At 56.7% G+C, this 230011-nt stretch overlaps 13 protein-coding genes and 1 long non-coding RNA gene across 32 annotated transcripts; 4 read left to right on the top strand and 10 right to left on the bottom strand.

Annotated features, from left to right (window-relative positions):
• Nucleotides 1–9544: 9544 nt before the first annotated feature.
• On the top strand, nucleotides 9545–36712 carry LOC102694369 (protein shisa-8). 4 transcript variants are annotated; one of them, XM_069196887.1, is made up of 4 exons: nucleotides 9545–12241; nucleotides 20710–20843; nucleotides 29436–29561; nucleotides 31003–36712. In XM_069196887.1, the coding sequence occupies exons 1-4, from the start codon at nucleotides 11700–11702 to the stop codon at nucleotides 31437–31439; spliced, it is 1239 nt and encodes a 412-aa protein (XP_069052988.1). In that variant the 5' UTR covers nucleotides 9545–11699; the 3' UTR covers nucleotides 31440–36712. The 4 variants fall into 4 exon arrangements, with proteins under 4 accessions (XP_069052988.1, XP_069052987.1, XP_069052990.1 ...); XM_069196886.1 differs by having other exon boundaries at nucleotides 31000–36712; XM_069196889.1 differs by lacking the exon at nucleotides 29436–29561.
• Nucleotides 36713–39389: 2677 nt separating this feature from the next.
• mrtfa (myocardin related transcription factor A) lies at nucleotides 39390–71265 on the bottom strand. 4 transcript variants are annotated; one of them, XM_069196837.1, is made up of 20 exons: nucleotides 70936–71265; nucleotides 69006–69066; nucleotides 66381–66580; nucleotides 56325–56390; nucleotides 51911–51966; nucleotides 51746–51821; nucleotides 50011–50172; nucleotides 49243–49412; nucleotides 48990–49097; nucleotides 48142–48398; nucleotides 46648–46816; nucleotides 45889–46329; nucleotides 44577–45314; nucleotides 43284–43499; nucleotides 42230–42346; nucleotides 41986–42132; nucleotides 41677–41787; nucleotides 41357–41417; nucleotides 40334–41063; nucleotides 39390–40281 (listed from the first exon to the last, which is right to left on the bottom strand). In XM_069196837.1, the coding sequence occupies exons 3-19, from the start codon at nucleotides 66529–66531 to the stop codon at nucleotides 40366–40368; spliced, it is 3744 nt and encodes a 1247-aa protein (XP_069052938.1). In that variant the 5' UTR covers nucleotides 66532–66580; nucleotides 69006–69066; nucleotides 70936–71265; the 3' UTR covers nucleotides 39390–40281; nucleotides 40334–40365. The 4 variants fall into 4 exon arrangements, with proteins under 4 accessions (XP_069052938.1, XP_069052937.1, XP_069052940.1 ...); XM_069196836.1 differs by having other exon boundaries at nucleotides 39391–41063; XM_069196839.1 differs by lacking the exons at nucleotides 66381–66580; nucleotides 69006–69066; nucleotides 70936–71265 and adding an exon at nucleotides 65628–65896 and having other exon boundaries at nucleotides 39391–41063.
• A 681-nt stretch (nucleotides 71266–71946) lies between these two features.
• Nucleotides 71947–79785, bottom strand: slc25a17 (solute carrier family 25 member 17). The gene is made up of 9 exons (XM_069196896.1): nucleotides 79573–79785; nucleotides 79036–79096; nucleotides 78309–78375; nucleotides 77172–77323; nucleotides 76867–76983; nucleotides 76151–76299; nucleotides 74348–74443; nucleotides 74186–74268; nucleotides 71947–73607 (listed from the first exon to the last, which is right to left on the bottom strand). Exons 1-9 carry the CDS (start codon nucleotides 79648–79650, stop codon nucleotides 73457–73459), a joined length of 954 nt encoding a protein of 317 aa, XP_069052997.1. The 5' UTR covers nucleotides 79651–79785; the 3' UTR covers nucleotides 71947–73456.
• Nucleotides 79786–83397: 3612 nt separating this feature from the next.
• Nucleotides 83398–92011, bottom strand: LOC138242045 (uncharacterized). Of its 3 annotated transcripts, XM_069196884.1 has the most exons (8): nucleotides 91155–92011; nucleotides 90828–90982; nucleotides 90274–90342; nucleotides 89635–89730; nucleotides 88737–89023; nucleotides 85354–87406; nucleotides 83821–83880; nucleotides 83398–83668 (listed from the first exon to the last, which is right to left on the bottom strand). In XM_069196884.1, exons 1-6 carry the CDS (start codon nucleotides 91211–91213, stop codon nucleotides 86780–86782), a joined length of 1293 nt encoding a protein of 430 aa, XP_069052985.1. In that variant the 5' UTR covers nucleotides 91214–92011; the 3' UTR covers nucleotides 83398–83668; nucleotides 83821–83880; nucleotides 85354–86779. The 3 variants fall into 3 exon arrangements, with proteins under 3 accessions (XP_069052985.1, XP_069052984.1, XP_069052986.1); XM_069196883.1 differs by having other exon boundaries at nucleotides 83398–83880; XM_069196885.1 differs by having other exon boundaries at nucleotides 83398–83880; nucleotides 90828–90979; nucleotides 91155–92010.
• Nucleotides 92012–92895: 884 nt separating this feature from the next.
• LOC107078865 (nuclear body protein SP140-like protein) lies at nucleotides 92896–104730 on the bottom strand. 3 transcript variants are annotated; one of them, XM_069196865.1, is made up of 18 exons: nucleotides 103926–104726; nucleotides 103109–103254; nucleotides 102289–102463; nucleotides 101945–102115; nucleotides 100871–100999; nucleotides 100407–100540; nucleotides 99355–99405; nucleotides 99155–99214; nucleotides 98824–98872; nucleotides 98232–98381; nucleotides 97989–98128; nucleotides 97597–97668; nucleotides 97076–97197; nucleotides 95102–95219; nucleotides 94907–94981; nucleotides 94209–94352; nucleotides 93858–93959; nucleotides 92896–93226 (listed from the first exon to the last, which is right to left on the bottom strand). In XM_069196865.1, the coding sequence occupies exons 1-17, from the start codon at nucleotides 103936–103938 to the stop codon at nucleotides 93879–93881; spliced, it is 1830 nt and encodes a 609-aa protein (XP_069052966.1). In that variant the 5' UTR covers nucleotides 103939–104726; the 3' UTR covers nucleotides 92896–93226; nucleotides 93858–93878. The 3 variants fall into 3 exon arrangements, with proteins under 3 accessions (XP_069052966.1, XP_069052965.1, XP_069052967.1); XM_069196864.1 differs by having other exon boundaries at nucleotides 92896–93959; XM_069196866.1 differs by lacking the exons at nucleotides 92896–93226; nucleotides 93858–93959; nucleotides 94209–94352; nucleotides 94907–94981 and having other exon boundaries at nucleotides 95108–95219; nucleotides 97036–97197; nucleotides 103926–104730.
• Nucleotides 104731–105774: 1044 nt separating this feature from the next.
• Nucleotides 105775–124790, bottom strand: fam20cl (family with sequence similarity 20 member C, like). 5 transcript variants are annotated; one of them, XM_069196867.1, is made up of 13 exons: nucleotides 117930–124790; nucleotides 115411–115577; nucleotides 115006–115202; nucleotides 113968–114459; nucleotides 113689–113861; nucleotides 111675–111753; nucleotides 111498–111590; nucleotides 111259–111374; nucleotides 110262–110442; nucleotides 109562–109671; nucleotides 108688–108769; nucleotides 107390–107449; nucleotides 105775–106695 (listed from the first exon to the last, which is right to left on the bottom strand). In XM_069196867.1, exons 3-13 carry the CDS (start codon nucleotides 115143–115145, stop codon nucleotides 106425–106427), a joined length of 1797 nt encoding a protein of 598 aa, XP_069052968.1. In that variant the 5' UTR covers nucleotides 115146–115202; nucleotides 115411–115577; nucleotides 117930–124790; the 3' UTR covers nucleotides 105775–106424. The 5 variants fall into 5 exon arrangements, with proteins under 5 accessions (XP_069052968.1, XP_069052971.1, XP_069052969.1 ...); XM_069196870.1 differs by having other exon boundaries at nucleotides 115411–118004; nucleotides 119404–124790; XM_069196868.1 differs by having other exon boundaries at nucleotides 115411–119513; nucleotides 119605–124790.
• Nucleotides 124791–124889: 99 nt separating this feature from the next.
• On the bottom strand, nucleotides 124890–128245 carry LOC138242051 (dynein axonemal light chain 4). Its single transcript, XM_069196916.1, has 4 exons — nucleotides 128137–128245; nucleotides 127135–127215; nucleotides 126143–126226; nucleotides 124890–125493 (listed from the first exon to the last, which is right to left on the bottom strand). Exons 2-4 carry the CDS (start codon nucleotides 127204–127206, stop codon nucleotides 125329–125331), a joined length of 321 nt encoding a protein of 106 aa, XP_069053017.1. The 5' UTR covers nucleotides 127207–127215; nucleotides 128137–128245; the 3' UTR covers nucleotides 124890–125328.
• A 7951-nt stretch (nucleotides 128246–136196) lies between these two features.
• nptxrb (neuronal pentraxin receptor b) lies at nucleotides 136197–145906 on the bottom strand. The gene is made up of 5 exons (XM_069196876.1): nucleotides 144714–145906; nucleotides 142500–142725; nucleotides 140801–141042; nucleotides 140006–140185; nucleotides 136197–139499 (listed from the first exon to the last, which is right to left on the bottom strand). The coding sequence occupies exons 1-5, from the start codon at nucleotides 145398–145400 to the stop codon at nucleotides 139266–139268; spliced, it is 1569 nt and encodes a 522-aa protein (XP_069052977.1). The 5' UTR covers nucleotides 145401–145906; the 3' UTR covers nucleotides 136197–139265.
• Nucleotides 145907–148090: 2184 nt separating this feature from the next.
• cbx6a (chromobox homolog 6a) lies at nucleotides 148091–162162 on the bottom strand. The gene is given in 7 exon segments (XM_069196917.1): nucleotides 148091–153185; nucleotides 154065–157350; nucleotides 157352–158068; nucleotides 158702–158768; nucleotides 160682–160747; nucleotides 161081–161124; nucleotides 161624–162162. Coding segments are annotated over 6 exon segments (1830 nt in total). The 5' UTR covers nucleotides 161693–162162; the 3' UTR covers nucleotides 148091–153185; nucleotides 154065–156483.
• A 1320-nt stretch (nucleotides 162163–163482) lies between these two features.
• Nucleotides 163483–179492, top strand: pla2g6 (phospholipase A2, group VI (cytosolic, calcium-independent)). Of its 5 annotated transcripts, none has more exons than XM_069196847.1 (18): nucleotides 163483–163551; nucleotides 164992–165223; nucleotides 166693–166908; nucleotides 167614–167797; nucleotides 168998–169185; nucleotides 169494–169590; nucleotides 170227–170409; nucleotides 171222–171330; nucleotides 172239–172358; nucleotides 173393–173483; nucleotides 173598–173761; nucleotides 173859–174009; nucleotides 176012–176148; nucleotides 176276–176347; nucleotides 176655–176809; nucleotides 177089–177256; nucleotides 178069–178142; nucleotides 178283–179492. In XM_069196847.1, the coding sequence occupies exons 2-18, from the start codon at nucleotides 165009–165011 to the stop codon at nucleotides 178425–178427; spliced, it is 2469 nt and encodes an 822-aa protein (XP_069052948.1). In that variant the 5' UTR covers nucleotides 163483–163551; nucleotides 164992–165008; the 3' UTR covers nucleotides 178428–179492. The 5 variants fall into 5 exon arrangements, with proteins under 5 accessions (XP_069052948.1, XP_069052952.1, XP_069052951.1 ...); XM_069196849.1 differs by having other exon boundaries at nucleotides 163497–163531; XM_069196848.1 differs by having other exon boundaries at nucleotides 163511–163837.
• A 90-nt stretch (nucleotides 179493–179582) lies between these two features.
• Nucleotides 179583–196485, top strand: LOC107078856 (BAR/IMD domain-containing adapter protein 2-like 2). The gene is made up of 14 exons (XM_069196882.1): nucleotides 179583–181146; nucleotides 182533–182608; nucleotides 183137–183223; nucleotides 186609–186670; nucleotides 187063–187134; nucleotides 187390–187464; nucleotides 188140–188265; nucleotides 188700–188807; nucleotides 189605–189707; nucleotides 190609–190819; nucleotides 191643–191708; nucleotides 192033–192228; nucleotides 194341–194381; nucleotides 194939–196485. Exons 1-14 carry the CDS (start codon nucleotides 181093–181095, stop codon nucleotides 195012–195014), a joined length of 1353 nt encoding a protein of 450 aa, XP_069052983.1. The 5' UTR covers nucleotides 179583–181092; the 3' UTR covers nucleotides 195015–196485.
• A 988-nt stretch (nucleotides 196486–197473) lies between these two features.
• Nucleotides 197474–205611, bottom strand: LOC107078858 (zona pellucida sperm-binding protein 4-like). The gene is made up of 15 exons (XM_015359536.2): nucleotides 205018–205611; nucleotides 203672–203872; nucleotides 203202–203320; nucleotides 202588–202789; nucleotides 201821–201942; nucleotides 201603–201699; nucleotides 201248–201370; nucleotides 200870–201042; nucleotides 200341–200438; nucleotides 199634–199761; nucleotides 199107–199287; nucleotides 198680–198824; nucleotides 197988–198063; nucleotides 197770–197867; nucleotides 197474–197557 (listed from the first exon to the last, which is right to left on the bottom strand). The coding sequence occupies exons 1-14, from the start codon at nucleotides 205529–205531 to the stop codon at nucleotides 197773–197775; spliced, it is 2274 nt and encodes a 757-aa protein (XP_015215022.2). The 5' UTR covers nucleotides 205532–205611; the 3' UTR covers nucleotides 197474–197557; nucleotides 197770–197772.
• On the top strand, nucleotides 205595–207310 carry LOC107078869 (uncharacterized). The gene is made up of 2 exons (XR_001479826.2): nucleotides 205595–205909; nucleotides 206972–207310. It is a non-coding gene; the product is annotated as an uncharacterized lncRNA (long non-coding RNA).
• LOC102697080 (parvalbumin, muscle-like) lies at nucleotides 207044–213802 on the bottom strand. Its single transcript, XM_069196915.1, has 5 exons — nucleotides 213694–213802; nucleotides 209205–209273; nucleotides 208385–208517; nucleotides 207827–207936; nucleotides 207044–207535 (listed from the first exon to the last, which is right to left on the bottom strand). The coding sequence occupies exons 2-5, from the start codon at nucleotides 209263–209265 to the stop codon at nucleotides 207507–207509; spliced, it is 333 nt and encodes a 110-aa protein (XP_069053016.1). The 5' UTR covers nucleotides 209266–209273; nucleotides 213694–213802; the 3' UTR covers nucleotides 207044–207506.
• Nucleotides 213803–230011: the final 16209 nt, after the last annotated feature.

Raw genomic sequence — 230011 nt, 5'->3', positions numbered from 1 at the left:
CTCTCTGCCTGGTTGTGCCCTGTTCCTGTTCTGCTGGATGGACGTCTCAAGTACTTTAACTTGCCCCTGTCCAGGCTTGCAGGAGTTTGGGGTAAACCCACCCCCTCTCTGCCTCTTCCCCTGACCCACATGGAGACGGGTGTCACACGCCCCCTCGCCAGCCCCGCGGGAGACGGGGGTCGCACGGCCCCTCACTGCCCCCCCCCCAGCCTCCATGTGACAGTGGCTGTGTCCTCCCTGCTCAGTGACAGACTCTTCACAGCTCCCCTCCGCCCGCGATTCGCTGTGCAGATTAAATCACACCGCTGTCACTGAAAATCCCACAAAGCTGTCAGAACCCACAATTTATTGATGCTGCAGTTTGGCCGGTGTGTTTAATACCGCCACACGCGTGCGATTAATCTCGGAACAGTCAGGGAAACCAAACACGCGCGGGCACCTATCTTCCAAAATAGGGGCCTGTTTGTTTTTTTCAGAAATTCGCTGGCGGTTATCGACACAGAATAAAACCCGGAGGAGCTGGAGTTATACCTTTACACCTCTCCTCCGAGGAAGCTGAGTGGGGTGGAAATTCAGCCTCCAGGAGATCAATACTTCCCCCCGAAACAGTCCAGGTTTTGAGCTTTCGATTTCCCCCTTTTTCTCTGCGCCCTGGGCACACGCATGAACAGAGTGAGCTCTGCAGTCAGCAAGCACACTGTTGGCTTGAAAGGCTCAGAGTCTCCTTGGCCACAGGGCGTGCCAGCGCAGCAGTTAACAAAACCTGCTTCAGTTTACATTTCTGACCCTTGGGCAAACAACTGGACACAAGGAACTACCAGGACGAGCATTTAAACCCGGGGCCAGGAGGCAGGTCATTACTCGGAGGGTGGGGGGAGCGTGGAACAAGCTACCCAGCCTTGAATCTGATCGTCGGATCTGATATCCAGGCTTCTTTAAAAAAAAAAAACAGTTGGGCTCACTGATCAATTAGATAGTAGCAACCACACCGGCCCACAAACCTCTCTAATGTTTTAATCCCCAGTCAGACAGTAATTGCATTTGTTTGCTCATCCAGGAGTTTTCACTAAGAAAACCTAGAAAAAAAAAGTCTCTCTATTCTCTGGATAACGGAGGGCGTCTGGCAAGAATGAGTGAATCGCGTCACACTTCATTCAGAAAAGGCCCAACTCCGACCTGGCTTCGGCGCGAGAGATTTTGAAAAGGCAGAAGGAGAGAGGAGATTACGATCCGAAACCCTCCAGCGTTGTAGACCCCGACGACCCGAGAGATCAGCGCGTGCTCAGCAGGGAGGCAGGAGCTCAAGGGCAGGGCTGGGTGTTAGAAGGAGGCGCTTTTTTACAGCCAAGGGTGGCGTCACTTTGCACCAATAGTGGCGGGAGTCTGGAACGAGAGCTGCCAAGCTGTGCAAGCCTGTATAAAAAGAGAGAGAGGCGCAGAAAGGGAGCGTGGGAGAGAGCAGGAAAGAGCCGAAAAGCAGACAGAGAGAGAGGAGCCGTGTCTGGAACAGGGGACCAGTAAACTAGGTGAGGGACTGCGTGCAAGAGCCAGGCACAGCTGACAACGTGCTCCCCCAAGACCGCTGTCTGATCAGAGCGCTTGAAGTCCTAAGCGCCAGAATGAGGCAGCGATCGCAGGCCCTGCTTGTTACTGTGATTATTCCGAGTGCATCAAAACAAAACAAAATGGGAACAGAACTGTGGCTTCAGTATTTTTAGAAGGAGGAGGGGAGGAGCTGGAGGATGAGGAGGAGGAGGAGGAGGAGGGGTGGCTGTCTTGGGCTGTTTAAGCTTGAAGGAGAGAGGATTGTAGCCTGGATCACAAGGAAAGTCGCTGCCACACACACACACACACACACACACACACACAGCAGCAAGAGTAAGACTGACCTGTTCTCACACACGAACACACACACACACGAACACACACACACACACGAACACACGAACACACACACACACACACAACAGCAGCAAGAGTAAGACTGTCCTGTTCTCTCACACACACACACACACATGAACACACACACACACACAGGGCATGCTTACGGCCAGACACCCGCAATCAATCCAAACTCACAAGCGCCCGGGCGCAAGCCAGCCACGTAGAAACTCTCTTTCAGGGGATTTCAAGAGGGAATTAAAAGCATTTGCAAATCCCCCCCACCCCCCCCACCCCACCAAAAAAATCAGACTACAAAGCTCACGACTCTCGGAAGGAGGTACCGGGGTAGGGAGTCTATATTTGGAAAGAGAGGAAGGTATTTAGTTACAGAGCAATCAGATTATGGCGCGCAGCCTCTGCGGTGGAGACGGCACTTCAGAATTCAGCACCTGCGAGATAATTTAGCACAGCCACACGTAAGTGGATCAGAGCAGCCGAAGATGGGAGCGAGACTGAGCCCCCCCTCCCCGCCTGCCTGTCTCACACTTTCTTTCTTTCTTTCTCACTCTTTCCATCTCACTTCTCCCTCGCGAACGGCTCTGTCTCGGGCGTCCACCCTCATCTGGCATGACGGACGAATCCCAGTGCCGCCAGAGCAGGAACCACCAGTAAACATTCCCAGACACTGAGGACTGTGTCGATACGATGAGCGCAGCGGCTCGTGGCCCGCTGCTGGGGCCGGGACAGGAGGTCACGTCCAGCTCCCAGCCCCCTCGGGACAGGGTGCTCTTCCGTTTTGGGTAGGACTGGGCCTTCTGGGATTAGACTTGGGATTTCAGGGAGGCAGGTTTGTCTAATCTCGGAAGATTTTCTGCAGTCCCTGAGTCGTAAAGTAATCGTGTCTCTGTCTGTCACGCGGGCTCTCGCTCACCCTGGGTTACTGGTCCCAGTTTAACAGCTTCTCCCAGCTCTTCAGGTGCTGCTGCTTTAAAGAGAGAACCTGCAGACACACTGACTGACCCCTCCAGGACCAGGACTGGACAGCCCTGCTGCAGACACACTGACCCCTCCAGGACTGGACAGCCCTGCTGCAGACACACTGACCCCTCCAAGACCAGGACTGGACAGCCCTGCTGCAGACACACTGACCCCTCCAGGACCAGGACTGGACAGCCCTGCTGCAGACACACTGACCCCTCCAGGACCAGGACTGGACAGCCCTGCTGCAGACACACTGGCTGACCCCTCCAGGACCAGGACTGGACAGCCCTGCTGCAGACACACTGGCTGACCCCTCCAGGACCAGGACTGGACAGCCCTGTTAATGTAAGAACTTCCTCCCCTGGCTGATGGAGTTTCAGCGAGGAAGGCAGCTGACCGGCCTGCTGCCCTGAGGTCATGTGAGCTGGATGGTTAGGAGGGTGACGAGGGTGACGAGGAAGAGGAGGACTGTACACCCTGGCAACATTCAGCTGTCTGGAGAGAATTTGGCTCAGCCCCTTGCTTTGCCTTTTAACAGATTTCCTGCTAATTAATTTTGATTCAGCGTCTCATTGCTTGCTAACTTGCCGGCGCTAATTAAAACCGAACGAGGAAGCTTCAGGTTTGCCTTCAGCTCCGTCACGTTAAAGGATTCGTGCGTGACCCCGCGTTACCAGATCTACTGGCGAAGTTGGAATCAGCCGATGTTTATGAATCTTTTATTTCTTTTATAAATGATTAACAAATGGTTAATAAATACATTATAAAGTATTAATAAAACATTACGGATGGCTTATTAAAACGCTGCGATGTGGGGAGCTTTTCAGTTTCTGTTTAACTGTATAATATGGAGACGTCAATACATTTTAATAACACACCTGTTATCTTTTATGAACACCTTGGAATTTACAGAAATGATTCTATGGTTTAATTAAATGTGCTGGCGTTTAAGTCATTTGTTCATGAGAACAGGTGTGAACGAGAGAATGTCATTGTTCAGCAGCAAAACATAGGCGCTGTCTTTTGTTCAAAGAAAAATACTGAGAGAAAGTGAGTGATGAACAGTGTATTTGGCTTTTAGCTCCAGCTGGCCTCCTAATGATGTCATTCAACAAATTGTTGGCTATTATTTTTCTGCTGTCTTAATTGGACCAATTAATCACAGTTCGAAAGTCTTGAGCTGGTAGTTACAGAGCAGTGGACCCCTGTGCCTTTGAGAGTGAAAGCAAATGTAATAAGAGGAAACCATATTAGATCATTTGATTTTTTTAGGTTATGTCTTCAGCAACATGACTTTGCAATTCGTTCCAGACACCCACCACCCTTTGTGTACTGCAGCACCTCCTGAAACGGATGAAACGTTCCCTGTTTCATACACACCCCTTCACTATTCTTCCTCAAGAAGAAGAGCCCTAAAAATAAACACCCATCGTCAGGCCTGTGGCAGTGGGAGGAGCTGAGTTCGCTGTATCAGTGATGTCAGAGAGACACGCCCATCCTCAGGCCTGTCGCAGTGGGAGGAGCTGAGTTCGCTGTATCAGTGATGTCAGAGAGACACGCCCATCGTCAGGCCTGTGGCAGTGGGAGGAGCTGAGTTCACCGCATCAGTGATGTCAGAGAGACACGCCCATCGTCAGGCCTGTCGTAGTGGGAGGAGCTGAGTTCGCCGCATCAGTGATGTCAGAGAGACACGCCCATCGTCAGGCCTGTGGCAGTGGGAGGAGCTGAGTTCGCTGCATCAGTGATGTCAGACAGACACGCCCATCGTCAGGCCTGTAGGGGGCTACGAGGGGTGTTTTGTGGTCCTCGCCAGTCTCTGGGGCACTGGTTGTTAAAGTTGTTAATGGTGACAGAGGTGAGGACTGTGGTAACAGTGCTTAAGGTGTCAGCTCCCACCACCAGAGTCCATTAAACAAGAAGAACGTGTGCAGAGTCACAGCTCTCAGTTAGGAAGACGCACAACAGAGGCCCAGATGTGCGTCTGTGTTTTCCTGTCAAAGCGCATTTCCATCTCTCTCTCCCTTTTTAATTCCTTTCTTGTCTGCCTCACTGTCTCATACAGGCAGTGGAAGCTCTGTGTAACGCAGTGAGCAGTGTAGGGATGTAAACAACATCTTTTCATAACTCACAAAGTGCCGTCACAGGTACAGAAATCCCAACGATAGCGCCAATGTTTGTGCACGTCAGTGTCAGTGCAAGTTCGTGTGGCAGTGTGAGTTAGTGTGTGTCACGTACTGGACAGTCCCACCACTCACATTCATGCTGACAGTGTAGGTGTCAATGTGTGTCAGTTTGCATGCATGTCAGTATATGTGTCAGTGTGTGTTAGCGTGCATATGTGTGTGTCAGTGCTTATGCATGCCAGTTTATGCGTCAATGTTGTGTCAGTGTGGGTATGCATGTGTCAGTGTGCATGCATGTCAGTATATGCGTCAATATGTGTGTCAGTGTGAAGGCATATTGGTATATGTGCCAATGTGTGTGTCGGTGCATATGCATGCCAGTAAACGTGTTAATGTTGTGTCAGTGTGAGTATGTGTGTGTCAGTGTGCATGCATGTCAGTATGTGTGTCAGTGTGAAGGCATATTGGTATATGTGCCAATGCGTGTGTCGGTGCATATGCAAGTCAGTATACAGTATGTGCCAATGTGTGTATGTGTGTTGTGTGTATGTCAGTGAGCACGCACGTCAGTGCGATTATGTGTCAATGTGTGTGCGCGTCGGTGAGTACAAGCCTGACAAGCACGTGACCTTGATTGTGCGGAGCACTCACCCAGAGGAACAGGCCTCTTCCCTGCTCTGGCCCTGCTCCGTGGCAGGCAGAGTGATGGAGCAGGGGGCCACCTCTCTACCGGAGTCAACTTCGACAATCAGGCAACTTCTGCGCAATTTGCATTTAAATAACTCTAATAACCGGCTAATTCTTTGTGGATGTCTCCTTTGCAATGCTTAATTGCAAACTGGTAATTTGTCTAATCAGGAGTCTTTTTAATTATTTTCTGCTCTTAAAACACTGGGTGATTTCAAGTCGCCAATAAACATTTTTCCGAGGGGCATGAAATCGGCAGGGTTTTTTTTTTTAAGATCTGAAAACAAATGAGAAAAAAAAACTAGACTAATTAGGCAAGTAATTTGTCCCATTAGGGGTTCAATGATTAAGCTGAGAGCTCAGCTCCCGCTAAAAGCCCCCCCACTGGCTGAGCCCTGACGGCTACTTGTGCAGGCCCCGGCCAAGCTCGGGGGTCCCTGGCCCAGGCCAGCTCGGGGGTCCCTGGCCGGCGTGCGTTTAAACAGGTGGTTGTGGCGGCCTCCAGAAGAGTGAAAAATAGCCGGCGGCGGCACCCCCTGCTGGCAGAGGTGGGGACTGCGCCCCTTTCGTCAGCCAGCACAACACCCGCACGACAACGTGCCCCACTCCACCTTTGTCACGGGCAAGGGGGCGCCCCCTGGGCTCGGGCCCGGGATGGGTGATGGGGTTCAGATCAGGGTCTGGGCTGGGCCTGGGATGGGTGATGGGGTTCAGATCAGGGTCTGGGCTTGGGCCCAGGATGGTTGTTGGGGTTCAGATGAGCGTCTGGGCTGGGCCTGGGATGGTTGTTGGGGTTCAGATCAGGGTCTGGGCTCGGGCCTGGGATCAGGCTTCAGGCTGAAATCGTCACGCAGCCTCGCCAATCTGCTCCGCCGTTCGGGAAAATAAAAATGGCTGTCAAGGATTAGCAGTGTTACTGCAGCGCGGCGAGGCAGCCCGATGAAGAGTAATCAGCAGCTTCACATTGCCCTGACAGGCCAGAGAGAAGCCCCACTCGATTCCTGCCAGCGTCAGCCAGCAACAGTTCGAAATCTATAAGCAAGAGCGAGTGTTCGTCCACATGATGGGATTAACGAGGTCCGATGTGTGACTGGGAGCTCCAGGTGGTGAAAGGACAAAAAACAAACAGCTGAAGTTCAATACCTTACTGCCATAACAGCTAGCTCAACACCCCGTCCTGAACACACCAGCACCCACCCAACTCCTCTCCACACCCTCTCCTGAACACACCAGCACCCCCCCAACACGTCTCCAACACATCAGCACCAACCCCAACACGTCCTGAACACACACCAGCACCCACCCAACTCCTCTCCACACCCCCTCCTGAACACACCAGCGTCTGCCCGACACGTCTCCACACCCCCTCCTGAACACTGGACACACACCAGTAATAGAAGAGACAGCCCCCCTCGTGGAACGGGGGCTCTGGACTCGCTCCGAGCCGCAGGACGAGGACTCGATGGGACAGGACTCATGCAGGGGGGGCGGTCTGGGGAGCAGCAGGGCAGACACGGCTCTCCGAGGAGGAACTGAGAGGATTAATCCATCCAGGGATTTGGGAGCACGGAATTAGAGAGCTGTGGATAAGTCAGCGACAGTGAGACGGATTTACACAGGAAGAGAAGAGATACCCTGGCAGGCTGGGGAAGAGCTAGGTGAGTCATTCTGACACTCGACAACACACAGTCTGAGACACACACAGACCCAGAGAGACACAAACACACACAGTCTGAGACACACACAGACCCAGAGAGACACAAACACACACAGTCTGAGACACACACAGACTCAGAGAGACACAAACACACACAGACTCAGAGAGACACAAACACACACAGACATACACACACAGACTCAGAGAGACACAAACACACACAGACATACACACACAGACTCAGAGAGACACAAACACAGTCTAAGACTATGACACACAAAAACACAGAGAGTCAGACACAAACACACACAGACTCTAGCACACACAAACACAGAGACTCAGACACACAAACACACACAGACTGACACAAAAACAGAGAGACTCAGACACACTCAGACACAAACACACACAGACTCTGACACACAAACACACACGGACTCTGACACACAAACACACACGGACTCTGACACAAACACACACGGACTCTGACACAAACACACACAGAGAGACTCAGACACACACACGAACACAGAGACTCTGACACACAAACACACACAGAGAGACTCTGACACAAACACACAGAGAGACTCACACACAGACTCTCTGTGGGTAACCCCTAAAGCCCTTGCTGTGGACCCCACAGTCTGCCCCTGTCCCGACCACTGGCTGCGCTGCTGGTGGGGGGAGTTTTAGGGTGGACACAGCCCAGGAGGGTGTCCTTTTTCTTGTCTCGATAACCGTTTTCCCTCTGTGTTAAACAGAACCCCCCTGTTGCACCCGGTATGTTTTGGGGTGTCTTAGGGCCTGCCCCTTTAATATACTGTATTACTCTCACATTTGAAACCCACTGATTTTGAGAACAGAGGTCACCCATTCCTCCCAGTACAGAACTTGCTGTCCCATCACACTGGGATGTCCTGGTTCATTTGCAGGTAGAGAGACAGACAGACAGACAGGTCTCTCCCTCTCTCTTGGCTCTGGGGAAGAGAGCAGGGCCAGCAGGGTTTGGGATCAGGCCACGAGGAAGAGGAGAGGGTCCCAGAGAGGTTTTCCCAGTCGCTGGCTCTAGACTCGGGTGACAGTCAGACAGTCCGGGGTCACCGCTGCCCCTGACGGCACGTGCACGCTTAACCGGGCCCCGAGACCCGGCTTTTAGTGGTGATGGACTCTGGCTTTTAAAACCACGAGGGGGGGTGTCGGCGGGCGAGGGGGGCCGTCTGTATCCCTGGCTGCTCGCAGGGCCAGGCTGTGCAGTGCCCTGTGGAAGTGCCACTGGAAGTCAATAGGTCTGGAATTACTGACGCCTCACTCCCTCTCTCACTCTCATCCTCTCTCACCCCTCCCTCTGTACCCCACTGTCTCTGTACCCCCCTCTCTCTCACCCCTCCCTCTGTACCCCACTGTCTCTCTCCCCTTCCCCTGTACCCCCCTCTCTCTCACCCCTCCCCTCTCTGAGCCCCTGCCCGTGTGCAGTATTGGCCCAGTGTGATGTCCAGTCAGCCCCTCCCCCAGCTCTCTGGTCTGCGGTGAGGGACAGCGAGCGGCCGCAGGCGGGTCCACACCGGCGAGAAAGTGGAGCAGGACTGTCCGCCCCGCGGTCTCTCCCTCTCCGGGCCCTGGGCCTCTCCCCTCTCTCCCTGCGCGTGCACAGACACGCTCACACACGCTCACTCACTCACTCACTCACTCACACACGCTCACACACGCTCTCACACACACGCTCTCACACGCTCACACACTCACTCACACGCTCACACACGCTCTCACACGCTCACACACGCTCACACACGCTCTCACAGACACGCTCTCACACGCTCTCACACGCTCTCACATGCTCACACGGGCCTCACACGGGCCTCACACGCGCGCTCTCACACTCACACGCGCCTCACACGTTCACTCTTGTTCACTTGCACATTCTCACACGCGCTCACTCTCGTCCTCGGGGACGGCCCCCCTGGAGGGCTGGTGCTCAGTCGAGGAGTCGTATCCCCCCCCCGGCCTGCCGCGCGGAGATGAATATTCAGAGCCGTGATTGTTGGGGAAGAAGAAAATATAAAAAATTGAACAGTAAATTTCTAATCTGGTAAGAACATTCTGATGAAGTGGCAAAACTGGCTGATCCCCAAAGGCACTTTTCACAAAAGCCCTGTTTCTGTCTGCCAAGGAAAGAGGAGGGGGTATTATATAAACCCCCCGATCTCCCCCCTCCTCTCCTCCTCTCCTCCCGAATCCCTTCCCTCTCCGAATCCCTCTGATCCCTCTGTCAGAGCTCGGGCACAGGGTGCCCTTCCTTCTTTCCTGCCCTCCTGTCTGTCCGGCTGCCCCTCCGGCCCCCCACTGCCCTCCTGCCTCTGTGTGATGTCAGGGGGCATGCACCCTGGCCTTCCGTCCCGGGGAGACAGGGGGACAGAGAGAGAGATGGGGGACAGATGGAGAGACAGGAGGACAGTGAGAGAGATGGGGGGACAGAGAGAGAGATGGGGACGGAGAGACAGGAGGACAGTGAGAGAGATGGGGGGACAGAGAGAGAGATGGGGACAGATGGAGAGACAGGAGGACAGTGAGGGAGATAGGGGGACAGAGAGAGAGACAGAGAGAGACAGGGAGACAGTAAGACAGAAATAGAGAGACAGGGGGACAGAGGGAGACACAGGGAGAGACAGGGGGACAGAGAGAGAGAGACAGGGAGAAATGAAGAGAGACAAGGAGACAGTGGGAGAAACCGGGAGAGAGAGAGGAAGAGGGAGAGAGAGACGGGGGACAGAGAGACAGGGAGACAATGGATGAGGGACGGAGGGAGGTGGAGAAAGAGGGGAGGAAAGGGAGGGAGTGGGATGCTGAGGGATACAGGGAGAGGAAGAGAGGGGGGTGTCAGTGACAGAGAGACAAAGAGTCATTGAGTGCGCTTCAGAGAGCGAGCGAGGGAGAGGGGGAGAGAGAGAGCCTGGGAATGTTACAGATATTTGCATTCAGCGCCGGGAGATCTCCACACAGCGACACAACATCGCAGAGAGCGCAGAGGAGGAGAGGACCAGGCAGAGCCAGCGCAGACGGACAACTTTCTTCACAGAGCCATGCTGCTGCCCCTGTGGCCCAGGAACGCCCCGGAGTGAGACGCCGAGGCTCCTGGATAAAAACAGCAGACATTCACCTGTTTGGCTGCACAGCGCCTAGCTCTGGGGAGGGCATCCTCTGGCGGAGAAACTTTCCCTGTCCGACCCCTGGCTCCGGGAGTCTGGAGGGGATGCGGGGGGGGGTCTGGTGATGAAGGCGACCCCGGAGTGAGTCGGATCGATCTGCTCTCCCGGGAGATTCTCTCGCAGAGGGAAGACAGGTGTGTGCGTGCGTGCGAGAGAGGGGGAGAGGCAGGGTGAAGCCCAGCGCAGACACGGACGAGAGCAGTGAGGGGGGAGAGAAACAGAGGGGGGGCCGTGAGAGAGACCGGAGGTTCATACAGAGAGCGAGGAACCAGAGGAAACAAGAAAGAGTGCAGAAGATAGAGGTGAGAGAGAGAGCGAAGGAGAGAGAGAGACTGAGGCACAGGAAGAGTGTGAGAGAGACTAACGCAGAGTGAAAGAGAGGAAGAGTGTGAGAGAGGCAGAGTGTGAGAAAGAGACTAACGCAGAGTGAAAGAGAGGAAGAGTGTGAGAAAGGAAGAGTGTGAGAGAGAGACTAATGCAGAGGAAGAGTGTGAGAGAGACAGAGGAAGAGTGTGAGAAAGAGACTAACAGAAAGAGTGAGAGAGGAAGAGTGCGAGAAAGAGACTTTTTTGCGGGCCTTGGCGAATTCCTGTGTGGACGTGAGTCTTGAGGGGACCATCGCAGAGATAACGTCGCTGGCGCCTCTGGGATACGGGGCTGGAGGAGGGGGAGAAACTGAAGGAAAAGGTAGAGACGTCCTACATCAAAAACCACTTCGCGGAAAATAATGGGACACACAGGGCGCTCAGGCCCGGGCCGTAAACCTGCGGGCGATAAATCCCAAGATTAACCCTCGAGAGGTCGGAACGCAGGGCTGGAAGCAAAAACCTGACCTTCGGAGTGGCCCTTCGGAGAAAGGGAGAGCTGTGCCCGTTCGGTTTTCATTTCCACTGACACTCCTCGCGCGTCTCGGGAGACCTTTTCCATTTTTGTATCCTGTTGCGTAGTGCTGCGGATGTTCTCCTCGGAAAGGCTGGCGGGGCTTGCCGACGCTGTCGGGGAACGGTTCCCATTCTTCCAGTGACGCACTTTTCCCAAGGAGTGAAGTACAGTCTGGAATTTGCGCGGGACAGGGCCGCCCTCGAGTTCGAAGCCGCTCATCCCCGTCTCCGATTCCTTTCCGAGCCGGGAAGAAAAAGCCCGCCAGCCCTCCCGCCACGCGCGATGGGAGCCCATCACCTCTCGCTCCCGCTGCTGCTAGGCGCGTTGCTAGGGGCGGCCTCTCTCGGCGGGGCCGCCAAGCAGAGGAAACTGGGCTTGCAGCAGGCCAATCAGACGCAGGCCTCGCCCCTGTCCCCGGAGGTCACCCTGGCGACCCCGGAGGAGGCGGAGATGACGGTCCCGCCCTCCGGCAGCCGTTGCCGGGGTTACTACGACGTGATGGGCCAGTGGGACCCGCCCTTCAACTGCAACGCCGGGATCTACCTGTTCTGTTGCGGGACCTGCTTCTACCGGTTCTGCTGTCAGTTTCGCCAGCACCACCTGGACCAGACCTCCTGCTCCAACTACGACACCCCCAACTGGGCCAACACCGGCAGGCCCCTGGTGCCGGTGACCGAGATCCACGAGGAACCGGACCGGGACAGAACCAACATGATCGTGTACATCATTTGCGGGGTGGTGGCTGTTATGGTACTGGTCGGGATTTTCACCAAGCTGGGACTGGAGAAGAGCCAGGGCCCACAGACGGACATGACCAACTCCAGGTAAGGGCTCATGGGAAAGCATCGCGGGCAGAAGGAGGGTACTATCTGTGGGGTGGGTCTCAGAAGGCGGGAAGGACTGGGATTGGTTGGTTTCTGGTTGTCACGGAGAGGACGTTGTGCACAGATCACAAAAGGGGGCGTGGCCTAAGAATTCTTGACCATCCAATCAGAGAAGGCGGCTATCCAGTTTTCAGGTACTCAGACGGTACTGTGATTGGCTCGTCAATGTGCTTTGTAGCCAATCAGGAACCTCATTCACACTAATCTGTTCTTATGCCCTGTTGGCGAACCACACGCCAGCGTGGTGTGAAGCACAGAGAACGTGTCCCCCATGCCCACTCCGGGCAATTGGAATAGGGGCGATATTTTATGTTCTTACCGCGTCAGTGGGGACGGTGGCAACTCACTGATATTTTCCTGTGGCTGCTGAGGAGGTTTGTCCGGTTTGAAACTGACCGCACAGAACAAACTCATCTACGAGTTCACGCAGGGTCATCGGGGAAAAAAACTGAAAACAGGACCTAGACCATTGTTCCCATACGGTAGTGGAAACGGAGGAAATTCTCTTACCGTTGTTTCTGCAGAACGCAGAGGCTATAGTCTCGTCGAGCGCGTATGAAACGCAGAGGTTGGGTGTTTAGCAGTAACTCATTGCTGTGTCTCATTTCCTTACAAAGGTGCCAAACTCCCTTCATCTGGTTTTTCTTCTGGAAGTTGCTAGGAAGGTCAAGACTCATCAGACTTTGGTGGGAGTCCAACAGTACAACAGGACAAGGGCTTTGCTGTAGAACAAGGGGGGGGGTCTCAGACTCTGTTCCCGGAGGACCTGTGTCTCCTGGTTTTTGCTCCAACCACATTCCCAGTTACATAACCGGTCTAGTTCTTAATTACCTGTGATAATTCCGAGCACGCTTTTGAAGTGCTCCAAAAATTATCAGACAGAGATAGCTCTGTCTTCGGTGGTTTAAGTTTGAGGAACATCCTGTATTTGTCTCACTGAGAATAATTAGGCTGCTGTTTAATTGTACTTGGAGTGAAACCCAGGAGACACCAGGCTTCCCAGGAGAGGAGCTGGAGAACCTGCGGGGTCCAGTCCAGGGGTCTGTAACTCTCTTCCTGCGGGGTCTGGTGTCTTCAGTTTGTTTTCCTAAGCCCAGTCACTTAAACAATTCAGCTCTGGGTGGTCTTTTACAGTTGATTAGGCAAGACGTCTGCTTCATTAACCCCAGACCCTGGTGAGAGGGAGTACAGGTCTGCGGTTGATCAAATAATTAGCCCAGCTGTGTAACGGAGGACGAGGCCAGACCAAAGAAGACACTGGTCCCTCCAGGCCCCCCGAAACCCTGGTCCTTTGCCTGTGGGCTTGTTAAAGCCTTGGATGACTGTCTGGGCGTCTCCAGTGTCCCTGTAGTCGAAGCCACTGTTGGCTCCAGGGTTAGTGAGAGGGGACGTGTGTGGGTTAAGTGCTGGGGAGGGGCCAGAAAATGGGACAGGACTGCTTTTGGAGGGGAGTCAGGGGGGTCTGGAATAGGAGGAGGAGCTGGAAGCCGGGATGCAGTGGCTTCAAGCTGGGAGCGAATGTGCTGGGTTTCTGGGAAGGACTCGGAGGCTGAGGGCTAGCGGGGGTGACGCAGGTCTGGTCAGAATTGTGGGGTATGACAGCGATGGGGCGCGGCCAGGGGTGGGGTTATGTCGCTCAGAGGGGAGGGGCTGTCTCGGAATCCGGGCTGCTCATTGGCTGGCAGGTCACAGGAAGTGACACGGTCTGGGGCTGGGTGCGCTGTACTTGGAGACGGAAGGGACGTCCTCACCCTCCTGCACCGCGTGACGTCACGCTGTGACGGGCGTGCACACGGGTCGTTACTACACTGGGATGCAACTTCTGTCTGCAGAGCCGACTGTTTCTAAAGCAGTGAGGAAGAAGCAATGGCCGATCGGATGTCTCTTGACTACGTTAGCGTTTTCACACGCAAGGATGGGGTGCCCCCCCCCCCCACTCACTTCGACTGCACTCAAGAGTGCTCCATCAGTGGGGGCTAAGATACCACACAGAGCAGTGAGAGTTTGGGGCGCAATGTTTCAGAGAGCCAAGTGTTTCCAGTTCAGCATGGAGGGGTGAGAGTTTTGGGGCGCAGTGTGTCAGAGAGCTGGGTGTTTCCAGTTCAGCGTGGAGGGGTGAGAGTTTCAGGGCGCAGTGTTTCAGAGAGTGTGTGTTTCCAGTTCAGCGTGGAGGGGTGAGAGTTTTGGGGCGCAGTGTGTCAGAGAGCTGGGTGTTTCCAGTTCAGCGTGGAGGGGTGAGAGTTTCAGGGCGCAGTGTTTCAGAGAGTGTGTGTTTCCAGTTCAGCGTGGAGGGGTGAGAGTTTTGGGGCGCAGTGTGTCAGAGAGCTGGGTGTTTCCAGTTCAGCGTGGAGGGGTGAGAGTTTTGGGGTGCAGTTTTTCAGAGAGCTGGGTGTTTCCAGTTCAGCGTGGAGGGGTGAGAGTTTCGGGGCGCAGTGTTTCAGAGAGTGTGTGTTTCCAGTTCAGCGTGGAGGGGTGAGAGTTTGGGGCGCAGTGTTTCAGAGAGCTGGGTGTTTCCAGTTCAGCGTGGAGGGGTGAGAGTTTCGGGGCGCAGTGTTTCAGAGAGTGTGTGTTTCCAGTTCAGCGTGGAGGGGTGAGAGTTTCGGGGCGCAGTGTTTCAGAGAGTGTGTGTTTCCAGTTCAGCGCGTGTCGGAATGGGCAGACAGGAGTGGCACAGCAGTGGACACAGGGAGACAGGGAATCACGCTAACTTGTGAGAATCCTGTCCAGGAACAAGTACAAAAACACGTCTCCACCAACCCCAGCCCCCACCCCAGCCCAGCAATCTCATTTCACAAGCCAGTCTCGGCACAAAGCAAACTCTCTGTGGCCCCGCCACTCAAATCTAATCAGAGGGCTCCCAAACTCAGAGTGACAGTGTTTTTTCCTTTTATCTCCTTTTCTGATCCGAACTGCTCGCTAATCAGCGTTTCAGTCGTGTTTTAACGAGTCACCGCTGTTCGCATTCATGTGAAGCCAGCAGTCGAATACCTCCCAGTGGCACTGCAGTTTGTGAATCGCCCGAGGTGCTTTGTTATATAATTTATGATCTCCTCTCATTTTCATCATCTGGGTACGGAACTGCCTGATTACCGTGTGATCAAGTTTGCTCTCGACACGCCCTTCTCTCTCTCCGGTGGCCCCGCTGTCCCACTTCCAGTAACTTGGGGGTGAACCCTTGCACTGGGTGGGCGATGGGGGAGCCACAGCTCAAACAGAGGTCTTAAGGACGAAGCCCCCCCAGTGGTCCCTCTGAGGAGCTGACCTCTTGCGCTGGCTGTGGTGGAAGCCAGGCATGCTGGGAAGGGCTGTTATTTTCTTCGTGGAAGACGGATTTCTACTTACCCGGGCGTGACCCAGGGTTAGCTTTTCCCCGCTTGATCTTCAAGGTCGACACCCCGGGGAGCTCTGAGGGGTGACCGGGCCGAAAGGCCAGGGAGCTCCCACTGGGAATCCCAGTTCTGACACTCGGACACACCCCGCACTGGAAAGCCTTTGGTCCAGGTGGTGAGAAATATGGTAGAGGGGAATAAGTAACTCTGATAGCTTTCTCTGATAACATCAGACTAGACTGTGGCTGTTTTCCACCCTTCTTGGCCCTTGGCTAAGATCAAGTGTAGAGGGTGTTGGGAGTATGGCAGTAAGTATAGTTGCTTGTTGACTTGGGCTTGATTCTCAACCAAAGCTGTTCCTTGCTGGTGATGCTGTGGCCTGTCCTGTAGGGCGCTGGGCTGAGCTGGGTGGGTGTCTGGGTTTGACTCGATGTGTCTCCACAGACCGCGTGTGATGGAATAGGTTCATTAGCGCATCCTCTTCTAATTGAGCAGACCTGCCCTGATCGCAGGTGTGGAGGTGGGGCTGGCGGGGCCTCGCGCGATGGCTCATGGGTCGTTCGCGTGGAGAATTCCCAGCCGAGGCCGGATCGGTCGCTGTCTTGTTATCAGCTGTGCCAAGTAAGGAAGGAGAGAGTTTCTCGTCGCTCCGGAATTGGTCTGGGTCCTGACGTGGGGGTGACTGGGAGCTCCACGTCCGTCCCGGGGGCTGGAGATGGGAGGGCAAACAGAAACTAGAATTCCGCCTGGGATAAGTGAGGCCGGAGTCCGGAATCTAGCAGGTTTCTTGCGGCTCTCAAAGTCCTGACAGTTTAGTCTGAAGAGAAGAGGGTTAAACAGTTTCAGCAGCCTGAGGTAGAGAGAAGGAGTAATTCATATGATCACTCAGAATAAAGTATTGGCTACACCTGAAAAGCAGACCTGCTACGACCACAGGACCCTGGTGTCACTATCCACGAGGACAAACACACAAACTGGACCGCTGCAGGACCCTACAAACACACATACACTAGAGGAGTACCTGGCCAGGGGAAGAGACAGCAACGACAAACAGACTCTGATGAAATACAGGCTCGGTGACCACAGCCTGGCCATAGAAACTGGACACAGACAGACCTGGCTGTCAAGAGGGGACAGGCTTGGTGACCACAGACTGGCCATAGACACTGGACACAAGCAGACTATGCTGTCCAGAGAGGACAGGCTCAGTGACTACAGCATGGACACAGACACTGGACACAGACAGACCTGGCTGTTCAGAGAGGACAGGCTTTAGTGACCACAGACAGACCTGGCTGTCCAGAGAGGACAGGCTTAGTGACCACAGACTGGACAGAGAAACTGGACACAGACAGACCTGGCTGTCCAGAGAGGACAGGCTTAGTGACCACAAACTGGACACAGACAGACCTGGCTGTCAAGAGGGGACAGGCTTGGTGACCACAGACTGGCCATAGACACTGGACACAAGCAGACTATGCTGTCCAGAGAGGACAGGCTTAGTGACCACAGATTGGACAGAGAAACTGGACACAGACAGACCTGGCTGTCCAGAGAGGATGGGCTGTGCTCCTACTGCCAGGAGGAAGACTCAGAGGCAGAGATGCACTTTCTGCTGTGCTGTGAGAAATATCCAGGGGTTACACACACTGTTACCCAAAATAAATCAATCCCTGAATTCCTATTCCTGCTAGAATCAACGCAGCTTCCAATCCTGCTGGGAGAGGAAACCCTATTTTTATCCATCCATCCATTTTTTATCCACCTTATCCAGTACAGGGAGCCTATCCCAGCAAGCAACGGGCACAAGTAACGGTAGACGGACACTGACGCTGCACAGACATGGACACACCAGAAAAACCCATACGAACAGGGGGAGAACATGCAGACTCCACACAGACAGCACCCCAGGTCCAGAATTGAGCCCAGGGCCCCAGCGCTGCTGCAGTGACACAGTGCCCCCCCAGAAAAGCCACTTGGGAGTGAAAAATGAGAATCATGAATCTGTTAGCGTCACCTCTCCTGCACCCCTTGAACACAACTCACCCCCCCCAAGGCATCACACCGGCCGACACAGCACCGGTATGAGGGGTAAAGACACAGGTCTATGGCATGGGAGGGGCACAGTGATCTGTTATTTCTCCAGTCACCACTTCCATTTACTCCAGGAGTGCAGTGTGTGTGTGTGTGTGTGTTAGTGTGAGTGTGAGTGTGAGTGTGAGTGTGAGTGTGAGTGTGTGTGTGTGAGTTAGTGTGAGTGTGAGTGTGAGTGTGTGTGTGTGTGTGTGAGTTAGTGTGAGTGTGAGTGTGTACTCCAGGAGTGCAGTGTGTGTGTGTGGTCTGTGTACTCCAGCTGTGTATCGAGTGTGTGTACAGTCTGTATACCCCAGGAGTGCAGTGTGTGTGTGTGTGGTCTGTATACCCCAGGAGTGTATTGCGTGTGTGTACAGTCTGTATACTCCAGGAGTGTATTGAGTGTGTGTGTGGTCTGTATACCCCAGGAGTGTATTGCGTGTGTGTACAGTCTGTAATCACACCCGTCTGCATGTGGTGGAGATACAGAAAAACAGGTTCGCTGAAGATGGAGAGAGAGAGAGAGAGAGAGAGAGAGAGAGCCCAGAGCTGCTGGAATGGCAGAGAGGGCCAGTCCCGTTCCCAGGTCCTGTTGCCCTGTTGGCTCCGGCTGCGAGGGGTGAGGGGAGGACTGTGACACGAGGAGAGCTCTTCTCCTCGTCATGGCGGTGAATCACAGCCGCCCTGTCAGGCCTGATGGCAGACCCCTGATCCGATGTGACAGGTGAAGCCGAGCGAGCCGCTTCCCAGCTGCCCCCCTCGCCGCTGCGGGCTGGCACGAGCGCAGCTCGCTCTCTCTCCCCTGCTCCGGGCTGGCCGCCGCGGCCCGGCCCCTGGACAGCTGGGGCGGCAGGTCAGCTCCAGCACCGCCGCACCCCTGCAGTCGGGAAGTTGCTTCACCAGGACGGAGAGAGCTGGGAGCAGCTCCTGACTTCACACCAGGAGTGAGAGAGCTGGGAGTGATTCCTGGCTTTCCACCAGGAGGGAGAGAGCTGGGAGTGATTCCTGACTTCACACCAGGAGGGAGAGAGCTGGGAGTGATTCCTGGCTTTTCACCAGGAGGGAGAGAGAGCTGGGAATGATTCCTGGCTTTTCACCAGGAGGGTGATTTCTGGGAGTGATTCCTGGCTTTCCACCAGGAGGGAGAGAGCTGGGAGTGATTCCTGGCTTTTCACCAGGAGGGTGAGAGCTGGGAGTGATTCCTGGCTTTTCACCAGGAGGGTGATTTCTGGGAGTGATTCCTGGCTTTCCACCAGGAGGGAGAGAGCTGGGAGTGATTCCTGGCTTTTCACCAGGAGGGTGAGAGCTGGGAGTGATTCCTGGCTTTTCACCAGGAGGGTGAGATCTGGGAGTGATTCCTGGCTTTTCACCAGGAGGGAGAGAGCTGGGAGTGATTCCTGGCTTTTCACCAGGAGGGAGAGAGCTGGGAGTGATTCCTGGCTTTTCACCAGGAGGGTGAGATCTGGGAGTGATTCCTGGCTTTTCACCAGGAGGGAGAGATCTGGGAGTGATTCCTGGCTTTTCACCAGGAGGGAGAGATCTGGAAGTGATCCCTGACTCTCCTGTAGGAGAAAGAGAGCTCAGAGATATTCCTGACTCTCCATCAGGAGTGAGAGAGCTGGGAGTGATTCCCAACTGGCTGCAACTCAAAAGACACTTTTTTTTTACTGAGCAGAAAAGCGACATATTTCCTGTCACCTTTGCTCATTAAGAATGAATTAATTTTATTTTCTGAATGAAATAAACCACATGAGGAAACAGGCTTCAGATCTCAAGCACCGGGTAATGGTTCAGGCACCAAGGCCTGCAGCTGCTAAAAGCCGGAATGGATCAAAACGCAGAGCAATGGGAGTCCGGTTCAGGTTGCGAGTCCCTTCCTAGGTCATAACGCGAGCACAGTGGAGCCCCTCAACACAGAGAGCGGTTTCCACACGGGTCCTCCTGCTTGTAAGGTCGACGGCATTTTGTTTGTTTTTGGGGGGGATTTTAAGCAAACGGAACCCGTGAGATGCTCGAGAGAGAGCTGTCTGTTCTCACTACAGGGGACTTTTAAGTGAGCATCCTGAGAAAGAGGCGCTGCTGTCTCATCAGGACCAGCGAGCCTGGGCGCCGGGGCTCGGCGAGGTCGTTGGGCTCCAGAGCCGAAGGGGATAATTGGAGTGAATGATTGATTGTAGCAGGGCAATTAGCAAGGGGGTGGAGAGCTCTGTGTATAATTCCTGTGCACCACAGTAACAGACACACCAGTACAATATCACCGAGGACAGGGCCTAGAGTCAGTCTCGTTAGTGCGGAAATCACCTGGACAGCTGGTGGACTCTGTCAGAAGAGGTGCTTTCTCCTCTGCCTCCTGGGGCATCTCTCTTCTCTCCCCTACTTATCCTAAGAAAGCTGACTTTGGACATGCATTTAAAACCGAGCACAGCAGGTACCTCTTTGCACAAAGAGTGGTGGGAGTGTGGAACTGGCTGCCCAGCCATGTTGTTAGAGATGATATGCTGGGTTGTTAAAGGAAATGGCTGGATGAGATCATGGGATCAATGAACTACTAACTACCACACGAGCTACATGGGAAAAAAATGGCCTCCTCCTGTTTGCAACATTTCTGATCCTACGGCTTCGTGGTTTGACATTGTTTGGTTTTGTCCAAGTTCAAAGGGGGGCGGCTGGCCGGCCACGTTCGCGGCTTCAGGGACATGATTTGTCGTGAACATGTAGATACGCACTTCTAAAGCACAACCCTCCATCCGTTTTTTTAACCTCTTCTTCCAGTACAGGGTGGCGGGGAGCTGGAGTCTGTCCCAGCAAGCAACAGACACAAGGACACCTGTCCATCACAGGGCACGCACGCGGGCACGCACGCACTCACGCACGCACGCACGCACACACACACACCAGGGCAGGTCTGTTGTTGCGGAGGGTTGTGACCTCTAGCCCCTGGTGACCCCTTCTCTCTGAGTCCACCAGTGCCTCTGATTGTGCTTCTGTCGCTGTGTGTGTCTGAAGGACGCTGACGGACCTCCTGAAGCAGCCAGGGGGAGTGCCAGGGGAGGGCGGCGGCGCGGATGGGTCGGGGGTCAGCCTGCGCATCCCTCTCGGATCAAACGGGATCTCCGCCCGTGTCTTGAGGAACAGCACAGGTGAGTCAGATTCCGCACCGCGGTAAATACACTCAGACCCACTCGTGTACACACTCACATACACAGGCAAACAGACTCACTCATATATACTAACACAGGTGTACGCACACTCACACAGACACTCGCACAGACACAGGTGTGCACACTCGCACAGGTGTGCACACACACACACACGTAGACACAGGTGTGCACACTCACACAGGTGTGCACACACACGTGCACACTCACATAGACACACATGTAGACACAGGTGTGCACACACACACGTAGACACAGGTGTGCACACTCACACAGGTGTGCACACACACATGCACACTCACACAGACACAGGTGTGCACACTCACACAGACACACACGCAGACACAGGTGTACGCACACTCACACAGACATGTGTGCACACTAGCACAGGTGCACACTCACACAGGTGTGCACACACACACGTGCACACTCACACAGACACACACGTAGACACAGGTATGCACACACACACAGACACAGGTGTGCACACTCAAACACACACACACAGGTGTGCACACTCACACAGATACAGACATGCTGTCGCTTAAAATGAAGCGAGACTTCCTTTTCCAAAGCCAGGCTCGTCCAGATTCATTCTCAAGCTCACAATTCACCTTCTTCCAAATCAGGTTTCACAAATATCCTGACTTTCTAAGGGTGTCATCTCTGGAGCTAATTAAGATGAACACGTCAGCTGCAGCTCCTGTCACAGAGCTCATCTGGAAGACAAACTACTTCACAGGGAGAATTAACCTTCCAGAACCTGATTTGGGACGGCTTGTTCATAAAGGTCTCAGCCATGTTGCGCTGAGCTGCTCGTTTCACTGAACGTTTCCTCTTCCTCGTACAGAAACATGATTCTGCTGTGATCGGCTGCTACAATTCGAGCCCCTTCGTCTGACTCTCACGGTTCATTGTGATCGATCTGTAACTTGAAGTACAAGATGCAGATTTTTAGCTTTATGTGTGTGTGTGGGGACAGGAATGAATGATGTGCATAACGAGGAGCACCTGACAGTGAGCCAATTAGGTTTTATTGCTTTATGTGACCGATGAGTTATTAGGACACAGCTCAGCTCGAGCTGCCTCGAAGTCTGATCTGGGGGAGTGGAAAGTTCCCTAAACGACAGGTAGTGGAGTCTTTAGTAATCCAGACGTGGTAAAAGAGCTTCAGCTGTTTGGAAATCTGGACTGCGGGTAAGATATGGGAACAGAGGAGAGATGGGCTCATCTGACCTGGTAGAAGTATTCAGTTTCTTGAAAGAAATCAGGGTGCCGACTTCAAAAACATGGCCGGCAGCCTGTTCCTGTTTCGCTGTTCATGGTCAAGAGGGGCGCTGGCTTGACTGTGTCAGTGCCCGTGAGGATTTGGGTATGCTTGTGTCAAGGGGGTTCAAGGCTGAAGAGATCCAGTTCCTTTGGCCTGTCCATTGAGCCCTGGAATGTAACGCAAGACATTTCGATAACGCGATGACCGAAATTAAACACCGCGTGCGAAACGCGGCCTCACTCGTGCACGATGCAATTTTAACACAACACAACCCTTGATTAAAATCCCACACTTTTCACCTTTTATCCTAACACGCCAACACAAAGCCTCAGTCTTTCTCATCAGCAGACTCTTGCGTTTTGGATGCGAGGCTCGTGCTCAGCGAGCGCGTGCCATCTACCTGGGGTGGGCATCTCTGCGCCTACGTTCCTCTCCTGCTGTCCCCCAAGCGGATGTAATTGAAAGTTAATCCTCTTAATATTGTTTGTCAGCAGGGGCGATTTTTAATTTATGGTGTCCGACCAAGAGCCAGGGGACGGATCTCAGACACACGGACTCCGTCATCTGGCCCCGCACAGCAGCAGGCCCTGGGTAGTGGACAGTTTTAATAACATCTTAATTAAAGACCGACGAGCCAGCGCACACAACGCCAACATGGAGGGTAATCTGATAGAGAGAGGAAGGGGGGTGAAGGGAGAGAGAGAGATTAATTAAGATTCATAGAGAGAGGGGTTCATACAGACACCCTGACTGGACACTCCAGTACATGAACACTGCACTGAGAGAGAGAGGGGTTCATACAGACACACTGACTGGACACTCCAGTACATGAACACTGCACTGAGAGAGAGAGGGGTTCATACAGACACACTGACTGGACACTCCAGTACATGAACACTGCACTGAGAGAGAGAGGGGTTCATACAGACACACTGACTGGACACTCCAGTACATGAACACTGCACTGAGAGAGAGGGGTTCATACAGACACACTGACTGGACACTCCAGTACATGAACACTGCACTGAGAGAGAGAGGGGTTCATACAGACACACTGACTGGACACTCCAGTACATGAACACTGCACTGAGAGAGAGAGGGGTTCATACAGACACACTGACTGGACACTCCAGTACATGAACACTGCACTGAGAGAGAGAGGGGTTCATACAGACACACTGACTGGACACTCCAGTACATGAACACTGCACTGAGAGAGAGAGGGGTTCATACAGACACACTGACTGGACACTCCAGTACATGAACACTGCACTGAGAGAGAGAGGGGTTCATACAGACACACTGACTGGACACTCCAGTACATGAACACTGCACTGAGAGAGAGAGGGGTTCATACAGACACACTGACTGGACACTCCAGTACATGAACACTGCACTGAGAGAGAGAGGGGTTCATACAGACACACTGACTGGACACTCCAGTACATGAACACTGCACTGAGAGAGAGGGGTTCATACAGACACACTGACTGGACACTCCAGTACATGAACACTGCACTGAGAGAGAGAGGGGTTCATACAGACACACTGACTGGACACTCCAGTACATGAACACTGCACTGAGAGAGAGAGGGGTTCATACAGACACACTGACTGGACACTCCAGTACATGAACACTGCACTGAGAGAGAGAGGGGTTCATACAGACACACTGACTGGACACTCCAGTACATGAACACTGCACTGAGAGAGAGAGAGGGGTTCATACAGACACACTGACTGGACCCTCCAGTACATGAACACTGCACTGAGAGAGAGAGGGGTTCATACAGACACACTGACTGGACACTCCAGTACATGAACACTGCACTGAGAGAGAGAGGGGTTCATACAGACACACTGACTGGACACTCCAGTACATGAACACTGCACTGTGAGAGAGAGAGGGGTTCATACAGACACACTGACTGGACACTCCAGTACATGAACACTGCACTGAGAGAGAGAGAGAGGGGTTCATACAGACACACTGACTGGACACTCTAGTACATTAACACTGCACTGTGAGAGAGAGAGAGAGAGAGAGAGAGGGGTTCATACAGACACCATGCTACAATGTCCACCTGTGTGTTCCTCATCCCAGCCCCACAGCAGTGCCACCTTTCAACACGCTGCCCCTGGTGTCGCCTGGGCCTCGCAGGGCCTGACACAGATGCTCGTGCAGATGGCTGCTGTTTATCCCCCAGGAGGTGCTGTGGGAGCCGACCAGCGGCGAGATCCTGTCCTGCTGGTGGTTTCCTTGGGGGCGGTGGGTGCGCTCGGAGGGTTTCTCCCAGGGAGAGGGGGTGCACCTGCGGGCGGGGGGCATGTTGCGTGGTGCGTTTGCTCGTGTCCACACGTGTCAGTGTGTGTGTGCAGCTGCTGTCACCAGTCAGTGCTGGAGGGGGGCCGCGTGACCCCAAAATCTCAAACCGAGTCAGCAGTGTGTCCAGCGCTGTCTGAGTACAGTGTGTGAGTGTGAGAGTGCTGTGCTGTTCTCTCTGCGTGTGTGCGTGTGTGTGCGTGTGTACTGTGCTGTTCTCTCTGCGTGTGTGCGTGTGTACTGTGCTGTTCTCTCTGCGTGTGTGCGTGTGTACTGTGCTGTTCTCTCTGCGTGTGTGCGTGTGTGTGCGTGTGTACTGTGCTGTTCTCTCTGCGTGTGTGCGTGTGTACTGTGCCGTTCTCTCTGTGTGTGTGAGTCGAGGCCCCCCCCACCCCCCGAGCTCCCCAGGCCTTCTTGTCGAGAGGAGAGAACACCCCCCACCTCCATGTGCCCGGGGGTCTGTATCCATAACAGCGCCAGATGTGTGACTCCCCTCCGCTCTCTTAACTATTAATAATAGAGACACCAGCTGCCAGCCTGGACTGCAGCAGCCCCCCTGCCCAGCGAGACCCCCAGTCTCTGAGCCCCCCTGCACTGGGAGTGTCCCCCTTGTCTCTCAGCAATCACCTGCAGTCATCAGGCTCCTTGACGTCTATCCTCACTGTCGGAGGACAAGCGTGCAGCTCCATCCCCTGAGCTTCGGAGTGCCAGGTGAAGCCCGGACTGGAGCGGGGGAGCAGCTGGGAACGGGAGAGCGGATTCTGTCACGCGCACCATGCCTGCAGTACCCCCCCCCTGTGTGTCAACGCACCGGGGCACGGCAGCGGATCTGGGACCGAGCACTGGCAGAGCTCACCGGGCACAGAGCACAGCCCCCGGAGGGGGACCAGGCACAGCCCCCGGAGCGGGACCAGGCACAGCCCCCGGAGGGGGACCGGGCACAGAGCACAGCCCCCGGAGGGGGACCGGGCACAGAGCACAGCCCCCGGAGGGGGGACCAGGCACAGAGCACAGCCCCCGGAGGGGGGACCAGGCACAGAGCACAGCCCCCGGAGGGGGACCAGGCACAGAGCACAGCCCCCGGAGGGGGACCGGGCACAGGGCACAGCGGGAGAAGGGGTGGTGGCCGGCCGCCTCATGGCAGGCGGAGCAGGGAGCTCTGGGTGAGCCTGGACTGTGGTCCCATCGCGGCGGACGGGGACAGGGAGCGCAGGTCAGAGGGAGAAGCCCCCTCGCTCTTGGCCCGTCCGCTGCCGGTCTAAAGGTCAGGGGCACAGCGCTGGGCCCTACTGCAGGGCTGCAGCCGGGAAATGTCAAGTGTGCTAATGCACTCTGTGTGTCTGTGTGATGTGTGTGTGTGTGATGTGTGTGTGTGTCTGTGTGTGTCCGTGAGAGGTGTGTGTCTGTGTCCGTGAGAGGTGTGTGTGTCTGTGTCCGTGAGAGGTGTGTGTGTCTGTGTCCGTGAGAGGTGTGTGTGTCTGTGTCCGTGAGAGGTGTGTGTGTCTGTGTCCGTGAGAGGTGTGTGTATCCTGCTGCAGATTCCTGGACGTGTCCCGTGAGAGGTCTGGAGAGAGCCGTGCTCCATCTCGGTCTTCAGCCTCTCCTTCACTCCCTCCATCCTCCTCCTCCTCCTCACCCTCTCCGAGGCCCGGGATAAACACAGCTGACGTTGTTCTCCAGCTGTCATCGCCACCCCAAACCTCCCGCACGGCCGCTAAATATCCGGCAGAACATCCGCTAACCAGCCCAGCCCCTTGTAATGACCGAAAGAAGGGCTCAGGCGCCCCTGCGCTCTGTCCCAGCTCTGTCTCTGCCCCCCCGGCTGGTCTGTCAGCTAGCCCTGCTCAATGAGGACCTGCCAAAACCCCCCCCCCCCCCCTCCAGGCGCAGCGGCCCGGCCCGGCGCCGCAGAAACCAGGTCAGCGCCGGCGGCCCCGAGCGAGCAGGGCATGTGTGAAGGTCAGCAGGCCCCGCCCCAGGAACGTGTGCGCATGTCGGGGGGGGGGGGGGTGCCCCCCCCCCCGGCGGCGCGATCCGCATGGCCGCTGTCCTGGTCGGGGCGCGGTTGTGAATCTCAGCAGTGACGTACTTCACAAGACCCCTGGGGGGGGGAGGAGGGCAGAGCTAACGAAGGCAGTAAATTAACGAGCCAGTCAAACAACGAGCTTTTCTCACCCGCTTCTCCCCACCCCACCTACACCCACGTTCACGTTCCAGCAGGGCCGAGGACAGGGGCGGAGGGGCTGGGCAGACTAGTGCGTCACCATGCTCTGACACAAGCCTACAGGAGGGGAGGTACACCCTGCCTCTCCCTCTCCCTCTCGCTGTGGTCCTTCAGGCCTCGGCATTCTCCCTGCATTAGATGAGGTCTTAGCTGTACTGCGCACGATATATTGTCACACTGCCTGGTGTGTGTACAGACCGTACACACATACGCCTATACACCTGGGCTATACGGACCGTACACACATACACCTATACACCTGGGGTATACGGACCGTACACACATACACCTATACACCTGGGGTATACGGACCGTACACACACACACCTGGGTTATACAGACCGTACACACATACACCCATACACCTGGGGTATACAGACTGTACACACATACACCTGGGTTATACAGACCGTACACACACACACCTATACACCTGGGGTATACAGACCGTACACACACACACCCATACACCTGGGGTATACGGACCGTACACACACACACCCATACACCTGGGGTATACGGACCGTACACACACACACCCATACACCTGGGCTATACGGACCGTACACACACACACACACCTATACACCTGGGGTATACGGACCGTACACACATACGCCTATACACCTGGGCTATACGGACCGTACACACACACCCCCTTACACCTGGGGTATACAGACCGTACACACACACACCCTTACACCTGGGGTATACAGACCGTACACACACACCCCCATACACCTGGGGTATACGGACCGTACACACACACCCCCATACACCTGGGTTATACAGACCGTACACACACAACCACTGCACTATTTTTTGTAGGAATTATTATTTGAATCGCAAATCAGTCACCTTACAAACTACTGAGACCGTCACGAGTGGCGGGGGAGGAACATTTCCCTTCCTTTAAATCCGACGGATCTACATTAAAAGGGCTGCGTGAAATCTGCACACAATCCAGAATAAATAAAATCCAAAGGGGTCATTCCATGCGGGTCGGGAACGCAGGCTCTTTTCCTCGACCTCCGAGGGCCCACAGATCGCGATCGACCGCGTCGTTAGTTCACCCAGCCCTGAGTAATTAGCAATGGAAAAAAAACCCCACTAATTATATTGATGGCTTTGGCTGCTGTGCTGCACAGTGAGGAGAGCGCTTGAGCTGCCCATCGATCGCTGCCCGAAGAGTTCGGAGCGATCCGAGGGGGAGGGGGGAGGGGGGCGGGGGGCGGGGGGCGGGGTGCTGCCGCCTGGGGTTCGAGACCACCCCGCCAGCTTCCGCTGTGAGAAACAACACGACAAAATGAGCTCGGCCGCGACAGCTGAGGCTTGCCGTCTGAGTGGGAGGGACACCTCTGGGAGGCGCGGCACTTTTCCAGGGCAGGCGGCCTCTCCTGCTGTCAAAGCAACCGGATTACCTCCAGTTATCTGCTGTCCCACAAGGCTCTCGGATTCGTCTGGAGAGGAAGCTTGACAATCTGCAATATTTCTAAATGCCCTTGAAGAAAAATAGGCACAGACACTGCTCAAGACATTGCTGTCCCTCTCCTCTCACACTCCCTCTGAATTCACACACTGACACACTCCTGACTGGACTGGAGACACTGCTGTCCCTCTCCTCTCACACTGCCCCTGAATTCACACACTGACACACTCCTGACTGGACTGGAGACACTGCTAGAGACACTGCTGTCCCTCTCCTCTCACACTGCCCCTGAATTCACACACTGACACACTCCTGACTGGACTGGAGACACTGCTAGAGACACTGCTGTCCCTCTCCTCTCACACTGCCCCTGAACTCACACACTGACACACTCCTGACTGGACTGGAGACACTGCTAGAGACACTGCTGTCCCTCTCCTCTCACACTGCCCCTGAATTCACACACTGAGACACTCCTGACTGGACTGGAGACACTGCTGTCCCTCTCCTCTCACACTCCCCCTGAATTCACACACTGACACACTCCTGACTGGACTGGAGACACTGCTAGAGACACTGCTGTCCCTCTCCTCTCACACTGCCCCTGAATTCACACACTGACACACTCCTGACTGGACTGGAGACACTGCTGTCCCTCTCCTCTCACACTCCCCCTGAATTCACACACTGACACACTCCTGACTGGACTGGAGACACTGCTGTCCCTCTCCTCTCACACTGCCCCTGAATTCACACACTGACACACTCCTGACTGGACTGGAGACACTGCTAGAGACACTGCTGTCCCTCTCCTCACACACTCCCCCTGAATTCACACACTGACACACTCCTGACTGGACTGGAGACACTGCTAGAGACACTGCTGTCCCTCTCCTCTCACACACCCCCCTGAATTTCTTCTGCATCCTCTGTTTCACACACTAACTGTGACAGGAGAGGGACAGCAGTGACTCTTGCAGAGAGCAAGGCTGTCTCTCAGACTGGCATCTCACTCGGCGTCAGTACAAACCCAGATTCTGAGTTTACCTCTGCAGGCAGGACAGAAGGTGGGTGACCCCTGTCGTCTGCTCAAGTCCCCTTTTGTACCAGATAAGCATGAATCCACAGGACAGAAAAAAAAATTAAAATAGCAAATAACACATAAACAGCAACATTGAAATACTGACACTGAGAGACAGAGGCAGAGGCTGAACATCACGCTGAGAACTACAGGGCCATACTGCAGACAGAACCCGACGGCACCAGGCAGCCTGTGTGTTTGTGCTCACCGCTGCGGCCCTCATCCCTTCCTCTCTCCTCTCCTGCAGATCCCAGCCACCTAAACAATGCTGCAGTTCCCCCGCTGGGCCCCACAGTGTCGCTACCCCACCCTCACAACAATCTCAACATGCCAGGCCTGGCCTTCAACAAGTACACCTCGCTCAAGGCCGTGGGTAAGCACACATGCACACACACACACGCACCTGCATGCAAAGACGCACACACACGCACAAACCCACACACACACACACACGCACAAACCCACACACACACACACACTCAAAGACACACACACTCACACACACTCTCAAAGACACACACACTCACACACACTCTCAAAGACACACACACTCTCAAAGACACACACACACTCAAAGACACACACACACTCAAAGACACACTCAAAGACACACTCAAAGACACACTCAAAGACACACTCAAAGACACACTCAAAGACACACTCAAAGACACACTCAAAGACACACACACACACACACACTCTGGCTGCTGTTCTATGCCCTGGGCCCCATCTCTCATCCCTCTGCTCCTTTCCCCTCCTGCCTGCTGAGAGGGGTCAGGGGTCACAGGGAGAATCCATAACGAAGCCCAGGGGGGAGGCAAACCAGACCGATCCACAACCAGACCAGCAACAACACAAACACAGCAGCGAGAACAGAGTCGAGGAGAGCACGGCGGCCCGGCATGTCTGGGGGGGTGCCAAGCGCCGTGGAAACGCTAATCCAGCCCGACATTTCGGCCTGCTTCTATTTTTGTTTCCTCAAAACTTCCGCCTGCCCGCTGCTCTCCGGCTGTAAGTCAGTTCCAGAGCGCAGCCCCGACCCCCAGCACCCCACTCAACAGCACAGGGGACACTGCCCCCGCCGGGCCCCCTGGAGCTGTGGACAGGTCTGCTTCTCCCTGCTGTAACTGCTCACGTCCACCTGTCCACAGCCGGTCAGCCGGTCACTCTCGCTGCCCGCAGCCACAGGCCCTGGTCACAGTGCTACAGCACCCCACTGTCCTCCAATCCGGAGTCCTGTCGCAACTGCACTGAAGACGTGGACGCAGGCGGGAACCCCAGGGGTACCAGCTGCACCTGGTCAGCTCAGACCCACTGCGGTCTCAGTCCAGGTCAGGAGCAGCACAGCTTTATCGGAGCACAGCTAGGACATGCAGACCGTACACACACACTGCACACCTGTGGTATACAGACCGTACACACACACTGCACACCTGTGGTATACAGACCGTACACACACACTGCACACCTGTGGTATACAGACCGTACACACACTGCACCCCTGGAGTATAAGATAAAATCAGTTTATTGGCCATATACAATTTCTTGCATTAGGAATGTGTCTTTTCCCAGACCCCAGCTTGCTCTCCATGAGACACACAGACAGGGAGAGAAGCTGGGGGTCAGAGTGCAGGGTCACCCATTGTACAGCACCCCTGGGGCAGTTGGGGTTAAGGGCCTTGCTCAGGGGCCCAACGGAGTAGGAGTCCTCTGCCAGCAGCTGGTGTAGAAGACCTTACTGATAGCGGCCAATGGCCAGTGTAAGCCACTGAAAAACTAAAGAGATGTTTTTTGTCTTCCTCTCTCTGTAGCAGACACTGGCGCCACCGATTACTATAAGAGCTACCCAATGATGGACCTCCCCCCACAGGCCAAGCCCACCTTCCAGCCAATCGCCTTGCACCCCAAGGAGAAGCCCCTCCTCCCTCCTCCAGACCTCCACGGCCCATTGGCTGTGACACTGAGCTCCACCCCCCTGGCCAAGACCAAGATATCCAAGACCAACACCCACCCCCTGACCCCCAGCTCGGCCTTCCGAGCCTGGGACCCCAGTAAAAGCCACGCCCACACTCGTGCCCCCCACGCTGGGCAGTCAGCCAATCGGCGCCAGGGCTACTCGAGCAAGAGGCAGTTCAGCATTGAGACTCTCCCAGAGCTGTTCACACAGCCCCTGGGGTACGGACACGCGCCCCCACCGCCCCCCAAACACAAGGGCTTCTCTACAAACAGCAAGACGGAGGTGACAGTCTGAGGCAGGGCGGGGCAGAGCTGGGGCAGCGCTCGAAATGGGCAGTCTGCATTTCTTTAAAAACAACATTCTCTTTACAAAGTCCTGGACTCTTTCCTTTTGCTCCCTGTAAACCGACTGGGGCACAAGTGGGAATTTCTCACGCACGCTCACAAAAGACAACAACAACAACAACACAACCAAAAACACAAACTTTTTTCAGGAGGACCCTGACACCGAGAGACTCTGGCATTCCTGCAGAGGAGGAGAAATCCCCCGGATTCGGATGGAGGAAAACTCCTAAACCTCACCGCGCGATTCCCAGATCTCGGCTCCCAGGAGTTTTTCCAAAAGCCTGCTGGACCACGGGTTTCCAGTTCCCCGAGAAGGAGGAGGACCAGCTTTGCTCCGAGCTGTCTCTCCGAGCCCCTGCTGCCTGCTCCCGCCACGCCTGCATCCCCAGAATCTTCCTGCAGCTCCTGGGGAAACCAGGGAGTGTTTCTGTCTCTGGAGCCAGGAGCTGGGAAGTCGTCTTTGCTCCCTCTCTCGAGCCCAGGGATCTGGCTCTGGGACTCATGGAATCTGCAGGGCAGGAAACGGGTCTGCTCAGGATCACACACAGTCCGGAGCCCGGCTCCGCAGACGCCAGGGAGCAGACACCTTCGCCACAGCAGGCTGCACGGTGCAGGGCCTGACGCAGACAACTGTGCAGGCACGCTCAGGGGGGGAGTGCTACTGGAAAAATGGGCGATGAGTTGGGTCTGGGGGAGAGGGGGTGTTGTTTCATTCTGGCAGCTCCGTACCAGACTGGGAGAACTCCCAGTGGGCTGCAGCTCCGGCGGAGAATCAGGCCGCGATGTTTCTAGCTCATGTGCCGAGACACCGGACCGGGAGCTGGTCTGGGCTGCAGGGTTAGAGCACGCACACGCACGCACACGCACGCGCACTTTTCCTCTGCACCGCTTTCATCCGACTGCAATGCCGACGGACTCGGCATCGGTTTGTCCTCTGGCCTGAAGGCTCACTCCATCATTCCGGCTCGTTCTCACAGGGGGCTGGGGGCTCTCACCACTAGCCCACACTGCCTCCCTCTCTCTCAGCTCTCACCACTAGCCCACACTGCCTCCCTCTCTCTCTCCCAGTGCCTCAGCTCTAACCACTAGCCCACACTGCCTCCCTCTCTCTCTCCCAGTGCCTCAGCTCTAACCACTAGCCCACACTGCCTCCCTATCTCTCTCCCAGTGCCTCAGCTCTAACCACTAGCCCACACTGCCTCCCTCTCTCTCTCCCAGTGCCTCAGCTCTAACCACTAGCCCACACTGCCTCCCTCTCGCTCTCCCAGTCTCTCAGCTCACGAACCCACACTGCCTCTCTGTTGGATTGTGGCTCACTTGCCTGCCCCTTCAAGTCTCCCCCAGAGAGACTGGATGACCGATAGTGGGGGCTCCCGGGAACGAGCCCAGCACAGCACGCCCAGCTGTTCAGAGCCCAGAGCCTGAACTCCGCCGCAGATAAGGAAGCAGCGGTGGGGGGAGGAGAAACTCAGTTCAGATTAATGAGGGCAGAGCTGAGCTACGACAGTCTCTCACCCAAACTCCCTTTTCCTCAAAGTCTGGACGTTCTCAATCAGCAGGGCTTTCGCTCCTGTTGGAAAGGAAGAGCGAGGGCTGGTGGAGGGAGGACTGGAGGCTCCCAGCTGCAGGAAATGAAAGAGTATCCAAGTAACTGCTGGAGTTCCAGCACACCATGTCCAGATTAATTCTGGGCGGATCGGAGCGCCGTGCTGCTGCAGCCTGGACACCTCGGCTCCGCCCGCAGAGCCTCCCTCACCGGGTCGGCCACGCCGGGGCGGAATTCGGAATCCGAAGGAGCTGGAGCTCGGAGCAGGTGATCCATCTGAACGTGCATCCAGGTGTGGAATGCACAAGCAGGGCAGAAGCCTCTCCTGCTGCTGAAGGAACAGTCTCCTGCCCATGCTGCCCCCTCCCACCCCCCACTGCTGTCCGTGCCAAAAAAGGACACAGGTCTCCGACTGCATCCTCAGCACTGAGCCCCGAGCCCGTCTGTGAGGCTCCCCCAGCATGCATCACTCTGCACTATTAAATCACTGCCTCCTCGGATTTTGACTCAAGAGTTCACTTTGCCACGTGGGAAACACACTCCCTTATGTTAGTGCACTGATGGTTTTTTAAAAATGCACGTGGTGATCTTCGATCTTCGGTGAGGCAGTTACACACGATGCTCGGCCACCACCCTGTGCCATCTGAATTTAGAGGTTCAAATGACGAGTGGTGCGTATCCTGCCCGCACTGTTGGTAACCAACTGGAAGATAAAATGGCTTTTATTGTTATATTATATAGATATATATGTTCTGCACATTGGGAAAGCTGTTATTTTGTGATCAGTGTGGATTAAAGACAGAGGCCTGCAGCGCCTTCCCTTGCCCAGCAGCCTGAGCCCCTACGTCAGACAGTGGAGCCGCTGCCACATGAGGAAGCCTCAGTGCTTCCGGTGAATCCCGATCCAGAACGTGATGTGTTTCTTCCGCCCTCCTGCTGCGCTGCGACTGTGCTCCGTCCTGCCGTGGGCTGCGGGCCGCACACCTGCGCGCGGTTCCGATCTCCACTTCATCCGGCTGGGTTTCCGCTTGCCGATCTCGGCACGGAGGGCTTGTCGTTCCTGCAGTGCTTCAAGGTGCCACGCCTTCCCCCGCCAGAGAAGGAAGGGGTGCGTTCATCCCCTGCGCCCAGATCGCATCTTCAGTGCCGCCCACGAATACTGCGGGGTGCGTGCTTTTATTTTTACTTAAGAAAAGACCAGGTGGACTACTGGTGGGCAAAGACAAGTGTGCTCCCATTGACCACGGTCAGTCTTCGCAAGAACTGCACTGCGAGCCTCAGTGAGCGCTCGGTGAACAAACTCGCGGCCGCACGCTCAGTCCAGTGATGTCACCAGCAGCGGAAATGTGGCAAATCCAAAGGGAAGCGTTACAGCAACAACAGAAACGAGGGCTAACCTTACCGGAAAAACAGCTGACTTGGCTTCCCTTTGTCTGTGGTTGGGCGCTCCCTCAGATCCGTCGCCGAGAGCCGCATCAATCCTCCGCCTGATGCTGCGGTCAGGCTGTTGGCACTGCAGGGCTCACAGGAACGACTGAATGGTGGGGACGCCATCTTTGTTCCCATCCAGGCTGATGCCAAGAGGGAGGTGGTTGTAGCCGGGAGTAAGTGTCAGTTCCCTTCTTCCCCGGATCAGCACAGCAGACGGCCTTAACCGCCTCAGACTCGGACACACGGGGCGGGGGGGGGGACCCCCATCCCTTTTATTTCCGAAGGCCAGAGTGGGAAACGAACTAGGAGGAGGTGGGGATCTGAGCGGGGAGAGGGATTCTCGATTTTTCTTTTTTCCTTGTGCATGGGCCGGGAAATTGGGGTGCGAGAAATCCTGCAAAACTTTCATGGCCGCATTCCAACGCACTCCACCACCTCCTCCAGGGGAGGTCTCCGTTTTCCAGCGACGACACATTGCAAAAAAAAAAAACAACCATAACCGATATCTCCGACCTGAGTCGGAGGAGCCCTCCATCATTTGTATTGTGATGAGAAAAAGGCTTCTTGTTTACGTGTGCTTTTCTATACTGTTCTTACTTAATAGTTCAGGGTAAATCTAGAGCAAAAAAGGCATTTGTATGCGTGTGTGACATATGTAGTTTTTCATATACGTAGCCTCTCTGTAATATTATTGATCCTACTTGTGAGCACTAATGGAGACGCTGGAAGAGCTGGACCAACGTTCTTCTTCTTTCTGTCTGTCTTTACAGATTCAGCTCTTGTAACGTCAGGTTGTTTTCAAGAGCAAATTCATCCGATTTACACCTGAAAATCTTGGCATCGAACCACTGAGCGCCTGTTCAGAGCAGGTTACATATTTACACATTTTAATACATTTGCACGTGCACACGTTACGTTATGTACAATACAGTTAAATGATGTATTTATGGATGTAAAGGGTCTTAAAATTTTAAGTGTTGCATATTGATGTACCTCTGTTCTTCCTCCTTGATGAAAGAGGTTTGCACGATCCTGTCTGGTGTTGTGATGCTGAGTCTTTCTGCACCCCTACAATTTTTCGGTGAGGCTTTAATGGGGGGGGGGGGGGGGGGGGGCGGCGAGGAGGTGGGGGTTAACCCATTCCCAAATCCCCCACCCCACGCAAAATCCGGAACGCACACACTGTCCCAGGTCAATCAGAAGTGTGAGGGATTCGCCAACTGCAAATTCACAGACTTCGCTTTCTATTGGACGGGGCCAAGAGGCCGCTGGCCAATGGCAGGGTGCCGAAAAAGTGGGCGTACCTGAATGCGGATTTCTGTATTTCATCAAGTCACTAGCCAATAGCAAACCACCAAAATGTGGGTGGGGCTGCAGATTTGTAGATTCATTGGACAGAAGCAATAAGCTATTAGCCCACTTTAAGCCTCCAAAAAAAGTGTGCAACTGCATGTGGCTCTGTTGGTAACCCGTGTGCTTCTTGAATTTGGTCGAGAGGTGGCTGAAAAAGCCGGCTCCCCTTTGCAAACGAGCAAGACACTGGGGAGAAAGATCATTCGATACACGCAAAGGATCGTGGGGGGGAAAAATGTTCCAAGTGGACAACGCTGGAACAAGCCAGGAGGCAGTTAATATCCCCAGTGCCCCCCACAGCACACAGGGACACAAACAGCAGAGACGATGCAGCACCCCCTAGCGCTCGCTGCTTTTACCTACTTTAACCCTCCTTGTACGAGCGGCCAATTCCATTGCTGCAGAGAACAAAAACTGACCTTTATCCGGCCTTGCTAGACAGCGGAGAACTGCAGCAGGGGCTCCAGAGAGGACAAAAGTATTAGCAGGATGTCACACTTCTGATTGACGCGAGACAGGAGAACCTTTTTCTGAAGTTAGCCGAGCGCCTCCTTAACCCTTGTTCAGACCCCGTATTAAAGCCTCACCTCTGTTTAAAATCCCGTGCAATACGTTTTCGCAATAAGTCAGCAGAGTCTGTTGCGTGCAACAGCTGTTCTATACAATACAGTAGCTGTAGTCTATCTATATACACCTATGAAGGAAAAAGAACAACCTTTGTAACTGCCGACCTGCTTTTTGTATACGGCAAAGATTATTATGACGAAGAGGATGATTATTTTTCAGGAAAATAAGTCTGTTTGAAATATGGAATTCCAAGCAACTTTTTTTTGGGTGAAACCGAACTGTTCTTTGTACGACTTGATAAAAAAAATAAAACACTCTTGACATGAGTTGTGAGTGTTTTTCCTGCGCGTCCCTCGGAGGGGAAGAGCAGCCGGACGCGAGTAATTGTTTTCATGCGAGTAGTTCCTGGGCTTGAAGAAGCCGCGGTCCTGCCGTGGTTTGGTGGGGGCTGTGCTGTGCCCTGACCTGTGCTGCCGAGCGGTTGAGTTTCAACTTCTCCCAACAGGAAGGACAGCGCAAGGGACCTTCAGAACCCTGTGCGCTGCTTTTATCGGCCCCCCCACAACTTTGGTTCCCTTTCGACAGGGAGTTTGGGGAAGGAGAGGATTTGAATACAGTGAAGGAGAGAGCGGGAAGGAAAAAGAAAGAGGAGAGAGAGAGAGGGAAGGAGAGAAAATTAGGTGAGGAGGTGAGATTGAACGAGAGAGGAGAGAGAAAGAAGGAGAGGAGGGAGGGAGAGAGAGGGAAGGGGAGAAGGTGAGAGAGGAGCAGGGCGATGGCTCCAGTGCCTATATTAATGCCCTCTGTGGACTGTGTGATTGATGCTGAGCCACGCAGGGCAGGGCACCCGGGCGGGGGAGAGCAGGTTGGGAAGCAGCCAGTCTGGATAAGCAGCGGGGGGAGGACTGAACAGCACCGGAGCTCATCCATCACCCCCGCCACCCCCCCCCCGAGCTGGTGCCACAGCCGCCACCGCCCCATCCATCTCGCGCTCAGGAAGCGCCAGGGCCCGGGTAGAGCAAGCAGGTTACTTCGGTACGAGCCAGCAGATCAGTCAGACAGACACATCTACCCAGAGAGACGCACAGTTCAGGCTGCAGGACTGGGGCCTGAGCCGGATTTAAGGCAGATCGCCGCCCTGTTCACTTCCTGCAGAGCCATTCCATTGACCTATCACCCTGTCTTTGGGCTGTAGGACAAACTCCACACAGACAGCACCCCAGGAGCTGAGCTGGGTGACCCCAGCACCAACGCGCCTGCCCATATTTCATTATGACTGCAGAACAGAAACATCACCCAGGACACATTCCTGTGCACACTGATCGCGAACCGTCTCGGACACGAACCTCGAAGCTGGCAGGACACCCGACGGGTCTTTCCGCGCCTGACCACTGCGATCATTCAGAGAAGCGGTCAGCCCCAGGACGGTCAATGGGCTGGGTCTGTCTCTCGGAGCAGAGGGAGAGTTCCACGTCTCTGGAACAGCCTAGGCTTCTCTCCCCTGGGACCGCGATGAATAATTGACAGGGTCTGAATTATGCAAAACACAGAATCTAACGGCCTGCTCGTTAGCACACGTGTCTGGGAGCGTCAGGGCAAGGCCTCAGATCTGCAGTGAACATTTCATTGCAGGGCAATATTAATACAGCAAGACGCCGCCAGTTAGGCAGCACATCAATCAAGCCATCGGTCAGTGTGCCAGTGTGTCAGAGCTGGCATGTCCGTCAGAGCATTGGTCAGCATGTCGGTCAGTGTGCCAGTCAGTCAGAGCGCAGGTCAGCACATCAGACAGCACGTCCATCAGCGTGTTGGTCAGCGCATCAGTTGGAGTGTCAGTCTTTCAACCAGCACCTTGGTCACCCAGCCAGTGCGTCTGTCCGCATTTAATCCAGTGCATTTGTCAGGGTAAGAGAGAAGACATGAGCTTGTAAAATACTCCAGCAGACAGACGGCTTATATACAGCTGCTGTACTTCACCTCTCTTGATTTTCTGCAGTGATCCCTGCAGCTCTCGCAGTAAACAAACCAGGCCCTTGCATCACAGCACACAGTGCCCTCAAGTGGCAAAAGGCAGAACTGCACCCCTACTCAAGCCCTGCTGCAGCCACACTGGCTGACCCCTCCAGGACCAGGACTGGACAGCCCTGCTGCAGACACACTGGCTGACCCCTCCAGGACCAGGACTGGACAGCCCTGCTGCAGACACACTGACCCCTCCGGGACCAGGACTGGACAGCCCTGCTGCAGACACACTGACCCCTCCGGGACCAGGACTGGACAGCCCTGCTGCAGACACACTGACCCCTCCGGGACCAGGACTGGACAGCCCTGCTGCAGACACACTGACCCCTCCGGGACCAGGACTGGACAGCCCTGCTGCACACACACTGAGCCCTCCAGGACCAGGACTGGACAGCCCTGCTGCAGACACACTGACCCCTCCGGGACCAGGACTGGACAGCCCTGCTGCAGACACACTGACTGACCCTTCAGGACCAGGACTGGACCGCCCTGCTGCAGACACACTGACTGACCCTTCAGGACCAGGACTGGACAGCCCTGCTGCAGACACACTGACCCCTCCAGGACCAGGACTGGACAGCCCTGCTGCAGACACACTGACCAGCCCATCATGTCAGATAAGTGACATTACAATTATACTGCCAATTATCATACTGTAGTTCACACGTCAACTGTCAAGACTCAGAGCAGACCGGAGGGCTGATTCTACACTCCTCTGGGCTGGATAGAGTTTCTGGGGAACCCCAAGGGATACCCCAGATCCCAGGATGATAAGCTCTGTCCTGGAAGGAGCTCTGGGCAGATTAGGCAGCATGTTTAAGGAGGACCCCAAAAACCCTGCTTCTGCCAGAGAGAGGCCCAGAGGAGCCAGAGAGGAGGCCGGCTCCTTCCAGAACTTAACGCCCCGAAAGTACAGCCAGATCCCCACAGTGACCCCTGCCAGACTGACGAAGCACTGCAGAACTCTAGACAAACCACCTGCAACTCAAACATGGGCTTTTCTGTTTTCATCGTGTATTTTTTCTTTAAAAAATTATTATTTTTTTTTACAATATCCAAGTTTGTTTTCCCTCCCCCCACTCCTCCCTCGCACCCCAGCCCCACCTCTCCCCTCCCCAACCAACACAACAGGGATGAAACGATCAGACGCTCTCGATCCTGCGGTACCGAGGGCGCGCACGGTGGGCCCGGCCCGGCCCGGCCCTCCAGGAGGCGGGCCGATCCCCACCCTCCCGGACCGGGCCAGTACCGCCACCGGCCGCGCGTTCGGGAGCCACCCAAACAAACTAGATTAAGTGCAAAATCGGGGGAACGGCGCCGACGCCGACCCAAAGTCTCTGAGGGCCCTGAGGACACCCCACAATCCCCCCCATCAGCAACGAACAGGGGGGGGCGCCCCACAGGTCCAGCGGGGCTCTTCCGCCCCTCCTCCGAATTCCCAGTGTTTCGTCTGACATCTCCGCCAGCCCCCTTCCCCGAAAGTCAACAGCTGCCCTGAGGCGACGGCGTCCTGGGATTCGAGGCCCGAGCCCCAGAGAAGTCCAGCTTACAATACTACGTGGAACAGCGTGTGTGTGTGTGTGTGGGGTGGTGGGGGGGATATCACTTGTGCTTCCAGGTGAGTAACACAGGAAGTAGGAGGATCAGAGTGAGGAAGTGTGTCTGTGTGTGTGTGTGTTTGTGTGTGTGTGTGTGTGACACAGGAAGTAGGAGGATCAGAGTGAGGAAGTGTGTCTGTGTGTGCGTGTGTGTGTGACACAGGAAGTAGGAGGATCAGAGTGAGGAAGTGTGTGTGTCTGTGTGTGGGATGTCACTTGTGCTTCCAGGTGAGCGACACACAGGAAGTAGGAGGATCAGAGTGAGGAAGTGTGTCTGTGTGTGTGTGTGACACAGGAAGTAGGAGGATCAGAGTGAGGAAGTGTGTCCGAGTGTGTGCTGGCAGCTCCGAGTGGCTCTACTATAAGCAGGAGTCCCAGTGCAGGTGCAGGTCAGGGCTGTCCAGGAAATCGGTGGAGAAGACGCTGGGGGGCGTGTGGGAGCTCAGGTGGCCCCCCAGCCCTGAGATGCCCCCGCCGCCCCCCATGGTGAGGTCCAGCCAGTCCATGCTGTCCAGAGCAGGGTCACTGAAGTCCAGGCTGGGGGGCTGGGGGGGCGTGGCGAAGCCCAGCTCGCAGGTGTCCATGGGGGACGGGGGGTGGTCCAGGATGCTGGAAGTGCTCAGCATTTGGCTGTGGAGGTCGTCAATCAAAGTCAGGGGCCCGTCCAGCTCCGCCCCCAGGAGGGGCTTGCCCGTGGTGCTCTCCAGGAAGTCCTCCAGGCGCCCGCTGCCGGCGCTGCTCTCCGCCCGGCGGACCCCTGTCTCCGGGGCCCCCCCCGTGCCTGGAGGAGGGTCTCCACCCAGGGCATGCTGGGAAGAGGAGGAGGAGGAGGAGCAGCCTGGGGAGGTGGGCGGGGACGGCGGGGAGAGGAGGAGCAGCCCAGGGGGGGTGGCGTCTGAGGAGGAGGGGCCAGCAGGGGTGTGGAGCTGCTCTGCAGAGGAAGAGGAGGAGGAGGAGGAGGAGGGAGGGTGGGGCTGGGCGAGAGCTGTCGGAGGGGTGTTGGGGCGCAGGCGAGACGGGGAGGGGTCCGCGTCTTCCTTGAAGTCGGCGGGGATCTCTGAAAGAGGGGCGACCGAGAGAGGCAATCACAGCGCGAACAGGGGACCAGAGAAAATCGATTTGAGTGTCAAAGTTACTATCAATACTAAACACACAACCATGATATACATACACCAGGTGTGTGTGTGTGTGTGTACACGGTCCCTATACAGCAGGCGTGCAGCGAGTGTGTACGCAGCGTGAACTTAAATTCAGTCTGGCCCTTGCAGGATGGGCAGGAGTGGCTGAGGATCTGTGTTTGAAAGGCTGGCGCAGGCTGAAGCAGCTGTGTTACTTGACTGCGTCTCTTACCTCCTGTCTGAATGAGGATGTCAAAGAGATCGTCCATGTGCTGGCTGGAGGCACCGTTCTCCTGCAGACACAAAAGACACCGGCCTGTAAAGCAGCACCCCCCAAAAACGGACAGGCTTTGGAGACACACACACACATACAGACGCAGACAAGACAGGCGCTGGAGTCGGAGACGTACTGTCAAGACCAGACAGGCTTCGGTAGAGAGACATGCAGAGACACTGGCTGTGTCTCCAAAACCTGCTTGACTCTCGTCTGTGTCACTGTCTGTATGATGAGTGACAGACAGGTGTTGGGAGACAGGCAGGAACAAGTACTACCTTGCTGGGCTGTAGAGGAGACAGGGGTGGCTTGGCTGATTCACTGACTGGCACTGGGGAGACTGATCCAAAATGAGTGTGCTGTTCAGGAGCCTGACACACCTCTAACACCTGGGAGAAAGACAGGGGAAGAAGGATTTGAGCTCTGCCTTGCATTCTACAGATAGGCACACGCAGTCACACTCCGGAAGAGTCTAAATTTGACCAGAAGGGTTGTTGTATAAAGAAACAACGTACACACGGACCCACACTGAAGAAAAACCCACGCGCGCTCAAAACGGGAGATTGGCTGTGCGGACGATCCCTTACCGACTGTGCCGGCGGGGAGGGGGCGTGTCCAGCGGAAGGGGCGGGCTCACCCACAAAGAATGGCTGCAAGCTGGGCGGGGCAGAGAACGAGAGGACCGCCCCCTGGGCGTGGCCACCTGTCAGCACCTGAAGCCCCACCCTCTGTCCCTGCGAGAGGAACAGGGAACAAAACCTGTTTCAGGATCTGTAAAAACTGAATTCGCATCATTACCAGATCCCCCCCCCCAAAAAAACCGCTGCCTACCTTTCTGATTGGCTGATTGATGAGGCCTGGCTGCAGCTGCTGTTTTGATTGGGTGTCACTGGCGGTCAGCTGAGGCGGCGATTGGCTGGGCAGCTTCGTGGGAGAAGACTGCAGTCTCTGAAGGTCAAAGGAGAGATCAGATCGGTCAGCAATGGAGTGTGTATCCTACACAGGCACACACCAAGCAGAGACAATTATACACGCCAGTGTCTAGCAGAATAAAATGTATTCCCCATCCATGACACTGAACATTACAGTTGTGCTAACTTTAATTTTACTGCAGGTCTGGAGACCCTGTATACCGTGTTGGTGTTACCTGGTGCCTGCACTTTTCGGGTTTGTACTTGAAATCGACATTGTAAAAAGCATCGTTCTTCCATCTCACAAATACCTTCAGACTATGTCCTGTGCTGACCGAGTGGATTTGTCTTTTCTAGAATTGATTCTTGCGATCCCTACACGTTGGAGTATCCAAATCCACACTGAACAAACTAATAGGTTTAGAATTCGGCAGCCAGAATCCTGACCAGGTCTAGTGCAAGTGATCCCATTACTCCTGTCCTGGAGACCTTGCACTGGCTTCCAGTCAAGTTTTGCGTCGACCTCAAAACCCTCCCGCTCGCCCATAAGACTTTGCACGGCTTGGCACCTCAGAACCTGTCTGAGTTACTGTCACCCTGCTCCCCACCTCACAACCTTCGCCCTTCTAATTCTGGTCTCCTTTCTGTCCCCCAAGCCTCTCTACACTCCACCGGTGACAGGGCTTCTCCTGCTACATCCCACAGTTCTGGAACTTCATCCCTAAGGATACCAGAGATACTTACCTTAGATGCATTTAAATCTCATCCCAAAACCTCTCTCTGCAAAAAGGCTTTCGATTCGTTTTGATTCATTATTTCTAATGACCATGTGTCTTCCGTTTTCTTTCAACATCCAATGTAAAGCGCTTTGAGACTCTACTTTTAAAAGTACTGTATGAAATCAATATTCATCTAAGGGTTACAATTAACTTGACTCCTGCTGGAAGTTGCTCTAACAACAGGCGGAGGGATACCTGCAGTGTGATGCGGCTGGGTGTTCTACCCTGTGGGGAGTGGTTTGGCTGGCCTTCTGCGCAGTGATTGGTCAGCGCGATGAGGAAGTGGTTGCCTCTGCTGTCTGTCAGCAGAGTGGGAGGGGGGTGGGCCTTGAGGAAGTCCAATGGGAAGGAGGGGGCGGGCAATGGCTGCTGGAGAGGCGGGGCCTGCTGTCCCAGGAACACTGGCGACACCTGGTGGAACAGACGGGGAATGACACCCAGATCAAGTACAGTACTTGAGCAGAATGCCGACTTTGCAACAGCACTGGCAGGTACAGATTTTACACAGAATATTATGAGTCCATTTATAAAAATGAAACTCCAGCTCCTCAAGGGGAGAGGCCTTCTGTGGCAGGACAACCCACCGGGCCCATGTAAAACCCAGAATTAACCATGGTGGCTCAGAAGGGAATGCTCAGCCAGCCAACTGGAGAGCCCCGAGTAGCGCAGGCGCGTGCAGCCAGCGAACCCCGAAGGGACACCTCGCCTCTCTTCCCAGGGTACCCCATTCCGATATCTCTGTGCAGGACGACGCCCCGCCCCCCGCCCCCCGCCCCCAACTCGGCCACCTCGACCTCCCAGGCAGCCACTGGCGCGATCGATCGCCTCTACTCATCGACGCCAATACCAAATCGATCAATATTGATCGCCCCACTTCCCTTTGCCAAGGGACACACCGGGCAGGGAAAGCAGACCCTCCCCTCGCTGTCCTCACCGAGAGCAAAGGCACGATTCCCGGCAACCCCACTAAATTCCTCGTACGGACAAACCATTTCTCTCTGGATTACAATCAGTCCAGTCTTCAGGTCAGACACGCGGCGGGGGCTTGCACGACTGCTCGACTACCCGACTGATCTCGTCACTACACTACAGCGCCTTTTGCTAGTTTCCTTAAAAGCGGTCTCGCTGAACCCTTTCGCCCAGCGAAAACGAGGCCTGGCCTCCCCATGATGCAGCGGGAAGTGCAGAACCTCGCTCCAGGGTGCAGCAGCTGTGCCCCCTCGGCGATTCGAACCTGGAGCCCTTGGGTGGAGAGTCCAGGACTCTGACCGCTGCTCCCAACTCCTCCCGCGCCCGAAATCCGAACGGAACTTCACTACCCGACGGCCCGCAGCCCTCCCAGGATTGAGGCTCTGGGGCCCTGTTCCCCAGTGACACGTCTCCCGCGCCGAGGAGACGCTCTGTGGGGGGGGGCAGCCTGCCCGCCGGAGCCCGGGAGGAGCCAGCCGAGAAGCGCGAGGCCGCAGGGTCCGCGCGGCTGTGACTCACCTGCTGAGCTTGCGACTGCTGCAGCTGCATCTCCTGCAGCTGCTGCAGCTGCTGCTGCTGCTGCTGCTGCTGCTCCGGCGTCTGCTGCAGCTGCTCCGACTGCTCCATCTCCTGCGCCGGCGCCTGCTGCAGCTGCTCCGACTGCTCCATCTCCTGCGCCGGCGCCTGCTGCAGCTGCTGCGAGTGCTGCAGCTCCTGCAGCTGCTGCAGCTGCTGCTGCGTGTGCTGCAGCTGCCGCGCCCGCGGTGTCCGCTGCAGTGGGCGCTCCTGCGTCTCCCGTGGCCAGAGAGTCTCGGCAGGCAGCAGCATTTCCTCTTCCTCCTCCGGCTCCTCCTTGATGGTCACCTGGATGGCGTCCTCCGGCAGGCCGGGCGACGGGGGGGGGCGGGGGGGGCCGAACGAGCCCCAGGGGGACCCCGAGCACGCCGACACCCCCAGCTCCAGGGGCTCCTCCTTCACCCGGACGCGGAGCGGCGTGTCCGCGACGTCGCCCGCCCGCTTGCCCTGCTCCAGCTGGGACCTCAGCGTCTCCACCAGCCTCTGCTTCTGCCTCAGCATCCGCGTCAGCTCCTCGATCTGCTTGTCCTTCTCCTGCAGCATCTGGTCCTTGTCCAGCGGGCCCGGGGCAGGCTGGGAGAAGCGGCAGGGGGCCGCCCCGGAGACGTTCTCCTCCTTGACCTGGAACAGCGCCTGCGGGGGGGAGGGGTGGAGGCTGAGCTGGGTGAGGGGGGAGCTGACCTGGAGGGGGATGGAGAGAGGGGGGGGGGAGGACATGAGAGAGCGAAATCGCAGAGGCCGCCTGGAGCAACATCAACGGCATCCCTTTCGAGACAAACGCCAAGTCTGGAGACGAAACGGAAACGGACTATTTTTCCATGTCGTGCAAAAACGCAGGAGAACAGGCAGGTGGATGGCACGAGCGTCGTGAGGGACAAACGCTTCTATGGCGGAAGGCCAAAAATCTCTGGGGTAATATCCCCGGGGGTTCGGCACGGAGGTGCAGTGGCGTGCCCCGCTGCCCGACCACGCTGGGGCCCCAATCCTGGGGTGCTGTCTGTGTGGAGTCTGTATGTTCTCCCCAGGTCTGTGTGGCTTTCCTCCCCGAGTCCAGAGACATGCTGGTGGGTTAGCGGTCTTCTGGGAAAATTGGCCCTCGTGTGTGTGTGTCCTGTGATGGACTGGTGTCCTGTCCAGGGTGTGTGTGTGTGTGTGTGTGTGTCCTATGATGGACTGGCGTCCCGTCCAGGGTGTGCGAGTGTATCTGCGTCTTGTCGAGAAGGAGGAGGAAAAAAAAAAGGGCTAGACTGCGTACCGTTTCCCCGAACGCATCCCCGTTGCAACTCGTCTCATCGGGGCTCATGCCCGCCAGCGACCTGTCGGAGGGCGTGGGCGAGACGGGAGGGGTGGAGCCCGTGCTGCCGAAGTGCATCACAGCGGGCGCGGCCCCGCCCCCTCCCGGCCCGGGCGCCGCGGTGACCAGGGGGAAGGCCGCCACGACCACGCCCCCTTCCCCGGGCTTGTGCAGGACCGCGGCTCCGCCCAGGAGGGGGGCGGGGTTAGGGGCAGCCTGGGACAGCTGCTGCTGCTGCTGCTGCGGGAGATGGCAGTTCTTGAGAGCGCCCCCCGCCGGCGCGCCCCCGGGCACGGCGCCCCCGTGCTGGTCCTGGTAGCTGCGCAGCCGCTCGAGGAGGTCGTTCTTCGTGCCCGACACCGGCAGCCCCCTCAGCTTCAGCTCCTGCTTCAGCTCCGCCACCTGGAGGCCCAAGACACAGAAGCACACGGGGCTGAGACCGCGCTGGGGCCGGGCCCCGGTCACGTCTCCATCGACTGCGGCGGAACTGCTGCTCTGGGTCCGACTCCAGGAACGGGAGTCTCTCTGCATGAAGCATGTCTGCCACATGAGTCCCTCCCCCGCCGGCCTCCGTCCTGATTGGCCCAGAGCGGCTCTGCTGCTAGTTGTAAACACCTAGCACCCTGGGGCACCACGCTGCATAGATCCAGGTCCCCTCTGCCCCCCCTCCCCCCCCCGAAGATCCTCCTTCCACAGGAGGGAGAGGAGGAGTTGGCTCACCTTGAGGTCCTCCAGGTTAGGGGGCAGGGCTAAGTGCTTCGCCCCTCCCCCCGGAGGCTGGCCCTGGCGGCTCAGTCCACCCTGATTGGAGGACCCCGGGTTGGAGGCGGGCGTGTTACGGGAGGGGGAGGGGCCCACGGTGGAGGAGGTCTGCTGATCGGCTGGCGGCCTTAAGAGAGAGACAGAGAGGTGTGACGATAACAGAACAGGGGCAGGCAGAAGGAAGTGAAATAAAAAAAAACAAAAAAGGAGAAACAAACACAGACAGGCGACAGAGCCAGTGTTGTGCCTGAACAGGGAAGCTCTTTTCTGCGTTGTAGAAAAGCTCAGTCGCCACAGGCTGAGAAACGACAGATTTTTAGACTACAGGCGGGTCAGCTGTCTTAACGAGCCACGATGAGAAGCCGATGTAAATTCCTGAATGACAGGAGGGCAGAGACAGCTCAGGCAAGACGAATCACGTCCTTCCGCGCAGCCCGAGTTTGCTAAATCGAGCCCAGCAACGAACTTCACAACTTCATGTGGCAGTTTCTGCGCTAAGGTCAGATAACGTGCAGATACAGAAACAACAGAGACACTCCAGCCCACTGCAGCATCACTCGACAGCCCACACACTCACACTTGAGTCCTGCGGTCGGACTTTAACACAGACACAGACACGAAGACAGCAGCCTTTCTACAGACAGACTCCATTTCACCCTGGGCCTCACTAGAGCTGCGTGGCGTGGTAGTTTATAAAGAGACACACTTGGGTGTGTGCACACACACACAGTCACCTGGGCGGTGTGCACACAAACTTGGGTGGTGTGTACCCACTCTGCCTAATACTCACACACACTTGCTTGCACTTCCTTGTGAACACGCACTCACTCCCTGGGGCGCTGTGCGCACACACACACACTCACTCACTCCCTGGGGCGCTGTGCGCACACACACACACTCACTCACTCCCTGGGGCGCTGTGCGCACACACACACACTCACTCACTCCCTGGGGCGCTGTGCGCACACACACACACTCACTCACTCCCTGGGGCGCTGTGCGCACACACACACACTCACTCACTCCCTGGGGCGCTGTGCGCACACACACACACACACTCACTCACTCCCTGGGGCGCTGTGCGCACACACACACACACACTCACTCACTCCCTGGGGCGCTGTGCGCACACACACACACACACTCACTCACTCCCTGGGGCGCTGTGCGCACACACACACACACTCACTCACTCCCTGGGGCGCTGTGCGCACACACACACACTCACTGACTCCCTGGGGCGCTGTGCGCACACACACACACTCACTGACTCCCTGGGGCGCTGTGCGCACACACACACACACTCACTCCCTGGGGGGGTGCGCACACACACACACTCACTCACTCCCTGGGGCGCTGTGCGCACACACACACACTCACTGACTCCCTGGGGCGCTGTGCGCACACACACACACACTCACTCCCTGGGGGGGTGCGCACACACACACTCACTTGGGTGGCGCAGGCAGGATGGCCTGGTAGTTGTAGTGCTGCTGCTGCTGGCTGATGATCTGCAGCTGCAGGAAGAGCTGCTGCTGGTGCAGGATCTTGGCGTACGAGGAGTCCAGCGGGGCCGGCGGCTCGCGCTCCGGCTTCTGGTCCGGCGGCACGTACTGGTGGTACTTGAGCTTCTTCACCTTGGGCTTGCTGTCCTTCGCCTTCTTACTGCGCTGGCTGGGGCGCTCGGGGCCCAGCTTGCCCTGGGGCTGCTGCAGGGGCGCGAGGGAGGAGCGGGAGTGAGGAGGAGGAGGAGGGAGAGGGACAGAGAGAGGGACAGAGAGAGGGAGAGGGTGCATGAGTGAGGAGGAGGAGGACGGAGAGGGGGAAAGGCCAGGGAGAGGAGATGGGAAGGCGGGGGGGAGAGAGAGGGAGAGGATGCGTGAGTGAGGAGGAGAAGGCCGGAGAGCGAGAGGGAGGGAGAGAAGGCCAGGGAGAGGAAGAAGATGGGGTAGTGAGGAAGAGCACCAGGCAGAGGGAGTGAGGAAGTGGGAACAAGAACAGGGGAAAAGACAGAGGTTTAGAGGGGGTGAGAGGGAGAGGGAGAATGAGGCAAGCAGACAGTGGGAGGGTGGAGTGGTAGAGATGGCAGGGTCAAGGGTCAAGGGTCAAGGGTCAAGATCAGAGCAGTTTAAAGAACAAGAAAGCACAGAAAGAACGAAGATGAAGTACCAGGCAGGGAGAGTCAGGAAAGGACACCACAGTGACAATGGAAGTAACCAAAGGATGAAGAGGAGCAAAAGAAACAGCCAGCAGGTGTTCTGCCTGCTCTGTACCGACTGGTGCAGAGAGCTGTCACTCACCTTGATGAGAGAGGGGGTGGGCCGGCTCTGAGCTGGCGCTGCCGCCCCATTGGTCAGCTTCTGCTGGGGGGCTGGTGGTTCCGGGGTGGGCGGGGCCAGAGAAAGAGACTGTGGAGATGTGATTGGTTAAAGCCGAGGTGAGCACATTTGCGCCCGCCCCCCAGATTCCCACCTGGACATCATGGACAAGACTGCGAGTGGGCGGTGTGTGGAGAGGCAGCAGGAGGACGGCGCGCGTCGAGGGCTGCTGTACCTGTGTGGGCGAAGGCGTGCTGCTCTGCGCCTGCGTGTCCATCAGGGGCGAGGGCTGGGGGACGGTGCTGGCAGGGGACCCCCGGCTGCCAGGCTGGTCGGGGGACAGGGCGTCGCTGCTGTCCTCGTCGAAGGACGAGCTCTCGCCCGCCACCTTCGGGAACTCCGTCTCTAGAAGAGCGAGGCAAGGAGAACGGGGAGATAAGCCATCGGCACCTTCCGCGTCTCGATAGGACAATGTATCCCGACCTTAGTAACCTCTCTCGGGGGAGGTTATCCTATCTGAGGCTGCAGATATCAGTGGTATCAGATTATCCTATCAAAGTCCCTGTTGTTAAGATTACAATTCTGACTGTGGGATACGACTGATTCTCACAGTGAGCGAGGCACCAGAGTCTCACTGATGAAGACCTGCAGGGATCAGTGAGGAAGGCTCTGTGTTACTGTGACAGGCCGACTGGGGTTCACTGCCCCCCTCACTGATGAAGACCTGCAGGGATCGTGAGGAAGGCTCTGTGTTACTGTGACAGTCAGACTGGGGATTACTGCCCCCCTCACTGATGAAGACCTGCAGGGATCGGTGAGGAAGGCTCTGTGTTACTGTGACAGCCAGACTGGGGTTCACTGCCCCCCTCACTGATGAAGACCTGCAGGGATCGGTGAGGAAGGCTCCGTGTTACTATGACAGCCAGTCAGACTGGGGTTCCCCAGTGTCCCCCTCACTGATGAAGACCCCCAGGGACCGGCGAGGAAGGCTCGGGGTCCTCACCGATGATGACCTGCTTGAGGCTGCCGTGCACGGGCAGGATGTTCTTCTGGATCAGCTCCATGGGCCCGGGCCGCTGGGAGATCTTCTCGTTGAGGTCATCGGCCAGACGGGCCCTCTTCAGCCTCAGCTGCTTGGCCTGGAGGGAGGGCTCCGCCGACGTCTCTGCACGACACGCGCGCGCCCCGTTAACTGCGGCACCGTGCGCGCGCACACCCCGTTAACCCTCGCAGGCACACGAGGTGGCACTCACCCTGTGGACCCCTCACCCTCCATCGCCAACGCACCAACGTCAATGGCTACACAGGAGGAAACACGCCTAAGGCTTTCCTGAAGATCAAACTACATTCAAGGTCTAAAACATACAAACTGCGGACCAAATGAGGGGCTTCCCACGCCTCACCTCTGCACTGCACACTCTCTCGCTGCTAAATGCAGAGGAGTGTGGAGGCCCGTCCCACGCACTGTCAGGTCTGACCCGAGCTGCGTCACCGAGAGTATTTCTGAACGGTCTGATTCACAGCTCTTCAGTGGCTCACAAGTACTGCGCCTCTCCCCGCCCCCCCCCCAGTGCCAGGGCAGACCACAGGCCAGGAGACGCGGCCGCGCGCGCTCGACACGGCCCCTCAGACTGCGCAGCCTGTGCAAACAGCGAAACGAAACCGAAAGGGGAAACGGAGGAGAAGGCAAAAGCTGCTGTTTAATATCCTGCTATCAGACGGCCAGAAAGGCCCTGACCGCACACAGTGCACGGGGAACAGGCCGAGCTCTGCACCTCGGCGGACACCTGCTCGACGCTGGACATGCGTTCGACACCCGCTGACTGGAGGGGGAGTGTCGCCCACACGGCAGAACAAACTGTCGAGCTCGGCTCATGTCACTTTCTCACAAGTTACACGAGCTGCAGCTCCGTCACCCTGCAGCTCCCGGCCGGCAGCCCCACTGGAGCCCAGCAGGGTGAGCCTGGCCAGGACCTGGAGGGGAGACTCCTGGGATCAACTGAGGCTGCTGCTGGGAGAGGTGTGAGTGGGGCCAGCAGGGGGCGCTCACCCTGCAGTCTGTGTGGGTCCTGATGTCCCAGTATAGTGACGGGGACACTACACTGTAAAAAGGCACTGTCCTTCGGATGAGACGTAAGGTCCTGACTCTCTGTGGTCATTAAAAATCCCAGGGTGTAGAGTTGTAACCTGTCCTGGCCAAATCTCCCCCTGGCCTTTACCCATCATGGCCTCCTAATAACCCCCCTCTCTGAACTGGCTCCATCACTCTGCTCTCCTCCCCACTGGGAGCTGGTGTGTGGGGAGCGGACTGGAGCATCATCCAGGTGGGGGTGGAGGGGATCCCCATGACCTGTCCAGCGCTGTGAGTGGAGTGTCCAGAAAAGCGCTGTATAAGGGTGAGCAATTATTATCATTACTATTATTCTTCTTGACAAGGCACCACCTTAAATCCTGTCCACTCATTAGCAAGCTTTACAGAGGGTCAAACAGACCTGCAGCTGAACTAGCGGCCATCGTCATGATTAAATACCCGCAAGGGCAAGAGAGCGAGGGGCTCCAAGTGACCACACCGGCCCCATGAGGGACAGGAGCCACCGGACGGTCACCACACCGGCCCAGCTGGGCGAGCACCACCACGCTCCTGCGCGATCCAGACAGGAAGACACGACCCGCTGTGGCTTCGCAGCGCCCCCGCTGGTCAAACGCCGTTATCGCACACCGCGTGGGTGGGTACGCACCCTCCAGGATGTGCATCCTGACCAGCTCCGAGCGCTCCGGGCGCGAGCGGATCTTCCTCTTCAGGTAGTCCTCGGTCTGGGGACAGACAGGCAGGCAGAGACGTTAGCGCAGGGGCTCCGGGCACAAGGACAGAAACACAGAGCCGCGCCGAGAGAGAGCCTCACCCGCGCTCGCTCCAGACTTCTCCTCTGTTCGTGGAAAGCAGCTGGACTTTTCAGTGCTGGAAGAGAGAAAGGACAGAGAGAGTCAATAGAGAGGGGTCAATACAGACACACACACTGACTGGACACTCCAGTACATGAACACTGCACTGAGAGAGAGAGGGGTTCATACAGACACACTGACTGGACACTCCAGTACATGAACACTGCACTGAGAGAGAGAGGGGTTCATACAGACACACTGACTGGACACTCCAGTACATGAACACTGCACTGAGAGAGAGAGGGGTTCATACAGACACACTGACTGGACACTCCAGTACATGAACACTGCAATGAGAGAGAGAGGGGTTAATACACACACACTGACTGATCTTGTGCACAACACACGGACCGCGTGGCGACCGAGAGACAGAGTGAAAGCAGGAACCGCTCAAAGCAAAACCTCCGATCATTCGGGGACGCGCCGCTAAGCCCCCACCGAGAGCGTCCCGTACAGCACCGGGGCCACATCACGCCCCCCGCAGTTCTGACCGCGAACGAGACAGCGACTCCAGGCCGGGTGCAGGCGCGCGCGGGCACTCAAGACCGCGGGAAGCCGAAGACACCCCTGGCACTGCATCTGGCCAGCAGGACGAAAAGCGACAGGTCTTGAGGTGACCCGTTTCAAATTCCCCCTACGCCGAAACGCCTGGCCTGCACTCCTGCCCACGCCGACGCCCTGCAGGAGGCGCCCTGGTGCACGCGGGGGGGGCGTCTGCCGGCTTGCCCTTTCTCTTCAAACATTTCCCTTTCTCTCCAAGCGCAGAATCACTCTGACCCTCATCTGTCAGACTCCCTTTCCTGATCCGCTTCCTCAATCAACTCAGTGGCCGGTCCCCACCCCCAACGCTGCCGGAGTGGCGGCCCTGTCCCCCCACAGCCAACACCGCCGGTCCCCCCTCTTCCCAGATCACCCCCGCGGAGCCCGACGCCCCTTGAGGCCGCATCCCGAACGGAAACCCAGCGCCTTACCCGACATCGCGCCCGTCCTGCCCCGGCTCGCTCCCCGCAGCACCGCCAAGCCAGCACAAGCAGCCCGAGCCTCGTGAGCGGACGAGCCCACGAGAGCCCCCCCCGACCCCCCGAGTCCGCCGACGAGCCCCTGGCTCGGAGCGGCAGGGTGCGGAGCGACTGACCGCCCCCGTCTCGCCACTCTCCGGACTAGCGAGCGGACGCCGCGCTCGCCTCCCTTGCGTTTCTCTTTCCGCCGCTGTGGACTGACCCCTCCTGCGCACACCAGCGACACTTTTAAGAATATTTCCGTGAACACCCCCCTCCCCCCCAGCCCCCATCTCGGCTGGGCTAGTTCTCCAATTCCTCCTGCACAGTAAGAGAGAGAGCAGAAGCGTTCGCACCCGCGGTACCCAGACTCCCCCCCTCTTTCCCCCTGCTCTCTCTCTCGTTTTCACACTCACTTTCTCCCTCTCTCACTCTGAAACAGGAAGTGAAATCGTGCGAGCCCGTTCCCCAGACCATGACGGAGAAAGAGGTCTGTTTTGAAAAGGCAGCCCAGCCCACAACGGATGAATGATCTGCCAAGGCCGGCGCCCGAGCCCTAAAGCCGAAGGGTCTCCCGGCTGCCCTACAGCCCTGCGGAGAAACATGACTCGTGTGACTCGTGTGGCGGCTTCGAACGCTACTACGAGCCCCCGAAGTGGGGAGGGAGGGGGTTGAGGGTTCGGGATCTGGGGGGGAATTCGAGGATTCTGAGAACCACAGAGTGGCGTGTGGTCTGCCGGGGGCCTGACCTCCGACCTCTGACCCCTGGGCTTCTTCCCACCCTCACCCAGCCCCCGGAAATTGCCGCGGCGATGTTTGAGGAGCTGCTCCCAATGGGGAGCCCCCACCCCTCCTCGACGGCGCACCCTCGCCGGAGCTGGAGCCTACCCCAGCAAGCAACGGGCACGGGGCAGGCCACACCCTGGACGGGACGCCAGTCCATTGCGGGGCAGACACGCACTCCCACCAGTGACTCCAGAATGATCCCACCAGCCTGCCTCTGGACCGGGGGGGGTGGGGGGGGAACCGGAGCACCCAGAGGAAACCCACGTGGACACGGGAGAGAACATGCAGACTCCACACAGACAGCGCCCAGGAATCGAACCCGGGGCCCCAGCGCCGCGAGGCAGCAACGCTAACCTCTCCGCCACTCTTCATCGCCCTCTGCTGGCTAACTCCTTACAGGCGACGCCTCCCTCCGGCAGTGCAGACGAGAGGACCGGGCCACCGTGCACACGCACACACACACACACCCCCCATCGCCTCAGCGGTTCCCCATTTCAGATCCTCAACTGGAGCTTCCCCAGCGATGACCCGTCCGCGAGCCCAGACCCCACGCGGGCCGGAACCAGGAGGAAACTCGGCCGGAATGCATTTCACACCGGGGGCAGCGGGCAGCTCTTTACACAGAGGGTGGTGGGAGCCTGGAACAAGCCGTGAAGCCGAGGGCGATAACCCCCGGCTCCTCTCACAGCCCAGCTGGATGAGGCCCTTCAGCCACGGGCCGCAGGTGGCGCTTCTTTACACAGAGGGCGGTGGGAGTGTGGAACGAGCAGTCACAGCTGGTCCCGGCCCTTGCTTCTCTCTCGCGAAAAAGCGGGACGAGAAGCTCGGATCAACTCGTGTACTCGCCACCCAACGGTGCTCGACAGACTGAACGCTCAACGCTCGGCTCGACGACCCCTCACCCTCGTCCTGTCTCGGGCCCTCGAGGGCCCTCCGCCAGGCGGGCTCCGAGAGGGGAAACGCCGCCTTGACTTTCGCAGAACGAAAACGGAAGTGGCCCCCCCCGGCCGCCGACTTCACACAACGCCACTTCAAAGGAGAGCCGTTCCCCCGCCGGGATCCCCAGTCGGTCGCCCGGCCCGGGTCCGCCCCGCCCCGCCCCGCCCACCGCCACGAGCGATCGGATCGATGGCCGAGGTCGAGGGGAGCGGGGAGCACCGGAGACGGCTGTTCCGGCCGGGGGAAAAGGCCGAAGGGGCGCCCGCCTCCTCCTCCTCCTCTCCCGCTGCCGGACTGCGCTGGCGCCGTGACGAGAGAGAGAGAGAGACGGGGCTCGGCTCTGACGCAGTCGGCCAGAACGGCATGATGGGCGGGTTCGCGGCTGCAGGGAGGGCATGCTCCGCGCGCGCCCCTCCTTTCACCGAGGGGCGCGGAAAGGCAGCCCCCCCCCCCCCCCCCGACCCGAGCCGGCGTCCCCAGCCGGTGCGCGGGCCCTGATCGGGCTCCAGGGTGTCAGGGACACCTCGCCACGCGGCCGGGGGCCCGGACTGAAACCGGACCGGCGCGGCTCTCCCACTATCCGGGCGTGTTCAAGAATACCCGGCTTCGGGAACACCACCCCAACACCCACCAACCCACTCCGCCCTCCGTGCAGCAGGGCGCATGCAAGAAGCTTGCCGATCGGAGACCCGTCCGGACTGGAGGATCTCGTCCAGCTGTTTCCTGGAAGCAGCCAGGGTAGCAGTCAAGCCAGGCTTGTTCCACGCTCCCGCCACCCTCTGGGTAAAGAGCTGCCCTCTGTTCACAGCTTTAAACACACTTCCAGTTCCTCTGCAGTTTGTCCTCCGTGTTTCACCTGCCCCCTCCGTCACACTTGATATCTGGCTGCTGACTTGAGCCCACAGCGGCGCCGAGCAGCAGAAACCAACAGTGAAAACGCGCCGTCAGCTCTGCTTCTGTGTGCAGGCTGCACCCTGAACGGAACCGCGGGGCTCCCCTCGGGCCGAGACCAGACACGACACACCGGGGAACCAGAACCCAGATCCGCCTGGCCCGCGGGCAGGGAGCGGGCTCTCCGGAGACGAAGGAGAGGAACCTGAGCTGCTCGGAAACGGGAACTCGGCGGATTGAGGAACTGGGCTGCAAATGCCAACAGAACCGACCCCCGCCAGACACCGCCGGGCCTGCCTGGCAACCGGGCCGAGCCGGCGAAACGGTATCTCCCTGTTCTGTTGCAACGCAAGCTGGGCTCGCCGAAGCTGCACTCAAGCCCAGGCAGGAACCAGAACCAGTACCAAGCCGTTTCCAACTACTGTCCGTGCAGAGGTGCGCTGCAACTGGACCGGACCGGGGGACGACCCGGCACACAGGAAACGCCGCCTGATCCCGCTCTGCTGTATGGGGCCGGGCATCGACGCAACACCCGCCCGGCTGCCTCAGGAGGGGAGCTCGCACCCAGCAGGGAGCCGAACTGGGCCGCTCCAAGCCTGGCCGGACGCACGCACACACGCAGGGCACCGACCGCAGAGCACAGGAACTGAACCGCCCGAGCCAGTTAGGAAGCTGACGGCATCGCCCCCGCCCCCCTCCCCCTTAAGCACCCCAGAACAGCTGGGGCCCCCAGACAGGCGCAGGCGGCACCCCGACTTACGTGGCATGATTCCCTGGCTGACCAGCTCCTCCCGGGTCCGGCGCTGCTGGAGCTTGAGCTGCAGGACTGCATGAGGAGGGGAGAGAGAGAGAGAGGAAGAGGGTGAGCCGGCGCGAACGGCACCCGCAGGGGCGCCCCTCGATCCGCCCGCCTTCCTGCGCCCCGCTTTCTGGCCGTGCGGAGCAGGAGGGGCAGGGGGGGCTTCGGACTGAGAACGCAGCAGCGGGCGAGCAGTGGCCACCCGAAGTCGGCCTCCTGTCCGCTCCGCTCCCGAGACGACAAGGAGAGCAACAGCCGAGGGGCGGCGACAGTCGGTCGACTTCCTGTTTCTCGGATTTGCTCAACGCTGCTGCTGCTGCTGCTCGTGGGTTTTTCTCTCTCTCCTCCTCCTCCTCTCATTTCTGCACAACCTCGCCACAGGAGGGGGGGGGGAGGAAAAAACAGAAAAAAAGAAGAACCACTTCCACGTCGCTCAAAACAGGAAGTCGTGGCAGCCAGGAGTGGGGTTCGGCCCCTGTCTCCCCCCCTCCCCAGTCCTTGATGGTGGGGGAGAGGGGGTGAGGGGTTTGGACAGGGAAAGGGGGTCCGAGCCGCGGCACCGGGAGAAAAAGGGGGTCACCTTCAGGATTCGGTTGGTCTTTTAAAGGGGTTGCACCTTGCAGGAAGCAGTAAATCCGAAACCGCCAACTGCTCTGCTGCACGGCCGCCGGCGAGGAGCACCTGACGCGACAGAGTCGGGAAGAGGCTCAGGGGAAGGAGGAGATGGCCCTGCGGCTCCGCAGGACCAGGGCTGAGAAGCACGGCCCCCAGGCGCTAAAAACAGGAAACCCAGGGACCCGCGGCTTCAATAACGCTGAAAGAACGAAAGAAACCTAATCCAGGCATCCACCCGGGGTACTTCAGAACTCGAAGGGTGGAAAAGAGGGGCAGCTGGCAGGACCGATCCCCCCCGACCACCTGGCCTAGAACTTTCTGGCACTTCCTGGACACTAAATGCTGGGACACCGCTGCCAGGAGGAAGTGGCACGGTCTGGGGGAAGTCATTTAGCGCGACGCAACCTTCTGAAGCCCGGTGGGCAGAGCTGCAAGGGGAGCAGATAATCCCCCACCGCTGAGACAACGGGTCAGAACCGCTACCTGAGAGCTGGCCAAGCCACGGGGGGGCGGGGGGGGGATGGATCGGAACTGGCGGACGAGAGCAAGACGAAAGCGCACAGAGGAGGAAACCCAGAGAGGCTCGAAGTGCACCCACTCCCTCTGCGCCTGCCCGAGGGGTCTTTTTTTTCATTTTATTTTGCTGCTGCTGCTGTTGTTGTTGTTGTTGTTTTTCTGCTGCTGGGTGTCAGAGATTGCAGGGCGATAACAGCCTGGAGCTCCGTGCCGAGTGAAGAGAGAGCCCACAGGTCTGACAGCACAAGCTCACTGGGGCTGCAAGCACAGCTCTGCGCACCCACCCAGCTCCCCCCGATCGCCCCCCAAACCGACACCCCACCTCACCCAGAACCCCTCTTGATCACCCCCCAAATGCTGATCATGACCGGACAAGCGCTGGGTATGCCGGCGCAGTTCCAGGCACAGATAAAGTCTCTATTCCGGGAAAAAAAACATGGGGATCTCTCCCTGGCTCTGCCTCCACCCCCCACCTCCCTCACTGCCCGAAACCCGACTCCAGGTCTGCCGAAACCCAAGAACCACGAAGCCCTCGCTCCAGAGAGGCAGCAGGGGCCCGCTCAAACACACATTTGAAGAAACCTCAGGTTACACCTTAACCAGCTGTTTGAATCATTTCCTCTTAGCTAAGCTTTAAAAAATAGACAAGAACCCCCCCCCCCCGCAAAGAGAGATGCGGCGAGTTATCTTATCGAAAGATTAAGACGCAAAATGGCAACAAGGCCCAGAACCCATCTGTGCTTCCTCCCGAGCGGAGCACAGCTGCCAGCATCTCCACCGCCCTGCTAGGTTTGTCCCTCTTGAGATACCGTAGGCTGAACCCAAAAGACTAGAGGAAGTGGGGACAGTCGCGCTGAGGCCGGACCTTGATACCAGAAACGCCACTTGTTGACAAAGCGATGCTCGTGCGAGTCTCTGGAAAGGACCTAACTCGCGATCGTCTGTTCCCCCCAGTGGGTAGAAGGGAAAGGACGCACGACAAGCACACGGCACAAACCGACACCGCGTCTCAACACTGCCTCCACTGAGCACGCGCAGCGCGAGCCCCACCTTCCCGCAGGCTGGGGTAGGTGTGTCTGCCGTAGCCCAATCGCCTCTGCCGCTTCTCCGGGGCGCCCCCGATGGGTGGAGGAGCCCCCAGGGGGGCGGGCTCGATCCGCATCCTGGGACCCGTGTCCAGCATGCCCGGAGCAGGTCGGCCTCACGAGCGGGGTTCACCAGGCGGTCCGGCGACAGGTTCGACTGGAGACGGAAAAGTCTAAACGCAGGTCCGGACCGGCGCACAAGTCATGATCCAGCGTCGACTGCAGACGCACGGATTACAGAAATACAGACAGGGGATATACAGACAGAACAGTCTCCAACTGCTCCTGCTGTGTTCAGATGGCGTCCCGGGCGGCGTTCAGGTCCTGGACCACTCGGCCTCTTGGGGTCACGGGGTCACAGGGTCACAGGGTCACGCGGGGTCCGTTTGGGTCCCACACACGAAGCCACCCTTCAGCGTCGATACAAGGCTCCGCCGCAGGATCGGGGGAAAATGGGCGACAGGGGCAAGAGCCACCCCCCTCGTAGGGCACGGGCGTCTCTCTCAATCCAGACCAGGGGCACGCCGGCTGGGGGGGGTCCGTGGTGTGCCCTGGCGACACCCCTCCTCCCTCCGGCCAGCCTCGCCCCCCCACCGCCTCTGGGTGGGCAGGCCCTGCTCTCTCCGCTTCAGGGAACGGCCGACGGGACTTCCAGGGAAGACTCGGATATCTGCAAGCACTCGAGGAGATCCTGGCTCCGCTCCGGCAGTGGGGGCAGGTCCCAGCCGGGCTGACGGACTTGACTGATTGATCGATCGATCGATCGATGGATGAAAGAATTCCTCACGGCGCCAAACGGGAAAACACGCTTTCGTGCGGACAGTGCATTCCACAAATCCCACCTCCTCGAGACGCCCGGAAGCAAGGAAAAAAAAGAAGAGAGGAATCCAGGCGCAGCGCAGGGGCGACAGCTGCCAGCACAGAAATAACAAGATCTCGGACGCCAGGCTGTTCAGCGACAGCACCTGCCGAGTCCAGGAGGAGGAACAGACGAGGTCCTGGTCCGCCGAGGTCCGGGGAGCCCCGCCACGGGCCGGTTCCGATCCCGCCGGAGCAACGGAGCGGGGCAGCAGGGCAGGGCAGGGCAGGCTGGCACCGAGGCAGGAGCGCGCACGCCGAGACCGAGCCGGGTGGGTGTGGGGGCCACAGCTGCTGCGACACGCGATCCCCGCGCGGGAGAGGTCGGAGCAGGGCACGCCCCCCAACCCTGGGGGTGGCCCAGCAGGGCCTGGCGAGACTCCTGCTCCGCTCCTCTCCAGGTTTTCCCTCCGCGGCACGCGCCCCTGCTGGGGCAGCCTGGACACCGGCTCTTCGCCGCCACGAACCGGTGCGGACCGAGGCGCGGGCGAGAGGGCGAGAGGCTTCACCTCCCGGGGACGAAAGAGAGGCTGGCGTTCGACTTCTACAGCAGAGACGGGACCGCCAGGCGGGCGGGCGGGCGGGCAGGGGGGCCGTGCTGACCACTCCCAGCTGCGTCCTCTCTCTTTACTGCCCTGCCAGCGTCCCGGAGGAGGACAGCGGACCAGTGAGCCCTCTGACATGGGGGGCGAGGCCACGACTCGCTGGTCAGATCCACACGGAACGCGGCAGGAACCCTGCTGCTCCTCTTCCTCCTCCTCCTCCTCCTCCGGGGGGCGCCGTAACCCAGAGGCCGTCCGGGGGGTTAACGAGTCTCAAGCTGAGCTCCCCCTGAATGCCGAAGCCCCCACCCACCCGACTGCAGATGGGCTCACAGTTTTAAATAGCAAAGCCAGCTGGCCCCGCCGTCTATATCGAGCTCGGTGTCAACTGTACAAGCACGGGCTCGGGTTACTCACAGATATTCCTGCCTGCAGGCAAACACGCCTCCCTCCCCCCTCCTCCCGCGGTCTGCTCTGACCTCGCACCCCCGCGCCCCAGCTCCCCCTCGCACAAACAAACCCACCCAGAACCCCTCTTCAAACTCCCCCACACACTGACACACCTCAGCCAGAACCCCCTCTTGATCACCCCCCAAACTGACACCCCACCTCGGCCAGAACCCCCTCTTGATCACCCCCCAAACTGACACCCCACCTCAGCCAGAACCCCCTCTTGATCACCCCCCAAACTGACACCCCACCTCAGCCAGAACCCCCTCTTGATCACCCCCCAAACTGACACCCCACCTCGGCCAGAACCCCCTCTTGATCACCCCCCAAACTGACACCCCACCTCAGCCAGAACCCCCTCTTGATCTCCTGAGGTCGGTGTTGACCTCGAACCCCCGTGCCCCGTCTCCCCCTAGCACATCAGACTGACGTGCTGAGGTCCAAACGGACCGTTCAAAAGGGTCAGACGGGTCAGGCTACTCTCCGGGTCCCTCAGTACCACAGACCCCAGCCGCTCAGAACACGAGTGACATACCTGCACGATCGCCGTCACTTAATCTAAGCCCTTCTACGTTTTTCTGGGGACAGACTCCCTGAACAGATCTTTAGGACCCCTAGGGTGCCCCTGATGCCCGATTCTGAACCCCTGCCCCACACCCCACCTATTAATGCAAACCTCAGGCCCGTGTGCAGCTGTAGCAGGATCCCTGGCGAGATTCCTGCTTTCTACAGCCAGCAGCTCGACCTCTCTGACGCATTTACCCCTCCGCCAGGATTTGCCGAGCACGTCACCCACTGAGCACGAGACGGGTTTTCAGCCACTTTCTCTAGTTTCAGCTACAGCAGGGATCCCCAGTCCCGCCAGTCAGTGCATCTACAGCAGGGGCCTCAGTGAAAGGCTGAATTGTTAACTGTAAACATCCTCTAACCTATTCACCCTGGCTTTTCAGAAATCTGTTTGGGATTTTATTTACATACAGCACAACCAGTTAGGACATGAGGGTCACGACCCAACGACGCACCTTTCTCGTAAACTGCCAGCCTACCATGTTCTAAACCAGTAGCTCCTACCACTTTTGCAGTTCTTGTGCTGAGCACCAGAGAGCACCCCTGAGCATCAGACAGCAGACTCTTTGCTAAGCCCTCCAAGGGGAGAGTTAGAGAGGCCCCTCTGTCCTGCGCTGAAAGTCAGGGGGCTGGAGTTCCCAAACAAATACCCCAGTATGAGATGGAGATGCTGTGCAGCAGCTGGAGCTGTCCCTATGGTGACCTGTAGAACCATGGGCCTGACTTCTTGGTTGTTAAAGACACCAGGGCACTGTTTGTAAGAGTAGGGGTGTTCAGGTGGGGCTGCTGGTGCAGAATGGCCACTGTGCGTCTCCCAGCTTGCAATTCAATACACTCCATCCCAACCTGACAGCACTTCACATGCACAGAGGAGATGATTCACTTCATCCTCTCCTGATGTCCAGCTCTATCTCAAGCAAACCACCTCCTAACGCACAGTGTCCCCAGTCACCATACCGGGCTGTGGGCTTGGGGCTTCTGGCTCAGAGTGGCACCTACTGGTCCCTCAGTACCAACTGCAGCAGCAGTAGTAGTAGTACGCAAAGGAACAAGTAATAGGTTTATTCCACGCTGGAAAAAAAGAAGAAAGAGAACAACGTTTCGGCCGTGGAGCCCTCTTCAGGTTCTTCACCTGCAGAAGGCTCCACGGCCGAAACGTGTTCTCTTTCTTCTTTTTTTCCCCAGCATGGAATAAACCTCTTACTTGTTGCTTTGCAGCCTACGCATGCTGACGCAGCTCCCCACCTGCAGTAGTAGGATGGCTGTACACAGTTATAGCTGGTGTGACTAAAATCAGTCATTCAGATGGCCTGCCCTGGGGATGCCTCCATAGGTCACGACTCACACCAGCTGCGCTGTGCTTTTCCTGGGGTCTTGCTCCTGGCCGGGGGGGCGTGGCTGAGGTTTTATCCACAGACCCCCCCCCCCCCAGGGCACCCTGACTGCCCCCGGCCTCCGGAGAGCAATACAGAAGGCGCCAGCCTGCGCTGCTCTCGCTGAGGAATTCACAGACAGCGCCTCGACCTGTCTCAACAGAGCAGGGCCGCCCCAGCCCACCGAGCTGTTTCGACACGATTGCGACAGATCCCTCGCACACCTCCCCAGCAGCCCCAGCCACACCAGACTGCTCCTGGAGTACCCACACTGCCCCCCCGGGAAACATCCCTTCCCATCAGCCCTCCACCTCCTCGGCCGCGCCAGTCAGCTGCAGCGCGTCTCCTGCACACCCCTGTGCAGCCTGCTTGGTGCAACTATCACTCCTCCTGGTGCAACACCAGCAACTGACACTGCCCCTGGTGCAACACCAGCAACTGACACTGCCCCTGGTGCAACACCAGCAACTGACACTGCCCCTGGTGCAACACCAGCAACTGACACTCCTCCTGGTGCAACAGCACCCCTGGTGCAACACCAGCAACTGACACTCCTCCTGGTGCAACACTAGCAACTGACACTCCTCCTGGTGCAACAGCACCCCTGGTGCAACACCAGCAACTGACACTCCTCCTGGTGCAACACTAGCAACTGACACTCCTCCTGGTGCAACACCAGCAACTGACACTCCTCCTGGTGCAACAGCACCCCTGGTGCAACACCAGCAACTGACACTCCTCCTGGTGCAACAGCACCCCTGGTGCAACACCAGCAGCTGACACCCCTCCTGGTGCAATAGTACCCCTGGTGCAACACCAGCAACTGACACTCCTCCTGGTGCAACACCAGCAACTGACACTCCTCCTGGTGCAACAGCACCCCTGGTGCAACACCAGCAACTGACACTCCTCTAGTGCAACACTTCTGCAGCAGGTATTATTTTGGCAGCACGGACTGCTGCTGCTGTAATGATGAAAGCGTTGGGCTCAGCCCTCCAGCTCCGACTGCTTCCACTGCCCGTGTACCTGTGACTGCCGGTACAGGTACTCCTGCAACGCCAGCCGCCCTCCTCCGTCTCCCCGGGCGAGCAGCGACACACACGCACACGCACACGCACGCACGCACCCACCCTGCCAGCGGGAGCTGATCCAGGGAGCGGAGTTCCCCCCTCCCCCTGGCGCGGGACAGCGATCAGCCCATCGGCGTTATCAGGCAGAGAGGCTGAATGGCCCGTCTGTCTGCCCGGCCCGCGGTGAGTAACGTGTGTGTGTGTGTTGGGGGGGGGGGGGGGACAGCCTTTGGCAAACACTTCCAGGGAACAACGGCGGGGGCGGGGGCAAAGTGCGAGAGGAGCACTGGGTCCAATCCACACCCCGGGCTGTACTTCCCCGGTGTCGGAGGAGAGCCGGGCTGGGAGCCCGCCATCCCTCCTCGGAAGCCGAGGCTCTCCGTCCGGCTCTCCCGGGCAGACAGGGCCCCCGAGCCGGCAGAGGAATCCTACTCCGTTGGGCCCCTGAGCAAGGCCCTTCACCCCAGCTGCTCCAGGGGTGCTGTACAATGGCCGACCCTGCGCTCTGACCCCCAGCTTCTCTCTCCCTGTCTGTGTGTCTCATGGAGAGCAAGCTGGGGTCTGGGAAAAGATAATTCCTCATGCAAGAAATAGTAAAGGGTTAATAAAGTAATGTTGTTATTATAAAAAAAAAAAAAAGACAGGGCCCCCGAGCCGGAGTTCCCGGTCTGGCTCATCGTTAATGGGCCTGCGGCTCGGCCAGGACTGGCGCCTTCTCTCCCACCGGCCCCGGCAGCTCCGGCCCCTGCGCCTGGGAAGAGAGGAGCTCCTCGCCTCCCCCTGCTCGGGCCTTGCCTGGGTGACAGGACCTGAAGCTTCCTGCACAACCCCCCCCCCAACACACACACACACACCCACACACACCCCAAGCTCTGCGTGCTGCCCCCAGATCAGCAGAAGAGTTCCCTCTGCAACTGTGGGCTACTGGTTAACCGGGACCGGAAGCGCTCCTTGGAGACGATTCCCCAGGTTTGTCCGGAAAAACGAACAAGATTCTTGTTACAAAGAGTGGTGGGAGAGGGGAACAAGCTGCCCAGCCACACGCGCGAAGCCGATACCCTGGCTCCTCTCAAGAAAGAGCTGGATGGGATCCTGGGATTAATTAGCCACCGGCAGCCTAACGAGCTGCACGGGCTCTTGTCTGCAGCCTCTGAAGCCGCTGCCCGACCCAGGGAACAGGGCGCTGTGAGGTTTCCTGCGCCCTCCCGGCAGCTCACCGAGTCGGGACTTCTCCCCGGGCCAGGAAACCCCAAATCCGCAGGCTCCCGCCCCCCTCCGCCGGATCGAACCGCTTCTGAATTCCGCGGCTGCCGCAGGTCAGGGCCCGGCCGCTGGCACCGATCTCTGGATCCCGCGCGTGTGTGTGTGTGTGTGTGTGTTCTGGGGAGCAGCGAGCCGCAGCAGGCCAGCCAGCAGGGAACGCCTTTCACGCCTGTCCCGAGACGGGGTGCCAAGGAAGCTGCCCTTCCTGTTCCGAAAGGCGCCCCAAGATTCTCGAAGATGCAAATCAAGAGACAACTCCCAGCAAGCTTCGCCGCCCTGTGTGTCAAGCGGCGTCTCCTGTCCTGGTTTTGGAAGAAGAGAGGTATCGGCTTCAACAAACGCTGCCGCCAGCCCTGACCACACCCACACCCACACCCACCCAGGTTGCTGTGACCCACAGCCCCGCAGAAGAAGCCCAGACCGAACCCGGATGTCGGGCCGCTCGACGGGCCCCTGCTGCCCCGGAGCCACGCGCTCTGCTACTGCGAGGGCAATAAATACATCACCGCACCAAGGTCCCCTCCACCAGCTCCAAACCCCAGCAGCACGTGATTTCCAGAAGACCCCACCCCCCCGCGCGCCGCAGCCTGCCGCTGGAAACGCCCACCGAGCCCCACGTGTCTGTGTCCCCCCTCGCAGACCCGCCACTCCCCAGCGCCTGAAATCTCGACGTCTCCGCGGGAGCGCAGGACTGGGGCGGGACGGAGCAGAGCTGCCGCCTCGCGTGGGACGGCCCAGCACTCGCCCCGACTCCGGCTTCAAATAATAACACATTCCTGACACTTCCACGGCACCCTCCCGGACCCTCCCCTCACAGCGCTGATCCCCCTCCGCCCCACCTGGATGACACCCCAGTACCCTCCCCACACGCCAGTCCCGGCTGCACAGCCAGAGCCCCCCGGAGAGCCGGAGAGAGATCCCCTACCTGAGCAGATGGCCATGAGTCCCTTGCTCCCGATTATCCCCTTCGGGATATACACGTTCCGACGGGGAAAGGCAAGAAATAAAAAATAAAGCCAACCAAGTTAAAAAAAAAAAAGGCAGCTCCTGAAGTGGACTTCGGGAGCCAGGACTCCCCCACCCCCCTCCCGGTCGTCCAGCAGGGCGCGGGGCGATCTCTGCGCCTGCGGAGTCAGGAGCCAGGAGACCGGAGCAGCACCTACTTCTCCCTCCCAGCGCAGGAAGAGTCCGGCCCCGCGCGCGCGTGTCCGTGTCTGTGTGCTCCTGGGCGGGGAGGCGGTGCTCCACTGTGTGTGTGTGAGTGTGTGTGTGTGTGCGAGAGCGTGTGAGCATGTTCCTCGCCGCTCCCTGCGCTATCCGAAGTCGACCCACTCTCTCTCCCGCATTCCCTCTCGCCGACAAGTAAAAACACGCAAACAGGAAGGGGGAAAAAAAACAAAACAAAACAAAACGGCAGCTCGTCTGGGACCTGCATTCCAGGCCACCTTTGACCTCTCGCTACCGACGACCCCCGCCCTCCCCTCCTCTCACATGCCCCTCCCTCTGCTCTCCTGCGGCGCAGCACCGACACCCAGCCCTGCCGCAGGCTCCCCGCGGACACGACGGGTCTGGATGGGACGCTGGGCTGGGGTTAACCCGTCAATTTGCGGGTGGGGGCCGAGACGGGGCCAAAAGGTCCCCTGGACACCATGATGACCGCCATCCGGACGGCACTCACCGTTCTTCCTCTCCCGGAGGGGCAGCAGGCTGGGGGCGGGCTGGAGCGACAGCTCCTGCATCTCGTTGGTCACCGCCTCGCTCTGCGGGCTGGGGGCGGAGCCCGGCGCCGCGGCGACCGCCATGGCGACGGGCCCCGGCTCCTCCCCCATGGGCAAGGGTGCGGTTGCCAGGGTGACAGAAGGTGGGCGACAGACAGACCTGGGGGGGAAAAAAAAGGAAGAGAGATGCTCGTGAGGCTGGCGAGGGGGGGGGGGGGCAGAAATACAAAATACTCGGCTCAGTTTGGCTCATCTTTTCTACTATGGGATCACCCAATCATGGCGCCCATCCGACGAGACATCGAAATATCATGTGACATCCGCTCCATAAAGACGTTTTGTCCCCAGTCCTGGGTTTTAAACGTCTCTCCGGTAGTAACCAGCTTGTTCCACACTCCCGCAACTCTTTGTGCAAAGACGTACCCTCCCCCCCAACACAAACACACATTCTCGGTTTTAAAAGCATCCCCCCCGGAGTCCTGACTCGGCCTTGGGGGACTCCCGCCAGAGCCCCCTCGCTTTCCGCCAGACGCGGCGGGAACGTGGAAGCAGGCCCGGTCGGGTCAGAACCTGCCCGCGGTGCCTCGCCCTCCTTCCTGCCGCGGGCAGGTTACGACACCGCCCTCCCGAGACGATCCCCGGTCACAGCAGGGAGGCCTCAAGAACACAGAAACGGAGGAACCGGTGGAGGCTGGGATCGCCCATCACTGCCGACCCGGAACGGGCCGTAGCGTGCCTTCAGGTAACACTCCCTGTCCAGATGTGCAGGAGAGCTGAAGGAAAGCACGCATGTCAAGCTCAGCCACAGCTGAAGTTCCACCCTCTCGCCTTCAGATCCCTGGAATAATCCGAAGAGCCCTGGGTGATGACAGATCTGGGCCTCTCCTCAACTCCGGAGAGGAGATCCCCATCAGAAACGATCTCCGTCCAGCCGGCTCACATTTCAGACACACACAGACACACACAGACACACACAGACACACACAGACACACACAGACACACACAGACACACACAGACACACACAGACACACACAGACACACACAGACACACGCCTCCATTGCCCCGGGGGCAGGTGGGGCTTGACGTGACCCTCCCGTGTGAGGTGACCAGGCCGCACGCAGCAGCTGGAGAGGCTCAGAAAAATCTCCCTCAGACTCAAGACCAGACAAGCTCCTGACCAAATCTCCCCCTGGCCTTTACCCCTCATGGCCTCCTAATAACCCCCCTCTCTGAACTGGCTCCATCACTCTGCTCTCCTCCCCACTGAGAGCTGGTGTGTGGGGAGAGGACTGGAGCATCATCCAAGTGGGGTACACACTGGGGGGGGTGGGGATCCCTGTGACCTGTCCAGCGCTGTGAGAGCCTTCCAGAAGGGCAGGAGAACAGCTCTCCGCTCGGCAGCGGCCGGCAAGACCCAGACAGGACAGGGAGGGACGGGATGAGGTCATCCCACTGGCAGGGGACGCCGGACGTAACCTCATTGTTTTGTTCACACACACACACACACACACCAGGCGGAGCACGGACGGCCGCTGACCTCACCTCCCCCGGGCCCCGGCTGCGCTCTGATCCGCCGCAGGCACTCCAGGCTCTGCCAGCTGGACTCTGGTCTCATGATTCACAAGGCTGACCGCAGCCCCTCGGACACCGCAGTCCAGCGTGGTTCAACACGATGCTGACCACAGGCCCCTCGGACGGACACTGCAGTCCAGTGTGGTTCAACGCGATGCTAACCACAGGCCCCTCGGACACCGCAGTCCAGCGTGGTTCAACACGATGCTAACCACAGGCCCCTCGGACACCGCAGTCCAGCGTGGTTCAACACGATGCTGACCACAGGCCCCTCGGACATCGCAGTCCAGCGTGGTTCAACACGATGCTGACCACAGGCCCCTCGGACATCGCAGTCCAGCGTGGTTCAACACGATGCTGACCACAGGCCCCTCGGACACCGCAGTCCAGCGTGGTTCAACACGATGCTAACCACAGGCCCCTCGGACACCGCAGTCCAGCGTGGTTCAACACGATGCTAACCACAGGCCCCTCGGACACCGCAGTCCAGCGTGGTTCAACACGATGCTGACCACAGGCCCCTCGGACACTGCAGTCCAGCGTGGTTCAACACGATGCTGACCACAGGCCCCTCGGACACTGCAGTCCAGCGTGGTTCAACACGATGCTGACCACAGGCCCCTCGGACACTGCAGTCCAGTGTGGTTCAACACGATGCTGACCACAGGCCCCTCGGACACTGCAGTCCAGTGTGGTTCAACCCGATGGTGACCACAGCCCTGCTGGACACTGCAGATCCCTCTAATTCAACACGATGGTGGTGTCTAACAGAGCCCTGTTGGACACAACGGTTCAATCTTCCGGACACTATATTCCCATCCCGGCTCCATCGGAATGCAAACGTCTGACCCTCCCCCCTCCGGCCCGGTACACACCACTTTCACCCCCCCGGAGAATATCGGGCAGGCAAAGAGGAACAAGAGCGAGGGGGAAGAGAACAAACCAGGTGCAGTAAGAGGAAGAGGAGAAGAGAAGCAGACAGAGGAGGAGGAGGAGGAGGAGGGCGATACCTGCTTTACTTCCTGTGTGCGGGGAATCTGGGTATTTCCATTTCAGCAGGACCGCTGCTCACTGCAGGGGGGGGAAGAGAAACACAGGGATTAGGATTTACAGGATCAGCACCCCCCGACTGTGCGTGTTCGTGTGCATGTGAGACCACGAGTTGCACGAAGGTGTTAATGTCTCGTTAATTCCCTTATTCCCACACTGTGGGAAGTGTGAAACCAGGCCGACACGATGCTGTGGAAAGTGGAAACAACCCAAGTCAAGAGCTGTCATGTCACAGTTGTGCAAGATTCCGGTTAAACCCACATCGAGAATCCCGTGCAGGTTTTATTTATCATGCCTGCTCCAGAACCAGTTTTATACAAGAGTTCCTGCAGCTGAAGGAATTCTTCCGGCAGGTCAGCTGGTCACAGAATCCCAACACGCAGATCTACGATTCCTGGATCCTGAAAGAATCTTCTGAACCTCAAACAGGGAAACCTACAGGTATTCAGTATCAAAGACCTCCGCCTCAACCCTTTGGCACAAAAAGGAGAATATTCAGGACTGGAAACAGGAGGTAGTTTTCTTTACACCAAGAGCAGTGGGGGTCCGGAGCAAACTACCCAGCCATGCAACAGAAAGATTCCCTGGGATCCCCTCAGGACAAGGCTGGATGACACCTTGGGATCAACCACAGAAGAAAGTGGGTCCCTGCCCTCTTCTCCGAAATATCTCCTAGGATCTCTCGCCAGGGACGACAGCACACACCCAAAACTTATAAAAAGCAAAAACTATTAGCTGCAGGCTGATTAATTAGGGACTGCAGCCAAACCCTAGATACCAGGGTTGACCTAGTTTGCTGGAACGCCCACATCCTTATCTGAACAGCACCTCGCTCGCAGAAATATCTGCGTTTTCCATCTCCCCTTTGCAGCAGCACCCGTCCGGGTCCGACGGAGGAAACCGCTGGTGGCTTTCAGCCGGAAAAAAAAAAATCCCCCTCAACAGCAGAGATCGCCCCTCTCCCAGCGATTCCGCACGCAGTTCCTGCATCCCATCGGCCAGTGCGCACGGCTCGGGCCCCTCCCGGCCGCACGCGCTGACCTGTCCCCCCGGCAGGAAGTGTGCAGGGGGGACACCATTCCCTGTGACACACCTCCCGCTAATAATTCCTCACAGGAGAGCAGAGTGATGGAGCCAGTTCAGAGAGGGGGGTTATTAGGAGGCCATGAGGGGTAAAGGCCAGGGGGAGATTTGGCCAGGACACTGGGGTTACACCTCTACACCCTGGGATTTTTAACGACCACAGAGAGTCAGGTCCTCGGTTTTACGTCTCATCCGAAGGACAGCACCATTTTTTTTTATTTTTTTTTACAGTGTAGTGTCCCCGTCACTATACTGGGACATCAGGACCCACACAGACCGCAGGGTGAGCGCCCCCTGCTGGCCCCACTCACACCTCTCCCAGCAGCAGCCTCAGTTGATCCCAGGAGTCTCCACTCCAGGTACTGCCCAGGCTCACAGGGGGGTTGTGGGGGGGGGGGGCTCCCAAATTCCTCCTGAACCACCCCGGAGCTCCAGTCGGCGCTCCACAGCGCTGCACTCCCGGGAGACGGGCGGACCAGCACATGGTCCCCGCGGCCCCGAGCCCTGCCCCGTCACCTGGCGCTAGGGGGGGGGGAGACACGACAGCTGTCCGGGGACACCGCCGCCAGCAGCGCCCTGCGCCCTCCGGCACCGCACTGCGGACTCCACGCCCCGGAGCGGACCGGCTGGGCTCGCTGTCGCGGCCGTGGAGGTGGAGGTGAGAGTGGGGAGGAGGGGGGGGCCGGATGGCCCCGCCGCGCCTGTCGCGACACTGACCAGCCGCCCCCCTCTCCTCCCCACGCGTCGCCCCACTCAGGATGACTGCAACACGGACCAGGCGCCCCCACGGCGGTGACACGGACTCACCTGGCGGGCAGCGCGCAGGCACCTCTCCCTGCGGCCCATTTCTCGACAGCGAGGCGGCGTTGGAAAAAAAAAATAAAAAATGAAAAAGGCAGGTTTTTCTCACAGTCACCTCCGCCAGATAAGACTGAGGCAGTATGTTCCAGCTCCAGTTCAAAACACAGACATGTCACAGACCACGGGCTTCCAGCCGGCGGGATAGTGTTACCGAAAGTTGCCTTATTCTGGGTGCCCAGCTGTTCAGAGAATTAATGTTTATAAAGCAGTATTTTCGTCTAGGGTTGTCTCACCCCCCACCCCTACCCACTATCAAAACTAGCTTCCGATTTACAATGTTGAACTTAGACCGGAAATCCCTCCCCCTTCCCGTCCACCCCCCCCCCCCGCCTCCGCAGCCGAGGTCATCCAATCAGCGGGCAGAAACCGGGTCGACTGACGTCGCCGACGGGCCAATCCCGCTCCTTCGCCTGCGCCCCCGCGACCAACTTTTTTTTCTTTAGTTTTTCCTGTGACCGACGCCTGGCGCCGTCCAATCAGAGCGCAGGACCATTTCGGGAGCCTGGCCTTTGCACCAATCAGCTGGCGCTGCGGCAACGGGTTCGCTACGGTGCCGACCAATGGGAAGCGAGGAGGTTTTGATTCCAACTTTTGGCAGCGGGCGTGAGACAGCAGAGGTGTGGAGACGCCTCGCTCGGTCCACTCCCGAGTTATTGGAAGGAAGCAGACAGGCGTCATCGCCAATGTTGCAGTTCAGCTGTTGAGAAAGTACCCAAATGTACTGTATATTTTTATCGTCAGCTTCAAATATGTGAAAAACGTGCTTATAGCTGCACGTGTTGTATGCAGAATCTGCATAGTCACTCAGATGGTATGTTTACATATCGTGTGTATTTATTTTATATATGTTTCGATAACCCATCTGTATTTGGCTGTGCTTCCCTCGTCTTCAGAGAGGGGAGGAGCTGTAAAGGGCAGAGAGCTAAGAGAGGAGGCAGAGGAAAATCACAGCACAGGTATCGGTCATCTCACCGTTTATTCCAGACATCCCGTTCACTAGCCCGGTCAGCCGCACCTGCTGCAGATTGTAATACAACAGTAACCTTGTCGGACACGACGTGTGACCGCACTTCAGGGTGCAGTGGCATTATTTACCTTTAGGGGCGAACGGCGGGGAGAACGTGCAGGCTCCACCCAGACAGGGCTGGATTCGAACCCAAGATCCGTTTGTAATGGATCACAAAATAAAATGTACACATGCAAGGCAGGGAGAGAACGGCGACAGCGGGGTGGAAATGTTTCTGACCCAGGGTACCGGGGTACGGGGCAGGCAGACATCTACCCCAAACAAGCCAATATAATCACCCACCGTCTGAGTGTCCACTTCAACCACAACACCCACATTCAAGTGCCATAAAACTAAGATATCCTTTATTCCCTGGACTATTAGCCAACTTAATCTGGACAACCGATATTTTCTTTTTTCATCATGCAAACTTCGTCTAATAATTTAAAGCTGCTGGTTTGTTTTCCATTGAATGCATGGTTTCTTTTTTTTTTTATTCGTTAATTCATTCAGATTATTTTGTACTGTCTATTAAAAGCCAGGTTTCACCTTCCTGCAAAGCAAATTCCCCCATCTGGGACAATACAGGCAGGAGCTTCCGAGCTGGACACCGACTGCGGGCAGAGGGCTCCGCCTAGCGGCAGGAAGGCGGAACTGCACGGCCCGGAGAGACGCTTCGAGCGCCTTCACGCCCGGAAACGGCAGGGTGTCCTGGGAAAGCCCGGTCCTCGCTGAGCACCGCCGGTCTGACCCCGCCGCGGCTGAGCGACCCACTTGGCACCGGCGGAACGGCCAGAATCATCTCTGAAGCCGGACGCAGCGACCCGACGTCTCGGAACCGAGCCCCCCCCCGGGCCGCGCTGTCGAAGCCGATCCCAGTGGATCCCGATGGACCTGCAGGCGCGGGCTGAACCGCCGGCCTCCGCCTCCGCGCCCACCTGGAGCGCGGGGCTGTGCAGTTCCACCCCCGAGGTGGGCTGGCGGGGGGCAGGGGGCAGGGACAGCGCCCCCTCCAGGTTGCCTGAGCGACCCTCCCTCCTCCCCAGCTCTCGGTCCAGGGCGAAGATGCGCCCCCCTCCGGCTCCCGCTGGGACAGGAGCGTGCTCCCCAGCCTCCCGCCGCCCAGCGGCACAGCAGCAAGGGGACAGGAAGAGCACGCGAGTCGGGCGTCAGGTCCGAAGCGCCGGACCGGCACCCCTTTTATTGGGACGTTGGGGGGCGCCGTTCATTTTGGGGGAACAAGCGAGCGAGCAGTTCGAGCACCACCTCCCCCCCGAGTCAGCTCCCGTAGGGGAGGGTGTGGGAGGCAGAAAGACGTTAACCCCCACCCAGTCCAGACACCAGACATCACCGTCCTCGCGCCATCCGCCACCGCCTGGGGCGGAGCTGCTCTCCACCAATCAGAGCCCGCCACCTGCCCCCCTGTCTTCCCAGGATCCCCCCCGGCGTCGCGTCTGGGCGTCAGCGGCCGGGCACGGTCCTCCGCAAGCCCATGGCCCTGAAGGTGGTGGCGGCGATCTTCTCGTAGAGCAGGAACATGAGGGCAGCGGTCAGGACCGTCTGCAGCAGCTTGGCCTCCAGCCCCTTGAACAGTCCCAGGATGCCCTGCTTCCTGCGCGGGAGAGAGAGAGAGAGAGGGGCGGCGCTCCAGTGTCCAGCTGTGTCTCAGGGTGTTTGGTCCAAGATGGCTGCCGTGTTATCTTACACACTGAGGCCGGGCATGCAAGGAGTGTGCTGCTGCTGCCGGGGCAGGAAGGGGAAATGACTGTGGGGTGGTCGCTCACTCTTCCAGGCTGACGCCACCCCAGTGTGGTCACTCTCTCTGCCCCCCTGCAGTGCGGTCACTCCCCCCACCCAGCCCCCTGCAGTGCGGTCACTCTCCCCTTGCCCCGCCCCCTGCAGTGCGGTCACTCCCCTTGCCCCGCCCCCATGCAGTGCGGTCACTCCCCTTGCCCCGCCCCCCTGCAGTGCGGTCACTCCCCTTGCCCCGCCCCCCTGCAGTGCGGTCACTCTCCCTGCCCCGCCCCCCTGCAGTGCGGTCACTCTCCCTGCCCCGCCCCCCTGCAGTGTGGCCACTCCCCTTGCCCCCCCCCTGCAGTGCGGTCACTCCCCTTGCCCCGCCCCCCTGCAGTGCGGTCACTCCCCCTGCCCTGCCCCCCTGCAGTGCGGTCACTCCCCCGGCCGACTCACCTGACTCTCTGGCTCAGCAGGTGGACGATGCTGCGCAGACCTCCCAGTAGCCGGCGCCCCTGCGGCTGGGCGTGCTGCCCGAACTGAGACAGGAGCAGGGAGAGAGTGAGAGACTGGGGGGGGGGACAGGAGAGAGGACAGGCCGGCCGCGCGGTCACTCACCCGCAGGATGGACTGCACCGTCTGCAGCGGGTAGGTCACGGTGGTGGCCACAGCCTTGGCCACGGCGCCGATCACGAACACCTCCAGGGAGAGCAGCTGCAGCAGCAGGGACAGGGGCGGCCAGTGGTCAGTCACAACCGTCCGCGGGCAGTGCCCCCGTCAGCGCCCGAGCGCCAGGCTCTGACCCAGTGAGTCCGTGTGCCAGCGAGGCAGTGCATCAGTCCGCCAGTCAGGCAGTGCGCCAGACAATGTGACAGGTAGCGTACCAGTCAGGCAGTGTGACAGTCAGGCAGCAGGTCTCTGTGCCAGTCAGACAGTGTGCCAGTGTGACAGTCAGGCAGCAAGTCTCTGTGCCAGTCAGACAGTGTGCCAGTGTGACAGTCAGGCAGCGAGTCTCTGTGCCAGTCAGACAGTGTGCCAGTGTGACAGTCAAGCAGCGAGTCTCTGTGCCAGTCAGACAGTGTGCCAGTGTGACAGTCAGGCAGCAGGTCTCTGTCCCAGTCAGGCAGTGTGCCAGTGTGACAGTCAGGCAGCAGGTCTCTGTGCCAGTCAGACAGTGTGCCAGTGTGACAGTCAAGCAGCGAGTCTCTGTGCCAGTCAGGCAGTGTGCCAGTGTGACAGTCAGGCAGCAGGTCTCTGTCCCAGTCAGGCAGTGTGCCAGTGTGCCAGTCAAGCAGCGAGTCTCTGTCCCAGTCAGGCAGTGTGCCAGTGTGACAGTCAAGCAGCGAGTCTCTGTCCCAGTCAGGCAGTGTGCCAGTGTGACACTCAAGCAGCGAGTCTCTGTGCCAGTCAGACAGTGTGCCAGTGTGACAGTCAAGCAGCGAGTCTCTGTGCCAGTCAGACAGTGTGCCAGTGTGACAGTCAAGCAGCGAGTCTCTGTGCCAGTCAGACAGTGTGCCAGTGTGACAGTCAGGCAGCAGGTCTCTGTGCCAGTCAAACAGTGTGCCAGTGTGACAGTCAGGCAGCAGGTCTCTGTCCCAGTCAGACAGTGTGCCAGTGTGACAGTCAAGCAGCGAGTTTCTGTGCCAGTCAGACAGTGTGCCAGTGTGACAGTCAAGCAGCGAGTCTCTGTGCCAGTCAGGCAGTGTGCCAGTGTGACAGTCAAGCAGCGAGTCTCTGTGCCAGTCAGACAGTGTGCCAGTGTGACAGTCAGGCAGCAGGTCTCTGTGCCAGTCAGACAGTGTGCCAGTGTGACAGTCAGGCAGCAGGTCTCTGTCCCAGTCAGACAGTGTGCCAGTGTGACAGTCAAGCAGCAAGTCTCTGTGCCAGTCAGACAGTGTGCCAGTGTGACAGTCAGGCAGCAGGTCTCTGTGCCAGTCAGACAGTGTGCCAGTGTGACAGTCAGGCAGCAGGTCTCTGTCCCAGTCAGACAGTGTGCCAGTGTGACAGTCAAGCAGCAAGTCTCTGTGCCAGTCAGACAGTGTGCCAGTGTGACAGTCAGGCAGCAGGTCTCTGTGCCAGTCAGACAGTGTGCCACTGTGCCAGTCAAGCAGTCAGGCAGTGAATCTCTGTGCCAGTCAGGCAGTGCACCAGTCTCTTTGCCAGCTAGGCAGCAAGTCATTGTGCCAGTCTCTGTACCAGCCAGGCAGCGAGGCAGTGCATCAGTCCGCCAGTCAGGCAGTGCGCCAGACAATGTGACAGGTAGCGTACCAGTCAGGCAGCGAGGCAGCGAGTCTCTGTGCCAGTCAGGCAGTGTGCCAGTCTCTTTGCCAGTCTCTGTGCTAGAGAGGCAGCGAGTCAGTGTACCCGTCAGGCAGCGTGCCAGCGCGCCAGTCTCTGCCAGTCTCCCGGTTTCGCCCTCACCTCTCTGTGCGCTCCCCTCATCAGCTGTCTCTTCAGCCCCTCGTAGATCATGAACTGCACGGCGGGGTTCAGCACCAGCAGCAGAGACGGCAGCGTCCCGTTCCACAGCGCCAGCACCCCCTCCGCCCGCACGATCTGCCTGAAGGCGTCTGCAGCGCCAGGGACACGGGCAGCAGAAAGACAGGAGAGGGACAGGCTCAGCTCTTCTGGGCTCAGTGGGGAGAGGTCGGCCGACCGTCTGAGATGACCATACAGGCCAGTGCGTTGAGGCCACTACACACGGGGCCTGTTCCAAAACCCAGGGCTGTCCAGTCCTGGTCCTGGAGGGGTCAGTCAATGTGTCTGCAGCAGGGCTGTCCAGTCCTGGTCCTGGAGGGGTCAGTCAGTGTGTCTGCAGCAGGGCTGTCCAGTCCGGGTCCTGGAGGGGTCAGTGTGTCTGCAGCAGGACTGACCAATCCTGACCCTGCAGGTGCTGCTATTTAAACCAGACCAGCAGACTCACTGACCAGCCATCCAGGATGAGGACTGGTCAGTGGTCAGTCCAGATTTAAACCAAAGCACACCAGTCAGTCATTTGTGAGAAATGCAGCCAAAATTGTGCATGTATTCACTTCACTGCAGCCCCCCGTACTGCTGGAGGAGTTTGTGACTGGCAGTGTTGGGGTCTCATTGTGTTAGCGATTCAACTGCCCCTCCATCGCAGTGATAACTCTTACCCAGTATACCAGCGTAGTGTGTGGGCCTGATGTCAGTATTGTGGAACTTCGCCCCCTGCAGTTTGAGCCTGGTATTGACCACCCAGAGTGGCGTAGTCATCAGCACATTCACCACACCTGCAGAGTGGATAAAGGTCAGAGGTCAAGGGCTGAGAGCATGCACCTCTTTCTCCAGCTGGGGTTAATCAGGTCAAGCAGCAATCTAATCCCCCCTCTGAAACACACGCACCCCAGGAACCCTATAACTGTTCCCTATAGGTCTGCTATGTGCTGTGCATGTTGGAGGCAGGCAGGGGGCGCCACACCTGCCACAATGCCCATGAGCAGGTCTCTGCCCGGCGTGGAGCGCTGGCCTTTGACCCAGACGACCTTCAGGCTGTTGAAGCAGTAGAAATAGACGAAGTTGGAACAGCAGAGGCTGCAGATGACCGGGAACCAGCCTCTGTAGGGCGCCAGGCTGGGAAACACACAAAACAAACACGTCGTTTTCACCTCCCAGACACCCTGCAAAAACAGACACTTCCTCTTCCTGCCATGACCTGCCCGCGGTCCAGTCGGCCAATCAGCTGTCGCGTCACCTATAAGTCTCCGACGGTCTGCACAAAGACACTTCCTGTCCCGCCAGGTACCCAGTCCAGCCAGCCAATCAGCTGTCGCATCACCTACGAGTCTCTGACAGCCTGACAAAGACACTTCCTGTCCCGCCAGGTACCCAGTCCAGCCAGCCAATCAGCTGTCGCATCACCTACGAGTCTCTGACAGCCTGACAAAGACGCTTCCTCTCCCGCCAGGTACCCAGTCCAGCCAGCCAATCAGCTGTCGCGTCACAGAGAGACTGCCCACACCTGCAATCACTCCGCAAGTACAAACAGAACCTGCCTGCCCTGCTACAGGCTGAAGGCCAGTACAGGCCTCGGTTTCGGTCAATGGCGGCTGTTTTAGCATCAGAAGTACCGAAGGCTTTAGGAGTCCTGCCCATCGACCTTAAAAACCGCTCGTTCCCAAAAATCCCCTTAACTGGTGCCAGAAAGGAAGATCTTGCGAGGGCCGGATCAAGCCGAGAGTGAATTATCCGTCATCCGTTTTTGGTGTTCAGGCGTGCCTGCAGTCCCATCAGAAAAGATCTCACATCAGTGAATCCTTAAAGGTCACAAGCAAAAGGCAACCCAGTGGACTTCTACAGGACCCACACTGACAGAGGTGCCTTTAAGTGCATCTGAGGCAGGATGTGCTTCTTTACACAAAGGGTGGTGGGGGACTGCAACGGGTGACCTATTCCATGCTATTCAAGTCAATGCCCTGGCACTCTCCGGAAAGTAGCCAGTAGGATCGGGAGGCTGCTGAGCCAGGCTCTGTGGTGTCACCTTTCCTGTGTTCATCAGCGCCTTAAACTCCACACACCCCCTCCCCTTGCCCTGGAGAGCAGACACACACAGACTCACATTCCCTCCTCCCTGATGATTTCCGTCAGGACAGCGGGAGTGGACCTGGCCTTCCTGGCCTCATCCACTGCGGAGAGGGAGAGAGAGAGAGAGAGGAGAAAGCAGGAGGATCAGAGGAGGAGGAGGGAGGGAGCCTTGTGTAAAACGCTGCCCCTGTGTCTTCCTCTCCATTCCAAACAGCGGTGTCACGTGTCACATGGCTGGGCCTTCAGTCACTCTGGACCACAGGAGGACTGTAAGAGGTCCTGCTACCTCAACTGGCGAAAGCTCATCACAGGTCACAGTCTTATAGGTCACCTTAAATCAGGGGTCCCCAGCCCTGGTTCTGGGGAGCCCCAGTCCACTCGGTCTTTCATGATAGTCAGCAATACGGACAGCACTGCGGGGCTGGGGACCCCTGGGGTACCGCGTGACCTATCGAACCCACTGGCCTGGGGACCCCTGGGGTACTGCGTGACCTCTCGACCCCGCTGGCCTGGGGACCCCTGGGGTACCGCGTGACCTATTGAACCCGCTGGCCTGGGGACCCCCGGGGTACTGTGTGACCTCTCGACCCCGCTGGCCTGGGGACCCCTGGGGTGCTGCGTGACCTCTCGACCCCGCTGTCCTGGGGACCCCCGGGGTACTGCGTGACCTCTCGACCCCGCTGGCCTGGGGACCCCCGGGGTACTGCGTGACCTCTCGACCCCGCTGGCCTGGGGACCCCTGGGTGCTGTGCGAGTGTTACCTTGCAGGCGCAGGCGGGCCGTGTCCAGGGGGAAGAAGACTGTCATGGCCGTCACACTGCCCTGCGCAGGGAGAGAGAGCGCACAGGGTCACAGGCCGGACTCTCCCCAGAGGAACTCGGTTTTAATCCTCGACCCCCTCCGTGCTTCTGCGCCGTAACCTGCCAGCCCTATTTTTATATTCATTTTAGGAGCTCAGAAGCCCATCACTGCTCGGAGTCGCCGACGTTCACAGAGGTTCGTGCTCGCCTGTAACAAGCAGAACCGGGATAAAAAAGAGGATCGCGTGACCGGGGGTTTGCACGTCCCTCGTTTTTTTTAACTACTTTCAACTATCTTTTTTTGTGTGTATTTGCGAGCCAGCTAAATCGCCACCCCGGACAGGTGGAGACCCGTCCGGCCATCCTTTCACGACCCTCAAAAAACCAACAACAAGAACATTTTCCACGCAGACCGCGACACCTGGAAACACATCCCCCAGCTGTGTGGACATCAGGACACGGGACAGCGGCTCCAATCCAGCCCCTAAAATCACTCACCATGGCTCCGGCTACGGCGTGAACCAGGCTTTCGTAAGAGAAGACGTCAGCCAAATTAAAATCTACCTCGACCCCCATTTCAGCAGGCTCCCCGAAATACAAATATTTAATTCTCAAGCACTTCCACTTTTGCTAACTTCACTACACCTTCCCGTCATGCTATCACACACAGGTCACCGCCCCTCCCCCTTCTCCGATAGATGCAGCTGAGAGCCTTTCCTGGAAGCCGATTGGCCGAGAGCGACGACGTCCTTTCAGTTTCATTGGCTGAGGAACGCGTCCGTCAAACAAAACGGCGTCCTACTTCCGTAATGTTTTTTTAAACAAAACTCGATTTAAAGTCGTACGAGTAGCTGTACCGCCTGTGAAACAGAGCAGATACTTAAGCATAAATAAAAATAAATAAATAATCTTTTTAAAAAAAAAAACAAAGCAGATATTTTTACAGTCTCATCCAAGACCGTTGCATGGAATATGCTTATTTATAACGTTGTAAATTGAATTCAGTCTCAATGCTTTGAGACACTTTGTTTTGACACGCTCATTGTGCTGATAATCCAATTTGCTCTGACATTTTTATCATTCGGTCCATGTTTTGTCAACAGCTGGAAGTCGGAAGTTTCTTATGGCATATTTAAAAAGCAAACTCCATCTTAAGAACACAAGAAAGGTTTCAAAGTCAGACAGCAGGAGCCAACCCAGTGGACTTCTTCAGTACCGAGAGCGAAACACGAACCAGAGGACACCCGTGTGAACGACTTGGAAGTGCTTTTACAACCGAGAACAAGAGGCGCTTCTTTAATAATAATAATAATAATAATTGGCGTCACTCTGCCTCCTCTCCGCCTGCCCTCCCCCCGAACCCCTTCCAGCGTCCGGGCGGACGCCAGTCCCCGCGGGCGGAGCGGCCCTGGGCGAGGGGGCGCTCGGACCTGCTCGTCCAGATTCCCGGAGCAGGGAGAAACAGCGCGCGGAATTCCGGCCGGGGGGACACCTGCGGCATCACCTTCCCCTCTCCCCGAATCCTTGAAGACGGGAGAGGAGCAGGGGTGTCCTTGGAGAGGGGTGCCCTTCACCCAGGGCATTCCGAATCGAGTCCCGGATTGCAACGCCATATGGGAAAATAAGGCCGACAGACGGAGTTTAAAAAGGCTTTATTTGAAACTTGGGAGTGGTGGAGCCACAGGTACAACACTCCCCCTTTTCCCAGTGACTGACTGACACACACGTGTAGCCCCCCCACTGTACCCCAAAATCAACACTGCGGTTAACCAGCTAACACTTCTTGATTTGATTGCTTCAGACTAATCAGTTACCTCAAAAAATCCCCCCCCCCCCCCGTACACCCATACCAAGAGTCTGATTAAACACCTTTTTAAGGAAAAATTCAACACAGAAAAGGCCTATGAACCACGATTCACAATGTTGTTACAATCTTTTCTCCGTGTCCACAATCCTCGAAGACAAAAAGACACAAAGTCATCCCAGCGGCCGTTTTCAGACCCAACAGTGAAACGGGAACCAGTGGAAACTACCTGGAAGTGCACTTAAAACCGAGAACAGGAGGCACTTCTTTACGCAAAGGGTTGTGGGGGAGTGGAACAATAACAAACAGTTACAGTTAACGTCTTTACATAAACAATGCACGGACATTTTCTCAAGGTCAGTATGATGTGATGAGTTGTAAAAATTGCAAAGAAAGGCAGCAGGTGGGGGTCATGCTAAAATCCTATCGAGGTTACCTGGCTCTGATCTCAGGGTTGAATTATTGCGAATTCCAGCGACAGGTCGGACGATACCTTGTTGTGCCGGGTCTGCTGGGGGCATTGGCCCTCACCCCCAGCCCAGGTCTTTCTGTGTGTCTGCAATCCAGAGGTCATATCGGAGTTCACTAGGAATAACAACACCCAGGTTCCCAAGTGTACCGAAAGGATAATGGAGCCTTATAGTCAAAATCTGGCTTAACCGTCTTGGCTGAGGGCTAATCTCCTGGCCATAAGACCCCCCTGCCTAGTGAGGAGTGACCAAGGGGCAGCTGCAGAGGGGGAGACGGGGCAACAGAGGTACAGTACGTGAGGGGAAGAGGGGATCAGGTACGGTATTATAATGGTTTAGGTAAGGAGATGACGTCAGCAGGGATTGTGAATGACCAGCAGCTGTGTCTGTTTGGACTTGGCTTTTGTCACTCCTCCCAGACTCCTTCAGTCCGTTCAGAGACGCCGCTGATGGTTCAGAATGAGAGCCAGGAGACCCTGGGGCTCTAGACCAGTGGTTTTTCCCCATGATCCCCACAGCACCAGTAAGAATTCAATTTGAACATGGCGGACAGAACAGATACATTCCAGGCTTGAGAGAACGTCCCCCCCCCGACAGGGTGAAGGAACTGAATCTCTTTAACCTTCAGCAGAACAGAACACAAGTGCACCTGATGCAAGTTTTCAAGTCCCTGTGAAAGGCCCAGCCCAGCAAGCTCCTTCAGAAAGAGCACTGAACCATGGAGCACAGGGCACAACTGTAGATCAGGGAGAAGTTAGACCCTAAAACAGGAGGCACAGGGCACTAGTGGAGCGGGCTGAGCAGCCTTGTTGTTGAAGCCAGAACCCTGGCTGTTTCTTTCGGGAAACAACTGGATGACATCCTCCAGTCAGGATAAGGGGTTCTTTACACAAAGGGTGGTGGGAGTCTGGAACAAGCTGGCCAATCATGATGCTGAGGTTGATCCCTGGGCTTCTTTCAGGAAACAGCTGGGTGAGACCCTCCAATCAGGACAGGAGGCGCTTCTTTACACAGAGAGTGGTGGGAGTGTGGAACAAGTTGCCCAGCCCAGCCCCTCAGGCCACTAGGAGGTGGTGTGTTACTCTAAGGGGGCAAAGTGTGGGGGCGCCCGCAGGGACACGCCTCTGACTCGGGGTGACCGCGGTGGGTGTTGGCGCTGATCACCACGAACAGCCCCTCCACGACCTCCGCCAGCGACCGGCACCCCGCGCTGCCCGCCCTCAGCGCCACGGCGGCCATCGCCGCGCCCACCGACACGGCCACCAGGGCGGCGCCCGGGTCAAGGGGGACCCCCGCGCCCGCCGCGCCCGCCGCCGCCACCCCGACCCCCACCAGCGCCCCCGCGATCGCCGCCCCGATCCGGGTGGGGCTCGTCGCCTCCGCCGGGGACGCGCCCCCCCTCCCCAGCCCTGCCCACGCGCCCAGCCCCCCGGCTGCCAGCAGCCCCAGCACCCCGGCGCCCCCGGTGGACCCCAGAACCGCCCCCACGAAGGCCCCCATGGCCATGGACCCGGGCGCCAGGCTCAGCGCTAGCCGGGCCGCCCCCCCCGCCACGGACACGGTCATCAGGGGCGCCACCCTGGCCCCCCCTTTCACCACCCTGCGGACCGCGGCCTGCGCCCCCGCGCACATCAGCCCCCCGATGGCCAGCGCCCCCGTCGCGGCCACCTGCGCCCCGGCCGCGGCCCCCAGCACGCCCCCGCTGACCGCGCCCCGAAGGGCCGGCGCCGCCGCCCCGGGCCCCAGCCGCGCCAGCGCCCCCGCCAGCGCCCCCGCCGCGCCCGCCCCGGCGCCGCACAGCGCCCCGGTCAGGGGGAGCCCCCGCACGCAGGCCGCCAGGCCCCGGGAGCCGGACAGCAGCTCGGCGGCCCACACTGCCCCCACGGCCAGGGCCCCCAGGACCAGCCCCGCGCCGGCCCCCCAGGCCCCCCCGTCCAGCACCAGGCCGGCCGCCCCCCACAGCTCGTCCCGGCTCTCCTCCCCCCCCAGCGCCGACGCAGCCCCCAGGGTGAGCCCCCCCAGCAGAGCGGCGGCCCCCCCGCAGCTCCTCATGGTGCTGGGCCGGACGGGACCGGCATGGCTGCCCCCGAACAGGCGATCCGGAGAGGGTGGCTGTGCTTCCGAATTCCCAACTCCTTTAGCTGGGACCTCTCTCCTCCTATGCCTCTCTCCGGGCAGCCTCAGGACTCTCTCTCCTCCTCTGCCTCTCTCCGGGCAGCCTCAGGACTCTCTCCTCCTCTGCCTCTCTCCGGGCAGCCTCAGGACTCTCTCCTCCTCTGCCTCTCTCCGGGCAGCCTCAGGACTCTCTCTCCTCCTCTGCCTCTCTGCGGGCAGCCTCAGGACTCTCTCCTCCTCTGCCTCTCTGCGGGCAGCCTCAGGACTCTCTCCTCCTCTGCCTCTCTGCGGGCAGCCTCAGGACTCTCTCCTCCTCTGCCTCTCTGCGGGCAGCCTCAGGACTCTCTCCTCCTCTGCCTCTCTCCGGACAGCGGCCGGAACGCCGGTCACAGCCTCAGGACTCTCTCTCTTCCAGCCCTGGGGGAGAGAATATTGGTTACAGCCCGGAGTCTCCCTGCTCACTGAGGCGCTGAACTCTCCCACTCTCCCACTCTCTCCCACTGACCCCCTCTCCCACTGACCACTCTCTCCCACTGACCCCCTCTCCCACTGACCACTCTCTCCCACTGACCCCCTCTCTCTCACACTCTCCCACTGACCCCCCTCCCACTGACCACTCTCTCCCACTGACCCCCTCTCTCCCACTCTCCCACTGACCCACTGACCCTGGACTGTGGGAGGGAACAAGAGCACTCCGGGGGAAACGCAGGGAGAACATGCAGACTCCACACAGACAGCACCCCAGGTCCAGAACTGAGCCCAGGGCTCCAACACTGCGAAGCAGCAGTGCTGACCTCTGCGCCACACAGACTTCGTCTCCAGTGAGTAAAGACATCAGATGTCAAACCGTCCAGTTAGCAAACAACCGTTCGTGTGGAAGAGCACTGAAAACCGGGACCGGGAGGCACTTCTCTACACTGAGGGGGGTGGGAGCGTGGAACAAGCTGTCCAGACATCATGTGCTCTCAACGCTCGACGGGGTGAAAAACTCTCTGGCCCTCCCGAGAAACGAGCCAGCGGTGTGTGTGTGTGTGTCTCTGGGGCGTGTTTCACCGGAGCTCGGTTTAAAATGACGCACTTCCACAAGCACGTGTAAACAGTTGCGTAGCGCTGAGAAACCTCTTCCTGGTACGTACAGAAGCGAAAAAAAGAAGTGATAATAATCACGCTGATTCTTTCAAAACACCCCGTCTCTCGGGCACCCCCGCCCCCCCGTCCTCGGGGCTCAGAAAACAGCGCTCTAGCGCGCGAGGAGAGACTGACGGGACCCCCGGCTGCCGAACCTCACTTCTGTGTGCCCCCAAACACCACCACCACCCCGAACAGCTTAAAAGTTTCGCCTTCAACAACAACCCAAAAAACCACCCGAAAGCTCCTGTTGCAATCCGGGCAGCACCAGTCAGCCGAAGCCGAGTTTGAGGCTTTTTTTTACTCATCTGACGCCTCGGCTCAGACAGCGCGACGAGCTGCCCGCTCCTGAACGCAACGGAGTATAATAATGCGGTTCTCTTGCCGTCTGTTTTACCGGTAATGCCGTCCTCACCTCTCGTTCCCTCTCGGGGCCACCGGCATCACTGCGTGCCCGCTTGGGCGACCTGCCTGCAGGGTTAGATTCTGTCGGAGGTCCCGCTGACCCGACTCGCCGGCCGCCCGCCCCCTGGTGGCCGGCCGCCGGAACGCACAGGAGCCGGGTGAGATCTCCAGACAGCCTCCTGCTCCCCGGGACGCGTGTCAAGCAAGACCGGCCGGCTCTGTGTTTCAAACTCTCGACGGGCCGGTCCCGACAGCTTCAGGGCGCGTTAAGCAGGGACTAACCCGGACTCCGCACCCCCGGGAGGGCTGACGAGCCCCGAAAAACAAAACCAAGGGATCAACAGCCCCACCCCTCACCTGCTCGGCGCCCCTCCGACACGGCCGGGTCCTCACGGCGCAGGGCGAGTCTCCCCTCGGACCGCGGGCCAGCGCTGGGCGGTAGGAGCGGACACCCTGCCTGCAGCGGACTGTGGCGACTCACCCCCGCCTACCCGAGCCTGCAGCTGGGTGGGGCGAAAGACAAACTCGCACCGTGATTAAGGAAGGAAGGGAGGGAGAGAGATCTGGGCCGGACTCGCTCTCCGGCGCCTGCCCCCGTGTCGTTCGGAGATGGCGCTGGGTTTAGCGCGTCCTCTCGGTTCTCTTCCGGAATGTGCCTGGGGGACACTTTCTTCTTTGTACAGATTCTGAAACAGCTGAACCGGTGGGGGGGAAAGTTCTTTTAAGCAAACGAGGCGGAGACGCGAGTTTTCTCTGATCAGCCGGTTGTAACAGGCGGACTGGTTCCACAGCCGGCCTGCTCTGGTGTTCTCACGCAAAGAGAACGGAGGCGATCTGAACTGGACAGGTAGACTACTCCCAGTGTGGTTCTCTGAACTGGACAGGTAGACTACTCCCAGTGTGGTCCTCTGAACTGGACAGGTAGACTACTCCCAGTGTGGTCATCTAAACTGGTTTGATAGATTATTGCCCATGTGGTCAGTTGAACTGGTTTTGACAACAACATTATTCACCGTGTGGTCATCTGAACTGGTCTGGACAGATAGATTATTCCCCGTGTGGTCATCTGAACTGGTCTGGACAGATGAATCCCCACATGGTCAGGTATGCCTGCTTCTCCTGCCGAGCAGGAATGCTGGGAAATGCAGTCCTCTGGAGTGCCTCCATCGCTCTTGTAGTCCAGGAACTGCGGGGGGGCTGCTGCCCCTGCGTCACCCCCGGGTGGTCCAGTCTCTCCCACCGGCAGCTGGACCAGCGTGTCCGCGATTCGACTGACCCCCCTGCTCGTCTGGACAAGACGCGCAGCCGCGGTCCGGCCCAGGGCGGCACTCGGACTCGGACACGGGGAAGTGTGAGCAACTGTGGATTTTAATTTCAGACAAGCACGCCCCCGGAAGGTTAAAAAACACAGAACAAAAATCCTCTGTACAGTCCGCTCACCCCCCCCCCCACTCAAAATCAGGAGTCTGGAAGGCAGTCCCGAATCGGAGAGCACAGATTGGGTCCGTCACACTGGGGCGGGGTGTCCTGCCCGGAGCTCGCCACCAGGGGGCGACGCTAGCCGCTCCCCCCCTCCCCCTCCCTGTTGACCAGCTGTGAGAATAAAGCGGGGACACAGAGAGAGAGAGAGAGGGGTCACAGATCCCGCACCCCCCCCACCCCCCCCAGTCTGTCCAGGGGACGACGAGACAGACTCCCTCCTGCTCCGCGCGGCCGATTTCCACCAGGAGAGAAAACGCGCGTCCGCCGCTCTGCGGGGGGGGTCTGGGGTCCCGCGCCCCCCCTACTGCCGGTCGGCCAGCCTCTGCAGCAGCGCGATGATGGTGTCCTGCTTGGAGGAGACCAGCTCCAGCGCGGCGGCCATGCGGCTCACGGCCTCCAGCGCCGTGGCCTCCCTCCTCTCGCGCCGGCGCTGCCGGGCCTCCTGGCGCCGCTGCCGCTCCTCCTCGGCCCGGCCGCGCTCCTCCTGGGCCGCCAGGAAGCCGCGCAGCAGGGAGGTGCGCGTCTCCGCCTGGCTCTGCTGCTGCGCCAGGAAGGAGGCGGCCGTGTCCGCCGCGGGGGGGCGCCGCAGCTTCCGGCGGATGCGCAGGCGCGAGGCCAGGCGGTGGGCGGGGCGGGGCGGGGCGGCGGGCGGGGGCGGGGGCTCGGCCGGGGGGTCCTGGGCGGCGGCGGCGGCGGCGGAGGAGGAGGAGGAAGAGGAGGCGTGGGCCGGGGCCGCGGGGGTGGACTGGGGCGTCAGCGCGGGGGCCGCCGCCGTGGGGATGAGGTTGGGGATCTGGGCGTAGGCGGTGACGCCGGCGGGGAAGAGGCAGGGCTTGGGGGCGTCGGGGGTCAGCGTGGTCACCATGGTGGCGGCCGCCGTGGCGACGGGCTGGGCCCCTATCGTGTTGCTCAGCAGGGCGTCCATCATCTTCGGAGAGAAGGGGGGGGAGGCAGCGTCAAGGAAGTGGAAATCTGCACCATACTCTGGCAGGGGTACAAGGACCCCTGTTGCTCAGTGCGATGATCCGTTCCAGGTTTTCCTAGCTGGCCTGTTCAGAAGGCTAGGCGATGTTAGAAGCTGTATTGCGTCAGGCTGCAACTCCCAGTGTGCACTGACTCAGCCCCAGGTGAGGAGCCTGAAGCAGGGTGGAGCCCAGGGTTGCCTTGTGAGCAAAGCCCTGGAACGGATTCATCATCCACTGAGGATACCCATTTCTAACTGCTGTACAATTCTGTAGTGTCCAGCAGACCAGTTTCCTTTACAGTATTGTCCTGTTATACGTTGTACTTAATAGTGTTGTGATTGCAATCTTATAGTGTACTGAACTGGGCTGAGGAGAGGTGTGATAGATTCTGCAGTGTACTGAACTGGGCTGAGGAGAGGTGTGATAGACTCTGCAGTGCACTGAACTGGGCTGAGGGCAGGTGTGATAGATTCTGCAGTGCTGAACTGGGCTGATGAGAGGTGTGATAGATTCTACAGTGCACTGAACTGGGCTGAGGGCAGGTGTGATAGATTCTGCAGTGCTGAACTGGGCTGATGAGAGGTGTGTTAGATTCTACAGTGCACTGAACAGGGCTGAGGAAAGGTGTGATAGATTCTGAACTGCAGTGAACTGGGCTGAGGAGAGGTGTGATAGATTCTGCAGTGCAGTGAACTGGGCTGAGGGCAGGTGTGATAGATTCTGCAGTGCACTGAACTGGGCTGAGGAGAGCTGTGATAGATTCTGAACTGCAGTGAACTGGGCTGAGGAGAGGTGTGATTGACTCCTCAGTGCTGAGCTGCGCTGAGGAGAGGTGTGATAGATTCTGCAGTGTACTGAACTAGGCTGAGGAGAGGTGTGATAGATTCTGCAGTGCACTGAACTGGGCTGAGGAGAGGTGTGATAGATTCTGCAGTGCACTGAACTAGGCTGAGGAGAGGTGTGATAGATTCTGCAGTGCACTGAACTGGGCTGAGGAGAGGTGTGATAGATTCTGCAGTGCACTGAACTGGGCTGAGGAGAGGTGTGATAGATTCTGCAGTGCACTGAACTGGGCTGAGGAGAGGTGTGATAGATTCTGAACTGCAGTGAACTGGGCTGAGGAGAGGTGTGATTGACTCCTCAGTGCTGAGCTGCGCTGAGGAGAGGTGTGATAGATTCTGCAGTGTACTGAACTAGGCTGAGGAGAGGTGTGATAGATTCTGCAGTGAACTGAGCTGGGCTGAGGAGAGGTGTGATAGATTCTGCAGTGCACTGAACTGGGCTGAGCCGCACCTCGTAGTACTCCCAGGTGGTCTTGGCCTGGCCCGTCTCCCTGCTGCGGTCCTTCACCCTCTTGTAGGTGACCACCAGGTTGTTCCACTTGCGGCGGATGCGCTCCATGGTGAAGGTGTGTCCGAGCGCCTCCAGCTCCTGCTGCACGTTGTGGAAGAGGCGTGTGCGTTCCCGGGCGCTGTACATGTCCCAGCGCTTCCCCACGGCCTCGATCAGCTGCAGGATACACTGGTGCGTGAACTCCGAGGACGGCCCCGGAGAAGCCAGGGGCAGCGGGAGAGCACCGGCTGAGGCGGGGGGGGGGAGAGAGAGGAGGAGGAGGAGGAGAAGGGAGAGGAGGAGGAGACAGGAGGGAGATGGGAGAGAGGATGAGAAGAGGGAGAGGGGAGTTACTTTAAAAACACCAATTAACTCCTGCATGGCTAGCTCAGACCAGTACTCACTGCCCATCCATACAGAGAAGAGAGAGAAGAATAAAATACTGATTATACCTATAAAGCTGTGAGCAGACCTGCGGAGCCCAGAGAAGAGCCCCTCAGCCAGCTGGTCCTGAAGCTCACTGACAGCAACCAGCCTCAGGACAGCACAGCACAAGCCTAACCCTCACCCACTAGGACACACACTGCTACAGGACTCTAAAAGACAACACGCGCTAGCTGAGTATCTGAGAGACACAAAAGAGAACCTGATGAAGGACAGGCTCAGTGTCCACAGCCAGCCCATAGAATCACACTGGATTTTGGGGTTTTTTTTTCATAGAAACTGCACACAGACAGAATTCTCTTTCCAGAGAGGACAGGTCCGTGTCCCAAGTCTGGACAGAGACACTGCGTGACACTGGGAGAAACTAAATGAAGGAGCAATATAATTTAAACCTCTTCACAGGAAAGTCCTGTACCTGCTTCTGGCGCCAGCTGGGGCACCATCACCACTTTGGGGGCGCCGTCACTGGTCCCTGTCTCTTGATGAATTGTGTCAACCGCATCCACAGGGCCTGTGGTGACAACAGTGCACAGCCTCTGTTATAACACAGTCCTCTGATTGAGGGCTTCTGGTCACTTTAAGACAGGCCTGTCCAGTCCTGGTCCTGGAGGGGTCAGCCAGTGTGTCTGCAGCAGGGCTGCCCAGTCCTGGTCCTGGAGGGGTCAGTCAGTGTGTCTGCAGCAGGGCTATCCAGTCCTGGTCCTGGAGGGGTCAGTGTGTCTGCAGCAGGGCTGTCCAGTCCTGGTCCTGGAGGGGTCAGTGTGTCTGCAGCAGGGCTGTCCAGTCCTGGACCTGGAGGGTCAGTCAGTGTGTCTGCAGCAGGACTGTCCAGTCCTGGTCCTAGAGGGGTCAGTCAGTGTGTCTGCAGCAGGGCTGTCCAGTCCTGGTCCTGGAGGAACGGTCAGTGTGTTGTGCAGTGTGTCTTATTAGAACTGATGCTTCTATCCAAGAAACCTGACAAGGGTTCAAATCGACAGCAGTGAGTCATGGAAAGTGAGGTGTTAAGGTTCAGTCCAGCACACTGCGTCTCGGCTGTGGGCAGGAGAGCACGGACCTGCAGCGATCTGGAAGGTGGTTTTCCCAACGGCAGGAACAGGGAAAAGCTTATTGGCACTGACAGGATCTGCAGGAAAGAAACAGGGAACATAGACGTTATCTGTCCCCATAGACATTATCCACTCCACAGACACAACATCCACCCCACAGACACAGCATCCACCCCACAGACACAATATCCACTCCACAGACACAGCAACCACTCCACAGACACAGCAACCACCCCACAGACACAGCATCCACCCCACAGACACAGCATCCACTCCACAGACACAACATCCACCCCACAGACACAGCATCCACTCCACAGACACAGCCCCCACCCCACAAACACAACAACAGCCCCCACAAACACAGCAACAGCCCCCAGAGACACAGACACAGCCCTAACCCCCCACAGACAGACACGCGGATAAAGACAGTCGCGAGCTGGTGACAGAAAGTGGTACCTATCCCCTGCCCCGCGCCACCACGCGTGGGTGGGGGCGGGCATGCGTGCGTGCGTGCGTGATCACTACACGACCAGCGCGGCGGAGAGGCAGCAGAACTCACAGACGACGATGCGGCAGGCGCTGCCCAGGGTGACGTCCTTCCTCCGAGCCGTCGCGGGCTCCGGCGGCGCCTCCGTGCCCTGGGCGTCCGAGCTCATGCCGGCGGTCTCCTCCTCCTCCTCCTCCTCTTCTTTTATTATTTTCGGCGTTTGGCTGCTGGTGCAGGTGGTTGGGGTAGCCAATTTTAGTTTTGATCAAGAAAAAACAAAAAGTGCAAAGTTACCGCGCCCGTCGGTAGCCGCCGCCGCCGCCGCAGTCCGGTCGGTGTGCAGGGGGGGGCGGCTCAGGTGCAGTTTGAGAACTTTTTGTCTGTCATTTCTGTGCCCACCTCTCTTCGTACTTTCTCCCCAGCGCACACGCCGCCTCCTCCTCCTTTTGGAAACACATACACCTTCGCTTTCGGCGTCTCCTTTCCGTTGCGCCCTTGCTGTATCGATTATGTTTTAAATATGAGTTGGGTTTTTTTTTTTTTCGGAGGGGGACGGAGGGATAATGGCTGCGTTGTTTGCACGGCAGATCTGCGCAACCCCGCTGCGCATTCTGGGCAGAATTCCGCTGCCGGCCTTGCGAGTGACGTCATACGCAGGGACTGCAGGAACGCAGGCAGCTGGGGGGTAGCGCGCATGCGTGCGGTATGGCTCTCTCCCTCTGTCACAGGCACATGCAGAATGATACTGGTATCGGTCTTCTCCCCAAAGCACTCAATTTACTCAGGCTCTGGGGCGACTCTTGCGCCTTCGGCGGTGGGACAGCTCCACACGACAAGGACAGCAACAGAAAATGTGGATTTTTCTCGCTTTTCCTTTTGCTCGTCTCGCACGGAAACCTCGCCGTCCCCTGTACCGAGGGAGCAGAAACAATGGCCGGCGATGCCCCCCCCCGATTTTTCAAAGGGAGAAAAAAAGAGATCCCCCCCGCCGTCCGGTTCGCCGAACCCCGCTTTTGCGAACGCGCGCCCCGCAGGGCTCGAACGCGAGAAGAGAAGGATGCAGTGGCTCCAGGGGTCCACCAGGGGGGCGCCCTCGCCCAGCGCCGGCTGTGTTCAGCTGGACAAACCTGCCGGTGTGGTCCTGGAGTGGAGAGAGTGGGCTTTATTTATCCCCCAGGACTGCAGTGAGCGAATGAGCCAGGGTTCCTCCAGGAGCAGGGGCTGGGAACTGCTCACACAGCATCTTCTGCTCTTTGTTCCAGTATGAGAATAATTAATAATAATAATAATACTCACACTTATATAGTGCCTTTCTGGACACCCCACTCACAAGGCTGTACAGGTCACGGGGATCCCCTCCACCCCCACCAGTGTGTACCCCCACCTGGATGATGTTCCAGTCCGCTCCCCACACACCAGCTCCCAGTGGGGAGGAGAGCAGAGTGATGGAGCCAGTTCAGAGAGGGGGGTTATTAGGAGGCCATGAGGGGTAAAGGCCAGGGGGAGATTCGGCCAGGACACTGGGGTAACACCCCTACTCTTGTCAAGAAACGCCCCGGGATTTTTAATGACCACAGAGAGTCAGGACCTCAGTTTTACATCTCAGGACAGTGCCTTTTTACAGTGTAGTGTCCCCGTCACTATACTGGGCCATTAGGACCCACACAGACCGCAGGGAGAGCGCCCCCTGCTGGCCCCACTCACACCTCTTCCGAATGACACACATTATCCGTATTAGACACATTACAAGGTGAATCATTAAAGTGAGTCGCCTGCCCATTCGGGTCGCGTGGTTCAGTTACCACTCAGCGCCACAGGACTAGCGCCCCCTAGCGTCAGAGCAGGGAAGGAAACGGCTTCCTAATGGTGCAATCAGAGGAGTCATCTGCGCCCCAGGCCACACAAGAACGGCCAGTAGCTGGGAGCAGAGTGTACAGACTGAGGCATCTCGGAGCCCCACAAACTGCTTCCTGAGAGACCACCCTCCTCCAGAACAGCAGTGCAGGCAGGAGCGGCTCATCAACCCCATCAGTGCCCCCCCCAGACCTCCTCCGCCCCGCCCCGAGTCAGGGACAGGGCGGCCGAGATCTCTCTGTCTGTCTGTGTCTTGGTTTGGGTACAGAAGAATGGAACGCAGGCGTTAGAGAAATAGGATACAGATTTATAAAACCGAGCGCGAGACTCGTCATTTACAGGGTAGGGCTGGTGGTCCCAAAATCCACATTCTTTCGGAAAAACATTCGAGGGCCTGACATCGTCGCCGAGACGCGCTCACTTCGTGCTGGGGGACGAGACGAGCCCCCCAGTCCCTCCACCCGCGGGGGTGCAGTCCGCGTGGCTGTGGTCCAGGGAAGTCTCATCGCGCCCCCAGACCTCTGCGTTTGACATTCACCAAAAGTAAAAAAAAAAAAAAAATCCCACGAGCGGAATTTCTATCCTCACAAAAGCCTCGGAAGAGCCGGCCTCCAGGGCTGCTCTCGGGGAAACACAAACAGTTTTAAAAACAAGAGACAAGAGAAAAACAAGAGAAGGCGATACTGGTATGACAGCGTTTGAATATTAACATCACTTAAAAACAAACACACATTACTCGTTTCTGATTGAGGCTACGATCTCAGTTGACCTCAGCGTGCCATGGCATGAACAGGATTTTTGTGCAGTATAACATCATAATTATATTGAAAAAATACTACTATTGTAGGCCACTGCATTATACTGTAAGAACATGAAAAAAGGTTACAAACAAGAGCCTGTGTGGTACTCTCTTATGACACAATCCTTCTGCAATTATCCCAGAAACACAAGGTGCGGTAGCCAGACTAAATATTCTGAGATGTTGGCAAGGATCACCACAAGATTTCACAAGAAACCATGAAGATTTTTACAAAGGCAGGAGACTGCTGGCCTCTGATTGGTCAGTCGGGGACCTGCCCTGTGATGTCATACCAGGAAGTATGGAAGGTCATCACCAGGTACAGCCAAGCAGCACCTACTGCAGTGTATTGGTATGCCACACAGAGAGCCCGGCATGTGCAAAAGGAACTATTTTACATGGCATGAGGATAACTTCCAGTTTGAAACACTGAAAGCATTTTAAGGCACCTTACAACCGGTGAAGGATCGCTAGTCGACAGCGAAAACCTTCTTCAACTCCTCCTCGAACACATCCCTGAGCTTGGCGCCCATCTCCCCAAACTCATTATCCTGGAAGGAAACAGAAATAAGAAGAAGAGGGTGAGAAATCTGGAGGGGATCGGACTGGTCCTGCGAGAGTCTGCGATTGCCGAGTTTGTGTGGGACTCTCCTGACCGAACGGTGTATCCCAGCAGACCCCACTTCTGTTTCCTCCTGCAGCAGCCCTGGGCCGATCGAACAGGCCTCACGCCAGGCCTCGGGGTCTGAATCTGTCCCCCCACTGTCCCTCCTTCATTAACGGGGCGCAGGAGGTCTCACCTGGTTGAACCTGGCACAGTTCTCGAAGATCAGCTCGATGTCTGTGGCGAACTGGCCCACGTTGTGATAGCGCTCAGCCTGTAAGGTGTCCTTCACTTTGTCCAACCACATGGGACTCTCGATGACATCCGCATAGCCCTCGACCTGCAACACACAGTCTCTCTCACACTGGTGTCTCTGACTCAGTGTAGCCCTCTAACACACACACACTGTCTCTCTCACACTGGTGTCTCTGACTCAGTGTAGCCCTCTAACACACACACTGTCTCTCTCACACTGGTGTCTCTGACTCAGTGTAGCCCTCTCACACACACACACTGTCTCTCTCACACTGGTGTCTCTGACTCAGTGTAGCCCTCTAACACACACACACTGTCTCTCTCACACTGGTGTCTCTGACTCAGTGTAGCCCTCTCACACACACACACTGTCTCTCTCACACTGGTGTCTCTGACTCAGTGTAGCCCTCTAACACACACACACTGTCTCTCTCACACTGGTGTCTCTGACTCAGTGTAGCCCTCTCACACACACACACACACACACACATTGTCTCTCTCACACTGGTGTCTCTGACTCAGTGTAGCCCTCTCACTCACTCACTCACACACACACACACACACAGCCTCAGTGCTGCACACAGAATACAGACAGTTCTCTCCAGGTCAGATGGTAATGGACTCCCTGCTCTCACTCACTGTGTGACAGGGGTTGGGTGCGAAGACTCTGTGGTTGTCAGCCTTGTACAGATACAGCAGCAGGTAGTGGCATTGCTGTGGAGAGGAGCAGAAACAGTCACACACTGGCCTCCAACCTCATAGTCCCCAAAGCCGAGAGGACCAGGCCAGCAGAGCATCACACGGAACAGAGCAGCGACCCCCAGCAGGACCTACCGACAGGTACTGTGTGATATCGGAGCGCAACAGCTCCGGCAGAGAGAGGGGGTCCCCTCTGGAGGACTGCTGCACTTCTCTCAGGGAGCAGTAGCTACAGATCCACTTCTCCGTGTCCCTGTCAAGACACAACAGGCCAGAGACATCACAGTCATTCCTGGACGGCCTCACTGTCTTCCACTCCAGTTCCGCTGACCATTTTCTAATCGTCGGCTCAGTACATCTTCAAGCTCCTTTGAAGCTGTTGGACTCCTCAGCTGTGTTTTATCCACAGCCCCAGTTTGGAAGGGGCAAGTGTTTTGAGTGTCAGCTTACTGTCGACAGTCCGGCACCTGTGCTGCACCTGAACAACAGACACCTGCAAGCTTGCTCCCTGGACACGCCCACCTGGCTCCGCCCACACCCCCCCACACTGAGCTCCACAGCGCCTGATTGGAGGAGAGGTGTGGCTCTAGCTGACATCACCACCGGCTAATAGCATGGCACAGGCTGATGTTGGGGTGAGATCAGGCAGTGTACTGACCCAGGAGTAGATTTGGGTTGGGGGCGGACAGTGTGCCGACCCAGGAGAGGGGTGGAGGTGAGATCGGGCAGTGTACTGACCCAGGAGAGGGATGGAGGTGAGATCGGGCAGTGTACTGACCCAGGAGAGGGCTGGGGGGCGAGATCAGGCAGTGTACTGACCCAGGAGAGGGGTGGAGGTGAGATCGGGCAGTGTACTGACCCAGGAGAGGGGTGGAGGCGAGATCGGGCAGTGTACTGACCCAGGAGAGGGGTGGGGGGCGAGATCAGGCAGTGTACTGACCCAGGAGAGGGGTGGAGGTGAGATCAGGCAGTGTACTGACCCAGGAGAGGGGTGGGGGGCGAGATCAGGCAGTGTACTGACCCAGGAGAGGGGTGGAGGTGAGATCAGGTAGTGTACTGACCCAGGAGAGGGGTGGAGGTGAGATCAGGCAGTGTACTGACCCAGGAGAGGGGTGGAGGTGAGATCAGGCAGTGTACTGACCCAGGAGAGGGGTGGAGGCGAGATCAGGCAGTGTACCGACCCAGGAGAGGGCTGGGGGGCGAGATCAGGCAGTGTACTGACCCAGGAGAGGGGTGGAGGCGAGATCAGGCAGTGTACTGACCCAGGAGAGGGGTGGAGGCGAGATCAGGCAGTGTACTGACCCAGGAGAGGGGTGGGGGGCGAGATCAGGCAGTGTACTGACCCAGGAGAGGGGTGGAGGTGAGATCAGGCAGTGTACTGACCCAGGAGAGGGGTGGGGGGCGAGATCAGGCAGTGTACTGACCCAGGAGAGGGGTGGAGGTGAGATCAGGTAGTGTACTGACCCAGGAGAGGGGTGGAGGTGAGATCAGGCAGTGTACTGACCCAGGAGAGGGGTGGAGGCGAGATCAGGCAGTGTACTGACCCAGGAGAGGGGTGGAGGCGAGATCAGGCAGTGTACCGACCCAGGAGAGGGCTGGGGGGCGAGATCAGGCAGTGTACTGACCCAGGAGAGGGGTGGAGGCGAGATCAGGCAGTGTACTGACCCAGGAGAGGGGTGGAGGTGAGATCAGGCAGTGTACTGACCCAGGAGAGGGGTGGGGGTGAGATCAGGTAGTGTACTGACCCAGGAGAGGGGTGGTGGGCGAGATCAGGCAGTGTACTGACCCAGGAGAGGGGTGGAGGTGAGATCAGGCAGTGTACTGACCCAGGAGAGGGGTGGGGGTGAGATCAGGTAGTGTACTGACCCAGGAGAGGGGTGGAGGCGAGATCAGGCAGTGTACTGACCCAGGAGAGGGCTGGGGGGCGAGATCAGGCAGTGTACTGACCCAGGAGAGGGGTGGGGGGCGAGATCAGGTAGTGTACTGACCCAGGAGAGGGGTGGGGGGCGAGATCAGGCAGTGTACTGACCCAGGAGAGGGGTGGGGGTGAGATCAGGTAGTGTACTGACCCAGGAGAGGGGTGGAGGTGAGATCAGGCAGTGTACTGACCCAGGGGGGCTCTCCTCCACCGAGGGCACGTGACAGTCGTGGTGGAAGGCACGGGGACACTCGTCGCAGCACACCAGGCTGCCCCGGCTGCAGCACACGTAGCAGTCGTCATCGTTGTCCTGCTGCAGGCCGAGGAAGAGGAGGGGGAGGAAGAAGAGGGATCGCAGGGTCAGTCTCGAGGGGCTGCAGAGAGTCAGTGATACACAGCACAGCTAAAACTGAACATTATTATGGGTGAAATAAGAGCTATAGTCCTGCAAGTCTGTCTCTATACATAATCCAGGGAAACTGCTGATATATAAGTGTGACAAAGCTCTGCTGGTTTAATACTTCAATGATTTAATATCTCCTGGATTCAGGACTAGAGACTGGCAGGCTGCAGGATTTACAGGTTCAAATCCCAGATCTCGAGGGAGAGATGCTGTTCTCAGATTTCTCCTGTCACCATGCCCAGCTGCACAAACGTCAGTGTCTGTGGATGAAGGCGTCAGTGAAGTTAGTGAACGGCACAGATGCCTTACCCAGCGGTCCGCGTCTGTGGTGCTGCACGCCTTGCATTTACACAGGATAGAGTGAGCCACCAGGACGCGCTTCTGCACCGGGCCGGGAAGAGGGAATGAAGACGACGTTAGTACACAGTCCCAGAGAAACAGAGCGACCCGAGCGCAGGGCTGGAAGCCTCTCCTGCTCTGCTGCTGTCACTGGTTACACTCCTCCTGGGCCTCCGCCTGCAGGCTGGAGGGTACCGGCTCGGCCCGCCCTGTCGGCGCCGATCTCGTGCCACCCGAGCATACATTTCTCCTGAGGGACAGCGTTGCAGCAGAGCTGCCAGGGTACCATGCTGGCCGTCCTGGATTCCCTAACCTCCCCGACCCCCGACCCCCGACCCCTGACCCCCCGACCCCCGACCCACCTCAATCAGGTATCTCAGAGGCTCCCCCAGGCACAGGATGCTCCTCTTCCAGGAGCCCTCCCTCATTGTGGGGTCCTCCTTCAGGAAGTCCACAGGGGTCACCCACTTCTCCTCTGTCCTGATGCACTTCCCACAGGTCCCTGGGGCGGCGAGGGGGGGCACAGACAGGCACAGGGGGCGTGAGAACAGGGGTGTCAGCTCAGGACGCGAGAGGCAGGCGGACAGCAGAGCGCGGACACTGACCGCCGGCGAAGCGATCCCTCTGCAGGCTCCCGGCCGCCGAGCCGCAGGTGACCGGGAGGCGATCGCGGAGGAACACGGACACCTCATCGCCCGCCCCAGCCTCCCCTTCGTCGCCCTCCTCTTCCTCCTCTTCGCTGGAGGTGTCCGAAGCTGCAGGAGAAACAGCATCAGCGTCTCACCTCAACGAGGACGTCAGTCCCTGAACTGCTCTCGCCCCCAGAACTGAGAGGCTCTCTCAGGGTCTAGTATCAACCGCGGCTGCTCTCGCCAGTGGTGGCAGCGGTGGGATGGCCGGTCCCATAGAGGGAGAATGGCACCAGCCTGTACACTAGCAACAGCAAGGCCAGAAGAAACACAGCCCAGATGATGGGCGACCACGGACTCTACAGTCCTGAAGGAGAAGACTATGAGGGTACCCCCTCTCTCTGAGGGGAGCCCCAGTGTCCCCCCCATCACGTCCTTGAGATGCTCCGGCTGCTGGAGCTGTTCGAGCAGCAGGCAGGGAGATCGGAGCGCCGAGGCGTCTGGATGGTGCACCCCGACATCAGACACCCCTGGGGAGAAGAGGTTCAGAGGCGAGAGAGTTGCTCACCTGAAGGGGAACTTTCTCGCCACTTGGAGCCAAATAAGTTTTTCCTCCCCTGAAACCAAGCAGAACAGCCGTTAGTCCCTGCCGGGTCTCTGTGCACTCGCTAACAGGGGGTCCCGCCTGTCCAAGACCAGCAGCTTCAAGATGACCTGCAGGTGTGTGCGGGCTGGTAAGGGTGTGAATGTGTGTGTCTCAGTGCCTGGCTGCGCGCGAGTGTGACTCCATAACAATAATTCCTTACACTTACTCTGTAAGGACACTCCACTCACAGCGCTGGACAGGTGATGGGGACTGTGTGTGTGTGTGTGTGTGTGTGAGAACAGGACAGTCTTACTCTTGCTGCTCTTGGAGAAGGTGTCTTCTTCTTGACACAGGAAGGCTTGGTCACACTGTCCTGTAATGGTAAAGCACACACACACAGCTCAGAGCGCGCTGCCCAGCCTCAGTAATCCCACAGGAAAACATTCCACAGAACCCACTCAGTTTTCCAAGTCTCTAACTTGCATCGGACACAGGGACGGCCCGCAGACTCACCTCGTCACTCCTCCTACTGCGTTTGAAACCGGGAGATGTCAGGTGGCCATCCTGTGTGGAGAAACACAGATTCAAAAGAATTTTCCCAAACTCCAAACTCGTATCCTGGGTATCCTCTCTTTCCTCCTTCCACGTCATCCAAACGGCTTTCAGGGCTGTCTGGCTCTCTGCCTTCTCTCTAGGTCTCTCGCCTAGGTCAGCCCTCTGTCTCTGTCAGTCTCTCTCACAATCCCTCTCTGTGTGTCCCCCTGTCTGCCCACCTGCTCCCCCTCTCTCACCTGGGTCAGTGTGATCAGGGCTGTGCTCTGTTCTCTCTCTCACCTGGGTCAGTGTGATCAGGGCTGTGCTCTGTTCTCTCTCTCACCTGGGTCAGTGTGATCAGGGCTGTGCTCTGTTCTCTCTCTCACCTGGGTCAGTGTGATCAGGGCTGTGTTCTGTTCTCTCTCTCACCTGGGTCAGTGTGATCAGGGCTGTGCTCTGTTCTCTCTCTCACCTGGGTCAGTGTGATCAGGGCTGTGTTCTGTTCTCTCTCTCACCTGGGTCAGTGTGATCAGGGCTGTGTTCTGTTCTCTCTCTCACCTGGGTCAGTGTGATCAGGGCTGTGTTCTGTTCTCTCTCTCACCTGGGTCAGTGTGATCAGGGCTGTGCTCTGTTCTCTCTCTCACCTGGGTCAGTGTGATCAGGGCTGTGCTCTGTTCTCTCTCTCACCTGGGTCAGTGTGATCAGGGCTGTGCTCTGTTCTCTCTCTCACCTGGGTCAGTGTGATCAGGGCTGTGCTCTGTTCTCTCTCTCACCTGGGTCAGTGTGATCAGGGCTGTGCTCTGTTCTCTCTCTCACCTGGGTCAGTGTGATCAGGGCTGTGTTCTGTTCTCTCTCTCACCTGGGTCAGTGTGATCAGGGCTGTGCTCTGTTCTCTCTCTCACCTGGGTCAGTGTGATCAGGGCTGTGTTCTGTTCTCTCTCTCACCTGGGTCAGTGTGATCAGGGCTGTGTTCTGTTCTCTCTCTCACCTGGGTCAGTGTGATCAGGGCTGTGCTCTGTTCTCTCTCTCACCTGGATCAGTTTGATCAGGGCTGTGTTTCGACAGCGGATGCTCAGTTTCCAGTTCTTGAAGCTTTTTTTTCCTGCGAACTCCTCAAATGCACTGGGAGTGAACCACCGTCCCTCTGAGAGTATACAGCTCTCCCCTGGAGCACAAGGACAACAAAGACACGCATCATCACTGCAGTTTACACAAACAGTGGTGGGAGTGTGGAACAAGCTGCCCAGCCACATTGTTGAAACCCATAGTTTCTTTCTAGAAATGGTGAAATAAGATCCTCCGATCAATTAGCTACTAACTGCCTGTGAGCTATGCGGGAACTGGAGTTTTATGTGCGTGGGACCGGTTTCTCAGCTAAGTGTATGAAATTTGACATTCAGTTAGATACCAAACAACCAAAGAAGTAAGATGGGTCCTCAGGAATGGTGCATCACTCAGCAGGCGTGTCAGACTGCGGTGTGGGCGTGACCCTCACCTCTGGCCAGCTTGCCACGGTCCAGGGTGCCAGTCTTGGTCCCACAGGAGATGGGCAGGCTGGCCTTGTACAGGGGCCAGGTCCAGATGGGCTCCGCAGGGTCGTCCTCGCTCTTCCTCAGTGGAGATCCTGCAACACACACAGCCCTGTCGGGACCCTGAGACACACACCCCCACCCCTGCCGGGACCCTGAGACAAACACACACGCACACCCACCCCTGCCGGGACCCTGAGACACACGCACCCACCCCTGCCGGGACCCTGAGACACACACACCCACACCCATAGTTTCACTGAAGCTAAGCAGGTGTGAGCCTGGCCAGTACCTGGAGGGGAGACTCCTGGGTTCAACTGAGGCTGCTGCTGGAAGAGGCGTTAGGGGGGCCAGCAGGGGGCGCTCACCCTGCGGTCCATGTGGATCCTAATGCCCCAGTATAGTGACGGGGACACTATACTGTAAACAGGCGCCGTCCTTCGGATGAGACGTAAAACCGAGGTCCTGACTCTCTGTGGTCATTAAAAATCTCGAAAAGAGTAGGGGTGTAACCCCGGCGTCCTGGCCACATTTCCCAATGGCCCTTACCAATCATGGCCTCCTAATAATCCCCCTCTGTGAATTGGCTTCATTACTCTGTCCTTCTCCCCACTGATAGCTGATGTGTGGGGAGCGTTCTGGCGCACTATGGCTGCCGTCGCATCATCCAGGTGGGGCTGCACATTGGTGGTGGTGGAGGGGATCCCCATTACCTGTAAAGCGCTTTGAGTGGAGTGTCCAGAAAAGCGCTATATAAGTGTAAGCAATTATTATTATTATTATTACACCCACCCCTGCCGGGACCCTGAGACACACGCACCCACCCCTGCCGGGACCCTGAGACACACACCCCCACCCCTGCCGGGACCCTGAGACAAACACACACACACACGCACACGCACACGCACACGCCCACGCCCACGCCCACGCCCACGCCCACGCCCACGCCCACCCCTCCTGGGACCCTGAGACACACACGCACGCACGCACGCACGCACGCACGCACGCACGCACACACACACACACACACAGTGGCGTACCGTAGACGGGCTTCTGCGGCCTCTTCCTCTTCTGCGGCTTCGCCGAGCTGGAGGGTCCCGGCTCTTCCTTGTCCTTATCCATATCCTTGTCCTTATCCATATCCTTGTCCTTATCCTTATCCTTGCTGTCCTCCGGCTTCTCCTCCATCTGCAGCAGCTTCTCCAGCGATCCTGCTCGATGCCGAAGCAGGAGAGAAAAACGCACGCGCGTCACCATCGGCCTCCCGGGGACCCCCGCGCCGCGCCGGGCCGACCAGCAGGGGGCGCGCAGGGGCGTCATCCTCACGGCCGGCCGCGGAGAGGAGCTGCCGGACTGGGGGCTCTGCGGACCCCGGGGTGCTCACCGTCGATGATGCTGCTCCTGATGAGTTTCAGCGAGGGGTACACGTGCACGATGTGGTCGGTGAACAGGCACTTCCAGAAGGCGATCACCCTCTGCGGCCTCTCCCTCCCCAGCCAGTCCAGCAGCTTGTACAGGGCCCTCTCCCGCCGCTCCCTGCTCTTCATGCGGCTCACCCTCTGCAGGCAGAGCGACCCGGTGAGCGACCTCGGCCCCGCGCCACCCCACCACACCCCACCCAGCCCCTCTGTCTGAGGACATGGAGCCCCACCATGGCTGGGACCCTGGACTGTGATCTCCGGGCTGTAGGGGCTCATCCTGGACTGGGACCCTGGCTGTGATCTCCGGGCTGTAGGGGCTCATCCTGGACTGGGACCCTGGCTGTGATCTCCGGGCTGTAGGGGCTCATCCTGGACTGGGACCCTGGCTGTGATCTCCAGGCTGTAGGGGCTCATCCTGGACTGGGACCCTGGACTGTGATCTCCAGGTTTTTAAATAAAGAGGGCCTGAGAGTGTTGATGTCCCTGAAACTCCACAATAAAAAAACAGGACCCACGACACGAGACAGCACCAAAGGTTCAATGCCAGTGTATTCGAGACAGATGGCAAGGGGTGATTCTGTACGCAAAGAACAGCGGGGGTGTGGAGCAGCACAACTTGCTCCTGCTCATCTTGCACCGCGGGGCGGAGGGGGGCTTTAAACCCGTAAAACAATACACACACGATATAGTAAAGCTCTTTCCTTGAACGGAACACGTGCCCTGCGGCAGGTGCTAATTCGCTCTTCGAGGTCGGCTCAGCGGGGTGGCAGAGAGAGCGCTCACCTCGTACTGCTCCTCGGGGATGATGTTGTGGTCCCTGAGCTGGTTCAGCAGCCTCTGGGGCTGCTCCAGGCAGGACAGCTCTGTCTTCTTGCTGTGGAAGAAGGCCAGCATCTGATCCTGGGTGAAGAAGTCCAGCGGGTCGGTGCCTGTCAGGAGGAGACAGAGGCTCACTCCGGACCTCGGTTGGGGCGGGCGTGTGGTCCGCCGGCCACCAGGGGGCGCCACACCTGCAGCGTCACCCCATCCCGCGGTGCAGCGCTCTCAGCAGGTAATGAGAGCCCAGCTCAGGGGATTGAGCAACGGCACTGCGCTGTTTGCCGAGTGATTCACACGCCTCACACCCTCCCGAGCCCGACACGTACTCTCTCCGTGGCCTTTTTGGCCAGATTTAAACCGACCGTCCCTATTACTTCGTGTAAAGACGTCGCCCCCAACGTCCCCTGCCCGGCTACTGCAAATGCACGATCTCCCTTCCGCAATACAGAGAAAATCAAGCGTCCTTTCTGCCTGCAGACCGAGGGGCGATTGAAACACCGTTTAGTGCGGGTTTAAAGACCGACGGCTGCCGGGCCACCTCGAACAGGGAAACGGGACGCAAATGTAGAGGTTGTGCACGATTAGTGACACCAGGGGCACGTCACGTCACCCCCAAGCATCATCATTTATCCGCGCTCTCCTGTCGGCGGCAGACATGTTGCTCCTGCAGAGGCTGGGGCGCGGGGAGCGAGCGAGTCTCTGCGGGGTTACAACGAGCCGGTGCCCCCCCCACGCCTCCCACCCGCCCCACGCAGCCCCCGGGGGCACCGGTCCACCATACCTGCAGTCGCCATGGCGCACAAACACCCTCCACCCTGCAAAGACGAATCTCCCGCCCGCCTTGAGATTTCAAATTACGGCAGAGCCGCTCACCACAGCGGAAGTCGAGCTGCCAGGAAGCGTGGGCGGGGGGGGTGGAGAAACGAAAGTTACTTTTTTGCCGAGGGCTGCCCGTCCTGAAATCTAGGGCTCAGTTCAGTGGATCAGCGATCCGTGTCTGACCGGGGCGGCGGGAGAAAAGCACATTATGCACGTTCGTAGACACCGGAGAAATTCGGCTCCGTTCTCGGCAGAGTCTCCCTTCAGCGCACATCTGATCGCGGCGGGTTGCGATGATAACAGGCGCTGCAGTAACACGCCGGGGACTGAAAGGCGTTTTCTACACCGTAGTGGGTAAACACGGGTGACACACTGCGAGCGGACCGGCCCGGGACAGGGGCCTTACAGGGAAGCTGCAGAGGTTCTCCAAGTCACCGGTGCGGTGGACCACCTGTGCCCGAGTCCGCTTCTTACCCTGTGAGAATCGTCACCTATTCCTGTACTAAAACAGAACTCCACATTTTTACAGGCAAAGCTGCATCTTTTGCAAAGGTGTTTATGACTTTAAAAGGCCATGTGAAGAACGGAGCTGCTTTTGCCGAGCAGTCAGAGAAGTGATCTCCGGATCCAAGCCGGGCAGCTTTGGTCATGTGTCCGGGAGCAGACGAAGACGTCACATCAAGCACACCTTCTGCTTCCTGGCACATCGCTTGTTATCAAGCTGTTGGGATGAGAATTACAGCACTGCTGGTGTGGCTCACAGATCACCTCACTCACACTTGCAGTGTCACTATCGGCGCTGCGTTGGAGTTTCAGAGCCCCAGATTGGTGCCAGTGCTCCATGACAAGACCCCTTCTGCTTCGACTGCTGCTTTCAATCACACCTTGAACCTTCAGACCCAAAGTAAGAGATTCAAAAGTGAGAACAAAACGGTACGAACAGTAATCAGTGCAGCGGTCGAGCCGCACTCACATATCAAACCGTAAACAGCGTAACCACGCGATCGTGACAACTAGTGAGGAACGGGTTGACTCGGGTTCAAAACAAGATTTTAGATCGGGTTGGGCGGGTGCGGGTTGATATATGACCACAAAGCACAATACCATGTCACGCCGTTGCCAAACGCCTAACTGTGGGATACCATCGCGACAAGACCTCCGGAGCATGTCATGATAGGGACCCCAGGTATATCCCATATATATCGCGGCAGTGTATATCACGACTGGCGCCTTGCCTCCATGCCACCCTGGCACCACTGTCGCAACAAAGGTCTCATATCAGGACATGATATACCCAGATATGGACTTTGAATCACGACATGGGGTCAGCATATCCTGTGAGAGTACGTCATATTGCGATATATGGGCTTCTGGTCACGACATGGTCGTGACAGTTTTTGTCATATCGCGATATATGGACCCCCATGTCGCGACATGGGCGGGGCACTTTTGCAGGGGCTATGTCATATCACGATATGCGGGGTCCATATCGCGACATGGGGATGGGACCTTTTTTTTCGGGATTTGTCATATCGCGATATATGGACTTAATGTCGCGGCAGTAGCCATGACAGTGATGCAGTAACGATTGAGACCGGTTTGGTTTCCCTACGACAGCGTAGGGGGGCTGAGTGACGTCACGACCCCGAAAAAACTATTTGCTTACACTGGACGGAGACCTTACGTTCGTTTAAAATTGTGTTGCTTCGGATTCTCCTTTATCCCCGCGGCCGGATGACGATGTGCGACCTGGGATTCGGGGGGGGCGGGCGTTTTCACCCACACGAGCAGAATAACTGAAACCTGCATTTAATCACTGAGCTGTTGCGTTAAAACACACAAACAATTAAAACGGGCAGAAAGCAGCAATTAGCTGTGGGCGGCAGGAATTCCCCCCCAGCAGACCCTTGCTGAGATACTGTGTGAACGCAAGATAACTTTCTCCATGACGGTTTATTAGCACAGAAGGTAAAATGCCCAGAGTGTGGCCAGCTCATTGCATAGTGGACTTTTCCGCTCTGGAAACAGTTCAGTGGCGATGAACAGGGCCAGATCCTGGCCTTAAAGGGCTGGTCCTCACAGGCAGCCCGAAGAGACGGGATCTCTTTACTCGGGGACAGAGATGGCTACAGGCCACTCGATACACAAGCGTTTGTGTTCACAACGTCAGCCCAGAAGGCCACCACAGGACCCTATAAGACTCAGACTTGGTGGGGATTGTGTTTTAGGACCGAAACCAGGAAGCCCAGCCTGGCTATGCTGTGGAAGAAAGTCCCTCAGGAAAGGACCGGATGAATCATCCTGCCAGCAAGCGAACGGGCCAGAGGTGATCGGCCCAGTCTTCTTACCACTGCAGACAAGCAATCTGATGTGATCCTGTCTCTCGGGCTCTTCTGATGAACCCTGGGCAAGGTCTCCGAGGAGATCAACTCCAGGGCCTGGGCCGCTGTGCGCGCTGATGTCATTTCCTGTCACCTCCGCCCTTAGCGACGGCTTCCTGGACGGTGGCGCCGGCGGCGATGTCATCGTAGACGACCTGGCCGGGGTGGGCGGCCTCGCAGGCTCGCAGGGCCCGCAGCACGGCGCCCAGGCGGCGGTCCACAGCGGCCAGGTGCGGCCGGGACAGGACGGGGCTCAGGGGGTCGCGGGACAGGGACTCCCGCAGGACGTCGCCCAGGCGGTACTCCGGGCGAGACAGGAGCTGGAGGCGCAGCATCGTGGAGCGTCTGATCCTGCAGGGAGGGACCCGGGGGCTGAGAGGGTTCTGGGAGCTCACAGATAGACTCAGACTGTGTTGTCCACTGCTGTGGACGGCTGTCTTTGGCTTCACCCACAGAAGTACAGGACACACAAGCCAAACACAGGAGTCGCATAAAATCACATGAGATCACAACAACAGTGTGTGAGACATAGATGGCTCAATAAAGAGGTAGTGGGGGGGAGCGCATTGACACATGTCCACTGGGTAGTTTTACTGCAGAGGGGACAAAGGACGTCTCCATGTTTTTATCTGAATCCGGCACCCTGTGCCGTCTCCCCGATGGCAGTGTTATGGGTGTGCGCAGTCAGCGGTGATGTTCCTCTCCATTCTGGGAACCCTATGATGATACAAGTCGCAGAGCTGGGGGCTGCTGTGTCCCCAGTTCTTCTTCCTGCCATTTTCCCAGTCCTGGACAGTTTGGTTTTGCTTTTCGACCCCAGGTTTCCGGACCAGACTGTCCTGTTACGTGCCGGGCTGCTCTCAGCAAGGCTGGCGTTTGCCACCTCTAGACACAGTGCTGCTCACGTAGGGTGTGCTGGGGAGGGGGCGATTAGGCCCCCAAACCCTAATGGTGGGACCCCCCCTTCCCCCTCGGGGACGAGAGAGGTACAGGTCTTGGGAGGAGGCTGCGAGAGGAGAGAGACGGACAGGCACAGACGTGTTACCTGCAGCACTGCCGGAGAGGCGCCAGGATGGAGGGCTCGTCGCGGGAATGGCGTCCAAACCTGCGGCACAGGTGAGCACAGGTGCGCTCGGGTGAGCACAGGTGCGCTCGGGTGAGCACAGGTGCGCACAGGTGAGCACAGGTGCGCTCGGGTGAGCACAGGTGCGCTCGGGTGAGCACAGGTGCGCTCGGGTGAGCACAGGTGCGCACGGGTGAGCACAGGTGCGCTCGGGTGAGCACAGGTGCGCTCGGGTGAGCACAGGTGCGCACGGGTGAGTACAAGTGCGCTCGGGTGGGCACAGGTGCGCTCGGGTGAGCACAGGTGCGCACAGGTGAGTACAAGTGCGCTCGGGTGGGCACAGGTGCGCTCGGGTGAGCACAGGTGCGCACAGGTGAGTACAAGTGCGCTCGGGTGGGCACAGGTGCGCTCGGGTGAGCACAGGTGCGCACAGGTGAGCACAGGTGCGCTCGGGTGAGCACAGGTGCGCACAGGTGAGTACAAGTGCGCTCGGGTGGGCACAGGTGCGCTCGGGTGAGCACAGGTGAGCAGGGGGCGTGTGGGGGTGGGCTGTGGCTGCACTGCACACAAGCAGCACCAGCGCCCACAGGGACCCCCGGGAGGAGAGGGGAGGGACTGTTGCAGGAAGAAGCATCACTTGTCAACCGCAACACAATCGCGAGCAAGAGGTGAAGGAGGTCTTGAAGACCGGCCCAGGTCTCGCCAGCAGAGACGGATTCAGGTACAGCAGGTTCAGATTGAGCCACACGAAAGGAACAGGGCTCTCGGTTTACTGGCAGGGCCGACCCGAGCTGACGGCCGCACCCTCTCACCTTCTCCTGTAAGGCAACGAGCCGCTGCTGACCAATCCTGAACCTCGACACTGCACGGAACACTTGCTCGCCTCAACCTGTTAACTTCTTAATCTCTCCTCCCTTCCTTTATTGCAATAAAGAAATCACGACTTGCTTCATCAGACTTGTGTGAGGTTTTCTGTGTGGAGCAATAATAGACATTTCTGTAGCTCCTTGAACAGACATCACCTCAAAGTGCCCGAATCCTTACAATAATACAAATTAAAACCATACCTACGTAGCAAGGAAGGAACTCTGATTCCCAGTGTACAGCAGTTTGATCCGTTTCAGGTTTTGCCAGCTGCAGGATCTCTCTCACTTGCAAGCTGAATGTATTTAATGCACGACCTTTGCTGGCTCCACGAACCCAGCAGCTGGTTTTGACCTTGACTTGGCCAGGAGCCCTGCGGCTGCTAACTCTCAGAACGGCTTGGGAGGCCCACTCACGCTCGCCCGTTGTCCAGGTGCAGCAGGAAGGTGTCGTTCCCGAACTTCTCGAAGGTCTCGTAGTGGTGCCTATCCATGTTGCCTGGGAAGACGCAGGGCAGGAGGGGGGTTGGTGGGGCTGGAGGCTGTGCAGCGCGCATACTGTCTGCCTCAGTGCGACAGAAGACACTACAGCAGAATACAGGGTAGCAGAGCACAGCACAGCAGAATATAGTACAGTCCCAGAGAAGACAATACAATATAGCACAGTCCTACAGAAGACAAGACAATATAGTACAGTCCTACAGAAGACAAGACAATATAGCACAGTCCCAGAGAAGACAAGACAATATAGTACAGTCCCAGAGAAGACAAGACAATATAGTACAGTCCCAGAGAAGACAAGACAATATAGTACAGTCCTACAGAAGACAAGACAATATAGCACAGTCCCAGAGAAGACAAGACAATATACTACAGTCCCAGAGAAGACAAGACAATATAGTACAGTCCTACAGAAGACAAAGCAATATAGCACAGTCCCAGAGAAGACAAGACAATATAGTACAGTCCCAGAGAAGACAAGACAATATAGTACAGTCCTACAGAAGACAAGGCAATATAGTACAGTCCTACAGAAGACAAGACAATATAGCACAGTCCCAGAGAAGACAAGACAATATACTACAGTCCCAGAGAAGACAAGACAATATAGTACAGTCCTACAGAAGACAAAGCAATATAGTACAGTCCTACAGAAGACAAAGCAATATAGCACAGTCCCAGAGAAGACAAGACAATAGTGACAATAGACAGTGGAATATAGCACAGAATACAGGATGACCGTAGAGCAGACAGGACAGTGGACAGTGGAATAAGGCCAGCGGGGGCTGACCCATGAGGAAGTCCAATATGGCCATGTCTATGATGTCCACCAGCCTGGTGCTGGCGTTGTAGGGGGGGGTGTTTTTCACTGTAGCGCAGTAGTCTGGCTTCTTCTCCCACCTGCAGCAGAACAAGTGAAGGGAGAGGTGCGCTGGTGAAACAATTCCTCCCTCTCAGCAAACCCCTCCCCTTCCTGCCCCACACCCTCTGGCCTCGCTCTGTCAGTCCTGGCCCGACCAGCCTTATACTCTTCCCTCTCTCTCCCCTCCTTCTCCTCTGTCTCTCCTCACTCCTGTCTCTCCTTCCTCCTCTCTCTCCTCCCTCCCCTCTCTCTCCACTCTCTCCACTCTCTCCTGCCTCCTGCCTCCTCTCTTCTCTCCCCTCTCTCCTCTCCCCTCTCCCCCTCTCCCCCTCTCCTCTCTCCTCTCTCCTCTCTCCTCTCTCCTCTCTCCTCTCTCCTCTCTCCTCTCTCCTCTCTCCTCTCTCCTCTCCCCCTCTCCCCCTCTCCCCCTCTCCCCCTCTCCTCTCTCCTCTCTCCTCTCTCCTCTCTCCTCTCTCCTCTCTCCTCTCTCCTCTCCCCTCTCCCCTCTCCTCTCTCCCCTCTCCTCTCTCCCCTCTCCTCTCCCCTCTCTCCTCTCTCCTCTCTCCTCTCCCCTCTCTCCTCTCTCCTCTTTTCCTCCACTCTCTCTCCTCTCCCCTCTCTCTCTCACTCTGCTCTGCGGTGCCGGCTGTAGGACCGTCTCCAGGGGCTCCTCCAGCTGCGCCGGGGGGCCAGGCTGAGGTCGGGCAGGAAGGCGGCCAGGGAGCCCTCCAGAGTGTGGGGCCGGCCGCACACGGCGTGCTCCGTCGAGCAGTAGTACGAGCACTCGCCGTGGAAGCACAGGTTGCCCACTGGGGGGAGACAGAGAGTTAACAGTGCTAGTACTGCACTCCCAGAGACAGACAGGCAGAGGGGCTGCACAGACAGACAGGTGGACAGGCAGAGGGGCTGCACAGACAGACAGGTGGACAGGTGGACAGGTGGATAGGCAGAGGGGCTACACAGACAGACAGGTGGACAGGCAGGGGGGCTGCACAGACAGACAGGTGGACAGGCAGAGGGGCTGCACAGACAGACAGGTGGACAGGCAGAGGGGCTGCACAGACAGACAGGTGGACAGGTGGACAGGCAGAGGGGCTGCACAGACAGACAGGTGGACAGGTGGACAGGCAGAGGGGCTGCACAGACAGACAGGTGGACAGGTGGACAGGCAGAGGGGCTGCACAGACAGACAGGTGGACAGGTGGACAGGCAGAGGGGCTGCACAGACAGACAGGTGGACAGGCAGAGGGGCTGCACAGACAGACAGGTGGACAGGTGGACAGGAAGAGGGGCTGCACAGACAGACAGGTGGACAGGTGGACAGGCAGAGGGGCTGCACAGACAGACAGGTGGACAGGTGGACAGGCAGAGGGGCTGCACAGACAGACAGGTGGCAAGGCAGAGGGTCTGGGCCGACGGACAGGTGGACAGGCAGAGGGTCTGGGCTGACGGACAGGTGGACAGGCAGAGGGACTGGACAGACAGGCAGGTGGACACAGATGGACAAACAGGTGGTCAGATGGACAAGTGGACAGGCAGGCAGAAAGGTGGAAGGACCAGCGGACGGTCAGATGGACAGGTGGTCAGAGGGTCAGGCAGGCAGGCGGGCGGTCCAGCGGGCAGACCAGGAGAGGTGTAGAAGGTGCGCGCCAGCCTGCGGTCAGTGGTGATCTGCCGGATTTCCGAGGACACGTTCACCAGCCGCCCCACCACCGGAGGAATGCGCCGGAAGTCCAGGATCCTGGGAAGCGAGAGGGAGACAGAGGGGCAGAGGGTTCGAGGCTGTTCACCTGGCTCAGGGCTGCTACAGGAAAACCAGGCCTAGGCCCGGTCCTGGTTCTGGTCCGTCACGCGCCTGGGGTACCTGTCCAGGTGAAAGGCAGCGATCTCGGCGTTGTGTCTCTCGAAGTCCGAAAAGTAGAAGAGGTTGGGGTCCGTCTCCTCGTCCCGGGCCTGCCTGGAGAGACACCGCGGGCCGTGAGTCCACGGGACCGACCGGCTCGTCCAGACCCCCCTCCACGCTAACAACACCAGGACTCACTTCATGGGCTTGAACAGGGCCTGGCCATAGTTGGAGAAGGACATCACCAGCTTGAGCTGCGTCCCTCCAGGTTTCTGAACTGTGGCAAACACAGGACAAACACACCAGCGCTCAGTCACTGAACACACCGGCGCTCAGTCACTGAGCACACACTGACACTGAACAGACCAGCGCTCAGTCACTGGACACACACTGACACTGAACACACCAGCGCTCAGTCACTGGACACACACTGACACTGAACACACCAGCGCTCAGTCACTGGACACACACTGACACCGAACACACCAGTGCTCAGTCACTGAGCACACACTGACACTGAACACACCAACACTCAGTCACTGACACTGAACACACCAGCGCTCAGTCACTGGACACACACTGACACTGAACACACCAGCGCTCAGTCACTGAGCACACACTGACACCGAACACACCAGTGCTCAGTCACTGAGCACACACTGACACTGAACACACCAACACTCAGTCACTGACACTGAACACACCAGCGCTCAGTCACTGGACACACACTGACACTGAACACACCAGCGCTCAGTCACTGGACACACCAGCACTTAGTCACTGAGCACACACTAACACTGAACACACAAGCACTCAGTCACTGAGCACACACTGACACTGAACACACCAGCGCTCAGTCACTGGACACACCAGCGCTCAGTCACTGAGCACACACTAACACTGAACACACCAACACTCAGTCACTGACACTGAACACACCAGCGCTCAGTCACTGCACACACACTGACACTGAATAGCACACGCACGGATACTGAACATGCCTGAACACACACAGGCAAGTATCCTGCAAAGGTATGCTAATACACATTCCATCAGTGCAGTTAGGCGAGGAGCTGCGTCAGCATGATGCACCCCAAGGAGGCTCCACAGCTGAAACGTTGCGTTTTCTCTCTTCTCTTTTCAGCAGGGAATAAACCTATCGCTTGTTCCTTCCATAAATGCAGTTTCCGAGCACCACACCATCAAGACTCCCTCAACGCGCAGTACCCCGACCAGCCACACGGGGGCGGCGCAGGCCCACAGCTGCTGCGAAGACGCAGTCGATCGAGTCTGGGCGACGACCACGGCGGGTGTGGGGCGGAAGGCGAACCCGAGCACACCGGGGGCAGTCAGCCCGCTGTGTGGCCCTGACTCTCCTCGGGATTGCCAGAACCACCGTCCTACTCCGACAGGCTGGGGGAACTGGACCCTTTCGGTCTTGAACAGAGACAACCGGGGGGGGCCCAGCTTGAAGCTACGTGGGGGCACATCTGACGGCGGGGAAACGCTTCTTTACGCGAAGGGTGGTGGGAGTGTGGAACAAGCTGCCCCCCGCCGCACGAGCCTCGACTGCTCGCGCACTACAACAGCCCCAGAGTAACGAGAGCCACCTGACCCCGAACCTTAATACTCGGGCCGCCGAGCTGTCGCTAGAAACGCCGCTGGAGCCCGACATCTGAGCAGAGCAGAACGCACACACGGGCCTGGCCCTGCGGGGGTTAAAACACTGGCGATGATGCTGGAATATTCCGGGGATTACATAACTCATCCGCTGCGTTAAAAGGCGATTGTCGTGAGTGGTGGATTAGGGTTGACGGCCTCTGTCTGCTCTTTGTCTCACACTAAGGAGGTTGACCTCATGAAAAAAGCCTTTTTTTTACCCTCCCCACTGTGCTTTTAAAGCAAAGACATCCTTCTCCTCCTCCTCCTCCTGTTCTTATTGGGGGGGGGGCTGAAGGCTGCCCCTCCCTGAGGAGCGGCCGCCAGTCGGAGCGTCGGAGAAAACGAGCAGAATCCGGCTCCGCAGCAGTGCAGTCCATCCCAGGTTTTATCGTGGGACCGCAGCGGCGCGTGTGCTCGGCGTGACCTGAGCCCCACACGCCTGGCCGAAGACACGCTGGCGCCGAGAGGGCTAACGAGCCGCGGGCCCCCCGAGGGGTGCCGGGTCCCGGAGCGCCTCGCACCGCCCAGCAGCGGGAGCGCGGCGCTGCACCTGCGCTGATGATGCGCTGTCCGGCCAGCTGCTGGGTCAGCGGCGCCAGCACGGGGTCGTCACGGCGATACAGCGCCCAGCGCGTGATGCCCAGGTGGAAACGCAGCCAGGGAGGGTGAGTCTGGGCACTGCCGTTCCACTGGGCGGCGTCGTAGCCCACATCATCGCTGACCCTGGGACACAGACAGGACACCGGTCAGTCTGGACACTCCCCGGTCATCACACGGGATAGGGTCACAGCCCACACCCTGAGCTGGGCAGCGCGCTGTGCATCCTCACCACTCCTCGGTGATTCTGTTGCTGTCTTCGTTGCTGTCTCCGACCTTTGACCTCACTTGCAGTAGCCAATCGTCCTCTCCGACCTCTGGCTCCGGCAGGGTGTACAGAGGATGCTGGAACAAGGCCTGCAGCTTGGAGCGGACCGGGCTGGCGGCCATCTTGGGTGAGCCCTCTTGGCTCATCTCTGCAGCCATGTTGAGCGAGGCAGTGGGCTCCCCGTCCCGGGCTGGGTGGGGGGGTGCCTTGCTGGCGGCCATGCTGGGTGTGGCAGTGTCTGGGGGCTGGCTGCTGCCCAGCAGAGCGGAGCGGACTGTCTTCCTCACGGAGCCCCCGGGATGAGCAAGAGGAGTCCGGGGACAGGTGTCATGCAGGAAGGAGAGGGAGTACAGGGCGAGGAGGAGGTGCAGGGCCAAGGAGAGGCAGACCAGGAGCTCGAAGATGGAGCCCGACCTTCGGCGCAGGACGAAGGGGACACAGCGCAGCCTCATGGCTCTGGACAGAAGGACAGAGGCGCAGAGGGAGAAAGACAAAGGAACAGAGGGACAGAAGAACACAGAGAGGGACAGAGAGAGAGAGATACAGAGGGACAGAGAGACAGAGAGAGACAGAAGAACACAGGGAGAGAGACAGAGGAGCAAAGAGAAAGACAGAGAGACAGAGAGAGAGAGACGGAGGGATAGAAGGACAGAGAGACAGAGAAGACAGACAGAGGGACAGAGGGACAAAGAGAGATACAGAGAGAGATACAGAGACAAAGGGACAGAGAGAGAGAGACAGAGGGAAAGAGGGAAGCAGAGAGACAGAAAGTGGGATTATTTCTGATCAATTAGATCAATTAGTTACCTGCATATCACCGTTCTTTCTCTGGATCTCTCAGGAATGTGCGTCAGCAGTACCACCGCCTACTGTACGCGCCACGTGTTTGGGTGGCACTGCAGTTACTGATAGAAGTTTACACCCTGTCTCTGGAGCTGTGATCAAGCCTTTCCCCCATCATCAGACTCGGCACCCGGGCAGAAACGCAAGCGATTCACTTACTGCTCTCCTTCTGAGGAACAAATCCGGGACGGTTTCGAAGAGCTCCTGTCTCCTTGCGATGTGAAAGCCCGTGGTCTGGGCTCTGTCCTCTTTATCTCCCAGGGCGTCGCTCGTTGCAGTTCTGCTTTTTTTTCCCCCATGGACACTCCGATCGCTGATCAAACAGAGCCCAGCGGTCCCTGCCAGGTTAGGGTGATCTGGAACAGGTGCAAGGGGGAGGGGGGGGGCAGGGAGAGACAGAAGTGGGAGGATTCACCCATGTTGAGTATCACCGGTGCTGTAGAAACTACTACACCTACTGATACTGGTAGATTTTACCATTAATACTGCTACTGGAACTCCTACTGCTACCAGTGCTACTACAACTGCTCCTCCTACTTATTCTAACAATACCAAGCCACTAACTTTAGCATCCTGGACTGGGACCCTGGCTGTGATCTCCGGGCTGTAGGGGCTCATCCTGGACTGGGACCCTGGCTGTGATCTCCAGGCTGTAGGGGCTCATCCTGGACTGGGACCCTGGCTGTGATCTCCAGGCTGTAGGGGCTCATCCTGGACTGGGACCCTGTGTGCTCCAGAAGACACAAATAGAAACTACAGGAAAGTGTATTTATAGCCCAATTTGCAATGGTCAGTACCTGGGCCAGGAGAGAGGTCAGGGGTCACGCTTGAGAGGACAGTGCACCATTAGAGTCAGGCTTTTAAGTTTTCTTGTTGTAAGGTCAGAGCTCAACACCCAGGAGAAAGAGTAAAGAGGTTTTCCAGGGTTATTCCAGTCTCAGGAGTTGGAATTCTTCCCGGATGTCTGGACATGGCATCCATAGATATCCCAAGAAGAGCAGGGATGGGCAGCTCTGTTTCTGCAGGGGCTTCTGCGTCAAGATTGGCAAGATCAGGCTTGGCTGCTACCGATTCGTGATCAGAAGAAGGCGTTCTGGAGCCGGGCGGAGCAGAGCCAGCAGGATAGAGGACCACAACAGCAGCGCCCACAGTGGAGACCTGGAGCCTCACCCTTCCAGCTGTTATCCCAGGGTTCTAACTTCCAAGCTGCACAGCCCCCTAATCACCAACCCGGAGAGAACACTCCCTGGTTTCAGAGCGCCATTGTTTCAGCTGAAGTAAATCAGAAATCAGTGAGTCAACCCCCAACACAGGGCTCACAGGGCCTCAATAAAGTGGCCAGACCGGGTTCGGGCTGCTGGCCAGCTGTGCTGTTCTAACAGAGATACATGTTGAAAGACAGGAGGATGACGAAGACAGAACAACAGACCTCTGGGGTAAAGGCGGTGTTGAGCCCTGTCTGTGTTTAGGGTTCAGTGTTCAGTACTGGTGTCAGACAGGAGACAGATTTCTCTTTATATAAGAGAGGATGGAGCTCATCTGTGTTTAGGGTTCAGTGTTCAGTACTGGTGTCAGACAGCAGACAGATTTCTCTTTATATAAGAGAGGATGGAGTCCCTCTGTCATAACTTCATCACATCCACATGCACACACACTGACAGTCACACACTGATATACATGCATGCACACACACTTGACAGTCACACGCTGACATACTGTACACACATGCACACACACTGACAGTCACACACTGATATACACTCTTGCACTCATACTGACAGTCACAGACCGACAGTAACACACTGATATACATGCATGCACACACACTGACAGTCACACACTGATATACACGCATGCACACACACTTGACAGTCACACACTGACACAGGCACCAAGCTCCCTGCCTGCTCTGAGACACATGCACCGAGTCACACACAGGCCCTGGAATAAAATACGAGACTTTGTATTAATATTAAATTTCTCATCTCTCACTTGACTGGAAACAGTGCCCACTGGCACCACAGGGATGAAAAATTGATCTCTCCCCCTGCCTTTCTTTCCTCTCTCATATCCGCCTCTCTCTCCTTCTCACAGCAGGGCTCACTCCTGCTGTCTTTCACTCTCTCGTCTCCTGCCAAAGCCTGTGCTTGCTGTCTCTCCCTCTTCGCTCCTCCACGTGCACTGCTCACCCCCACCTCACCTCTCTCTTCCTCTGTCTCTGTGGTGAAACGGAACAGGGGGCACCTTTGCTCACAGTCACACGAATGCAACTGTACGACCAGACACACATTCATGAAGAGCACACACACGTGTGAGCACGCACAACAGCGCACACACACGTGAGCATGCACAAGAGCACACATACAAACATACATATATGCACAAGAGAGCACACACATGTGAGCATGCACAAGAGCACACACACAAACACACATATATGCACAAGAGTGCACACACACATGTACATAAGAACACACAAGAGTGCACACACACACATCTATGCACAAGATAGCACACACACTACGTGAGCACCCAAAGGAGCACACATACTGTACAAACACACATATATGCACAAGAGCACACACACATACATGAGAACGCACAAGAGCACACAAACAGGTATATGAGCACACACACATATATCTATGTACGAGAGTGCATACACATGTACATGGGCACACACACAAATACACATCCATGCGCAAGAGTGCACACACCCAAACAGATATCTCCGCACAAGTACACACACAGTTACACACAGGAGCACACACAAATACACATCTCCGCACAAGAACGCACACAGGACACAGGTCCACACGAGAGCGCGCTCACACACACACATTCCCATCTCTCTCTCTCCATCTGTCTCACACTCGCACGCTGCGTATTCCTCAGCTCAACGGTCCCCACAGTGCTGCTGTTGCTTGGCAACCTCTCTCCTCACTGCTGCTCTGCCTGCTGGCTGCTACTTGTGTGTGCAAGTGAGTGCCTCTTCATCAATTTGAGAGAGCGCCTTCAATTTTTCACGTTCTGCGAATTCCAAGCATCCAGCAACATTTACATGCAGCGCGAGTTCCACTGACCTCCTTGCGAGTGCAGCTTTTATGCTCTTTTGTTGCTTCTGCTCAGAGCCCAGCTATGTTGAAGCAAAGCCCATCCTTTATGGAAGGAGAGAAGAGAAGAGAGTGAACCAGCACTGGTGCTTTAGACCCCGTCTGAATGAGATGGTGGAGGGGCAGTTCTGGACTGGCAGGGGTTCTTCTTAACTTTAACGCAGCAACACCTGAGGAGGTGAAGAGCTGGTTGTTCAGTAAGTCCCATATAGCCAGCAGCTCCACCACCCTGCAGCTCCCGGCCGGCAGCCCCACTGGAGCCCAGCAGGGTGATCCTGGCCAGGACCTGGAGGGGAGACTCCTGGGATCAACTGAGGCTGCTGCTGGGAGAGGTGTGAGTGGGGCCAGCAGGGGGCGCTCACCCTGCAGTCTGTGTGGGTCCTAATGCCCCAGTATAGTGACGGGGTCACTACACTGCAAAAAAGAAAAGGTTTCGAGATAATGGGTGTTTCTTGAAAAGAGTAGGGGTGGAACCGTGCTCTACTCCCCACTGTGAGCTGGTGGGGGGGGTATACTGGTGCACTGGAAAGAACCAGCCACCATCGAGGGCTCAATCACCACGATCTGCTGCGGCAGCATCTGTGTCAGGCCCTGCGTACACATGGCCTAGTTGTGGGCCAGACTCGTCAAACCTGCGGGTTTTAACACAAAGCGTCCACTCGCACAACAATCATCCTCTCCTGCCTCATTGGTCCGCTGAAAGACCTCGGATTTCTCCCCGTCCCGGGCAAACACTGATCCGTAGGGATGTTTTTGGTCTAAAACACTGCAAAAAAAACCGCTCTGATCTTGCTCAGAGACAGAGCGCTGTCCGCGTCGTTTCATTTAAGACACAGTGACGGCTCAGAGGGCCCGTTGATGAGGGTTTCTCAAAGCAGGTCAGGAATTTAAAAACTGGTTACGGAGCTCAGATGCACCCTGTCCTCTTTCAAACCACAGCGGGTCTGTAAGTGCTGCTGGAAGAGTGGAAGAGAGAGAACATACAGGAAGGAAAAATAAGCACAGTCTCTTTGATGCGGCCATGAATTTTTCATCATCTGCTCTGACACAGAGGGAGACGGAGGGAGCAGCAGACAGAGAGGCACACACAGAAGAGAGCGAGAGAGAGGAGGGAGGAGGGAGGACGGGCGTGAGGGAGAGAGGGAGGAAGACAGAAAGAGAAGAGGGGACGACCGATTCCGGATCTTCAGAAACATCGCTGGCCGCCGTGCCAGTCCTTATCTTCATGTCCAGCTGGGAAGGAGCCAGCGTTTTGCCTTCGAGACTTGGGAAGAAGAGGAGAGGCCACACGTACAGGGATATACGTTTGCCTCACGCCTCTCACCCCTCCAGGGTAATTTCCGGTTTAATCAAGAGCCCCAGAGCCTGAGAAGAGCTGCTGGTCAGTGACCTCCAGTCTACGATCCAACTGGGCTCTTAATCAATCCAGCTCATTAACCTCTACCTGCTCGTTAACACCTTCTTTTGGCTCTTTAGGGGGAATGTAATCAGCACGAACCCTGACGCTGATCAATTTCTTCCCCTCCCTCGCGTGGAATACGATCGATCGGAGCCCTGCTGACCACAGAGATGTTTCCTGTCACTGGGAGGGTCTGACACAGCGCCACCACCCCCTGCCTGTGTCCGAACATCATGGACTGGTCACCTGTGCGGCGCAGTGTGAGCAAGGGCCATCCAGACTGTGCCGTCTGTTCTGAACTCCCCACACCGCGACCCGTTCTCAGCCTCTGCAGCTGTGGACTGTAATGACAAAACATGAATCAATAAGAGCTGAGCCCGGCTCCACCCCCAGTCCAAAGACGTGCTGTTAGGCGAATTAGATTCCGGTAAAATTAGCCCTGGTGTGAGTGTGTTTGTGTCTGTGTGCCCTGTGATGGACTGGTGTCCCGTCCAGGGTGTGTCTGTGTGCCCTGTGATGGACTGGTGTCCCATCCAGTGTGTCTGTGTGCCCTGTGATGGACTGGTGTCCCGTCCAGTGTGTGTGTGTTTGCCCTGTGATGGACTGGTGACCCGTCCAGTGTGTGTCTGTGTGCCCTGTGATGGACTGGTGTCCCGTCCAGGGTGTGTCTGTGTGCCCTGTGATGGACTGGTGTCCCGTCCAGTGTGTGTCTGTGTGCCCTGTGATGGACTGGTGTCCCGTCCAGGGTGTGTGTGTGTGCCCTGTGATGGACTGGTGTCCCGTCCAGGGTGTACCCTGCCTTGCGCCCGTTGCATGCTGGGATAGGCTCCAGCTCCCCCGTGACCCAGTACTGGACAACACAGTCAGAAAATGGTCGGATGGAAATAAAGAAAACCTACAAACGAGAGGAGGCTAGTTAGGCTCATCTAGCCTGTAGGGCAAGTGATGCTCACGGGAGTCCGGGGTGGGGTGGGGGGGGAACGAGGAGTTCTTCAAAACCTGTTCCCTCTCGGACAGCTGTCTGCTGCCGTGAAGCATCGGGACAGCAGCCAAGACAGGCCTGTTTATTCTGTGCGTTTGTTTGCGATGGGGCAAACAAAACAAGATCAGGACGCCCTGACAGAGAGAGAGAGAGAGAGAGTGTGTGTGTGTGTGTGTGTGTGTGTGTGTGTGTGTGTGTGTGTCCACAGGCCTGTGGAGATCGCTGCGTCTCAGTGTGCAAACAGAAGGCTAGATGCCAAAGAACTTAATCTGGGAACTGCGCAATCATCTGGCACCGGGCTGCGCGGCGCGGGGGGCCTGTGGAAATCTCCCGGGGGCCGGCGGGAACTCCACTCTAATCCCTCTCCTCCGCCAGCAGGGCAGAGAGGCAGGAGCCCAGCGCTCCCGAGCGGAGCAGGGCAAGGCAGGGCACGTGCGCGGGGATTTGTTGCTGCAGTTGCGCATTAATCACGTCGCATTAAAAAAGCAAAACCCCAGAAAAAGACAAATGCACACGTACTGGCGCAAATGTCAGGCCTGTACCACTCTCCCCTCCCCTCCTCCTTGGACAATTGGCGAAGACGTGCAGCGAAATGATGCGGTAGTGCATTTTAAAATGAGCGTGGGGGAGAGTGTGGAACAAGCTGCATACCCCTCTTGTTGACCCGATACCCTGGCTTCTCTCACGACACAGCTGGAGGAGGTCCACAGATCCATTAGCTACTGACCGCGCAACAGACCACCGGAGCCAGGCGGCCTCCTCTCGTCTGTAACCTTAAGTTCTTGTGCGACGGGAGCCAGTCCCACATCCCACTTAGTTCCGCCATTTTCCCGTAGGATGAGCCGGAGGTTGTTCTGTCCGACGAAGGCGATGGAAGTCTGTCCCCCTATTCTTTGATCTGCAGGCTCCGCGGATTGCGGCCCGCGGGCCTGCTGGAATTTACGTAGCGCCTCGCAGACGCGACAGGACTTATCCTCCCTACCCAGAGAGTGCAGTTCTCTGCAGGCGGGCGCACCGGCGATGGCAACTGGCAAAAAATAAAGCAGAGACCCAAGCCAGGACACCCTCATGTAGCTTTTGTGACCCCTAATCACCCCCACAGAGGTTCTGTGACCCCCAGTATAATCAGCCCTACATAACTTCTGTAACCCCCACCCCCCACCCCAGTGTAACTGCCCCAACGTCGCTGTTGACCCGTTAATATTGCCTGAACAATGCTGCTGTGACACGCAAGGAGATCGCCACGACCCCCACCTGCAGGACTGCCGCCGCCCTCAAGGCCAGAGCACACCTGCCCCGCTCCGTGCCTGATCACGCGTCGCACACACAGGGCCCGACACCGACGCTTCAGCGGTCGCCAGCCGCCATCACACGTGAACACGCCACCCATGCGTCAGCGCTGGTGGGCGGGGGACGTCAGGAGTACATGTCCCAGCACGCTCCTGGGCGGGACTCCTTCCCACGTGACAGGGATGGGCAGGCGAGGCACAGCACTGGATAAACCCCCGAACCAGCCCCACGCTTGCTTGCTCGCTTGCTCGCTCGCTCGCTCGCTCCCTTCCTCGATGCCGCGCTCAGGCCTCGCAGGAACACCGACGCACTGCTCTGCCGGGGCCGGGCTCCGTCACGACTTGGCCGGGCGCCGTGGGCATCTTCCCGCGAGCTGGAACAGCTTCAGAGGACAGCGTGAAGGAGAGAGAGAGAGCCCAGTGTGTGTGTGTGTGAGGGGGGGGAGTGGGGTGGAAGAACAGGACCATCTGCGTCTGTGTCTGCCGGGCGGCCCCCCGACTGACTCGGAACAAACGGCAAGACACGTCTGCGATTTCCCAGAATCCAGAAACCAAATGCCGTCTCTCTGGGGTGAAGACATTCACTTTCATCGTGGTCTACTTTGTTGTGTAGAAAAAGCACTGTGTACTGTTTTTTTTTAAAATATTTCTATAAATCTACCCATTTTCTAGCCACTTTATTTATACAGGACAGGGCTGTGGGGAAGCTGAGCCCATCCTTCTTGATTTGATTTGAGCGCTTGCAAAACGTCTGAGCCACCACGGACAGACAGCAAGGCACAAACTCAATGATTTTAACACTTGTAGAACTAGATCAATTCATCTGTGCGGCTCCAGCATATCTCATTTTCTGAATCCCTCCTTCTAAATAACGCTGGAGACACAGAGCTCTGCAGACAGAAGAACAGATCAGAGGGATCAGGGGGCTTTACCACTTTTCAATTAATGTCTGATATTTGGATGAAAGCTAGCAGCAATTACTAGCGTCTACAATCCCGTTAAACCCCCCGTGGCAGATAGTTAGCAGGACAGGCTTCCAACTCTGTCAAAAGACCCACAGAGATCGTGGACTTTGGTCATCTTAAGATCTTTACAAAATCCCAGCAGTGGGCAACTTCAGAGCACACAATAGAGCACAATCCAGAGAACAAAAAAGTAGAAACTACCTGGAAGGACACTTCAAACTGAGTGCAGGAGGCGCCTCTTTACACAAAGGGGGGTGGGAGCGTGGGTCGAGCTGCCCAGCCATGATGTTGAAGCCATATTGAAGCCCTGGCTTCTTTCAAGAAACAGTGGGATGAGATCTTTGGATCCTCAGCTCAATTAGCTACGAAGTACAAGAAGGTCTAGCTGAGACAAATGCTGGACTGCTGAAAGCCCGGTGGAACAATCTTCAGGACTGCTTCTTTCACAACGAGCTACGGGAACAGAAAGAGACCAGGGTGTGCCGGCGCGATCCCACTCCAAGGTACCAAAAAAAAAAATTGAATTCATGGAAGAACTGTGAAATAAAAACAAAACAAAACGGGAAACACGTCCAAAAAAGTTTCCGATCTGAGAAGATCCGAGGCGAGCAGATCAGAGAGCAGGAGGGGTCGGTTCATGACGGCGCTGTCCCTCGGGAGACCCCTGCTGGATTAGACAGATCACACTGTCCTTGTACTTGTCCCTCCGATAGTTACCAGTCGACAGCGGTGTGAGCTGGCGTTAACCTGCGCCAGGATCCGGAAAAATCCTATCCATATCAGCCGTGCAATGAGGTTCACAGGCATGTTAACTGCTGCTACACGCATGCATTAGCACACCAAGACACACGTGTTCCGATACTGGGCGACGCACCAACGTACTGTAGCTTTGTGCACACTCTTCCACTTAAGAACACAAACCCAGGTTGACAATTATTCAGTTAAATACCACACAACAGTTCAAGATCCAAAGAAAGAAAACCTCTCTCTCTCTCTCTCCCACGCGCACACTGGACTTTGGTTTCATCTCACCCACTGATTTCTTTTAGAAACCTTTTTTTGCGTTTTATTAATTGGTTCGACATCACCAGAAAACAATCAGAAGATCCGTAACAACAATTCCCAGCTAAAAGTCCAAGTCCTACAAAAAAAAAATCTACTGAAAATGCGCTTGCAATGCAATAGCAGTTGAAATGTCCTCATCTGTAATACAGTAGCTCCACTCACGGCACGAATGTGGTGCAGTTTCTTCAGGAATCCTTTTGAATCGCATCGATCGCGACTTGGTCAAAAACGACGTTTGAAAGGTGGATTGTGAAAGGTTTTTTTTCTACTCAACCCCGACACTTCCTGCTGGAGGAGATTACATTAACCCTGATGGAAAAAACCTTAATTCGAGCCTTTACATGTAGTTCCTCTAAAGGAGTCCTTTCTCAAAGTCTCACTCTGGGACTCCTGGTCTCCCACAAAGGCTCTCAGTCTTCCATAACGGTTCCCACTCTCTCCCAGTGATTCTGAGCCTCGAGCAACCCTAGCGACTCCAAGAAGCACCACAAGGACAAGCGAACCCGCCAGAATATCTCACACCACCCCTGCCCCTCCCTTCCACCCCAACAGTGCCCTCCTCCGGCCAGCTGCTGCAATGTCATGCCACCCCCCCCTGCAACATGTAAGTCCCTTAAAATACCTTTCATGTTACCCATGTATCCCATAGAATAGCACAAGCAGGAGGGACACCAGCCACACGGACGGGCCACTGGTCAGAACCCAAGGTATAAAAACACTTGAGCTCAGGTCCATTTAAGACCAGAAGGCACCAGCACTTCTAAACACAGCAGGTGTCGCACTGCTCAACTTTGATGTTGAACGCCAAGTCCCAGAGATCTTTCAACAAACAAACAGTCTGGTACAGGACCGGGAGGACCAGAGAGTCTCTGCAGGACTTCACACGGCGGAAATCTCCTCGTGACCTAACTGGTGATTGGGAACTTCACCTGAACTGGACCACTCGACCACCTCCTCCCAGGTCTTCAGGTGCTGCTGCTTTATTCCCAGCAAGGCAGTCACGAGGCCCCAGGAGAGGGGTCAGCGGAATCGCTTCCGGGTCGGAGTGGGAGGAAGTGTGCCGATGAACCGTCTCGTAGCGGGGGGCAGTGGGGGAGGCGGAAAGGCAAGCAGGGAGCAGGGTTCGACTGCAGTCAAGGCGACGGGGGAATAAACTGACTCTGACGTTTTGGAGTTCAGGTTAACCAAGCCCTTTTAGTCAACGTGCAAAAAAAATCCTTTTACAAGGTGTTTAAGAAAAACGTTTTAGTCTTTTCTGACCTTTCTCATTTCATTTAAGTATATACACATACATTATATATATATAATTATAAAAAAATACAAAACACAGACAGGGATCTTATGACACACGGGGGAACCGGGGAAGGAGGTATGTTCAAAAAGAGGAAGACTGAGGGATGGGGCGCGGACTGGGGACGATGGAGAGAGTGTGGTGCTCAGGAGAGAGATGGGGGGGACAAGCAGGCGACACAGAGACCCCCCCACTAGTCACACGGAGGGAGAGAGAGAGAGAGAGAGAGAGAGATGAGATAGGAGGTAGCTGTCTCTCCCTCAGTGTGCGCCTGGGGTCCCTGGGTGCTCAGGCGGCCACACTGTTAATTGACAGAGACAAGGTGTGTGCGCGTGTGTGTGTGTGTGATTGGCGGGGAGGTGCTGATCCAGCTGTGCGTTAGGAGCATTTCCACACGCACACCGCCAGGCTGCCCCCGAAGAACATGTAGAGCAGGTTCTTGACCTCGTGCGTGATCTCGAACCCGAAGCCCTCCCCGATCACCACGTGCCAGGAGGACCCAAACTTCTTATCCATCGTCTCCTTGATCATCTTTGCCGCGCTCTGCCGACAGAGAGAGGTGTGGGGGTGGCGGGGGAGAGAGGCAGTGCTAAGCCAGAGGGAGAGGTAAGTGAACACAGACACACGAGCTGTCCGAGAGAGAGGGAAATGGAGCAGTCAGATGGAGCCATCTTCACACACACTACTATACAGGGAGAGGATGAGACGCAATCCAGAAATGGCATTGCTAACAATAACTCCAATAACACATCACACCACAGATGATTATTTTCACTATACCGATGACTAAAACGCTGTGCTGGTCACCCAGGTGTTTTCTAACTCAAACAACGACTGGCTGGACCTTCAACTTGGCCATTTGTGCAGAAAACGGATGAGACATTTTCCCCCATGCCCCCAAAATATTGGGGGAACCGATGTTATGGTAAGATAAAAGCGGTACATAATTCAGAACGAGAGTAGAAGTTTTTAAAAAATTGCTGAACGAGCTTTTACATGGTCGTGCCACTCAATGGAGTGCACACACACATACAGGGAAGAACAGACGGACACACAGTCAAGAGACAGGCAACAGCGAGGAAGAGCTTCAGACAGACATGGTGCCACAGACAGTCAGGCCGACTCCAGGGAAACACACCCAGACAGACAGGGGAGCGCACACAGACGGGTCACAGCTCGGACCGGCCCTGACCTCGTTGTTGGTGGCGAATTTCTCACAGGCTGTGACGCACAACTCCATGGTCTCCACCCTCATCTCCTCCGGCATGTCTGTGTGCTGCAGGACAGAGGACACCGCACGCCCATCACTCACTTTGTCCACGCCAGGGAACAATCAGTGCATGACTCAGTGGCTCAGGAAGAGACAGGAAAGATTTCCAAAGCCTAGAAATCAGCGCTTTCAGATTTAAGAAAGGACCAGTTCACTTGAATATTGCCATTAACCCAATCACCAACAGGCCAGTGCATTATCACTAATACACTGCAGGTGATGCCATCAGTGGAGTACCGCAGGGATCTGTACTAGGAACACTGTTCTTCCTAATTCATATCCGTGATCTAGATGTCGGTATAGTTAGCCGATTAGACATTTGCAGAATATACCAAATTGAGAGGACTAGCGAAACACTTTAGAAGCAACAAATTGAATTCACAAAGATCTAGCTTAAATTCAGGACTGGACAAGCACCTGGGGCAGATGATGTTTAACACAGACAGCAGGAGGGTTCTGGAAGCAGACAGTTAAAAACTAAACTCTAAATACACAATGGGAAATTATGAGCAAGAAGAGGCTACTCACGAAAAGAACTTAAGACTTAAGCTGACACACCATGTCCATTTCCTATACAATGAGGTTAAGCCATAAGAAGGCCAATATAACGACAGGATGTAAAGTTTAAAGTGAATTCTTTACACTGACATTTCCTGCCCTGCCCTCTCCCTCTCTTCCCAACCTCCTTCCTCTTGTTCCAGTTTTAAGGTGCCAGGTAAAAAAATATTATTTTCCATCCCCAAAGTAAAGGACTTGAGACCAACAGTGGCACATCCAGGGCACGTCAGGGACCAAGCTACCCAGCCATGTTGTTGAAGCCAATATCCCAGATTCTTTCAGAAAGGAGGAAGGGACCCTCCAGTCAGGGGGGCCTCCTCTCCGCCTCTTGCCCCTCTCCTCTCTCTCCACCTTACCCTGATGAGAGGGAAGCTGTGGACCCTCTTGTAGTCGGCTTCCTCCTTCTTGCTCTCCACGGTCTCAGCCATGCGCCCAGCCTTGCAAAGAGTGAGAAGATAAAAACATCAACGTCTGGGTCACTGTGCGCGGCAACAGCAGCATGCCTGGGGCGTCAATGGGACAGTGAGGGATCGTGGGCCATCCCAGAGTTCTCCTCTGCAGGGGGAGGGAGAAGTCAAGAGAAACAGGCCCGGCAGGGGGTCCGAATGGAGGTGGTCAGGCTTGAGAAGGTCGAGGTTTGGGTTGAGGATTCGAGCACAGGCATGAAGGAAATGGCTCACAGACCATCAGGCGTCCAGGTTGAGGGGAAGGAAAGAAAGATCTAGAGAGACATGGGGTGGTGGTAAAACAAATCCACAGTCACGGTGGCTTGCGAGGTCAAATGAAGCATCCTCTGGGAGGGTGTAATTATCGTGTGTGACACTGCCATGTGGTTTCGTCAGCGGAAGCCCCTGTATCAGCTCCACTCGGAAGCGTTTCGAGCCGGGTGTTTGCAGCGACTCGTCAGTTGTCACTTGTCACCCTGTCGCCACCTTTACGAAAATAGCCTCAGGGTCCCCCGCAGAAAGACCCCAGTTCCCCAGAGAAAGCTTTTATGGAGACCCTGAATTTTGCTATAGGAAACGTAGGAACATAGTCATCGATAGGAAGATCGCATAACAGTTAAACAGTAGTGCAAAGGGGACCTGGCTCTTCGTTAGAGGACAAAATAATGTCAATTAATTCGAATGCCAGAGGACCTCTAATGTGTACAAACTGAGGAAAGAGAGTCGCGGTTACCGTCAGCAATCCCGAGCACATCTTTAGACGCTTTTCAAATGAAAAAGCCACAGCCTCTTACCGAACTTAACTGAACACCTTTCAATATCATTGACTTAAACCTCGAGATAGGGCTTCGTTTTTTTTTTTAAAAAAAAGCAGTGTTTTTTCATGCATTTTTGTAACGTAAGTACACGTACCTGGTCCGGTGCTGTTATAGAAGTTTGATACGGACTTCCTCTGTGTCCTTCGGTTGTCAGGGGGACATTTCGGCCATAGCAACCGACCGGATCCCCGCCCCTCCTCCTAACGCCCGCCCATATCTACACGATTGGGCTTTAAGAGAAGTATTTGCGTGCTTATTAGAGACAAGGCCTGTCAATCACAAGGCAAAGGTCCTCTGGCAGAATATTTAGTCGACTAACGCGAATGCCTGCAGGATGCGGCGCAGTTTCAGACGGTGCTGTTTGGATATATATGTCGCTTTAAAAAATATTATCGGTTTGTCTGTGACTTTTGTGAATATTTGGTGTGTCGCTCTTAAAAGAGTAGCACTGTTTGAACTGGTTGGTTTAAAACTATTCAGAGTTGAGCCGGGAGCGTTCACGGTTGACGAATTTTTTTTTGCTCCGGTTCACTCCTCTCGCTCTCCTCTCTGTATACCTCCCCTTCTCCCTCAATCCAAATCTCTCCCTCTCCTCCCGCCTCCGTCTGCGTGTATACTGTACATCTCCTTGTCCCAATCCCTCCTTCTCTCCATCGCCCCTCTCAAAGATACAGTCATTTCAACAAGCTTTAGTGGCACGACTGATGAATAACACTGCTGCCAAAGCACATACAATCATCACAACGTCGGCCATTTACATTTACATACAAAACTCAACCACACAACACATGAAACAGCGCTGAGACAGGCTCACTGTTCCTCAGGCTGTGACAGGAGGCCACTGATTCTCTGCCTCATCCCTCTCTCTCACCCTCTCTCTCTCTCTCTCCCTGGCTGTCTCCTGACCTACATACCGCAGCCACATCTGTCTGGACTTGATTCAGGTACACTAGGGTGCCCCCCAGTGCAAACACGTCTGTGTGTCACCCAGGTGGGGTGACTGAGCCAGAAACACGTCATGTGATCAGGGCAGGGATATCCCAGCTGTCCAGACTACAGGACCGACGCTCGCTCCTTCTTTGCACGGTAACGGGATAGGAGTGTCACATGCTGGGGTCAGAAAGCCAGGTTATTAGCAGCTGTTCTCCCTTCCCCCCAAGTTCAGGAAGGAGCAGGGAGCAGGAGGAGCTGCCAGCGACGGGCGCAATCTGCAGAGCGGTCCTGAGGGCGCCACCTACTGGTCGGCCAGCGCCACTCCCCGCCGCAACGCTTGACTGTCCAGGGGAGTCAGCTGTCCCTCCACCGAGTGTCCTGAGCTCCGTGGCGAGCCGGGAAGACCCTCCAGCGCCCCGCCTCTCGGCTTTAATTCCGGGAGAAAGCGGTCTGGAGAGAGAGGATTCTCTCCCTGCCCGGATGGAGGTGATTTCCAGGGACTGAGCCCGGCAGAGAGGGGACACCACATCCTTCCGGGCGACTGTCTTCTGCGAATCTCCCAGACGCGTTTCATGCTGAGTCCTCACTCTTCAGTGATCGTTCACCATTGCGGGCAGCAGGGAGGAAGATAGATAGATAATATAATATAATAAACTTTATTTTATATAAGTAATAGGTTTATTCCATGCTGAAAAAAAGAAGAAAGAGAACACAACGTTTCGGCCGTGCAGCCTTCTTCAGGTGTGAGCTATATAGCGCCTTTAAAGGTGGCTTCTCAAAGCACTTAAGTATAGAGCTGCTGTAGCAGGCTGCCACCCATCCTGCCACTAGGAAGGGCTGCTTTCAGCACGGCCGGGAGAATTAAAGAGATCTGCCAAGTCCTGCTTGTCATTAGTGCCGAGGGTCCATATCCCAGTTTACTGCAATCGCGCTCAGGGTGGACTGGGAGAAAGTGCTGTTCCCCGGGACAGGGTTGACGAGCACAGGCCGAAACGTATTCCTGGGAAATTATCCCAGTGGGGATGAGGCTGTAACCGGGCGGCTCTGGGCGGGTTTCACTCAGGGCAGTAACAGCAGGGAGCCCCTCTGGTGAGTCTCTGAGGAGGTCATTGGACTGATTAACCGCACTGAAGCCGGTCCAGGCCCCTCCCGGGTGATGAGGAGGGACAGTCTGACCGGGCCTCGGGGGGCTTGTGTGTGTGAGCAGCCGACCTCTGTCCAAGGACTCAGAAACTGTTGGCAAGAGCCCAGGAGTCGGAGACAAACTGTGCTGTCTGGGCGTCAGTGTGTCCATGTAAAGCTGTGTGTGCTTGTGTGTGTTCTAGCTGTTAGCTGTGTTCGCATGTGTGTCACTGTTTTTCTGCATGTGTGTCTAGCTGTGTTTCTCTGTGTGTGTTACCGTGCATGTTTAGCTGTGCTTCTCTGTGTGTATCTGTAGGTAAGATCAGATCACTTTATTGGCCATATACATAATCCGATTTCTTGCATGAGGAATGTGTCTTTTCACAGAGTCCAGCTTGCCCACCATGAGACACACGGACAGGGAGAGAAGCTGGGGGTCAGAGCGCAGGGTCGGCCATTTATACAGCACCCCTGGAGCAGCTGGGGTGAAGGGTCTATGTGGTGTGGCCGTAAGCATCTGTGTGTGTGTAACTGTGTGTTTGTAGCCATGTGTGTAGCCATATATGTGGAGCAGTGTGTGTAGTTGTGTGTGTGCTCTGCAGCCGATCAGAAGGTGTCGGGAATCATCCGATTATCCGGAGGGAGTGGAGTCTAACTCCATTAGTGTGAGAGGATTGTGTGAGCAAGCCCAGCCCAATCCCCTCATCCGCTCACTCTGACAGGGGGAGGGAGGAGAGAGAGGAGGAGGAGGGATGGAGGAAGGGTTGGGGGGCCGAGAGAGGCAGAGAGCCTGCTGAGACAGGCTCATTAGAGTGATCGGATTGCATCGGCAAATCCACAGCCGTCTTCCCGACAGCAGGAGAGCGGGCCGGAGGGCCGAGGAGGGAGGAGAGAGGGGGGGGGGGCTGGCGAGGACGCAGCGAGACCGGGGGGGAGAAAGTCATCACTGAGATGGGATTGTGTGCACAGGCACAGGCCTAATCCTCACTCATCCTCCCTCACTCAGGGAGAGAGGGAGGTCAGAAAGCAGAATCACAGTTGCATGCCGGCTGGCCACATTATTAGGAACCCCCCCCCGCCTCCCAGGAGTCGTGGACGTTCTCCTCAATTGAGAGCGTTCAATCCGACCCCTTCCTAGCATTTCCATGCCTGGGGCCTCTTCCGCAGTCTCCTCCCATTCCCAGACTCAGCGCGGCCACCCTCATCCCATGAGCACCCGAGAAGGTGGAGGTTCCTAATGTTTTGGCCCGTCTCGAGTCCGCTGCCGCAGACGGAAGGTTTCTGGGCCTGAGATCTTGGCTGATTTCCGAGCGGTTGGAAACTCCTGGAAAAGCTACAACAGCGGACCTTTGCTTCACCCCAACCGACCCAGAGCGCCACAGCAGCTCTCCAGCCACTCTCTGAGCCCACGGCCCGCCTCCGCAGTGCCCCCCTGCGCCCTGCGCCCAGCCCAGCGCAGACAGGACAGCTTTCTACCCCACCAGTGACCTCTGAGCTGCTTCACCTTCGACCTCCGCGGACGGGCCTGCCATCCCCTGCTTCAGCACCGGTGGGCTGCCCGAAACACGTTCAGTCTGGTGGCTGAAAGAAAGGCGGACGGAGGATTTTATGTCTTGATACTGCAGGCCGCCATGCAACATGCAACATGTGCTGGCACCCATGTGCTGGCAGATTTCCCTGTCTCTTGTACATCCGGACATCCGGTATCTTACCATGACTGGGCTGTGCCTTGCCACGGGTCGCCGAGTCCGACAGGGATCTGCCAGGCTGGAGCACGAGGGCAGCTGAGATAGGGGCCTCAACGGAGGACACATTTCAGGGTGACACAGGAAGCCGTCTCTCAAAGCCTTCCCCCCCCCTCCCCCCACCCCACAGCTCATCACCTCTGCGCCCCAGACATCGGCCCCGTTTTTAATTCAACGTTTTATGTGTGTCTAATGATTGCAGTAAAAAGAAAAACAAGGAGCGCGAGAGAGAGAGAGAGAGCTAAATACTGCAGAGAGGGAAGAGGCAGGAAGTACAGGACAGAGAGCGATTGTGGGATCGCGGGGGGGCAGGGAGAGGAGACAGGAGAGCGAAAGAGAATGGTGGCCAGAGAGGGAGGGAGAGAAATTGAGAAATTAATTAAAAGTATTAATAATTCAGGGCCAGAAAGAGGGCGAGAGAGAAAGGACTATTTTCAGGATGTCATTAATATTGTATCTGCTCTCCCAGCTTTGCACCTCTGCTGAGCTGCAGAAGGACAGTCCAGGGTTTGGGAGGAAAATGCATGTGTGGGAGGAAAGGGGGATCGGAGGGATGAGGAAAAAGAGTCAGAGAAGGAGGCAGGAGATGGGAGAGGGAGAGGGAGAGGGAGAGGGGGCTGTAACCAGAGCCCGTCTGTCTCAGAACACCATGTCCTCGCACAGGAAGAGATCCCACACACAGGAGGAGGAGGAGAGGGAGGAGAGGAGGAGCGCTGAAGAGGCAGGGCAGCTGTGCAGCTGGACGTCAGCCGAGCAGAAATGGCTGCAGAGAGACGGAGAGGGGAGCTCTGAGCCGGGGTTGGGGTTGTGCCCAGGGCGAAGCTGCCTGCCCTCATGTCTAGCAGCGTGCGGGAGAGGGCAGCACAGACAGACAGGGTGCGGGGACAGTGAAGTGCGCGCGTCATTTTTACTGGGGGCTCCTGAGATTTTGTATTGCGGATCAAGAGGCAAATATGAGGCAATTGCGCAATATTGGAAAGAGGAGGAAAGAAACACAACGTTTAGGCTGTGGAGTCTTCTTCACACACCCAAAGAAGACTCCACAGCCGAAACGCTGTGTTTCTGTCCTCCTCTTTTCAGCAGGGAATAAACCTGTGCTGGTTCCTTTGCAGCCTGCGCATGCTGACGCAGCTGCCTACTTGAAAGAACAATACCTCAGCTTGTGTTTCTGGATTAGAGTGTGCGTAGGTGTCAAACCACGTTAGGACAAAAATCTTCCAGTCGCAGGTCACCATAACTGCTGGGACAAATACCCCTCACACACCACGACCCATCGACGTCGCTAGACTCTTGATCTGCTCTTCGGAGATGCGTTGCCCAGCCTTGACTGCAGTCACTTTCGGCTGGTGCCTGTTCTGGGGCGTTTTTTCCAACCTCCCTGTCCTCCTCCACAAGTGAACTGCTGCTCCACAGGCTCCTGGCCGGGAGATTGGCTTGGCCGATTCCAGAAGTTCCACTACTTCTACCCGAGGAGCTCCTTGGGTAAACGGCAGCCTGTCCTGGGTCGCTGTCTTGCTGTCCAGTGAGTCTGGACGCAGTATTGTGGACACGGGCCGGCACACAGGCTTTCCGAACTCCCTCGGCTGCTGTCCTCGTCAGCGAGGTCATCCATGAAGACCAGCGGGCCGGCTCCAGAGGCACGCATCGGCACGCTTGGCAGATGAGCTGGTGCACTCAGGCTGGTTTGCAGGTCCTCTCTTTCTCTGCTCTTTTGCCTCCCTGTCATTTCGATGAAGATTCGTCTCCGTCTCGCCTTTATGCTGCTCTGCACGTTCGAGTCTGGCCTCGCGGTTTCCAGCGCCGATCAGAGGCGTGCGCCCTGCGGGGCTGCCCTGTCGAAGTCGTCTTCGTGCGGAGCGCTCCGGGGCCTGTCTGCCATCATTTCGGCTCTTCTTTCAGGTGTTTTCTGATGTTTTTTCTGTCCTGTCCCGTCTGGACAACCTGGTCTTCTCCGATGTCTTGCTCCTCCTGGGGTTTCTTTCTGTATCAAGATTATGCCGATTATTTGGCGACGCCCGATCCCTCTGCCCCAGCCCTGACTGGAATTTCAGGTTCACACACGTTTAACGATATCATTGACTTACTGTCACAGCTGAACTTCTGTTTTGGTTTATATACTGTACATTTAACTATTTGCTATTAACTGCCATCTGAAAACACAACGACTACAATCTCCGTCTCAGATCGACACAGGGCTGTATTTCCTTTGGAATTTCACTTCAGGCATTAAACAGATCCAAATGAGATAATCTGGCACTAACAGGCTTACAGGTTTTATATAATATGCAAATGAGCCAATTAATTTGCAGACGAATCTGCTTTTGGGCTTTGGCAGTGACATGCAAACAAGGGTGGATGAGTTTCTGAGACTGACTGAGACAGAAACATCAGACACCAGCCCTACTCTCGACAGTCTGTACTGGACTCTACATCTATAGTCCCTGTGGAGTCCAATACACTGACACAGCCCAGTCACAGGGCTCTAGACTCTTCTAGTCCCTGTGGAGTCCAGCACACTGACACAGCCCAGTCACAGGGCTCTAGACTCTTCTAGTCCCTGTGGAGTCCAGCACACTGACACAGCCCAGTCACAGGCTCTAGACTCTTCTAGTCCCTGTGGAGTCCAGCACACTGACACAGCCCAGTCACAGGCTCTAGACTCTTCTAGTCCCTGTGGAGTCCAGCACACTGACACAGCCCAGTCACAGGGCTCTAGACTCTTCTAGTCCCTGTGGAGTCCAGCACACTGACACAGCCCAGTCACAGGCTCTAGACTCTTCTAGTCCCTGTGGAGTCCAGGACACTGACACAGCCCAGTCACAGGCTCTAGACTCTTCTAGTCCCTGTGGAGTCCAGTACACTGACACAGCCCAGTCACAGGCTCTAGACTCTTCTAGTCCCTGTGGAGTCCAGCACACTGACACAGCCCAGTCACAGGGCTCTGGACTCTTCTAGTCCCTGTGGAGTCCAGCACACTGACACAGCCCAGTCACAGGGCTCTGGACTCTTCTAGTCCCTGTGGAGTCCAGCACACTGACTCAGCCCAGTCACAGGCTCTAGACTCTTCTAGTCCCTGTGGAGTCCAGTACACTGACACAGCCCAGTCACAGGCTCTAGACTCTTCTAGTCCCTGTGGAGTCCAGTACACTGACACAGCCCAGTCACAGGCTCTAGACTCTTCTAGTCCCTGTGGAGTCCAGCACACTGACACAGCCCAGTCACAGGGCTCTAGACTCTTCTAGTCCCTGTGGAGTCCAGCACACTGACACAGCCCAGTCACAGGGCTCTAGACTCTTCTAGTCCCTGTGGAGTCCAGCACACTGACACAGCCCAGTCACAGGGCTCTAGACTCTTCTAGTCCCTGTGGAGTCCAGCACACTGACACAGCCCAGTCACAGGGCTCTAGACTCTTCTAGTCCCTGTGGAGTCCAGCACACTGACACAGCCCAGTCACAGGCTCTAGACTCTTCTAGTCCCTGTGGAGTCCAGCACACTGACACAGCCCAGTCACAGGCTCTAGACTCCTCTAGTCCCTGTGGAGTCCAGCACACTGACACAGCCCAGTCACAGGCTCTAGACTCCTCTAGTCCCTGTGGACTCCAGCACACTGACACAGCCCAGTCACAGGGCTCTAGACTCCTCTAGTCCCTGTGGAGTCCAGCACACTGACACAGCCCAGTCACAGGGCTCTAGACTCTTCTAGTCCCTGTGGAGTCCAGCACACTGACACAGCCCAGTCACAGGCTCTAGACTCTTCTAGTCCCTGTGGAGTCCAGGACACTGACACAGCCCAGTCACAGGGCTCTAGACTCTTCTAGTCCCTGTGGAGTCCAGCACACTGACACAGCCCAGTCACAGGCTCTAGACTCTTCTAGTCCCTGTGGAGTCCAGCACACTGACACAGCCCAGTCACAGGCTCTAGACTCTTCTAGTCCCTGTGGAGTCCAGTACACTGACACACAGCCCAGTCACAGGCTCTAGACTCTTCTAGTCCCTGTGGAGTCCAGCACACTGACCAGAATTACCATTAAATATGGAGAACTAACCTGGAGGACCCCAGATCATGTAGACACCTATGAATAAATACACATGTGGTGGACAAATGGGCTGTGACACTCAGCTGAAGGACTTCCTTCAGTGTCAGACAACAACAGTGGACTGGAGGAGCAGGGACACAGTCCTCCATCACCTTCCCCGGAGAGAACAGCCTCAGTCCATCACACCGTCTCCTCCCAGCTGGCGGAAAGGAAATATTGCCAATCCTGGCGTGACACTGGCCACCTGGGGGGGGTTAATAATTTGGCCAGTGGGTGTGTTGTGTGGGTGCGTCAGGAAAGAAGACAGGGACAGCGGGTGTTGGTGTGATGAGAGCTTTATTGTGGTCACAGTCACACACACAGGAAGGGGTGAGACGGAGGTCACAGTGCACCGGCAGCTCACCAGCTCTGCTCCTGCCTTCTCCTCTCTCTCCTTCAGGGCTGGACACCCCTATACCGCACATTCCCTCCCTAGTCCCCACTTTTCACTCATCATTCCCCACTCTCCACACCCCATTCCCCACTTTCCACTGCCATTCCCCACTTTTCACTCCTCATTCCCTACTCTCTACGCACTCCCATTCCCTACTCTCCACTCCCAATCCCTACTCTCCACTCCCAATCCCTACTCTCTCCACTCCCATTCCCTACTCTCTCCACTCCCAATCCCTACTCTCTCCACTCCCATTCCCTACTCTCTCCACACTCCCATTCCCTACTCTCCACTCCTCATTCCCTACTCTCTCCACTCCCATTCCCTACTCTCTCCACTCCTCATTCCCTACTCTCTCCACTCCCATTCCCTACTCTCCACTCCTCATTCCCTACTCTCTCCACTCCCATTCCCTACTCTCTCCACTCCCATTCCCTACTCTCCACTCCCATTCCCTGCTCTCTCCACTCCCATTCCCTACTCTCTCCACACTCCTATTCCCTACTCTCTCCACATTCCCATTCCCTACTCTCCACACTCCTATTCCCTACTCTCTCCACATTCCCATTCCCTACTCTCCCCACACTCTCATTCCCTACACTCTGTACCCCTGGTCTACAAACTGGAACACTGTTAAAACAAGAGATATAAACACAAATCCCACATTCTGTTCAGCCTGGAGCAGTCAGAGGACATTTGAAATCACGTTTTTTCTCTCTCGTGAGCTCCTATACACTGTGCATATATATTTATCATTTATTTTTTCACAATACCACACTGAGAGCGGCGTCAGTAAACAAGTCACAAGATCACCAGGGACCACATCAGAAGATCCCATGTGGTGAGTTCAGAGACAGAAGAAGAAGAGAGATCTGAATCTGGGCAGAATTACCCATTGCAGGCACTTCACAGCCAGGCCGGGGGCAGAGAGTGGACAGGACTGGGGGCCGGCAGGGGCCAATACTGTGTCCCCGCCCTCCGGCTCCTGAGACACCCCTACAGGCCGAGCAGACACTGGGGACCAACCCCTTTCCCTGTTTCCCCCCGGCAGCGCCGCGACCACTGAGCCCCGACGGGCCCCGAAGCCCAGGAGCTGGCCTCTGCTGCCTGCCACGCGCGTCGGGATCGGACATGTGTGTGTGTGCGTCCGGGGGGCCCCAGTCGGGGTTTACGGAACGGGGGCGGGGGGAGACCTCCCCGGGCGGGGGTTTGCGTTTGCGTGACGCGCCGACGTCCTGTTTGGCACTGGGTAACCGCCTGACCCCTGGTGTGGACTCTGCCGCCCTCGCCTTCACCTCAGGGGGCGTGACGCTGGCGCCACCCGAGCCCTCGCGGGACACACTTCCTGCTCATTCGTCGGCCTGCCGCCTGTCACGGGCCAGTGCACGGCAGCTCGTTACCCCCTGCATCCCCCGGACCAGCAGCGCCCCGGGAAAGTGTTGCCCTGGTCCATTCACTCTGCTCCCCCGTGTGGGTTCTCGCGCTACATCGCCGCCCTGGAGGAGATGACCGGCGCCACACCGGTAACGCACGGCAACCAGCCCCACCCCCGCTGCAATCTGCCCCACCCACCTGGCGAACTGCCCCACCTCCACCGCCAACCTCCCCGCCCACAGAGTGGACTTCCCCCACCTCCATAGAGAGCTGCCCCACCCACACAGCGAGCTGCCCCTCCCCCGCAGCAAGCTGCCCCGCCCACAAAGAGAGCTGCCCCACCCACTCTGCGAACTGCCCCTACCCCAAAGCACACCACGTCGCCCACGCGGTGAACTACCCCTCCTCCACACAAAACTGCCCTACCAACACAGGGAACTGCCCCATCTCCACAGAGAACCTCCCCAATCCCTCGGCTAACTGCCCCACCCCCACGGCAAATTGCCCTTCTCACTCAGTGAGCTGCCCCACCCTCAAGGTAGACCCCACCACCCACACTGTGAACTGCCCAAACCACACAGCTAACTGCCCCACCCCCCACGGCAGACAGCCCTATCACCGTACCCCACACACAAGGCAAATGGGGCCCCCTGCACATAGCATTCCACCCCACCCACACGGCTAACTGCCCCAACCCCACGGCAGACCACACTGTTCCACTGCGTCCCTTTCCCAGAATCCCTCCCCCGCGCCATCCGCCATTTTCAGCACAACAGCCGAAAACTGTGCCCCTGCGCCCGCTCTCTGCTGAGACGGAGGCCGGGAGGCTGCCCCGTCCACAGAGGAAGAGGAGGGGGAGGAAGGTTGTTTGAACTTCAGGCAGCTGAGGCAGGCAGGCCTGTGAGGGTGGGCTGCAGTAGCAGCAGAGCCGCCACTAGAGGCCGCCAAGGGGCCTCTGCAACTCTGTAAATAGGCTCAGCGGGAGGTAACACGTTACTGATCAATCGATGGCCAAGGCTTGGAGTCCACAGGCTCACACCGGGTGGAACAGTGCTGGTCCGGGGTGTAAACAGGTTTCCCAGTGCCAGCCAGTGGTTGGGCTGGGAGAGGCTGAGGGTAAAGACCCCCTGGGGCCGCCCCTGCTGAGGGCGGGGTCCCCCTCAGCCGGCGTACGGTGAGAACCGCGGGGGAGCTGGGCGGGGGTTCACAGCAGGGTCCCGGAAGGCAGCAGGGGCGCCCCGCCCCTCCAGTCGAGAGACGGCTCTGATGGTAAACGCGGCTCGCGGTGTCCCAGGGGTGTCGGGGGCTCGGGTTACGTCAAAGACCGGGCGGGCGGGGGGACGCGACAGGCTCGTGACTCCCAGACCTGGAGGGCAGGGCTGAGATTTGGGGTTCAGGGTGCGAGGGGAGATCTAGAATTTCTTAGCTCGGGAACGGGGTGGGGGGGTCAGAACTGGGGCGCTAAGTTTTCAGTGGAGTCGAGAGCAGGGGGCCTTTGGGGGTTTCAGGGAGGAGTGTTACTTTCGGGGGGGCTGTCTGGGGCCGGAGGGCGGGGGGGTTTTTCGGGGTGGACGCGCCCCTACTGCGCCCCCGGTCCCCGGCGCTCGCGGCAGGGCTCCAGGGGCTCCTTGGCGGCCCCCCCGAAGACGTCGACGTAGCGGTCACTCCAGGGCGCCACGTTGCCCACGCTGGTCTCGGAGCAGTCCGCCAGGCTGGCCACCTCCGAGGGCGTCAGCACGCGGTCCCACAGGTTGAACTGGGAAAGCTCCCCCACCAGGGCCTGGCTGGCGTCGAACCGCCCGCCCAGCGTGTCCTGGGGGGGCGGCGGGCATTCCCGGGAACAGCAGGGAGACGGGGAAGAGAGAGATCCGTGAGGACACACCGAGAGAGAGACCCTCCCACGGGGATCCTGGCACCCTCCCTCCCCTGATCCCACTCTGCCCGGGATGCTCCGGTCCGGAACTGGCCAGGGAGGGCTGGGCCGGATCGGTCTGAGCACCGAGCTGCGCAGTGGCTCTTGACACAGGTCCTGGGGCGCGGGGGGGGCTCCCAGACTCAGCCCCTCCTGTCCTCTCCGGTCGCCCCCCCCAGTGGGGAGGGTATCCCACTCCACCCAGGACCTCCCGGCCGAGACCCGTCGCCAAACCCTCCGGGTCTGTGGGGGGGGACAGCAGCGAGTGGGGGTCCCGGGAATCGGAACTGGGGGGTTCCTGTCCCTAGCTTGGGGTCCCCCTCAAGGAAAGCGCTCCTCTAAACTGGCGATTCCGGAATGGGGGCGGGCGGCGGGGATCATAGAACACGACCCCCCGTGTGCGTTACCTGCTCCTGTCCCAGGATGAGGACGCCCCCGGGGCGAATGGGGTGCCAGGCGGCCAGATTCTCCCCCTGCCCGCGCAGACGCCCGTCTTGGTAGGCCTGCCACACTCCGTCCCGCAGCGTCCAGCTCACACACACATGGTGCCACTTGCCCTGGTCCAGCTGGAGGGGCAGCTGAGCCACCTGGACACAGAGAGAGAGAGGGGTCAATACACACACACTGACTGGACACTCCAGTACATGAACACTGCACTGAGAGAGAGAGGGGTCAATACAGACACACTGACTGGACACTCCAGTACATGAACACTGCACTGAGAGAGAGAGGGGTTCATACAGACACACTGACTGGACACTCCAGTACATGAACACTGCACTGAGAGAGAGAGGGGTTCATACAGACACACTGACTGGACACTCCAGTACATGAACACTGCACTGAGAGAGAGAGGGGTTCATACAGACACACTGACTGGACACTCCAGTACATGAACACTGCACTGAGAGAGAGAGGGGTTCATACAGACACACTGACTGGACACTCCAGTACATGAACACTGCACTGAGAGAGAGAGGGGTTCATACAGACACACTGACTGGACACTCCAGTACATGAACACTGCACTGAGAGAGAGAGGGGTTCATACAGACACACTGACTGGACACTCCAGTACATGAACACTGCACTGAGAGAGAGAGGGGTTCATACAGACACACTGACTGGACACTCCAGTACATGAACACTGCACTGAGAGAGAGGGGTTCATACAGACACACTGACTGACAGGCATGGCTCACCTTGTCGTTGATGAGCAGCTCGACAGGATTGTGGACGCCCTGCAGCAGGACGATCTCGTTGGGCTGTTTCGGGACCGAGTACGAGAAGGGGGTCCCGATGCCAGGACTGCTGGGGCGCAGCCAGAGGCAGGCTGTGAAGGAGTACATCTCCGGCACATCGCGCCTCACCACGCCGTACATGTAGTTGGTGCGTACTGGGAAGGACAGCTTGTAGCCCTCGGGGTAGTTATACTCTGACAGGCCTGAAGGCGGCGAGAGAGGGAGCGAGGAGGTGAACACACACCCTGGCCGGGCTGGGGAGCTCGGGGCCAGACGCTGTGTCACTGTGAGGGCAGGCCCACGCCACCTGTTGGCCAGGAGTGACTCTGTCCCTGCGTGGACAGAAACACACACACACTCACACTCACACTCACACACTCATATACACTCACACACACACACTCACACACTCATATACACACACACTCACACACGCCCACTCACACACTCATATACACACACTCACACACTCATATACACACACACTCACACTCACACACTCACACTCACACTCACACTCACACACTCACACACTCACACTCACACTCACACTCACACTCACACTCACACTCACACTCACACTCACACTCACACTCACACTCACACTCACACTCACACTCACACTCACACTCACACATGGCTTCAGTCGTCTCATCACGTGGGAAAGTGCTCACATCCGTCCAGGTGTTGAAATTCCTGCCCACAGGTCTCTGCCTTCCAACTGATCTGTCTTTCAGATCCCCTGCACCTGGACCCATCCTTTCGGCCAGCGGGCTGGACACACGTCCCTCTGACCTCTGGAAACCCCGCAGGACACCCGTGGTCTCGGTCTGTGATCCAGTAGGTTAGCTCCACTTGATTCGTGATCCCTGCTCCGGACAAGGAGGCAGAGAGGACTGCCCCCTCTGTGAAAACCAGCAGGTTCTCCAGACCAACCATCCCGTAGATCCCTCGGCTCTAAACCAGTGATCCAGTGGATAAACAGACTGATAATCCAGTGGCTTACCCCATGCTATAAACTAACAATTCAGAGGATTAGCCGCCCTTTGCCAGATTAATGATCTAGGGGATTATATGCGTTCTCCAGACTGATGGTACAGTGGATTACTCCCATTTAACAGAATCATGAGCCTGTGGATTAACCCAAACTCTCCGTGATCCAGGATGTTATCCCCACTGTCCCAACAGTTCATTCAGGGGAGCCACTTTGCCATTTTGCTAGCGGATTTCAACCGATCTCCAATTCAAACTCCAGTGGATTACAACTCCCTTCTGACCACATGATCCAGCATCTTGTCTGCTGAGGCAGTGAATTGCTCCTATTCTCTGAATGACCCAGTGGATTTCCCCCCACCTTAATCCCAGCGATCTGTCAGACTGCCCCACACATGTTGTGCAACACCTCTACACTGGTGATTCAGCTCACATATGGTGGTCATGTGACATATTCACAGCTTCTGATTCGCCGAGCCCATGGAACAGGCACACACTCCAGGCCCAATGAGCTGCTCCCGTTCCGTGACACCGCGGTCATGTGACTTTTTCGCAGCCTCTGATTCGCCGAACCCACGGGACATGCTCCACACTCCGGGCCGATGAGCTGCCCCCGATCTCAGACCCCCCGCGTCCGCGATGCCGCGATGCCGCATTGTGGAGTTACCTTGCTCCAGCTCGGCGATGCGGTGGTGCAGGGAGTTGATGTCCTGGTCCAGCTCGTGCCGGTGCTGGCCCGTCTCCCGGAGCAGGGCGGTCCTCTCCTTCTCCAGCTGCGCCAGCTTGCGCTGCAGCTCCTCCTCCAGGTCGTCCACCCGCAGCTGCACCGGGTCTCCCTGACGCCAGGGGGCGCCAGAGGGCACTGAGGCGTTCGCCCGGGACCCCAGCTCCGCCTGGCGGGGAGAGGGCCGGAGCAGGGGGGGAGGGTAAGTGTGGGGGTGGCGTGGGAGAGGAGGAGGGAGGACGAGGAGGTGGGAGAGAGAGAACAGTGAGAGAGTGAAATACTGTATCACAGGCAAGGTGGTGCTGAATGGAGACAGAGAGAGAAATTCACTCACTCAGATTAATGGTGCGGACATCTGCAGGCACTGCTCTACATGTTGATGTTTCTCCAGCTCTCCCTTTCTCCTCCTCCTTCTCTCCCTCCATCATTTTCTCCCCCTCCCTCTCTCCCTGCCCCGCCCCTGCCTCCCTCCATCCCTCCTTCTCTCTCTCTATCCCTCTCTCCCTCAACCCTCTTCCTTCATCCCTCTCTCTCTCTCTCTGCTTCCTCTCCTTCACACAGAGAAATACACCCGACTCTCTACAGAAACTCCTCCTGCGTGCATGTTGTCAGGGGGGCGGATGATTGTGCCAAAAGTGTGGATTACATGGCTGAACGTGTGGATTATGTGGGCAAAAGTGTGGGTTATCACAGTAAAAGCGCAGATTGTTCTGACAAACGTGCGGATTATTTTGGTAAAGATGTGGATTATGTCGATGAAAGTGTGGATTATGTTGTCAATGTCTGGATTAGGAAACCAAAAATGGGGATTATGTTTCACAAAAATAAGGATTATGTAGCCAAAAGTGTGGATTATGTTGGCGAAAGTGTGGATTATGTTGGTGAAAGTGTGGATTATGTATACTACCCTCTTTTCAAATACCAATTAGGGTGAGAATGTTGTGGTGGCATGGAGTTGAAGTGCTAATGTTGTCTCTCTCTCTTCATTACACCCTGGGGTACAGATTATAACCCAACTGTACCCCTGGGGCACAGATCATACATTTTTCACTGTTTTTTTTTTATTTGGTTCTGTTTTGAAATTACTCACATCTCAGTTAATGGAAAGAGACAACTGATATTAAATGTGGGGGTCACAACAGCATCTTTTCATCCTGTGGACCAGGGGTTCCCCAGAATCTCCGGCATGTTTGTGACATGACGTCAGTTTAAACAAAGCGTCTTACTAGCTCAGTTAGGGGTCTAATTCACTAACCGAAAGCTTACCTGAAATAAACCCCAGATTGAAACACATTGAAACACAAAAAGACAGACAGAGACACAGAGACACAGACAAGCACAGAAACACAGAGACACAGAGACACAGACAAGCACAGAAACACAGAGACACAGACAAGCACAGAAACACAGAGACACAGAAACACAGACAAGCACAGAAACACAGAGACACAGAGAGACACAGAAACACAGAGACACAGACAAGCACAGAAACACAGAGACACAGAAACACAGACAAGCACAGAAACACAGAGACACAGAGACACAGAAACACAGAGACACAGAGACACAGAAACACAGACAAGCACAGAAACACAGAAACACAGAAACACAGACAAGCACAGAAACACAGAGACACAGAGAGACACAGACAAGCAGACAGTGGGGCTCGTCCGTGGGGCTCAGAGACACGCAAGCCCCCTTTTTCACGCGTGAGGCGAAACGGCACGTCGAAACCCACATTACGTAACGACACGAGTGAAAAACAAGTATAAACACGAAGACAAAAGGGGGCTCGTTTTTGGGTGAGGTGAGACAGACGGCTTGTGCCGAGAGACGCCAAGACAGCGAGCTGGACACTCAGGAGTGTCACAGTGTCCACCGCAAAAGCGGGGCTGAGAGAGCTGTGTCCCTCATAATGCCCAGTGTTTCTCAATGAATGATTTATAGGAGCGTGTTTAGTAAGAGAGACACAGAGCCAGTCCTCTACAAGACTCGGTCAAAACCCCAGCTTCACGGCGTGGGGACGTGTTTATAACGCAAGCGCTGTATGTGTCCCTCCCGAGCGGAGCTCAGCTTCGTACGCCAAGCCGAGGCCGTGCGGCTCTGTGCGGTGTGTGTGGCGTGTGGATGAGCTCGGGGGGCCCACGGCGCCCTCACCTCCAGCTTCTCGATGCGCTCCTTCAGCTGGCGGATGGCGCGCTCCAGCTCCTCCACGGCGCGCGCGGTGTGGGCGCCCCCCACGCCCCCCACGCCCCCCCCCGGGGCGTCGTCGCCGGCCATCCGGCGCACCGCGTCCCGGCCGCCCCCCCACAGCCCCGGCGGCAGGCTGCGCTCCTCCAGCCCGCTCTCGCACTCCGACAGCTTGCCCGTCAGCTCCCGGATGGTCTCCAGGTCTGTCAGGATCTGGTCCTTCTGCAGAAGCACGGTCTGCCGCAGCTGCTCGGCCGCCGAGCGGAGCTGGCTGTGCTCCTCGCCCGGGAACACCGGCGGCTCGTCCGCCGCCTGCTTGTGGGCCGGCCGGCACTCGCCCGGGAGGACCGGGGTGCAGACGAGCCGGTTGAAGCTGAACGTCGCGCCGCCGCCGCCGCCGCTCGGTCCGGGCAGCGCCGGCGCCTCCATGCCCAGCCCCGCGGCCAGCCCCAGGCCGCCCCCCCGCCCGGCCGTGTCAGGACCGTGGAGAGCGCCCAGCACGCCCGCCTCCGCCACGGAGCCCGGCGGGAGCGGCTGCAGGGCCGCGGCGGCGGAGAGCGACTCGTTGTCCGCCGGGGTGCGCGGCGCCGCCCGGCCGAGCCCCGGGTGGACGCTGGCGATGATGCAGATGACCGCGCCGAGGAACGCCAGCATCCCCGCGGCCAGGAGCACCGCCAGGAACTTCAGGGTGGCGGCGCGGCGGGGCGAGCACACCGGGGGAAACGGGGCTACCGGTCAACGACCGCCGGGTTTCACTGTGTAAACAAGAGCGGACCACCTGACTCCCGTCAGCCGGCCAGCTAGCGGTCAGGAAGCTGCAGAGCGCCTTCAGAAATTCTCCCCGTTCCGGGTAGCCGGTTGCGACTTGATGTTGTTTTCCCTCCCCCGTCTTACAGACCGACTCGCATCGCCCAGGTGATGGCGGGGAGCAAATCTGTTAGGAGTTGGGTTTTTTTTTTTAAAAGAAATCTGTTTTGAAGTGCAGGCGATGTTCCGCGACGGCGCCTGTGCGAACCCAACGCGTTCCCGGCTCCGGTAGACCGTGTACCTCCAGCTCCCCGGACCGCTCCGCGTTGCTAAGGTCCCGTCCGCCTCTGCGATACTGTTGTGAGGGAAGATGAAGGAGGGTGTGTGTGTGTGTGTGAGAGAGAGAGAGATACAGGCACCCGCCTCCTCCGCCCGGATGGGATGCGCTACAGCACGTCAGAGCCCCCTCCCTCCCCCGCCCCGTGTGGCACGGCGGTCACACCTCTCCCAGCCCGCTCCGTCTCCATCAGAGTGCTCCAGCCACGGAGAGGACCTGAGCACTGACCTGTCCGCCTGACTGCATGTCCATCTGTCTGTCTGAATATCTGTCCGTCTGACTGCATGTCCATCTGTCTGTCTGTCTGTCTGTCTGAATACCTGTCCGTCTGACTGCATGCCCATCTGTCTGTCTGAATACCTGTCCATCTGTATGTCTGAATATCTGTCCGTCTGACTGCATGTCCATCTGTCTGTCTGTCTGAATACCTGTCCATCTGTCTGTCTGAATATCTGTCCGTCTGACTGCATGTCCATCTGTCTGTCTGAATACCTGTCCATCTGTCTGCATGCCCATCTGTCTGTCTGAATATCTGTCCGTCTGACTGCATGTCCATCTGTGTCTGAATACCAGTCCGTCTGACTGCATGTCCATCTGTCTGTCTGAATACCTGTCCATCTGACTGCATGCCTATCTGTCTGTCTGTCTGAATACCTGTCCGTCTGACTGCATGCCCATCTGTCTGTCTGTCTGTCTGTCTGAATATCTGCCCATCTGACTGTCTGTTTCACAACCTGTTTATCTGAACACCTGTCTGTCTGTCTCCTTACCTGTCTGTCTGACCTCCTGACAATCCCAGAGGTCTGTTGTTCGGGTACCCCGGGGACCTTACTTCTCCGACCTCCCAGATGGAGGCTCTGTGGGCTGGTGGTGTCTTCCAACAGGGGAACCCCAGCTCTGACCCGCCTGTCCTGGGCAGACAGACTAATCCAGGCTGGTTCTGCTGGGCCATCGGCCTCGCGCTCCCTCCCTCCTCTTCCTCCCTGCGTGAGCTGAGCGCCGACCCGCTGGACCCACACTGACGAACCAGAGGAGGCCCGTTTGACCACTGATTGATCCCAGTTTCTCAGCCAGGTGTTTTCTGAAAGAAACCAGGGCACCGGCAGCTTGTTCCACTCTCCCGCTACTCTTTGTGCAAAGACGTGTTCCTGTCCTGATTGGAGGATCTCATCCAGCTGTCTTGAAAGAAACCAGAGTATCGGCTTCAATGACATGGCTGGGCGGCTTGTTCCACACTCCCGCAACTCTTTGTGAAAAGAAAGTGCCTCTTCTTCTCCGTCTTAAATTCGCTTCCAGGCGGTTTCCACTGGTGTCCTTGCTTGACCTGCTCCTCCCCTACTCCCTGCTGTTGTGTGCAGACCCCACGCTAAGAACACGCACAGGAAAGGTTCCCTTAACTCAAACTGGGCTTGAAGACGCATGACAGCGTTGAACTCGTAAAAAAAAAAAAATCATGCCGCTCTGCTGCCACCTTGTGTGCAGAACAGGAACTACAGGCCCCAGTATACTGGACTGCACACCGCTACCTACTGGCTATGTATATTACACATTTAATTTGTGTTGCAGAATCTGAACATCACATCTTAATAATTATTCCTCACACTTATATAGCGCCTTTCTGGACACCCAACTCACAGCGCTGGACAGGTCACGGGGATCCCCTCCACCCCCACCAGTGTGTACCCCCACCTGGATGATGCTCCAGTCCGCTCCCCACACACCAGCTCTCAGTGGGGAGGAGAGCAGAGTGATGGAGCCAGTTCAGAGAGGGGGGTTATTGGGAGGCCATGACTGGTAAAGGCCAGGGGGAGATTTGGCCAGGACGCCGGGGTTACACCCCTACTCTTTTCGAGAAACACCCTGGAAGCACAGAGAGTCAGGACCTCGGTTTTACGTCTCATCCGAAGGACGGCGCCTGTTTACAGTGTAGTGTCCCCCATCTCTATACTGGGGCATTAGGACCCACACAGACCGCAGGGTGAGCGTCCCCTGCTGGCCCCACTAACACCTCTCCCAGCAGCAGCCTCAGTTGATCCCAGGAGTCTCCCCTCCAGGTACTGGCCAGGCTCACCCTGCTGGGCTCCAGTGGGGCTGCCGGCCGGGAGCTGCAGGGTGGTGGAGCTGCTGGCTCCTCTTTAATGGAGGGGAGTGTAACGTGGTGGTTTCCCTGCACTCCTTCACTAAAAATGGCTAAATGAAGCATAAAATAAATGTGAGACTAAAACCGAACAAGCCCGCAGTGCAATAAGAAAACATCACAGTCTTTGAACATCATTTTATTTAAAAAAACAAACATAAAAGTGACACTTACATGGTCTGTACAATAGGGCTGGACATAACAAAGCATGCTTCTAGCACAGGATAATCGTCATCGTCATCATCATCATCGTCATCATCATCAACAGCATTTACAACATTATCCATTTAGATCCGCACAGACCCTCGGGGGAGCCCGCTGAGACCCTACCGGCCCCTCCCCCCTCGTCAGGCGGGCGCCGAGCAGGACAGGCGCCCCTGCGAGGGGGGGGGAGTCCTCTCACTATGGCACAAAAACACGAGAGACACAAAGCGACCCATCTACGTCCAGCCTGTTTTACTGGGTTGACTGGGATGTGTGTGTGTGTGTGTGAGGGGGGGGGGGTCCGACGCCTTTTCTGGTTCCCAGAAGAGGAAGGTGGCCGGAGCCTGGGTGGGGTGGGGTGGGGGTTTGGGCTGGGCTCACAGACCCGCCGAGCTGGGGGGGGATCAGGAACAGGCTGTCGAAAGGGGACAGAACAGACGGGCCACGACGACGCAGGACCACACGAGCCCTGCGCGACGCCGGACCGCGCGATTCACCACGCGGGGCCTCGAGAGGACGGGGCGCAGGGCTGAGCGACGTCACGATAATACAGGACCGCAAGACGCCATGACGCAGGACCGTGCCGGACCGTGCCGGGCCTGCTTGACGCAGGACTGCGCGCCACAGTGATACCGGGCCCCTGTGACGCCGCGGCGCAGGACCGCAGCTGCGCGTCCTAGCAGGTGAGATTTCAGGGACGAGCAGCGGCGCACAAGATCTGAGACTTCCAGGTTTCGGAGCGGCAGACCCCGCGCGAGTCCGAGAAGGCGCCGCGACGTCACGATTACCTGCCAGCGAGAGCCTGGACAGGCTGGCCTGGAGCTGCCCAAACCCGGGCCCGCGGTCTGACCGCAGCCCCCGACCGAGTCCTGCTGTTTCTCCTGCTCCCACGACTGAAGAAACAGACCACGAGGGCGCACACGAGACCCCCACACTGTCACGTTAAAGCCATCGCGGTCGCCTCACGTTTTCATGACATCATCTCGTTCCCTAAGTAACAAGAGCAGTCAAAGGAGCTTGGTTCACAGGGTTCAGAGGTCAGGGGTCAGACAGCAAACTGTCAGGGTTCAGAGGTTCGATAGCGAACAATCAGGGTTCATAGGGTTCACAGGGTTCAGGGGTCAGACAGCAAAGCGTGAGTGAAAGACTAGGGCTGGCCCCTCCCCACGTACTCGCAGGGCACCGGGGCTGGGACGAGTCACACGAGGAGTTCGTCCAAAGTGCAGGGCTGGGGTGGGAGGGCTAATGAAATACCAGAGCTCAGGAGAGCGCTGAACCCGGGACCCGCGGCGAGGGGAGTGGCCAGGGCGGGCCATACGTCGCCCCAGGCCTGCGGGTTTCACAGGCCGGAGTGAGCGCGGACGTCAGGCTGTCCCTGCAGCACCACAGCTGATCAAGAAAATAGCACCTGCGGGGGATCGAAGCACCGTTGGCCACGGGGGACGAGTGCAGTCGCACATGTGCGCGCCCGTGTTTGAAAAGGCTGCTTAGTCATTTGGTAAGACGGCGGATTTCTCTTCTCGGCACCGAGATGCGTCAACGACCTGCTGCCGACTGGATCCGATCAGGAAGAACGTTACTCACAGAACTGAGTCTGACTGGAGACACTGCTGTCCCTCTCCTCTCACACTGCCCCTGAATTCACACACTGACACACTCCTGACTGGACTGGAGACACTGCTGTCCCTCTCCTCTCACACTGCCCCTGAATTCACACACTGACACACTCCTGACTGGACTGGAGACACTGCTGTCCCTCTCCACTCACACTGCCCCTGAATTCACACACTGACACACTCCTGACTGGACTGGAGACACTGCTGTCCCTCTCCTCTCACACTGCCCCTGAATTCACACACTGACACACTCCTGACTGGACTGGAGACACTGCTAGAGACACTGCTGTCCCTCTCCACTCACACTGCCCCTGAATTCACACACTGACACACTCCTGACTGGACTGGAGACACTGCTAGAGACACTGCTGTCCCTCTCCTCTCACACTGACACACTCCTGACTGGACTGGAGACACTGCTGTCCCTCTCCTCTCATGCTCCCCTGAATTCACACACTGACACACACCTTCTCAGTGTACTGCGCTTCTGCTGCTTGGAGTCTAAGCCTGTGTTCATTTGCACACTCCCTGTTAAGTGCTTCACCTTTAAAGTGCTTCGCATTAGGCGTCTGAGGTGTACTGCGTACAGACAGGGTCTCCACCACGAACAGGCCTCTCCTGTGAGACAGAACCATCTGTTGTGCTTTGCACACTGGAACTAACAAGGGTGTTTATAACACTGCCCAGTGGGCTCCAAAGTGCTTCAAGCAGTAAGGGCCTTCTCTCAGAGAGCAGGCTGGGCCCTGCGGTCCAGAGAGACACTGGTCAGGCTGGGCCCAGAGGTCCAGAGATCACAGAGTCACCAGTCAGACTGGGCCCTGCGATCCAGAGATCACAGGATCCAGAGATCCAGTCAGGCTGGTCCAGAGATCACAGAGTCACCAGTCAGGCTGGGCCCAGAGATCACAGAGTCACCTGTCAGGCTGGGCCCAGAGGTCCAGAGATCACAGAGTCACCAGTCAGGCTGGGCCAGAGAACACAGTGTCACCAGTCAGGCTGGGCCCAGAGAACACAGAGTCACCAGTCAGGCTGGGCCCAGAGGTCCAGAGATCACAGAGTCACCAGTCAGGCTGGGCCTACAGTTTGCCAGTTTAAACAGCTGTCTAGAACGTGGGTCTCTACAAGCATAAATATTCCATTCCTTCTACTCTAGGATCTTTGAGCTCTAGGATATCACTGTGATTATCATCCACCCATCCATCCATTTTCTGACCACTTCTTCCCACTCGGGGCTGCGAGGGAGCTGGACTCTATCCCAGCAAGCAACAGGCACAAGGCAGGGTACGCCCTGGCCAGGACACCAGTCCATCACAGAACACACACAGACACACACTCACACAACCTGGACAGGACACCAGTCCATCACAGGGCACACAGACACACACTCACACACCCTGGCCAGGACACCAGTCCATCACAGGGCACACAGACACACACCCTGGCCAGGACACCAGTCCATCACAGAACACACACAGACACACTCACACACCCTGGACAGACCACCAGTCCATCACAGGGCACACAGACACACACTCACACACCCTGGCCAGGACACCAGTCCATCACAGGGCACACAGACACACACCCTGGCCAGGACACCAGTCCATCACAGAACACACACAGACACACTCACACACCCTGGACAGACACACATCAGGGCCAATTTTCCAAGAAGTCACTTAACCCACCAGTATGTCTTTGGACTGTGGGAGGAGTGGGAGGAAACCAGAGCACCCAGAGGAAAATGCACTCGAACACAAGGAGAACATATGAACACTCCACACAGACAGCATTGCAGGTCTGGAATTGAACCCAGGACCCCAGGGCTGTGAGGCAGCAATACGATTCTGGATTTTAAATGCCGTGATAAGCCTTATAAAAGATGGATCTCAGTGTCTGTCTTTCTCTTCCGACATCCCTAATACATCTCTGTTCCTGCTCCAGAGCTGACCTCTTGCTCCTGGTGATACATACATTAAAGATATTCTGCTTTGAATTAGGTTAATAAATAAATATTTGCTTTCATTTTAATTGGAATACACAAAACCGCAGTGATCCCCAGTTATAAAGAAACGGCAGAAGACTGAGACATGTATCATTTTAACATAAATTCATCAATAACTACTCAGTCATAAAATCTACATTTTACACAATTTCCGTTTATAGTTAATTTAAACTCTTACAATTTGCCATCAGGGAAAAGATTATATCTAGGTGCAGGACTGCGGTTTCCGCCTTTATTTAAAGTTATTTTATTTTAAAAAGTATAAAGTAGACGTCCATACGAAAATCATTTATATATATATACTTTGAAGAGTAATCTTTTTTTTTCAGTTGGCATCCCTAGTCCTCCAGACCCTGTCTCTGTCTGGAGATCTTCTCAGAGGACTATAGTTTACACAAATACATATAAATATATATAGGGGGAAACTGTGAAGGTACTTCAGGGCTTCAGTTGCACGGCCTCTCAATTGTAACATCTAAAGCAGCATGATCATGAATGCAGCCACGTACTCAAGTATTCATGTGGAGCAAGCACTCATCGTTATCAGGCTTGGCCACCAGGGGGCGCCATGCTGCAGATGGCGGCAGGGAAGTGGGCGTCGGCTGGCACTTATTCCGCCCCGCCCGCCCTCGCCAACCTCATTGGTTGAGACCATTTGATTGACCCCATTCTCCGCCAACCACAAGCCGATCGCGGATTTCAACGTCCGATGAAGACGCTGCCCCTTGAACGGGCAGGGGAAGATTAAATTGGCCGGAGTCGAGTAGTGGCCGTGTCCCCGCCGCTGGACGGGACACGGAGGGAGAACGCACCTCCGGCATCTCTCCCCCAGGCTTGGCCAGTCCTTGCTCGGGCGGCGAAACAGGGGTGCCAAGCGCGCGCGTCACGACGCTGGGGACACGCGAGGGCCCCCGCCGGAGATCCGCACAGCTCCGACAGCCCCGCCCGCTCCCTCGCGCGGAGAGGGTGGCGCGCAGCTGCGGGGTGGCTCTGGGGCCCAGCCCCCCATGAGGCCTCATCAACTGAACGGGCGAAGTAACTCCACAGTTGCCCTCCGAGGAGGGAGGGAAGGGAGACTCCCAGCATGCAGCGGCTCTCGGAGACGGAGCCCTCCTGTGCCCCCCGGCACCTCGCCGCTGATTAACGCAGGGCGACTCCCAGCCGCCGCCACGCCACGCCAGTCTCCATCCGGGTTCCCCCCCCCCACCTGCCCCCCACCTCTGCACACGCGCGGCTGTACAGACAGAAAGAATCCATCGGGCGAGCACCAACCCACGCCGAGAGAGCAGCACGTCTGGCTCCTGTCCTTCCTTCGCTGGAGAGGTCAGGCCTTGGCGGTCCCTCGTCCCGCCGGGCGCGCGGGGCAGACAGACGGGACGTCCCGGGAGGGAGCCTGGAGAAAACCAGAGGAACGCCGCGATCGTCAGCGACAGCGGTACGGGAGTGTTTCTGGGAGATTAATTTGTTGCACTTTCTCCACCACCTCCTTCCCTCTCAACAGAAACACTTCTCTGCCAGGCAGACTAGGTGCTCTGGATTAATAACAGCCTAACGAACCCCAGTCCAGGACTCCCTGGGACAGTGCACCCCAACCCTCGGGCCCCGACCCCCACGGGTTCCACGTCTCCCCCTGCTCTGCGCCCCCACGGTCAGCTGCTGCTGGACAATACTGTCCGCTTGTACAGCGCCGGTCCTTCACTGGGCTCGGGGACACGACCTTCACTGGCGGGCTGAAGGGAGCCGAGCCCCTCGAGCGCCGATTACGAGGGGCCCCTCGTACTCTCGGAACAAATACAAAGTCAGTGCTTCAGAATGAACTCCGAGACACAAATGGAAACTACGTGGAGGTGGAATCGAGAACCTAGGACAGGAGACGTTTCGTGCCACAGAGGGCGGTGGGTGTGTGGGACAAGCTGCCCAGCCACGTTGCCTGGGGCGATACCCTGGCTTCTTCTGTGATACAGCTGGACTGAATCCTCTAATCAGGACGGGAGGCGCTTGTTTACACAAAGAGCGACAGGGGTGTGGAACAAGCTGCCCAGCCCCGCTGTTGAAACCATTAACCAAATGCCTGGAGGGGATCCTGAGATCGGTCAACGACTACGAAGCTGGGCCTCCCAGGTTACTGGGCGACGAGCAGTGGAGCCGGTCAGCAGACCCGGTCGGCCCAGAATGGGGGGGGGCAGAGCTCAGGCCGGCCCCCCCGTGCCGCACAGCCCGCCGGCCCGTCCTGCGGAGAAAGCTGGGGTCCAGGAGCAGGAGACTCACTCACCGGACTGGGCCTGCACCAAGGCCCCCGCTCCCTCCTGGGTCTCCCGTCCGCCGGCCCCCCCGTCCCGGGGACGATCGGTCCAGCAGGGGGGGGTGGAGGTGGGGCGGGCAGCAGCCCCGGGGCGCCCGGAGGGAAAGTGCGTCCGCAGGGCCCCTCCCAGGAGCCGCCGGCGGGAGACACGCCCAGGTCCTTGTCGGGTCGGCGGCGCCGCCGGAGGTCCTGGTGTCATCGTGAATCTCCCCCCACCCCCCCGAAATGAAACACAGCGAGCAGGACAGCGCGCACGCGCAAGCAAGGCCGGAGCAACAACGTCTCTCCCTATATAATTTAAGATATACAGATATAAATTAAAAAAAGCAAAACAAAAATGGGCTAAAAAAATAAACCGATTGGCTAAAAAGTGGCTATAAAATTGTGAAAGGAAACAGCCAGCCCCCGAGGTCTGGTCGTGCGCCCAGTCCCCTGCTTGTGCCATCCGTGGGCCGCCGGGAAACGTGGTGGTGTTGGGGTGGGGTGGGGTCCTTCCCTGTGCCCACCCTGCCGATCGCGGTGTGTGTGTGTGTGTGTGTGCCCGCACCGGTCCGCCTACATCAGCGCCGACCCCCTGCCACGTCCCAGTCCGCCCTCGGGGAGGGGAAGAGCACTGCTCACTGGGCCACGTGACGTCCAACCCACAGCCCCCCAGCGCCCCGGGTGGGGGGGGGAGACCTCCAAGGAAACCCAGTTTGCTGCTGTAACTGGCGTTGCTGGACCAGTAGGGGGCGCTCCTCCCTCCGGATCAGACCTTCCAGTCCAATTCCCCAGCACTGTGCTGCAGGAGGCGCCGTCAAGACCAAGACGACTTGCAGTGCCCCCTATTGTCAGCAGGAAATCAGTCAGAATCGCATTTCCCTCTCTATACTTATTTATATAGGCAGATAAATAGACAGTGCTCCTGTGATAAAAAAATCTCCTCTCCCGACTATAGCAGAAGGGCTCCAATTTCTTTCTCCCCACTGTTCTTCTGCTCCATGGGTAACCAATTTCAAATGTGGGCGATGAGCGGCTACGTCAGGCCCCCTCTGTGTTGTAAAAAGAGGGAAAAGATCTGAGATCAGCCTGGTCTGCTTTCGATCTTATGGATCTGACTTATGTGCAAGGGTGCCATGTGCCCAGGGTGCCCAGGAGCTCCTCTTGTTCAAGTATTACTGAGGTGTCAGGAGGCAGGCACTGTGCGCCTTGTTCTCGGGCTGCCAAGGAGTTTTAAAGACAGGAGAGGGAGGAAATGAGGTCTTTCAGTCTGCAGCCAGGAGGCGTGTCTGACTATGTCTTGATCTCAAAATCAGAATGGCGCAAGAATTTTAACCATTTAGTTTATGGGAAGCTGAAAAAAAATTGCACGTTTTTCTGGAATTCGTACGTCTGTCTGCCTTGTCAGCTCATCGGCTGGAGGAGGGTTTAACGGTGAATCCGCGTGCCAACTCTAAACTAGCTCGCAGGCGGCTGCTCTTGTCCGGAGGAGCCCTGGGGGATGATGGGGTCCCCTGGTCCCCAACACCATGGCCGACAGTCAGGCGAGACTCCAATCAGAGTCCAATCCAAACAGCTGCTCAGCTGAGCCAATAATTCACTCGTCTGCGGTGACAGAGCTCCTGTTTTGCACCTTTAAAAAAGAGCTGGAAAATCTGCTGGACGCAGACAAAGGCCGATTTTTCCAGCCCTTTGTGTGACGGGCATCTGTGCTTACTGTGCGTCTTCCTGCGAGAGTGTGCAAGTGTGAGTCTGTGAGTGTGTGTGAGAGCGTGACGCGTGTCTGCTGGGCACTCTGTGCTGTGTGTGTCTTTCTGTGCTGGGTGTCTGATGGGCACGACGTACCTGTGTGTCTTTCTGCAGGAGTGAGTGTGTGTGTGCGAGCGTGTGAGAGTGTGCGACTGTGAGAGTGCACGACAGTGAGGGTGACAGTGCGTGTCTGAGAGTGCACGAGAGCGAGGGTGAGAGTGCACAAGAGCGAGGGTGACAGTGTGTGTGTGAGAGTGCATGAGAGAGAGCGAAAGTGTGTGACTGTGAGAGTGCACGAGAGCGAGGGTGAGTGCACGAGAGTGCGTGTGGAGAGTGCACGAGAGCGAGGGTGAGTGCACGAGAGTGCGTGTGGAGAGTGCACGAGAGCGAGGGTGAGTGCACGAGAGTGTGAGCGAAAGTGTGCGTAAGAGTGTGAGTGTGAGAGTGCACGAGAGTGAGTGCAAGAGTGCACGAGAGCGAGTGCACGAGAGTGCGTGTGGAGAGTGCACGAGAGTGTGAGCGAAAGTGTGCGAGTGTGAGAGTGCACGAGAGTGTGTGCGCAAGAGTGCCTGCGCGTCAGGGGACTGGGCTGATCTACTGCACGTCTGGCAAAGCACGGTGGGGCGGGCCGGGGGCGTAGCTGGCGCGTGCCGCTGTGTGCTCACGGTTTGGGCTGGGCGTTCGCGGCGCCGGTAGTGGAGGCGGCCGGCGGGGACGCCTCCGAGGGCGGCGGGGAGGGGGCGGGGCCCGTGGGGGGCTGGGCGGAGCCGGTCTTCTCGAACTCAGGGGGCCGGCAGAACTCCTTGATGGTGACGGTGAGCAGGTTGGTGGTGACGTCGGTGACCACCACGTTGGCGCAGCAGGGGGCCATCTCGGGGCGCCAGTCCGGGTCGCCCTCGGAGACCGTCTCCGGGGCGACCGGGGAGGGGAGGGCCGGGGGGCGGGCCTTGTCCTGGCGGGGCGGCAGGCTCCTCCGGGGGCGGGGCCCGGCCCTGCGGTGCCTGTGCACGGGGTGGGCGCGGCTTTTCCCAGAGTCCTGCGGGACGGAGAGATCCAGGATCCCCTCCTCCAGCTCCTCGTCCTCCTCCTCCTCCTCCTCGTCTTCGTCCTCCTCCTCCTCCTCCTCCTCGTCCTCGGAGGAGAGGGACACGGAGGGGGAGGGGGACGGGGAGGAGGGGATGAAGGAAGAGGGGCCTCGCTGGCCGGGGTCCCTGTGCTGCTGCTGCTGCTGCTGCTGGTGTTTGAGGTCCGGCTCGCTGGGCCGCGTGGGGCCCTGGGGGCTCAGCTTGGGGGGAGAAGGGGACCCCCCCGTCGCCGAGGAGGGGAGGGGGGCCGGGGGCGTGGTCTGGGAGGGGTGGATCTGGGGGGGCGGCGGGGACGGGGGGCCGCAGTCCGAGCCGCTGGAGCTGGAGGGGGAGCTGGAGGGGGAGGGCGGGGGCTGGTAGCGCGGCAGGCCGGGGGACACCCCGACTCCCCCGGCTCCCCCTCCTGAGCCGGGCAGGGGGAGAGAGGGGTTGAGGGTCGGGGGGGGGGGGGCTGCCGGCCCCGCTGTTGCAGTTGGCGGCGGCGGCGCTGCCCCCAGGGGGCGGGGCCGCGGGCTGCAGGGCGGGCGGGGGGAAGGGCTTGCCGTACAGCGGGAAGCTGGCGAACTTCAGGGCCGGCGGCTGCAGGCCGCGGTAGGGCAGGCTGCTGTCGCTCAGCTTCTTGCTCTTGCCGATGACCCGGTTGCGGGACGGGACCTTGGGCCGGCCGGCGGCCGGGGGGCCCGGCGGCGGGGGGGGGTGGTGGTGGTGGTGGTGGTGGTGGGGGGGGGCGGCACCGGCGCCGGCGCCTTTGTCGATGACCTTCAGGTTGAGGATGATGCGCCCCCTCTTGGGCTCCCGGGGCTTGACCTTGCGGTTCAGGATGCGGACGGTTTCGGAAAAGGGGGAGACGGGGGGGCGGGGCCCCAGGGGCAGCCCCGAGGACCCCGGCCCGGCGGGGGAGGGGGACAGGGGGTCGGGGCGGGGCAGGGGCCTCCGGGACATGCGATGGCACCGGCGGATGTCCTTCTTCAGCTTGTGGGAGGCCGCCCCCGAGTGGAGCTTCGGGGAGACGCCCGGCGGGGGAGCGTGGTGGGGGTGGGCGGGGGTGGAGGAGGAGGAGGAGGAGGAGGAAGGGTGGGCGGAGTGGGAGGGGGGGGCCTTGGTGGAGGAGAAGTGTCGCAGGTCGGACATCCGCACTGTCTCTGCTGCCTGGGCGCGCGCCTGAGAGAGAGGGGAGAGGAGAGAGGAGAGAGAGGGGAGGAGGCAGGAGAGAGGAGAGAAGGAGGCAGAGAGAGGAGAGAGGGAGGCAGGAGAGAGGAGTGAGGAGAGAGGGGAGAGAGGGGAGGAGGCAGGAGAGAGGGGAGATAAGAAGGCAGAGAGGGGAGAGGAGAGAGGAGAGAGGGGAGAGGGGGAGGAGGAGGAGGCGGAGAGAGAGGGGAGAGGAGAGAGGGGAGAGGGGAGAGGGGAGAGAGGAGAGGGGAGAGGGGAGAGAGGGGAGAGGGGAGAGAGGAGAGGAGGAGGCGGAGAGAGAGGGGAGAGGAGAGAGGGGAGAGGGGAGAGGGGAGGTGGCAGGAGAGAGGAGAGAGGGGAGAGGGGGAGGAGGAGGCGGAGAGAGAGGAGAGAGGAGAGAGGAAAGAGGGGAAGGAGGCAGGAGAGAGGGAGGCAGAAAGAGGAGTGAGGAGAGAGGAGAGAGGAGAAAGAGGGGGATTACTCTATGACACAGCCAACAGACATTATAAAAACAAAAGCAAATCTCGTCCATTTCCAGCTAAACTTGAATAACCGAGAATAACTCCAGTGGGTTCAAGCAGAAGGGAGAATGAAGGAGACAGCGGCCCCTCAGCCCGTCCTCACCTTCATCAGGAACGTCTTGGGTTTCGGTCCTCTCTTCTTGGGGCCATACAGCTCCCTCTCCCTCTCCCTGAAACAGCAACACAGACCCACTCACTCGACAGGCTCGGCAGCTGGACACCGGCGCCCCCTGGGGGCTCGGCCGGTAACAGCGCCTCCTCGTACCGGCCCTGCAGGCGCCCCCTGCGGGCCGCGCTCTGCCCAGCTCCACTCACGCCAGGCCGAAAACCAGCTGCCACTGGGACTGGGGTCCTCCCTGCCCACCGGGGTGCCATCTGCAGACTCTCCTAGAGATTCTGTGGGTGACCCCAGTGCCCCCCTCCCACCTCCGGGCTGTAGGGGCTCATCCTGGACTGGGACCCTGGCTGTGATCTCTGGGATGTTGGGGTTCATCCTGGACTGGGACCCTGGCTGTGATCTCTGGGCTGTAGGGGCTCATCCTGGACTGGGACCCTGGCTGTGATCTCCAGGCTTAAGACACATTTTCCAGCCATGTCAGAAGACACCTCAGAGCATTTTGGAGGACCCCCAATTTTAAAACCGAAAAGAACAGGGCGGATCAGGGAGACGACTACAGAAAAACACCCCCAGTTTGAATCCCGGCCTCCCAGCTCTGCGTCCAGCCCTGTCTCCAGAACGCCGCACGTGCGCCAGTTTTGGGGTGGACGTTCTGGGGGTGCCGAGTGGAGAGGTCTGCAGAGGTGGGACAGGAGCTCTGGCTGCTGGGACTGGGGGGGTCAGCCTCCCCGAGACGTGGAGAGGAGAGGAGGGCCGCGTGACCGCTGTCAGATACGTCAACAGAAGAAATGGCTCCTCTCGCTTAAGGCCTTCGCTCATCCAGCCCCTTCGGCAGTGAGTCACTAATTAACCTGAGAGTCGTGTCCGGCACACGCCAGGTTACTGGCTCCCACAGCAGGGCTGTTCACCTCCCCCGCTACCTTCTGCGTAGAGAAGTAGCAGCTGTGGGACACCCAACATCTGGAGTCTCCACTCCTGGTCCGGGGGAGAGCCCCTACACTGGGGAGACTGGCCACCCCGATGCAGAAAGACCCGGCCGAGCCCGACTGCGACCCAGGCGACTCGGGGAGTCAACTGAACATCTACAAGGAAGCAGGCGCCGCGCAGGGCCTGACACGGACGCTCAGGTCCTGGAAAGGGGGGGTGTGTGGAAGAACCCCAGACGACTCTCCTGGAAGAATCGTCATTTTATCTGGAGGAGCAGGGCACGACCCGCACTGCAGCGCTATGCGCGTCGGACCAGGACGGGGACGGGTTTTCCTGCGGGCTCGGCGGCGGCTGCCAGACCCCGAGCAGGAGAGGCGCGGCACCGGGCTCAGTGTCGCACCGCCCCCGCTGGGCTCGGAAAAAACACCGGAGCAAAGAGAGCTTGCTGGCGCCGGCTGAGGAGACCTGGGGAGATTTCTATTAAATGTCGCCACGCAATTTCGCGACAGCTCCGAAACCCGACTGCCTCCCTGCCGCCTTTGTTGTGGCGGAGAGCCGGCGGGCTGAGAGGAGCGGCCGGGGCCTTAAAAAGTGTTGTCGCTTCAGGAAAACAGAACCACACGAAAAATACGTCCCCCTCGCCACACACACACACACTCACGGCTGTCTGGCAAAACAGTGCGGGGAAAAACACAGGGGGTACGAACAGAGTTCAGGGCGTTACAAATAAAGCGTCACAGGTCCGAAACGTCAAAGCTGACAAGTGCAAAGACTTTAAAAAAAAGGGTGGGGGGGATTTTGTAACGGACTGTTCTCTCTCTAAAAAAAAAAAAAAGACGTGCCTTCTCTTTTAACTCGGGAGACAGACACAACGGTCCGCTCTCTGACGCAAAGCGAAACGCGCCGGCCCCGCACGCAGGGGGACAGGAAAGCACCGCTCCACGGCGCCCGTGCGTGTCCACGCTGCGTGTGCGTGCGTGAGTGAGTGAGTGACTGTCTCACGGAAGGCCAGGAGAGAGAAAAAAAAACAACACTCACTTTTGCTCAAACGCCGCTATGAGGCGGCCGTCTAAAATGTTCTCCTCCGGCTCCCAGGTGCTGTACCTGCGTTTGGACAAAACACACGCACACGTTACACGCCGGGACACCCCCCCCCACCCACACACACACACACGCGTGTCTCGCCGTGTGTCCCCCCAGAGAACGTGCTTCCTAGATGTTTAATTTGCGTTTTTCTTCCCCGGGAACCTTTCTGCTCGCCAGCAGCTGCATCATGATTATTTGAAAGTACCTCTTCCTGTTCAACTCGGGCACTGCAGCAACGTCAGTAGACGGAGCCCGTGTCGCCCCGGCGAGAGACCGGGGAGCGGTGTCAGTGTGTGCGGGGGGGGCGGGCACGGGAGAAGCCGCTGTCCCGCTTTCTGCGGGCGTACTCACTTTATCGCCCATCCTTTCCACTTCACGAGGTATTCGATGCGACCCTGGCAGGAGACAAGAACAGACACACACGGGCAGTGCTGCAGCTCCGCACGCCTGAAACGGGTTTATTTTTTCATGCACCCCCTGACAATTGAGAGACACACAGGGAAAAAAAAAAAGATCCCACGGCCGTCCGGTGAGATCAAATAAGGACATTTCTCACTCTCTGCTCGCACAGCTCTCTCTCACCTCCCTCCCCCCTCTCCTTCTCTCTCCCTCTGCCCCCCCCGCGTCTCTCTTGCCCGTTTTCAGGTCAGCATGCATGCCCACACAATCCGGGGGGCCCCCAGTTCCCCCGCGAGCCCCAACTCCCCTCTCCTTGCACCGTGCGCGCACGGTTCGGGGCTGCTGTCCCCTCCCCTCCGTGCACCCACCCCCCTCTCTCTCTCTCTACACACACACGCAGGCAGGCAGGCATGCCCACCCCCGCGCCACCCAGCCGGGCCCGGTTCGGTTCGGTTCGGTTCGGCCCGGCCCGGCCCGGCGGGGGCAGCGGCTCACCTTCCGGACCCGGCGCTTGATGATGGATTCGGCGGCAAACACGCGCTCCCCGACTGCCGACAGCTCCATCTTCACCACACCGAACAGACCAGAATAAGCAGCCAGCCGCTCCGGCCACGTGACAGCCCCGTCGCCGGGCAACCAGGGGGAGAGAGAGGGAGGGGGGGAGAGAGAGAGAGAGAGAACGAGCGGAGCTGCGGCGCGGTGCCGGGTGGTTTGACAGCGCCGGGGCTGCGTGATGCATGCCGTCGTGTTTCTCCAGCGCCGCGCATTGTCCGGACCCCGGCTTGCGTGCGTCCCTGTGGTCAGACTGCGAGGCTGCCGGCTGGTTCTGCTTTGTTCAGCACCAGCCTGGCGGAATTCGTGAGTTCGGCCGGTTTTTTTTCCCGAGCCCCTTTCCTAACTTGCGAAAGGACTAGCCTAGAAACTCCAGCGGACACGTCCCACGCACACAGAGTGCAGGCAGGTGAATACTGCCCCTACCTGTCCTATAACAAGAGGGCTCAAGTTCGGAGGGCGGACTTTACACACCTGTAAAGGAGTGATGTTTCTAGAAAGGCGCTATATAGGTGTACCAATTCTAAAATCATTCTAAATGACTTATAAAATAATTATAATAGTTTATTATTATTGTTGTTGTCACTATTATTATTATACAGTCGTAAACAGTGGACAGACAGAGCAGTTCCTCAGGCTCCAGGAAGGGGCTGTCAGGCACACCAGAACCTTGATCATCAGGCCTGCTCCCTGCTGGACTCCTGTCTGCCTCAGCACACCCACACTGACACAAGAAGAGCTCAGTGAGCCCTGCGTTGCTGGGTCCACTTCCTGGAGTGCTATCTGTGTGGAGTTTGCATGTTCTCTCTGCGTTCACGTGGGTTTCCCCCCCACTGTCCGTACTTAATCAGGCATACTGGCAGATTGAGTGGTCTCTGGGGAGACTGGCCGTGGTGTGAGTGTGTGTGTCTGTTTGGCCTGTGAAGGACTGGCGTCTTGTCCAGGGTGTAACCTGGCCTTGTGCCTGTTGCATGCTGGGATAGGGTCTGTGCCCTGTACTCCTGTATCTGTGTCTGTGACCCTGTACTGGATAAGGCGGTTAGAAAACGAAGCAGGTGGAATTACCCTACCTAGGTACAAACACAGAAAGCCATGCAAACTCCACACAGACGGGCATTAAAAACCAGAACACACAGACGGCACTGCCCACGATTGCATTTCTGCGCGTATTAATGAGAACTGAACGCAAGTGAATAGTTGTAGGTAACGCTTTCCCTCGCCGTATAACCTTCTGCACTTGAAGAGCTCCCGAAGGCATCTTTCGCCACTGACAGCCCAGGATCGTATATTAGCGAAAAGAAGAGCACGTTAAAATTATGTTGAGGTAGCTGCGTCAGCCTGCGTAGGCTGCAAAGGAACAAGTCAAGGTTTATTCCGCGCTGAGAAGAGAAGAAAGGAAACACAACGTTTCGGCGTCTTCTCTTTTCAGCAGGGAATAAACCTTTCACTTGTCCCCATGAAACTATGTTCCCCCGGCCCCAAAGGGTAGCTAGTGCGTACGTGCCTCTGTTTTGAAAAAACACGTTTGTGGAGAACTACTGAAAATAATTCGAACTAGATCATCCTTAACGTCCAATCACATCACCATCCGTTCGCAGGCTCTGACACACAGTGCTGACATACGGGGTGTGCGCCTTTTCACCTTACAACACGGTAAAATAATAAAAAAAGAAAAGCTCAACCAAACACCCTATCCCCCTCTTAGCTCGGGCTTTTCTCCGTGATTGGTTTACGCCCGCGAGGCGGGCAGCGATCGCTCTCTGCGATTGGCTCCTTCCAATGTCTCTCTCCTCTTGCGTGACGCAAGGTTGGTTGGCGGGCAGAGGCCGTGTTTGCTGTCAAAGGATCGAGGTGAGAAGTCAAGCCGGCAGGTAAGAGGATAGGAGCTCAGGCGCTAATGCTCTCAGGGCTGAATTACTGTCGGGCGCGATGGAGGAGAGGCTTCGGCGGAGGCCAGTGTGTGTCTGAGCGGACGGCGGTCGCAGGAGCAGGCGGCAGACGTACAAAATAAGGGCTTCGGCGTTTCGCTGGCCGGCTGGGTCACGAGTGTGGGGGGGCAGAGTCCCGCATCACACAGACAAACACACGCAGGTCTCGTCGTGTTTCGGCCACGGCCGGGGCTGGGGCCCTGAAGAACTGGTGATTATTATTCTGAAGGTAATGTTTGATTCACCCCCACCACCTACCCTCACCCCTCAAGACTGACCCCCCCCCCCCCAATTTCGGACAAGGGAGAGAGACGATACCGGTTTTTCCAGTCGGTCGCTCCCGGGACGGGACGGGACGAAACCAGCCCGGTGTTGCATTTCCGTGGCCTGGCCGGCTTGCCTCTCCGGTGTCCGGACAGGCCGGTCCGTCTGAAGGGGTGACGTCTGGAGAAAAAATAATTAAATAAATAAATAAATGCCGGTCCGAGCATCTTAAAAACTTGTTGGGGCGACGGAGGACGCAGCACGGTGTGTGTGTGTGGGGTCCCCTCTCTCTCGCTCTCAGCCCTGTCCTGTGTGGCCGGTGTGACGTGTCCACCCTGTGTCCCCTCTCTCTCACTCTCAGCCCTGTCCTGTGTGGCCGGTGTGACGTGTCCACCCTGTGTCCCCTCTCTCTCACTCTCAGCCCTGTCCTGTGTGGCCGGTGTGACGTGTCCACCCTGTGTCCCCTCTCTCTCACTCTCGGCCCTGTCCTGTGTGGCCGGTGTGACGTGTCCACCCTGTGTCCCCTCTCTCTCACTCTCGGCCCTGTCCTGTGTGGCCGGTGTGACGTGTCCACCCTGTGTCCCCTCTCTCTCACTCTCAGCCCTGTCCTGTGTGGCCGGTGTGACGTGTCCACCCTGTGTCCCCCCTCTCTCACTCTCAGCCCTGTCCTGTGTGGCCGGTGTGACGTGTCCACCCTGTGTCCCCTCTCTCTCACTCTCAGCCCTGTCCTGTGTGGCCGGTGTGACGTGTCCACCCTGTGTCCCCTCTCTCTCACTCTCAGCCCTGTCCTGTGTGGTCAGTGTGACGTGTCCACCCTGTGTCCCCTCTCTCTCACTCTCAGCCCTGTCCTGTGTGACCAGTGTGACGTGTCCACCCTGTGTCCCCTCTCTCTCACTCTCGGCCCTGTCCTGTGTGGCCAGTGTGACGTGTCCACCCTGTGTCACTCAGTGTGTAAAAGCTTGCTCTGTATTTTACAGCCAATGTGTGTCTGTCCTCATCTAATTTGTGCGTCACTGTGTGCCACACATGCGGGGATTCTGGGACTGAGTTGCAGAAACCCTCTCGGGGTGTAAGGGCTGACCTGTGCTGTTGAGTTGAGTGTGTGTTCCCCCTCCTCAGAGCGGCCAGGCTGTGCGATGCAGTTCCTGGGGCGGCTGGTGGGGACGCTGTCCTCCGTGTCCGGTCTGTTCTCCAGCCCGCACCGCGTGCGGGAGGTCCAGCTGTCGGAGTACGGCGGCGGGGGCCGGACCCTGCTGCAGCAGGAGGGCCGGCTGGCGCTGTACAGGAACGGCCCGGCGCAGTCCTGGGACTGTCTGCTGCTGACCCCCGAGACCCCCGGCACCGCGCTCAGGTGAGGGAGCGGGTAATGGCACTGCGTGTCTGTGGGGCGGTGTGAGAGTGGGGGGGTGTCAGGTCTGGGGGTGCGGGGGGGGTGTGTGTCGTGGGTGTGTGTGAGCGCATAATGTCACCCCATGTCCCTGGGGGTGTGTGTGTGTGTGTAATGTCACCCCATGTCCCTGGGGGGCTGTGTGTGTGTGTGTGTGTAATGTCATCCCATGTCCCTGGGGGTGTGTGACTGTGTGTGTGTGTGTGTGTGTGTGTGTGTGTGTGTGTGTAATGTCACCCCATGTCCCTGGGGGTGTGTGTGTGTGTGTGTGTGTAATGTCACCCCATGTCCCTGGGGGTGTGTGAGTGTGTAGTGTCACCCCATGTCCCTGGGGGTGTGTGTGTGTGAGTGTGTAGTGTCACCCCATGTCCCTGGGGGTGTGTGAGTGTGTAGTGTCACCCCATGTCCCTGGGGGGGTGGGTGTGAGCGCGTAATGTCACCCCATGTCCCTGGGGGGGGGTGTGTGAGCGTGTAATGTCACCCCATGTCCCTGGGGGGGTGGGTGTGAGCGCGTAATGTCACCCCATGTCCCTTGGGGTGTGTGTGTGTGTAATGTCACCCCATGTCCCTGGGGGGGTGGGTGTGAGCGCGTAATGTCACCCCATGTCCCTTGGGGTGTGTGAGCGCGTAATGTCACCCCATGTCCCTGGGGGTGTGTGTGTGAGCGCATAATGTCACCCCATGTCCCTTGGGGTGTGTGAGTGTGTAGTGTCACCCCATGTCCCTGGGGGTGTGTGTGTGTGAGTGTGTAGTGTCACCCCATGTCCCTGGGGGTGTGTGAGTGTGTAGTGTCACCCCATGTCCCTGGGGGGGTGTGAGTGTGTAATGTCACCCCATGTCCCTGGGGGTGTGTGTGTGAGTGTGTAATGTCACCCCATGTCCCTGGGGGGGGGTGTGTGAGCGTGTAATGTCACCCCATGTCCCTGGGGGGGTGGGTGTGAGCGCGTAATGTCACCCCATGTCCCTGGGGGGGGGTGTGTGAGCGTGTAATGTCACCCCATGTCCCTGGGGGGGTGGGTGTGAGCGCGTAATGTCACCCCATGTCCCTTGGGGTGTGTGTGTGTGTAATGTCACCCCATGTCCCTGGGGGGGTGGGTGTGAGCGCGTAATGTCACCCCATGTCCCTTGGGGTGTGTGAGCGCGTAATGTCACCCCATGTCCCTGGGGGTGTGTGTGTGAGCGCATAATGTCACCCCATGTCCCTTGGGGTGTGTGTGTGTGTAATGTCACCCCATGTCCCTGGGGGTGTGTGTGTGAGCGCATAATGTCACCCCATGTCCCTTGGGGTGTGTGTGTGTGTAATGTCACCCCATGTCCCTGGGGGGGTGTGTGTGAGCGCGTAATGTCACCCCATGTCCCTGGGGGGGTGTGTGTGAGCGCGTAATGTCACCCCATGTCCCTGGGTGGGGGTGTAAGGTCCTTGTGTCCGCCAGGCTCTTCCAGGTGTCCTCGCAGGAAGACGCCATGAACTGGTTCCCCCAGTACACCCTGAAGCTGCCCCCCTTCTACGAGAGCATCCGGCCCCCCCTGCGCCCCGAGACCCTGCAGCCTATCACAGACTGCCTCCGCAGCCACCCGGACTGGTCCCCCGCCCACATCGCCGTGGAGACCGGGCTGAGGGAGTGCCTCCGGCACAACTACGTCCTCAGGTGAGGGGGGGGCGCGGGGGCACGACCTGGGAGAGGGAGGGGTGCGGGGGATTCGGAATGACCCTGTTCTCGGAACAACCTTATCCGGCAGCTCCGTCACCCTGCAGCTCCCAGCCGGCAGCCCCACTGGAGCCCAGCAGTGTGAGCCTGGCCAGTACCTGGAGGGGAGACTCCTGGGATCAACTGAGGCTGCTGCTGGGAGAGGTGTGAGTGGGGCCAGCAGGGGGCGCTCACCCTGCGGTCTGTGTGGGTCCTGATGCCCCAGTATAGTGACGGGGACACTACACTGTAAAAAGGCACCGTCCTTCGGATGAGACGTAAAACTGAGGTCCTGACTCTCTGTGGTCATTAAAAATCCCAGGGTGTTTCTCTAAAAGAGTAGGGGTGTACCTGCCATATCCGACCCTGGTCTTTACCCCTCATGGCCTCCTAATAACCCCCCTCTCTGAACTGGCTCCATCACTCTGCTCTCCTCCCCACTGAGAGCTGGTGTGTGGGGAGCGGACTGGAGCATCATCCAGGTGGGGGTACACACTGGTGGGGGTGGAGGGGATCCCCGTGACCTGTCCAGCTCTGTGAGAGGGGTGTCCAGCAAAGCGCTCTATGAGGGTATGGAATTATTATTCATTCTTCTTGTTCTCCTCTTTCCTCTTCTCCTCCGCTCGTCTCCCGTCTCCTCTCTGTCCCCCCCCTCCTGTGTCTCAGTCAGATAAACAGTCGGGACGGGGTCGAAGGGCGCACCCCGCTCCACCTGGCCTGCTCCCGCGACGACGCGGGGTGCGCGCTCGAGCTGCTGCTGGAGTGCCAGGCCAGGGCGGACATCGCCGACCGCAAGGGGGAGACGCCCCTGCACTGCGCGGCCCGGCTGGACAGTCCGGCCGTCATGGAGGTCAGTCCGTCTCTCTCTCTCTCTCTATCTCTCTCCGTCTGCCACTCCGACTGCGCGCGGGCCGGGCCGCTAGCTCGGAACGCGAGCGGGGCGCCCTGTCTGGCCCCCCGTCCGGCCAGGCACGAGTCCCTGGTCGCCACTAGGGGGCGCGCGCGCATGGCTGTGGCTCATCCTGCTGGAGAGCTCCCACCCCCAATCAGGAAGTCAACCAGTCCTTAGAAAACTTCGGGACGTCCTGGTGGCTTCAGAGGTGAAGCGAGCTAGGAAAAAAATGTGTTAATATGCATCTCGAGGCGTTTTTGTGGTTGTTTTTCTGTGCCGTGAAAGGTTATTGAAAAATCCCGTCATGCGCCGTGAGTCGCAAAGTTCAGTTGAGCGGTTTTATTTCCGTCTTCGCCTCTCGGTTTTTAAAAGCCGTGTGCGGATTCTGCCCGGGGGAGTAGAGAGATGGGCACCCTGGTGGCGCAGTGCTCAGCATTCAGTTCCCAGGGTGCCGTCTGTGTGGAGTTCGCATGTTCCCTCCCCCCCCCCCCGGTTCTTGTAGGTTTCCTCTCACAGTCCCAAATCATGCTGGCGGGTTAATTGGCTTCTGCGAAAACGGGTCCTGGTGTGAGTGTGTGAGTGTGTGAGTGTGTGAGTGTGTGAGTGTGTGAGTGTGTGAGAGTGTGACACCTGCGATGGACCCTGGGCTAATGTTTTCCCCCAGTTAACGAACCCAACCCTCTTTAAAGAGAACAGGCCGTTTTAACATCTTCTCTTTAAAAAAAAAAGGGTGTGGGGCGGTGGCGCTGTGGCTCAGGATCTGTGGCTGGAGGGTTGCCGGTTCGTATCCCGCGGCCGACGGAGAAATCCTACTCCGTCGGGCCCCTGAGCGAGGCCCTTCACCCCAGCTGCTCCAGGGGCGCCGTGTAAATGGCCGACCCTGCGCTCTGACCCCCAGCTTCTCTCCCTGTCTGTGTGTCTCACGGAGAGCAGGCTGGGCTCTGTGAAAAGACACATTCCTCGTGCAAGAAATTGTATCCGGCCGATAAAGTGCTCTGATCTGACACACGCGCTGTGATTTGTCCAGCAGCAGGATGTCAAGAGTGTCCCGGGGTGGCGGTGTGCTTGAGCTCTGCGCGAGAGAAGGCCGTGGGGGGCTCTGTCTCGGTGCCCCTGCCCCGGCGAGTGACCCCTGCCCCCCCTGCCCCCCCTGCCCAGGTGCTGTGCTCCCGCCCCGGCGCCTCGCTGGACGCCCTGAGCGCTTCTGGGGAGACGGCCCTGCACGTGGCCTGCCGGCTGGGGAGGGCGGAGACGCTGAAGGCGCTGCTGGAGGCGGGGGCGCGCCCCGACATCCTCGGGGGGCACGGCTACCCCATCCACATCGCCATGAAGTACAAAGAGAGGAGGTGAGGGGAGAGGGGGGGGCCCCCAGCCGCACGGTCATCCTGAGAGCACCCCCCCTACCTGCCATTCCTTCATGATCCGTCTCCCCTTCTCTCTTAATCCACTGCCTCTCCCTCCTCCTCCTCCTCCCCTCCTACTGCCTCAGTGTCTCTCTCTCTCTCTCTCTCTCCTCGTCCACCCCTTCCTCTCTGTCCTCTCCCGCCGGTCAGCCAGCGCACCGCGAGCTGCCCCCCCCCGGCCCCTGTCACAGCCCGCCTAGTAACGGAAACTCTCTCCCACCCCCCCCCCGTGCATGTGTGCGTCTCTCCAGCTGCGCGGAGACGGTCCTGGACGCCAGCCCGGCCCAGCTGTGCGCCGAAGACCCGGTGTACGGCGGGACACCCCTGCACTGGGCCAAGACCGCCGAGGTGAGGGGGGTGGGGGGGGCTCTGGAAGAAGCCCGGCCGCCTTTTCAGTCTAGTTATTCCGGACAAGTGTGAGCTGCTGTCCCCACAGAGGTTCATTTTTCAAAGGCAGCTCTGATGGTATTAAAATTGTTCCTGCAAAAGCTCAGGCCTGCGTCTGGGGAAGAGCTCGCCCGCCTGGGGTCCTGGGAGCTCCTCCCCGGACTGCCTGTGCTGCTCTGTCTTCCCCTCCTGCCCCCTGCCTGTCTCTAACGGCCTGTCTGTCTGTGTGTGTCTGTGTGTGTCTGTGTGTGTCTGTGTGTGTCTGTGTGTGTCTGTGTGTGTCTGTGTGTGTCTGTGTGTGTGTGTGTCTGTGTGTGTCTGTGTGTGTGTGTCTGTGTGTGTCTGTGTGTGTCTGTGTGTGTCTGTGTGTGTCTGTGTGTGTCTGTGTGTGTCTGTGTGTGTCTGTGTGTGTCTGTGTGTGTCTGTGTCTCTGTGTCTCTGTGTGTCTGTCTGTGTGTCTCTGTGTGTCTCTGTGTGTCTCTGTGTGTCTGTGTGTCTGTGTGTCTGTGTGTCTGTGTGTCTGTGTGTCTGTGTGTCTGTGTGTCTGTGTGTCTGTGTGTCTGTGTGTCTGTGTGTGTGCCCGCGGTCGCCCTGCAGATGTGCCGGCTGCTCCTGGAGCGCGACTGCCCCGTGAACTACCTCAGCAAGACGGGGGAGACCGCCCTGCACGTCCTGGTGCGCCGGCAGCGCGTCGAGGCCGCCATGGTGCTGCTGACGCACGGCGCCGAGCCCAACGTGCGGGGGGAGTCCGGCAACACCCCCCTGCACCTCGCCATGAAGGTACGCCCCCCCCCCCCCGCGCACCTCGTGGTACGCCCCAGCGCTCCCCCGCTGGGGTGTGATGGTCAGGCCTGCTCCCAGGTTCTGGTCGGACCCGTTGGCTTCTGTGAGGAGTTTGCATGTTCCTCTCCATGGTCCAGCTTGTGCCAGTTTCCTCCCACCTTGGCAACAAGATGGCGAGGTTAAGCAGCTTCTCTAAATTGTTCGTGTGCGTGTCCTACCGAGGACTGGCATCCCATCCAGGATGGAGCCCCGCCTGGTGCCCTCTGCTTCCGGGATAGACTCCGGCTCTCCGTTGCCCTCACCAGGGATATCCGGCTGTCCGACGACGGATGAATGGATTTGAGCTTTTATGTTGTCACGGCCTGCTGCGTCTGCAGAATATTGTTTACAGTTTTGTTCACCACGTTATAGTCAGCTCAAAAAGATGCGGTTGCCGTGGTGTTCCTTGTGGTCCAGAGAAGGGTGACCAGGTCCCTCTTCGTGCTCTTCAGCCTCACCTGTGCGACAGGAGCCAGGGGACACTACAGCAGTGTGAGCGTGGAAGGGCGTTGGAGACCTGGGGGGCGCTTCATTTCGCAGAGGGTTGTGGGGAAAATCGAACAAGCTGTCCCCTCTACTCTGGCTTCTTTCAGGAAATCAGGGATCATTTCAGAGATCGCCTGATCAGTTAGCTATGGGCTCGACCAGCTGGACGGGCGGAATGTCCCCCTCCCTCCCCCCCGTTCGTAAGCTGCCCTGTGTTGTTGTGGCATTGTGCGTCCCTGACCCTCCGTTTTAGGATCATGGCCGTGTCATTTTCCTGTCTGCAGCTGGACCACATGGAGCTGATCAAGGCTCTGATCGTTTTCGGGGCGGACGTGGAGACCCCGAATGATTTCGGGGAGACCCCGGGCCTCATCGCCGCCCGCATCAGCAAGGGTGAGAGTTCGGTTCCCCCTTCCACCCCGCCCCGCCTGCCGCGCACACGGGTCCACAGCGTCGCGTCGGCGTCCCCAGTCCTTGCGCCTGGCCGACCTGCGCTGACCGTGCCGATGTGCCAGACGAGCTGGGAACCAGGGCTCGTCCAGGGCCTGCAGCCAGCGTGGCTTCTGCCAGCGCGGCCTTGTAAAATCGAGATTCGCAAGAGACTAGAATCTAAATAACAACTATTCCACAGCTCACCTTGAAGGCCCAGAGTCTGGGACATATCTACATCCATTGTGAACTCGCATGTACTGTATAACCAGCATGTCTGTGGATCTCCGTGTGCTGAATGTTTAGAGTACATGTACAACAGCGTGTCAGTTTAGACTGAATAGAGCTGCTCTGTACATAATGGCATTAATTTACAGAAATGGATACCTCACCCTCTCTGCACTGCTCCAGCCATCATGTTTAAGACACTGACTTGTCACGTGTGTGTGCGTGTGTGCGTACACCTTCTGAACACAGCTCCTGAATACAGGATACTGTGAGTCAGATGGTTATTTAACTTTTTATAACATGGCTTTTGGAATCAGTTGTTAATCTGCTCCAAAACGTAAAATGCATGTGTTCAAAATGATGCGATCTTAGACGCTGCCTTCCCAGACTCCTCCCTTCCCTGCAGCTGATTGGCTGGCTGCCCGTCCTGTGAGACACAAGCGGACCAATCAGCTGGTCCGATTGGGCCAGTGAGTGAACTCGCACTCCAGCCAATTAACTAAGGAGGGTAGGAGGGGGAGGGGCAGTTGATTGCCCTGCCAGTACGAGCATGTACAGTATCTGTGTGTGTGTGTGTGCTGTTTCCTGGTGTCCGTGTTGTAGGTGTGTTTAACCCTCGCCTGTTCTTGTGTGGCTGTGCGAAGGGGCCAACAGGAAGGTCCTGTTAAGCATGCTGTATAGTGTAGGAGCAGACCGCTGCCACCCACCTTCCCCAGACACATGCTTGCCGACCTTCAAGAGACCACGGCCACCACCAACTATAGGTAACGCCTCCCCTCCCTCCTCCTCTCCCTCCTGCCCCCCTTCCACCCTGTCCTGTCCTGTCCTGTGACGAGGGGCCCTTACCCCCCCACTCGCTTCCTCCTTTCTCTGCTCTGCCCTGGTGCAGTGAACGCCTCCAGCCACACAGTTCACATGAAGTCCACACGCTGGGCAAGGGGAAGGGCTCCAAAATGAGCTGTTTTATCTCTCTCTGTCTCTCATCTCTCGGTGTTTCATGTGGCCTCATCCCCAGTGCCAGAATAGAGACGAAGGTCTGAACCTCCGGGACTGGGCCACATTCTTGTGTATTTGAGACCTGTAACGTGATCAGTTCTCCATGAACGTCTTAACGAAAGGTGAAGAGAGCTTTATTGAATGCGGAACACGAAGTCGTATGATATTATTCCATCGTTTCAACAAAACAACCCCACAGTAGGGAACCTTGGGTGAATAAGGGTGTGAGCCCTGAGTTTTTTAGTCCATCCGTCCTTACGGATCTGCTTCGTGTCAGTGATATGTGGGGCTTTCCTTGCCTGAAAAGCTCACTCCGGGTCTTTCCATAGCATTTCAGTGATCTCTTTAGAGAGAAGTAGCCTCTTCCTGGCTGCTCTCCCATGAAAATCATTCCCTTTCAGTGGGGTTTTCTTGGCACTGTAGCCGTCTGTCCCAGTACAAGGGCAGTTACAGTAGCTGTAAGGCTTGGGTCTGTACTAAAGCATGATACAACTAGAAGATGGCCATGTGGATTTATTGTGTGCAGAGGTTTCTATGGAACGTGCATGCCACACTAACTCCTAACACTCGATTTTGGGCCTCTGTTGGATATTGGGGCCACGCTGCTTCCGAGAAAACTTTGCAAAAAGAGCAGGAGTCCAGGACACAGGAAATGAATTGAAATGATGGATGATATGGATCTGTTCTTTCAGTCATTGCCAGTTAGGCAGGTCAACTGTGATTGGGTGTGTGGGATAGCATCGAGCTCTCCCATTGGCTCAGCTGAACACCCTATTTCTTGCTCTCACTGATTGGCTCACAGGGTTTGATGACATCATGCATGTAGCTGCCACTCTAGGGGCGCTGACCCATGGCCAGATGGAAGTGGACGGCTGCAAAACAGGAAACAGGAAGTGAGTCTTGAATTTTTTTTTGCCACTTAGAAAGGTGTCTTTTCTGTTTGACAGGAGTGCGTTACCAGGGTGACAGGGGTATGTGACGGGTAAATCACTGTGTGTGGGTTCCAGATGTGCCAGGCTGCTGTGTCTGGATGGAGGAGGCATCAAAGGCCTGGTTCTGATCCAGCTGCTGATCGCTTTGGAGCAGGCGGCGGGCCAGCCTATCAGGGAGCTGTTCGACTGGGTCGCCGGCACCAGCACCGGGGGTATCCTGGCTCTGGCGATCGTACACGGTAAGCCCGTCCGACTGCGGTGGCCTGTCTCTCTGTCGAGCTCTCTGGGGTTCTGCGCGTGTTCAGTGCAGCGCGTGTGTGTGTGTGTCGTACGCAGGGAAGTCCATGCAGTACCTGCGCTGCCTGTACTTCCGGATGAAGGACCAGGTTTTCCGCGGCTCCCGGCCCTACGAGTCCGCCCCGCTGGAGGAGTTCCTCAAGAAGGAGTTCGGGGAGGACACCAAGATGACCGACGTCACGCACCCCAAGTCAGTCTGCCTGCTTGCCCGTATCTCTGTATACTGTATCTCTACAGCCCTGTCTGTTTGTGTCTGTCTGCCTGTCCTGGGCAGTGGGGTTTAGCACCTGTCTGTCTCCCTGTCCTGGGCAGTGGGGTTTAGCGCCTGTCTGTCTGCCTGTCCTGGGCAGTGGGGTTTAGCACCTGTCTGTCTGCCTGTCCTGGGCAGTGGGGTTTAATGTACAACTGTCTGTCTGCTTGTTCTGGGCAGTGGGGTTTAGCACCTGTCTGTCTGTCCAGGGCAGTGGGGTTTAGCACCTGTCTGTCTGCCTGTCCTGGGCAGTGGGGTTTAGCACCTGTCTGTCTGTCCTGGGCAGTGGGGTTTAGCACCTGTCTGTCTGCCTGTCCTGGGCAGTGGGGTTTAGCGCCTGTCTGTCTGCCTGTCCTGGGCAGTGGGGTTTAATGTCCAACTGTCTGTCTGCCTGTCCTGGGCAGTGGGGTTTAATGTCCAACTGTCTGTCTGCCTGTCCTGGGCAGTGGGGTTTAATGTCCAACTGTCTGTCTGCCTGTCCTGGGCAGTGGGGTTTAATGTCCAACTGTCTGCCTGCCTGTCCTGGGCAATGGGGTTTAGCACCTGTCTGCCTGTCCTGGGCAGTGGGGTTTAGCACCTGTCTGTCTGCCTGTCCTGGGCAGTGGGGTTTAATGTCCAACTGTCTGCCTGCCTGTCCTGGGCAATGGGGTTTAGCACCTGTCTGCCTGTCCTGGGCAGTGGGGTTTAGCACCTGTCTGTCTGCCTGTCCTGGGCAGTGGGGTTTAGCACCTGTCTGTCTGCCTGTCCCGGGCAGTGGGGTTTAATGTCCAACTGTCTGTCTGCTTGTTCTGGGCAGTGGGGTTTAGCACCTGTCTGTCTGTCCTGGGCAGTGGGGTTTAGCACCTGTCTGTCTGCCTGTCCTGGGCAGTGGGGTTTAGCACCTGTCTGTCTGTCCTGGGCAGTGGGGTTTAGCACCTGTCTGTCTGCCTGTCCTGGGCAGTGGGGTTTAGCGCCTGTCTGTCTGCCTGTCCTGGGCAGTGGGGTTTAATGTCCAACTGTCTGTCTGCCTGTCCTGGGCAGTGGGGTTTAATGTCCAACTGTCTGTCTGCCTGTCCTGGGCAGTGGGGTTTAGCACCTGTCTGTCTGCCTGTCCCGGGCAGTGGGGTTTAATGTCCAACTGTCTGTCTGCTTGTTCTGGGCAGTGGGGTTTAGCACCTGTCTGTCTGCCTGTCCAGGGCAGTGGGGTTTAGCACCTGTCTGCCTGTCCTGGGCAGTGGGGTTTAGCACCTGTCTGTCTGCCTGTCCTGGGCAGTGGGGTTTAATGTCCAACTGTCTGCCTGCCTGTCCTGGGCAATGGGGTTTAGCACCTGTCTGCCTGTCCTGGGCAGTGGGGTTTAGCACCTGTCTGTCTGCCTGTCCTGGGCAGTGGGGTTTAGCACCTGTCTGTCTGCCTGTCCCGGGCAGTGGGGTTTAATGTCCAACTGTCTGTCTGCTTGTTCTGGGCAGTGGGGTTTAGCACCTGTCTGTCTGTCCTGGGCAGTGGGGTTTAGCACCTGTCTGTCTGCCTGTCCTGGGCAGTGGGGTTTAGCACCTGTCTGTCTGTCCTGGGCAGTGGGGTTTAGCACCTGTCTGTCTGCCTGTCCTGGGCAGTGGGGTTTAGCGCCTGTCTGTCTGCCTGTCCTGGGCAGTGGGGTTTAATGTCCAACTGTCTGTCTGCCTGTCCTGGGCAGTGGGGTTTAATGTCCAACTGTCTGTCTGCCTGTCCTGGGCAGTGGGGTTTAGCACCTGTCTGTCTGCCTGTCCCGGGCAGTGGGGTTTAATGTCCAACTGTCTGTCTGCTTGTTCTGGGCAGTGGGGTTTAGCACCTGTCTGTCTGCCTGTCCAGGGCAGTGGGGTTTAATGTCCAACTGTCTGCCTGCTTGTCCTGGGCAGTGGGGTTTAGCACCTGTCTGTCTGCCTGTCCAGGGCAGTGGGGTTTAATGTGTGTCTCTCTGTGTGCCAGGGTGATGGTGACAAGCGTGCTGGCTGACAGACACCCTGCCGAGCTGCACCTCTTCCGGAACTATGACCCCCCCGATCCCGACCGCGACCCCCCCTATGCCCGCAGCGCTGACTTCAGACCCCTCCTCGCTCCCCAGGGTAAACCCTGTCCTTGGCTTCTCTCTCTGTCCCTCTGTCCTTGATCTTCAGCCCTCTTCCTCTTCCTCTCTTCCCCTCCCTCCCCTTGCCCCGGCTCGGAGTAAGCGGCGGTGTGTTGTTATTTCAGAGGAGGAGGAGGAGGTGATGATAGTGGGGTACACACCCGGAGCCCCCAAGCGTAGGAAGGTGACTGAGGAAGGTGTGTGTTGCTGTGCGTAGGGAGAGAGAGACTCTGCTTCTCTTGCATGGGTGAACACGTCGCTGATACAGCAGCACAGGGAGGCCTGGGGATCGGTGGGTGTGCACGGGTCTTTTTCCTCAAGGGGGGGGTTAGTAACTGCACCTCCTCCTTGCTTCACCCCCTGTGGGGTTGGTGTTGTACCCCCAAAAGCGCTGGGAATCGTTCGCATTTGAAATGCGCGATCGGCCCTCTTCTCCCATCTCTTTCTCTCTCATTCTTGTTTATTTTCCTTCTCCTCCCCTGCCCTCCCCCCTCCCCCCATCAGAACAGTTAGTGTGGCGGGCGGCTCGGTCCAGTGGGGCAGCGCCCTCGTATTTTCGGCCAATGGGGCGCTTCCTGGATGGGGGCTTGCTGGCCAACAACCCGACGCTGGACGCCATGACGGAGATACACCGCTACAACAAGACGGCGAAGGCTCAGGTAGGGGGGAGAGGGAGCGGGCCTCGCTCTCTTCATCCCATTCCCTCCCAGTTTGATCCATTCCAGCCTTTACTGGTCTCCATTACGATACGGTCCTAGCTTCATCATCCCGACGTCCTTGACAGGGATCAACCAAATCCTTAATCCTGGGAAAAAGAGAAGCTGCCTTCTCCTTCTCCTTCGCCTGTGTTGTTGCACGCGCAGTGTGTGTAAGACCCGAACCGGATCAGATTGCTGCGCAGCGGGATCTGATCCGTGTCTCCCGGTTCCCTGCGGCAGGGCCGGCGACAGGAAGTGCAGAGGCTGGGCGTGGTGGTCTCTCTGGGCACAGGGAAGCCCCCCCAGGTGGCGGTCAACTCCGTGGACGTATTCCGGCCCTCCAACCCCCTGGAGCTCGCCAAATCCTTCGTGGGTGCCAAGGAGCTGGGCAAAATGTTGGTGGACTGCGTGAGTGTCGGAGGGGTGAAGAGAAACGGGCATCACGCGGGGCCCCTGCTGTCCCTCCGCCATGTTGGCAGCTGTAGGAAACAGCATGGTGACTGGCCAGAGTGGAGCACCCTGGGAAGAGTCATGGCAACAGCTCTTAATCCAGGCTTGTCGGTGGCTAGTGCAGTAGGCCGGTTTTAGCAACAACTAGGGGATTAGTCCAGTCATGTTACTGACTGCCTCGATGAGGGGAATAGTCCAGTTGTCAGGAATAACAAGGGTATTTGTCGATGCTTAACATTGATGGGTAGAATCGTCCAGTATGTGCAATAAACAGGATCCTAGAACTGACTAGAGGAACTGTGTAGTGTTAGTATTAGCTAGTGAATTGATAGTTTTAGCCCTGACTAGTAGAATAGTCCAGTTTTCCAAATAACAAGGGTATCTGTCAATTCGTAACATTGACTGGTGGAATAAATAGGGTATTAATCCAGTTTTAGGACTGACTAGTGGAAGAGTGTAGTGTTAGTTTTAGGGGATGATCTTTTTAGCATTGGCTAGTGGAGGAGTCCAGATTGAAAAAAATATCTAGGGTATTAGTCCAGCCATACAGTACCACTGGCTAGTGGACTCAATCCAATTTTAGAAATAACGAGGGGATTCAGAGAGAGGAGATGGGTCCAGTTGTAGTTTAACCAGCACAAAGCTTCAGAGCGCGTCTGCCCAGATTAGCCCAAGACCGGCCTGTTTAATTCGACACGAGTGGGTCAAAGGTGAGTGCCGAGCGCAGCTCCTGACGTGTGTTGATCCCCTCCCCCCTCTCTCGCTCTCAGTGCACGGACTCGGACGGCTGTGCAGTGGACAGGGCGCGGTCCTGGTGTGAGATGACCGAAACCACTTACTTCCGGTGAGCGAGGGGGAGCGGTCGGGTCTCTGCGCTGCGTGGGAACTCGTGCGCTCCCTGCTCTCTGCGTCTGTCTCCCCCTCCCTCTCTCAGTACAGCCCCCTAATAAACCTCCCTTCTTCTCTCTGTCTCTCCGCCTCCAGGCTCAGTCCCCAGTTCTCGATGGAGGTGATGCTGGATGAGGTGAATGACGCGGTGCTGGTGAACATGCTGTGGGAGACCCAGATGTACCTGTACCAGCAGAGGGAGAAGGTGCAGGCCCTGGCACAGCAGCTGCTGCAGGGATAGCGGCCACCAGACTGGAGTCATCAAGAAAAAAAAAACTCCCGGGGATGGGCACTAGGGGGCACTGTAGACCAGTGGTGCCTCTGGCGGTGCCAGTCCCGTCCTGTCCTTTTCCTCCTTGGTCTTCGTTCCAGCTAATCCTTAATTCCTCCTTGACTGATCCAGAGGCCGGTGTACTAACACCGGTATCGAGTGGTTAAAATGACCAGTCGTGCTCCACCCCCGCCTGACAGAAGATCCCAGATCACAAACCCAGCAGGGCCTGCAGCAGCTGGGGCTTGTGCGGACCACGCAGGGCCTGACGCAGACGCTTGCCTAACGCCCGTTTCCTCCTAGCAAAGACTGACGTCTCTCTCGGACGCCTCTGTGTTGCGTTTCTGTCCAGTTAATCCCTGTTGGGGAAAAAGGACGCCAGCAGGTGCCTCTGTACACAAAGAGCTGGGGGTGTTGGGAGCAACGCTGCCTGATCGTACAGTGGCAGACTCACTGGGGTCCCCCAAGAAGTAGCCCAGTGGGGCGCCGTTGTCTGTGAACTAGTGACCTAACTGCACTGAAGGAACTTGTTACTGAAGGAAAAGAGCAGGGCTCCCCAGTCCAGGTCCTCTTGACCTCTGTGCCTCAGCTAAGCAGCTAGTCCGGGCTACTCTCTTGAGTCGCTCTGTCAAGCCCTTGACCGGACTGCTGCTGTGGTGGTGACTTAGGAATATTTAAAAAGGACAGTGTCTGTAAACCCATTACTGGCACTTGAGAGCAGTACGCAAAATGTGGAATTGTTAATGAGTGAATAAATCTGGTAAACGATCGAGAGCCCAAACAGAGCAGAAGCCAGCTGGGGCTGTGGTCAGGGGAGGCCACTGAGACCAGTGCCGGTGGAAGGGGTGTCCCCCTGCGTGCAGGAAGGCTCCCCAAGATCCTGGCGGGTTAATAATTAACAAAGGCTATTGTTTACAGAACGAAACAATGAAGGAAGTGGTTGTGCTATACTGACCTGGAAACTATACCTCTAATTTTTAAATGCTTGCAACTGATGGTATGAGTAAGCATTAAACATGAAGTCTCAGTTATAAAGATTTGTGTTTGCCTTATTTCTCAACCTTGTTTTGCTGTAAATACAGGTCTTCCTCCCAATTCCTCATTCTTCATTGTCCAGGATGGTTCCTTCAACGCTTGGAGAAGTCAAGGATTGGACATTTGTGTGTCCATCTATCCTTTTTCTAACTGCTTTATCCAGTAGAGGGTTGGGGGGGAGCTGGAGGTCTATCCCAGCAAGCAATGCGCACAAGGCAGGGTGCATGCTGGATGGGACACCAGTCCATCACAGGGCACACATACAAATACACACACACTCACACCTGGGCCAGTTCTCCCAGAAGCCGGTTAGCCTACTTGCACGCCTTTGGACTGTTGGAGGACACCGGGGCACCTAGAGGAAACCAATCTGAACAGGAGAGAACATGCAAACTCCACACAGACAACACTCCCAGGAATTGAACCCAGGGCACCATCACTGCAAGGCAGCAGTGCTAAACAGTGTGCCAATGTGCCAACTCACTTGTGTGCCTTGGTTTTTATTCCAAGTCGGATCTCCATGATTGAAATGATCTTCAGTTAATTGGACAAATGTAACGGTTTCTTTTTATACGCAGGTGGTTTAAATAGAAGTAGAAAAAAACTCTCACTATCTTCCCAAAGCCAGGACCAGGCATCCCGGAATGAAGGGAGCTCTGCTCTGGGTGGGGTGCACACAGTTTCTCAGAATTGCTTCATTTTCACTAAAACTGTGTGTTATTCGCGACCGGAAACATCCCGAAAAATATCGCTTTACAACCACTCTGTCCTCGTACGGGGAAGTCTCAGCTGGCCTGGACAGGGGGTAAAAATACCCGTTATTTTGTAAAAAAAAAAAAACAAACCAAACAAAAACACCTCTGTTGGATAAAGATAAAAGGGCCAAGGGCTGCGAGTCGAGGCCGAGGTGACAAGGCCGGGATCCGCCGGTGAATTTTCACAATGGCCGCCGCCGCCGCCATGTTTGAGTCGCGGGAGACGAAGGGCGGCCGTTGACGAACGACAAGAAATAAAGAACCAGCCGCGGATTTGCGTCTTCCCTGATCGGATGGGCTCGGTGCCAGCTTTAACCTGCGTGTGTATGTGTGTGCGGGGGAGGGGGGGAGGATACCAGGTAAGGCCGGTTTAAGGACGCGATCAATAATTTACGAGCCCTCGGTGTCTGTTATCTCCCGTCCCCGTGTTCCCGCCCTCGTCTCCCCGCGTCTCCCTCTCCCAGTGTCTCCGGTGTGGTAGACGGCAGGTTCACGGGGTTTTTAGTGCGGGACACTTTTTTTTTCCCCCCAGCGTTGTCTCGGCATTGGTGGGTCCTCTGGTTACGGTTTTAAAACCAGAACGGAAAGAAACGACGTCCCGCCGCCTTCGTCCGTCCGATTCAACGAACGTTTTTACCGGGCTGTGATCCGCATAACGGCCGTGTGTGTGTCAGTGTGTTTTTTATTATTTTGTTCACATCTCTTGGAAATAAAAACAGGCTTGTCGTGACCGAAGGGACCAATACTTATTGGTATTATCGTGATCATTTTTTTTTTCCCGAAAGAAACTCTCTATTTTTTTCGGTTTTAACCGCCGGCGGGCGAGGACCGACCGCGATTTCGCCATGTCTGCCGCCAACAGCGAACAGCTGCACCGCTCGACGCTGCGGATCTACGGGGTGAGTCGGGGCTCGGATCTGAGTCTACCGATCCTCTCCTTATATGAGGTTTATCAGTGTATGGGGATGTATGTTGATAAAGGTATAGTTCTATTTTTGCTGGGTGTTTTACATTGGTATCTTTCCCATGTGTCTTGTAACATAAGATGTGGAGAGTCTGCAGCAGGGCTGTCTAGTCCTGGTCCTGGAGGGTCAGTCAGTGTGTCTGCAGCAGGGCTGTCCAGTCCTGGTCCTGGAGGGTCAGTCAGTGTGTCTGCAGCAGGGCTGTCCAGTCCTGGTCCTGGAGGGTCAGTCAGTGTGTCTGCAGCAGGGCTGTCCAGTCCTGGTCCTGGAGGGGTCAGTGTGTCTGCAGCAGGGCTGTCCAGTCCTGGAGGAGTCAGTCAGTGTGTCTGCAGCAGGGCTGTCCAGTCCTGGTCCTGGAGGGGTCAGCCAGTGTGTCTGCAGCAGGGCTGTCCAGGCCTGGTCCTGGAGGGGTCAGTGTGTTTGCAGCAGGGCTGTCCAGTCCTGGTCCTGGAGGGGTCAGTCAGTGTGTCTGCAGCAGGGCTGTCTAGTCCTGGTCCTGGAGGGGTCAGTGTGTCTGCAGCAGGGCTGTCCAGTCCTGGAGGGGTCAGTCAGTGTGTCTGCAGCAGGGCTGTCCAGTCCTGGAGGGGTCAGTCAGTGTGTCTGCAGCAGGGCTGTCCAGTCCTGGTCCTGGAGGGGTCAGTCAGTGTGTCTGCAGCAGGGCTGTCCAGTCCTGGTCCTGGAGGGGTCAGTCAGTGTGTCTGCAGAAGGGCTGTCCAGTCCTGGTCCTGGAGGGGTCAGTCAGTGTGTCTGCTGAAAACACACAGACCCCTCCAAGGACCAAAGTGCTCATCTCTGCTGCAGTGATCTGAACTAAAATGGACAGCTTGTCTTTATACTGGATGGGCGAAACAGTGGCACAGTTGATATGACTGCTGCCTCACTGTGCTGGGGCCCTGGGTTCAGCTCCTGGGGTGCTGTCTGTGTGAAGTTTGTATGTTCTCCTCCTGTTCGTGTGAGTTTCCTCCAGGTGCTTCTGTTACACCGTCCAAGACATCTTGATAGGTTAATTGGCTTCTAGGGAAAATTGGTCCTGGCGAGAGTGTTTGTGTCTGTGTCTGTGTGAGACCTGTGATGGACGGGCGTCTGTTGCTTTCTGGGATAGATATAGCTCTCCTGCGAATGGATGAGCACATGGTCTTAATATATTGTTCTCTGTTCACCACCTGAGTCCATGCGTGCAGGATGAAGCCGCGAGCAAATGAAGACAGTTTTCCTTTGTTTTCCTCTGAACTCCGAGCGCCCTGTCGCAGATGGCTGGCTCGACCCGCTGTTCTAGTTGGCCGTGTGTGCTGGGCTAACGGCGACTCTCTGTGACCCGTACAGAACCTGATGGAGCAGTTCAACCCCGGGCTGCAGAAGCTGGCGTCTCTGGGGCGCAGCTATGTCGAAGCCTTTCAGGGTGAGAGGGCGCGGGGTGGGTTTCGATTAAGGAGACATACCAGGAAACACGAGAGCACCGTGTGAAGATCAAGCCAGCGGGGAGAAAAAACAATTCACACGTCACTATCAGTCAGGCCCTGATCACGTCCAAGTTGTGTGTTCCTTAATGATAACAATACCGACCAAATTCTTAACAGTGAAACCTGAGCAAGGGGGCACACATGGAAACTACACAGCAGTGCATTTAAAACTGAGAACAGGGAATGCTTCTTTACACAAAGGGTGGCGGGAGTCTGGAACAAGTTGGAACCTACAAGAGAGACATTTAAACCCGAGAGCAGGAGGCACTTCTTTACACAAAGGGTGGCAGGCGCCTGGAACAAGCTACACATCATAACTTAGAATATGGTGTATAATGTATAAGCATGAAGACAAAGCCGCACAGTAGATGCTAAGGTATTAACTACACTACTAGCGGTGCTTGCTGTAGCTTTAACACTGCAGATCACCGTGTGGGTGTGACTCTGTCTGCGTGTGTGTTTTGCAGCCCTGACTGTGACCAGTGAGGCCTACTTCAGTGCCCTGGCGAAGATGGGAGAGCAGGCCCTGCACAGTATGTCCTCTCGCTCTCTGGGTAAGAGCTTCAGCTTGTTACACCTTCACCCTGGAGGAGCTGCAGAGGCTGTGCTGATCCATTTACACTCCTGGGAGCAAGGACATCCTGCTGCACTGTCCTAGTGCTGGGTTCCCGAGTGACCCTGCTGTTCCTCTGCTCTAGTGCTGGGTTCCCGAGTGACCTTGCTGTTCTTCTGCTCTAGTGCTGGGTTCCCGAGTGACCCTGCTGTTCCTCTGCTCTAGTGCTGGGTTCCCGAGTGACCCTGCTGTTCCTCTGCTCTAGTGCTGGGTTCCCGAGTGACCCTGCTGTTCCTCTGCTCTAGTGCTGGGTTCCCGAGTGACCCTGCTGTTCCTCTGCTCTAATCAAGAGTTCTCAGAGTGACCCTGCTGTTCCTCTGCTCTAGTGCTGGGTTCCCGAGTGACCCTGCTGTTCCTCTGCTCTAGTGCTTGGTTCCCGAGTGACCCTGCTGTTCCTCTGCTCTAATCAAGAGTTCTCAGAGTGACCCTGCTGTTCCTCTGCTCTAGTGCTGGGTTCCCGAGTGACCCTGCTGTTCCTCTGCTCTAGTGCTGGGTTCCCGAGTGACCCTGCTGTTCCTCTGCTCTAATCAAGAGTTCTCAGAGTGACCCTGCTGTTCCTCTGCTCTAGTGCTGGGTTCCCGAGTGACCCTGCTGTTCCTCTGCTCTAGTGCTTGGTTCCCGAGTGACCCTGCTGTTCCTCTGCTCTAGTGCTGGGTTCCCGAGTGACCCTGCTGTTCCTCTGCTCTAGTGCTGGGTTCCTGAGTGACCCTGCTGTTCCTCTGCTCTAGTGCTTGGTTCCCGAGTGACCCTGCTGTTCCTCTGCTCTAGTGCTGGGTTCCCGAGTGACCCTGCTGTTCCTCTGCTCTAGTGCTGGGTTCCCGAGTGACCCTGCTGTTCCTCTGCTCTAGTGCTGGGTTCCCGAGTGACCCTGCTGTTCCTCTGCTCTAATCAAGAGTTCTCAGAGTGACCCTGCTGTTCCTCTGCTCTAGTGCTTGGTTCCCGAGTGACCCTGCTGTTCCTCTGCTCTAGTGCTGGGTTCCCGAGTGACCCTGCTGTTCCTCTGCTCTAGTGCTGGGTTCCTGAGTGACCCTGCTGTTCCTCTGCTCTAGTGCTGGGTTCCCGAGTGACCCTGCTGTTCCTCTGCTCTAGTGCTGGGTTCCCGAGTGACCCTGCTGTTCCTCTGCTCTAGTGCTGGGTTCCCGAGTGACCCTGCTGTTCCTCTGCTCTAGTGCTGGGTTCCCGAGTGACCCTGCTGTTCCTCTGCTCTAATCAAGAGTTCTCAGAGTGACCCTGCTGTTCCTCTGCTCTAGTGCTGGGTTCCCGAGTGACCCTGCTGTTCCTCTGCTCTAGTGCTGGGTTCCCGAGTGACCCTGCTGTTCCTCTGCTCTAGTGCTTGGTTCCCGAGTGACCCTGCTGTTCCTCTGCTCTAGTGCTGGGTTCCCGAGTGACCCTGCTGTTCCTCTGCTCTAGTGCTGGGTTCCTGAGTGACCCTGCTGTTCCTCTGCTCTAGTGCTGGGTTCCCGAGTGACCCTGCTGTTCCTCTGCTCTGGTGCTGGGTTCCCGAGCGACCCTGCTGTTCCTCTGCTCTAGTGCTGGGTTCCCGAGTGACCCTGCTGTTCCTCTGCTCTAATCAAGAGTTCTCAGAGTGACCCTGCTGTTCTGCTTTCTGCTGGTGGGTTCCTGATGGAGCCTTCTGCTCCTGTGTTCTAGTGCTGGGTTCCAGAGTGATATAAAGAGAGACTTCTGAACCCGATATTTGATTCAGATTGACAGTTAATATTTGCAGCTGTTATTATCAGCTGTTTCTTCTACCGCCGCTATTAACATGACTCCCCCCCCTCCCCCCCACAGCAGCTGATGAAAGTGCTGTACAGAATGAAGGGAGTTATTGTTCAGGGAAGCTGTCAAGGTCCCTGAATGCAGCAGCGAGCTTTGTCTTATCAGGTGCAATCAGCCCAGAGATCTGGCATCAATAAAGAGAGATTGCATAGATGGTACTCGATTTGTGCACTATGAACCCACAGGACAGGGAGGGCAGAAGGAGGTTCCTCCCCCTACAGGCCCTGCTGCAGAGGGACAGAGGTGAAGTCTGGTGCCTTGGTCTGCTTTCATCCCTGAACAGAGTGTCAGTGTCAGCCTTCTGTTTCTCATTCTGGGCTCGTGTCCAGAACCGAGTGTAACCCACACTGCTGTGTGTGTGTACTGTGCTGTGTGCGTATTTTGTGTGCATACTGTGCTGTGTGCCATACGTATACATTGTGTGTATACACACCATGCATTGTGTGTGTTGTGTGTGTATAATCTGTGTGTACTATGCTCTACATGTGAGTGCTTTCTGTGACTGCTGCTGGCCGTGTGTGTGTGTGTGTGCTGTGTATGTGTATGTGTGCTGTGTATGTGTGTGTGCTCTGTGTGTATGCTGTACTCTGTGTGTGTGCATACTGTGCTGTGTGTGTGCTGTACTCTGTATGCTGTACTCTGTGTGTGTGCATACTGTGCTGTGTGTGTGCTGTACTCTGTGTGTGTGCTGTACTCTGTGTGTGTGCTGTGCTCTGTGTGTGTGCTGTGCTCTGTGTGTGTGCTGTGCTCTGTGTGTGTGCATACTGTGCTGTGTGTGTGCTGTACTCTGTATGCTGTACTCTGTGTGTGTGCATACTGTGCTGTGTGTGTGCTGTACTCTGTATGCTGTACTCTGTGTGTGTGCTGTACTCTGTGTGTGTGCTGAACTCTGTGTGTGTGCTGTGCTCAGGCAGAGCGATCAGGTAGCCCAGCCCTCAGCGCCGCGGAGCGCCGACGCTTCAATTATTCAGAGGGCTGCCTTTCACCTTCCAGAGAGCTCCGCAGCTGGCCGCCCCGAATCCCACAGTCCTGCTCCAGCACCCTGTCGCCCAAACCGGAAACCTGCAGCAAACGAGGCGACGCTCGGTCTCCGCCGGGCCTGTCCGTCGCCGCCCGGCTCATCCTTAACATCGTGCGCGGTTTGGGCTCATGAGGCTCAGGGGCGGGGGGAAAGGCTCTGGCGCCGCCCTGCTGTCATGCTCTTCCTCTGTCTCCCCGTGTGTGCCCTGCTGATCCCTGTATCCCCCCAGATCTGCAAACTGTTCCTCTCGTCGTCCCCTTGTCGCGGGGCGTCTTGGCCATCGTCTGCTCCCCCAGGCCTCCCCAAGTCTTTTTTTTTGGGGGGGGGGTCTCGCGTTCCCGGCTGCTCCGGGATCATAGGGCGCAGAAGCGGCGGTGGCTGGGGGCCCAACACCACGCACAAAACGGAGCAGGCACTAACACAGCAGGGCACAGGCTTGGCGCCTGGGGAGCGGGCCTTGCTCCCTGTTGGGGGGGGGGGCTCCCCGCGCGGCCTGACGGGAGGGGTGGCGCTTGTCTCGTTCCAGGGGACGTCATCATTCAGATCTCGGAGTGCCAGAGGCGCCTGACCTCCGAACTGGAAGGAGTGGTGAGTGCCCGCGGGATTGTGGGATTGTGGGGTCCGACGGGCAGGTGTAGCCGCTGTGGCGTCGGCAGTACAGCGGAGCAGTGCTGGGGGGCGCCCTGGTCCCCCAGAGAGCTGTGGGGCAGGGGAGAGACCCCAGAGCAGGTTACGCAGTGTGCCCCAGTACCCCCAGCTGTGGACACACAGCGTGTACAAAACAGATGAGCGCTGTATTTGACTGACACATCACAGTGACGAATCAGAGTCCCGTAGTTGTACGGACTTCGGGCTGCGCCGTGACCCTTTGTACCGGCCGGCGGTGCTGGCCTCTGCTCGGCCTCTGCTCGCGAGCGCTGACCGCGAGGTCCGGCCCCGTCCCGGCGCTGATCCGGAGTTTCTGTTCTCGCCTCTTGCAGTTCTGCTGGTTCCATGCGGAGGTGGTCCAGGAGATGGGCGCCAACGTCAAGCTGGACACTGATTATATATCTGTGGGTACCTCTCCTCAGCTCCTCCTGGGAGCGCGATAGCGCACCTCGCATTTTCCCTGGAGGTCACCTGGCTCAAATCTGTCTTTGAAGACGCTTTGAGACGCATTTGCTGTGCTGTGGGAGGAAATTCTTGCGTAACAGAAGCGAGCTGTGTGCTTTCTGTGCTGGGCTCTTTGGGACCGGAGACAAAGACAGACACACACACACACACACACACACACGTGAAACGACAACTCCGTGCTGTTTGTTCTCCAGGGCAGCAGGAGGCGCTATGAAATGGAGGTGCGCAGCCGCCAGAGGAGGGGACCTGGTGGATACAAAGACACCCTGGTGAGGAGGGGGCTGGGGGCAGTGCAGTGGGTGTGCAGTGTCTCCCAGCAGTGCAGTGAGTGTGCAGTGTCTCCCAGCAGTGCAGTGAGTGTGCAGTGTCTCCCTGCAGTGCAGTGAGTGTGCAGTGTCTCCCTGCAGTGCAGTGAGTGTGCAGTGTCTCCCAGCAGTGCAGTGAGTGTGCAGTGTCTCCCTGCAGTGCAGTGAGTGTGCAGTGTCTCCCAGCAGTGCAGTGAGTGGACAGTGTCTCCCAGCAGTGCAGTGAGTGTGCAGTGTCTCCCAGCAGTGCAGTGAGTGTGCAGTGTCTCCCAGCAGTGCAGTGAGTGTGCAGTGTCTCCCTGCAGTGCAGTGAGTGTGCAGTGTCTCCCAGCAGTGCAGTGAGTGGACAGTGCGTATGCAGTGTCTCGCAGCAGTGTGCTGGGTGTACAATGTCTAACAGCAAGTGCAGTGAATGTACAGTGTCTCACAGCAGTGCAGTGAGTATACAGTGTCTCCCGGCAGTGCAGTGAGTGGACAGTGTCTCCCAGCAGTGCAGTGAGTGTACAGTGTCTCCCAGTAGTGCATTGAGTATACAGTGTCTCCCGGCAGTGCAGTGAGTGGACAGTGTCTCACAGTAGTGCAGTGAGTGTGCAGTGTCTCCCTGCAGTGCAGTGACTGTATCTCTCTTCGTGATGACAGGACAGCTTGGAGCACTTTCTCAGGCAGAGCCAGCGGGAGGCACTGAAGGAGGAGGAGAGGCGTTATCGCTTCCTGGCCGAGAAACACTGTGGCCTCACCCAGTCCCTGCTTCACCTGCTCAACAAGGTACTGTAAACTGTCTGTGATCCAGCTCATCCTCTGATACTCCTGCTGTGATCTCCAGGCTGTAAGGGCTCATCCTGGACTGGGACCCTGGCTGTGATCTCCAGGCTGTAGGGACTCATCCTGGACTGGGACCCTGGCTGTGATCTCAGGGCTGTAGGGGCTCATCCTGGACTGGGACCCTGGCTGTGATCTCCAGGCTGTAGGGGCTCATCCTGGACTGGGACCCTGGCTGTGATCTCCGGCCTGTAGGAGCTCATCCTGGACTGGGACCCACACTGTAATCTCCGGGTTTTCCGACAGGAAAAATATTTTCCACTTGAGACTTGCAAGCTGGTGACCAGATGAGTTGGTTTCCACCAGGAGAGAACTGCGGTTTCCTGCCCTCCCACGGCGCGGGGTTGACGCCCGGCGTGCCGGTGTCCTCTGTGTTGCAGATGGGGGGAGCGATGCAGCAGAGGGCGGAGGGGTGGAGGGAGAGAGTGAGCGAGACGCGGGGAGTGTCCAGAGCCCGCACTCCCGCCCTCCCCGAGCAGGACGCCCTGGTGAGAGAGCGAGGGGGGGAGAGGGGGGCGGAGACAATGTTGCGGAGAACAAAATTCTAACGTAAAACCTCCACGAGTTTGAAAAGGTCTTAAAAAGGTCATTGTCCTTTTCCAGTCTTTCTGTTGGGCGGAGCGGTGGCTCTGTGGCTCAGGATCTGCGCCTGTGGCTGGGAGGTTGCCAGTTCAAATCCCGCGGCCTACTCCTTTGGGCCCCTGAGTGAGGCCCTTAACCCCAACTGACCCTGCGCTCTGACCCCCAGCTTCTCTCCCTGTCTGTGTGTCTCATGGAGAGCAAGCTGGGGTCTGGGAAAAGACAAATTCCTCATGCAAGAAGTTGTATAGGGCCAATAAAGTGATCTGATCTTATGTCAAAGCTGGATTTGCGGGACGAAGCCCCTCCAAGCCTCCCGGGTGTGACCGCCTGCTGGTCCCTTGCATGTCTCTAAAGGGCCGTCCTGGCCCTGAGCCTGCTGTGGTCCAGTCCTCTGCGGGCTGTACTGTGTCCACAGTGCCCACTGTCCTGTCCAGCGCTCCTTCGCCAGAGGAGACGGGAGGCCCGAGGAGGAATAGGAGCAGCTCCTATACTGTAGCTCATGCTCGGAGCTGGAAGGGCAGACGTACAAGGAGTTCCGAGTGACAGTATCGGGGTTTTAACTGAGACAGGGAGACAGACAGCTGTAGAAGGAACTGGAGAGTGTGGACAGCTCAGGCACTTAGGTGAAGCCATCAGTAAGAGTCAGATTCCGGAACTTGATTCGAGTTTAGTAAATTGTCGTCTTTTTTTTTATCCCCGTCAGCCCCGACCCCCCCCTGCTGGGCCTTTCCTTCAGACGGGGAGGGAGGAGGAGAGGCACTGGGCTGGCAGGGAAGGGCAGCCTCCCGAGAGGGCGCCCTCTAGAGGTGAGAGGACTGAAGTGCATGGAAACTGAATTGACCTTTGTGGAGAATTTGGTCCTCACTGTCTGTTGCACAACTGTCCCTGCGTGCCTGTAATCCATATACGTCTTCTTTTGAATCGTAAAGCGTGTTGTCATGAGAAGAGCACTTGATACAGTGAGATAGAATAGACTGAGGGTCAGTGGACATTCCCAGTTTAAACGGGTGTGTCTGTGGGTGTGACTGTGGGTGTGTCTGGGTGTGACTGTGGGTGTGTCTGTTGTGGGTGTGTCTGGGTGTATGTGTGGATGTGACTGGGGGTGTGTCTGTTGTGGGTGTGTCTATGGGCGTGGCTGTTGTGGGTGTGACTGTTGTGGGTGTGTCTATGGGTGTGACTGGGGGTGTGTCTGTTGTGGGTGTGGGTGTGTCTGTGGGTGTGACTGGGGGTGTGTCTGTTGTGGGTGTGGGTGTGACTGGGGGTGTGTCTGTTGTGGGTGTGGGTGTGTCTGTGGGTGTGACTGGGGGTGTGTCTGTTGTGGGTGTGGGTGTGACTGGGAGTGTGTCTGTTGTGGGTGTGGGTGTGTCTGTGGGTGTGACTGGGGGTGTGTCTGTTGTGGGTGTGACTGGGGGTGAGTCAGTTGTGGGTGTGTCTGGGGGGTGACTGTGGGTGTGTCTGGGGGTGTGTCTATTGTGGGTGTGAATGGGGGTGACTGTGGGTGTGTCTGGGGGTGTGTCTATTGTGGGTGTGAATGGGGGTGTGTCTATTGTGGGTGTGTCTGGGGGTGACTGTGGGTGTGTCTGGGGGTGTGTCTATTGTGGGTGTGAATGGGGGTGTGTCTATTGTGGGTGTGTCTGGGGGTGTGTCTGTTGTGGGTGTGTGTGGGTGTGTCTCTGGGTGTGACTGTGTGTCTTCTCTTCCCCCCAGGCTCCACGCCCATCCTGGCCCGGCACTCGCGCTCCAGCTCGGTGGGGGAGGCTCTGAGCGCGGCGGGGTTCAAGCAGGTGCGAGCGCTGGTGCCCCACCCTGCCTCTGCCAACCCCACCCTGCTGCCCTTCTCCCGCGGGGACACCCTCACCGTGCTGGTGCCGCAGGCACACAACGGCTGGCTGTACGGGCGGGCGGAGGGCAGCGCCCGGTGAGTCTCTCTCCCGGTCACTCACTCACTCCTTCTCTCACTCCACCACTCCTTCCCTCACAAGGTGCTGTCGCTTTAGCTCTGCTGTAGCGCGCTGGACTCTTGTGTGCTGTTCTCTGTATTGTGCATTGTGCTCTTTGTCCAGTGTGCTGTTCTCTGTATTGTGCATTGTGCTCTTTGTCCAGTGTGCAGTTCGCTGTATTGTGCATTGTGCTCTTTGTCCAGTGTGCTGTTCTCTGTATTGTGCATTGTGCTCTTTGTCCAGTGTGCTGTTCGCTGTATTGTGCGTTGTGCTTTTTGTCCAGTGTGCTGTTTGCTGTATTGTGCATTGTGCTCTTTGTCCAGTGTGCAGTTCGCTGTATTGTGCATTGTGCTCTTTGTCCAGTGTGCTGTTCTCTGTATTGTGCATTGTGCTCTTTGTCCAGTGTGCTGTTCTCTGTATTGTGCATTGTGCTCTTTGTCCAGTGTGCTGTTCTGCAGTACCTGTTGCAGGACCGCACTGCGCTGTGCTGTAGGACACTGTGCTCTGTGTGTTGCCCTCTGTACTGGACTCTGTGCAGGGTGCTTTCTGGTTTGCACTGTACTCTGCTGTGTGCTGTGCTCCTTTTTGTTGAACACTGTGCTCTTTGCTTCGTACTGTGCTCTGTTGTACACTGCCATCTTTATTGTGCTATCTGTGTAGTACATTGCGCTCTGTGTGCTGTGTAGTGTTGTGTGTGCCGTGCGTGGTGTTGGGTGCTCTGTGTGTTCTGTGTTGTTATGCAGTGTTATTGTGCAGTGTTGTGTGCGTGTTCTAATGACCTCCCAACACTGCTTTTCCCAGTCAGGGCTGGTTCCCGGCTGCTTATGTGGGACCCCTTGCAGAATCCACCGGAGAATCGGGGTGCAGGTGAGACCCCGGCGCTGAGCCTCACAAACCTGCAGCTCAGCTGAATGCGTGCTGGTAACTTCAGACACACTCCCATTACACCACTAGGGAGAACTCAGTAAATGTTAAAAAAACAATTACAATGCTTCATGTAAACGTCTGCTACACTGGGTATATTTGGGCGTAGGGGATCATATTCTATCATATTCACATGTATGTTCGTTTTATTCTTCTATTCAGAACACAAATTTTAAATTTCCTGCTGTAGTTCACCGACACAGTATAAGACACAGTGCGTTAAATGCTCTCGTGTGCCTTTGCCCTGTGACCTCTGACCTCTGGCAGCACCACCCTCCGAAGCAGTCACAGCGTTGGCGATCTCCTCGACCAACCAGATGACACCCTGCGACCAGCCGGCCAACAGAACGGAGTCCCGCCTCCTGCCCCGCCTCTGCCCCGCCCCACCTCGACGGGATTGGCTGAACAACGCCCGACCACACCCACCCCTGCCAGGAGGGTAGAGGCCGATACTGACAATAAGGTGAGTGAAGCACATGGTGGATACAACTCTTTTACACATGAGTTTGTGCCATATTCCGCTAACATCGGGATTAATAAGAGCTCTATAAGAGCAGGGAGAGTTGAAGATCTTGTGGCCTTCTCTCTTACCATCCCAACTGCACATCCAATTTCAAAGGTCTCATAGGTTCCTAAAAACTCTGCTACCTTCCTATACATAAATCTCAGTTTCTCCATTTGTTTCTGTTAATTTGCCTCCATTACATATATTTGCTACAGCCAGGTTTTCAGTGGTTTGCAACAGTATCGATAGTATTTCGAATGTTATTGCTAAGATTTTTTTCAATTGTTCCTGGATGGTTGACACCTTAAGCAACTTCGGTCCTCCATCCAGCAGGGGGCGTTTGCCACGGTGCTGTTCTCTATGACTCCCCAGCCCTCCTTCTGGTGGCTGCAGGGCGGGAGCTCCAGCTGCTGACTCTCGGGGTCGAGGGTCGTGGTGAGCGTGGGGTGAGAGGTCATGGGTGCCTGTGTGCTTGTCATGATGTGTTTTTTTGCTTTGGGAGAGCTTGCTGGGTGATGGTTCCCAATGAGCTCAGTTACCAGTGTAGCCAGTGGTTGTCGCCGAAATCTTAGCTGGTGCTGCCCTACGCCCTTCACACCAAATTCAGAAGGAGCCCCTACAGCCCGGAGATCACAGCCAGGGTCCCAGTCCAGGATGAGCCCCTACAGCCTGGAGATCACAGCCAGGGTCCCAGTCCAGGATGAGCCCCTACAGCCCAGAGATCACAGCCAGGGTCCCAGTCCAGGATGAGTCTCTACAGCCTGGAGATCACAGCCAGGGTCCCAGTCCAGGATGAGTATCTACAGCCTGGAGATCACAGCCAGGGTCCCAGTCCAGGATGAGTATCTACAGCCCGGAGATCACAGCCAGGGTCCCAGTCCAGGATGAGCTCCCACATTCTTTCCACGTAGCCCGTTTGCTAGTTCATAGCTACCTGACCTCACCAGGATCTCGACCCGCGGGGGTCCCAGTCCAGGGCGACACTGCGCTCTCACTCCAGCCCCTCGCTCACGCAGCAGTGGAGGGGGTCAGCGCTGGGGCTCACTGGGAACCTGCACGCCCTGTGTGTGAGGGGCCGTCCTGACTGAGAGCTGGCCCGCGCTGGTGCACCACGCCCAGGGGCTCCCCGATCCACTTCCGAAGCCCTCCGCTTCGGGTTCCACTTCCAGGCTGTTGCATAAACTGCCACTCGTTTGGGGAGAACTGTGCGTCGGTGGTGGGGCGGGACGCAAGCTTCACTCTTCTTTGCCACTCTTGCATTGTCGGCACGAGGGCTGGGCGACCTCTGACCTCAGGGGTCGCGGACGGGCAGGGTCCGTGTGTTTTTGCGGTGAATTGCTGCCCTGCGGGATTGTTTCTCTCCTCTTATTTCACCTGCCTGTCCTCGAAAAGTGTGCTCAGTCGTTTTAAAGCCTCTCTGTCGGTGGCGCCTCTGCGTGGGTTCGATGAGTTAGATAAGTCAGCGGTCACTATCGGCCGTTCTTCCTGCCTCGCATGCTCAGCGGTCAATAGCTAAGTGGTCTGAGGTTCTCAACGACATGGCTGCGCAGCTTGTTCCCCACTCCCACCACCCTGTGTGTAAAGACTTCCGCACCGTCTCCGCTTGTGTCCTCTGGCTCCTGTCCGTCCGGGCAGCTTTGGAAATGCCTGTGCTTGACTCAGGCCCCCATCGCCCTGAGAATGAGTCTCGGTAAGAGGCGAAGGCGCCTTTCGCTCTGCCTCAGCTGTGCACCTGCGAGTCGGGGTCTCCATCGGCCCCAGTCCCGCGTCTTTCCAAACCCGGCGCGATCCGTGTCCGGTAGCAGTCCGTCTCCCGCGCACGAGGCCCGGCGAGGATCTTGATCTTGAGGTTCAGTGAAAAATGGACCCCTCGGTTTTCGGGGGGGATCCCGGGGGTCTGTCTGAGTGTGTGCTGGAGGGAGACCCCTCAGTTGTCGGGAGGGCGTCCCGGGGGTCTGTGTCGATGGAGGGAGACCCCTCGGTTGTCGGGGGGCGTCCCGGGGGTCTGTGTCTGTGTCGATGGAGGGAGATACTGTCATTCAGTCCCCATGTGTGTCTTTTGTTCCACAGAGATCGAAGGACCAGGGGCCTCGTCCAGAACTCTTTCCCAGGTAAGAGACAGGACTCCCCCTCTTATAACAGGGTCAGGGGTCCCCAGCTCTGATCGCGGACAGGACTACCCCCCTCTTATAAGAGGGTCAGGGGTCCCCCTCGAACAGCAGAGCTCTCTGTTCACCCTGTTTTCACGTATCTCCCTAGTCCCTGCACTGCGGCCCCTAGTTACAGTGCCTCACGACAGGAGCACAGTAATACACAGTTCCAAACACAAACTACAGCATGTGGGGACTCAATACAAACACCCACAGACACAACTGCTGGGTCGTTTCCAATATCCTCCTGTTCCCAGTCCCAGTTCAAGTGGCTCGTAGATCCCGTGAGAACAGCGGGAGAGCTGGCGGTCCGGGCCTCGAGGCTGCGGATGGGGAATGGGGTCAGAGGTGGTGGGGGGGGCGAGAGAGCGAGGATGACTTTCCCTGACGGAGCGGGCCGCTCCCCGGATTCTTGGCCGCCCCGGTATCGGACCTGGGACTTTGGCGGCGGCGGCCGGCGCGGAGGTGGAATCGCAGGGACCTGTGACCCACAAGGGCTCCTCTGCTCTCCCCCACAGGGGCACCAACCCCTTCGCCACCGTGAAGCTGCGCCCGACGGCCACCAACGACAGGTCGGCCCCCCGGATACCCTGACCGGCAGCGAGGAGCCGCCCGGACCGGACGAAACGAGGGCCGCCGCCGTCGTGGCGTCTGGAGTCATTCTGGAGGCTGTCTGTGGGGAGTCTGCGTGTTCCCCCTTGGTTCACGCAGGTTTGCTCCCCTCTCCCAAGGACGTTGGGTTTGACTGACCTGCTCTAAATTGTACCCCGTGGGCTTCTTGTCTTCCTCTTGAGGAAGGTCGTCCGCTCCTGGTCCTGGAGAGTCCAGTCAGCTTGTCTGCAGCAGGGCTGTCCAGTCCTGGTCCTGGAGGGGTCAGTGTGTCTGCAGCATGGCTGTCCAGTCCTGGTCCTGGAGGGGTCAGTCAGTGTGTCTGCAGCATGGCTGTCCAGTCCTGGTCCTGGAGGGGTCAGTCAGTGTGTCTGCAGCAGGGCTGTCCAGTCCTGGTCCTGGAGGGGTCAGTGTGTCTGCAGCAGGGCTGTCCAGTCCTGGGCCTGGAGGGGTCAGTGTGTCTGCAGGTTCTCTCTTTAAAGCAGCAGCACCTGAAGAGCCAGGGGAAGCTGTTGTACTGGACAAGTCAAGTCCGTAAGGAGCAGCCTGAGCTTGTTAAGAGCTGGTTGCTCACCCCCGGACTAGACGAACCATCAGGAAATGAGGTGCCAGACACTGCTTTAGTGAGGCTGTGTTTCTAGGCCTGCACACTGACTGGTCACTGTTGATAGTGATGCTGCCCAGGGTCAATTTTTGAATACCTGGATTATGCATGAGTTTTGACCAATACAAATACTAATTTTGACAAATACTAATTGAGTGGACCGGGAAGGGGATCCTTAAACCAGAGGAAATTGGGGCGTTTTCCTCTCCGAGGGTCAGAGATGGTTAATTCCGGGACCTGTCCCGTACACCCGCTGGACCAGGGCTCTCCAGAGCTGGGAGCGCAGGCCCTGTGCCCCTGGCAACAGCAGCATCACAAGAGTTGCCTGGCAACCAGGGTGTGTCGCCTTGCATGCGATACCAGGCCCACGTTTTTGAGACATACGTAATCCATCTGGAATCCATAATCCCACTCTGGGATGCCTGCGTGGGATTATAATTGAGTGTGTGGACACACGCAGGCAGTTGAGACCGTGATAGCAGTGTGCAGATACACTGCATAAAGGATTGAATAAACTCTTTTAAATTAGAAGTTTGTATTATCAGGTTCCAGATGCCCCCCCTACAATAAATTGCAATGAAAAGTTCACAGAAACTATAAACATTAAGATACGTTACAATCAAGATCTACTTTCTACAGATTTAAAAAAATGCATAAATAAACCACATTTGAGTATTTAAATTATTTTGATCATAAACAGTGACCTCATTTTTAGAGATTTATACAGATATCTCTGAAGCAAAGACTATTTGAATATATAAATGTGTGTTAGGATACGAAGTGATCGTGTTTACTTTGCTTTCTTGTGCGAGGTGCAAGTTTCAATTTGTGGTATAAAGCAGTTCTGAAAGAGTTCAGATGCATTTGTTTTTTTTTTCTCAGATCTTTAAATGTGTAATATGCAATACAGCCACTAGGTGGAGACAGCACAGCTGTACTCACCTTCTCGCTAGGGGGAAATTACCCATGCTGGCCCTAGTTTTCCAAGTCCTGCTCTTCCAGGAGGAAACCGGAAAATGAGATCACTTTATTGGCCATATGCAATTTCTTGCATTAGGAATGTGTCTTTTTGCAGACCCCAGCTTGCTCTCCAAGAGACACACAGACAGGGAGAGAAGCTGGGGGTCAGAGTGCAGGATCAGCCATTTATACAGCACCCCTGGAGCAGCTGGGGGTAAGGGCCTTGCTCAGGGGCCCAACCCCATAGGAGCCAGGAAATCCATTGTAAGTTTAAACTACAATAGCAGAACAGAGTCACAGTCACCACTCCTTAAAGCCTGTGTACCAGAAAGGCAATTTTGACTTTTCATAAAAGTCAGATGAACTGCTTTACAATAGATCCCACCTTCTGATTGGGCCAGCCTTCTCAGATTGGCAGATGTCTGAAAGCTAGCTCTGAAATTCAGGCTTGGGTTCTTTTATTCATAAAAAGCACACAGCTATAATTCATTGAAAGCAGTTCCAGGATGAGCTACTTAAACCCCTACTGTTTCATGGCACTATATAAGCAAGTGCTGTCAAGTGCTTAAGGCCAGTGGAAATGACAGGACTCCAGAGCAGCCCTGTGCAGGAGCCAGCAGGGCCTGGGAGAGCATTGCTCCTCTGCCCAGTAGCCCACAGGCGCAGAGCCCCTCATCAAGCTGTACTCCCTTCTAAACCTCCCTGCTGCAGCTGCCCAGCCTGCTTCACCATGCAATTGACAGTAGAGTCAGGCCTGGTACCTCTGCAGTAAGGGGCAGTTTAAAAGCAGAGGTGCACATAAACTAATCCTTGAAGTCCATCCAGCTGCTCTGTCACAAACCACCCTTGCAAGAGGCTAAAATGACCACACAAGCAAGAGGAGAGTCCATTTAACTTTTATTTAACAGCATTGAAACTTGAGGCCCCCCAGACATGATCCCAGAGAGTGATGTCATGCAGCAGCCTGCAGGGGAGGAAAAAAAATAAAATAAAAGCATTAGTGTTTCTTGGTCTGAAGGAAATGACATTTCCTTCCATTCAGGATTCCCTGCAAATGGAACAAGAGCTTCATTCCACACTTGAAGGCTCCACAGCCAAGATGTAACAGTGAAGCGCCTTGGAGCCTTTGGCCTCCTTCACGCGCACAGCCTGAAGCTCAAGCCCTGGCTCACTCACCCCTCACTGTGCTGGAAGCTCCGAGCTCTTCGAATTCACTGGGCAGGGCTTCCTGGCACAGCGCTTGTCCAGATTGGGATCGGGAATCACTGGGATTTCTGGAGTGGACAGAGTACGCTTGGGTTATTGGGGGGGGTGGAAGAGGGAGGAAAGGGTTAAGTCCAGACATTGGCAGAACCACCACCTCCCCTAGCTGGGGAGGAAGCCGGACCACTTACTGCGCCCATCAAAGCACCCCTCCACACACTTCCTCACTTTCGGGGAGCAGACCTCCGTGGAGCACATGAAGTAGATCTGGAACAAGATGGTAGACCGTCCTGGGATTCAGCTCCAAGATCCTTCATCTCCCAGCTTCCCAGGTGAGGTTAATCACCACCCACATGAGGGGACAACAGCCAGAGTGCTCCAGTAACCCCCCACACACCAGCTCTCAGTGGGGAGGAGAGCAGAGGGATAAAGCCAGTTCAGAGAGGGAGATTAGGAGGCCATGATGGGTAAAGGCCAGGGGGTAAATTAAGCCAGGACACCAGTGTAACACCAACTCTGAGAAACGCCCTGGGAATTAACAGCCTGACTCCAAGTTTCTCTAATCTGGAAGAGGCTATACTGTACCATAAAAAGCTGCTGTCCAATCACTATACTGGGGCATTAGGACCCACACAGACTGCAGGGTGAGCACCCCCTACTGGTCCCACTAACCTCTTCCTGGAGGTCTCTCAGCAGGGAAGACCTCAACCCAGAGCTCATGTCGTAAGGAAGGTCTTGCATGGCACCAAGACCACCACGCCGCAATTGATATACCACCCACCAATTGATCAAGCCATGGTGGGTGGGAGGGACCCTTAAATTGCAAGCGCCCCCAATAAGCCAGGAAAGCCCCAGCTGCAGACGGCCAGAGCCCTCCCCTCACCTCCTCGTCGAGGTAGCGGTGCGCCGTGCGGTCCATGAACTGGAAGGTGCGGATCTCGAAGCGCCGGTGGTGGTGCTTGGGCAGGGGCACCTTGTCGTTGATGTGCAGGGTGGACGTCTGGCCGTAGTCCAGGGGGTTGGGGCACCTGGGCAAGAGATCGGATCCAAAAAAGAGAGGAGGGGGGGGGGGGGGGGGGGGGAAGGGTGACCAGGTGCCTGGAGCAGAATCCTGGCTGAACAAGATCTTGACAAGGGGCTTGACTCAGGACTTCCCTACAAGGCTGGGTCTCCCGATCCCATAACCCACACCTACTGCCAGAGGCGCCCTCTCGTTAGCGGACGGGACCTGGCCTGTCGGGCGAGCTAGCCCCAGAGGGGGGGGACACGAGGGCGACTTGCCCCGAGCAGGTGACCAAGAACAGCCTCACCCCTCGTAGAGCAGCACCCAGGCGGCCTGCGCCGAGCGGGGGTAGGCGATGCAGTAGTGCACCAGCAGGACCAGGCTGGGGTCCGGGGCGTTCAGCAGGCGCACCTCCAGGTAGACGGGGCTCCCCAGCAGGAGCCGCAGGGGCCGGTGGTACTGGGGGTAGAACCGGGAGTAGTGCTCATCTGGGCAGGAGCAGAGAGGGGGGAGAGAAACTGGTTCAGAGCCAGAGACAACACTGGGCTCCTCTCAAGTCATTTACAGGCATTGACGCAGCAGGTGGATCTTACCCCAAGACTCATTGAGCCATTAATGTGGTCCCCTCCCCAACTTACATTCACCAGATGGAGCCTTCAGGGTTAAGGCTTTTTAAAGCGCCTTAAACGAAATGGCTGGTGTTGAACAAGAACAGCCGCCTTGGGCCTGGAGCAACCAATGGCATTTCAAGAGGTGAGTGTGGTCCAAGGACCCCCCACCAGCCCAAAGGGACTTGTGGTAAGGAATGCGGCCCACATGTGCCAACCCTCTTACCGGTGGCAATCCTGAGCTGCACACCGAACACCCCCTGGGACAGGATCGCACTGGGCAGGTAGGGGCTCTTCACCAGGTAGCCAGTGCTGGCCAGGTTCCCCTCCGCATAGCGGCACTCCACCAGCAGCCTGCAGACATGTTCGGATGTGCATGGATTCTCCAGAGGCACGAGACCAACAGGGGACTGCACAGTCCACCAACTGAACTAGTTACCTTGCATCTAGGCTAAGCATCCTTGGGATCAATTCCCCTCCCCCCTTCTCCCAGATCCCATCAATCCCTTAATAGGGGTTCACCCTGCCCTCTTTAGATCAGGGATGGGGAAACCTATTCCTTAGAGCCAGATTGCTGGAGGTTTTACAAGCATGCTTTAAAAAAAATATATATATAAATAAAAATCAGCAACTTTTTTCAGATGTCAAATCAGCAGTCACAGATCACAGACTTGCATCACAGATGGATTGGCTGGAACAAAACTGTCCCAAACTGGAGTTGGGCAAAATAGTGCCACCTGCTGGGCCAGTGGGGAGAGGACACTGCAACAGGTATTCTCCAGCCAGAGGTGTGGAAGTAGTTCTGGCCCTTGAGGACACCTAGTGCTTTCCGCCCGAGCTCTTAAGGCCTGGATGCCCTGCTGGACAAGGGACGGCCTTCCCCATCCACCAGGTATCCTGGGTGGCCGGTAGCCCCGAAGCCCCGTCTCGCACCTGAAGGGGCTGTCCCTGGTGATGACCCCGTAGTTCAGGCTGTTGCGCCTGGCCATGGCCATCACCTCCGCCAGGTAGATTGTGGTCTCCCCCACCACCTAGACAAAAACAGAGCCCGACTGAGAACCGGCAGCTCATCAATTCAGCTCCGGCGTAGGTGTGGGAAGACCAGAAGGGTCCTCTTCCCAGAGAGGAGGGCAAGATCTGCCAAATCACCCCCTCCTCCTACACAACCCATTGAGCCAGTCTGGCCTTTCACCAAGTAATGCATGTGAAGCCCAGAATCACTCTGGATTTGAGATCAGAGGGGCTAGAGCCAGGCCACATGCATAATAAAATTCTACAACCCAGGATTTCATGCTTGTTAGAAAAGTCCATCGCTTCTCTGGTCTTCCAGATAGACTGGCTTTTCTCACGGGCTCCCGGGAGCCCAGTGTTCACAGAAGGCCTTCCTGAAGATCGAGGCAGGAGCCCTGCAAGTTACCGAGAGCTGCAGCTCCCCAAGGGCGAACGCCGCCCCTGTACTCACAAAGGCATGAGTGCCGCAGCCAGTGACCGGGAACTTGAAGACGGCGAAGTCCGGGGTGCAGATCACAGGGGCGCAGGATTTGTTGCCAGCGATCACCAGGCTGGCAGGGTCCACATGGGGCACGGTGACGGTGCGGTGCACGGCGAAGACAAAGTGCCGGTCCGAGGTGCACTCTGGGAAGGGCGTGGAGGAATGGGGATGGTTATGAACGAGGAGGCCATTTGGGAGCTGGGATCTGACTGCCTAGAGAGATTCGTGTGGAAGTGTCCGTAGGACCACTGGCGGCCCAGCAATTGTGCAACCGAGTCTATAGAAACACCGATCCAGCCAACCAACTCCCACCCTTGCAGTGTAGCGAGCCCCCACCCAAGGTCTTGCCTTCTAGGGGGTAGTAGCAGTGAGCGGTGTCGGGGTCCACACAGCAGCCCTTGGCCAGACACTGGCTGGAGCCCACCCTCCTGGGACCACAGGACACCTGCTGACTCCTGGGAATGTGGCATCCTGGTGGGGGTACAAAGAGGTTAGCACAGAAGGGGCAGCAGGAGATGACCTGCTGAGCTGTAGGACTCCCCCCTTCCCCCCGGACATTGCAGATCCAAGGACCTGGAAATTTTGGTCCTTGGATCTGCATCTACAGCGCACACACACTGAGGGGTTACTGAACCAGGTCCGGCAAGGACTCCACAACATCAGCTGCCCCTTCAGATCCTGCAAGGCAGGGGCATGGACTCGCCTTGTTTGGGCTTCAGCCGGCGGTAAGGGCAGGACACCTGGATCTCCGCCCTCTGGCCGCCACTCGTATAAGCCACCTGTATGGTGTACCTCCTCCCCTGCAAGAGAGAGGGTGAGGGTTTTACATACCCCCCCCTCCTGCACTGCTCTTGCAATTGCAGCTGTTGAACCCTTCCCCCAATAAGGGGAGGGTGTACTGTACAGTTCAGAGACTCTTACCACAATCTTGACATCGCAAGCAGTGTAGGGGATAGTCAGGATGTTCTTCCCCTCGCCTTTCACCAGCGAGTACCCACAGGTCCTGGGGGTCTGCAGCACGGGGACCAGGGTCTTGGAAGAGTCTGGAGAGAAAGAGAGAAGCAACTCAAGGACTCCAAGATGGGAAAATGACAAATCATTTCCAGCATCAAAGATCAGCAGTGGGTGAGCAGACCAGCCTCTTGATGAGAGAGGACTCATCACGCAGCAGGCATTGGGGCCAACAGGTCATCTACATGGAGATCGCACAGAGGTGTCCTGCAGCAAGCACCATTCCTCAGCAGAGGAGCCGATAAAGATGCAGCTGGACACCTCCAGTGGGCAGGAAGAGCCAGGAAACACCTGGGGTCCGGCTCCCCATCTCGAAATGGCGGTTTCTAAGTGTCTGGGATCAAGTTCTTCACCCGGGTTATAAAGGTAGTCTAAAGTGGTTTCAGTGAAAGGTTTTTCCTATAGCCTTAAGCTGTTTAAAGGCAATTCCTGCTAGATTTCCACCCGAGTTGAAGATGTGGGCACCCCAGGATTGTCTGCTCCACCAGCTGGAAGTCAAGCTCACCAGGATGCAAGACCTTCAGTGGGAAGTCTGTCAGCAGTACACTCAATACAGCCAGACAGACCCACATAGGTTGCTAGGAGGTTTCACACCACGCAATCCATTTCACACAGCCCAAGATAAACAGCAGAGATCCATGAACCCCCTCTCTGACAAGCACAGGCCCCACTCTCACCCAGGATGTGGACCTCAGCCAGGGGCCCTGGAGGGAGCTGTACGGTCATGCACACGTCACTGCAGGAGATGGACAGGCCACCGGGGGGCTGGGTGTTGAGGGGGGCGTCCACAGGGCAGGACACCGTGGCAACCACCTGCCTCCCCAGGAGCTTGTCGTAGTACCGGATGGTCAGAGCCATGAAGCGCTGGTTCTGCTTGGTCTGTGGCAGAGGATACAGAGCTTCAGTCATTAGGCCTACAAAGCAGATGCATCAGCCTGTAGAGCATTCAAGTGGCTCCTCTAGCTCAATCCCCAATCCTGAGTCAACCGTTACAGGAACACTTGACAACTAATACACTAAACGTGAATGGAGGGAACACAAAGCTATCCTATGTTGCAAAGGGTACAGCATGTAATTGAAGGCCACCTCTGAAAGCAGTTGCAGGTTAAAAACTTCTAAAAGACACCTACAACTCCTACTGGCCCAGGGCTGAAGAGGTACCCAGGCTTAGTGTGGGAAAGAGACCTATCCCAGTGCAAGATGCAAAAGAACAGATCTGCCCCAGTCTCAACAGTTGCACCACCTCATGAAACCAAAAATCCACAAAGGAACACCACTGCCACCCTCTTACCCAATCCCAAACATAACAGCCATCATAGGAGGCCACCAGCAAAAGCCTGGACCGACTCTGGATGACCCTGTGCTTGCAGAACTTGGGCAGCCGGGCAACTGGGAGCAGGGACATTTTTGCTGCAAGAAGAAGACGACGTGTTAGAACTGGGGAGGTCAAGCTGGTAAACACCAGTCAGGCCTCTGCTGCCCTCTTCAGGCCATGTTGAGTAGCTACAGCCTCACCACATTCTTAGCAGCAGGTGCCATCAGGCCTCAGACTTCAGTAGCACCATTCCCAGCTGTTGAACTGCCCAGAGGGCCAACTCCTAATACTGGGAAGCATCGTTGAGATTAAAAGGAAGCTTTAAATGGGATTAAGGCCAGCCTTCTGGAATGGAACCATTTTCCAATCCCAACATTGAGGCTGGAAGCAATGATCCGGCAGCTGCCCCTTCCTGGAGATCCTGCCCACCCATCCCCATCGCCCACCTCTCTGCAGGAAGATCCGGCTGTACAGCGCCAGGGAGAACTTGATCATCATGCTCTTCTTGCCGCAGGCGATCTCCGGCCGCCGGGCGGGCCGCGCCCTGGCCGCGGGCTGGGGCGGGTCAGACTCCTCGCTCGGGTCTTTCTGGTAGGAGTCCCGCACGAAGGCGTCAGTGGGAGCAGCCCCCTCCGCAGAGGAATTGCCTGAGAGGGCAGATGGGAGAACATGAGGCACGTGCATGGGGGGGGGGGGGATGTCCAGGTTCCACAAGCTCCACCCCCAGGAAGTGGAAAGCACTGGTGCATTATGGGCCAGTGGAGGCAGGAACTAGAGTGCAGTTTTGATTCCAAGATGGCCTTTATGACACACAACCCTGGTCACCACAGAGGAGCTGCAGCTCTGGAATCAGCCCAGAGGAGGAGCTGCCACTATTTTTCATAGCACCTCTGCAGCACTTTGAGCTAAGCAGACCAAGGCAGCCCCACCCAGCCAGCTTCCACCAACCTTTTCACTACTGGTCTCAGACAGGAGCTGGATCACACGCCAGCCTTCACCTCCAAGCCCCATCAGCCAAAATCAGGCGGAGCAGTGGCTCAGGATCTGCGCCTGTGACTGGAAGGTTGCCGGTTCAAATCCTGCAGCCGGCAGAGGAATTCTACTCCGTTGGGCCCCTGAGCAAGGCCCTTAACCCCAACTGCTCCAGGGGCACCATACAATGGCCAACCCTGCGCTCTGACCCCAAGCTTCTCCCTGTCTGTGTCTCCATGGAGAAAAGCTGGGGTATGTGAAAAGATGAATTCCTAATGCAAGAAATTGTATAGGGCTAATAAAGAAACACTGCCTCATCCAGGGTGAGCTCAAGCAGTTTTTAGAAGACTGCAACTGCAGTGGGGGAGATGGCTTTGGAGAGCCCAAATCAAACTGAAGTTTAGCATTCAAAGGCTAGCCACAAGCAGGACTTAACTAATCTAAATAGAGAAGAATTACAGGGGCTGGGGAGGGGAGTCACCCCCACTGACTGCCTCAGGAGCTGGGGAGGCAGAGGACCAATCAAACATGCTCCACTTGGAGGGCAAGTGCACCATCAGGACCACGAGCAGGAGGCACTGCTCTATACCAAAGATAGCCAGAGACTGGAACAAGCTGCCTAGTCACCCAACACCTCCTTAAGATGCAAGAACAAAGTGCTTAGAACTCAGTCACCAACAGACTCAGATCAGTCCTGCCTCAGCATGGCTGTAGAAGTGCAGGTTACAAGGAGGCCACAGATCTGTTCCACACTGGGAACTGAAGGACTGTAGCACTGGGCTCATTTCAGAGGGACAGGACAGAGCAGATAGTCACTCACCACTTTGAGAGGCCACAGGTGACTCAGGGGCTGGGCTGGTGGTGGTGGCCACATCAGCCTCCCAGCCCGCCTCAGGAAGGTCTTCATGCTGGTCAGGGACAGGTGGCATCCATCGCAGGCTTAGGTCCTCTTCCTCATAGCCACCCTCCTCTTTATCAAGGCCCTGGTCTTCCTCACTAAACACCAGGTCCCCCTGCCCCTCACTTCTCCAGTCTGCCCCAAGTGCCTCATCCCAAGCCTCCACTGCCTGGTCCTCCAGTGGAGAAGTATCATCATCCACAGTCAGGACAGCCGGCTCAGAACCACCAGTTTCCGGGTCAGCATAACCAAAATAAGGGCCCTCATCATCTCCAGCCCCCACACCAGGGCTGGGGTCACTGGGAGGGTCAAACAAGCTAGGATCATCCTCCTCTCGAAAGGAGTAACCATAAAGCAGCTGAGCTCGGGCCGAGCCACACAACACCCATGTCAGCACCAAGTAAAGAGCCACCATCTGCCACCTCCACATCATCATCACTCACACCAAACACAACCTGAAAGGAAGCCTCCAAGGCAGCCGGCAGGGAGGGCTTATATACTGACGGCGGAGCGCTTTCCAGCGCGCCAGCCAATCAGCCGCCTCGCTTCCGCCCCGCGCCGGCATTCCGCACGGAGGGGAGTGGGCGGGGCCAGGCGGAGGAGGGGCCGCGAGCCCTCCGAGGGCGGGAAGAGGCGGGCGGTTAGTCAACCGTCGGCTCTCGAGCGAGGCGGCGGCGGGGTGTTAAACCGGTTCGAAGGGAATTTCTACCCGACTCGGAAACAGGACCCGAGGAGACGGCGTTTCGGCCGGGTGGAAGTGCAAATGGGAACTGCGTCACACACACACACAGCCCTAAGGCGAACCGAGGACGAGGTAGGAATGATGTTATTTATTTTAGACGAGAACATCTCCTCGCAAACGATCTCCAGGGGAGAGGAAGCTCACGGTAGCTCCCTGAACACCGCGAAGAGTCTTCAGTTTTTGTTTTTTTAAAGGAGAGAAAAATAAACCGATCGTTGGCTTGGCTTTTGTTTTGCTTTTGTTTTATGGGAGTTCGGAACGAACCGAGGGGTACACTGCAGCCGTCGAGCGTGTTGGCAGTTGAGTTTTTAATCTTCGTTCACCCCTCCCCGTCAATGACCTGCAGGGGTGACTTGTCCCTAATAGACATTGTGTGATGGCCGTGTCATTTGTCCTGACGTTGTGACGTTGTGACGTTCGCCAGGGCTGTGACGTGGGACTTCCGCTGCGGTGACGTCGCCCACCCCCCCGCCTGTATGAGTCCGTCGTCAACATGTTTTCAAACGCCCTGCTTCCAACACGCGAAAAGGGTGATCGTGACTGAGACATACTCGTGAAAAAACAGCCCGAAAAAGGGTTTAAGAATGAATAAATGAAGGGTTCAGCTAAGGGTTCAAAGACATAGTGGACCGAGCTGCTGAGGTAAATGACTGTACCAGACCAGGCAAACGGAACCTGCAGCCCCCTCAATAGTCATTTCCTGCACCGCAGAATGCACGTTTCGTCTTATTTCGTGAAGTAAATGGGAGGTTTCACAAGTTTCACTGTGTACATTTTACTTCCCTTATGGTGTGAAATGCACTCATCAGTGTGGAATCTTTCTGACCCCAAACTCCCCCCAAAACGCTCCCCTGAGAACAAGCACTTCTTTGCTCAAAGACTTGTTTTGGTTTGTGGAACCCTGCCCAAACTGTTGAAGCTGATACCCTGGCTTCTTTTAAGAAACGGCTGCCTGAGATTCTTCAGTGGGGACAGGAAGCACTACTGTACACAGAGGGGGGTGGGGGTGTGGAACAAGCTGCCCAGCCACGTTGTCGAAGCCGATACCCTGGCTTCTCCCCAGGCACCGCTGGGTGGTCAGTCAGCTTCTAACTACAAACGGCCTCCTCTCCTTTGTCCCTGTGTGTTTTTCAGAGGCGTGCAGGACTGTGTTGGCAAGGTTTGGCTTGATAACAAGGCTTAAAGAAAGACACGAGGACAGAGAGCTGGGGTACGAGACGGTCGCCTTTTTATTTGTGTTCACAGCTTTGACTTCTTCCAGCGTATTTCACACGTGGCCGTGTGAGGGGGTGAGAGCCGGGTGGGGGGGACAGAGAGAGAAAGGGAGGGGAGGGGGTTGAAGAGGAAGGAAGGGTGGGCGGTCGTGTGCTGACAGTAGTGTTGATCTCTTTTCTTGGTTTGTTTTTTTTTTTCCCTGCAGACAAACACTTTGATATAAAAAAAGAAATAAATAGAACGCGCGTGTCTGTTGGCGCCACCCCCCGGTACCCGCACCCCTCCCCTCCCCACGCCCGGTTCCGGTCCGATCGGATCGGGGCCCGGCCCGGCTGGGGGAAGGTCAGGGCGGAAGAGGGGCGGCGATGACAGGTGGTGAGGTGGGAGATCGGTGGACGGGAGAGGGGAAGAGGAGGAGGCAGAGCGTTGGTCGGAGGAGAGGGGGGGTGTCAGCTTATGCCTCAGCCACTAGGGCGGCGAACTCTGAAAAGAGAGAGAGAGGCTGTGAGGCCCGAGAGTGAGGCAGAGGGAGAAAGACAGAGGCCCGTGGGGGCGAGATGGGTGATTAAGTGGCAGTTCTGCCGGGCTGCTTCCTTCTGTTCTCCGGGCAGCCGTGGCCTTCAGCCGGTAACTGGTTTTCCGGTAACCGACAGCTGAACGGACTTCGTGCGGAGCCGGAGGCAGGCAGGCAGCGCGCGTTGGAAGTTCCGGCTGAGCCGGGCTCAGTCAGGGGCGCCGGGCGAGCGAGGGGCGCAGCGGAAGGGGGAGACTCACCGTCAATTCCAATTTTGCCATCACCATCCTTGTCTCCGGCTACCAGGAATGCTTTGGTTTCTTTGTCGGAGAGATCCCTGCCATCTTTGGAGAAGCCCTTCAGCACAAATCTGAGGGAGAGAACGGGGAGGAAGACGTTACCATGGACAGCCCAGGGGAGGAAGATGTTAGCATAGACGCACTGCTGCAGTAACCCAGAGCCTTCAGAGCCTGACGATTCACAGAGGGACACCCAGGGGAGCATTGTTGTGGTCGCTAGACCCACCAGAGGCCCCCCACTGTCCCCTGCTCTCTTCTAACTGGGTGCCTTTCAGAGTCTTCCTATTCCCTCACCCGATATACACCAGGCAGTTTTCCCCGTAGCTCGATATTACTGACTTTACTAGGTGGCGTGGCTAAATCTCTCCATGCTGCGGTTGAACTTGTACAGCTGTTTTGTTTATCTCCGCTTGGGGGGGGGGAGTCCGAGCGCGTCTCGGCGAACCTCTGCTCTTCCACTTCCTGTTGTCCTACCCCTTGCAGGCCGTGCCCCATCCCCCCCAACCACCCCTTCCTTACTTGAGCTCATCCTCCTCAATGAAGCCACTCTGATCTACGTCCAGCACTTTGAAGGCCTTCTTCACATCCTCGGCCGACTTGGCCTTCAGACCCACCATCTTGAAGAACTTCTTGTGGTCGAAGGACTCGGCAGCTGCAGGGGGAGAGAGAGCGAGGAGTGAGGACAGAGACAGGGGAGGACCTGTGATCCTGTATTAGAGCATGGGTCTCCCAGTTCCCCTCTGTGGGTGCAGCTGAACTACGGGGAGACTCATAGGCGCCGCGTCACTCTGTTGCTGAGGTTGCAGCACAGTCTGCTGAAGCTCTCGACATTTTCCTGGCTCATGTTTAAAAAGGGGGAGGCTCGCACCTGTGTGTGTTTGTGTGTGTGTGTGTGTGTGTGTGTGTGTGTTTGTGTGTGTGTGTGTTTGTGTGTGTGTGTGTTTGCGGCCCTGGGGAGTCACTGCTGTGTCACGGAGCAGCTCCGAGCGGTTTCTGAGAGCCACACGCACTCGATCATTTAATGCAAACTAAGACTAATGTTTGAGTTCTGCCGAGAGTCGCGTGCTCGGTTTTATCTGAAGGGTATCGTTTGTATCAAAAACTGCAGCGTGTCGCACAGTGACTCCTCTGAACACAGGGGTGGGAATTAACACCCTTGGCAAGGGCCAGCGTCGCCAGGTGCACCCTGCTGTGCTGTATAATCTCGCGCAAGCAAAAGTGGGTTTCTAGGCAGTTAGAGCACGGCACTCGTATCTGTGCTTCGTTGACTAAATTCATCCAGGAACTGGTGAACTCGGCGGGAATCTGATGGAGCTCGCGGGGATGAGGCCCCTCTCACCCTTGAAAGCGTCCATAGCCGCCTTGATGTCCTCCGCTTTCAGAATGTCAGTCATCGACATCTTGGCAGCTGGAGAGAGGGGCAGGCAGCAGCACGAGAGGGAGGGAGGGAGGGAGAGAGGGAAAGAATTGGGTGAGGAAGGGTGATAGAGGGGGGGAGAATTGAGAGAGAGATGGAGGGAGGTGGAGGATAGGGAGAGGAAGAGAGAGAGTGATGGAAAGGAAGACAGAGAGGATTGGAAGAGGGAGGGAGATAGAGGGGGAGAATGATGGAAAGGAAGAGAGGGGGAGGTTGACAGACAAACAGGTAGAGAGAGAAAGAGAACATAGATGTGAGTAGGACCAAACCCCCTTTTACATCCATAATATAGAATAATGTGCCCGCTGATTTTGTGATAGGAACCAAATATCAGCGCAGCTCTGGAAAAGCGAATGCACAGTGTCTGACTGTCCACAGACAGCGCCGAGTCTGCAGTGACCCCTGGCTGGTGACGTCACGTACTGAGGTAGAATCCTGCAGATCAGAGCAGCCTGCAGTCACAGTGGGAGTCGGTGTGTGTGCTGCAGTAAGAGTATGTGGGCAGTAGGTGGCAGCAGGTGGTGGAGAAGTGTGCTAACTGGTCAGCAGCTGTCCCCTTCTGTGTTGGTGTGGGCTGAGAGGTTTTACGGCTTGTTCAAACACCTGTCGGCTATGAGCAGACCTTACAGGAGACAATCTGGTGAGCTGGGCAGCGTATTGTAAGCAGTGCCCGTCTCAGACTGCTGACCCCTGGGCTGTATCTGGCGGGGCGTAGCTCGGTTTCGGTTTGAATATCGCTCCGTTTTCAACTGGCGGAGCTCGAGGAATAGCCCGGGGCTGCGGGGGCTCGGAAATAAGCAGCCAGGCCCGAGCCGGCCGGCGTCCGGCCGCGTCGCGGTCGTTGCCGTCGTCGCGTGCAGCAGCCACAGGCGGTGCGAGTCCGATGAAAATACAGCAGACTGCGTCCCCTCCCCCCCATCTCTTCCCCGTCTCGCCGTGCGGAAACCCAACCTGTCTGAGCAGCCCAGAGGAAGGGCAAGTGACAGCTGGGGTGAGGGTTGGGGAAGCAGGGGGTGGGTGGGCACCAGGTTGTATTTACAGCTGAAATAACTCTGTGCAGCCCCGGGTAACCCAATGCCCTGATATACGTTCCCCAAGGCGCACGTACAGATGTATATATTGGGCATGTTGACACGTTAGGGTATCTGTGTGACATTTCGCACAAGATGTCTCATCGGGCCCCCCAGGAGTTCAAGGATCTCGGCTTTAAATGAAAAGGAATCTCTGCTTATGTGTGTTTATATGTGTTTACTGTAGATACACCCCCCCCCCCCGCCTGCCCTGGCTGCTTTAACAGCCCCTGCAGCTCCTTGTACTTCGGTGTTTTATACAGTAGCTCTGATAATGATCTGAAGCTCTGAGTGTTTCGCTCTGTGTCCTTCAGGCACATCATGAGACACCTGTCTTACAGGTGCAGTGGCCATGTTCGTCTGAAGTCATAGAACCGCAAGATTGCATTCCTTGCACATGCAGACCTTAGACCAAGGGTCCCCAGCAGCGGCCCAGACAGCCTCTTAGATCCCCTGCTTTTAAAGACTAGCAGCACCCATCAGCTGCTGATGCTCTCTTGATAAAGAGAGCTCTGGTCATTGAGGGCTGAAGAGCACTTGGATTTCAGTGCTAAATGATCTCCACGTTACTTGATACAAATCACCTCTGTGATTGATCGCAGTGGAATTATTCCAGATCTTCAGAAACAGATCTCCTTACTGATTTGTAGGTCACCCCTGCCTTACACCATCAGCCTTCACTTAGAGCTGTCGACAAGCAGATCTGATAGCAGATGATGTAGCACAGAGAACCTTTACTACAGTTTGTACACTTCAGACATGCACACGGGGTCTTACATACTGTACTGTTATCTTTATTGCTGTTATATTTAGTATAGGAATACCAGTGTTATTCCCTGGAGAGCAAAGTGCCTTGTTCCATCTGAACAGTCAGTTAAACTATTAACCTCTTTTTTTTCTTAAACGGATAAAGGGATGTATCTTTAAGTGTTTTATACGCGAGTACCCCAGACGTGTACAGTTACCCTGCAGCCTCATTAATGAAATGATTAGACAAGTGATGGACCTGCAAGCAGGACCCAGAAGATACCAGCCTCTCCAGGAGCTCATTCTGACACGCCTGTTTGAGTATCGGCTGCCCTGTCGTAATGTCATCGCTTCCAGTGCGGCAGTGGTGGGCGCAGGCTGTGTGCCAGGCCCCTCTCTCGTGGGCCCTCAGCGGGTGGTTCCAGCTTCAGACCCAGCGTCTCCCCACTCCTGTCGCCTAGCCTGGCCCGCCCAGCCGAGGGGAAACGGCAAAGGAGGGGAAGCTGACATTGCATCCCCGCCACAGCAGACCAAGAACGTGTGTCTGCAGAGAGGAGGAGGCCGTGCATCCCAGCTAGCAGCTCGCTGATCCAAGGATCTCGTCCAGCTGTTATGTGGGCCTGACAGGGGCACCTTGTTCCATGCTCCCACCACCCTTTGTGTCAGGGGCACGCCTCCTGGCCCGATGGGAGGATCTCACCCAGCTGTTACTGGAAAGAAGCTGGGGTATCGCTGGAGCAGCACGGCCGGTTTAGCTTGTGTCATGTTTCCCCGGAAGCAGACGGGGACAAGCCTTCTGAAACAGACGGGGCAGTTATCCCGCGTTCGAAACCGGGCCCAAGCGATATGTCGCGTGCGAGCTCTGCGGAAGACGGAGGGCTCTGCCTTAGGCGTTTCGAGGTGCTGCTGCAGATGTATTAAGGGACTGACCTTCGGTCTGTCCCTTAAAAAAAACTGCCGCTTGGTGGGGAAAGGCGAGTCTTGGGTTTCCTACTCGCACGAGCAAAGCAGCAGCAGCTGTGGCTCACGGCGAGAGAGGAACAGAGGCCAGGATGCGAATTAATGCAGTTGAGCCCAACTTGGTTTGGTCCTGACCAGCCCTGCTTTCCCCACCGGCCTGTTTTCAATCAGAGGGCAGTCAGGTCTCTCTTTTTCCTTAAACCCGTTTCTTGCTGTTGTTGGTTTATGCTCAGGTTAGCAGCTTCAAGAGCACAACGTGTTACAGGATGACGTACGTACATGTATAGCTGATATGCAAGTTTTATATACTGCATGTGGAGGAAAGCAGGTTAGAGGTACAATGTAGGAAGTGTGTGTGTGTTGTGTGTGAGCGCACACGCTGGCGTCCCATCCAGAGTGTATCCTGCCTTGCACCCTGACACGTCTAGGACAGGCTGTACCCCCTAACCAGGAATACAGCGCTCTCTGACAATGGATGGATGAAATTTCCTGAATGACTAGAAAAAGCTACTGTATATTCACAACCAGCAATGTAGCAGACGACGTACGGTATGCCAAAAGCACAATTTTACCCCCTGACAAGAAGCAGCCAAAAAGGGCCCCTGACCTTAAATCAAATTCAACAACAGAAAGAGGTCTATGCATTAAAAAAGCGCTCTTCAGAAACACCTTTTGGATTCGGTATAACAGGCAGAGGCTCTACAGACTGTGTCCCACGACTGCAGTGAATTAGCATCGCACCCCCACAGCAGAGAACACACTCATCGTGCATTAAAAAAATCATTTTGGCATTCACAATATTCATTATACCCTGAACATAATTTTCTTTTACTCTCTTTTGAAGCTACCTGGCGCACTGGTGTTTAACTCTCAATTCTACCGTGCTCCTAGCTTCTGCGCTGAATTAAAACACCTGTGCTTACGACCAGTAAGGCTGCCTGATAGCTGCAGTTAAATTCAGGATTCTGTCTAACCTTGACGGACTTGATCTCAGACACTGGCTGACTCGCTCTTCTTTCTCTTGAGTCTGAATGTGAAACTTTTCCATCTCTCTGAGGTGCCATAAATATGTAACACTCGTTCTGTCTATACGAATTTGTAGCAAGGCTGCTGCTTTTTTAAAATCTCTTTTAAAAAACTTTCCTGAGTTTTTTTTTAAACCCGGTGCTCCCAAAGTCTGGAAAATCCTTTTTTCTTTCCCCCATCTCCGTCTCTCATTTCTCTCTTCCCGAGTTTCCCTCCCTCTCCTCCACTGTGCGCTCCCTCAGAAATCGCCGACTTTCCCCCCCTTTTCAAATTCCCTTCTTTTTCCTCTGTCTCCCTCTTTCTTTTCTGTCTCCCTCTCGCAGACTGCCGTCATCTTCTTTCTCGGCCTCGAGATTTAAAAAAAAAAAGTTTTTTCTCTTTCCTCTCTCCCTCCCTTTTGATTCAGTTCCACGCCGAAACAAATAAGCCTTCCGGGTGTTTCTTTATGCCCTGTAAAATAAGATTACTTTTTTGTTCCCCCTTTTCCGGCTTTCTTAAAAATTCCGTTAAAGCTTCCCGCTCGGTTTTCCTCTATCCGTTCCCAAAGGTGGACTCTCTCTCTCTGGTTTCAGACGGATGCTTCCTGTCTTTGGAAAAGCCAGTCTTACCTTTTAGTGTGAAGTCTACGCTGTAGGAAGGGGCTGTGACTGGTAAGTGGCTGGGAAGGCAGTGGTAGAGTCGAAGGGGCAATTTCACTTATATATACTCCTCCACCGGCCTCTATTTTAGGAAAAAACATGGGAGCCTATCGCTCAGTATCAAAATACTTTTGAGTCTAGATGTCGTATCACATTCTCGCTCCCTAACTAATCAAACGCTACTATTAATAATCCCCTCGCTCGATCTCTGTTCCTCTCCCTCGCTCCCTCGCTCGCTTCATGCCAGTCTTGGCACAAATCTCGGAGATCCTTGAAATTTTGAAAAAAGAAATCGTCTAATTACATCAGCAAGGATGGCTTTCCTGACACGCCGCCCCCCAGTCCCTTCCCCTCGCACCAGGGCAGCGTGGGTTTAACGGGCTGCAACCGGAGAAACGAGGAATGAGGGACACTCTGCGACTTGACCCCGGCTCTGGAATCCGAACTGTACGGGAGGGAGGGAGGGAGGGAGATGGACAGGGAGAGGGAGAGGAAGGGGTGAAGGGAGGAAAGAGAGAGAGAGCAACAAAGCCAATTGTCTTTTGGATCGTGGGTTTGACAGGGTTCAGGAGAGGGTGTGGGCTGAGGTGACAAAGGGGGAGAAGGCACAGCTGAGATAAGGAGACATTGGACAAGACGGTTATCTTGTAGGTAGGCTGTTGTATCCCCAGAGAACACTAGAGCTTTATCCCCTGAGCAGCATCTAGTCCATTGCAGGGCAGACACACATGGACACACACTCACACCCGGGCCTGTTTTCCCAGAAGTCAGTTTGCCTGCCAGCGTGTCTCTGCACTGTGGGAGGAAACCCACGCGAACCTGGGGAGAACATGCAAACTCCACGGTGGGTTGGTAGACCTAGGACACTTGCCTTGCTACAGGCCACCTTGTACCAGAGCTGAGGACCGCCGGCTTCCATCCAGCCACCCCTTTCCCCTGGCTTTGCCAGTTTGGCTTGTGCTTCTGTCCGAAGTGGCTTTCCGGAGGTTACAGTTTCTTGTTTTATTCCTGTGCCAGTTTGGTACCTGTCTGTGTGGCTGTGTGCATTGGAGCACCCCAGGTAAAGTAGTCTGGACACGGGCGGAGCAGCAACCATGTCCTGCCCACCTGGGGGGGTTTTAAAGCCATCTAGAGCCCCTAACCCCCTCTCCACACCGCACAGAGTGCTCGAGGTGCTGTCCTACCGGTAACTCGCCTTCGGGGAAAATTAAATGCATGTGTCGCAGAGGGAGGGCGAGAGAGACAAGGGTGGGAAGAGGAGGAGGAGGAGCCGAGAGGGAGGGAGGGAGGGAGAGCCGATATTTGTTGTGTTCAGGACTTATTGTTGTTCAAGTTGGCAGGACTTGTGGCAACATCATGCCAGAGAGAGAGAGAGAGAGAGGAGAGAGACAGTGCCCGTACTACTCATGACTTCCCACACTGAAGAGAGCGCTGCACACAAGGGTCTAAGGAACCGTCCCATTTGTGCAGTAGCCAAAATTCATTTTGAAGTCGGCTGCGTTGTGCGGACCGGCACCGTTTTCAGCAAACGGGGAACAAAGTGGGATGGAAGGCATTCGGTTCCCCAGGTATTTCCTGTGGTGGTTTGAGCTGATGGGAGACACAGGAAGGGAAGTAGTCTGTTGTGCGACCGGGCACGGGGCCTCTGCCCGGTAAGCAGACCAGTTTGAGCTGCGCCCGCTCGTTTGTGCAGCTGGATAGGCCCTGTGCTTCCGGCCGAATCGGTAACGGGCGATGAACCCGACTGACTTAACGCACACGCGCCAGGGTGCAGAAGCACCCAAAACCGTTACCCCCAGCCCTGCCCTGCCCAGCCCAGCCCAGCCCAGCCCAGCCCTGCCCAGCCCTGCCCTGCCCTGCCCTGCCCAGCCCAGCCCAGCCCAGCCCAGCCCTGCCCTGCCCTGCCCTGCCCTGCCCTGCCCTTCTGCTAAGGAAGTAGGAGGAGTGAGCAGCAGCTCTCCTGGAGCCCCGCAGGGTTTCTGCGCGTGCTTTCCGACCAGCACCTGGAAACACGATCACGGGCCACCCGACCTCCGGGGAGGAAATGTAGCTCAGTCGGGAGATGGAACCCGGAAGGGGGAAAGAGTCGCACGGGAGGCCCCCTGTGGCCCCCAGTGACAGGAGTTGGTCGTTCTCATCCTCGCAGCTTCTGCAACAGGAAGGTCTACCCGCTCCCTGCCTGTTTCTGGCTCCTCGGCTTGTAGCGCACACCTCACAGGAAAGGAGCAGCCCGGAGACCAGATAGCGCTCGATCCCCCCCCCCCCCCAAAACGGTGGGTGACAGCAGGCAGCACCCAGGATGTGCTCTTTGGGAAGAGGGCAGCCCAGCGGGACGCGGCACATGCCCCTTGCTTTGAAAGCGTAGTACAGCTAGATGACCTTCGACCTTTAAGTGTAAGGAGACCTTGTCGGGTTGCTTGACGGTGGCAGGATATTTCACACAGGTGCACCGCTCTGATGGCGGGGACAATTTGCAGGTGGAGCGTAACCCCCTGTTTTCAGCACCCCACCCCCCTCTAGGAAGGGCGGTTACCCTCTAAGATCGCCCCTTTTTTTGGGGGGGAGGGGGGCTGTGACATTCAGCAGATATTCGCTCCAGCACATCCGACTGTCCAGCTCCTCTCCTCTCAATTCGAGATCTTTTTTTCTTCTCCCTCCTTCGCTCCTTCGGGCGCGACTCGGGGCATCCTTTTAAGGCTCTCTGCGCATCCTTGCAAGCCAGCTTTCATCCCCACACTAAATTTATCAGCCTCTCTATCACGGCCAAGGAGGGGGGCTAAATTAATCTCCTGGCTGGTGTCGCTTGCAGCCTCGGGGGCACGGGGGGGCGGCAGGGGAGTGTGCCAGGGAATTCTAAGGTCTCAACAGGAGGGCATACAGGACTGACAGGGGCATTTTCTAAGCACAACACCCCCCCCCCCCGCCGCCACGCACACACAGACACAGACACACACCGCCTGGCAACCTGAGATAGTCTGAAGACACAAGGCCGCCACGCCTGGCAGATCTCGGGAGGAAAGAGGAACAGCTGGATGGACATCGGTTTCCCTTCAGGCTTCGTTTTTTGGAAGGTCAGCAGGTCTTGAAGGTTAGGGCAGAGTCAGCAGTGCTTGGGAACAAAACCCCTTCTTTTAAACACCTGTCTGTCGAGTCCTGGACGTCTGTGTCAATAGAAAGGGCTCGATTCCTCCATCAAGACTTTCATCCCTCCCCTGGGTGATACCAAGGCTACGTTTCCTGCAGCAAATAATGTTAAACCCAAATAAACACAAATGGAGGGGTTGCACCAAACTGGTTTCTTGTGAAAGTGCAGTTTTTCCATTTTTCCCTGATGAGTTAACGTCTCTCCCTTCCTCTTGGTTCACTGGTGCGAGAACAACAGAAAATGTAATTCCTTCACGGGCTGCAAAAATGTCTCCGATAAAGAACCTTCCTCATCTCAGAACTCCTTAGTCGTCCGTGTCAGCCACTACATGTCTTGCAGAAAGTGGAGGTTTTTCCCCACATCTCACATTCTAAACGAGCAAGTGAAAAAATAATAGCGATTGCAAAGGCTGCCAAGCATGCCTGCTAGGAAGGTCTCGGGGATCCCTGGGCTCCTCCGAGAGCTGATCGACCGCGATTGCCTAAGGAGCAGCAGACCAGCTAGCTGGCTGAACATCGCCGGTACTGGCCAGGTGGAAATGGGCTGGGGTTTTTCCAGCAAGTGCTGTCTACCAGTGCCATACGGGAGGAGGGTGTGGGGCACACACGCACACACAAAAAGAGAACTAGTCCTGTCCATCCAGCCATTTTCTAACCACTTTATCCCAGCACTGTCTATCCTGGAAGCCGATTAACCTACCAGTATGTCTTTGGACTGTGGGAGGAAACCGGAGCACCCAGATAAGCCACACAAACAGGAGGAGAACATACACACTCCACACAGACAGCACCCCAGGAGCTGATCCCAGAGTCCCATGACTGGGACGCAGTGATGCTGACCACTGCGCCACTGTGCCGCCCAGGAAGACTCATTCCCATCATTTTTACACCTCTCCTCTTGCTTCCTTGTCCTCCACGTAATCCCCATGTATACTGATGTCTAGTGGATTATTACTACCAACGTCATTATTATGGCTGGAGTGCTGGGGGTAAACACATGTTTTTTCAGAGGTTTTGCTAAAAAAAAAAAACATTTTGGTCCATTCTTTTTGTCCGGTCTGTGTGTGCTCCAGTAGTTAGTATGGTCCCCAGGTTCTTTATGAGCTGTCTCAGACATGACTTACATAACCTATGAGCCTGAGTCGACACCATGCACAGGACCGAAACATACTGATGGAGTGCCAGCTCTCAGTTTTTTGGGGTTTTTTCACCTGCCTGCACGATGGATAGGATTGAAGTGGGCTGCGGGGTTTCCGGGGAGTGCCGATGTCTGCGGAGGTGGACTCAAAGAGGGGCGATGGGCTCGGACTGTCCGAGGGCTTGTCTACAAGAGCTGGTCGCTGCCAAGACCTGACATTGCCCAGGCTGCATGGGGATCAGGAGGCCACTCTGTTCCCCTGCCCAGGGCTCAGTAATCCTCACTGTGCTCTGACTGCGCTGTACCACGACGGCACCAGGACTTTTCACAGTGAAATTTTGGAAGGGCAGCTCAACACCCGAGCTCCGTGCTGTGAGGCCCATGCTGGAAACGAGCCCTGGATCTCTGTCCTGCCTGCCCTGGTCCGGCGCGTACTGTCCGCCGCCTCTCACCCTCCGCAAGAGGCCAGCAGTTCCTCATCGCCCGCTGAAGCACGCGATTCGATTGACCGAGCAGTTTAGAGATCGCTTTAAAATGGGAATACCGATGTCCTGTCAGTCTCAAGGCCCGAAGTCGGCCAATCGAGACTCGGTTTATTCAAAAGCTCACTCGTTCCAAGTCTTTGCAAACTGATGGTGCCAAGACGAACTGTAAAACCTGCTGGAATGCAGTTCTCTGGGACGAGAGATAGAGACCCCTGTTGTGTACTGTGTGCCACGAGGGGCGAAGAGCTTCTCTGTCTATGACCCAGATCCCTGGAGACCACTGTGTTTGCTGCTGTTCGTTACAACTGAGCCCTAAATCCTCAATTATTTCACTACCTTAATCGTTTAGACTTTTGGTTCCCCAAAAATGTGGAAATACTCGAGTCCAGGCTTGTTCCCAGCTAGTCAGGGGCATTAAGATAGACAGCGGGGTGTGTTAAACTCGTAGCTAACCAAACACAGCACGGAAGACTACTGTTATAAGTTACAGGCTACTCTCCTGAATAAAGCAATGTGTTGCGAAATTTATTACACACGAACATGAGAACAACATGCAAACTCCACACAGACAGCACCCCAGGTTCGCAGTTGAACAGGGACCCTGAACTCTGCTGACCCCTGCACCGCCATGCAGCCCCTTTCCCATGCGCTGTCCGTGCAAATAAGGTCAGTGATCACACCTCACTCACGTCCTGATGCGCTGGTGGGCTCAGAGACGCATTGCGCGGTGGTGAGAGCTCAACTTCGATATTGGGGCAGAGCGATTGATAATCAAGTCAGGCGTAGCAGCGTTCTCTAATATAAGAAGAACTTGAATGTTAAGATTTTGCTCTTCACAATATATATGTATTTCTTTATGTCCGGAGCAAAATAATCCTCAAACCACCTACTTTGCCTGCTTTTGGTACCTTGAGAGATGATGCAAAGCGCGGGGACTGTTTGCGTCGAGCTCCTCAATTCATCAGTGGCGTCCGTGCGAAACGACGCGTAGCGGGGCGACTCATAAAGGGGGACCCCCCTGTATCTCAACACCGCCGTGGAAACGAGCTCACCCCCCTCCCCGGTCCTTTTTTCAAAGACAAGAGTCTTCCAGACTTTCCTGAACTGCTACCGTCTCCAGAGCAGAGCCTGCCCGTGCGGTGTATTCTGCCCCCCCGTTTGAACTGCAGAGTTTTGGTAAATCCGAGGCCCAGACAGAGCATCTTGGTGGTTTACGAAAACGCAGGTCAGGAGGCGTGTGGTGGCCGGCGAGCGGCGGGCGGGTAGTGGTTCGGGAAATCGGGAATAGGGAATCGGAAAGTCCGCGTGGGTGCAAGTGTGAGCCAGTGGCTCGGGGCCAGCTGTGCGTATGCGAGTGTGTGTGTGTGTGAGAGAGAGAGACGGAGTGAGACCCGCAGAGAGAGGCTGGATTAAGCGAGTGTGCACATGTGCCCGTGTTTATGCCGGATGCATTACCATGTCTGTCTGCCCGTGCCCCCCGATCGATCCCCATTAAGACCGTGACGGATAGCTTGCGGAAAAGGGAATCCCCCGACCTCCCCCACCCGGACACATGACTCAGACGCATCGTTCCGCATTCCTGAAATTCCCTCCATTCCCAAACATTCCCCGAAGTCGGTCTTGACGTGGGGAGAGGTGGGGTGTGGGAAGGGGGGTATTAATAACATCAGAGGGTCCCTTGCCAAGGGATTAACATCTATAGGTGTCTGTGCCTGGGTGGGGGGATGTGAGGGGTAACTATACCATGCAGACACCAGGGGTCCTTCTGCCCTTAAAGATCCCTCACATTGTGGGTCTCCCACCTATAGCCTGAGCATCCCTCACCTCATCCCTGACATCTAACTGCCCTCCACAGCTGTAACGCCCTGCACACACACACACAGTCAGATACCAAGCAACACAAGCAGGATCCTTATGGCCTTGCTTGAGCAGAGCCAGAGCAGAGCTGGTGCCCATGATGAAGTAGCTCAGGTTGCCCAACAGGATAACTTCTTAAGGTTTAAGATCACTTTATTGGCCAGATACAATTTCTTGTATTAGGAATTTGTCTTTTCACAGACCCCAGCTTGCTCTCCATGAGACACACAGACAGGGAGAGAAGCTTGGGGTCAGAGCGCAGGGTTGGCCATTTATACGGCACCCCTGGAGCAGTTGGGGTTAAGGGCCTCGCTCAGGGGCCGAACGGAGTAGGATTCTTCTGCCGGCTGCGGGATACGAACCGGCAACCTTCCAGCCACAGGCACAGATCCTGAGCCACAATGCCACCACACCGCCCCAAAGTCTCCACAATCTGTGGTCTTGAACCCAGACCCTCACCGCCCGTAAACTAGTGTCAGTGAACACAGACCAACACGCTACACAACGAGCCACGGCGCCATAGTGAGTGATGGCAGTGATGTAGTGTAGTGATGGCTGTGATGTAGTGTAGAGATGGCAGTGATGTAGTGATGGCAGTGATGTAATGTAGTGATGGCAGTGATGTAGTGTAGTGATGGCAGTGATGTAGTGTAGAGATGGCAGTGATGTAGTGTAGAGATGGCAGTGATGTAGTGTAGAGATGGCAGTGATGTAGTGTAGAGATGGGAGTGATGTAATGTAGAGATGTCAGTGATGTAATGTAGAGATGGGAGTGATGTAATGTAGAGATGTCAGTGATGTAGTGTAGAGATGGCAGGCTGCTGCTCATGTGTTACTTGTTTTCTGGGGGGGGGGGCAGGGGCAGGTTATACCAGAATTTCCAGGTATTCAAATGTCTACCTGGAGTTTGTTTGATTTTAAATGGGAATGCAACAGTTTCACATTATCATCTGATTCAGGAAATGTTCGGAATGTGAAGGTCATTCAGAAAATGTGTTTCCCCTCCCTAGTCAGGAATGTGTTTTCTCTCCCGGTTTTGCCAAGTGTGTCCGGGAGGAACCTTCTCTGCTCTGTTTCATAGCGAAAGCCACTCAAAAGCGTTTTAAGACAAGATTTCCCGAGGTACTCCGGCGGGTCTGCTGACGGCGGGAGTGTTATCCTGAAGCGAGGTGCACGGGGGGCCCAGCAGCCGTGAGCATGTTGCAGCTCTCTAATCCCAGGAGCAGGATTCCCCGAATTACTCAGCCAGCCCCCCTCCCTCTCTCGCTCTGCACCGGGGGGGCTCTGTTTGTAGCAGTGATTGTGCCAGAGAGAATTAAAATGATTTACGGAGCTGTTCTAGTTCTGGAGTCGCCAGTGGAGAGACTGGTCCTGTGAGTGCCCTTCGCCACACACATCCTGCCCAGCTCAGAGCAGGGACGCCAGCACAATGTGCCCCAGGAGAACAGATTTTAGCGCTGCTGAAATGTAAAGAAAGTACATTTCAGACATTACCTGCAACGTTGGAAAATGTTTTAAACTTAGATTTAATTAACGTGCCAACACAGTTGCGCGTCTGAAGTACATTCAGGTAAGTTCACTGGAATTATTCGTGTACATATGGGGTTTTCAGGTGTCCGTCACCATGTTTTTTTCTGGCCTTCTCTTCTAAATCGGGTTCCTCAGTTTTTTGCGTTTTTCATTGTGCTCAGTTTTCCCCGGAAAACCTTGTGATGAGGCCGCTGTAAAAGTAGGCACACTATGACCCTAAAGGTTCTCCATTACAGGTAAGGTAAAAGGGTTATGTTTCACATTAGGGAAATGTGAAAATGCCATTTATTAAAAAATTATACATCGAATATTTTATAAGTTTAATAGAGTGACACATTTGTGATAATAAGCAGTCTGTACTGTAGATAAGTTGCATGTTAGTAACAAAACCCTAATCCTGACCACAGACTGATCTATACACTAACCCTGGAGTCACAGGTGGAAGGTTCCTTCTGTAATTCGTTACAAACGTACCAACACCTGGCCTGTTGTCTATTAGAACATTTTGCTTCCCCTATTATAAACTCAGGTTTGACCACAAGAAAGGGTCTTGCATTTGATGATGAAAGGCCAAGAATTCAAAAGAGCAGGACACCTTGTACTTTCATGATCCATCTATTTATATTTCTTAACTACCGTATATAGGCTGGTTGCCATACCAACTCATTGACAAGGTAGATTTGTGAAGCATGGTTTACACTGCAGCAACAACATTGCAAGCAGTTGGTAAGTGGGAGATGGGGCAACAGAAATAGCCTTTTCACATTTTGAGCAAATGAGCTGCAGACTCTGTTTGAAGTTTCAGAAGGCCGAGCGCAGGAACCAGAGGTTTTGAAAATGGTCCATTTGGTTTGCACTGGGTTGATTTATTAGTGCACATGTGCTGGCATCTGCCCACTAAGGAGACTGTACTGGACTGACATCAGCCCAATGAGATGACGCCCTCATCAGTTCTCTGATAAATTTAATATAATATAAATAGTATAATATAATATAATATAAATTAGAGATTTAGCTGCTTGGGCATCATGGAGTGTTAGTAAGAGCCAATATTCTAGCTAAACACCAGGTGTACAGTACAGTCTGTCTGCACCAGGTGTGCAGTGAGTATAGTGTTCATGTGTACAATACAGTCTGTCTGCACCAGGTGTGCAGTGAGTATAGTGTACAGGTGTGTACAGTACAGTCTGTCTACACCAGGTGTGCAGTGAGTATAGTGTACAGGTGTACAGTACAGTCTGTCTACACCAGGTGTGCAGTGAGTATAGTGTACATGCTCCATGTGTACAGTACAGTCTGTCTGCACCAGGTGTGCAGTGAGTGTAGTGTACAGGTGTACAGTACAGTCTGTCTGCACCAGGTGTGCAGTGAGTGTAGTGTTCATGTGTACAGTACAGTCTGTCTGCACCAGGTGAGCAGTGAGTGTAGTGTTCATGTGTACAGTACAGTCTGTCTACACCAGGTGTGCAGTGAGTATAGTGTACAGGTGTACAGTACAGTCTGTCTACACCAGATGTGCAGTGAGTATAGTGTACATGCTCCATGTGTACAGTACAGTCTGTCTGCACCAGGTGTGCAGTGAGTGTAGTGTACAGGTGTACAGTACAGTCTGTCTGCACCAGGTGTGCAGTGAGTGTAGTGTTCATGTGTACAGTACAGTCTGTCTGCACCAGGTGTGCAGTGAGTATAGTGCACAGGTGTACAGTACAGTCTGTCTACACCAGGTGTGCAGTGAGTATAGTGTTCATGTGTACAGTACAGTCTGTCTACACCAGGTGTGCAGTGAATATAGTGTTCATGTGTACAGTACAGTACAGTCTACACCAGGTGTGCAGTGAATATAGTGGACAGGTGTACAGTACAGTCTGTCTACACCAGGTGTGCAGTGAGTATAGTGTACATGCTCCATGTGTACAGTACAGTCTGTCTGCACCAGGTGAGCAGTGAGTGTAGTGTTCATGTGTACAGTACAGTCTACACCAGGTGTGCAGTGAGTATAGTGTACAGGTGTATAGTACAGTCTGTCTACACCAGGTGTGCAGTGAGTATAGTGTACATGCTCCATGTGTACAGTACAGTCTGTCTGCACCAGGTGTGCAGTGAGTGTAGTGTACAGGTGTACAGTACAGTCTGTCTGCACCAGGTGTGCAGTGAGTGTAGTGTTCATGTGTACAGTACAGTCTGCACCAGGTGTGCAGTGAGTATAGTGCACAGGTGTACAGTACAGTCTGTCTACACCAGGTGTGCAGTGAGTATAGTGTTCATGTGTACAGTACAGTCTGTCTACACCAGGTGTGCAGTGAATATAGTGGACAGGTGTACAGTACAGTCTGTCTGCACCAGGTGAGCAGTGAGTGTAGTGTTCATGTGTACAGTACAGTCTGCACCAGGTGTGCAGTGAGTATAGTGCACAGGTGTACAGTACAGTCTGTCTACACCAGGTGTGCAGTGAGTATAGTGTACATGCTCCATGTGTACAGTACAGTCTGTCTACACCAGGTGTGCAGTGAGTATAGTGTACATGCTCCATGTGTACAGTACAGTCTGTCTACACCAGGTGTGCAGTGAGTATAGTGTACATGCTCCATGTGTGCAGTACAGTCTGTCTACACCAGGTGTGCAGTGAGTATAGTGTACATGCTCCATGTGTGCAGTGTGTATAGTCTACATGGACCAAGTCTGGCTGCACCAGATATACAGTAGTCTGTCTACACCAGATGTACAGTGTGCTGTCTCTGTACAGTGGGATAACAGTGTGTACAGTCTGTGTTCACCAGACCTGCAGTGTGTAACTTGTGTAGAGATGTACATTTACCTTAGCACATTACACAACAGTTATTGAACTCCCCTAGGCATCATTTTACCTAATCCATCTGTGGTGTACTTCCATTCATTGGAATATCTGAGTCATCTTTTCTGTTTTTTTCCGTATCCTTTCCCTGTATTCTGTGCCGTCGACCTTTATCCCTGCTCTGTCTCATTACTGGCCAGTCATGAAACAGTCAGGGCTTTCATGCACTTGATGCAGAAACAGCATTCCCTGTCTGTGCCAGGGTGCGGGCAGAGAATGAAGCCCTGGGCAGTGTGTTGTCCACAGCAGCTACAAAGTAGTAAGCTCTCCATCTCCTTCAGCAACCCCCTTCTCTCTCTCTCTGTCTGTCCTGCCTCAGATGCTACCCCCCCTCCTCTCTCTCTCCTCGTTGGCAAAGGTGAGTGGGGGCTCTCAGATTTCTCCTCCTCAGAGCTCAGTGTTATTATTAGTGCGCGCTGGTCTTGAGATAGCCAGCCCCAGGCAGCAATTGCCCTGCTTCAGCACAATCTGGCCTGAGCACTTAACCCCTCACTGCCCCTCGCTGCCAGCTGGACGCCTGAAAAGTTCACCGAGGGCTGTACAGTAATCGAGCACGGACTCGAGACTCCCAAGCCAAACCCCCTTTCACGTGTGTTTCCAGTCCTACCAGTGGCAGCAGTTAAGATCCAGCAGGATTCTTGGGAAAAAAATACTGGAGAATATGGGGCTCAGTACCTTCAAGTATTTCTTTAATCCCAAGGCCCTAACATCCAGGACTCATTTTTCTGCAGAAACACAGAGGAGTGCCTGAGGGAGTCAAGCAGGACATGTGCAGGAATCGGGATTTCGATCTGTGTGTTTTGGGGGACAGGAGGCGATGACACATATTTGTATTATTATTATTATTATTATTATTATTATTATTATTATTATTATTATTATTATTCTGACTCGGCACATCGTCGAAGTAAAGTGACAGTCATGAAAGCTCCAGCTCCTGGTGTTGGCTTATGCTTAAGAGCCTACGGCTGGTAAAACCTGGACTGGATCAGTTCACTCCGCAGCAGGAGTCTTGCCATCCATGCTGTGTGTTTTAGTACACCATGGTGCTCATTTTACTACTGTTACTCTCCAGAGCTCGTGGGCTCATTCTAAAACACGCACTCTGAGCAGAGCAGGGTCTTCCACTCAGCGCCAGTTTGGCAGGACAGGGTTTGAGGGTGAAGGAGACGGTTCTGTCCGCGGGGATGGAGTTTGAACCGAGAGATGCGTGTGCAGGCACAGGTGCCATCTCTTCTTCAACTATCCGGCTTTTTTGCTTTTCGTTCCCGGAACGGAACGAACATGCAGACTCGCCCTGTGTTTTTATTAGCAAGGCCCAGTGCTTCAGAGTCGCGTGTCGGAGTCAGGTCTCTCTGTGTACCCGTCTTCCTGTGGAAGCCCACTGCAAGAGACGGAGAAGCACATGACTGATTGCAGTCTGCCGAAGAGGTTGCTTGGCCCTCCCGCATTGAGAGTTGCAGTCCGGTCATGGAGAGAATGGTACCGCCACCAGCTACCCAAGTATGAAGATCACCCCCCTGCAGGCGCGGGAGTTTCCATTACAGGAAGTGAAGGAGTTTCCATTACAGGAAGTGAAGGAAAAGAGCAGGCGTGGGGGTGGGCAGGGGCGAAATGGAGAGGGAGAGATACTGAACTTTCAGCTCCTGTTCCTCTGTCCGCTGCTGCCTTTCGCCCGCAGCCATCTTGAAGACGTAGAGTCTCGCGCGGACTTCCATTTGTCCAAAACAAGCGCGGTGCGCAGCAATGGGGGGCTGCGCAGTTGCAGGCAACGTAACAGGAGCAAATACTATGCGAAAGAAAGAATTTGACCCTTGTACGTCTTCTGCATTGCTAGTTGTTTCGCTGTGAACTGAGTCAGACACTGCTGCCATGTGTGTAGAGGGTGCCGAGGCGGGACTGAGTGCTCTGGGCTTGGTGTTCTGTATTTGTTTTTCATCTTTCTGGCTAACTCGCCTTTCAGGGTTTTTTTTTTGTTTACTTCTTCTGCTCACGCATACCCTTTTGTAGTCCGGGACAGGGGTCCCCGGGTGGGGTGTTAGGTAGGGAGTGTAGCTGGGTCCGATGCGGGCGAGCAGGAGGTTCCCAGACAGACCCAGATCAAGGAAAGACACTCGAAAACCGGGTGCTTCCAGTGCGCCACCGTGCCTACAGAAGGGAAGTCTCAGATGGGAGCTGGTGTCGGTATGAGGTAGGCGGGCTCCCACCGGGATGGAGAGGAGAGGCCTGTGCCGGAGCGGTCCTACTGGCCGGTCATGTGACGGCCCCTCGCTCTCCAGAGATGGGGAGGCCTTCTGTGACAGAAGGGAGCAAAGGAAGGGAACGAACCGTACATCTCTGGGGAGGGAGACCGACCCCCAGTACCAGACCCCCACCTGCCACACGCATGCCGATAAGGTGAGCCGGGGGTCCAGGAATCGTCCCCGTAGAGGGGCACCCCAAACTGGACTGGCATCCAGTCCCAGGGTGTATTCCAACCCCCAACCCTTCCAAGAATTAAATAATTCCCTGCTGGGAATAATTGGCTTTCTGATAGTGGGCGGATGCTCCGGCTGCATCCAACGAAAGGACCTTTTCCGAGCCTTGAAGCATCAAGGCTGAAAGAAGACTTGGGCACAGCAGGAGCCCTGACACTGACGTATAGGAGATCCTTCTTCAGACTGAGGGCAGTGGGGCCGCAGAAACTTCCACTCAGGTTCCGAGTGCAGCAGAGAGGGGAATCCCTCAGCTGGCCCGCCTGTACAGGAAAGTGGTTCAAAGGCTCCTCCCTGTGGTGACTGGGGGAACAGCGCCACTGGCGGCGAGGTCTTGATTTCGACTGCTGTTTTTCTCCCTATTGAATTTCTCTTTCTCAGCACAGAGGGAGGACTGAAAGACACGGGGAGAGAGCGCACTCGGAGCCCTCAGCCAGCTGTTTTGGAAAACTGATGTGTTCGTTTAAAGAAAATGTGGCTTCGCCTGAGAAAACGAAACTTGTCAACTCATAGAAATTGAGTTCACCTAAATATTACAAGTACGAGATAATGAGCACAAAACGAGTTAAATCAAGAGTTGTTGTTTTTTTAGAAATGCTTGACAGATACGCTAAGAAAAATGATGTAGTGAAGTCTGGTATCCAAGCCCCTGAGCCCACTTACATGCAGAGGAATAAAAGTTTCATTTAAAGATAAATTGCAACCTGGCGTTTAAGCATAACGTTACAACCATAAAGTTTTCTTATGTGTTGTTTTAACACACAGCATTCTGTCTTTAAACAACAACACAAAAAAAACGCTTTTTAGATTTACTGTCTGGGCACTCCTGTTTGACCTCATGTTTTCTGCAGTGCGCTTGCTGCAGGAGAGCTGAGCGAAAACAGTCTTAAACAGTAGTTTTGAACTGATAAGATTTTTCCCAGTGCGGTGCGCGGCAGTGACACTGGGCTGCCGTGCTGCGGTGGTTTGCCCCGGGCCTGTGTTCCTGCGTGTGCGTGGGGGGGGGAGTGGGAGACGGGGGACAGGGTACAGACGGGGCAGAACGTGCTCGGCAGTGCCCGTGGCAGATGCACTCTTAAATCAGGGAACAGGTGCACCGGGCCGGGCCCGGCTGGGTTACCGGCGGGAAACGCGAAACCAGTCAGCCGGGCTGGGGGGCGGCGGGGGGGGCGCTATGTGCAGCATGTCTAGCTAGCTTCGGCATTCCTGAATGACTCGAGCCCGCTTCTCCCACTCCTCCGAGCAGCCGGCCGGGATCAGACGTGTCCCGTGTTCCCCCCCCCCCTTCGGGAGGGCAGCCAGTTGTGGCTCCCCTGGTGGTCTCAGGGCCTCTGAACTCCTGTTCCAGCTGCGCTGTCTCACCCGGGTTCACGGGTGCCACTCTTCACTGTACTGCATGGAATTAACGTGTTAAGGCCGATGTCGGTGGCAGAGTCGTAATCAAAGCTGGAGCCGTCGTTGTGTGGGGGAAACGCCCGCAAGTCACACAAAGCCTGAACGCTTCTGTGTGTTAATTCACAAGCGGCCCCTTTCATCAGATCCTTCCGCTGACCGCTGTGCTCAACACTGCCCTTCAGCAGTGGAGAGTTACTTACTAAGGATGACCCATTTAGGTGGTGTGGTGTTGCAATGGTCAGCATCCTGCCTCGCAGCGCTGGGGCCCTGGGTTCAGTTCCTGGTGTGCTACTGTCTGTGTGGAGTCTGCATGTTCTCCCCGTGTTCCCATGGGTTTCCCCCAGGTGCTCCAGTTTCCTCCCACAGTCCAAGAAACAAAACTCGCGGGTGGGTTATTTGGCTTCTGGGAAAATCAGCCCCAGAGCAACTGTGTATGTGTGATGAACTGGTGTCCTGTCCAGGGTGTATCCTGCCTTGCGCCCATTGCTTGCTGGGATAGGCTCTGGCTCCCCCTCAGCCCTGGATTGCACAAAGCAAGCAGTTAGAAAATGGGTGGACAGCTACACCGTCTCGATAAGACCCACACGCATCTCCGTTCCACCTCATTCCAAAGACCTGCAAGCCTGACACCTCCGGCCTGCCGGACCAGCCTCTTCGGAGATGGGAGGAAGAGGCGTTGTGGGCTGGGCGCCCCAGAGCCCAGGAAGGGCCGTTCGGGCTGCGATACGATGACCCTGCTCGCATGTCTCCGCGTCCGGTCGAATAATGAAGGGCGTTCTGAGCAGAGGTGCACTCTTGAAACGGGAAAAAATAAACTGAGCTGGATCAACCTCGTTCTGGGAAAGAAAGACGAATAGAAGTTAAGTTTTTGCAGTCAGGGCAGACTAATCCGTGCTCAGTGTTTAAACACGCAGCCGACAGTATGCACTCTATGTGTTAGACATACTGTATATATAGGACTGTTTTAAAACCCCTTATCGTTTTCTACCGAGGGGATTCGGCTGTCATCGGTGACTCTTGACGGCTGTCATTTTCCGCTGCTCCCGAGCTCTCTTCACACAGAGCGACATTGCGAGAGGTCGGGCGTCATCTACAAGTCGGGATGTGCCGCCGAGCGCGTCCCCGAGGGCTTGTTGAGCGCATTCCTCGCACTCGGCGCCGGGACACGTGTTCCCGCACGGCGCGCCGCCGCGGGGAAACCCGACGAGACCGCGCCCGAGGCGCTGCAGCTGCGGGCTGGCGGAGAAGGGCGCTGCTACCTGTCTGGCGTCGCAGGAGCGGATAGCGCCGAGTTTCCGCATTGTCACTGGGGAAGTCGCGCCTTCTTCTATTAATAGCCCCAGGTTTAAAAACAACAACAACTTTAAGATGAAGAGTGACGATGTTCGCGGGAAATTCAAACACACAGCGACCC

Source organism: Lepisosteus oculatus, chromosome 12 (genome assembly GCF_040954835.1).
Source record: "Lepisosteus oculatus isolate fLepOcu1 chromosome 12, fLepOcu1.hap2, whole genome shotgun sequence".
Classification (NCBI taxonomy): Eukaryota; Metazoa; Chordata; class Actinopteri; order Semionotiformes; family Lepisosteidae; genus Lepisosteus; species Lepisosteus oculatus.
This window is presented reverse-complemented; position numbering and strand designations above follow the sequence as displayed.

Coding starts and splice junctions, on each gene's coding strand:
- slc25a17 (XM_069196896.1), bottom strand. CDS start 79,650: ATGGGGGTCGAGGTAGATTTTAATTTGGCTGACGTCTTCTCTTACGAA. Junction 74,269..74,347: donor CGGTGCAGTCCATCCTGCGG/GTGAGTGACCGC, acceptor CTCCTGTCTCAG/TTCGGGCAGCACGCCCAGCC. Junction 73,608..74,185: donor CTGCTGAGCCAGAGAGTCAG/GTGAGTCGGCCG, acceptor TCTCCCGCGCAG/GAAGCAGGGCATCCTGGGAC.
- LOC107078856 (XM_069196882.1), top strand. CDS start 181,093: ATGTCTGCCGCCAACAGCGAACAGCTGCACCGCTCGACGCTGCGGATC. Junction 183,224..186,608: donor TATGTCCTCTCGCTCTCTGG/GTAAGAGCTTCA, acceptor GTCTCGTTCCAG/GGGACGTCATCATTCAGATC. Junction 188,808..189,604: donor TCCCCGAGCAGGACGCCCTG/GTGAGAGAGCGA, acceptor TATCCCCGTCAG/CCCCGACCCCCCCCTGCTGG.
- LOC102694369 (XM_069196886.1), top strand. CDS start 11,700: ATGGGAGCCCATCACCTCTCGCTCCCGCTGCTGCTAGGCGCGTTGCTA. Junction 12,242..20,709: donor ACGGACATGACCAACTCCAG/GTAAGGGCTCAT, acceptor GTGTGTCTGAAG/GACGCTGACGGACCTCCTGA. Junction 29,562..30,999: donor CACCTCGCTCAAGGCCGTGG/GTAAGCACACAT, acceptor CTCTCTCTGTAG/CAGACACTGGCGCCACCGAT.
- LOC107078865 (XM_069196864.1), bottom strand. Junction 98,129..98,231: donor GAGGGATCGCTTCGCCGGCG/GTCAGTGTCCGC, acceptor TCGCCGCCCCAG/GGACCTGTGGGAAGTGCATC. Junction 94,353..94,906: donor CACCCAACCCCTGTCACACA/GTGAGTGAGAGC, acceptor TGTGTGTTGCAG/GTCGAGGGCTATGCGGATGT.
- LOC138242045 (XM_069196883.1), bottom strand. CDS start 91,213: ATGTGTTTCCAAAAGGAGGAGGAGGCGGCGTGTGCGCTGGGGAGAAAG. Junction 89,731..90,273: donor CACCTTCCAGATCGCTGCAG/GTCCGTGCTCTC, acceptor TTGTCACCACAG/GCCCTGTGGATGCGGTTGAC. Junction 87,407..88,736: donor CCACCTGGGAGTACTACGAG/GTGCGGCTCAGC, acceptor TTCTCTCCGAAG/ATGATGGACGCCCTGCTGAG.
- LOC102697080 (XM_069196915.1), bottom strand. CDS start 209,265: ATGTCGATGACTGACATTCTGAAAGCGGAGGACATCAAGGCGGCTATG. Junction 207,937..208,384: donor ATTGAGGAGGATGAGCTCAA/GTAAGGAAGGGG, acceptor TCTCTCCCTCAG/ATTTGTGCTGAAGGGCTTCT. Junction 207,536..207,826: donor TGGCAAAATTGGAATTGACG/GTGAGTCTCCCC, acceptor CTCTCTTTTCAG/AGTTCGCCGCCCTAGTGGCT.
- LOC107078858 (XM_015359536.2), bottom strand. CDS start 205,531: ATGATGATGTGGAGGTGGCAGATGGTGGCTCTTTACTTGGTGCTGACA. Junction 203,321..203,671: donor CCGGATCTTCCTGCAGAGAG/GTGGGCGATGGG, acceptor TTCTTCTTGCAG/CAAAAATGTCCCTGCTCCCA. Junction 199,288..199,633: donor GCAGCTCAGGATTGCCACCG/GTAAGAGGGTTG, acceptor GCTCCTGCCCAG/ATGAGCACTACTCCCGGTTC.
- mrtfa (XM_069196837.1), bottom strand. CDS start 66,531: ATGGGGGAGGAGCCGGGGCCCGTCGCCATGGCGGTCGCCGCGGCGCCG. Junction 50,173..51,745: donor CAGGATGCACATCCTGGAGG/GTGCGTACCCAC, acceptor CGTGTCGTGCAG/AGACGTCGGCGGAGCCCTCC. Junction 49,413..50,010: donor CCTCAAGCAGGTCATCATCG/GTGAGGACCCCG, acceptor TCGCTCTTCTAG/AGACGGAGTTCCCGAAGGTG.
- fam20cl (XM_069196867.1), bottom strand. CDS start 115,145: ATGGGGGAAAAAAAAGCAGAACTGCAACGAGCGACGCCCTGGGAGATA. Junction 111,375..111,497: donor GCTGCCTTTCACCTGGACAG/GTACCCCAGGCG, acceptor CTCGCTTCCCAG/GATCCTGGACTTCCGGCGCA. Junction 108,770..109,561: donor CATATTGGACTTCCTCATGG/GTCAGCCCCCGC, acceptor GCGTCTTCCCAG/GCAACATGGATAGGCACCAC.
- nptxrb (XM_069196876.1), bottom strand. CDS start 145,400: ATGCTGGCGTTCCTCGGCGCGGTCATCTGCATCATCGCCAGCGTCCAC. Junction 142,726..144,713: donor AGCGCATCGAGAAGCTGGAG/GTGAGGGCGCCG, acceptor TCTCCCCGCCAG/GCGGAGCTGGGGTCCCGGGC. Junction 141,043..142,499: donor CATCGCCGAGCTGGAGCAAG/GTAACTCCACAA, acceptor CGCCGCCTTCAG/GCCTGTCAGAGTATAACTAC.
- pla2g6 (XM_069196847.1), top strand. CDS start 165,009: ATGCAGTTCCTGGGGCGGCTGGTGGGGACGCTGTCCTCCGTGTCCGGT. Junction 170,410..171,221: donor CCCTGCACCTCGCCATGAAG/GTACGCCCCCCC, acceptor TCCTGTCTGCAG/CTGGACCACATGGAGCTGAT. Junction 172,359..173,392: donor ACGGCCACCACCAACTATAG/GTAACGCCTCCC, acceptor ATTGGCTCACAG/GGTTTGATGACATCATGCAT.
- LOC138242051 (XM_069196916.1), bottom strand. CDS start 127,206: ATGGCTGAGACCGTGGAGAGCAAGAAGGAGGAAGCCGACTACAAGAGG. Junction 126,227..127,134: donor ACAGCTTCCCTCTCATCAGG/GTAAGGTGGAGA, acceptor TCTGTCCTGCAG/CACACAGACATGCCGGAGGA. Junction 125,494..126,142: donor AATTCGCCACCAACAACGAG/GTCAGGGCCGGT, acceptor CTCTGTCGGCAG/AGCGCGGCAAAGATGATCAA.